Genomic DNA, 288,358 nt, shown 5'->3' with positions numbered 1-288,358 from the left:
TAGAACAGTGTGTAGGTGCTGATGACAGCAGTAGAACAGTGTGTAGGTGCTGATGACAGCAGTAGAACAGTGTGTAGGTGCTGATGACAGCAGTAGAACAGTGTGTAGGTGCTGATGACAGCAGTAGAACAGTGTGTAGGTGCTGATGACAGCAGTAGAACAGTGTGTAGGTACTGATGACATCAGTAGAACAGTGTGTAGGTGCTGATGACATCAGTAGAACAGGGTGTAGGTGCTGATGACAGCAGTAGAACAGTGTGTAGGTGCTGATGACATCAGTAGAACAGTGTGTAGGTGCTGATGACATCAGTAGAACAGTGTGTAGGTGCTGATGACAGCAGTAGAACAGTGTGTAGGTGCTGATGACAGCAGTAGAACAGTGTGTAGGTGCTGATGACAGCAGTAGAACAGTGTGTAGGTGCCGATGACATCAGTAGAACAGTGTGTAGGTGCTGATGACATCAGTAGAACAGTGTGTAGGTGCTGATGAAATCAGAAGAACAGTGTGTAGGTGCTGATGACATCAGAACAGTGTGTAGGTTATGATGACAGCAGTAGAACAGTGTGTAGGTGCTGATGACAGCAGTAGAACAGTATGTAGGTGCTGATGAAATCAGAACAGTGTGTAGGTGCAGATGACAGCAGTAGAACAGTGTGTAGGTGCAGATGACAGCAATAGAACAGTATGTAGGTGCTGATGACATCAGTAGAACAGTATGTAGGTGCTGATGACATCAGAAGAACAGTGTGTAGGTGCTGATGACATCAGAAGAACAGGGTGTAGGTGCTGATGACATCAGTAGAACAGTATGTAGGTGCTGAGGACAGCAGTAGAACAGTGTGTAGGTGCTGATGACAGCAGTAGAACAGTGTGTAGGTGCTGATGACAGCAGTAGAACAGTGTGTAGGTGCTGATGACATCAGTAGAACAGGGTGTAGGTGCTGATGACAGCAGTAGAACAGTGTGTAGGTGCTGATGACAGCAGTAGAACAGTGTGTAGGTGCAGATGACAGCAGTAGAACAGTATGTAGGTGCAGATGACAGCAGTAGAACAGTGTGTAGGTGCTGATGAAATCAGAACAGTGTGTAGGTGCAGATGACAGCAATAGAACAGTATGTAGGTGCTGATGACAGCAGTAGAACAGTGTGTAGGTGCTGATGACAGCAGTAGAACAGTGTGTAGGTGCTGATGACAGCAGTAGAACAGTGTGTAGGTGCTGATGACAGCAGTAGAACAGTGTGTAGGTGCTGATGACAGCAGAACAGTGTGTAGGTGCTGATGACAGCAGTAGAACAGTGTGTAGGTGCTGATGACAGCAGTAGAACAGTGTGTAGGTGGTGATGACAGCAGAACAGTATGTAGGTGCTGATGACATCAGAACAGTATGTAGGTGCTGATGACATCAGTAGAACAGTGTGTAGGTGCTGATGACAGCAGTAGAACAGTGTGTAGGTGCTGATGACATCAGTAGAACAGTGTGTAGGTGCTTATGACAGCAGCATAACAGTGTGTAGGTGCTGATGACATCAGAACAGTATGTAGGTGCTGATGACATCAGTAGAACAGTGTGTAGGTGCTGATGACATCAGTAGAACAGTGTGTAGGTGCTGATGACATCAGTAGAACAGTGTGTAGGTGCTTATGACAGCAGTAGAACAGTATGTAGGTGCTGATGACAGCAGTAGAACAGTATGTAGGTGCTGATGACATCAGAACAGTGTGTAGGTGCTGATGACATCAGTAGAACATTGTGTAGGTGCTGATGACAGCAGTAGAACAGTGTGTAGGTGTTGATGACAGCAGTAGAACATTGTGTAGGTGCTGATGACAGCAGTAGAACAGTGTGTAGGTGCTGAAGACAGCAGTACCTGTCAAAGACAGATCTTTGTACAAACGGAGAACAAACTCACATTTAAATATATGAAAAAAGGTGTTTTGTAAAATCCATTGGTTCTCCAAACCCAGAGCTTCCCAGAGTCGATGCATCAGCTTTAATTGTTTATGGAATACTTATGTTGGTAATATTCTTGGCAACCCAAGCGGATCGCTGAGATGATGGAATAATGCATTATGGTCTGAGAAGAGAGGGAAGAATGGACATCTCTGCATCGAGTGACAACTTAGATGTATGGACAATGACCTTACACTCTTGCCACCTTTCTTTTTCCTATCTAGAACCTAAATGAGTTTTTTGGCCATCCCCATAGGAGAACCCTTTGAAGAATACTTTTTGCTTCTGGGTAGAACTATTTTTGGTTCCATGTAAAACCTTTTCCACAGAGGGTTCTGCATGGAAGCAAGAAGGGTTCACCTATGGGAATAGCCCGAAAAACCATTTTTTCTAAGAGTGTATGGGAGAGGGAGAATCAAATCCAGAGAGAGTCAAGGATGCTTACTATCAGGTGTGAAGGTAAGACCCAGATGCAGACCACATCAAATAAACAATAGTTTAATATTCCAACAGGGGCAGGCAATAGACAAGGCAGGCAGGGGTCAGTAAACCAGAGGAGGGGCAACGGTACCGGGAGGCAGGCAGGCTCAGGCAGAGGTTAGAAATCCAGACGGGGGCAAAGGTACAGGTCGGCATGCAGGCTCAGGGTCAAGTAGAGTGGTCAGGCAGGCGGGCTCGGAGTCAGGACAGGTAATAGTCAAAACCAGGAGGACGAGAAAAGAGAAACTTGAAAAATTAGGCTCTGAGACACAAAACTATGGTTGGCTTGAACAAACAAGACAAACTGGCACAGACAGACAGAAAACACAGGTATAAATATACAGGGGATAATGAGGAAGATGGGCGACACCTGGAGGGGGTGGAGACAAGCATAAGGACAGGTGAAACAGATCAGGCTGTGATACCTATGACAAAACCACCCTAGAGCACGACCTGTATGGCGTGTATGCACCCAAACCTTCTCAATACAACTGTGGCCCATCAACTCCCTGGGTATCAAGGTTGAACTCAAGGAAATATATCACATTAGTGTTGTATGCTCTTTAGGGAAGGGGGATTGTTCAGCAGGACGTTAACAACCCCATCATCCATGCCCTGTGTTTTTCTAAAGCTTTGTTTACGCAGCAGACATAATTTTTTTTGGGGGGGGGACGAGTCAGGGAGGACGAGTCAGGGAGGACGATGCATCACGAGGCTGCAGTTAATAAAATAACAGCTCACAACCGACCGACCAGCTCTCCTCTCACATATCCCCCTAATTCATCACCTGCCGCCAGCCGACTCCTGCCACACCCCATCAGTCATGGCCACTGAAAAACACCAGTCTGAGAGAGACACAGACTTTGGGGAAATCAAAGGGAAACTAGTGATGGGATTTTGATTAGCAAATGCTTTGCTATTGCAAAGCTTCCCGGCGTCCCGGCGTGACAGTTCTAAATAAGCATCCATCTCCGGCCCAGGGCATTGTGGGCTTATGGTGCCACTAGCTGACCAGGGGGGCTGCACTTGGTACTTGGCTCCGGCTGCAGTGCTGGAGGAAGGGGAGGAGGAGCGGCGGGCAGGCAGGCAGGCAGAGAGAAAGGCAGAGAGACAGAGGCAGGCACAGAGACAGGCAGAGGGGCAGGCACAGAGACAGGCAGAGAGGCAGGCAGAGAGACAGGCAGAGGCAGGCAGAGAGATAGGCAGAAAGGTAGAGGTCGGCAGAAAGGCAAGCAGGCAGGGAGATGGGTAGTGCAAGGCATGCAGAGATGCAGCCTGAGGGTGATCTACAGGAGAGGAGCAGCACATATGTAATGGCTGACAGGCCAATAAGGGCCCAACACACCATTATCATCAAAAGCAAGGGGGCACATCACCGCAGGACATCCGCAGCACAACATCATACTCAGGGTGAATTAGGTCTCATCTGCCTGAACCAGCAGGATAATGGCCCTACATCTGCCCAATATTTGGGCTCTCGGTCTCAGAAATGTGCCCAAACTTATTTTTACAATACTGTAGACAGACATTCATTGTCCTTTGAAGTGAACGCTTTTATTCTGCTATAATACTGACAAGTATCATTGAAATCAACAGCAAAACGTACAATACTTTAATACAAAGTGTCAAGAAAATATATAACCTATAAAATGTTATTGGTTTACAGGGTTATTCAGCCTCCCCAAATATTGATGTGACATAATTTATATACAGTACAGTGCATTTGGAAAGTATTCAGACCCCTTTACTTTTTCCACATTTTGTTACATTATAGCCTTATTCTAAAATTGATTACATCGTTTTACCCCCCTCGTCAATCTACACACTATACCCCATAATGAAAAAGCCAAAACAGGTTTTCAGACATTTTTGCAAATGTACTTAAAACCCCCCGGAAATAGCAAATTTACATAAGTATTCAGACCCTAAGTACTTTGTTGAAGCACCTTTGGCAGCGATTACAGTCTTGAGTCTTTTTGGTTATGACGCTACAAGTCTGGCACACCTGTATTTGGGGAGTTTCTCCCATTCTTCTCTGCAGATCCTCTCAAGCTCAGGTCGGATGAGTCGCTGCACAGCTATTTTCACGTCTCTCTAGAGATTTTCGATCGGGCTCAAGTCTAAGCTCTGGCTGGGCCAATCAAGGACATTCAGAGACTTGTCCCAAAGCCACTCTGCGTTGTCTTGGCTGTGTGCTGAGGGTTTTTGTCATGTTGGAAGGTGACCCTTCGCCCCATTCTGAGGTCCTGAGCGCGCTAGAGTAGGTTTCATCAAGGATCTCTGTACTTTGCTCCGTTCATCTTTCCCTCGACCCTGACTAGTCTCCCAGTCCCTTCCGCTGAAAAACATCCCCACAGCATGATGCTGCCACCACCATGCTTCACCGTAGGGAAGGTTTCCTCCAGACGTGACGCTTGTCATTCAGGCCAAGAGTTTAATATTGGTTTCATCAGACCAGAGAATCTTGTTTCTCATGGTCCGAGAGTCCTTTAGGTACCTTTTGGCAAACTCCAAGCCGGCTGTCATGTGCCTTTTACCGAGGAGTGGCTTCCAACTGGCCAGTCTACCATATAGGTCTGATTGGTGGAGTGCTGCAGACATGGTTGTCCTTCTGGAAGGTTCTCCCATCTCCTCAGAGGAACTTTGGCACTCTACCAGAGTGACCATCGGGTTCTTGGTCACATCCCTGACCAAGGACCTTCTCCCCCCGATTGCTCAGTTTGGCCAAGCGGCCAGCTCTAGGAAGAGTCTTTGTGGTTCCAAACTTCTTCCACTTTTTTTATTTAATTTTTTATTTCACCTTTATTTAACCAGGTAGGCTAGTTGAGAACAAGTTCTCATTTACAATTGCGACCTGGCCAAGGTAAAGCATAGCAGTGTGAACAGACAACAACACAGAGTTACACACGGAGTAAACAATAAACAAGTCAATAACACAGTAGGAAAAAAAAGGGAAAAAAAAGAGTCTATAGACATTGTATGCAAAAGGCATGAGGAGGTAGGCGAATAATTACAATTTAGCAGATTAACACTGGAGTGATAAACGATCAGACGGTCATGTGCAGGTAGAGATACTGGTGTGCAAAAGAGCAGAAAAGTAAATAAATAGAAACAGTACGGGGATGAGGTAGATAAATTGGGTGGGCTATATACCGATGGACTATGTACAGCTGCAGCGATCGGTTAGCTGCTCAGATAGCAGATGTTTAAAGTTGGTGAGGGAGATAAAAGTCTCCAACGATTTTTGCAATTCGTTCCAGTCACAGGCAGCAGAGAACTGTAAGGAAAGGCGGCCAAATGAGGTGTTGGCTTTAGGGATGATCAGTGAGATACACCTGCTGGAGCACGTGCTACGGGTGGGTGTTGCCATCGTGACCAGTGACCTGAGATAAGGCGGAGCTTTACCTAGCATGGACTTGTAGATGACCTGGAGCCAGTGGGTCTGGCGACGAATATGTAGTGAGGGCCAGCCGACTAGAGCATACAGGTCGCAGTGGTGGGTGGTATAAGGTGCTTTAGTAACAAAACGGATGGCACTGTGATAAACTGCACCCAGTTTGCTGAGTAGAGTATTGGAAGCTATTTTGTAGATGACATCGCCGAAGTCGAGGATCGGTAGGATAGTCAGTTTTACTAGGGTAAGTCTGGCGGCGTAAGTGAAGGAGGCTTTGTTGCAAAATAGAAAGCCGATTCTAGATTTGATTTTGGATTGGAGATGTTTGATATGAGTCTGGAAGGAGAGTTTACAGTCTAGCCAGACACCTAGGTACTTAAAGATGTCCACATATTCTAGGTTGGAACCATCCAGGGTGGTGATGCTAGTCGGGCGTGCGGGTGCAGGCAGCGAACGGTTGAAAAGCATGCATTTGGTTTTACTAGCGTTTAAGAGCAGTTGGAGGCCACGGAAGGAGTGTTGCATGGCACTGAAGCTTGTTTGGAGGTTAGATAGCACAGTGTCCAAGGAAGGGCCAGAAGTATACAGAATGGCGTCGTCTGAGTAGAGGTGGATCAGGGAATCGCCCGCAGCAAGAGCAACATCATTGATATATACAGGTACAGAGAAAAGAGTCGGCCCGAGAATTGAACCCTGTGGCACCCCCATAGAGACTGCCAGAGGACCGGACAACATGCCCTCCGATTTGACACACTGAACTCTGTCTGCAAAGTAGTTGGTGAACCAGGCAAGGCAGTCATTAGAAAAACCGAGGCTACTGAGTCTGCCGATAAGAATACGAGAATGATGGAGGCCACTGTGTTCTTTGGGGCCTGCAGTGGAGCATTCATTTTTTCATAACCTTTCCCATATCTGTGCTTCGACACGATCCTGTCTCGGAGCTCTACGGACAATTCCTTCGACTTCATGGCTTGGTTTCTGCTCTAACATGTACTGTTAACTGTGGAACCTTATATATAGACAGGTGTGTGCCTTTCAAAATCATGTCTAATTAACTGAATTTACCACAGGTGGACTCCCATCAAGTTGTTGAAACATCTCAAGAATGATCAATGGAAACAAGATCCACCTGAGCTCAATTTCGAGTCTCGTAGCAAAGGGTCTGAATACTAACGTAAATAACCTATTTCTATTTTTAATTTTTAATTAGCAAACATTTATAAAAACCTGTTTTCACTTTGTCGTCATGGGGTATTGTATGTAGCAGGATGAAGACATGTTTTTATTTAATCCATTTTAGAATAAGGCTGTAATACTTTCCGAATGCACTGTAATAGTATAATTATCATAGCCAAAATGGAGAGAGGAAACTTAATGATGAGTATCACCATTTGTTGAGATAAATTGCAGTAATTGGTTGGGTTACACATGGTCTGCCGTTGGGAGGCCAGGTGGATGTATATCCAAATTCTCTAAAACGACGTTGGTAGTAAAATAAACATTTAATTATCTGGAAACAGCTCTGTTGGACATTCCCGCAGTCAGCATGCTCCCTCAAAACGTGAGACATCTGTGGTGTTGTGTTGTGTGACAAAACTGCACATTTTAGAGTGGCCTTTTATTGTCCCTAGCACAAAGTGCACATGTGTAATAATCATGCTGTTTAATCAGCTTCTTCATATGTCACACCTGTCTGGTGAATGGATTATCTTGGTAAAGGAGAAATGGTCACTAACAGGGATGTGAACAAATTTGTGCACAACATTTGAGAGAAATAAGCTTTTTTCGTATGGAGAATTTTATTTCAGCACATGAAATATGGGACCAACAATTTACATGTTGCGTTTAGAATTTTTCAGTGTATATTATTTTGCTCTAGAGGTGCTAAGTATTCTGTAATTCAGCCTTGAGTGTTTTTATGACATGGTACAATTTTCTTAACTCATTATTCTTCAATATATACATAGACTACTTTTGTATTTTCCATAATGCATTACAATGATAAGGCCTAGTCGTAATACATAGACAACGTTGATACTCTCACCTGATGTCTTTTGAAAAAAAAATTGAATCTCAAAGAGGTAGTATTAAGCTGGTTAAAACATTGTCCGTATCTCCTACTTTCAATTTCCTGCTATAGGCTGTTACCGGCCATATGGTCGGACTCAAAGGCCCCATATTGGTTTTTCTTTGTTGTTCTTCTATCGATGCGCCTCACCACCTTCTCAGACAACCTTACTGTGTGCCAGCATCTAACAGCCTGATTCCATACAAAATGGCATTCAATAATCGCAGTGCTCTAGGCCTGCTAAGGCCTCCATTCTCCTCTGTTGAATACTGTCACATTTGCAAAAAGGCAATGACCAAGCAGTGAGACTGCACTTAGCTCGACAGGAAGAGGATTGGGGTGCTGGTCGGATTGTCTCGATACTCTCATACTGAAGTTCGGAAGGACCATATCTCCAGAAGGAGACACTGAGGTATGGAGGTCTGAGGCTATCATATGTTTAGATGAAGAACATTACAGCACGTGACATCTGTTCAAATAAAAAGGTCAAACTAACGTGGTGATATTCTGATGGCAGTGACATCTGTCATGTGTCGACCAATTCCCAAATTGTCACTTAAGACTTGCACCACTCATGGATGACCCCCATTGCAACACGGCAGATCACAGAGGAACACCATTTTGCTTCAGCTGTGAGAACAAATGGTTAAAAGACCTCCAATAACAGGTGGATAAATCAAGCGGATGTTCCATCATGTGTTTAGCGGTCCACGGTAAAGTAGAGAATGCTGCCATTCCACATGCAGACAGACCCCCAGAGAGATGCTCTGTGCTCTGCCACAATCATTATGGAAAGACATTAGAGCAGGAATAAATTTTAAAAGTAGGGAATGTGAGAGGGAGAGAGAAAGAGAGAGAGACAGAAAGAGGGAAAGAGAGAGAAAGAGACAGAAAGAGAGAGGGAGAGAGAGAGAGAAAAATATATGCTGACTAAGAGACAGAAAGAGGGATAGATAGAGAGAGAGAGAGAGAGAGAGAGAGAGAGAGAGAGAGAGAGAGAGAGAGAACCTGCTGTAGTAGAGAGGTCACGATCAGATGAGCTCCTGATTTAGAGTTAGAACAATTTGGATTTTTTGTCAGGAACACATACAGGATGCTACCCTCTACAACATAACCTTATTTTCAAATCAAATCTCAAAACCTACAACCTGATTTTGGATTGAATTACGGAATCACCCGGAAGGAATACAACTACCAAGGATTATTATTCTGTACAGCAAATTCTCTGGAAAACAACAGAAAACTGAAAACACCTGGAACTGAGTGAGTAATGTTTAGTCTGAAACTATATTCTATTTCCAAAAGCCAAGAAGAAAAATACATGACATTACTTTATAAGAACTGAATACTAACATAATTCTGCCAAGCTTGATACAGCTTCAACTAGCACTGACGTGTCAAGTGAGAGGTGTCAAAGCCCATTAGCCCAACAATGGCAGGAGAGTCAAACAGTCTACCCCAACCAAATGGAGAGGCCTTAGAAGCTGCCTCCTGCTGTGCAGAAGTAATTAAAATACAATACCCTGTGTATGTAAAGAATGATAAGGCAAGAAAAGATTACAAAATGAAGCTCCTCATGGAAAATCAAGAGACACTTTTTGCTGACTATTACAAAGGGGGTATGCTAATTTGGTATAGAGCAGACCTAACCCACTCATTAAATTAATCAAAACAGGAAAATTTTACATTTGGCTAGAATTTCAAAAGGAAATTATCTTAACAGAGAAGAATGTCCTCCTGTGTGCTACCTATATCCCCCCACAAGAAATCCCCATACTTTAATGAAGACAGCTTCTCCATCCTGGAGGGGGAAATCAATCATTTCCAGGCCCAGGGACATGTACTAGTCTGTGGTGACCTAAATGCCAGAACCGGACAAGAACCTGACACCCTCAGCACACAGGGGGACAAACACCTGCTTGCAGGTGACAGCATTACCTCCCACATATGCCCCACTAGGCACAATTATGACAACATAACCAACAAAAACGGGTCACAACTCCTGCAGCTCTGTAGCACGCTGGGTATGTACATAGTCAATGGTAGGCATTGAGGGGACTCCTATGGTAGGTACACCTATAGCAAAAAACACAAATTTCTTCACACAGGGTCGTGGGGTGAGACAGGGATGCAGCTTAAGCCCCACCCTCTTCAACATATATATCAACAAATTGGCGCAGGCACTAGAAAAGTCTGCAGCACCCGGCCTCACCCTACTAGAATCCGAAGTCAAATGTCTACTGTTTGCTGATGATCTGGTGCTTCTGTCACCAACCAAGGAGGGCCTACAGCAGCACCTAGATCTTCTGCACAGATTCTGTCAGACCTGGGCCCTGACAGTAAATCTCAGTAAGACCAAAATAATGGTGTTCCAAAAAAGGTCCAGTCGCCAGGATCACAAATACAAATTCCATCTAGACACTGTTGCCCTAGAGCACACAAAAAACTAAACATACCTTGGCCTAAACATCAGCGCCACAGGTAACTTCCACAAAGCTGTGAATGATCTGAGAGACAAGGCAAGAAGGGCATTCTATGCCATCAAAAGGAACATAAATTTCAACATACCAATTAGGATCTGGCTAAAAATACTTGAATCAGTCATAGAGCCCATTGCCCATTGCCCTTTATGGTTGTAAAACACTGTATATATAATATGACATTTGTAATGTCTTAATTGTTTTGAAACTTCTGTATGTGTAATGTTTACTGTTCATTTTTATTGTTTATTTCACTTTTGTATATTATCTACCTCACCTGCTTTGGCAATGTTAACACATGTTTCCCATGCCAATAAAGCCCCTTGAATTGAATTGAATTGAGAGAGAGAGAGAGAGAGAGAGAGAGAGAGAGAGAGAGAGCGAGGGAGAGAGAGAAAGAGAGACAGAAAGAGAGAGGGAGAGAGATAGAGGGAGGGAGAGAGAGAGAGAGAGACAGAAAGAGAGAGGGAGAGAGAGAGAGAGAAAGAGAGAGAGAGCAAGGGAGAGAGAGAAAGAGTGAGTAGAACAGAAGAAGTAGATGGCCAAGCTGCTCCATATACAGTCTCATTTCTGGGAGTGTGAAATGGCTCCCTGTAGCCTACCCTAGCATCCACTGAACATTGAAGCATGGTAAAACACAAAATAGCCTCCTCGTTTTATGATATGTTGATGTGGAGGTATTATATTGCTGTGTGATGAGTGTGTGATGTGTATTGCTGCACGGTCCACCTTAGAGAGAGTGTCCTCTGTTTTTGAGACCCAGTAACCATAGGGATCATAAAGATTTACAGACCATTCCAGAACCTGGATACCTCTGGTTCTAGAGATCAGTAACCTTATTCCCCGGTGGGAGAAATGCCTGAAGAGGGGCAGCCACAACAAATCAATATTAAAAAAGCAAATGAATAGATTTCCTTGAGTAGCTTTGGTAATGACCGGAGGGGTGTAATTCAAGGTGTCGAACATGAGAATGCACTCAGGAGGTAAATCCAAGGCATAATTTAATCATATTCCAAATGCACCCCCCCATCTCTCTCTCTCTTTTCCTCCTCGCATTCTTTATGAACACTTCAAAGGGACATTCATCTTCGTCCTAAAGACTATTATATCGTCCATCCTGCACTTCCCAAATAGATTTTACATTTTATTGTAGCGACCATATTTCATGGCATCAAGGCCTCACAATACATTTAGAATCCACTTCCAAAATAAATGTTATTAACACTGACCAGAGGGCAGGACACTGAATGGAGATTTGAGGGATTCTGTAAAACAGCTCTCTAAGTTGCATTTATGATGGCTAATTCAACAGCCCCTTTATAATCATCTCCTTCAGCCCAATAGTTCCAGTATCATTTGTGATACACATTTGTTTTCAAGACAGCAATGGAAATAGAAACATAACTAAGTGATTGTCATCTTTGCTAAGCCTTCTATTTCATTCATCTCAGCAAAAGACAAAAGACGTTGCGTTGCAAATACTGAGGACATTGACAGGATGGCTTTCAGCATCTTCTTAACATAATGTCTTTATCTCTCTCCCCCTCCTCATTGCCTGCTGTGACTGTCTCTGTAACCTAGCTGACTGTCCTGTCTGCTGATCCATCGTCTCTGCTCCAGATCCTGGGGTAATGTACAGCAGACTGAAGCTAATTACTAGCTCAAGATTTTTACCCACTGTGTGCCAGTTCATCAGACAGATATAGTACGTGTTAGTGTGTGTTGTGTACTGGGGCCTTATGATCAATTTGAGCTTGCCTCAGCTTCATTTAGACACATGCTAAGCGTTTGGGAGGATAACGTAGGCTATGTTTAAATTCTAAAATGTTGTGTCTGTCTTATGTTTCCACCTGGGACAAAGAGGACTAAGTATGTTCTTAAACATGGAGTGAATTCTGTACTAACATGTCTTTTCTTATAGGCTACAGTACAGTACTTTCTCTTTTTAATGTAATAGTAGGACTTGTTGGCTAAGTAATGACTGCTCGGCCTGAAGATTCACTATCATGATTTGTTTGGGTGGAATGCTTGTCTGAGAGCTTATCAAAGTGTCAGGCTGACGTACACGAACATGGTCTTTAGAATTAGAAAATCATGTTTATCCTGCAAGAAAAACTTTTCTCTGTTTAAAAGGGTGGAAATGTAAGTAAGTCAAAAGCTAATTTATGGCTTTTGAACTTATTCTGAAACCTAGCATGAAGAAACAGTTAATAATTGTAGTGAAAGAAGGCTTTGGCTAAAAAAAAATTAAGTTAAGTTTCCTCTTTAGTTACAGACAATTATAAGTTGACAAATTTTTGCATTTTTTCAAAGGACGAGGAATCCCTATCCATTCCATTTGTACAGATGCAATACTACTGTTGATCCATTTGATGATGGTTCCATGCAGTTGTTCGTTTGAGGGGAGGAGGGCTGGAGTGACGATGAGCTGCTTGGATGGGGCAGGTGATTTACTTCCTATGGGGGTCCAGAGATGCTACAGAATGTAATTAGAAAAGGAGGGACATTTGTTTGATGTCTTAAGTAGTTGTCCCCACAAGACCTGGAGACAGCAGGGGGGGGGGGGAATGATACTCACTTCCCCTCAGTCCATCTCCCTACCTTTCCATAGGGATTCCATGAAGAAACAAGGAGAAGAAATGCCCAGCTCCCCCCACAGACCTGTCATGATGAGAGAGGCCTGCTCCTGCTATGGGCAGTGACAGGACAGTAATACTGAACACACAGGTACCACTTTCCATAAACAGGAAATGGATAGCATGAACCATTTATGGTCTTATCTGGAGCACTTAAAGGGGACATCTGCAGTTGCAACCTACATTTATGGACTTCACATACATTATATGTACCCAATAATTTAACTTATAAAATGCCTCATGAGCTTAGTTCAACTGTTGTACCCCATCAGAACCCAAAATATAAGCTTGTTTTACTCCAATGTTTGCTAACAAAGTAAATGTAATCAAACCCTATATAGCCTCAAAACATGATCAAAAATATTGATATCGTGGATGGTCAGTCCTTGTATCCATAGCTCTGTTTTTGAATGTGAGAGTGGTTACATTGCTCCCTCCTGCCACATTTCTTAGTTTTTTACTAAAACAGTGGTGGGGAATAAAACATTATTGTTTCAACTGCTGATACCTCTTTAACGTTATAGTTGACATAATATAACAAGCTACGTGAGATGTTGAATGTGCCATAGTGAGTAACTACGTCTCGAGAAGGAAAGGAAAGGTTTAGGGTTATTTTAGCACAATGTTGTGTGTGACATTTATGTTTATCACAGGACACAAATATTGCTTGCCAAGAAGCAATCCTGTGTACATTATTAAATTGGCCCTAGGTAATTTGTCAAATGTTTTTCCTCTCTGATTGCAGAGTCTGTCACAGGTAGGGCTATTTAGGAGATGATTTAGGAGTGTTCCGAGCCACTTGTCTGTGACAGAGTAGCGTTTTGGCATTCCCTTTGAGTGCTTGAATTGCCCCGTCACTAAAGGACAAGCACAATGAACCCAAGCATTTGGCAAAAAACTGTTGGACTTCCTGGGCCATTTGTGGCCGACAGACACACGCACGCCAAAGCAACCTTGACCTTTTCTGTGACTTGTTCTTATTAGGTCTGAAAGGTAATTGGAGAGATGATGGATGTCTTGCACTTTTATTACGTTGATTCATCCACTGAATCTCCAACTGTCTGTCAAGTATATTTTTATAACGCTCCATCATCAGGTCAGAATGGTAATGATCCTCCTAAATGGCTTTAATCGATGCTTAGAGGGGAAATAAATTATTGAGAGAAAAGTTATTGAGGTCAAATTATTAGCAGGATCACTCTTTTCCTCCCTGCATTAACACCAGCATGTGAAAGTTAGAGCAGTTAGACTAGGTGTGGCTATAGGACTCTCAATCTACTCTTTCAGAAGTTTAAGTTCACTGGCGCCATTCAAACAACACACAACAATAAAAATACATCAATGAAGGTCTCTCAGTTGATAATAGCACACCTCTAGCTATGACTGGAGTTGCAACATTCTGAGAACTTTCAATAAATTCCCTGGTTTTCCAGAATTCCTGGTTGGAGGATTCCAGATGTCCTACTTATTCCCTCCTGATTCCGGTAATACTCCAACCGGTACTTCAGTAAAACCATGGAATTTATTGAACGTTCCCGCAACCCTAGTTATGACTCACTACAGTACATCATTCTATATGGCTTAAAGCACTGCACTCAATTTCCCATATAGCCTGGTGAAGGCCCTGCTCTGCTCTAACTTGTAGTGGTGATCCGACCCAGGAATCCAATAACCGATGAAGCTGTAGTGTGAAAAATGAAGGCAGTTAGTAGAAGTGATAAAGATCATCTGGCCGTCCCCTGAGTGAGTCGAGCTGCATGAGAGGATGTCACCATCGTCGCCTGATAGCCGTGACTCCATTAGCATAGCGGCAGAATCCGCTGTGGGTCTGTCACACAGACGCGGCCTATCTGTCTGTTCATCTGCTGGGAGGGCAGGTGTGGGACCCTCTAAGGTTGGGGACAGACAGAAGACCTGGGAGGATGGAGGAGACAGAGGAGATGGAGGAGCTCTGACAGAGATGCCCTTCTACTAGGAGGCTCTGGGGGGGGGCAAGGCATCTCCCATCCGGGGGCCTGGAGAATTCCTAGATGGCTGGGAAATGTTGCTGACACACATTGCTCCTGCCAGTACTCATGATGAAGAGCGGCAGCCAGCTCGGCATTCCAGGAGGAAGTGGCATGCGTCTCGTTGAGAGATGGACAGACGGATGACCTTCCACATACACTCTCCAAAGTGGAGGGAGCACAATGTCAGCGGAGGTCAAAGCCACTCTACTGGAGTACAGACGAGTATTCAAATGTCATATTCATGACATGCCTGGAAAATGCAAAGAGCTAAACTGTCTGTCATTCCTTCATGGAAGGGAAGCCTCTCTTTCTCTCCCTATAAAGGGCGTCCATAGACATCCATTCGAGCTGGGTAACACAGATGAACTCCACCTCTCTGTGTTCTTCCTTTCCTGACATTAAAGTCAGGTGTACATGTAAACCAAATGGAGCTGCTTTAAGTGGCTTTAACTGTGCATGCAGAATCCCCATCAGGACATAAAGGAGAAACCCGTGTCATCGGGGAAGTTATCCGACTGCTCTGTCATGTCTGGTCTGTTTCATAATCAGTCTACAGTAAACAGGTGGAGACAGACAGTCATCCTCCCAACTCAGTGATCCACTCTCTTCACATCTGGATCATTTTCCTGTAGGCACACAACACTACCCCCACTGACACGATCCCATGAGTTGATCCAATAGACATTTTTAAGAAATCTTGCGTGGTACCTTGTTTAGTCTCCCTGAAGCCATTAACATATGGCACTTCCAGGAGGATTCTCCCTCATCTTATTCCATAGGTATTCATTAATTGTGCGTTCTCCAGCCCCAACTAACCTAATTTTATCATATTTTCTGAACCCCAAGAGTCGTTTCTGCCACAGGCGAGAAACACCATCTTGTTTAGGCTGCCTCAGAATCTGGGTGAGTGAATCTCAAGCTTATCATTTCAGCGGTGTCTGAGAGCTCAGAGTACAGGCAGAGGAGGAGTGGGCTGTTGTCCTAGTTGTTCACAACTGGTTGTCTTGTTGTCCCCCAGTTCTGGCCGTACATATGGGATCAGCTCTGATTCTGTTTGTTCCTTGTTGTGCCTTTGGGAGGACTCGGTAAGAGCAAGCTTGGTAACAGCAAGAACATCTTGTCGCATCACATACAGTACCTTCTGTCACTTGTTGATATTGATGTAGCAGCAGCTCTGTTGGACCAATGAGATGTAAAGTGTATTTGGGCTCTGGGTAGTATCCAGTAATCTCAAACAATAGTAAAACAACCCTTGAATTAGTGTATTCTAAATAAAAAAAACTTGGAAAAAACCATAGGACTACCCAATTTATTTTATGTATTTTTTAGCAACAGGAGAATGGCCTTTGATCAAATTTCTCTTTAAAGCTTAGGTTAGAAATGAACTTACATACAGTGTCTTCAGAAAGTATTCATACCCCTTGACAAAAATCCACATTTTGGTGTGTTACTGCATGAATTCAAAATGGTTTAAAGATTTTTTTTAATTCACCCACCTACAAAAAATACCCCATAATGACAAAGTGCAGTATATGTTTTTAAAAATATCTAATTTAAATAATTATTCACAACCCTGAGTGTTAGAATGTTAGAATCACCTCTGAGTTTTAACATGTTAGAATCACCTTTGGCAGTGATTACAGGTCTGAGTCTTCATGGGTAAGTCTCTAAGAGATTTGCACACCTGGATTGTACAATATTTGCACATTCTTCTCAGAAAAAATAATTCAAGCTCTGCCAAGTCGGTTGTTGATCATTGCTAGATTGTAACGGTCATCGTTGCATGAAGAAGTGGACCAAAGCGCAGCGTGGTAAGTGTTCATGATTTATTAAGAGAACTGAACACTGAATTACAAAAACAACAAAGAGAACGAACGTGTCTGGTGCAGACACAAAAACAGAAAACAACTACCCACAAAACACAGGCGGGAAAAGGCAGATCCGGACAGGGGGGCGACTCTGGCAGATCCGGACAGGGGGGCGACTCTGGCAGATCCGGACAGGGGGGCGACTCTGGCAGATCCGGACAGGGGGGCGACTCTGGCAGATCCGGACAAGGGGGCGACTCTTGCAGATCCGGACAGGGGGGCGACTCTTGCAGATCCGGACAGGAGGGCGACTCTGGCAGATCCGGACAGGAGGGCGACTCTGGCAGATCCGGACAGGAGGGCGACTCTGGCAGATCCGGACAGGACCCAGGCACAGGACTCATCAGGCTGGGGAGACCTACTGGAGGCCTGGTCCATGGAGGAGGCACAGGATAGACCGGCTGTGGGGGAGCACTGAAGATCTGGTGCGTAGCCTTGACACCACTCTTCCAGGCTGAATGCCCACACTAGCCTGGCACGTGCGGGGAGCTGGAACAGGCCGCACTGGGATCTCCTGGCGAACTGGGGAAACCGTGCCTAGAGCAGGCGTGGGATATCCTGGCCCGAGGAGAAGCACTGGAGGTCTGGAGAGCAGGGCTGGCACCATCCGTCCTGGATGGATCCTCACCCTAGTCTGGCAGATGCGGGGAGCTGGAATGTAGCGCACCGGGCTAAGAATGCGTACTGGAGATCTGTAGCGCCAAGCTGGCACAAGACGTGCAGGGCTGGGGAGGCGCACAGGAGGCCTGGTGCGTGGGGCTGGCACAGTCTTCACCAGACGGCTAGCACGCACCTCAGGACGAGTATGGAGAGCTAACTCAGGTGACATCAAATCAAGGACATGTTCCGTCGGGCGGATGTCGTGCCTCATGCACCAACACAGCAACTCTCTCATTACTCTCTCCTCCAATCTCCCCATCAACTCCTTCACTGTCTCTGCTTTGCCTCCTTCGTTCCAATTTCACCCTGACTGGCTCTGGTTCCATCCTCGGCTCCGCCGACCATCCCGTGTGCTCCCCCCTAACAAAATATTGGGGCTGCCTCTCCTGGCCACGCTGCTTGGTTCTTTGGTGGTGGGTAGTTCTGTAATAGTCATTGTTGCATGAAGAAGTGGACCAAAGCGCAGCATGGTAAGTGTTCAGGATTTATTAAATAGAACTGAACAACAAAAACAACAAAGAGAACGAACGAAACCGAAACAGTTCTGAAAGGTGCAGACACAAAAACAGAAAACAACTACCCACAAAACACAGGTGGGAAAAGGCTACCTAAGCTGCCTCTGATTGAGAACCACAGCTGGCCAACATAGAATTCCCACCCCAACTCACGCCCTGACCAAACCAAAATAGAGACATAAAAAGGATCTCTAAGGTCAGGGCGTGACATAGATAGCCATTTTCAAGTCTTGCCATATATTTTCACAACGATTTAAGTAAAAATTGTAACTAGGCCACTCAGGAACATTCAATGCCATCTTGGTAAGCAACTCCAGTGTATATTTGGCCTTGTGTTTTAGGTCATTGTCAACCAGGTTTTCCTCTGGGATTTTGCCTGTGGTTAACTCTATTCGGTTTATTTTTATTCTCTAAAACACAGATGACAAGCATAGCCATAACATGATTCAGCAACCACCTTTGCTTGAACATATGAAGAGTGGTACTCAGCAATGTATTGTGATGGATTTGCCATCACATAACGCTTTGTTTTCAGGACATAACGTAAGCATTTATAAGCATTTCACTACACTCACAATAACATCTGCTAACCATGTGTACGTGACCTAAAACAAGTACATTTCTTTTTTTTTTCACTTTTACCTTTATGCCTTATTGCAAACAAGGTCCATGTTTTGGAATATTTTTATTCTGTACAGGCTTCCTTCTTTTTACTCTGTCATTTAGGTTAGCATTAGAGAGTAATTACAATGTTGTTGATCCATCCTCAGTGTTCTCCTATCACAGTCATTAAACTGTAACTGTTTTAAAGTCACCATTGTCCTAATGGTGAAATCACTGAGTGGTTTCCTTCCTCTCCGGCAACTGCGTTAGGAAGGACGTCTGTATCTTTGTAGTGACTGGGTGTATTGATACACCATCCAAAGTGTAATTAATAACTTCACCATGCTCAAAGGGACATTCATTATCTGTTTTTTTACCAATAGGTTCCCTTCTTTGTTGATTCTGTGTTTGAAATTCACTGCTCGACTGAGGGACCTTACACATAATTGTACGTTTGGGGTACAGAGATGAGGTAGTCATTCAAAAATCATGCTAAACACTATTATTGCACACAGAGTCCATGCAACTTATTATGTGACTTGTTAAGCACATTTTTACTCCTGAACTTATTTAGGCTTGCCATAACAAAGGGGTTGAATTCCTATTGATTCAAGACATTTCAACTTTTATTTTTAATTAATTTGTAAAAATGTCTAAAACATAATTCCATGTTGACATTCAATTCAGGGTGAACACAACAAAATGTGCAAATAGTTAAAGGGGTGAATACTTTTCTTAATTCACTATATTCCTCTCCGTGGTATTTTGACTAACAACAGGTGTTGATGTGAAACTGAGTGTAAAAGTTTTACCTAATAACTACAACCACTTGATAGGTCACTAAATTCTGTTACAGCAAGCAACTTTAAGGCATTCAAATGCACACATTCAGATTAGCATTGCATTCAGTATTCAATTGTGTCCTCTAGAATATGTTATCAATGCTACACGATAAACACATTTAATCTTACCAACTTTACTTCACCATTCCAGTTTGGTTTATGATATAGATAGACACACCTGTTATTATTTCTCAAAATTATATATTTCTGAAATAATATCAGTCAAGTGGAGTTGTCTGATGTCAGGGGAAATAAAATGAACACCAGGCCATATGCTGGCATTTTTGGAGCATATAAAAAGTTCCTTCAGCATTTATATATATATATATTCTATTAGATTGTGAATAAGTGAAGTCAGCACACCTTACAGACTCTGTTAGGGTGTGCCAAATGGACCATCAGCAGCTGTGCTGGGCTTTTAGACACCCTGCCCTCTGGTGTCCAAGCAAGTTTCCTGTCATAAATATTGCACACCTCAGCTGGCTGGCTGATGAGAGAGCAAAGCAGAGCACTCTAACTAACACGGCTGGACCCATAGAGGTGTGCCTGGCGTGCCGGGCCTTGCGAGGGTAGAGAGAGCTCTTCATTAAAGGCTTCATGTTAACCTCTCTAGCCAAAGGCAGTTTCCAGATCCCTCTGTGCACTGTGATCCTGCAGCCAACACTCTGTCTGCGAGGCCAAATGTCTGCCTGACAGGCCTTGCTGCCTGACCTCCTGATGATCCACAAGGATATACCACACATCACAGACCACAACTTCCAGGCTGGGGTTGTGTGTTGAGCCCTCCTATCTCTCTGGTTCCAGTCGGATTCAGGGTCAGTGTCAAGGTGCCAGACCCCTCAGGCCAGTGCACTTCAGGATGGTGCCTGCCTGGTGCCACTCAGCCACTCACATTTATCAGGCACCTCATCAACACTTGACCAGATGGATTGGAATAATGGCCACTTTGTTCCATCACTTAAATTGGATGCATAATCATCCACGGCAGCAAAGTTTCATCGAGCGATATGTTGGTTGTCACCTTGAAGTGACATTTTAACTTAATTATTTATTTGTGTTTGCCATATGTATTACCGGATGTAATATATTGTCAATTCAATGTTGATACACTTTGCTGGATTACAGTGTGAATTGAACGTGATCTGAACTATAGATAGAGACTATTGGTGTATAGAATTGCGAGACAACAGCTTGTGTGGCGGTTGTAGCAGTTTGTCTTATTGGCATGGCGAAAGACACAAGGCTGAGAGGCTGATCCCTCTTAAACACGCTGTGTTGCTCTAGAATTGGAGAAATAAAAACACCTTGCGGGCCACCGTTCACATTTTTTCATTTGTAATGAACCACACAGTGGAAGAATCTCTTTGTCAATACCCTCTGAGATATGACTACGAGGTCTGGGACTCTTATTTATTCCTGCAGTATTGTCAGTGTTTCCCCCCCTTCCCTGATCTCAGGTTGAACGGTGCTTGTAAGAAATGCTTCTTGAAGCAGAACAAAGGCGCGCGTTGATCATTCAGAAAGCGCCTGGGCTCTCTTCCGGGATCCTACAAGACTCAATGCAAAATCTGTAAATGAAATTGTTTTGGAGCTTCTTATCAAAGTTCAAGCAGATGGAATAACTTATTGTGGGAAGCTAGTGGAAGGCTACCCAAAACATTTGACCCAAGTTAAACAATTTAAAGGCAATGCTACCAAATACTAATTGAGTGTATGTAAACTTCTGACCCACTGGGAATGCGATTAAAGAAATAGAAGCTGAAATAAATCACTCTATTATTCTGACATTTCACATTCTTAAAATAAAGTGGTGATCCGAACTGACATAAGACAGGGGATTTTATTAGGATTAAATGTCAGGAATTGTGAAAAACTGAGTTTAAATGTTTTTGGCTAAGGTGTATGTAAACTTCCGACTTCAACTGTATATATACAGTATATTACTACCATTCAAAAAGATGTAACTTAGAAATTCTTGTTTCTGAAAGAAAAGCACGTTTTTTGGTCAATTTAAAATACCATCAAATCGATCAGAAATACACGTTGCTCATTGAGAGCTTTGCCACATTATGAAGAGAATCAATGCTAAACTAGAAAGACTGAGGTATGACTATTGCGAGGTCTGGTATGGAACCAATGCTAAATGTTATATTCATTTTAGTTCATCATGGCTGCATGTATTCTTCTAACCCCTTGGAGTGAAAAAAGTATGTGATCGTAGGTGCAGTGAAGGGCGACAGAGGCAGAGAAAAATACTGTTTACAGGGAATGTATTATTCCTAAACACAGTAATGTGGGGAAAAGGGTCTGGACGGAAACAAAGCAAAGAAAGTAAAGAAGTCCCCTCTCCTACCTTACCTGCCTTCCCACTTCTTACCTAACCTTAAGCACCACCTGGCACCATAAGCAAAATGCAGGGGGTGGTCCGCCCAGGTCTTACCTAGTGTGCATAGACAGACTAAATACTACGGGTTATGTATTTCGACAGGCCTCTTGCCTAAACACTCCCAAGGTGCGTTCCCCTTCCACCCCCCGGGAACAAATTAAACATTAATTTACCAATAATTTAAATGAACAATTTCAATAACCAAAAACGCTAAGTCATATTGGCATACACATACCTCTGAAGGAGCGACAATAAAATAATATCAACACAACTTTCACTGACCAAAAACCAACACAGGACATAAAAATAAGCTATTTTCTCTGACAAAGGAACACTGGCTTTTATCAAGCTGGAGAATGAGTTGGTAATTGAAGAGATAGCTGTTTCCCCTGACGAGAGGGAGGGGTCAGAGCTCCAATCAGCGATGGGGCCGACCAATCAGCTGCTTTAGGATTCCAGGAAGCCTTTTCCTGAAATACACACACATACAAACCCACAACAACACAGATACTGGGGAACGTAACACTAGACATATAATATGTGAGGATCATGGTGTTTTGGGATGGAAGATCACAACAGAGATGCAACATGCGTAGGTTTGATCACTCTTTTGTAGCTGAAAAAGTCAGACTTGGATTTGTCATGATGAAAAATGTATCAACCCTTACAAAAAAATTCCATTCATTCTAATGCACATAATAATTCACATTTTCTGTTGCTGCAGCATTATTTTCCAGCTGTAGCAAACTGGCTAAGATCCTACATCTGTATACGTACATATGTGTTCTATACGTAACTCTTTGTATCACAGCATCTATTCAGAATGTGGGCATTGTCTGTGTTCTGATTAATATTTATGTCTGTCTGGAATATTCATATGATTTCTAGATCCTCTTTATTGTCACTGTTTTGCATCTTTGAGCTACAGACGCCACAGATTGATTAATGACACCGCTTAATCTGATGCCGATGGTGTGCCAGGATAAGGCCTAGCTTCTGCTGTTATAAATAACACAGTTATTCATTATAATGGATTTCCTAAAACATATATGCACAACTTCAACTTCAATCCAGTGTTGCACATGGATTTCCTAAAAATGGTGGAGATGGGGCTTTAGAGTTGTGCATGCTGAGAAATGTGTCAAAGGGGGCTTTTTGGCTGAATACTTTACAGTTGAAGCGTGTTTGTATGCCACATCCATACTGAATAAATGCATGAATAAAAATAATCCCTTATGGATTGAATGCTTTCAAACTGTGTTTTAGTCCACATTTATTTTAAAAATGACCACTGAGTTCATACAGTATCTTCCTGTCTCTCAATCTTTAACAGCATAACTTCAACAGCGTGTGTTCAATCCCTCAGTGTTCTCCCCATCTCCCACTCGTGTCTGCTAATGAACATCAGTGGAATGATGAACTCTAATGGAATTACACTTTAACGATGTTCGCTGTTTTTATGATGGTAATTAATGAGATCAGTGTAATCCTCAAATCCCCACATGAACTGCATAAACACCGAGCAGTGCCGTTGGTTACCCCTTCAGTGCACCATAAACGCCAGTAATGGTGTACTCTCTCCCAACGAGTCCTGGCTAATGCCTTTCCCCTAAATGAAGGAGAAACAGACACGTGGGCATGAATGCCGATTTACTAAGTATTGAGAGTGGACTGGCATACTTAATGTCCAATATGATTATAAATGTTTAGTTTAACCATCCTTTCCTTTAGAACCGAGATGTGGTTTACAGACTTAGATATGTTGGATGTTTACAGCAGGTGTTCCATTACCTGAGCGAGGGATCTTACTTATCATACTATGCGAGTGTCTCTTTGAGCAGCCCTATCCTTGAAATCTAAGAGTTATATATACTGTAGAGCTCAGAGTTCTTCATAGACTCTTAAAGCTTCCAGAGCTGGGAGAGGATATCATTGGTGACCTTTCATGGGTTTACAAAGAAAATGTTATGGGCAATTCCACGCTAACGTACGTCAAACAAAAACCAACGATTGCAAACTTAAACAAACCATACAACACTATGCACAAGGACTACCTTTAACAATTTTCAGTGAACATTTTACAAAACACATTTACTTGAAGAACAGTGCAGATGCAAAATTTGATAACAGCATTACAGTTTGTCCAATTGCCTTGAATTGCCATTATCCATTAGCAATGGAGGCCTCCTCATGATTAGTGATACAAGCTCACATAAGGGTAGGCATACGGTTTGAAGAGACAGTTGAAGTCGGAGGTTTACATACACTTAGGTTGGAGTCATTAAAACTCGTTTTTCAACCACTCCACTAATTTCTTGTTAACAAACTATAGTTTTGGCAAGTCGGTTAGGACATCTACTTTGTGCATGACACAAGCAATTTATAAACACCATGAGACCACGCAGCCGTCATCCCGCTCAGGAAGGAGACGCGTTCTGTCTCCAAGAGATGAACGTACTTTGGTGCGAAAAGTGCAAATCAATAACAGCAGAACCTTCAAAGGACCTTGTGAAGATGCTGGAGGAAACAGGTACAAAAGTATCTATATCCACAGTAAAACGAGTCCTATATCGACATAACCTGAAAGGCCGCTTAGCAAGGAAGAAGCCACTGCTCAAAAACCGCCATAAAAAAGCCAGACTACAGTTTGTAACTGCACATGGGGACAAAGATCAAACTTTTTGGAGAAATGTCCTCTGGTCTGATGAAACACAAATGTAACTGTTTGGCCGTAATGACCATCGTTGTGTTTGGAGGAAAAAGGGGGAGGCTTGCAAGCCGAAGAACACCATCCCAACCGTGAAGCACGGGGTGGCAGCATCATGTTGTGGGGGCACTTTGCCGCAGGAGGGACTGGTGCACTTCACAAAATAGATGGCATCATGAGGCGGGAATATTATGTGGATATATTGAAGCAACATCTCAAGACATCAGTCAGGAAGTTAAAGCTTGGTCGCAAATGGGTCTTCCAAATGGACAACGACCCCAAGCGTACTTCCAAAGTTGTGGCGAAATGGTTAAGGACAACAAAATCAAGGTACTGGAGTGGCCATCACAAAGCCCTGACCTTAATCCTATAGAAAATGTGTGGGCAGAACTGGAAAAGTGTGTGCGAGCAAGGAGGCCTACAAACCTGACTCAGTTACACCAGCTCTGTCAGGAGGAATGGGACAAAATTCACCCAACTCATTGTGGGAAGCTTGTGGACGGCTACCCTAAACGTTTGACCCAAGTTAAACAATTTAAAGGCAATGCTACCAAATACTAATTGAGTGTATGTAAACTTCTGACCCACTGGGTACCGCCTTTGCCACCAACTATGCAAACTTGTATGTGGGACAATTTGAGGAAGCACTCACTTACAAAACAGATACACCCCCCTACTTTCTAAAATCCTCCTATGGAAGAGAAACATAGATGATATCTTTGTGCTCTGGGAAGGAAGTCAGCAGTGACTAAATTAATTCCAAACTCTACTAAACTAGAGCTCTGAATACCTCAAATTCACCATGCAGACTGATGAGAGAACAATAAACTTCCTGGACTTATGGATCATCAAAGTCAATGATGCATTACACACAGACTTATACACAAAGCCCACAGACATCCATGCATCCCCTTCCTCTCAAGAATGGTCTACCAGATAGCCAGTTATGCAGGGTTAAACGAATTTGTGGCCACCAGACAGATTTTGACAATGCAAAAAAATGATACATTCAAAATGAGAGGCTACAAGAACAAAACTCTTGAAGCTGCAATGATGAAAATATCTCAAAAACCAATAGAGGAATTGCTAGAAACTCAACCAAAGAAAAACAAGGCAACAGTCTTTTGCACGAAGAACACCAAGTATTCGGAGAAAATGAAAGCAACCCTGAAAGGGCACGGGCATATTCTGCAATCAAACAAAAATATTTGCACACCTCTTCAAGGAACCCCCACTGGTGGTCTATAAGCGTGGTCTCAATATTGGAGATAGCTTGGTGAGATCTGACATGCTCCCTGAGCCCACTCAGACATTCTTGACACCCATTCCAAATGGGAACTACAAATGTGGCTCATACGCACAGCGCAACAGCACTATAAAAACATCCTTCTTCAGACACCCACATACAGGTCGAAAAATCCCTGTTAGGGGTAACATCTCATGCAAGACAAAGGGAGTAATCTATCACATCACCTGTTCATGTGGGAATGCCTACGTAGGACAAACGAAAAGACAATTAAAACAATGCATAGCCGAACATTGCAGCTCAATCAGGTGTAAGAACATTGACTATCCAGTAGCAGCTCACTTTGTTGAAGCTAACCATCTCCTCCCTCAAATTCATCGGCATTGAGCATGTTGTTCTACCAAGGAGAGAAGGTAACATTGAGATCCTACTATTAGAAAGGGAGGCTTACTGGATATCCTATCTAAAAACATTGACCCCAAGTGATCTGACTATTGACTTTGATCTCAGGTCCTTCATATGAACAATACTGTATTTTTTTAAATAAGTCTTATGAATGGATATATTATTTCTACAGCTTATCAACGTACAACCAATATATTCCCCCTGTTGATGATGCTTATAATGCATCATGGTTGAATGAAAATATTACATGTAACACATATGAAAAAGGAAACAATTAAACATATATGTGACATTGAATTAAATAATAATGTATGTAGGTTCAAGCATTCATGACATTACCCTGAAGAAGGCACAGTGATGCCGAAACAAATTCCCAGTAAATTACTGGTTTATATACATATAGAGTGTGCAACTCTCTTTATTTTTATAGCTTATAGTTTATTTGCCGTTACTCAGCACCTCTACATGAAATAGTTTTCTCCAGGCTGGAGACTCTTGCTCGACTTGCTGTTGGGACATCGGTCAGAGGAGGTGAGTACAATCGATCAGAGGAGGAGAGTACAATTGGCTGTGTACCTTAGTGGGAGATTTGGATAGGGTAGTGACACTAGCTACCCGTAGCTATAGCCTTTTTCCTCTGTAAGGCTTAGTGACGTGTTTCACTTTGGAATATGTTGTGTTACGGTCATCGTTGCATGAAGAAGTGGACCAAAGCGCAGCGTGGAAAGTGTTCATGATTTATTAATAGAACTGAACACTGAATTACAAAAACAACAAAGAGAACGAACGAAACCGAAACAGTTCTGTCTGATGCAGACACGAAAACATGAAAAAACCTACCCACAAAACACAGGTGGGAAAAGGCTACCTAAGTATGGTTCTCAATCAGAGACAACGATAGACAGCTGCCTCTGATTGAGAACCACATCCTTCCAAACACACAGAAATAGAAAACATAGAACACAGAATATAGAATGCCCACACCAACTGTAATACAGTACTAATATACCATGTCATACAGTATTATATCATGTAATACAGTATGAATAAACCATGTAATACAGTATGAATATACCATGTCTTACAGTAATATACCATGTAATACAGTAGGAAAAACCATTTAATACAGTATGAATGTACCATGTCATAGAGTAATATACCATATCATTCAGTAGGAATAAACCATGTAATACGGTATGAGTGTACCATGTCATACAGTATGAATATAACATGTCAGACAGTATTAATATAACGTGTCATACAATAATATACCATGTGTGATGACCCTCCCACTCTGTCTGCCGAATTCTTTCTCTTGGCTCTTGTTTTCCTTAATAGGATGTCGGTGGGCGGAGCCGGGAGGGTCGTCAGCGAATTGGGACACACCTGGGTTCTGTGTGTCCCCATTCATTCAGGAGACTCTCTCCATGCAGACACAGATTTTGTTTGTGACATTTTTGTGGCTGTTTTCGGTTGTTTGCGTTGGCACCTTTCAACACCCCTCATTATCACATTTATGCACACAACCACTCACTTACACTACTGATTACTGACTACAAACACCATGGTTAATTATATTTAGTTTACTTTAGTTAATAAATATATTTTGTCATTCCTTGTCTCCATGTTGTCTCCCTTTTTGTTACAAACTTTGAGCCGGTTCGTGACAATTGGGGGCTCATCCGGGATCATAAGGTTGGTTCCTAGACATTTTGGCGTATGGCACTTTGTTGCATTATGAAGGACTAATACTAATGTTGTTTGGCTTATTAGTATATGTGTTGTGTTTGGGAGAAAACATGGAGTTAATGTTAAACTCTGTAGGTGCTTTGTTTGCATATTTTGTTACAGCTTGTTTGATTTGTAATGTTTGGTGCCCAGTACTGGTTGCTTTTGTTTGTTTGGGAAACTTGCCACTGAGGTGGATAGTTCGTTGTGTGCTGCGTTGGAGAAGGAGCATTGGTTAGTTTCCAGGCCCCTGCTGTAACGCTCGTCGTGGGTGGAAGAAGAGGAGGACCAATGCGCAGCGTGGTAAGTGTTTATATTCTTTAATGAAACAACTGAACACTGGAAAAAAACAACAAAACGACAAACGAACAGTCCTGTACGGTGAAGAAAAACACAGAACAGAAAATAATCACCCACACCACACAGGTGGGAAAAGGCTACCTAAGTATGATTCTCAATCAGAGACAACGAACGACACCTGCCTCTGATTGAGAACCATACCAGGCCAAACAAAAAACCACAACATAGAAAAAAGAACATGGACAACCCACCCAACTCACTCGCTGACCATACTAAAACAAAGACATAACAAAAAGAACTAAGGTCAGAACGTTACAGTACCCCCCCCCCCAAAGGTGCGGACTCCGGCCGCAAAACCTGAACCTATAGGGGAGGATCTGGGTGGGCATCTGTCCGCAGTGACGGCTCTGGCGCTGGACGTGGACCCCACTCCACTCTAGTCTTTGCCCGCTTCTTTCCCTGCCTCGGTGGCGCCTTTAGAGCGTCGACCCTCGCCGCCGACCTCGGACTGGGAAACCCTGACTGGAGGGCGGCTCTGGCAGCTCCTGACTGGCGGGCGGCTCTGGCAGCTCTTGACTGACGGGCGGCTCTGGCGGCTCAGGACAGATGGGCGGCTCTGGCAGCTCAGGACAGACGGGCGACTCTGGCAGTTCAGGACAGACAGGAGAATCTGGCAGCTCAGGACAGGAGGAAGCACCTGGAGGAAGGAGACGGAGAGACAGCCTGGTGTGTGGGGCTGCCACCGGAGGCCTGGTGCATGGAGGAGGCAACGGATAGACCGGACCGTGGAGGCGCACTGGAGGTCTCGAGCACCGACCCTAAACAACCCTACCTGGCTGGATACTCCCAGTCACCAGGCCAGTGTGGCGCGGTGGAACAGACCGCACTGGGCTGTGCTGGCGAACCAGGGACAACGTGCGTAGGGCTGGTGCCATGTACCCCAGCCCAAGGAGACGCACTGGAGAGCAGATGCTTCATGGCACCTGGCTCGATGCCCACTCTAGCCTGGCCGATACGAGGCGCTGCGATGTAACGCACCGGGCAATGCCTGTGCACCGGGGACACCGTGCACCTCACGGCACAACACGGTGCCTGCCCGGTCCACCTCTCTCCACGGTAAGCACGGGGAGTTGGCTCAGGTCTCCTACCTGACTTAGCCAAACTCCTTGTGTGCCCATCCCAAAGACATTTTTGGGGCTGCCTTTCGTCCTAGCCGCGCTGCCGTGCTGCCTCCTCATACCGCCGCCACTCAGCTTTCGTTATTCCCCAGCCTGTGCCCAGGGTCCTTCTCTGTCCAGAATCTCCTCCCATGTCCATGAGTCCAGAGATTTCTGCTGGTGCCCGATACCACGCTGCTTGGTCCTTTTTTGGTGGGTGATTCTGTAACGCTCCTCAATTGGTAGCATTCCAGAGGGACATCAGAGACTGTAACGTTCTTTGCTTCACGGAAACATGGCTCACTGGAGAGACGCTATCGGAGTCGGTGCAGCCAGCTGGTTTCTCCACGCATCGCGCCGACAGAAACAAACATCTTTTTGGTAAGAAGAGGGGCGGGGGCGTATGCTTCATGGTTAACGAGACGTGGTGTGGCCACAACAACATACAGGAACTCAAGTCCTTCTGTTCACCTGATTTAGAATTCCTCACAATCAAATGTCGACCGCATTATCTACCAAGGGAATTCTCTTCGATTATAATCACAGCCGTATATATTCCCCCCCAAGCAGACACATCGATGGCTCTGAAGGAACTTTATTTGACTCTTTGCAAACTGGAATCCATATATCCTGAGGCTGCATTCATTGTAGCTGGGGATTTTAACAAGGCTAATCTGAAAACAAGACTCCCTAAATTGTATCAGCATATCGATTGCGCAACCAGGGCTGGAAAAACCTTGGATCCTTGCTATTCTAACTTCCGCGACGCATATAAGGCCCTGCCCCGCTCTCCTTTCGGAAAAGCTTTCAGATCAAAATTTTGTTGATCCCTGCCTACAGACAGAAACTAAAACAAGAAGCTCCCGCGCTGAGGTCTGTTCAACGCTGGTCCGACCAATCTGATTCCACACTCCAAGACTGCTTCCATCACGTGGACTGGGATATGTTTCGTGTTGCATCAAACAACAACATTGACGAATACGCTGATTCGGTGAGCGAGTTCATTAGAACGTGCGTTGAAGATGTCGTTCCCATAGCAACGATTAAAACATTCCCAAACCAGAAACCGTGGATTGATGGCAGCATTCTCGTGAAACTGAAAGCGCGAACCACTGCTTTTAATCAGGGCAAGGTGACCGGAAACATGACTGAATACAAACAGTGTAGCTATTCCCTCCACAAGGCAATCAAACAAGCTAAGCGTCAGTATAGAGACAAAGTAGAATCTCAGTTCAACGGCTCAGACACAAGAGGTATGTGGCAGGGTCTACAGTCTATCACGGATTACAAAAAGAAAACCAGCCCCGTAACGGACCAGGATGTCTTGCTCCCAGGCAGACTAAATAACTTTTTTGCCCGCTTTGAGGACAATACAGTGCCACTGACATGGCCCGCAACCAAAACATGCGGACTCTCCTTCACTGCAGCCGACGTGAGGAAAACATTTAAACGTGTCAACCCTCGCAAGGCTGCAGGCCCAGACGGCATCCCCAGCCGTGCCCTCAGAGCATGCGCAGACCAGCTGGCTGGTGTGTTTACGGACATATTCAATCAATCCCTATCCCAGTCTGTTGTTCCCACATGCTTCAAGAGGGCCACCATTGTTCCTGTTCCCAAGAAAGCTAAGCAAACTGAGCTAAACGACTACTATTCAACAGCATACAAAAGTACACTCCAAGCTCATCATGAAGCTCGGGCTCCTGGGTCTGAACACCACCCTTTGTAACTGGGTCCTGGACTTCCTGACGGGCCACCCCCAGATGGTGAAGGTAGGCAACAACATCTCCACCCCGCTGATCCTCAACACTGGGGCCCCACAAGGGTGCGTTCTGAGCCCTCTCCTGTACTCCCTGTTCACCCACGACTGCGTGGCCACGCACGCCTCCAACTCAATCATCAAGATTGCGGACGACACAACAGTAGTAGGCTTGATTACCAACAACGACGAGACGGCCTACAGGGAGGAGGTGAGGGCCCTCGGAGTGTGGTGTCAGGAAAATAACCTCACACTCAACGTCAACAAAACTAAGGAGATGATTGTGGACTTCAGGAAACAGCAGAGGGAACACCCCCCTATCCACATCGATGGAACAGTAGTGGAGAGGGTAGTAAGTTTTAAGTTCCTCGGCGTACACATCACAGACAAACTGAATTGGTCCACCCACACAGACAACATCGTGAAGAAGGCTTAGCAGCGCCTCTTCAACCTCAGGAGGCTGAAGAAATTCGGCTTGTCACCTAAAGCACTCATAAACTTCTACAGATGCACAATCGAGAGCATCCTGTCGGGCTGTATCACCGCCTGGAACGGCAACTGCTCTGCCCACAGCCGTAAGGCTCTCCAGAGGGTAGTGAGGTCTGTACAACGCATCACCGGGGGCAAACTACCTGCCCTCCAGGACACCTACACCACCCGATGTCACAGGAAGGCCATAAAGATCATCAAGGACAACAACCACCCGAGCCACTGCCTGTTCACCCCGCTATCATCCAGAAGGCGAGGTCAGTACAGGTGCATCAAAGCTGGGACCGAGAGACTGAAAAACAGCTTCTATCTCAAGGCCATCAGACTGTTAAACAGCCACCACTAACATTGAGTGGCTGCTGCCAACACACTGACTCAACTCCAGCCACTTTAATAATGGGAATTGATGGGAAATTATGTAAAATATATCACTAGCCACTTTAAACAATGCTACCTAATATAATGTTTACATACCCTACATTATTCATCTCATATGTATACGTATATACTGTACTCTATATCATCTACTGCATCTTTATGTAATACATGTATCACTAGCCACTTTAACTATGCTACTTTGTTTACATACTCATCTCATATGTATATACTGTACTCAATACCATCTACTGTATCTTGCCTATGCCGCTCTGTACCATCACTCATTCATATATCTTTATGTATATATTCTTTATCCCCTTACACTTGTGTCTATAAGGTAGTAGTTTTGGAATTGTTAGCTAGATTACTTGTTGATTATTACTGCATTGTCGGAACTAGAAGCACAAGCATTTCGACACACTCGCATTAACATCTGCTAACCATGTGTATGTGACAAATAAAATTTGATTTGATTTGATTTTAAATAAATGATTAAATTTAAGGCGGAGAATAGTATGTTCATTACCGGAGATAAATAACGAAGTGCGCGCTCTCATCCACGCGTGCCACAGTACTACAGCCAAAATGGGAGCCACCTAGAAAAACTACAAATTCTAGCTCATTTTTCAAAAAACAAGCCTGAAGCTCTTTCTAAAGACTGCTGACATCTAGTGGAAGCCCTAGGAACTGCAATCTGGGAGGTATTCCTTTGATTTTCCCATAGACAGCCATTTCAATGAGTAGTGGACTCAAAAAAAATACTCCCGGATGGATTCTCCTCAGGTTTACCCCTGCCATATCAGTTCTGTTATACTCACAGACATTATTCTAACAGTTTTAGAAACTTTAGAGTGTTTTCCATGCATATCCTAGCTCCTGGGCCTGAGGAACAAGCAGTTTACTTTTGGCACCTCAGTCATCCAAACTTTCGAATACTGCCCCCCTATCCCTAAGATGTTTGAACCATTATCAGTTGAACTACTCGGTCATTGAAAAAGAAGAGCTAGCACTCATATGGGCGGTACAACACTTCAAGGTCTATTTTTTTTTTTATTTTTTTATTTCACCTTTATTTAACCAGGTAGGCAAGTTGAGAACAAGCTCTCATTTACAATTGCGACCTGGCCAAGATAAAGCAAAGCAGTTCGACACATACAACACAGAGATACACATGGAGTAAAACAAACATACAGTCAATAATACAGTATAAACAAGTCTATATACGATGTGAGCAAATGAGGTGAGATAAGGGAGGTAAAGGCAAAAAGGCCATGGTGGCAAAGTAATTACAATATAGCAAGTAAAACACTGGAATGGTAGATTTGCAATGGGAGAATGTGCAAAGTAGAAATAAAAATAATGGGGTGCAAAGGAGCAAAATAAATAAATAAATTAAATACAGTAGGGAAAGAGGTAGTTGTTTGGGCTAAATTATAGGTGGGCTATGTACAGGTGCAGTAATCTGTGAGCTGCTCTGACAGTTGGTGCTTAAAGCTAGTGAGGGAGATAAGTGTTTCCAGTTTCAGAGATTTTTGTAGTTCGTTCCAGTCATTGGCAGCAGAGAACTGGAAGGAGAGGCGGCCAAAGAAAGAATTGGTTTTGGGGGTGACTAGAGAGATATACCTGCTGGAACGTGTGCTACAGGTGGGAAATGCAATGGTGACCAGCGAGCTGAGATAAGGGGGGACTTTACCTAGCAGGGTCTTTACCTATGTCTATGTCGGGTCGGGAGTAGTACTTATTGTGGTCTAACACCGACCATAACCCTCTCACCTTTTTGAGGTCCATGATGTGTCCTCGTCAGAGGATAATGAGATGGTATTTATTTTTTTACAAGCATTCCATCTCGATGTGCGACACATCCAGGGGACTGATAATGTCATTGCTGACACGCTCTCTAGTGCACACTGTTCCTGAATGTCCACGTGACTGACCACTGTTATTTTGTGTTTGGTTTTGTCCTGTTCTGTTGCTCCTGTCTGTTCCATTCTGGTCTCGTTTTATTTCCTCTTAAAGGTTGCTTCCTGTTCGCAAAGGTTGCTGAGGTCTGGGGAGGACGAGGTTGGCTGGGGCAAGTGGAAGAGTGAACACGTAACCCCCTCATCAATTTGGGACGCAGAGGCTGGGTCAAATTGTTTGTGTGACTGGTATGGTATTCCAGGGTCCTTGTTGGTCCCTGGTTTTATGGGGGTGTGACGACCCTCCAACTCTGTCTGCCAAATTTTTTTCTCTTTGCTCTTGTTTTCCTTAAAAGGATGTCGGTGGGCGGAGCCGGGAGGGTCTTCAGCGAAATGGGATACACCTGGGGTCGGGTGTGTCCCAGGATAAATGCACCTTTTCCCCATTCATTGAGGAGACTCTCTCCATGCAGACACAGATTTTGGTTGTGGCATTTTTGTGGGTGTTTTTGGTTGTTTGCATTTGTTTGCGTTGGCACCTTTCAACACCCCTCATTATCACATTTATGCACACACCCACTCACTTACACTACTGATTACTGACTACACACACCATTGTTAATTATATTTAGTTTACTTTAGTTAATAAATATATTTGTTATTCCTTATCTCCACGTTGTCTCCCTTTTTGTTACGAACGCTGAGCCGGTTTGTGACACATGTAATATAGTAGGAAAAAAACATGTAATACAGTAGGCATAAACCATGTAACACAGTAGGAAAAAACCATGTCATACAGTAATATACCATGTAATACAGTAGGAATAAACCATGTCATACAGTATGAATATACCATGTCATACAGTATGAATATATCATGTCATACAGTATGAATATACCATGTAATACAGTAGGAGTAAACCATGTCATACAGTATGAATATATCATGTCATACAGTATGAATATATTATGTCATACAGTATGAATATACCATGTAATACAGTATGAATAAACCATGTAATACAGTAGGAAATATACCATGTAATACAGTAGGAATATACTATTTCATACAGTATGACTATACCATGTAATGCAGTATGAATATACCATGTCATACAGTAATATACCATGTAATACTGTAGGGATATACCATGTAATACAGTATCAATAAACCATGTAATACAGTATGAATGTACCATATCATACAGTAGGAATATACCATGTCATACAGTATGAATGTACCATGTTATACAGTATGAATATACCATGTAATGCAGTATGAATATACCATGTCATACAGTAATATACCATGTAATACAGTATGAACAAACCATGTCATATAGTTTGAATATACCATGTCATACAGTAGGAATATAGCATGTCATACAGTATGAATATACCATGTCATACAGTAGGAATATAGCATGTCATACAGTATGAATATACCATGTCATACAGTAATATACCATGTAATACAGTAGGAATAAACCATGCAATACAGTAGCAATAAACCATGTAATACAGAATGAATATTCCTTGTCATACATTATGAATAATTTCCCCTCAGAACAGCCTAAATTTATTGGGGCATGTGCTTCCCACAGTTGTGTCAACTGTTGCGCATGAAAAACCCAGCTCCTGGCACATACTACGATGCCCCGTTCAAAGGCACTTGAATATTTTGTCTTGCCCATTCTACCTCTGAATGGCACGGATAAACAATCCATGTCTCAATTGTCTTAAAAATACTTATTTAACTTGCCTCCTCCCCATCATCTACACTGATTGAAGGGGATTTAACAAGTGACATCAATAAGGGACCATACTGTAGCTTTCACCTGGATTGATCTGGTCAGTCAGTCTATGTTATGGAAATGGCAGGTGTTCCTAATGTTTTGTACACAGTAAATTTGCATATTGATTCATGGACCGGTCTTGTTTTCAATTTACATTTACAATGCTGCCGTCAAGTGGATGGTCACCCCTAAAAGTGACATATCTGCCATGGCTTGTGTTCTAATCATTTACATTTCGCGCACTGCGCCTAGGCAACTGGAAACAAACATTGCAAATGTCACATGGTGAAAATGACCTTGCTTTATGACTTAAGCGCTTCCCGCCTTACCTCGTCTGATCTGCCAATTCCATCTATCACTCTAATGATGTGGCAGAGGGCCAGTCCAATCAAGCTCAATTACTTCTCATCTCATTAATGACTGAAAACGTTACAGCGATGTCTCAGCTACTAGAGCTACTATTGGACAAGGTTGAATGTCACATGACAGGCAACAGTGTAACTTGGTAGAAACATAGTTTTTTTAAATAATTGTCCCCCACAATACTATCGGGAGGGGACTGGGGCTCTATCTCTGTCCATCGGTTAGTCACACGCGATATCTCAGACAGCGCTGGCCTGATTTAACAAAACCTGGAAAGAATGATGCGTCTTGCAATAGAGACCCGGCATTTACAAAATTACGCTGATTGGCCCAAGGCGGGAGCTATAGTAATTAACTGAAATGTGCCAGTCACACGCAATATCTCATTTGGCCCAAGGGTGGGGCACTGCATCTTTCTTGGAATACGACATGTTTACTGTTGCCATTTTTATAATTTAAGGATATCAGCTACAACATAATTTTTGGTTATTTTCCAAACTTCAGCCCTAAACAATCAAAACTAAAGCATTATTGTCAACATGATCATGAATAAGCTTGATTGACTTTTACTCCAATGTGTGCATTCATCTTCGCAAGCTCAGAACTGTTAAAATCAAATTAAATCGTATTGGTCACACACATGTGTTTAGCAGATATTTTTGCAGTTGTAGTAAAATGTTTGTGTTTCTAGCTCTTACAGTGCAGTAATATCTAACAAGTAATATCTAACAATTTCACAACAACACACACAATACACACAAATCTAAAGTTAAGGAATGAAATTAAGAATATATCAATATTTGGACAATCAGTGTTGGAGCGACATAAACTAAAATAGAGTAGAATAGAATAGAATACAGTATATAAATATGAGATGAGTAATGCAAAATATGTAACCATTATTAAAGTGGCCAGTGATTTAAAGTCTACAGTGAGGGAAAAAAGTATTTGATCCCCTGCTGATTTTGTACATTTGCACACTGACAAAGAAATTAGAAGAGGACTGGCCACCCCACATAGCCTGGTTCCTCTCTAGGTTTCTTCCTAGGTTTTGGCCTTTCTAGGGAGTTTTTCCTAGCCACCGTGCTTCTTCACCTGCATTGCTTGCTGTTTGGGGTTTTAGGCTGGGTTTCTGTACAGCACTTTGAGATATCAGCTGATGTACGAAGGGCTATATAAAATAAATTTGATTTGATTTTGATTTGAATTATCCATCTATAATTTTAATGGTAGGTTTATTTGAACAGTGCGAGACAGAATAACAACAAAAAAATCTAGAAAAGCGCATGTCAAAAATGTTATAAATTGATTTGCATTTTAATGAGGGAAATAAGTATTTTACCCCTCTGCAAAACATGACTTAGTACTTGGTGGCAAAACCCTTGTTGGCAATCACAGAGGTCAGGCGTTTCTTGTAGTTGGCCACCAGGTTTACACACATCTCAGGAGGGATTTTGTCCCACTCCTCTTTGCAGATCTTCTCCAAGTCATTAAGGTTTCGAGGCTGGCGTTTGGCAACTCGAACCTTCAGCTCCCGCCCCAGATTTTTTATGGGATTAAGGTCTGGAGACTGGCTAGGCCACTCCAGGACTTTAATGTGCTTCTTCTTGAGCCACTCCTTTGTTGCCTTGGCCATGTGTTTGGGTCATTGTCATGCTGGAATACCCATCCACGACCCATTATCAATGCCCTGGCTGAGAGAAGGAGGTTCTCACCCAAGATTTGAAAGTACATGGCCCCGTCCATCATCCCTTTGATGTGGTGAAGTTGTCCTCTCCCCCAAAGCAAAATGTTTCCACCTCCATGTTTGACGGTGGGGATGGTGTTCTTGGGGTCATAGGCAGCATTCCTCCTCCTCCAAACACAGCGAATTGAGTTGATGCCAAAGAGCTCCATTTTGGTCTCATCTGACCACAACACTTTCACCCACTTGTCCTCTGAATCATTCAGATGTTCATTGGCAAACTTCAGACGGGCGTGTATATGTGCTTTCTTGAGCAGGGGGACCTTGCGGGCACTGCAGGATATCAGTCCTTCACGGCGTAGTGTGTTACCAATTGTTTTCTTGGTGACTATGGTCCCAGCTGCCTTGAGATCATTGACAAGATCCTCCCGTGTAGTTCTGGGCTGATTCCTCACCGTTCTCATGATCATTGCAACTCCACGAGGTGAGATCTTGCATGGAGCCCCAGGCCGAGGGAGATTGACAGTTCTTTTGTGTTTCTTCTATTTGCGAATAATCGCATCAACTGTTATCACATTCTCACCAAGCTGCTTGGCGGTGGTCTTGTAGCCCATTCCATCCTTGTGTAGGTCTACAATCTTGTCCCTGACATCCTTGGAGAGCTCTTTGGTCTTGGCCATGGTGGAGAGTTTTGAATCTGATTGATTGATTGCTTCTGTGGACATGTGTCTTTTATACAGGTAACAAACTGAGATTAGGAGCACTCCCTTTAAGAGTGTGCTCCTAATCTCTGCCCGTTACTTGTATAAAAGACACCTGGGAGCCAGAAATCTTTCTGATTGAGAGGTGGTCAAATACTTATTTCCCTCATAAAATGCAAATCAATTTATAACATTTTTGACATGCGTTTTTCTGGATTTTGTTGTTGTTATTCTGTCTCTCACTGTTCAAATAAACCTACCATTAAAATTATAGACTGATCATGTCTTTGTCAGTGGGCAAACATACAAAATCAGCAGGGGATCAAATACTTTTTTCCCTTCACTGTATGTATATAGGGCAGCAGCCTATATACATAATGTGCTAGTGATGGCTATTTAACAGTCTGATGGCATTGAGATAGAAGCTGTTTTTCAGTCTTTCCGTCCCAGCTTTGATGCACCTGTACTGACCTCGCCTTCTGGATGATAGAAGGGTGAACAGGCAGTGGCTCGGGCGGATGTTGTCCTTGATGATCTTTTTGCCCTTCCTGTGACATCTGGTGCTGTAGGTGTCCTGGAGGGTAGGTAGTTTGCCCCCGGTGATGCGTTGGGCAGACCACACCACCCTCTGGAGAGCCCTGCGGTTGTGGGCGGTGCAGTTGTTCTACCAGGATGTGATACAGCCTGACAGGATGCTCTCAATGGTGCATCTGCAAAAGTTTGTGAGGGTTTTAGATGCCACGCCAAATTTCTTCAGCCTCCTGAGGTTGAAGAGGCGCTGTTGCGCCCTCTTCACCACACGGTCTGTGTGGGTGGACCATTTCAGTTTGTCAGTGATGTGTATGCCGAGGAACTTGAATCTTTCCACCGTCTCCACTGCGGTCCTGTCGATGTGGATAGGGGGATGCTCCCTCTGCTGTTTCCTGAAATTCACGATCAGCTCTTTTGCTTTGTTTACGTTGAGTGAAAGATTATTTTTCTGGCACCACTTTCCCAGGGCCCTCACCTCCTCCCTGTAGGATGTCTCGTCGTTGTTGGTAATCAGGCCTACTACTGTTGTGTTGTCTGCAATCTTGATGATTGAGTTGGAGGCGTGCATGGCCACGCAGTCATGGGTAAACAGGGAGTACAGGAGTGGACTGAGCACGCACCCTTGTGGGGCCCCTGTGTTGAGTATCAGCGAAGTGGAAGTGTTGTTTCCTACCTTCACCATCTGGGGGTGGCCCGTCAGGAAGTCTAGGACCCAGTTACAAAGGGTGGTGTTCAGACCCAGGAGCCCGAGCTTCATGATGAGCTTGGAGTGTACTTTTGTATGCTGTTGAATGCTGAGCTATAGTCAATGAACAACATTCTTACATAGGTATTCCTCTTGTCCAGATAGGGCAGTGTGCAGTGCGATGGCGATTGGATCGTCTGTGGATCTATGGGACGGTAAGCAAATTATTATCACCCCATCATGTCAATGGTTCTACACAAATCCATGTCAAAGCCAATTCATTATGGTAAGTGAGAAAATATGATTGAGATTCTCATAAACATGATAGGAAATTAACAAATCTGTGTTTTCAGAAGGAAACATTATGCAGCCCAGTGTCGAGGGTGTTGTTTCGGCCTCCTGCCCAAAACATCCAGTTTTCATAATGCTTTGTTTTTCCATTCAGCCAATTGCCCCTCTAAAGAGGCTGAGGCACCGAGCGGAGCAGGAGGAACAGAGGGAGGATGAGACACTAAATGTTTTGATTATTCTTTGAGCCCAGGGGATGGATGGATGGGAAACAGCCTGGCCCTCCACAGATGGTGCCCCCTGTTAGCCCTCATCGTCCGTCTGCCCTGGGCAGCCCTGCCATGCCATGCTCTGCTACTGGGGACAAGTTCTGCACAGCCTCGCCCTCTCCCCCAGCCTCAGCACACCCACCCACGACCAAACCACTCATTCAGACTAGAGGGGGAGGCTACTCTCCTCCCTCACGCCATTTGGACTAGAGCCCCATTTGCTTCCAGTGACCCTCCTAATTGGTGTGTTGGCTGTCAAACACTGATAGCAGACAGAAGCCTCAGGTCCCTATCAGCCAGCCAGAAAATTAGGCCCACGCTGCATGGGGATGATGATTTATACATGCAGTGGGGACTATTAAATAGCCCAGTTAAATACCAGGCCCAACACATTCACAGTTGCAGAATGGCTTCCTGTCTGTCCAAATTAAGACTGCAATGTGTGGCAATAAAAATATTAGCATTCTATTTTGAAGAGGACTTAATCAGTCATAGAGCAATACAATGCAGACATATACTGTATCATATCAAATCAAATCAAATTGAATTTGTCACATGCTTAGTAAACAACAGGTGTATACTACCAGTTAAATGTTTAGTTAAGGGTCATTTTCCAACAATGCAGATTAAAAGATAACGATAAAACATTTAATTTTGCCCCACCCTTGGGCCAATGAAATAGTGACACAAGGAACAAATACAGTGGGGGAACCAGTTCCAAGTCGATGTGTCATCAAAGATACATATAAAGATGGTTGTAATGTAAACTCTAAAATGTTATTTCAGGACAAAGTTAACTGATATTGTCCTTACAGTTATTAATGCTCATAAATGCTGTGAATGTGAACCAGAGACTTAGCATTCTGCAATATGTGTTTTGCATCTGGTTGGCATCAGCCCAAGCAATGTCCCTGCATCGGGGGGGGGGGGGGGGGGGGGGGGGCACTGTTGATATGTTTAAACGCCTTTAACTAAAATATATGAATTTAATTAAAAATGGAAATCTTGCGAGGATTAGTAGGGGAGGGTTGGGTGGAGGGCTTCTCTGTGCAATGTGAGCTCATGCAGAACACACAAAATGGTGTCAGTGCTGTTAATTGCCGCCAAGTCCCTGTCCAACACTGTGGCTCTCTGTAGCCTCTCTGCTCCCATGGAATAATCTTCACACAGTGTTAACACAGTGTTAATGCTGTGGTTTCTACAACGAGGCAAACTACACTATGAGAAAAATATTTAAAATTCATAGTGGTGTCGATTAATTCGTTGTATAAAGTCTGGTGATACATAATGCATATGTACTTTGCACTTTAGGCTTGGAAATCCTTCCTCTTGGAGATCAAACAGTTGAGCATAGAAAAGAGAAAGTGTGTGGGCCACATGAGGCAATATGGACTTTTGTCAAATGGGCTAATCGTGCAAGCACACAGAAATATTGCTTTCCCATTTTAATGATATTGCTGTGGTCTCTTTCGCTCACTCTCACACAAATGCACATGTACACACAACCTGAATTTGATCAAATAACTTTTTTTCTACACAGTGATGTGTCAATTTTCTAGTTAGTGTCAAATTTCTAGTTAGTTCTGCTTTGCACTACCCCTTTGGGTGCCATTTCCCCACAATTTTGTGTTCACTGTGAAATGACTCCCTATTTCCTAGCACAGAAGGCCCAGGAAGTTAGGATATCATCATGTGTCTGTACTAAGTAATGTGGGCCAAAGGAAAACAGATGTGGGTGCCGTCACATTACCTTGCTGGTTGTAAACGCATGAGGAGGCCACTTGTCTGAGTGGGAACCAATGCAATTTTGAGAAAGTCAAATGATTCATCTCAGGCAATCATGCCATTTGTCTGTGTCAGAGTTTATTCAATGCTCCCAAACAATTTGCCTAGCCCCCCAACCCCTGTCTCCTGGCCTATAAGGCCGAATCAATCAAGCTTCCCCATGCAGGAAAGTGACGAAATAAAGAGACAATGAAGTGGAATGAGGAAAAGCAGGATTGATAGCATGAGAGGGATTTGTGACAGGTTGTGAAGAATCTAATCTCACCCACCAGCCGGCTCTCTCTCTGTCGAGACGTTTGGTTTCCGAGTGCATAAGAATGGGACTTGACTGGAAGTCTATGGCAAGAGCGGACGAAACAAACGCCGGTTTTAATTGGCTGATCACTCAGTCCATCACCATCTAGCATAACCCTTGGAACCTCCCCGCTGGATTTCCAAGTGATTAATGATAAACAAGGAAATTAGTTTGGGAAATCTGAAAGCATGTATCATGGAAATAGTTTCACATATAAACTTTATATGCCCAAACTCAGAATCAATTGGGCTTCCCAAAAATAACATGTTCACTGTGATATAACATTTATTTTGATTGGCTATTTTCTGAATTGTTTTACGTCCCATCTAATACAGCTGTAGCAACGTTCTCTCTCTCTACCGCCTCAATTTTAATCCACGCCCCTCAAGACCCACTTTGCTTCACAGTGTTTTCAGGCTCTATATGTGGTAGCAATTGATCCTGAGGACAAGGTTATGAAGAGTCTCATGTGCTACAGCTTGGTGGAGAAATACACACTTTAGGTTACACCGCTGAATAAGAACTATGCAGAGAAGTGGAGTAAAAAAATGTTTTATTCCATATTCAGTGCTTATGGAATGATTGAATTCTTTCATTTGCTGAACAATTGTCCAACTTTCTTTCACTGTGTTACAAACAGCAGCACTGCAAGGTAGGCTTCTAGTCTCTCTCTCTCTCTCTTCAAATTAAGGCTAGAGGTTTCAGAAACTTGAGGGTCACACAAAAGGAGAGTAAAATTACTTGATAAATTCTCACAAAATGGGAATCAGTCTTTCATTAACCTTGCTTGTCCAACCCGTTTACAGGCTGATTGTAAATATCCAAGAGAGATTGCTTTCATGAAAATGCTTTCATCTTACTCTCTCCGGAAAAAAACTCAACAATACTGTTCAGGTCCCTATACATGCATGAGGATAGCTTGACAGGTAGCGAGAATACATTCCGACCCAATGCTTGCTTACAGCTGCACTAGGGTCGGACAGACTTCCTGTTTAGCTTATGACACCTCAGAGCCGGCGTGGGATGGGTCTGAAAACATACCTCAATCCAGGGATGAGAAATTGTGTTGTACTCCTTTGTCCCATTATGCCAACTGTTAAAACCAAGAAGATGGAACGACTGCAAAAAGACTAGCAGTTGTTTAATCTTCAATTATTAATTTTTTTGCAAGACGTTGTGATATGTTACGTCATCCAATTTGTATGCATTTGTACAAACAGGTAAGACTTATGATACTATAGAGTAAATGCTATAATTTGTATGATATTGTACAATGTCTATTATATTCATAATGTAACCTTGTCATGTATTGTCATGTTGTGTCTTGTTCCTGTTCTTTCTCTTCACCCTGTCTCCCTCTGCTGGTCGTATTAGGTTACCTTTTCTTCCCCTCTTTCCCCCAGCTGTTCCTTGTCTTCTCTAACTACCTCGTTCACCCCTTTTCCCACCTGTTCCCTTTTTCCCTCTGATTAGGTCTCTATATCTCTCTCTGTTCCTGCTCCTGTCTTTGTCGGATTCTCGTTTGTGTTACTCATGCCTGAACCAGACTATCGTCGTGTTTGCTGCAACCTTGTCCTGTCCTGTCGGAATCTGCCTGTCCATCTGAGCCTACGTGTGTTTCGTCATTAAAGAAACTCTGTTTTGTTAATTCGCTTTTGGGTCCTCATTCACGCACCTGACAGAAGAATCCGACCAAGAATGGACCCAGCGACTTCGGATCCTCTCCACTCAGCCGTCGAGATCCAGGGAGCGATGCTAGGCAGACACGAGCAGGAATTGTCTGCTGCTCGACATGCCGTTGAGACCCTGGCCACCCAAGTCTCCAACCTCACAGAACAGGTTCACCATCTCCGCCTCGATCCACCGGCCACTTCCAGGGCTTTCGAATCTCCGGAGCCCAGAATCAATAACCCGCCGTGTTACTCTGGGGAGCCCACTGAATGCCGCTCGTTCCTCACCCAGTGTGATATTGTGTTTTCTCTCCAGCCCAACACTTACTCCAGGAGCACTGCTCGTATCGCCTACGTCATATCTCTCCTTACTGGACGGGCTCGTGAGTGGGGCACGGCAATCTGGGAGGCAAGGGCTGAGTGTACTAACCAGTATCAGGACTTTAAGGAGGAGATGATACGGGTTTTTGATCAATCTGTTTTTGGGGAGGAGGCTTCCAGGGTCCTGTCATCCCTATGTCAAGGTAATCGATCCATAACAGACTACTCTATTGAGTTTCGCACTCTTGCTGCCTCCAGTGGCTGGAACGAGCCGGCTTTGCTCGCTCCTTTTCTGGAGGGTCTCCGCGCAGAGGTAAAGGATGAGATTCTCTCCCGGGAGGTTCCTTCCAGCGTGGATTCCTTGATTGAACTCGCTATTCGCATTGAGCGACGGGTTGATCTTCGTCACCGAGCTCGTGGAAAGGAGCTCGCGTTCTCCGTTGCCCCCCTCTCCGCATCACTACCATCTTCCTCTGCCGGCTCGGGTGCTGAGCCTATGCAGCTGGGAGGTATCCGCATCTCGACTAAAGAGAGGGAACGGAGAATCACCAACCGCCTCTGTCTCTATTGCGGTTCCGCTGGTCATTTTGCCACTTCATGTCCAGTAAAAGCCAAAGCTCATCAGTAAGCGGAGGGCTACTGGTGAGCGCTACTACTCCTGTCTCTCCTTCAAGATCCTGCACTACCTTGTCGGTCCATCTACGCTGGACCGGTTCGTCAGCTTCCTGCAGTGCCTTGATAGACTCTGGGGCGGAGGGCTGTTTTATGGACGAGACCTGGGCTCGGGAACATGACATTCCTCTCAGACAGTTAAGGGAGCCCACGGCCTTGTTCGCCTTGGATGGTAGTCCTCTCCCCAGGATTCAGCGTGAGACGCTACCTTTAACCCTCACTGTCTCTGGTAATCATAGCGAAACCATTTCTTTTTTAATTTTTCGTTCACCTTTTACACCTGTTGTTTTGGGCCATCCCTGGCTAGTTTGTCATAATCCTTCTATTAATTGGTCTAGTAATTCTATCCTCTCCTGGAACGTCTCTTGTCATGTGAAATGTTTAATGTCTGCTGTCCCTCCTGTTTCCTCTGTCTCTTCTTCACAGGAGGAGCCTGGTGATTTGACAGGGGTGCCGGAGGAATATCACGATCTGCGCACGGTGTTCAGTCGATCCAGGGCCACCTCTCTTCCTCCACGCCGGTCGTATGATTGTAGTATTGATCTCCTTCCGGGAACCACTCCCCCCCGGGGTAGACTATACTCTCTGTCGGCTCCCGAACGTAAGGCTTTCGAAGATTATTTGTCTGTAGCTCTTGCCGCCGGTACCATAGTCCCCTCCTCCTCTCCCGCCGGAGCGGGGTTTTTTTTTGTTAAGAAGAAGGACGGGTCCCTGCGCCCCTGCATAGATTATCGAGGGCTGAATGACATAACAGTGAAGAATCGTTATCCGCTTCCTCTTATGTCTTCAGCCTTCGAGATCCTGCAGGGAGCCAGGTTTTTCACTAAGTTGGACCTTCGTAACGCTTACCATCTCGTGCGCATCAGGGAGGGGGACGAGTGGAAGACGGCGTTTAACACTCCGTTAGGGCACTTTGAATACCGGGTTCTTCCTTTCGGCCTCGCTAACGCTCCAGCTGTCTTTCAGGCATTAGTCAATGATGTCCTGAGAGACATGCTGAACATCTTTGTTTTCGTTTACCTTGACGATATCCTGATTTTTTCACCGACACTCCAGATTCATGTTCAGCACGTTCGACGTGTCCTCCAGCGCCTTTTAGAGAATTGTCTTTTTGTGAAGGCTGAGAAGTGCTCTTTTCATGCCTCCTCCGTCACATTTCTCGGCTCTGTTATTTCCGCTGAAGGCATTAAGATGGATCCCGCTAAGGTCCAAGCTGTCATTGATTGGCCCGTCCCTAAGTCACGCGTCGAGTTGCAGCGCTTTCTCGGCTTCGCGAACTTCTATCGTCGTTTCATCCGTAATTTCGGTCAGGTGGCAGCTCCTCTCACAGCCCTTACTTCTGTCAAGACGTGCTTTAAGTGGTCCGTTTCCGCCCAGGGAGCTTTTGATCTCCTCAAGAATCGTTTTACATCCGCACCTATCCTTGTTACACCTGACGTCTCTAGACAGTTCGTTGTCGAGGTTGACGCGTCAGAGGTGGGCGTGGGAGCCATTCTTTCTCAGCGCTCCCTCTCTGACGACAAGGTCCATCCTTGCGCGTATTTTTCTCATCGCCTGTCGCCGTCGGAACGTAACTATGATGTGGGAAACCGCGAACTGCTCGCCATCCGCTTAGCCCTAGGCGAATGGCGACAGTGGTTGGAGGGGGCGACCGTTCCTTTTGTCGTTTGGACTGACCATAGGAACCTTGAGTACATCCGTTCTGCCAAACGACTTAATGCGCGTCAGGCGCGCTGGGCGCTGTTTTTCGCTCGTTTCGAGTTCGTGATTTCTTATCGTCCGGGCTCTAAGAACACCAAGCCTGATGCTTTATCTCGTCTCTTCAGTTCTTCAGTAGCCTCCACTGACCCTGAGGGGATTCTCCCTGAGGGGCGTGTTGTCGGGTTGACTGTCTGGGGAATTGAGAGGCAGGTAAAGCAAGCACTCACTCACACTCCGTCGCCGCGAGCTTGTCCTAGGAACCTTCTTTTCGTTCCCGTTCCTACTCGTCTGGCCGTTCTTCAGTGGGCTCACTCTGCCAAGTTAGCCGGCCACCCTGGCGTTCGGGGTACGCTTGCTTCCATTCGCCAGCGTTTTTGGTGGCCCACCCGGGAGCATGACACGCGTCGTTTCGTGGCTGCTTGTTCGGTCTGCGCGCAGACTAAGTCCGGTAACTCCCCTCCTGCCGGCCGTCTCAGGCCGCTTCCCGTTCCCTCTCGACCGTGGTCTCACATCGCCTTAGATTTTGTCACCGGACTGCCTTCGTCAGCGGGGAAGACTGTTATTCTTACGGTTGTCGATAGGTTCTCTAAGGCGGCTCATTTTATTCCCCTTGCTAAGCTTCCTTCTGCTAAAGAGACGGCACAAATCATCATCGAGAATGTTTTCAGAATTCATGGCCTTCCGTCAGACGTCGTTTCAGATAGAGGTCCGCAATTCACGTCTCAATTTTGGAGGGAGTTTTGCCGTTTGATTGGGGCTTCCGTCAGTCTCTCTTCCGGCTTTCACCCCCAGTCTAACGGTCAAGCAGAACGGGCCAATCAGACTATTGGTCGCATCTTACGCAGTCTTTCTTTTCGCAACCCTGCGTCTTGGTCAGAACAGCTCCCCTGGGCAGAATACGCCCACAACTCGCTTCCTTCGTCTGCGACCGGGCTATCTCCTTTTCAGAGTAGCCTCGGGTACCAGCCTCCGCTGTTCTCATCTCAGTTCGCCGAGTCCAGCGTCCCCTCCGCTCAGGCTTTTGTCCAACGTTGCGAGCGCACCTGGAAGAGGGTCAGGTCTGCACTTTGCCGTTATAGGGCGCAGACTGTGAGAGCTGCTAATAAGCGTAGAACTAAGAGTCCTAGATATTGTCGCGGTCAGAGAGTTTGGCTCTCCACTCAGAACCTTCCCCTTAAGACAGCTTCTCGCAAGTTGACCCCGCGGTTCATTGGTCCGTTCCGTATTTCTCAGATCATTAATCCTGTCGCAGTGCGACTTCTTCTTCCGCGATATCTTCGTCGCGTCCACCCGGTCTTCCATGTCTCCTGTGTTAAGCCCGTTCTTCGCGCCCCCGCTCGTCTTCCCCCCCCCCCCCCCCATCCTTGTCGAGGGCGCACCTATCTACAGGGTCCGTAAGATTTTGGACATGCGTCCTCGGGGCCGTGGTCACCAGTACCTAGTGGATTGGGAGGGGTACGGTCCTGAGGAGAGGAGTTGGGTTCCCTCTCGGGACGTGCTGGACCGTTCGCTGATCGATGATTTCCTCCGTTGCCGCCAGGTTTCCTCCTCGAGTGCGCCAGGAGGCGCTCGGTGAGTGGGGGGGTACTGTCATGTATTGTCATGTTGTGTCTTGTTCCTGTTCTTTCTCTTCACCCTGTCTCCCTCTGCTGGTCGTATTAGGTTACCTTTTCTTCCCCTCTTTCCCCCAGCTGTTCCTTGTCTTCTCTAACTACCTCGTTCACCCCTTTTCCCACCTGTTCCCTTTTTCCCTCTGATTAGGTCTCTATATCTCTCTCTGTTCCTGCTCCTGTCTTTGTCGGATTCTCGTTTGTGTTACTCATGCCTGAACCAGACTATCGTCGTGTTTGCTGCAACCTTGTCCTGTCCTGTCGGAATCTGCCTGTTCAGCTAACCTTGTCCTGTCCTGTCGGAATCTGCCTGTCCATCTGAGCCTACGTGTGTTTCGTCATTAAAGAACGTTGTTAATGTTAATTCGCTGTTAATTCGCTTTTGGGTCCTCATTCACGCACCTGACAAACCTAATATAACTTAACATGCAGAATCATACTAAATGGAGTGGCACAAATTTACGTACAGAATAATAGAAATTGCCCTGAGACCACGTTCCTGTGCCATGTCCAGCACCAATCTAGCAAATAAAAAGATTTACGTACAGAATAATAGAAATTGCCCTGAGACCACATTCCTGTGCCATGTCCAGCACCAATCTAGCAAATAAAAAGATTTACGTACAGAATAATAGAAATTGCCCTGAGACCACATTCCTGTGCCATGTCCAGCACCAATCTAGCAAATAAAAAGATTTACGTACAGAATAATAGAAATTGCCCTGAGACCACATTCCTGTGCCATGTCCAGCACCAATCTAGCAAATAAAAAGCAAGAGGACGTCCAAGTCGAAGGGCGTTATCCTTTTATTCAAAGTGAGAAGAGTTTCTCGTGGTCATATTAGAATATCCGAGTGCTTTCTTGGCCAGGTTTGTCAATGATCATGGCAGTCCTTGAACACCATTTGATAGACTTGGACATCTGTGTCATTGTCAGAGAGTACTTGGCAAGGCTGATGCTTTATTGTCCAGGGCTGGAGAGGGACATTTCTGGCTTTTGTTTAGGTCTCTTATATCTGTAAGAAACACTTACTGTTGACCCAATATCTGTTATCATGTTCATTTGCCGAATGGAAGAGAAGTTGATTACAGGTCCATGGACATTTAAAGGATCATTCTAGAAGATTCAAGGGGTTCGAAATTCCATTCACTGGTTGCATGCTTGTACTGTTTTTCCTTACTCCCCCAGAAAGGAGATAAAAAACAGTACTTTAAACTAGACAGTATGTCACACAAAATATGGAATTGGTCCAAGACCATCAGTATAGTAGGGGAGTAGACAGAGTGAGGTTTTCACCATGTAAACCTTTGTTTCAGTCTGTTAGTCTCTCTCTCCCTGCTAATGGACCTCTATCTGTGGGACTCTTCCTCCGCTGGTCTCATCCAGCTAGCAGCAGACAGCTCCTTAATGTGAGCCTCTGACAAAATGAATCAACCATATGGTCACACAGCAGGATTCTGGGTGATTTCACCCCCTTTGCTGTCATCACTCGGAATGAGAATGAAGCCTTGCTACGAGGAGAAGAAAGTTCACATTATTGTCCTATAACACACCACTTAATGACTTAACACTATGCCCCTCACACCACTCTAATAACAGCTAAAGTACTACTGTACAGTAACTTCAACTTATACACTGAGTGGACAAAACATTAGGAACTCTTTCCATGACATAGACTTACCAGGTGAATCCAGGTGAAAGCAATAATCCCTTATTGATTTCACTTGTTTAATCCACCAACTCAACAATTCAACACCTTGTAGAGTCCATGCCCCAATGAATTGAGGGTGTTCTGAGGGCAAAAGGGGGTGCAACTCAATGGGAAGGTGTTCCTAATGTTTTGTACACTCAGTGTACATTTATAAATATGAGTTACTTCATAAGAATAGGCTGCAAATACTTTATTGGAAGGGCTTTTTTCCAAGGCCTTTTCAGTGTGTAGCTTATGAAGATGAATATTGAAACATTACCTGTAATGTTGGACTCGGGGGTCATTTCCCTCTTTGTCTGATGGTTCAGGGCAAGTAGCCTGATAATGTGTTGTGTATTCAGAGATGCTACTGTCTCCTCAGTGCTCAGGGCAGCTTCAGCAGTGAAGAGTCATCTCTATAGCCATGGCTCTCTGTTAGGGGTCCGCTGGGGTCTGCTGGCCGATGGTTGGAGCAGGTGGCCATGGTAAAACACAGAGCTAATAGCTTGACACGGTGAGAGCAGCACCTGGGTAGGTGTTACTGGAACTCTGGACAAATAACACTTTACAGCAGAACCCCAATGACATCTGCCTCATTTCGAAGATGGCGTAACAGTCAGACGTCTTTGTCTTTGTCCTGTCGTGTCCCTTGGATATATCTTTTTACATCTTTTAAAAATGTATAAATAACGAACCAATTTTTTTCTCTCTATATCCCCGGATTCCTACTGCAAACTCTGAACCTTTTCATCTGGATCTTCGCAACTAGCTAACCGCAATCCCGGGTGACTACTCCTGGCTAGCTTTTCCATCCCAGATCAAGCACCAATTAGCCTGAAGCTAGCCCGGGTAGGGCTCCTGTGCAACCACCGAAGCCCACTCCTGGGCTACAATATCCGGACCCCTTCTACTGACGGTACGGGGCACGGAACCCCTCCGATTCTCTACGACTGGAATACCGACATAATCTGCCCGAGGATTCCTACAGGCCCCTCAGGCGCGACGTCCGTTGAAGGCCCATTCTGCTAACCACGGCCTGCTAGCTACCTAGAGGTACTTGGAACCCTACTAATCCACGACTGGTCTATTGACGTCACCGCACGAAGAGGCAAAAACAGACTTACCTCCATCGCAACGTAACTTGCTAGCCCCGGTCTCCTAACTGCTAGCTTGCCTGCCCTGGTCTGCTAACTGCTAGCTTGTCTGCCCCGGTCTGCTAACTGCTTGCTTGCCTCGGTCTGCTAACTGCTTGCTTGCTAACCCGGTCTGCTAACTTCTGGCTTGCTAGCCCCGGTCTGCTAACAGCTAGCTTGTTTAGCACCGGTCTGCTAACTGCTAGCTTGTTTAGCCGCGGCCTACTAACTGCTAGCTTGTTTAGCCCCGGCCTAGTAACTGCTAGCTTGTTAGCACCAGCCTGCTAACTGTCTGAATCGCCGTGTCCCCAGCGAGCCCAACCACTCACTGGACCCATATGTTCACTTGGCTATGCATGCCTCTCTCTAATATCAATATACCTCGTCCATTACTGTCCTGGTTAGTGATTACTGTCTTATTTCACTGTAGAGCCTCTAGCCCTGCTCAATATGCCTTAACCAACCATGTTGTTCCACCTACTACATATGCGATGACATCACCTGGTTTAAACGTCTCTAGAGACTATATCTCTCTCATCATTACTCAATGCCTAGGTTTACCTCCAATGTACTCACATTCTACCTTACCTTTGTCCTACTTCTCCTATGTTCCTCTGTTGATGTAGATGTTAATCCAGGTCCTGTCGTGCCTAGCTCCACTCCCACTCCCCAGGTGCTCTCATTTGTTGACTTCTGTTACCGTAAAAGCCTTGGTTTCATGCATGTCAACATTAGAAGCCTACTCCCTAAGTTTGTTTTGCTCACTATTTTAGCACACTCTGCCAACCCGGATGTCTTAGCCGTGTCTGAATCCTGGCTTAGGAAGTCCACCAAAAACTCTGAAATCTCCATCCCTAACTATAACATTTTCCACCAAGATAGAACTGCCAAAGGGGGCGGTGTTGCAATCTACTGCAAAGATAGCCTGAAGAATTCTGGATTACTATCCAAGTGTGTACCCAAACAATTCTAGCTTATACTTCAAAAAGTTCACCTTTCCAGAAACAAGTCTCTCACTGTTGCCACTTGCAAAAGACCACCCTCTGCCCCCAGCTGTGCCCTCGACATCATATGTGAATTTATTGCCCCCCATCTATCTTCTGAGCTAGTGCTACTAGGTGACCTAAACTGGGACATGCTTAACACCCCGGACATCCTACAATCTAAGCTTTATGCCCTCAATCTCACACAAATTATCAATGAACCTACCAGGTACAACCCCAAATCTGTAAACATGGGCACCCTCATAGATATCATCCTAACTAACTCGCCCTCCAAATACACCTCTGCTGTTTTCAATCAAGATCTCAGCGATCACTGCCTCATTGCCTGCATCCGTAATGGGTCTGCGACCAAACGACCACCCCTCATCACTGTCAAACGCTCCCCAAAACACTTCTGTGAGCAGGCTTTTCTAATCGACCTGGCCGGGGTATCCTGGTATGACATTGACCTCATCCCGTCAGTAGATGATGCCTGGTTATTCTTTAAAAGTGCCTTCCTCACCATATTAAATAAGCATGCCCTATTCAAAAAATGTAGAACTAGGAATAGATATAGTCCTTGGTTCACTACAGACCTGTCCAGACCCTTGACCAGCACAAAACATCCTGTGGCATTCTGCATTAGCATCGAATAGCCCCCGTGATATGCAACTTTTTAGGAAAGTTAGGAACAAATATACACAGGCAGTTAGGAAAGCTAAGGCTTGCTTTTTCAAACAGAAATTTGCATCCTGTAGCACAAACTCAAAACATTTCTGGGACACTGTAAAGTCCATGGAGAATAAGAGCACCTCCTCCCAGCTGCCCACTGCTCTGAGGCTAAGAAACACTGTTACCACCGATAAATCCACAATAATTGAGAATTTCAATAAGCATTTCTCTACGGCTGGCCATGCTTCCCACCTGGCTACCCCTATCCCGGTCAACTGCCCAGCACCCTCCATAGCAACTCGTCAAAGCCCCCACCATTTCTCCTTCAACCAAATCCAGATAGCTGATGTTCTGAAAGAGCTGTAAAATCTGGACCCTTACAAATCAGCCGGGCTAGACAATCTGGACCCTCTCTTTCTAAAATGATCTGCCAAAATTGTTGCAACCCCTATCACTAGCCTGTTCAACCTCTCTTTCGTGTCGGCTGAGATTCCCAAAGATTGGAAAGCTGCCACAGTCATCCCCCTCTTGAAAGGGGGTGACACTCTAGACCCAAACTGCTACAGACCTATATCTATCCTACCCTGTCTTTCTAAGGTATTCGAAAGCCAAGTTAACAAACCAATTACCGACCATTTCAAATCCCACCGTACCTTCTCCGCTATGCAATCCAGTTTCAGAGCTGGTCATGCGTGAACCTCAGCCACGCTCAAGGTCCTAAACGACATCATAACCACTAAGAGACATTACTGTGCAGCCGTATTCATCGACCTGGCCAAGGCTTTCGACTCTGTCAATTGCCACATTCCTATTGGCAGACTCGACAACCTTGGTTTCTCAAATTATTGCCTCGCCTGGTTTGCCAACTACTTCTCTGATAGAGTTCAGTGTGTAAAATCGGAGGGCCTGTTGTCCAGACCTCTGGCAGTCTCTATGGGGCGCCACAGGGTTCAATTCTCGGGCCAACTCTCTTCTCTGTGTACATCAATGATGTCACTCTTGCTGCTGGTGATTCTCTGATCCACCTCTACGCAGACGACACCATTCTGTATACATCTGGCCCCTCCTTGGACAATGTGTTAACTAACCTCCTATCTAACCTCCAGACGAGCTTCAATTCCATACAACTCTCCTTCCGTGGCCTCCAACTGCTCTTAAATGCAAGTAAAACTAAATGCATGCTATTCAATCGATCACTACCCGCACCTGCCCGCCCGTCTAGGTAAAGCCCCGCCTTATCTCAGCTCACTGGTCACCATAGCAGAACCCACTCGTAGCATGCGCTCCAGCAGGTATATCTCACTGGTCACCCCCAAAGCCAATTCCTCCTTTGGTCGCCTTTCCTTCCAGTTCTCTGCTGCCAATGACTGGAACAAACTGCAAAAATCCCTGAAGCTGGAGACTCATATCTCCCTCACTAGTTTTAAGCACCATCTGTAAACAGCCATTCTATCTACCTCATCCCCATACTGTATTTATTTATTTATCTTGCTCCTTTGCACCCCAGTATCTCTACTTGCACATTCATCTCCTGCACATCTACCATTCCAGTGTTTAATTGTTATATTGTAATTACTTCACCACCATGGCCTATTTATTGCCTTACCTCCCTTATCTTACCTCATTTGCACTCATTGTATATAGACTTTTTATTTATTTTTCTACTGTATTATTGACTGTGTGTTTTGTTTATTCCATGTGTAACTCTGTGTTGTTGTATGTGTCGAATTACTATGCTTTATCTTGGCCAGGTCGCATATGCAAATGAGAACTTGTTCTCAACTAGCCTGCCTGGTTAAATAAAGGTGAAATAAAATGTAATTTTTTTTTTAACTAATGTTTTAACTAATAAGACATTTTTTTAGGATGAGACAACAAAAAAAATCCTGAATAAAAAATGTATGACACAAACTGTTAAATGGGTTTATATAATTCCAATTAACATGCATATATATTATTTAATTGAGGAAATTAGGTATTGGAGCGGATGTTCTGAATGTTTAAACAGAGAGAGAGAGAGAGAGAGAGAGGGAGAGAGAGAAAGGAGAGAGAGAGAGAGAGAGAGAGAGAGAGAGAGAGGGAAAGAGAGAGGGAGAGAGAGAGAGAGGGAGAGAGAGAGAGGGGGAGGGAGAGAGAGAGAGAGAGAGAGAGGGAGAGAGAGAGAGAGAGAGAGAGAGAGGGAGGGAGAGAGAGGAATCCTGTGAGACGTCAGAACAAATACTCAGATTAAACACTGGTTTCGTAAAGAGGAGTATTCTATGCCATATCTATCCATATATTCATTTGAATCTTAAAGAATTGTTCAAAAAGCATACATGTTACTTAGCATAGCTGATTAGTTTAGTAGTTTAGCTCTGGTGCCTCAATGTGGGCCTACAGTACAGGGGGGTCTGTGTTATGTTATGTCAATCAAAGAATGAAGAAGCTCTACATGTTAAATAGATAACCCAGTAGATGAGGTTTCTAGACAGATCCCTGTTTCCCACCTGCAAAACACAGATGCTCGGCGGACACTCAATCTTCATTTGCACCCTTTGATAATATTGCCTGTTCTCCTGAGTGCACATTTGATGTGGTTCCAGATGTTCATATTCCAGCCATGCCAGCATGATGGGAGCTAAAGAAAGCTGTCACTGTCCCGGGCAGGTTACGTGCCAAATGGCATCTTAATCTGATCGTGGCCAATAGGGCTCTGGTCAAAAGTAATGCACTATATAGGGAATAGGGTGCAATTTGGGACTCACACGCCTGGCTGCTCTGTCCTGTCCTTCTCTGTCCTGTCCTGTCCTGTGTGATGACCTTGATCCTGCAAAAGCAACGCCTGCCCGGGTCCTCTCAGGACCCAGCCACTCACAACCAGAGGAGTGAGAGAGAGAGAAAAAATAGATCCCTAATGGCAGGTCAGAACCACAGTGGCCTGGCTAACACTGCTAATGAAGGCTACCACATGGCCAGGCAGTGTCCTCTTCCCTTCCCACGGCTGTCTGCCGGCCACCGCCACCAGGTATTTATCATCGGCCGCCAATCGAGGCGTGATTAAAATATGGTGGTGGGGCCCCGGGATAGGAATGATGGATGGCCCTCCTACCCCGAACCTCCAGAGTCCCAGACTACGTTCCAAGTGGCAACCTATTCCCTTTTTAGTTCACTTTTGACCAGGGCCTTTTCCCTATTTAGTGCACTACTTCTGACCAGGGCCCTATGGGCAATTATGCCTGGCAGGATCAATATGACCAGGCAGGGCCAGCCAGGGAGAAATCCATCCATCATGTCAGCCATCTACACACTCATGATGTCCCTTTTGGAGCTGGCCCTGACTGTGAACCTGGCCTGACCCACCACACATGTAATTACACTCAGTCTCTCTTGGACTCCACCTCTTCCACTCACATGACATTTCTATTTTGAAGACAACAGAGGTCGCTATTGTTGTTGTGAGTTGTTGATTGTTCATCTGGTAAATAAAGTAAATGTAACTGATTAAGGAGAATTGTCTGTCTGATGAGAGGGAATTATAATCATGTCCATGCTTGAGAATTGGTGGTTGTCTGTCATGATCTAGTTCTGCTCTGCCTCATCTGACTTTGATCTATAAGGTAACATGAAATAGCATACATTTGCAAGGACGACAGAGGTTGGAGTTTCTCTTAACTTTCTGTAGTGCCTTGTGAGAATCAATGGTGTTCTGGTTTAAATTCATGCCTGACTTGATCAAATAAGGTGTATCTGCAAGTCTATATCAGATTAGATATGGACCACCACCATCACTTCAGAGTACACAAAGGATCAAAGGAGGACTGACATGATTGTGAAACATGATTGGTTAATAAGCCCGCCCCCCACACACACACACACACATTTATGTCAACAGCACCTCTGATCTCATCTAGATTGCTACCTGAGATTGGAAATGATTTTGTTAAAAAAGGATGCAAGATGGCCATTCATGTCCGAATCCAATTTCGACACGACACAACCTTGACTAATGCAAGCTAATTTAATTGACAGGGTGTTCTTTTTTTATCCCTTCAAAAACATCCCTTTTCCAGGTCGGCAGTAAAACACAAGAAAATGCTATACCTCCTGTGTACTATCTGCTTATTATTTACAAAAGACTAGTCAATTTCTATGGTGAAACACTCCTGGAAACACTCCTTCATTTTGGCCGGCACGTTAGGGGCTCTGAAAAATAGCCTTCCCGTGCCTTTTTTCCTGTGATAAGGAAAGGCCAGCATTTGGATGGTGACAGAGTGAGTCTGATTGTCTCTCCTCCCTGGGCATTTTCCTCAGACACACAGTGACATTTGCAGATAAGACTTTAAGTGATTGATTGATCTGCAGAAAAAATTGCAGAGTGTGATTTCTGAGAGAATTAATCAGGGAGTTAACTACATGGGAGTAGACAAACAAGCAAGGTTTGGCTCTTGATGCTGAGGAGGTGGCTGTTGACTCCTCCTGGGGTTTACACTGCATCTTTCGAATATGTTAATTGAAAGAGTTTCATTTGATAACTGGCAGAAATATTTTTTTGTTTAAACGATCAAAGAGATTATTTTGCATAGCTAAATCCACTATGTATGAACATCCTACGAGCAACCATTGCAACTCTGGCCTAATTGGAATCCCAATTGTTTATATTAATGTTCCTTTTTTAAAGCAAACAACAAACAAAAGATTTCCAACGATGATAAAAAGTCTATTACACCATGAAAGGGGAAACGGTTTTGTTGTCTCTCAAATTGATTTTTTGATATGGGGGCCTCATATCAAAACCATGTACTGTAAGTCATAGAGCTTAATTAGACTCTGTATTGCCTTCTATATCACTTCTCAATACTGTTACTCTGTCAAAGTCAATCATAGATGCCTGCAGACAGAGAGGAGGGGAGAGGATAGAAGAGGTGAGGATGAGGGGAAAGGAGATGCACACAGAGTTAATCCGAGTTTGTCTCTGTGAAATAGGGAATTAACTCTGGACACATAAATATGTTGGGGGAAGAAGAATTACCCATCCCATTCTAAGGAGCCCGTCATCTCACAATCCTCTTTCTCTCTGGAAACACGAGCAATTCATAATTAATAATTCTCCCTAAACCTGTCTCATCCAATTGTTCTCCCTTTGAGGAGCAATCACCCCTTGTCTGCTTGTAATTTATGACCACAGTCAAATCCACCATGGTTCTACGGGAATGCCTAGGAAGACCTACTTTGTGTTATTGTGAAATGTTATGGTAAATGGGGAAAAGTACACTTTTAATTGGAACAGACAGGTAGTTTCCGAGGTGGATCTCCATCCCAGTGCCTTTTTTCAGACACTGAAAAGAAGATTGATTATTGTGCGTTGCTCACTTGTGCATCTTCGATAAATCATATCCCAAATATGCAAATAGTTTATCATTCTGAACAGTTGTAGAAGACTGTGCATAGTTCCATGGATGCCGTGGCACCTAGTGGCAGTCTTGGTAGTTCAGTCCTGCAAAATCTGTCACGCCCTGGCCATAGAGAGGCTTTTTATTCTCTATTATGGTTAGACCAGGTTGTGACTAGGGTGGGCATTCTATGTTCTTTTTTCTATGTTTTTGTTTTTCTTTGTTTGTGGCCTGGTATGGTTCCCAATCAGAGGCAGCTGTCAATCATTGTCTCTGATTGAGAACCATACATAGGCAGCCTGTTTTCCCACTATGGGTGGTGGGTGTTTATTTTCTGTTTAGTGTGTGTTGCACCTGACGGAGCTGTTTCGGTTGTACCTTTTGTTACGTTGTAGCTAGTGTTCAGTTATATTTAATAAAATGCCAAACACGTACCACGCTGCAACTTGATCCTCACCTTCTCCCACCAATGGCCATTACAAAATTATACTTCATTATTTGTTTTAAGTGTTTGTAATGTGCATTGTTTTTTTGATAGTTTATCAAGTATAGAACACAGGAATCTAGTTTTTTAAATCATCGTTAAATTAGCTATCATATTTGGCTACATCTCCATTTTTCCAACACACTAGCTAATTGTTTGGATTAAAATATACCAGCCTAGCTACAGTAGATCTTCCTAGATTCTCATCTATTGGACCAAAGGCTGGACCAAAAGATTCAGAAATGGCAGCAACCTTCATTCATTATTCAGAAGGATTCTTCAGCAGTTTCACAGATTAACCCTTTTACGGCACTCAAGAAAAGCAACGTTCAATACGGGATCCTTGTTACGAAAATGATGTTCTCAATAAACTGAACTTCAATTAAACTACTCGGTCTGCTACCAAGAATTTGTAAGATTCTTGTTGAAATGAAACAGACAGAGGCCAGTCTACAATAGTCAGCAACGTTTATCTATGAGAGCTCTCCCCATCATATCATGTACATTGGTTTATATATCTCCCATTTCATCATAAATGTCCCTCCTCTTCTCAGACAATGACAATATAGTCTACAAGTTTTCTCCTATGCATACATTGCTTATCACATCCTGCAACAGGTGGCACAATCTCCTGCAAGCCCAACGGTTTCTCCCTTCTTTGTGTGGGGAGACTTCCTTCTCTGTTATCAGTTTCATAGAGGTCACAAGTTGTCTGCCACAGTTCCTCTTCTCTTATGGACAAACATTCTTCATCATTATACAGAGACAGGGTAGAATTCTGTTAGTTATAGTTCTACGTTAAATGTATACATAATTTAGTCATTCATCAAATTCATAACAATCCACCCTTTGACTAAATATTATACACACAATCACATCTTTTTTTTATTATAAATATCTATTATACCCAAAATCAACCACACAAAAATCAATATATGTATTTACAATGACTGTTCTAGGCCTACATCAGAATCATAACTCTTGTCAGGATTTTCGTTATAATCTTCATCAAAAAACAGTCTAAACATCAAAACAAGAAGGAACCTAAACGTAAAAAAATGGTCTCATCTAACATAGGCTCCTCGTAAGTGAAGGAGCCGGGTCCATCTACTAGGTCAGGGGGCATGTATTCATCATTGGTCAGAGCTCGGAATCGGTCTGTATCTCACCATCTGTCGAGCAATGCGTGAAGAAACCAGGTGGCTGTACCGACTCTGATAACGTATCCAGAGTGAGCCATGTTTCCGTGAAGCAGAGAATGTTGCAATCTCTGATGTCTCTCTGTAAGGCAACCCTTGCTCGGATTTCATCTGCCTTGTTGTCAAGAGACTGGACATTGGCAAGTAGTATACTCGGGAGCGGTGGGCGATGTGCGGGGCCTGACTAGAAGACCGCTCTGTCTGCCCCTTCTGCGACTGGGAGCATCTGGCCGGCCGACTGGGAGCATCTGGCCAGCCGACTGGACCAATCTGGAAGACAGAATGGTCCTATCTGGCCGACTGGGCCCATCTAGCGGGTAGACCAGTCCCATCCGGCCTGCCAACAGGACCTATCTGGCCAGATAGACAGGACCGGTTGGACGACCAGATAGCTAGGTCCGGCCTGCCAGATATGTACGTCCAGGCCGGCCAGAGAGCTCGGTCGGGCCGCAACACACGGACCATATCGCTAGGTCCAGACGACCAGCAAGATAGCTAGGTCCAGCATACCAATCTGGCCAACCGGACACCTAGAATAGCAGATAACTGGTTGGTTAGATAGAACCGGCCGTCTGTCTGGCAGGCCTGACCTGGTGTCTGGCCGGCCGGACCTTTATATATACAGTGGGGAGAAGAAGTATTTGATACACTTCAACTGTGAGAGACAGAATCTAAAACAAAAATCCAGAAAATCACATTGTATGATTTTTAAGTAAATCATTTGCATTTTATTGCATGACATAAGTATTTGATCACCCACCAACCAGTAAGAATTCCAGCTCTCACAGAACTGTTTTTCTTTAAGAAGCACTCCTGTTCTCCACTCACTGTATCTCACCTGTATTAACTGCACCTGTCCACACACTCAATCAAACAAACAGACTCCAATAGAAACCCAATAGAAAATCTTTGGAGGAAGCTAAAAGTCCGTATTGCCTAGCGACAGCCCCGAAACCTGAAGAAGGTCTGTAAAATCCCTGCTGCAGAGTGTGCAAACCTGGTCAAGAACTACAGGAAACGTATGAACTCTGTAATTGCAAACAAAGGTTTCTGTACCAAATATTAAGTTCTGCTTTTCTGATATATCAAATACTTATGTCATGCAATAAAATGCAAATTAATTACTTAAAAATCATACAATGTGATTTTCTGGATTTTGTTTTAGATTCCGTCTCTCACAGTTGGAAGTGTGCCTATGATAAAAATTACAGACCTCTACATGCTTTGTAAGTAGGAAAACCTGCAAAATCAGCAGTATATCAAATACTTGTTCTACCCAGTGTGTGTGTGTGTGTATATACACATACACACAATTGAAGTTGGAAGTTTACATACACTTAGTCATTAACTCGTTTTTCAACCTGAAAGGTAGCTCAGCAAGGAAAAAGCTACTGCTCTAAAACCACCATAAAAAAGCCAGACTACAGTTTGCAACTGCACATGGGGACAAAGATCTTACTTTTTGGAGAAATGTCCTCTGATCTGATGAAACAAAAACAGAACCATATAATGACCATCATTATGTTTGGAGGAAAAAGGGGGAGGCTTGCAAGCCGAAGAACACCATCCCAACCGTAAAGCACAGGGGTGGCAGCATCATGTTGTGGGGGTGCTTTGCTGCAGGAAGGACTGGTGCACTTCACAAAATAGATGGCATCATGAGGCGGGAAAATATGTGGATATATTAAAGCAACATCAAGACATCAGTCAGGAAGTTGAAGCTAGGTCGCAAATGGGTCTTCCAAACGGACAACGACCCCAAGCATACTTCCAAAGTTGTGGCAAAATGGCTTAAGAACAACAAAGTCAAGGTATTGGAGTGGCCATCACAAAGCCCTGACATCAATCCCATAGAAAACGTGTGGGCAGAACTGATAAAGTGTGTGTGAGCAAGGAGGCCCACAAACCTGACTCAGTTACACCAGCTCTGTCAGGAGGAAGGGGCCAATTCACCCAACTTATTGTGGGGAGCTTGTAGAAGGCTACCCGAAACATTTGACCCAAGTTAAAAAATGTAAAGGCAATGCTACCAAATACTAATTGAGTGTATGTAAACTTCTGACCCACTGGGAATGTGATGAAAGAAATGAAAGCTGATATTAATCTCTACTATTATTCTAACATTTCACATTCTTAAAATAAAATGGTGATCCTAACTGAACTAAAACAGGGATTTACTAGGATTAAATGTCAGGAATTGTGAAAAACTGAGTTTAAATGTAGCTGGCTATTGTGTATGTAAACTTCTGACTTCAACTGTATATACAGTGGGGCAAAAAAACTTACTTATACTTATTTTCCACCATAATTTGCAAATAAATTCATTAAAAATCCTACAATGTGATTTTCTGGATTTTTTTCCCCTCATTGTCTGTCATAGTTGAAGTGTACCTATGATAAAAATTACAGGCCTCTCATCTTTAAGTGGGAGAACTTGCACAATTCGTTGCTGACTAAATACTTTTTTGCCCCACTGTATATACCCCACTTGCTGTAACTATATGATGTCATAACATGGATATCATACATTCTTAGATTTACAAATACAATCTATGGAATAGGATATTCATGAGGAGTCGGAGGCTACTGGGGTCAATGTGGCAATGACAGCCTCTGTGTCCCAAATGGCACCATATTCCCTATATAGTGAACTACCTTTGACCAGAGCCTGTACACTGTATAGGGTGCAATTTGGAATGCGCAGAGCATTTATGAGGCTTCCGGCAGCCCTATTTTTTTATGCAGGGAACACACACACACAGACCGTTTCGATCAAATTAATACAAACTGGGATTTCAGCATGAACACTAGGGAAACCTATTCAATATTTAGGACTACTGGAAACCTGTTATATTATGGAGAGCTATTCAGTATCCTTTAAATGGCTTGGTTTAGTTATAGATAGGTTATCAAATAACTAGATGTGCCATATTTACAACTGATTTCATGTCACAGCAAGGCAATGGCAGAGTTATTCTAAGCACTAGGAGAATGTTATCACCATCGTGTGGCCGTTATGGTAAATTACACTTCAGGAATCAGATAGAAATGACCATCACTTTGGATTATAACTATCATTTATTAGAAAACAGAAAATATCAGAGGATTCAGTGTCCCTTGACCAAATCATTTGGCAACATATGTTAAACAAATAATTCTAAGTGATTATTAACTGAATTAAGTCAGCTATTCAGAACTAGGGATGGCACACAATGATGCTACCGTTTATTAATAGTATTACGTAGACTCACCCCAGATTAATAATTAAAACTAATGTCATGAAAAAAATGAAATAGCTCAATTTAAATTATTCTTATGCTTCAAACGTAACATTCAATTAATCTTACAATGAACAAAATTAAAGAAATGTTTTCATTTTTCTGATCAAGTGTACACTGACATTGTGCAATGTTTTTAAAACATTTGAACAAAATGATCAGAACAAGCCATAATCAACAAGCACTTGTACAATTCCAGTCTCATCAAACAAGTCCAGTGTAAAAACTTACTTTCAGTCATTGAGCCATAAAATACCAGTTCATAACTCAAATCAACATGGTCACTGAGGTGTGGCGAGCAAGCAGTCTTTCCGGTTATTAAATTCCAGGTCCTATTGCAGAATAACAGTATCCCCACTGACATCAATAGACATTGGTGACTGCACAGTAAGGTTCAATCGAATTCAAATCCAATTCTGTCCAGTCAGAATCAAATCTACAATTTATGTGAACATATTCTAACTACATTATCCTCTCATTCCTATGGTGTGTGTATTGATAAGTGCTCAGAGATAACAAATCACTCACTATGCTTCAGAGACGTAGATAAAACAAATACTTCTTAGTGAACGTGACTCAAGCACATCCTTACAGGAGACTCCTGATAAATACTTGGCAGCCAACCAGTGTAGTGGAAGAATGACTGCTATGCAGAGTGAACACAGAACCGGTTTGCCCGGCTTGATAGTTCCGTCAGGCTCACCTGAGAACAGCGGCTGTTCTGGAAGCCCGACCGGGCCATGGACAGGGTTTTGACTTCGTCCAGTGTGTCTAGTGAGTTTAGCTGGATATGAGATGTCTCTCTCAGTAAAACCCACTTAAAAAGTGCATTAAATTGGCAAACAAATCAAAACTAGCGGGAGTGTCAAACAGTTACAATAGAGGATTCCCCATCGTAGTCACGACAACTATACACAAGCAGCCAAATAAAACCTCCACATACAACATTTTCTTATCAAACCGTTTGTGGTCACACGTGTTCAACCTCATAATATAATCCTAACAAATACATATCCAACCATAATGTGATCAGGAAGTAGACGGTTCAACTATGCTAAAATCAATAGCACCTGTATTCTAGATACTAACTGTTGGGAGAATGAAATGCCATTTATCTTAGGCATATCATTAAATTACCTGTGACAGTGGACATACTGTACTTTCCTCTGCTGACTCTTGCTACGAGTATGAGGAGAGCATCATTGAACACTCAATACAACACAGTACTAGTAACGGTTGGCATCATCATAAGAGGTCACATCCAGGTCAAAGAAGTCCTCCAGCTTCCACTGCAGGGTTTCGAAGGTGGGTCTGTCGTTCTCATTGTCCTTCCAGCAGTCAGACATGATCTCATACATCACCTTGGGACAGTTTGGTGGGCAGGGCATCCTGTAACCCGTGGGCACACGTTGGACCACCTGGTAGTTGGTCATGGCTGGAACAGTAACAGAAGGGATAATTATTATGATACTGATGTCACACAATGAAACCTAGGATATGCAAAAACATACACTAGTACTGCTAAAGTACATGTTGGGTCAGTCTAGGCTGGAAACACTCTGGACAATCAACTGCAATGGCAGGTTGCATGCAAGTTGTACCAGGTGATGAACAGGTGCCAGATACATTTTTAACTGTTAACCAGAGGGCATGCTCCTCACTCACAACATTCCATGGTAGTAAATTACAGGATTAACACTGACTGATTTGATAAGCTTTCCTACCAAAGAGATGAACATGTTATTATGTCTTACTTGCATAGGGCATCTGACCGAAGGTCATGATCTCATACAGCAGAATGCCAAAGGACCACACATCAGACTTGATGGTGAACTTGTTGCCATGGATGGCTTCAGGGGCGGTCCATTTCACAGGAAACTTGGTGCCCTCTTTGGCTTCATACACATTCTCACTCTCCATCTAAAATGGCAACAAAACAAAACAAAAAAATATTCAATTGAGACTGGTCTTGAGTAACACCTTAGTGCTGAAAGGTTGACAAACAGTCAAGTCCCTCCTTGTTTTTCTTAGAAAAATAAAGAGATACCGACCATGAAGACTCTGGCGAGTCCGAAGTCAGCCACCTTGCAGACGTTGTTTTCTCCCACCAGAACGTTGCGTGCCGCCAGGTCTCTGTGGATGTAGTTCTGCTGCTCCAGGTAGGCCATCCCAGAAGCCACCTGAGCAGCCATCTCTATCTGCTCCGAGACACCAAGCTTCATACCCATGTCCTTGGAGGAAGAGCTATTGGATTCTGTCAAAACATAACATGTTTCAAGTTAAACTGTAGTTAGTTTGTATCCTGTGTAGTGAATGATTACTGTGAGTATGAATGGAGTTTAGGCCATGGAACTGTGTGTATGCTAATTTAGAAGAAAAACAAATGACCTAATCAGATAAGAGGAAATTGCCTAGGATCAGAGAGCAGGGTCAGGCCCAGAACAGAAGGACAGGGTGTGATTCTGGCTAAACAAAGAGAGGACCATGGACATTCCAGAGGGGAAAGGAGGGAAATTCACAGGGGTCATAAAATGCATAGCTGGAGAGGTGATGCCTACAAGGGAAGAGTATAAAATGTGTTGTGAACTTTCTAAATGTATGCACTCAGCTGACTGTACCCTTGGTATTAAACACTTGAATCTTCAAGCTTTTGGTCTCAATTCCTTATTGCAAAGAGGTTGCAATAGCATTTTTCTTTTTAACAGAGGGAAGGAAAGGACCAGGATGAGAAAAAACAGGCATCTCATTAAGACGAGTACTACCGTAAAATTGTATAGTACTACGTCTCGATGTTTTTCACTTGAATAACAAACAAATATTCAACGTAAAGGGGTGTGTAAGCAAAAGTATGACTATGCGATTCCTTGTAAACATTTACGAAGTTTAGTTCCCAAAAAATGAGTTCGTAAAAGACTGGTGAAATATGGGGGATGCAATGCAGACAGTCTCAGGGGCACCAAGGTCAATTTCATATGACCACCTCAAAAGGGGGTCACTCTGACAGGCAATGTTACTGAATCTTTCATGCAATGGCACAGCATCTGTCACACGAGTGGACAACATCAGATAATCTAGCAATGCAACTGGTAAATATAGATGGAATTCAATGCACTCATTTAGAGCAATGATGAAACGCACGTGATTATGTAAGGGAAATGGGGATACCTAGTCAGTTGTATAACTGAATGCATTCAACTGAAATGTGCCTCCGCATTTAAGCCAACGCCTCTGAATCAGAGATGCGGGGGGCTGCCATAATCGACATCCACGTCATCGGTGGGTTAGCTGCCTTGTTCAGGGGCAGAATGACAGATTTTTACCTTGTCAGCTCTGGGATTCGATTTTACAACCTTTCGGTTACTAGTCAAACACTAACCACTAGGCTACCTGCCGCCCCAGTAGCAATAGTGTTAAACCCCATTACAATCATGCTAAACCACAAAGATCAGCATTTTGTGGTGTAGCACAGCTAAAGGAGAGGAGATGGCACAAAGCAGGTTGCTTGAATTATCTCCTTCAAATTTTACACGTGTTGCTAGTCCATAGCATGGCACACATCAGCCAGACATGGTCCTGTGGTCACATGTCATGTCATACGTCTCTGTGTCAATTATGAAGGAAGTTAGAGGTAGTTTTATGAGCCAATGATAACTACAGATAGCGCAATGACTGGAAGTCTATGGGTATTTACTAGTATACTAGCAGATACCCATAGACTTCCAGTCATTGCACTAATGATAGTTAGAAACTTCCTTCAAACGCAGATACCATTTTTATGTATCGACAAGTTCATCTGACTCTGGAGAAGTAGATAAAGGGCCACATTGAAATAAAATAAAAAACATTGCCAAAATCATGAAGTATCACTTTGATTGTTGCCAAACTTTCACTTCCCCATAACACACATCATAAAGTTCAACTTCTGCACCTTATTTAAACTCTTGCTACAGTAGGCACATTGAGATGGTGTTCTAATCTAAACATCCTGTTAAAAAGGAAGGTGCGGTGGGCTTTTACGTGGGTAGGTTATAATGCAATACAACAGTGTTCTTACTCTGAAGGTAGTCCAGCAGACTGCCATTCTTCATGAGCTCTGTGATGATGTAGATGGGTTCCTCCACAGTACACACAGCGTAGAGCTGGATCAGTTTGGGGTGCCGCAGTTTCTTCATGATCTGGGCCTCCTGTAGGAAGTCCTTAGCGTCCATGGAGCCTAGGAGAATAACATGTACATGAGTAGTTGTACTGCACAGTAGCACCGGCTGTAATTTTATCTTACCTTAGATTTGATTAAATAGTTGTTTTTCATAATAAATGGGCCTCTGTATGGCTATGTAGACATTCCATTTAAAAAAAAGAAAATCATCCGTTTCCAGCTACAATAATGATTAACATCATTAACAATGTCTACACTGTATTTCGGATCAATTTGATGTTATTTTAATGGACAAATTATTTTGCTTTTCTTTCAATAACAAAGGACATTTCTAAGAGACCGCAAACTTTTGAACGGTAGTGTGTGTATAGATCTATCACACATACATACAGTGCCTTCAGAAAATGTTCAGACCCCTTTTGTTAGGGTATAGCATTATTCTAAAATGATGTTAGTTTTAATGACTCCAACCTATGTGTATGTAAACTTCAACTGTATACGCATATATAAATAAAATAATGGAAGATAATCATGGATTTGAAATAGTGATTCTCTGGGTTTGAATCCAGTGCTCGTGCAAAACAGGCCATTTACCATGTTTCAGGGTCTTCACTGCTACTGAAGTGGTGTCGTTCCAGATGCCTTCATAGACTTCTCCAAATTGTCCAGCGCCCAGTTTATTCAACAGTTTGACAGACGACCGGTCAATCTCCCAGTGGTCGGCTGTGTTGTAGGACAGACCGTGGGTTTGAGGAGCCTCCGTCTGACAGGAGAGAGATGCAACATTTATACCATAAGAAGAGTCAGAACAGACCTCACAAACTGTCCTCTCTATATTTCAGTAAAACCACATTACTGTTGTTCTATTGTCCTTCGTGAACGGTTGATGGCGCTAAACACTCATCGGCCAGTTTATTTGTTATGCCACCCCATTCACGAAAATTGATCGCTCCTACTGACTGAGTCACGTGGCCTGCTATATAAAGCAGACAGACAGGCAATTCAGTTACTGTTCGATTGGACGTTAGAAATAGGCTAAACGAATGACCTAAGCGACTGATATGATCGTCGGTGCCAGGTGGGCCGGATCCAGTATCTCAAAGATGGCTGCCCTCCTGGGATTTCCACGCCCCAGTGTTTACCGAAAAACACCCACAAACAGACAAATAAAGCAGCAGTACAACAGTGGTGTGGAGAACAACATCTTGGAATGCACAACTCATCGATCCTTGTCACAGATGGGCTACTGCACCAGACGACCACACGGGGCTTTACTACTATCAGCTAAAAACAAGAAAACCGGCTCCAGTGGGCACATGAACACCAACACTGGACAATTGAGTGGAAAAATATCACCTGGAACATGAGAGCGAGTTCAGTTTACTTGAGTGGCCTGTGCAGCCCACAGACCTCAACCCAATAAAGCATCTTTGGGATGAAAAGGAACGGGGTGTTCGCAGCATGAATGTACCACTGTCTAATCTACAGCAACGGTGTGATGCCGTTGCTTCAGCATGAATCAACATTCCTGTGGAATGTTTCCGACACCTTGTAGAATGCCTGGAGAATTCAGGCTGTTCTGGAGGCAAAGGGGGGGTCTGACCAAGTACTAGATTGGTGTACATAATAAACTGGCAAGTGAGTGTACATGGTTGACACTGAAAAATTATCCCCAATATTTGAAGGGTGTTTCTGTCAACTAGATATCTTTAGCAAATTTGCCAGGCAATGTTTTGGTTCTTGAATTCAGATCAAAAGGGTTGCTAAACAAATGTGCTTAATCACAGTCACATGATAGTTAAAAGAAAGTAAATACCTTTTTACATGGTTCAAGCAAACGCACACAGAGACCATCCTCCAGTTTGGAATAGTGTTCCACTAACTCCCTCAGAGTCAGAAAGGTCCTAGATCTTGACACATAGTAGCCTCCAGTATCCACCTTCCTTAATTTGTAGTGCTTCACTTTGTCCCTGTCCAATACTGAAAGATACATCCAAAAGCATAAGGGCACAATACTGAAACGAGAAAACGATGACAGCAAAATCAACTATGGTCATGCTAATCAATGCCGAATTGTAAATGAATAGGGAAATTATGATATTGAAATGTGTACAGTACATGGCCGTTATGACATAAATTACTTAACCCAGGGCTGACCACATTATAAACCCTATTTTGGGTGATTTGACTGAACTTATGTATTTTGTCTGGACATTCAAACATTACATAATTAATGTACCATTAGAAATAGTGAGGTGGGAAGAAAATGGCAATATTTTTGGACGATATTACATTGATACTTTGACTTCAAGCATCAATTTGTATAAAATATATATATATATATATATATATATATATATATATATATATATATATATATATATATATATATATATATATATATATATATATATATATATATATATATATATATATATATATATATATAATACAAATTGATGCTATATAGTATGCTGTACCTGAGCCAAAACTCAGGAATGAAAGGTATTTTCATCATACACATCATTCACACCCATTAACTTTTTCCACATTGTTGTGTTTCAGCCTGAATTTAAAATGGATTAAGTTTAGATTTCTTTTTGGGGGGGGGGGGGGGGGGGGGGTGTCAAAGGCCTACAAACAATACCCCATAATGTCAAAGTGATATAGTAAACCTAAGTAAGTTCAGGAGTAAAAATTTGCTTAACAAGTCACATAAATTGCATGGGCTCACATTTATGTGTGGGGTACAGAGATGAGGTAGTCGACACGATTGACTGCCTCATCTCTGTACCCCACACATAAATGTATCTTTAAGGTCCCGCAGTCAAGCCCTGAATTTCAAACAAAGATTCAACCACAAAGACCTAGGAGGTTTTCCAATGCCTCACAAAGAACGGCACCCATTGGTAGAAAAAAAATATATACAGTATACAGATCCACACATCCTTCCCAACTCAAGTTGCCGGAGAGGAAGGAAACCACTCAGTCATTTCACAATGGGGCAAATGGTGACTTTAAAAACAGTTAGAAATGAAAGGCTGCGATAGTTACTTCACAATAGTAACCTAATTGACAGAGTGAAAAGGAAGCCTGTACAGAATAAAAAATATCCTAAAACATGCTTCCTGTTTGCAACCAATTTGACAGAGCTTGAAGATTTTTTTAAAGATTAATGTGCAAATGTAATCACTGCCAAAGGTGCTTCTACAAAGTATTGACTGGGGTATGACTGGGGTGTGAATACTCATGTAAAATTTGATATTTCTGTATTTCATTTTCAATAAATGTAAAAAATAAAATAAGTCTAAACTTGTTTTCACTTTGTCATTATGGTTTATTGTTTGAGAAGAAAAAAACAATTTAATAAATGTTGAATTCGGGCTGCAACAATTAAATGTGGAATAAGTCAAGGGGTATGAATACTTTCTGAAGGCACTGTAGTGAGAAATGTTGGAAGGCTGTAGAGGCTGATAGGAAGAGAATTGTACTTTCCTGTAATCAGGTTGCTATGCCATTATTGCTTCTACAGAGACTAAGTTTACAGCCAACTGTTAATGTATAATCAAGGGACTGTTTCTGTCAGACTGACAGGGAATGGCCAGCTAGACTCATGTGGTCCTAGGTGATGTTATCAGTCTCTTTGAGAGCAGAGGTATACGCTTGTTTACTTTAAGACCTTGAACCTTCAATCACTTGAGTGGACTATGAGAAACTGTGATTTACACAGAACAAATTGGGGATTGTTCAGGAATGAGGAAACGACTTGTGTTTTTTGTGCATCGAGTTCCGTTCTCATACCAGTAACAGAAATAGATATATCACAATAAAACCATAAAATGCATTCCTGAACAATAAGTCAGAAAAAAATAAACAGACATTACAAAGTCATTCTAAACCTAATACCAGCATTGTGAGTATACTGATCTGTGTACATCTATGGTAGTATACAGGTTTGACCTGTAGTCTCTTGCAGATGCAACAAGTTCAAGGACATGAGGCTGAGATTTACCTGAGAGTGAGAGCTCTCCTTTTTGACTCTCACAGTGTCTAATGAGGAAGGCTCCATGCTGGTTCCCCTCTGACAAAAGCAGCTTCTCAGCATCCAGTCTCTTGGTGTCTGCAAAGTACCATCTGTATACCAGAACAGGAAGAAACAACACAACAGCAGTATCAAAGTATGACAGCAACCCATGCCTTGGTTGTTTACCTGACACCTATATATTAGCATTGACATGCTTCATATCCAGATCATCTATAAGTAACATCATTGAGTTACACAATCAAGTTTTAGATACTTTAGGATGATTTTAACAGGAAGTGTGATTCATGAACATGCTAATATTAGGTGCCATTGACTTGGATGTGGAGGGTCTGTGGGAGGCTTTTGACCATTTCTTTGGATTCCTCATGTCTAAACCATTGTTAGAAAGTGGTTTGGTCAAAATGGGATGTAACATTCTACATTGAATATTATATGAATCCTATCAAAAAATAAATGGCCAATGTGGATGTAATCAATAAGCTTAAAGGCCCAGTCCTGTCAAAACTGTGGTTTTCATATACATCGCTACACTATGGAGGTTGGAATATTACTGTGAAAATGATGATTATGCTATTTCTGGTGTAAGAGCTGTTTAAAAAGGCAGCTTGAAATGTCAGCCTGTTTTGGCCTACCTGGTGATGTCACCAGATAGGCCATAACTGGGGGTGGCAGGTAGCCTAATGCTTAGAGCATTGGGCCAGTAACCAAACAGTTGCTAGATCGAATCCCCAAGCTGACAAGGTAAAATAAATCTGTCATTCTGCCCCTGAACAAGGCAGTTCGCCTAGGAACAGTAGTTTGTCATTGTAAATAAGAATTTGTTCTTAACTGATTTGCCTATTAAATAAAGGATCCGTTTAAAAAAAATACACTTTAAAATCACCAGGCGGAAAATGAGTTAATAAATCAATAAGAAAAAAAGTTCCAATCCTCTGCCAATAACATCTAGGTTTCCCCTCCCCACTGTGACCAGTCCCAGAGAGTCCTAGCAAAAATCTTGCATGAGAAATTACTGTTATTTTTTTAAACAATTAATAGAAAACACATCACAGTAAGGCACTTAATTGTTACCCTGAAATTATTTGATAGACATTTAAACATTTATTATTATTATTTATTTTTTAACAGCTGCATTGGTACCGTACTCTACACATCCGCTAATCAAGTTAATCAGGTTACGTAAAGTGTATATGAGCCACACTGTGATACTTCAGGGAAATTACTCCTAATTATCCAGACAAAACCCTCAAGATTTTTTCAGTCAGAGACAGTGTGAAAAAAAATATGGAAAAACGTGATTGCAGCTGAACGGAAAGCAGTTTCATGGGGAAGATCAACAGGATAAGACGACAACATGGGTGAGTCACAGCCAAAAGTACTGACGTCGTTCAGAAGATTGACACCTAATTTCCATAAGAATCATTGTCTCAAAAAGGCATTGATAAATAGGGTATCGTAAGCTAAATTATTTTCCTCTTGAAAAGCTCATTTAGTTATGAATGGTACCTGTTCCATGATTCCAAAGTGTAACCAAAACATTCACCAAGAAACCCAGAGTGTTTGGTTTCGACAAAGTGACGTTTCTTTTTACTCTCCGTCAAGTCATGCCAAGTGCAATTGCCTTGCTAAACCAGTTTCTTTCTATATTTAGCCAGTACACTTGTATGGTGTTTTGATGCTACACACAGTTGTAAACACAGTATGAAACAGCTACATGAACTATTCATATTTTGAGGGTTGGACCGCTGCATTTTACAGATGCATTTTCCTCTGTGATCTGGGGAATTATTAACTAATCCATTGTACTTCCTGGTCATTGACAATCATTAACCAGTTTGACCTCCCACTTAGGTCTACACACATGCAACGGCACCAATAGCGTGGCATTTGCCTATTGACCAAATCTGTTCACAATATCCAAAGTAGACCTGCATTAAACCAAACTAGTGCTTCACCATTTTCAAAACAATTACATTACTGTAGCCTGTCACCAGCTGGTTAGTCATATCATGTGTTTGTTAAGGAGTAGTCATCCAAATCTGAGGCCTTACCTAAAACTAGATCATATGAATCCATAAACCACCAACATTGTGACTCATCATATTCCACAACTCTGGCCGTAGCAATTATTTCAATGGCCATAATATAAACGCACCAGAATGTACCAAGGTATCTAGATTCTAGAACATGCTCATTCTCATTAACTGTGAATGTATGCAAATATTTGCCAAATCCATCTTGGAATGGTCCAGTTGTTTAAGGGATAACAACAGGTCAGTTATGGTGGTTAATCAAATAACCACAACATTAGTGTGTACGATAGTGTCCCCTTCAAAAATATTATGGTAAAGTGATCAGTAGGACCAAGGGTAAATAAGCCCCTTTGGAACATGCATCAAGTCTGTGAGGGAGTCTATGCCAATGCTGCTTTTATTCTGGCAACAAGTAACCCAATATCCATAATAAGTAAAGATGATTTAGAGATGTCGACTGAATTTGAATAGGCTACCCTACTGTATAACTGAAGAATGATACAATGTACTTTTCTGTAGCCTATTTAGTTCTCTTCACTTCTTTGAATGAAGCCATAGAAACACCGTCATTCTTCAAACTTTACCGGTTGCTGTTCTAGTCTACTATAGCCTACTACAATACAGTATGTCAAGCATTTCAACAGAACAATTCATCCAGTGCATAATTGTGTGACTGTAGGCTACTTACGGCTCAGCGTCCAGACTCTCCACAGGTGCCACATAATTGGCTGGAATGTAACCCTTCTTGGCAGCTGAAATTCCAGTGAGCGCTTTTGCGTACCACCAATCGCCAGCACTTTTATCCAAAGCTTCTAACTTGTCCCCAGCATTGAAGCTCAAGTCCTCCTCCGTTCGGGCGGTATAATCATAGAGAGCGATATAAACGTATCCCGGTTTCTCAAGGCGTATAGGTGGCAAAGCCCTGTTTTTGGGACCCTGCGCGTGATCATTTTTAATCACAACGATTTCTCTCTTAACAGTCACCGACTCTGAATCTGACCGTGGTTTATTAAAACACGGGAAAACAGTCTGACAACACAAAAAACACTTCTCTCGAATTTCCATTGTGAAGACTCCCGGGTTAATCGCACTAAATCATTTTGTGATCAAATAAAATGTCAAAAGTTTTTTGCGCTCATATTCCATTGCGGTTCGAATGAATTTTCTCACATCATGAATTGGATCCTAGAAAGTTTGACTCATTTCCCAAACACTTGTCAAACCTGGTCTTTGGACTGGAATACAATTTAGTACACCGACTAGCAGTAAAATAAAATGATTTATTGCCCGAGGCCAACTCACCGCGTCACAGTGTTTCCTGGTTACCTTTATGTCTCATTCACCTGGGGAAAATTGTGTAATTGCAGACCGAAATTCCAGGCGTTTCTTTGTGTGGGTGTTCCCTCATAGCAGTAAACGCCAATTGATACCTGCCATTGGTCAGTTCCAGTGTTATGGAAACTGATGGTTTCTCGACATACATGATGTGCATTCAGGTCGCTTGAACTTTTTCTGCGTTGCGGAACGGTTTGTACTGGACTACATGGTTCCACAAAACGTTCGTGTACGTTCTTGAACAGACTGAGAGGTACGTTTGTTCTGGTTTGGTGGGTGTCGCTTGAAGTAACGAGTAACGTATTTAATGGGCAGTGGCCATGCTGACAGCGATACCCAACCCCTCTCATTGTTCAATTGTATTTGTATTTATTCGGTATCCCCATTACAGCAGCTGGGGTCCAATCACATTAAGGCACTTACATCACACATACAACAAAATATAAAACAGTACATCATATTCATCACTTATTACACCACTACACATCTACAATACAAAATGTATAATACCACTCACTATACAACAATATTACAATGTACGTGTGTGTGTGCTTATGCATGTGTCTGTACCTGTGTGTTCCAGAACGTAAAAACGTACTGAATGCAGCCCTTATTTGTTTACATAGCATGTTAGGATAATTAACGTGGCAGGTTAGAATAACTAACGTCTCAGGTTAGGATAACTAACATGTCAGGCTAAGTAAAATAGCGTGGCAGGTTAGGAGACTGAGGTTAAGGTTAGGAAAAGGGTTAAGGTTAAATAAATATATTACTATTTATTTAATATTGCAGATAGATTGTAGCTTCTATCAATGTCATTGTCTGCATCATTTCCAATCCCCAAAATATTTTTTATTTGTAAATATATTATTTTAAATATACCCCTCCCCCTCCCCTAATTGGAGTAAACTAATGGAAAACAATACTTAGGCTTCCACTTCCAGCATATACATACTATATACATATAACGGACAGTATATTTTACATTAGTTATCTTTGTTTGTTTTTACTCCCAGCCTACCCTCAACCCCTCCCATCTATCTCTGAAGACCATCTAGTTTTGGTTTCTGCTGAAATGCCATGTGTGGCCTTTTATATCATTGCATTCATAACAACCTAACCAGTACGAAACTTATATTTGATAAAATAAGCCTAATGTAGCAAAGTAAATGAGAACTTGAACACAACTGGCTTACCTGGTTAAATAAAGGAGCAATAAAAATGTTTGATAGACCTCCATACAATTCCTAACTTCCTGTGATTATTTTTTTCGTTGACAGGTTCTGGGCTGAGTAAAACCTCTCGCTTCGCCTCTTCCTCTCTGCCTGTGTGCACTTTGAGTGATTCCCGTCCAGGGTGTTAACTTATATTTCACCACCTACAGGCAATAATAGCCTACCTGTTTTGAGAAGGGTGTAATTACAGACCACAATTAGGTGCGTTTTCTGATAACAGCGTGTCTTGACATCACCCATTGATGCTCGTCATTGGTTGTTTCTTTCAGCCAGGGACAAGTTATTGACAACCATAGCATTGTACCTAAGTCTAACCCTTTTCCTAACCTTAACCTAATTTTCCTAACCTGCCATGTTAATTATCCTAACCTGCCAAGTTAGTTATCCTAACCCACACAACCAGCCTCAGGATTTCAATGGCCAAAAGAGGCCCAGTGAAATGAATTATGACAATATATTTTCGAGTTATTTTCATTAAATAATCACATACACACAGTGATTTACTAGACATGCATTGATGATTTAAAAAATAAAAAGACTGCAAGGGAGCTTTAATTATCTAGCCTAACTAATTAAGGCTACAACTTTTTAAGAACTGCTTTACCTGTAGGCATTAAGCAAGACTTGATTAAATTCATCTTATTCAATGACTCAATTGAATAGGATGAATAGCTTTTATTAAAAATGTGATTAATTATTTAATATTATAAATAACACTTTTAGGCAACTTGCATCTTTGGGTAGCCTTCCATATGCATGTTGTCAGTATGCTCTGGTGTCGTGCACGTGTGACCCCCATTTGAAATTCTCCACTCTTCGGCTAAAGCATGTATATTTATTACATGTACTACGGCACACCGGGAAGCCTCTGGCACAAACCTTTTGTGCACATTCTGCATCCTGCGCACCTACACCAGATATATCACTGATGCGGTTGATAAACAATATCAAACTATAGATACATAATTCATAGACTTGATTAACTAAAATTGTACAATATTGTCCGGTTGTTGGAGGAATCCTCCAATGCATCCCCTTGCCTTTTGTAACATCCCACATGTTTCCGGAGAGATAAATACAATGGCTATGTTCCAGAGTATCAACACGACTGCAGTCGACTGCTGACTGACTGATCAACAAATCACCTTGCATCATAAGTAACAACTCATTATTATTTTTAAATCAGTCAGTCAGTCACAATTTACCATTTACCATACATTGCATTGTTGAGCCTCTCGAACACGGCCATTGCCATTGGAGGCTGCAGACTCGTCATTGATTTTGGGCGTGTTCAAGCAGATAACTTTTGTCAAGTCGGTGACTGTCGTTAGTCGCCATCTTCCAAAGTGTGTTGCATTATGGGATAAAAATTGTCCAACTTGCGCCATGATGACTGTGAATCTTACAAGAACCATGTGATCAAAGGTCATAAAGTTGAACCATGTGATCAAAGGTCATAAAGTTGACTGCAGTTGACTGCAAATTTCTGCAGTTGCTCTTCATCAAATTCATCCTGCAGCCAGCGCAGGTTTATTTCGACATTACAAAGAAAAACTTTAGAAACAATGGCAACACTACCATGTTGCATTGAGCCTTGGTGTTGGACAACCACATCTGCGTCTGACTGTTGCAGATGCACCTCCCCAACGTTACGCTATAAACACACCGACTGCATCCTGGCATCAATGCTGCATAACATTTTGCGCAGATAGGCAACTATACTGATGCAGGTACCTTTTGCAGATGGTCACATGCGGTTGGACACATGGAGAGAATCATGTTCGCAGTATCCTCAAAACCGTGTCTTTTTGACAGCCTCTGACAGCTACAGGAACATAAACACAAAAAATGCTGCTTGGAGACAACTCCACGATAGTAGGATTGCCAGGTCAGTTTAGTAGTGAGCTTGTGCTAAATGTGGCTAGTTAGCTAGCTAACCTAGCTTATGTGTGTGTGTGTGTGTGTGTGTGTAATAAATAATATAAATTATGCTAGTTACTACCCCTGTTAACTTGCCCAAATAATCATGTTTGAAAGAGTGTGTGTATAAATAGTAATTGGTAGATGGTAGATACTACTGTACCACTGATAATTGTCAGATAACCGTGTGTGTACAGTAGGTGACATGTCCATGATAGCTATATAAAAACTATAGTTATGTTCGGTAATGTTTTGGCTTATCATGTTCATGTCTATGTAGAAGAAGACTGTAGGAGGAAGTGGAGAGGACTCAGGGACAGGTATCAGAGAGAGAGAGAAGGGCAGAGAAAGAGAATATGTCTGGGTCAGCAGCTTCAGGCCAGCAGCCTTGGCGCTTCTGCCACATTCTTTCTTTTCTGGATACATTTATTGTGCCTGGGGCATCGAGTGGCAATTTTAAAGCCAGACCCCTTACGTCATCCACAAGTGTTGTCGCCACTGGTGCATCAAGACCCTCTGTCATTTACAAGTGAGACCACCGCCTCCACCGGTGCAGCGAGCCCCTCTATGTCATCTAGTAGTGCGACCATCACCGGTGCAGCGAGCCCCTCTATGTCATCTAGTAGTGCGACCATCACCGGTGCAGCGAGCCCCTCTATGTCATCTAGTAGTGCGACCATCACCGGTGCAGCGAGACCCTCTATGTCATCTACTAGTGCGACCATCACCGGTGCAGCGAGACCCTCTATGTCATCTACTAGTGCGACCATCACCAGTACAGCGAGACCCTCTATAACGTCTACATCATCCACAAGTATGATCACCACCGGTGCAGCCATGGAAGATTATGAAATGGAGGAAGCACCTCTGGATCTATGACCACCTGAGATTATTATGACCCTCACGGAAGTGAACCCTGAGGACCTTGAACAGGATGTGGCCGTGGAGACAAACAAGGAGAGTAATGAGGATAGAAACATGGAGACTAACGAAGAGGTACAACGTCCCACAAGGCGCCATTGGCGGTACCAGCCCCGAGATCCACTCAACTCATTTCAGCAGAGGCTCCTCCAAGCCGTCGAGAGGGATGCAACCAATCCTGATGCTCACTGGAAGGATGAAGAGACCCTCTTTGCCATGAGCCTGGTGCCAACCCCGAAGAGGCTGCATCAGCAAAGAAAAGCAGCAGTCAAGGTTAAAATTCATCAGCTGCTTTTCGATGCCAAGTTCAATGGTATGTTTTTTTTCTCCACACCACAGGTAGTGTCATAAGAATTGCAAAAGATGAAGTAGGTCATTTTTACAGTATACTCATGTCGGCCATGTCACGTAGGGTAGGCCAGAAGGCTATACTGGAAAACCTAACCTCTATCAAAATAGATGGCAGAGTCGCAAAAGTTATTCTGTGCAAGGGTGTTTATTTACACAATACTACCATCAAACGTATACCTTATGGGACAGCTAAACACACTGCTGCCCCATTCACAGCTCAATCCAAAATGGCCTCTCCATGAACTGAAAGAGAGGCTCCTTTTGTAGGGCTAGCCCCTCCCCTCAGAACAATTAACCCTAATTAATTAAGCAATTACTTTGTCAAACCTACATTTTCCATTAACTAAACATACTAAAGGATATACATTGCAACATGTTTTTAAATATCACCACAAAACATTTACAACATTATATCACTACTGACAGTGTCTTTCAATATGCACATTGACATTAATGAGCCATTTGGGACAGGCACTACAAAGTCAGCCCAATTCCTTTTGCTCGGGTCCTTATCCAGCATACCTGGAAGCTACAGAGATAGAGAGAGGAACAGAACAAACAAACAAACGTGCTCATCCACAACATAGATAAGTATAATACAAATTACTTATATTAAATATGAACATGGCCATAAGTGTGAAATGTATGTACTAAGACAGAGAAGTTAACTTGTGTGTCGACCCACATTGTTACCTTATCTGATAATGGAGCAGGGAGGAGTGATGAATGTATGCGTGCGTGCGTCAAAGAACCAAATGCTGCCCGCGGCCAGTGACGGACTTCTACGTCACAGGCTAATTGGTATTTCAGATCAAATGATTAATATGAGGCAAATATATAGCTGTTGTTTCTGGGTTAGAAAATATCCTAAAACAGTTTGCTGTCTAAATATTTGCCTGTCATATTCATCTTCTGATCTGAAATACAAATCCCATGAGTAAACAGCAAGAATTACCAACTTTAACACACTGTTCCACTATTTATGCCACTAAGTACACTTTACAAGCAGTATTTAGTTAACATAAATCTCACGTTTTATGGTGTTATATTATGTAATGCTTGTATGTGTTGTTTTTCTCTTCCCCTCCAGAGTTGGAGTCAATGTAGCCGACAAGCTCACAGGAAGGACAGGAAGAGGAGTTGTCTACTTTTTGTTTTGTCCTTCTCCTCCAATGGGATTTTCCAACTGTCCTTATTCCACTTACTATGTCCTTGTTAGTAGTTTCTCAATACTTAGGATATCATTCATTATTAGTTGCACATAGATTGCAAGAAAATTGACTGAATTGAAACTGACACACTGGAGAATTCAGATGCTCTTGTTTTTCTTTTACAAGACTAAAGGTGAAATGTGTGTTTACCTGTATTGTGGCTACACATTCACTTTTAGTTTTTTCAGACACACACGTCTCCTCCACTCCTTTCTGAACCTCAGATCTCCAGTGCCCTGCCCTCTCGCTCTTTATGGCCATGTCTGAAGTTCCCCTACTATGTCTAGGCTTTATGAGTAGTCCCTGTATCTGTCTGCAGTTGTGCCAAAAATACATGCTCTTGTTGTTCTCTTACAGATTATAGGCTACACATAATTTTTTGTATTTTTACATGCACACAGCTTTACTCCCAAATTTCACTTAAATATAACTTCCAAATGAAAAGAGACAAGGAGACATAAAATAATTAGGGAAAAATGCTATTTTATGGACAATGGTTGATGGTTCTTAAAATAACCTTAGTGTTAAGGGGCTCTAGAAAGAGCTGTTTCACTCCACGGCATACTGCCATGGGACTTCACCTGCTGGTGATGACAAGTAGGTGGTCAGCTTCTCCCTCACCTGGAGTGCCTGTCTGGGGGCATGTTGGCACCTGCCCTGGTGACATCAGGTAGGTGACCATTTGGCGTGCCTGTCTCCATCTGGAACGGCTCCTGGAATGACCTCGGCAGGTAGTTGTGGAGAACACATGTGGCCTTCACGCAGGCATCGATATTTGAGGGGCTGAGAGCAAGCACTCTCCGATACATTCTCCACCGGGCTGCCAGAATCCCAAAGGTGCATTTAACAACTAACCTTGCCCTGGATAATTGTTTGTTAAAGATCCTTATAGGCTTTGGCAATGACAGCTGGCGTCCTGTCTCATGAGGTTGGGTCTCAAGGGAAGGCCTTGTCACCGACGAGGGAGTGGAATCTCCAATGTGCCATCCTGCCTGGCCAAAGGCAGAGTCCCACCATCACTTCCCGTAAGCACCGACATCGATTGGCACAGAAACGGTAGAAGGCAACTACCTAATTCCAACATGGTGTAACAGTCAGATGTCTGTTTTTGTCTTGTCCCGTGTATATAGTGTTTTCTTCATATATATTTAATCTATATTTTTAATCTCAATTTCCATCTACAGATTGAACATACTCTCCCGCCTCACCCAATGTGGTACAGATCTGCTATTTTGTTATACTTATTTTTTTCTTCATTTAACTTGGCAAGGAAGTTAAGAACAAATTCTTATTTTCAATGACGGCCTAGGAACAATGGGTTAACTGCCTTGTTCAGGGGCAGAACAACCGATTTGTACCTTGTCAGCTCAGGGATTCGATCTTGCAACCTTTTGGTTTCTAGTCCAACACTCTAACCACTAGGCTACCTGCCACCTCAGGTTAGTGGCATACTTTAGAACCGGAACCCCCATCAGAAGCTAGCCAGCTTACTAGCTAGTAGTCAGTTAACCACTGCTAGCGGTCATCACCGTTAACTCGGACATCAGCCAGCCTCAGCCCGGTCAATTCCTGCCAGTCTGCACAGATGTGGTAGACTGCTTTTTCTCTACCACATCTCCGGATTCCTACTGTAAGCTCTGAACCTTTACACCGGATCATCGCTGCTAGCAAGCTGCTATCGGAGTGGCTACTCCTGGATAATGTCTCTGTCCCGACGCAAGCACCAGTTAGCCTGGAGCTAGCCTTGAGCTTAAACCATCTCTCGGCTAGCAGCAGAGATCCATTGGCCATTTCCTGGGCTACAATGCCTCTTTTGCCAATTGGCCTGGGCTCCTTTACTGCCGACACGGAGCCCCGCCGATCCATCACGACTGGTCTGCCGACATAACGGTCCGAGGGGGTTTCTACAGGCTCTTCCGTTGCGACGTCCCCCAGAGGCCCATCACTCGGCTACACATGCCTTTTCCTAATGTCAATATGCCTTGTCTACTGCTGTTTTGGTTAATGATTGTCTTATTTCAAAGGGGGAGACACTCTAGACCCAAACTGTTATAGACCTATATCCATCCTGCCCTGCCTTTCTAAAATCTTTGAAAGCCAAATTAACAAACAGATCACCGTCCATTTCGAATCCTATCGTACCTTCTCCACTATGCAATCTGGTTTCCGAGCTGGTCAAGGGTGCACCTCAGCCTAAAATCTTAAAAAATATCATAACCGCCATCGATAAAAGACAGTACTGTGCAGCCGTCTTCATCGACCTGGCCAAGGCTTTCGACTCTGTCAATCACCGCATTCTTACCGGCAGACTCAATAGCCTAGGCATCTCTAATGACTGCCTCGCCTAGTTCACCAACTACTTCTCAGATAGAATTCAGTGTGTCAAATCGAGGGCGTGTTGTCCTGACCTTTGGCAGTCTCTATGGGGGTGCCACAGGGTTCAGTTCTCGGGCCGACTCTTTTTCTCTGAATATATCAATGATGTCGCTCTTGCTGGTGTTGATTCTCTGATCCACCTCTACGCAGACGACACCATTCTGTATACATCTGGCCCCTCTTTGGACACTGCTAACAAACCCCCAAACGAGCTTCAACGCCATACAACACTCCTTCCGTGGCCTCCAACCGCTTTTAAATGCTAGTAAAACTAAGTGCGTGCTCTTCAACCGATTTCTGCCCGCACCCTCCCGCCTAGCATCACTACTCTGGACGGTTCTGACTTAGAATATGTGGACAACTACAAATACCTAGGTGTCTGGTTAGACTGTAAACTCTCCTTCCAGACTCACATTAAGTATCTCCAATTCAAAGTTAAATCTAGAATCAGTTTCCTATTTTGCAACAAAGCCTCCTTCACTCATGCTCCCAAACATACCCTCGTAAAACTGACTATCCTACCGATCCTTAACTTCGGCAATGCCATTTACAAAATAGCCTCCAACACTCTACTCAGCAAACTGGATATAGTCTATCACAGTGCCATCCATTTTGTCACCAAAGCCCCATACACTACCCACCACTGCGACCTGTAAGCTCTCGTTGGATGGCCCTCACTACATATTCGTAACCAAACCCACTGGCTCCAGGTCATCTATAAGTCTTTGCTAAGTAAAGCCCCACCTTATCTCAGCTCACTGGACACCATAGCAACACCCACCTGTAGCATGTGCTCCAGCAGGTATATTTCCCTGGTCATCTCCAAAGCCAACACTTCCTTTGGCCGCCTTTCCTTCCAGTTCTCTGCTGTCAATGACTGGAACGAATTGCAGAAATCACTGAAGCTGGAGTCTTATATCTCCCTCTCTAACTTTAAGCATCAGCTGTCAGAGCAGCTTACCCATCACTGTACCTGTACACAGCCAATCTGTAAATAGCATACCCAACTATCTCATCCCCATATTATTACTTACCCTCTTGCTCTTTTTCACCCCAGTATCTCTACTTGCACATCATCATCTGCACATCTATCCCTTCAGTGTTAATGCTAAATTGTAATTATTTAGCCTCTATGGCCTATCTATTGCCTTACCTCCCTACTCTTCTACATTTGCACACACTGTACATAGATTTTTCTATCGTGTTATTGACTGTATGTTTGTTTGTGTAACTCTGTGGTGTTTTTGTCGCACTGCTTTTGCTTTATCTTGACCAGGTCGCAGTTGTAAATGAGAACTTGTTCTCAACTGGCCTACCTGGTTAAAAAAGGTCAAATAATATTAAAAAAAAATCTACAACAGCACAACTGAATTTTTATTTTTTGTAATTTAATGGGGCAAGTCACTTAAGAACAAATTCTTATTTACAATGACTGCCTAGGAACAGTGGTGTAACTGCTTTGTTCAGGGGCAGAAGACAGATGTTTACCTTATCAGCTCGGGGATTCAATCTAGCTACCTTTTGGTTACTGGCCCAACGCTCTAACCACTAGGCTACCTGCCGCCCGCAATATGTACCCTTGCGAACCTGAGCACGGTGGAGCCTGGATTACTACATGTTTCCCGGCAATGGAGCCAAGACAGTTGTGGAAATTCCACCTCTCCAGGAACTCGGCAACAATGGCCCTCCAGTCTTCCTCCTTGGTGACAGGCATGTATTCACCTACAAGACAGTCCCAAATGGTTTGTGCCACAGAGGGGACAATGCCTGCCACCGTGGACCATCCAACTCCAAAGCTGAATCTGATGGTCCTGTAGGAGTCCCCTGTCGCCAAGAATCTGAAATATAATTCAAAAGAATTTTCAATATTGTCTAACTTAATATTCCACCCACACATTCTATCTACTTATATACCTACCTCATTACAGTTTATGCTCTACTAATTATATTGTAATACTCATCAACCATCATTAACAATGCCTTGAAACAGTACAAATCAGTCTATGACTGTATCAATAAACTGTAGCCCAGGCCAACTCTACTTGTAGATAAAAAGGTGCTGTCTAGAACCTAAAAGGGTTATCAGGCTGTCCCCATAGGAGAACCCTTTTTGGTTCCAAGTAGAACCCTATTCGGTTCCATGTATAACTTTTTCCTCTATTATAACAGATCCAACCATCTGGAGCAGGTGATCGAATTCGCTTCGGTCCAGACGAAAGTAACCTCGAACGTTTTTGGATGTCTTCGAATAAATAATATGTATGCTGCTTGGCAAATAAATAAATAAAATATGTAAAGAAATTACGCAATCAAACTGTTTTTATTATGTAATCCCACATTTATTTACTGGATATGTGTGCAACAAAAATTCAGCATTCACATTTTGCTACTTTCTGTCAAGTCTACGCATACAATTTGATGCATACATTCCATGTATCGAACGTATGACCTACACAGAACACACTGAAACGCAACGCTGCAAGGCAAACGCAGCGTTCCATTGGAAATTAAAGCACTTCTGGTGTCCAAAACGCAAAAATACAGTCGGTGTGTTCGAAGCGTACTCATCGGCTTTCGCCTGCAGTCGGTTGCTTCAGCCTAACCACGCAAACGAGCCCATTGATTGACAGTAGTGTGCAGGAGTGCACAGGGCAACATCCTTGTTTTCCAGCATTTTCGTTAAAATGACCGAATATTTTTCCCTTTCAGATTGTGATGTCATTGGTTTTGATTTGGACCACACACTCTGTCGGTACCATTTGAAAGAGACCTCCAGGGTGAGTTTATTTGTAGCTCACGAGCTAAAGCTAACGTTGCGTGCTGTTCTTCGCATTTCTAACAGCACGATACAGTAACAATGTAGCCGGCAATTGCTACCAAGTAGCCTAATGATTGCATGCAACATCACCATCCTTTCCAACTCGCAGTGTCAAGTCAGACATTCACGGTTCGCTGCATTTCATCAATAGCTCCTACTCGTAATGTATTACGAAACGAATGGAATATAAAATACTTCCTACATGGTGTTCATATGCTAAACGTTGCAGTCGAATTGCACGCGCCAAAACCTAAAACGATATTGTTGTAGTGCAGGGGAATCTTTCTCTTTTGCAACATGAAATAGCTAACATGACATGTATAAGCAATATGCTAGCAACAACAGATTAGCCAGCAGGCCCTTAAGGTATCTGGTATGAGTCACGTCTGTGTGACATCTGACTGCCAGCTGCAGAAAACCAATGGCATCCTCTGTGTGGAACGTAAATGACATTGAAGCCATGACTTTACAAATAGGTTTAATGCATACGAGGCAGCTCCATCGTGGTAGCTGTCAGTACAGTACAGTGTATATGTATTGTACAGTAATACATGTTCAGTGTCACTGAATGTTCACCCCACCTGTGGATAGATTATAACAGTGACCCTTTTGTGCCTCTCTGCAGCTGATCTATGAGAGCTTTACCAGGTATCTGGTGGAGCATAAAGACTATGACAAGGACCTTCTCACACTGACCCCTGCTACCTGGGATTTCTGGTGAGTCACTAGCAGCAGCAGAATGACTGAATACAATCATCCCTTCCTCTCTATGCTGTCATGAGTAATGACCGTGGTGTGCCCTTGTAAATTCAGACTACCCCATTTTCAGGTTGGATAAAGGGCACTTTTTAAGCAAAAAGGAAGATGCTGAATAATGCTCACAGATTCTTATTGTTATTGCGTAGCATAGTACATGGATCAACATGCGTTTTCTTTGGCAATGACCACTATGAAATGTCTATTCTGTATGTCCAGTTTCAAGGGCTTAGTGGTAGACCTTGAGGATGGAAACTTGGTTAAATTGGCGGAAGATGGAACTGTCTTACGGTAGGTTTACAGTTAATGATACAGTTAAATGCATGCCGTGATATTGGTTTCTGTTAATATTGATAGGAAAAATGCCTGTTTTGAAGTGTTGGTACAGTATGAATGTACAGTATTTGGGCACGCATGTCTTTTTGTTACTCTTTCCACCCAAAATAAATAAAACGCCTGACTTTAAACCTGTTTGTTTTCATTAGAGCAACCCATGGGACCAATAACCTCAGAACAGAAGAGATCATTAAACATTACGGTCCAAAAAGGGAATGGAACCACTTTAATAGCCTCAATACCACATTTACGAGATCTAGTAAGTCTTAAATCTTGAATCTGTGTGACCCCTTCCTTTTTGTTTGTGCTTTTTTGTTTGTTTGTAATGCAGTTGAATGTTCATGATAATGCAATCTCCTGAAAACATGGGCCTTTTTCTTCTTACTTTATTTCCAATTTACAGAGTGGTGAATGATTGGATTGTTTCTCACAATAAATATATTCTGTTTTATTCTCCGCAGCAAAGTACTATTTTTATGACAACTATTTCGATCTACCTGGGGCTCTTCTCTGTGGAAGAGTTGTGGATATGTTGCGCAAGGTAAAATCTATTCAAATCAATGTTCATTATGATAGTTAATGTTTACACATTTGTTCAAATGAAACATATAAAAAACAACAACATATATAAAGCATTTAATTTCAAGAACATTATTTTGTTTTGGTCAACAGCGTGGGAGTGAGGTGAATTCAGACTTTTGGAAAGACATGGTCGCTGCCATCGACCACAATTACAACACATCAGCATTCAAAGGTAGGTTGATCACTTATTTTAGAATCAATCATTTTCCGTTGTTGAATCACTAATTTAATTGGCCGTATCAGTAGGCTCAAAATCAAACAATATTTTCAATTTCCTACCGTACTGTCACAAAAAAACAAGACAAAAGCATCAGTTTCAGAACTTCGACTTTATTCTTTACTTTGGTCAGTAAGTTAAACATAGCATAAATGCATCCTCAGGCATAAAGTTGTTGTTGACATAGTACATTTTTGAATGACTGTTTTTCATAATGCGTGTAACAATAATACACTGCTGGTTTGTCAAAGGTTTGTTACAGCATTGCAAAAAAACAAAAACATGATTTCCTTTGCATGTATATTACAAGACATTTATTAAACACTTTGAAAACAAAAAATCTGCTGTAAATGTTGCAGGCAGTCAAAGAGCACCATTTTGTGTATTTTCAAACTTTTTAATCATTGTTTGCTGAATACTTGTGCAAATAGGGAATAGTGATAAAAACCATTTAATTCCTAAATTATATTCTTCCCCTGAATTTATTTTAATGCTTCCATGAACTGAATGCCCGTCTCAATGGAATACTTCAGAAAATTGCTGCTCTTACTTTTTTAGCTTTTTGTAAGACAAATTAACTTGTAGAATATTACGTACATTTTTTATTCTACAATGACAACCAAATCTCAATGGAAGTTGTAAACTGATCTATTCTTTAAGTACTTTCTTTAAGGTTTCAAGGTTTTATTAGTGTCTGTATCACGTTGAAGCAATCAGGAACCCAGAGAAAGAGCAGTGAACATTGTCGGCAGCGAAGACACCATTGGTCTCCTCATCAGGGACCTGAATGTAGACTTGGTCATGGGCATTCAGCATAAGTACAGTGCTGCCAGACAACTGATCCAAGAAGCCCTTATTGTACTCATCGTATGAGAACATGATTGGCTCACCATTTTTGTACAGTGCCACCAATGCATTAGCACCATTGACATGCATATGGTAGGAGAAATAATAGAGACCTGGTACCTGGCAGGAGAAGATGCCAGTCTGGGAGTCATAGTGCTGCTCACCATTGTAAATAATCTGGTTGAACTGAATAGGTGATCCCGCTGAAGGGTAAGCCCTAGTCAGAACAGCGCTGAAGGCAGACATAGGGGCCTTCATCATCTCATGATGAGGCATCATAATCTCATGGGACTTTATGGGCATGCTCTTCTCATGATGGTAGACCATCTCACCAGGGGGACCAGGTGGGCCAGGAGGTCCCATAGCACCTGGGTTACCATTGTGACCTCTGGAACCAGGAGCTCCAGGTGGACCCATGGGACCAGAAACTCCCTTCGCCATCTGGCCAGCTGGGCCGGGTGTGCCGGGAAGACCGGGGTGACCCTTAAGACCTGGTTGACCTGCTGGACCTGAAGGCCCCACTGGTCCTCTTCCCCCTGGGATACCGTTCTCGCCTGGTTTCCCAGGTCCTCCAGGTGTGCCTGTGTGTCCCTTTGCTCCTGGAAGCCCATTTGCACCTGGAGTACCTGGAGCGCCAGTATGGCCCTGACCTCCCTTATTACCCTGATGTCCTGTAGCACCTGTTGCACCAGGAGGTCCTGCTGCCCCGGGGATACCTGACTTCCCTGCATAACCCTGATGTCCCTGATCTCCCTTGGTTCCCTTTGCCCCAGGAGCTCCCACCATGCCGACATCACCTTTAAGTCCCTGAATACCTGTCTCTCCCTGGAATCCTCTAGCACCCTGGGGACCAGCTGGACCCGTAAGCCCAGTAGCACCTGTTGCCCCAGTGTAACCTGTTGGCCCTGGCTCTCCTTTTTGACCAGTGGTTCCGGATGTACCTGGTGATCCTCTGTCTCCTGGCATGCCATTAGCTCCTGGTTTACCAACTCCTGGCATGCCAGGTGCACCTGGTTGTCCAGCATGTCCCTGGGGACCTTTAGGTCCCATATTTCCAGGCATACCTGGACTGCCATTCTCACCTGCCTTTCCTGGTGCTCCTACCCCAGGGTTTCCATTGTGGCCCTTTAGCCCTGGCAGACCCATGGCCCCTGGAGCTCCATCCCTACCTGGAGTACCTGACTTTCCAGGCTCCCCGGGGTATCCAGTGGCACCAGACTTACCAACTCCAGGTAGACCAGGCATACCAGATGGTCCCATTGGTCCCACTGCACCATTTGCACCTGGTGCCCCATGAATACCAACTCCCTTCTCTCCCCTTTGTCCTGGCAGACCAGGGATACCTGGATGTCCTTTAAGTCCGGGCTCACCCCTTGGCCCCATGCCGCCGGGCAGACCGTGTGGGCCTGGTTTGCCAACAGAAGATTGTCCAGCAGGTCCTGGGCTTCCAGGGGAACCGGGAGATCCTCTTGGACCCATGGCGCCAGTTGCGCCAGTATGGCCCTTCTCACCAGGCATGCCATTACTACCTGGTTTCCCAGGAGCACCTGGGTTGCCAGGCTTGCCAGCTGCAGAGTATCCAGCAGGTCCGGGGGTCCCGGCTGGGCCCTTTGGTCCGGGATGTCCCATGCCACTCTTGCCGGGAGGCCCAGGGGGGCCCATAGGTCCTGGCTCACCAGGGGATCCTGGAATACCTGGCTCCCCTGCAACAGCTGGGTAAATGGATAAGTATAATTACTTAAAGGTGAAATAAGCAGAAATCACTCTGCTATTTTCTGGTTGCTATAATTCTAATAGTTCAACATAATTTCAGTTTGTGACAAAACAGCAGTGTATAGTGTAGAGAATCATTGTACCATCTAAACCTCTGTGAAATGTTTTCAATAACCACAAATATTGTTTTTTCAGCTGTTTAGAAGCTGATGTACAAAACCGAAAGGGAAGCATAGAAGACCTGACCAAAAATGAGAATGATCTATAATCTATAAATGATCTATAATTTATATGTGAATTTGGTCAGGTCGCCCAAAAAGTTACATATTGTGGCTTTAAGATGCAGTTAACAAGTACAGTCAATTGGTTTAGATTCAGGATCTCTTTTTTTCCCCCATCTCAATTAGGTTGTTTTTGTTTTTCAGGAGTTCATTTTATTTCACTCAAGGTGAACTTAGACACTTAGTCCATTGTCTGCTATCAGAGTATTCTTAATTGAAGAGTTGAGTCCACTTTCTTTTATTCTTTAATGCATCTGAATTCTTTGTCTTTCATTTTATATGTTGATGTATTCTCAGTGAGGCCCCAAATGGATCTTAGATGTTTTAGAAAGCTGATGACTGATATCTGTGCCCTATTTGTATTGGTATTGAGGAACAACATGCACCAGTCATGTTGTTTTTTGCTATTGAGTCCTGTTGCAAACATGTAGTGGCGGAGGGGTTTCCCTGATCGGATTAAACTACTATCTCTCAGATGTCCATCCTGTGCAAATAGAAGTCATAAAGCAAAGTATGAAATTATAATCTCTTGAATTAGGCTTGAAAATGTAACATTTTGCCTCTGCTTGTCATTGCTCTATATACACTACATTGTCAAAAGTATGTGGACATCACTTAAAATTAGTGGATTTGGCTATTTCAGCCACACCTGTTGCTGACAGGTGCATAAAATTGAGCACACAGCCATGCAATCTCCATAGACAAACATTGGCAGTAGAATGACCTGTACTGAGGGGCTCAGTGACTTTCAACATGGCACCGTCATACTGTAGGATGCCAACTTTCCAACAAATTGTCCAATTTCTGCCCTGCTTAAGCTTCCCTGGACAACTGGAAGTTCTGTTATTGTGACATAGAAACATCTAGGAGCAACAACGGCTCAGCTGCGAAGTGGTATGCCACACAAGATTACAGAGTGGGACCGCTGAAGTACGTAGCGGGTAAAAATCGTCTGTCCTCAGTTGCAAACTTCCTCTGGAAGCAAGTTCAGCACAAGAACTGTTTGTCGGGAGCTTCATGAAATGGGTTTCCATGGCCAAGCAACCTCACACAAGCCTATGATCACAATGCCAAATGACGGCTGGAGTGGTGTAAAGCTCGCGGCCATTGGACTATGGAGCAGTGGAAACACGTTCTTTCTAGTGATAAATTACGCTTCATCATGTGACAGTCTGACGGACGAATCTGGGTTTGGCGGATGCCAGGTGAACACTACCTGCCCCATTGCATTGTGCCAACTGTAAAGTTTGGTGGAGGAGGAATAATGGTCTGGGGTTGTTTTTCATGGTTCGGGCTAGGCCCCTTAGGAAATCTTAACGCTACAGCATACAATGACATTCTAGACAATTCTGTACTTCCAACTTTGTGGCAACAGTTTGGGGAAGTCCCTTTCCTGTTTCAGCATGACAATGCCCCCGTGCACAAAGAGGTCCATACGGAAATGGTTTGTTGAGATCAATGTGGAAAAACTTGACTGGCCTACACAGAGCCTTGACCTTTACCCCATCGAACACCTTTGGCATGAATTGGAATGTCGACTGTGAGCCAGGCCTAATCGCCCAACATCAGTGCCCGACCTCACTAATGCTCTTGCGGCTGAATGGAAGCAAGTCCCCACAGCAATGTTCCAACATCTAGTGGAAATCCTTCCCAGAAGAGTGGAGACTGGTAATCAGCAAAGATGGGACCAACTCCATATTAATGGCCATGATTTTGGAATGAGATGTTCGACTAGCAGGTGTCCACATACTTTTGATCATGTCATGTATCATTGTTAAGTCAAGTTCATTTCTCCCTCTCTTTGACCACTTGCTTGTCAATTGGTTCCTTTGTCCTTTGCTTTGGTATTCCCCTCTGAAACACCACAATGCGATTTTAAACAACAGAGTAAGCTCTGTGATTTATGGAGGGAGGTTGTGGGAACGGACTGCTTTTACCTAGGGTCATCTTGACAGCACCAGTGGTCTGAGGAGATGGTCAGATAAACACTGGTGTACATGTACAATGCACAGCATGTTGCGACTATATTAGACTACTGTAGCCAGTTATTTTAGTTTAATTTACTCATACTATGTTGAGCCCTTTAATTTCCCAAGTTGTCTGTAGTGCATGGTATGGTTTGTGGTCCTCCAGTTGTTGATGAATGTGCTTCACCTTGAAACCTTTCCTCCTCTTTGTTAGTGTGGAATTTGTGAGGCAGTACAGGGTAGGACATATTAGGGTACAATGCAGGCCATATTGGGATATAATGGTTTAAATGGGTGGCATCTGGTCTAAGTCCTGAAATGCTGACAGGATACTTTTATCCCTGTCTTTGAGAGGTCAGCCCACAATACCTCAACAATTTCCTGAATCCATGTTGTTTGTATGCCCAAAAGTAATTAACTACTGAAAACACTACCAAGATTTGAATGTAGTTCAACCGCCTCTAAGCTACTGTTAAATTTAGTTAAATTACATATAGTTCACTATTCCCCAACACTGTCCTCAAGTAATGTGTGGTGTTGTATTGCCATGGTGTAAAGTACTGATACAAAATCAGAACATTTGGTTACACATTTGGAACATTTGGTTACAGTGAACGAAGTGGATTGGATGCACTATTTGTTGAAAAACGTGTTTGCCTTTTCCTGCTTTGGAATAGCACTTTGAGAACAAAACGGCGAGACAGGGCTGTAATTTGAAAGCCACTGAGGAGTAGGTTTGAAACCCCAGAAGAGCAGAATGTGTCAGAACTGGACACTTTGGCAGCCAAGTCATACCTCAGAAACTGGGAGGTGATGGTACTCACCACGGTCATCACAGTGGCATAGCCAGCTGTTGAACCTTGGCTTGTCTAGTCTGAATGGTTTAGGCCTAGATCACGTGTCTATTGTCAGCGTCAAACCATATATATTTCTATATGTAGGCTATGCCATGGCTCTCACATTGTAACGTTATATAAACTGAGGATGCATATTTGAGATTATGTGCAATTTTGTATACTCTACTTTAGGGTGTTTGTTTTGAAGTATTGAGACAATTTAAGCACACTACAAAGTGGTTTGTTTGGGAGTGCAATGTGGTAACATCTGTTTTCATTGTTGACTTGTGGAAAAGTATTCTATTTATATGTCAGAGGCCACCGGCCATAAAAACTGCATCAAAACATCTTCAACAAAGCTACTGAGTGCCGGAGTCTGGTTGAGCGGCAACACTTGACTCCGGACCACATTCTTGACAGAATGGTCTGATCTCTTCCATTTTGTCAAGCCCCACTGTCTTACCCTCTCTACTTTCCCCGCTGTCTTCTGAGCTTTCTCCTGAAGAGAAGATAGTAGGATATTTAGCAGGATATTTCAATATTTGTCAAGAGTGAGATATCTTGGAAGCAGTGTTATGTGGCAGCTGGTGCATGTTGGTGTTTTAACAAGGCATACAGAAGTGATAATTGCCCCTGGCTCTCACTTCTACAGAACCTCTGTGGTCTGACTGTCAGCACCGTTGCAGCCAGAAGAATAGTTGTTATCCTAACTAATGTTTATTATCCACTTTCTGTTGATGAACGAGTGTGTCATGTCTTGGGAGCGTGGAAGGATGCATGGGCCCATGGTTTCCTATTGCCACCACAGCTATGGTCAGGTGAAAACCCTCAACAATATTGACTGAGACATTGCCTCAGGTCCCATCAATACATCTGTTACTGGTTCCCTTGTTAAGGATAATGTGCTATCTGTTTCATAAGATTACATGTTCTGTGTAGAGTGTTTTACTAGAAACTGTTAACTTCCACAGTGATGTATTTTTTTTGTTGTAAATTAAAGTAATGCTGGATATTCTGCCATTTTAAATTAATTAATTGGCTAAATAACATTAAACTGGTTGGCTAATTAGTAACTTTTTAAAACAAATATTTTAACAAACCATGCTTATTTGTCCATATTACATATACTTCTCACTATTCTGTACTTAAAGTCCCATTTTGGTAAAACTAGGAATTCAAAACAGTCATGTATCTTCCAGGTTGACATTTTTATTCTCTGGCCAAGAGTTTTTCCTAGTCAGGTGGTGAAGAAAAACTCCTGGTCCGACTGACAAACCTCTAGTACATTCTAGAATTGGAATGAAACCTTCCATAAGCTTTCCACCAAGAGAATGTACTGCAAAGCTGATGTACAAAATATATTTTACAACAATAACATGCTGATAGCCATGAAGATGTTGAGACTTACTTTGGACATGGCTCTTGGTAGGATACTGCTGCTTGGCTACTTTCTGTACATGGTAATATCTCTCTGGCGTTGCCACGGCCAAGGCCACCAGGAGGAGGAGAACACTTGTCACCCTGAGGTCCATCTTGTAACGTTAAACCTGCATGAAAGAAATGTAGAACATCAGAATATTTTCAGACATTCTATCAGTTTGTTGAAATGTCAATGGTCTTCAACATACAGAGACAGTGGCGAGACACACAGTACCATTCTATAGCAGGGCCTGCACAACAGCAAACTAACATTTCTGAGTCAGAATTACAAGAAACAAGCACAGTAGGGAACATTGCAGACTCCCAATCTTCAGTCAGATATCCAGAGCTACCTCAGTCTGTTATGTATGGGTTGTCCCTTCCCCACCGTCAAGTGAACCATCTCATCACAGTGATGATTAAGACCCGTGCTACGAGGAACACTTGAAGCTAGACACCCCCAGAACCCTCTACTTACACCTGATCCTCAACTATGCACCCAACTGACTCCCCCCAAGACCCCAACATCCTCCTCCATGGCCCCATACACACTGTACACCTCACAGCACCAGAAACAGAGGGCCACTCACGAGACACACACACACACACACACCCAGAGAGCAGACCAGAGAGAACAGGCAGGGGTACACCTACCAGCAGAGAAGACTTAGGCTCCAAAAGATCAGTGGGGGTCGGGAGGCTGCTGTCCCGGCACGTTGCTGTATAGTCCTTAAGTCTGGAGGTTAAGTCTGAGCTGGCTGCTGCTACCCAGGCCACTGGGCTCAGGGTATTTATACCAAATCTGTCTCTAACATCACCCACAATCGACCTAGTATAGGCGTCCCGCCCCGTTGTGATGTCAGCTTTAATGAAGGGTGCCATGTCTTCAGAGAGAGAAGGCATGTCACTTCAGGATGATAGTCCTCTCCATAGCATTTAAAAACCCCACAGCTCCCTCCCTCCCTCCCTTGCCCCATTCTCAATGGAGCAGCACGGAAAGAGATTTAACTCCGTGTAGGAGACATTTTGATATTTTTGAGGGTATATGTGGTTTGTAAGTTCAAGTCGTATACAGAGCTATGTGGGTATAACTTTTTTCTGGGATGTCTTTGACATCTTAATTCCTGTGTTTTTGATGAATTCTAATAATAACATAAGTGTTCCCCTCTTTTACCCATTGATGCGTATTTTCGACTGCTCAAAAACAGGTGCTGGGAAATGGCTCTAGGACATTACATGTTTACATTTTACCCTGGAAAAACGTCTATACTTGAGCTTTTTCCGGTCACCCCATGCAGTCCCTCTGTCAGGGTAAATAACAACGTGAATGGCCCAGACCATTGAGTCCTTATGGCAGGAATTTCCAGGCAACAGTGTAGTTTCTGCCTTGTGCACGCAAACAAATATGAATATATTGCTCCCTTGCAGGATTTTAATGTCAGATAGTGTATTGTGGTAACAAAATCAATACGGTATGTCAGCTTAGTGAACTCTGGTAAACATTAGTTACATTCATAGCCATGCTATTTTATTCACTGGAGAGCTAGATTGTTTTAACTGTGTGTGGTGTAGAGTGCATACAGCGGTACTATGCCTCCACTGAGCCGCAGTGCAAGATGGGTACATCAGAGGTCAGAGTTGAGTTTCTGTCTTCAGACCTCTTGTGGTCGGGTGTTATCGAAGGTCCACCATGGTCTTATTTGTGTAATTTTCTTTACTTCTATACTTTTTCATATCTTGTTAACTGATTTGATTATGTGCAGTACTCTTATGTGCATTACCTACCTTTTGCTTTTCCCAAGAGTCTCTCAACTGTGTTTTGTGATGTCACCACGGGCTATATAGTAACATTCGTATTACACACAATGTCATGTGGGACAGTCACATGCAGTGGACAAATATACTTAAAGGTGCAATATGAAGAAATTGATCAGCCATTTCCTGATTTCTAAAATTCTAATTGTTCACCTAAATTCAGTTTGACAAAAGAAGCAGAATCATTGTACCTTCTAAACCACTGTGAAATATATTTTCATGAAACCAAAAACATTGTATTTTCAGCTGTTTGAAGCAGGTGTACAAAACTGGAAGTAAATTAAACAAAAACAAAACTTAAGAATGGGAAACATCGAAATAGAGCACATAGAACAGCTTCTTAGACTTGCTTTCAATGAGAATGGGAGATCTATAACTCACACTTCTATGTGAATTTGGTCGGGTAGCCCAAAATTAAATATTGCAGCTTTACATTTTGTATAAAGAAGCTCTGCCTCACATTGCTACTAGTGTGTGTGGACGTGTTTAACTATTCTTGTGTGTTTAACTATTCTTGTGTGGACCAGAAGTCCTCACAAGAATGGTAAACAAACTAAAATTTGACCAACAGGGGACAATTTGTTGGTCCCCACAAGGTCAAATGCTATTTCTAGGGGATTTAGGTTTAAGGTTGGAATTAGGGTTAGAATTACATTTATGGTTAGGAGCTAGGGTTAGTTTTAGGGTTAAGGTTTTGTTTTTGGGTTAGGGTAAGAGTACGGTTTAGGGTCAGGGGTTAGGGAAAATAGGATTTTGAATGGGACTGAAGTGTGTCCCCACAAGATTAGCTGTACAAGACTGTGTGTTTGTGTCTCCTTATCTGCAGTATTTATCTTTGTTCTTCTTTGAGCTGTTTTGCACTTGTTAATCCATGCCAGCTCAAGTTTTACTGTGGTTATGACTGAAGTGGACTCTTGGATGTGTTTAGGTTTTCTGAAACCTAAACTGTGCTTTTTCGACATATTTTCAACTCTTAGTTTACAGCCCGCAGAAGAAAGCCAGTCGAGCCACTGGGCATCCTTGGTAAACCCCCTTTAGTTAAATGACAGTCACAGGGGGTGGAGTCAACACTTAAAAACTTCACATGTCCCTGTCCCTCATCACACTTTCACCATGAAAGCTACGTGGACCCCACAGTGGCAACATGTTTATTTTTGATTTGCGTCTATGATTTTTTTTGGCGTGTCCGGATGTGCAGGATAGAGGTTAAACACCTTCAAGACCACTCTATTGTATTAGTCCTCAGAGTGTTGCATCATGACAATGGGGCCTGTTAAGAAATGCACAAACGTTGGCATTTTTACAGTAAGCCTTTTTCACATCACTCCTGAACCACTTTATGATGTGGTGGCATCCTTGCTACTCTATTAGAATGTTAGGAGAGTCTATGAAAGGTTCTGACGTAACCTTTGTAGTGCTGCTGTTGAAACTGTTGAACAGTAATGCTTCTCTCCAGACGTGACTGATTCACTTTCATTGGGTTTAATTGGTATGCTGATGACTGGAATTCTGGGGCAGTCGTTTATCCCATTATCTTAGTACAAGATACAGGCACATTGTAGAGATCAAATGTAGGCTCCTATGTTTCTCAAATTAGTAAGCACTAGGCAGATGTTTTTAATCTAATTGAAAGCTGAATATATGTATATATACAATTAAAATAAGCCTTTTGCATTCACCATGGTTTCATGTGTCTGGTGTGCAAAATACCCTGTCAAAACAGCAACTGCTTTTTGTAGTCTATTTATTCTCATGGGTAAAGTTGGACTGGTGACTGGGACTACAAATAAGTTGTTTTGGATGTTTAAATCCTATAATTGACCATTCAGATAATAGATACAGATAAATATATATTTTATTCTTACAAGCCCAATAATTTACAGCACTCTATGTTAGATTTATGAAATTAATTATTTTGCCCAATATTTTTTTCCATCATAATTGCAGTGCAAACCTTGCCATCATAAAATGATCATCCCTGGGCTTGTCTTTGCTGCCTGGGTTATTTGAATCATTGTGGTGGTGGTTGCTTCAGTTTTAGATTGCTGGGAAGGCATAGGCTGGGTGAGACAGACACGTTTGTCTGTGTTTAGAATCTCTCTCCTCTGTTTGCTCCCAGTGATTTGAGGATGCCACACTGCCTGAGAGAAAGGAGAAAATAATTGCAGGTTGATGATGTAACTATGCCAGTTAAAGGAGTAGAAAGTGGGAGTCTAAAGATAGCTTGTTTTAGCTGGGAAGTGACTGGGATACAGATATAACGTTTTAATAAACCCAATATGCCACTAAGAGGCAGTTGCAGCTTTATGAATGGAAGGATTGATGTTGGCCCTCCAAGCTGAGTAAGGGTGCAATTACAGGGACCCAAAAGAAAAACATCTAGGGTCAAAAGCAGAACGGACCAACCTGAGGAGGCTGAGGTTGTGTTTCAAATAGGAACCAGAAACCCAAAATGCATCCCTCCTGACTTTGTCATTTTAAGATGAAAATACATTAAGAAATGACTGACAAGCTGGGAATCAGAGAAAGGGGGGATTAAGGCCAAAAGCGTTGAATGTTTTATTTTTCACGCTAAAGTCTTGAGAATGTTCCAAATCAGATTTGGTTCCAATTTTAGGCTCTCCTTGAGGACCAGGTAATGGGAGGGGATTGTTGGAAGTCAATTATGTTCATTGAGGCAGTACACAACACAAAGGAGAACCTTAATGACTAGTGCCTTTCAGTCTAACTATGCCTTCCACAGCTCTTTAAGTGGAACAAACGGCTCACGTGGATGCCTGAGCCAATCCCATGGCTTTTTTCTGGTATTGAGACACCAGCACTGTTGCTCAATCTTCTTTGAAATATGTGTGTGAACTCTGACCAGGACAAAATAAGATGGAACATTTTGTCCAAGTACATTATTTTTGAGTCTGAAATAATATTGTAATTTGCAGCATATTTTCTACTAGCTATGGATCTAAGAGTATTCTGACCAATAAGTCTGCCTCTGGATTGAAATCTGCAAACTATATACAGTACCAGTCAAACGTCTGGAAACACCTACTTCTTTATTTTTACAATTTTCTACATTGTAGAATAATATTTAAGACATCAAAACTATGACACAACACATACATTATCATGTAGTAACCAAAAAAGTGATAAACAAATAAAAATAGATTTTATATTTGAGATTCTTCAAAGTAGCCACCCTTTGCCTTGTTGACAGTTTTGCACACTCTTGGCATTCTCATTCTCTCAAAAGCATTCATGAGGAAGGCTTTTCCAACAGTCTTGAAGGAGTTCCCACATATGCTGAGCAATTGTTGGCTGCTTTTCCTTCACTCTGCGGTCCAACTCATCCCAAACCAAATCAATTGGGTTGAGTTCGGGTGATTGTCGAGGCCAGGTCATCTGATGATGCACTCCCATCACTCTCTTTATTGGTCAAATATCCCTTAATCAGCCTGGAAGTGTGTTTTGGGTCATTGTGTGGTTGAAAAACAAATGATAGTCCCACTAAGCGCAAACCAGATGGGATGGCGTATCGCTGCAGAATGTTGTGGTAGCCATGCTGGTTAACTGTGTCTTGAATTCTAAATAAATCACTGACAGTGTCACCGGCGACGCATCATCACACCCTCACACCACCTCCTCCATGCTTCGCTGTGGGAACCACACATGCGGAGATCATCCATTCACCTACTCTGCGTCTCACAAAGACACGGCGGTTGGAACCAAAAATCTCAAATTTGTACTCATCAAACCAAAGGACAGATTTCCACCGGTCTTTATGTCCATTGCTCTTGTTTCTTGGCCCAAGCTAGTGTCTTCTTATTGGTGTCCTATAGTAGTGGTTTCTTTGCAGTAGTTTGACCACGAAGGCCTGATTCATACTAGCTCCTCTGAGCAGTTGATGTTGAGATGTGTCTGTTACTTGAACTCTGTGAAGCATTTATTTGGGCTGCAATCTGAGGTGCAGTTAACTCTAATTTATCCTCTGCAGCAGAGGTAACTCTGGGTCTTCCTTTTCTGTGGCGGTCCTCATGAGAGACAGTTTCATCATAGCGCTTGATGGTTTTTGAAACTGCACTTGAAGAAACTTTCAAAGTTCTTTAAATGTTCCGTATTGACTGACCATGTCTTAAAGTAATGATGGACTGTCGTTTCTCTTTGCTTATTTTAGTTGTTCTTGCCATGATATGGTATTTTACCAAATAGGGATTTCTTCTGTATACCACCCCTACCTTGTCACAACACAACTGATTGGCTCAAACACATTAAGAAGGAAAGAAATTCCACAAATTATTTTTTAACAAGGCACACCTGTTAATTGAAATGCATTCCAGGTGACTACCTCATGAAGCTGGTTGAGAGAGAATGCCCAAGAGTGTGCAAAGCTGTCATCAAGGCCAAAGGGTGGCTACTTTGAAGAATCTCAAATATAAAATATATTTTGATTTGTTTAACACTTTTTTTGGTTACTACATGATTCCATATGTGTTATTTCATAGATTTGATGTCTTCACTATTATTCTACAATGTAAACAATATATAGCTCTTGAATGAATGGGTGTGTCCAAACTTTTGACTGGTATTGTATATTTGACTGACTCTGATTTAAGCCTAAACCTGTATTGTACCGTATAACATGCATTTAACGTAGATTGACGTCTATTGCCGTATTATCTAAGTTGGCTGTTTTATTAGGATTGTTTTAGACATTTTATAGAGAGATGTGACATGTCATTAAAAGCAGTTACCGGGGAAAGTTGGTATCCTGTTTGGTTGGCTTGAGTTCCTGAAGAGGCCATGTATGCACTGACAGCATGTCTAATTCACATTACTTTAAACATTTGATTAATGATCACAATAAAGCACAACGAGTGCTTATATGGTTATATGCCTTAATGGTTATATTCACCATAATTTTGCAGTCTATTGAAAGACTATGGGATGTTTTACATGTTTTTTTTCCATTATCCCACTCTCTGCTTCCCATTCACTTCTGTGTTGTCAATCAGACAGCTGCTGTCTAGTTTGGCGTCCTCAACCCAGACCCAGAGTCCAGCAACTCATGACCAGGGGATGCTGGGGGTGTAGAGGGCTCTGGCCTGGGCTTGGCTGACCTGGCAGTCGGCCTTCAGGTTTCCGCCTCTGGAGGTGGTGTAGGAGTTAGTGGTGAGATAGCAGTGTTTTCCTCTACCGCTGCTGCTAAATCATGGCCGCCACAAAAACAAAACTAAAGAATATATATATTTTTTAAAACATACATTTTTTGGGGGGGATTGTAAAATGTTTTCAAAGTGAACTTAAAAGACTACAACCAGAAAAGACTACAACCAGATATAAACTATGTGGAAAAGATAATAGAGCTATATATATATTTTTTTATTTATGATCATCTTTGAGAACGAACAATCACCAAAATAAAAACTAGACAGATTGGGAGAAACTAAAATGCAATCAATATCATGGCATGGGGCCCCCATCAATTTTGATATAATGTTTGAGTCACTCAGATAGCATAAGAACATGGCATAAGCCATGGAAAAATGTTTTGAATAGCATAAAATGAGTTTTTAAAATAGCACAATACATTCTCTGTGGTCAAAAGGAGGGCCTCTAAAACCATGTCATTGGACACGCCCACTACTCCGAATTGACATATGTGCCCAGTAGGATGCACCTTTTTTTTGTTTTTGCTATTCTGGGAGGAGCTCCTGTGTTTACCAAATTATGAAGCTCTCAAAATAATTATGGTCAGATAAAAAAAAGAATAAGACATGCAAGCACTATTGAGAATCCAAGCCATTGCATGTTGGTAAACATCCCATAGCTATATTTTAGGGCTATCTTTGTATACTGCATTTTCACTTTGGTATTTTGACAAGGATTTGGTTAAAAGCCTTGACCTGAACTTAGAAGTGCCAAAGCTCGCAAACAGCATTCAAGAGTGAGCAGCTTTGTCTGAAACAGTAGATCCACCTTTTGGTTGAATATCCCTAATATGTTGTGCACAGTGGTTTAGATTAGCCTTGAATCCTAATCTCTGCACACATTGTTCATAGTGTTTCTGAAGCTACGGCCTATCATTCTTAGTGTCCTGTAGTATGTCTTCATACAGTAGTGTCTAACTTCTGGATTTCCCCTTTTAGAGTTTGTCATTGGTCAGGACTGTTTTTGTTTTTCTTGGTTGGATCTTTATTTTAGGTGTGTGGGTTAAGAATCTCTGAACACCACTCTCAGTACGGTGGGAAGAATGTTTGGTTTAAGAGGTACTGTAGGCTAGCTACTTCCTCTTTGAACAGAAACCCAGGGCCAATGAATGAGGAAGAACTTCTGAATAAATCTTTTCTTCTGAATACCGTGGTGGAATAGAAGGGGGGGAAAGCTAAATGTTTATTTTGTTGGAAGTTAATTTACATTACTATCATTAGACTGGCTAAAACAGGATTCCATTACTATATCTGCTCAACCAATTATTCTTGATGGTGCTAAATTGTCTGGATAAATGTTTAGTTTTCCTCATATTTTTTTGGGTCCATATGTTACAAAATGTCAATGTTTGGCTCTTTGTAGTTCACCACCATATGTGTTCCCTCATTTTATGCAATTATTGTTGGCCATGTGTAGGCTTAGGTGCTGTATGCGTGTAGCTATCATCAGCTGAGCTCTGTGAAATCCATATGTTAAAGGCTGTTGACACGTGTTGTTGTTTAGGTGTGTTTGAGAAATGAAAGAGTGGGAGGAGAATTACAGATTCTTTCTGGCATGACAGGATTCTTAGTTGGAGCAGAAAGCACAGAACATTTAAAGATAGTGTTGGGTTCTCCTCTCTTCCCAAAATGGGTGCTTATGTGTCCAACAGCTAGAACAAGACCGTTTTAGAAATGTGTGGAGTTATATTTGTAAACAAAGGTAAGGAGCAAGCTATTTGTAGAATCAAGTATTGACCGATTTTTCTCCACGTCCTTGGCCTCCTCACAGGGGATGAATTAAATAGGTCTGCACAACACTGACTCTTGAAGCACTGTCCTACCAGGAAAAAAATCATAACATATTGCCTATTTGAAATGCGTTAATTTGAGAATTTTGTCTCTGTGATCATTTTCTTTAATATGGCATCTAGCAACAGACGCTACTAGTGATGTGGCAGTCAGACAAAAACAATGACATGGAGTACCAGATTGTTTAGATGAGCTACTGTAATTGGCAGTGTTGAACAACTTTCACTCAGCTGAGGTGAAGTCAATTTCCCCCACTTCAAAAGACTCACGTTGTTCCTCCACAAATAATAAGCCAATAGCTGGTGAGGCCAAGTGTGCATGTGAGATATGAGTTGGGTTTAACTGCTTTGGGCTCTGTAACTGTCCTATAATGACCACTGGTGAGGGCTCGTTAACCATGCCCCCAACTTAATCACTATGAAACATCAATGTCAGTTTTGCTCAGTGGCCATATTTTTTACTTTGCAAAGGAAAGAAAAGTGATTTAATAGAACCCTCAATTTTCTTGTTTTTTTCCCCCAGCAATTAAGTCAGAATTAACCAAACAGCATACCATCATCAGCAAGAATAGTTGTACTAAGACTGCTTATTTTGAAGTATTTTGGTGCCAAGGAAAAAGTGACTGAGTCATAAATTGCTGATTTGGTAAAAGCCAGTAAGCTTTCAAGATACGGGTGTTTACAATGGAGTATCACAATGTGAATGAAAATTGTCATCAAAGATATGTACTTGTATTAGCCTATTTCACATGTTGTTGAATTTAGATTAAAGCTGCATAGATAGCCACTATACCTATATTTTACTGTACATTTGGGACAAAAGCATATGTACTGCACTTTGTCTGAGTTTTGCTGAGGGACCGGGAGGAGCACACAGGAGAAAATTCATGCTTAATTGTGCCAGTAAACACATAGATGACAACACTGAAATGTGCTTTATTGCCCGGGAAATCCTGCAGCTCTAAATAAGAAGTACTTTGTCAGTTAATGCGAATGTAGTATTTGAATATCAAACTGCTCTCATCAAACCAACCACTTCAAATGTTTCCATTGCTTATTAGTGCCTTTCAAAGTGAATAAACACCATAGCAGTTGCTCAAAAATATCTAAAGCCTTTTATATGTTCTTTTAAAATATTTTATTCAACCAAACTGTTATAATTCACAAATAGTCTTACAAATACATGTAGCCATGGCACACATGCCATCTGTCAAGATTCTAACTGCTCTGGCCTGCAGGGTAGAGAAAATCAAGTTTATAGCGTAGACTTGGCATATGCCTTAAATCAATCTAATACATTTTGTTGCTCACTACAGTACACCGCAGCCATGATAAGTGAGCTACGTGGATTTACCAACCATTATCTCCTGCCTGAAATGGTATTTATTTTCTGAGTAACCAACATTTGTCTAAAAAAAGAGTCCCAACTGATTGGAAGGACACTTGCTACAGAAGGTTTTATTTTTCTCAGCCCAGCTTATCTAAAGCCATCTGCTTGGCTCCAAGCCATCTCTATCACTGTCATTTAAGTGTATTTTTTGAACAGCTTGGTGGTCATCCTTCTCTATCCATTGGGACTCTCGGCAAAAATGTGTCAATGGATCTTGTCTATACTGCTTTTGTTCAAGACAGTCACCAAACTGGTGTACTGTACTCCTGTAAAATTAGACTTTGATGTATTGTGAAATTTAAATGAGCAGAACTTTTTTTAAATCTTCTGTGGTCTTTGGTTTTAATGAATCGTTTAAGCATGCATGGGCAATGGTTTAATCTGGCCATGGATGTGTTTCTCATTTTAAGGTTGAATGCTTCATGAATTGAGCATGTACATACAGCTTGTGTGTTGACATAGCAACTGTATCCATGTATATACAGCTTGTGTGTTGACATAGCAACTGTATCCATGTACATGCAGCTTGTGTGTTGACATAGCAACTGTATCCATGCACATACAGCTTGTGTGTTGACATAGCAACTGTATCCATGTACATGCAGCTTGTGTGTTGACATAGCAACTGTATCCATGTACATACAGCTTGTGTGTTGACATAGCAACTGTATCCATGTACATGCAGCTTGTGTGTTGACATAGCAACTGTATCCATGTACATGCAGCTTGTGTGTTGACATAGCAACTGTATCCATGTACATACAGCTTGTGTGTTGACATAGCAACTGTATCCATGTACATACAGCTTGTGTGTTGACATAGCAACTGTATCCATGTACATACAGCTTGTGTGTTGACATAGCAACTGTATCCATGTACATGCAGCTTGTGTGTTGACATAGCAACTGTATCCATGTACATACAGCTTGTGTGTTGACATAGCAACTGTATCCATGTACATGCAGCTTGTGTGTTGACATAGCAACTGTATCCATGTACATACAGCTTGTGTGTTGACATAGCAACTGTATCCATGTACATACAGCTTGTGTGTTGACATAGCAACTGTATCCATGTACATACAGCTTGTGTGTTGACATAGCAACTGTATCCATGTACATGCAGCTTGTGTGTTGACATAGCAACTGTATCCATGTACATACAGCTTGTGTGTTGACATAGCAACTGTATCCATGTACATACAGCTTGTGTGTTGACATAGCAACTGTATCCATGTACATACAGCTTGTGTGTTGACATAGCAACTGTATCCATGTACATGCAGCTTGCGTGTTGACATAGCAACTGTATCCATGTACATGCAGCTTGTGTGTTGACATAGCAACTGTATCCATGTACATGCAGCTTGCGTGTTGACATAGCAACTGTATCCATGTTTTTGCAGCTTTGTAATGCTACATGTTTAACTTGGTACCATGATGTTATCCATGTCGTCGCACACTAACTTTGTCATAAATGATACGACAGCTAGTCGAAAACTGGGCAGGAAAGGCAATTTGGCTGTCTATGTTTACATTTACAGTGTACCCACAACCACTGTGAAATGAGTTGGCCAAACTAATTTGCAGAAACATGTAAGGAGTGAATCATTGAGGCATTATAGTAGAAGATCTCAGGCTTTGGTCTTTATTTATAGCAGTCATTGTGTCCTGACTGCTTTTCAGTTTTGTATCCATAACTCCTGGTTTGTTTCAATGGCATGGCAGAAGTTCAGTTATAAGGTTGCACTGGTGACGTAAGTTGCATTTGAAATGTGGCTGGGCTGTTTTTAGGGTTCACGTACAGGAAGGGCACAATTTACCTTAGCTTGTCTCAGAGATATCCTCTCCTCAATTTGAGTGTCAACATTTTCACGAGATACAGCTTCTTATTTTATCAATTAACAATAGAACTCCATATTGCTCAAACTTGTTTTGGTTCTTGAAAACGTGTATGGTTCAGTTTATAGTAGGGTAGGGTGCTAGTATGGTGCCTGTGTAGCATAAGAAATGTACGTCTGTTTCCATACAACTTCTGGTAAGGCATAACTCTTCGAAGGGTGGGAATGTCCACTGTTACGTCTGACACTCTAAATGGTTCCCTAGTTTTGTTTGTTCTTTGTTCTGTGCTAGATTAGTGAGATACGACAACTCACTGGGCACACCAGGTCATTTCAATGTAGTATATTAGGTAATAGTTGGTTGAAACATTAATGAGATTACAATCTACAGTATATTCACCCACTCAAAAAGACAGACAAAAGATAGTTACATTTCGAATGTGTTATCACTATGCTTTCAACTGTTTTAAAAGCATAACCAAATTCCAATGGAGAAACGATGTCTGATTTTGGTTTAGTTGTCACCCAAATGTTTATCACTGCGCTTTCAACCATTTAATAGTACAGCAAAGTTTAAATGGGAATAAAATGTCAGACATTTTGTTGATTTATACGACAGATTGTGTTATCACTGTGCTTCATCTAACAGCAGAACTAAATGACCTGTATTGCAGTTGAACTTACATTAAAAGTACATGGTGCAAGAGATCAATGCCGTTCGAGATTCTCAGGAGATTATTAGAGAGGTTTTCATAAGGTAGGGAGGGCTCTGTTCAATCAGTGGCCCGCCCCTGTGAAGGGACATGGGCTATAAAACCTTTCAAACACGCCCTCCTCTCCCTTCCTATATAAGCCCTTGACGACAATGTAACCTCCTGTTCCGAGGACGTGAGGACGACGGTCCGATGTCAGAATGGTTCAGATAATAACTACAGAACGAAGCCAACATCAGCGTGAGCTTTGGTTGCGAATGGTATGAACTTTGAACTCTTATTCACAACAGAAGTGATACCTCCTAGCCATTGAGTTAGCAACAGCCGCTGCAAACGAGGGTTAGGAAGGAACAGACAGACTATCCTGTCTACCACACAACGACGTTACTACAACGTATTCAATTTACCAGCAGAGACATTCTTCAAGGGACAAAGTACTCGGTTGGGCAACACGGCCTTCCATCTACCACCAACCTACCGAAGCGCAGCTCAGAGGAAATATTTATTGCATTTTCCTTTTCCAAATGGGCGGTAAATTTAGAAAACCGTCCACTGCAAAATATACCGCAGGCCGGTCCTGACAACAGGCTCAAATACCACTAAAGAGTCTACGATTGAGACCCCAAAAAGTACAGTCGAGTGCTCAAAACAAACCCCCGACTCAGACGTTGCAAAAGGCTTTTGCCGGCAGCACACCATATGGCAAAGAATCACGAAGGTGGAAGGAGATAACAGCTGCCGTTACAACTTACATCTGCAAAGACCTGGCCCCAATTTACACAATCTAGAATTGGGGATTTCGTGAATTGGGGATTTTGTGAATTGGTGCTAACACTCGACCCAAGATACCAAATACAAAATGATATGTGACACATATTAACCTCTCTTGGGTAGGTGAGACGCTAACGTCCCACCAGGCCAACATCCAGTGAAACTGCAGAGCGCTAACATTCTAAATACAATCAATCAAAGACCTCATTGCGCACCAATGGTAGGACCGGTCTATCTTTGACTGTATTTTGGCCCAATGACCACGGATCATCTTGAAATCTAGCTTGGAAGATAGCCAATGAGCCGAGGTAAACGGCAATATGTAATGGTTATACGTTTGAAGACCAGCCTTTGTCGTAAATTCTGATGTAAAAGAGGTTCATTCGCCATTGTAAATCCTACTTGACGGAGCCACAAGTATTACACATAGCAGTACATAGTCAATAGCATTTTCAGCAAGTTTATATATTCAAATTATGGCGAATAAATCAGGAAAAGCTAAAACAAAGTCTAGGTATACAGATTTAACCCAAATTATAGAGGAAATTGATAGAGAAAGTGAGACAGAGTAAATAGTTACCCTTGTTATTTTAAGTTACATTTTTTTATATATATATATATTTTTGGTGTGTGTTAGAATAGCATTTATGTATTTTGTATATAGTTATTTCCTTCAAAATGTATCACTGTGCCAATTCGGCCACTTCGGTCCATTTGGGTACATTTGTGTGGGACACCTGGGTGACTTCATGCTCAATGTCATGTAGCTCGCTCATTTTTGAAGTTATCTGTCGAAAACTTTGCTCAGCTATTGTTCCCATCTTATGTTCTTCATTAAAATCATCCCCAACATCCTATCTGTATGTTTGGCTGTTCTTGGCATTTGAAAGATGATGCAGCAACAATAAAAAACAGAAAACATATGTTTATTTCCTTGTATTTTCGTCTACCAGATCTATTGTGTTATATTATCCTACATTCAATTCACATTCCCACAAAATTCGGAGTGTTTCCTTTCAAATGATACCAAGAATATGCATATCCTTGCTTCTGGGCCTGAGCTACAGGCAGTTAGATTAGGGTATGTCTTTAGGTGGAAATTGAGAAGAAGAGGGGGCACCCCAAAGAAGCTAATGCCAAAACAGCATGCAAAACAGGCAAGCCCCCAAAAAGATGTATATATTTTAGACCTATATTTATTTTATTTAAAACTATAGTTGAAGTGTTCTCTTATTTCCTTTTTAGATTTTACACGTTCATATTTTATATTTTGTTACATGCATTTTACATTTATATTTTGTTACATGAAAATTCACAGATTCACAAAATTAAATAAGTAATCAAATACAGTGCCTTGCGAAAGTATTCGGCCCCCTTGAACTTTGCGACCTTTTGCCACATTTCAGGCTTCAAACATAAAGATATAAAATTTTATTTTTTTGTGAAGAATCAACAACAAGTGGGACACAATCATGAAGTGGAACGACATTTATTGGATATTTCAAACTTTTTTAACAAATCAAAAACGGAAAAATTGGGCGTGCAAAATTATTCAGCCCCCTTAAGTTAATACTTTGTAGCGCCACCTTTTGCTGCGATTACAGCTATAAGTCGCTTGGGGTATGTCTCTATCAGTTTTGCACATCGAGAGACTGAAATTTTTTCCCATTCCTCCTTGCAAAACAGCTCGAGCTCAGTGAGGTTGGATGGAGAGCATTTGTGAACAGCAGTTTTCAGTTCTTTCCACAGATTCTCGATTGGATTCAGGTCTGGACTTTGACTTGGCCATTCTAACACCTGGATATGTTTATTTTTGAACCATTCCATTGTAGATTCCATGTGCGGTTTGCAACCGCACATGGGGACAAAGATCATACTTTTTGGAGAAATGTCCTCTGGTCTGATGAAACAAAAATGGAACTGTTTGGACATAATGACCATTGTTCTGTTTGGAGGAAAAAGGGGGAGGCTTGCAAGCCGAAGAACACTATCCCAACCGTGAAGCACGGGGGTGGCAGCATCATGTTTTGGGGGTGCTTTGCTGCAGGAGGGATTGGTGCACTTCACAAAATAGATGGCATCATGAGGTGGGAAAATGATGTGGATATATTGAAGCAACTTCTCAAGACGTCAGGAAGTTAAAGCTCGGTCGCAAATGGGTCGTCCAAATGGACAATGACCCCAAGCATACTTGCAAGAAAAGTTGTGGCAAAATGGCTTAAGGACAACAAAGTCAAGGTATTGGAGTGGCCATCACAAAGCCCTGACCTTAATCCTATAGAAAATATGTGGGCAGAACTGAAAAATCGTTTGCGAACAAGGAGGCCTACAAACCTGACTCAGTTACACCAGCTCTGTCAGGAGAAATGGGCCAAAATTCACCCAATTTATTGTGGAAAGCTTGTGGAAGGCTACCCAAAATGTTTGACCCAAGGTAAACAATTTAAAGTCAATGCTACCAAATACTAATTGAGTGTGTAAACTTCTGACCCACTGGGAATTTGACGAAAGAAATAAAAGCTGAAATAAATAATTCATTCTTCAATTGTTCTGACATTTCACATTCTTAAAATAGTGGTGATCCCAACTAAGAAAGACAGGGAATTTTTACTAGGATTAAATGTCAGAAATTGTGAAAAACTGAGTTTAAATGTTTGACTAAGGTGTATGTAAACTTCTGACTTCACCTTTGTATAAACTATTTATAAATTGAATTTACAGAAAACTTGCTATGTCGTGATATGTTTCGTTATTGGGATATGAGATTTTGGCCATATAACCCAGCCCTACTCTCAGCAGCGGGTGTGGCTGAAATTTCCGAATCCTTTAATTTGATGGGCTGTCCACATACATATCGTGTACTTCTAAAATGTTGGCAGGTTTGTTTGCAGAGGGTGTGAGGGACGCCACGTTTCTTTGATCAGAAAGTGTATTTTAGTCATCAAGACTCAATGTTTCACTGACACGCAACCATTATGTGGCCTTTTTAGGGGTGTGAAATGTCAAAGTGAGGTATGTCAGCCACAGAAAACACCAGATAGTCAAACACGCTATTCAACTAGTGACCCCCACTCATAGAATGAGATAGCCTTTTGGCATAAACTATATGTAGTTTACCACACTAATATAGAGTTGCTTTGGATAAAAGCATCTGCTAAATGGCATATATCATATTAGATTTGACTTGTTTTGGTCAACATTTTATACTATTCCTTAATTAGAAAAACAGTCGTCTCTCCCTGTAGTTTATGAGCAGATATCGCGTCTCTGAACCACATTAAAACTGATAATGAAGTATGCTTTACTGATGTGTAATATTTGTGACATTTGGAGTGGGATGAAAGTTTGATGGCAGAAATTAGTTAGTGTTTAACGTGTTAATATTTTCACTGCAGAGTTTCGTGTCTCGAACTGTGGTTGGGGTTCGTAGCTTCATTATGAGATTTGAATAGACCTTCCCCAGTAGTGGCAAATGTGGGTGTGTTCAGAACTATGCTTAGATTTGAATGACATGTGAGTTGGTTGCCCTCTAGGTCTACATATATGCGTACAATGGTCAGTTTTCCATTAGAATACAACACACTAGAGCACAGTTTTCAAACTGTCTATTGAAAATGTGTAACCTAATGTTGAATCTCACATCTTCAGGTGTATCTTAACCCATTGAAGCATCATTCAGAAGTATTCAATGTGAATGTTACCAACCCCACTGTTGTGTTGTACTTTTACTGTAGCACCTTGATGTTGCCATAAATCAGATGATGAAATGAAGAGGAATCTCATAAATCTCACTTATAGTGTCTAGCACTACTGTAGCTATAAATAACTGTCTGTTTTGGGGCTATAACGTGCCCAGCGGCAGATCTGAATGCATTGTTTATGGAGATTGTACCTTTAGACAGGAGGGGATCATTCATCTCCATAAGTGTAATCATCCCCTATCGTTAAAACAGAACCGGGCTAGACTTGCTGTTTGCTGGGATTTTTCACTTTCTGTCTCTGTTTTTTCTCCTTTCCCCCTGTATTCCCACTCAATAGCCTAATATTAGACAATTAGGGTTATCTTTTGCAATATTGGGCTATGTAATGACACAATGATGTAGATTTTTCTCCCTGATGATGGGGAATTTAAGATGAGGCTTCACTTGACTGAAGATCAGATCCTGAAATGCAATTCCACCCAACTTTTATTTTCCTAAGATGTCCATGCTAAATATAACTTTGGTTTTATATAATGACAGATTTCAATGTCCACACTTTTCCTTTTAGGGGAGAGTGACTATGTAACTGGCGTCAGTGTCCCCAGAGTTAACTGCACATTGGTGTCCCAAAACCACCATCCCATTCATCTGAATTGCCATCCATTGTTCTTTGTGTATCACTGTCTTTGTCTCTTTCTTTTTTTGAAACATGTCAATATATCATCAGGAGAGACTTGGTGAGCTGGTGAGTGTCCTTTTTGAAAATATTTTTTCATCCCCAGCGAGACTGTTCGCTGGGGATTTTATCTCTGTAGCCATCATGATGCCAGTGGTAATAGGTGGCAGACATCAGCCCGAGGTCTTCAGTTTTCCCATGCTCTCTTGGGGTCTTAATCACATGTAAAGGACTGTTTCGGAGCATCTTTCTGAACCCAGACACTAAAGGATACTCTCTGCTGATGACAGACTGCACCCAATCCTGAAGACGCAAATATGTGTTGAACCATCTTACAAATGTTTGTGTCCATTCAGTAGGACAAACAGATAACATAAGAGTCTGTGGCTTTGGCTTTGTTGAACCATGCCACTATTGTTACCGTGGGTCACAAACTAAGACGCCCCTTGTCTTTTCGCTGACCTCAAAAAGATAGAAAAATGCATCATAGGTGATCCGATGCAGTAATTTGTGGTCATTCGTCTAAAAATGCCCATTCTCGGCTGCTGGTGGCTGTGCAAATATTTTCTAAGGGTTCACGCAGGTGCAGGCAAAAATATCCCCATGCTATGTAAGGTTACTCTGTTTTGTATCTTCAGAGAAAACAAAACAACATGCTAGATTATAGCTTTCCTCTAAATAGATGCGCTCCATATTATTTATTTATACTTGGCCATGTAGTTGTTATCTATCAACTTCAATTAGGACTACATAAATGCACAGTTTATTTTCATTTCCATAACCTATAACTTCCCTCCCTGGTGATTCTGTAGATGATAAGGAAAATGTTTGACTCAAGCTCCTTTCCCTTCACTTATGATGCAGCTGTTTGTGAACTTGTGCTGTGCTCTGCCCTAATTTTCATTCTGTTGATTTGTGCATCCTGTCGACACTCTTTGATGTGAGGCGAGAGTTGTCCTGTCGGACGTGGTGCTCGCCTCACCACAGCTGCTGGGCAGTGCTCCAGTCAGGCCCTGCCCCCTCCTGTTACTGTGCCAACGTGTAGGAGCTGTAGTAGACCCCCACATATTCACTTTAAAGCCACGTACACACGCACACATACAGACACACATATGTATGCCGCACACATACACACACGCACACACACACAGATAGTCCAAATTGTCCTATTTTCTGTGCACCACTGCTGCTACATGTGTAACTCACACGGTTCCATAGTTTCTTGATATGTGTATAGGCTGTGGGCTCCGCCCCTGGTCAATCCCTAGACAACCATTGTCACTTCCAGGTTTATGGTGATATAGGAAGTGGGGTGTCAGGATTTAGGGGGCCGATGTGGTTTTTAGAAGGGAATGGCTGATGAACCTTGAGGGAGCATGGCAGCACCGGGTGGCTCAATATTGAGTCATCATGTCTGAGGACCGTGCGAGGAAAATTGCGGATTGTGAGAAGAAGCAAGGCAGAAAGAAGGGCGCGAGGTGCAAACCCGAACCGACTGCAAAATACAAGCTGAGTACTTTCTTGTTGGGGTCAAATACAGGAGAGAAAAATACACTTTACAGCCGTGAAGGCCTTGAATAGTCGACAGATAGTGAACTTTTTATCCTGATAAAAGTGAGGAGAAAGAACCTGTGTTGTCAGGTGATATGAAGGCTTTCCAAGCCTCATCCCAATGATCAGGAAAATGCTCGTTGACACTGGCCTAGTGAGTACGATTCATGGAGAAAGTGGATCCATGCCTTGTGGTATCAGGTTGGGTTCAGTCAATTCGATCAAAGTATCCAGAGGCGGACTTGTTTTGATTTTTGTGTGTGTTTGCTGCTCAGAGGGAGAGGGCGCTGTGCGTTTTGAGACTCAGGGCGAAAGCGGCTTTGCTCTCTGGAGCAGAGCGCCACTGAAAGAGTGATAACTGGGGTGGGTTGAGTGTTAAGGTGGATCAACTGAAGTTGGGGATCCCCTGTGTCTGTGATGCATGCCGTTTGATGTGACGCAGACCCGGTGTTAAGTGCGAGACTGAGGAGACCCTGTCTGTTCTTTTGAGTTTTGGTGCAGCGTGTTTACAGAATTGTCATGCTAGTTAATTATCCTGTGAACGCTTTTGTTCCGAACCCATTATGGTGTTTCAGGTGCCAATTAGTTTGGTCATGTTGCAGCAATATGTAGGAGGGAGATTCCAAGGTGTGAAAAGTGTGCAGGAGGGCATGGGAAATGTGTGTAGTTTCGGTGGAAAAAGTGGAGTGTTTTAATTGTGGAGGTTGGCATTGTTGCTGGAGATAAAAAAAAATGTCCTATGAGAGTGATACAGGTTGAAGTTTCCAGGGTGAGAGCAGGGCAGGAAGGGTCATATGCTGAGGAAGTGAGGAAAGTAGAGGATGGTGAACATTTTAAAAAAACATTTTAAGAACACCTTCTTAATATTTAGTTGCACCCCCCCCACCCCGTTTGCCCCCAGAACAGCCTCAATTCGTCAGGGCATGGACTCTACAGGGTGTCGAAAGTGTTCCACAGGAATGCTGGCCCTTGTTAACTCCAATGCTTCCCACAGTTGTTGGCTGGATGTTCTTTGGGTGGACCATTCTTGATACACACAGGAAACTGTTGAGCATGAAAAACCCAGCATCATTGCAGTTCTTGACATCTGGCATCTACGACCATACCCTGTTTGAAGGTACTTACATTTTTTGTCTTGCCCATTCACCCTCTGAATTGCACACATACACAATCCATGCCTAAAATGTATTAAGGCTTAAAAATACGTATTTAGCCTGTCTCCTTCCCTTCATCTGCACTGATTTTGAAATGGATTTAACAAGTGACATCAATAAAGGAACATAGCTTTCACCTGTATTCACCTGGTAAGTCTATGTCATGGAAAGATCAGGTGTCCATAATGATTTGTACCCTCAGTATGGTTCGAAGGCAGTGAAATTGCAACCCAAGGCTGGCATGCCATCTTAAGGGAATGGTTACATTCAGCGGATGAGCTGGTCAGAGTGGGAACTCTCATAGAAAGGGACTTGCAGGCCTCCAATGCATACTGGTCCCAAGTCAATAAGACAGTGAGCAGCAGAAGAACTCCAAACCTCCCTCTTTCCCTCCTTTTGGAGGAAGGAAGCCTCCAGGGAACATTTGCATCTTTCAGCCTGCCAATGAAGGGACTGCACTCTCCAATCCAATCATGCTGCTGTTACTGTTTAGGTCATTTGATGCCATGCTCTTCTTGATAGTGGATGCACATACACCCTTGTACAGGAATCATTGGGGTGGTGGGTGAGAGGGCCCAAAGAGGAGTTGAAACCATGCCTTGGCTGTTCTTTTGTCTTAGCGAATGGCCAAGCCAACCAAGCCATGTGTCTACAGTTGAAGTCAGAAGTTTACATACACATCAACTCTCCTTCCAGACTCACATCAAACATCTCCAATCCAAAGTTAAATCTAGAATTGGCTTCCTATTTCGCAACAAAGCATCCTTCACTCATGCTGCCAAACATACCCTCGTAAAACTGACCATCCTATCGATCCTCGACTTCGGCGATGTCATTTACAAAATAGCCTCCAATACCCTACTCAATAAATTGGATGCAGTCTATCACAGTGCCATCCGTTTTGTCACCAAAGCCCCATATACTACCCACCACTGTGACCTGTATGCTCTCGTTGACTGGCTCTCACTTCATACTCGTTGCCAAACCCACTGACTCCAGGTCATCTACCAGACCCTGCTAGGTAAAGTCCCGCCTTATCTCAGCTCGCTGGTCACCATAGCAACACCCACCTGTAGCACGCACTCCAGCAGGTATATCTCTCTGGTCACCCCCAAAACCAATTCTTCCTTTGGCTACCTCTCCTTCCAGTTCTCTGCTGCCAATGACTGGAATGAACTACAAAAATATCTGAAACTGGACACACTTATCTCCCTCACTAGCTTTAAGCACCAACTGTCAGAGCAGCTCACAGATTACTGCACCTGTACATAGCCCATCTATAATTTAGCCCAAACAACTACCTCTCCCCCTACTGTATTTATTTATTTTTGCTCCTTTGCACCCCATTATTTCTATCTCTACCTTGCACATTCTTCCACTGCAAATCTACTATTCCCGTGTTTTACTTGCTATATTGTATTTACTTCGCCACCATGGCCTTTTTTTGCCTTTACCTCCCTTATCTCACCTCATTTGCTCACATTGTATATAGACCTATTTTTCTACTGTATTATTGACTGTATGTTTGTTTTACTCCATGTGTATCTCTGTGTTGTATGTGTCGAACTGCTTTGCTGTATCTTGGCCATTTGTAAATGAGAACTTGTTCTCAACTTGCCTACCTGGTTAAATAAAGGTGAAATAAATAATAGAAATATTGTGCATGTGAAGAAAAATGATGAAGGAACAAGGCCCCGTGTTAATTGTAGAGGCATCAATGTGAAGACCACTCTTGACGCCTTCTCCATGCCTCAAATTCAGGAAATACTGGAGTCCTTACAGTATTCAGAATTTTGAGCAGGTGGGCATAGACCCTGACAGCATCCAGAATACGGCATTTGGGGAAGTGTTGCTTTGTAAACACTGACGACATGCAGTGTTCTCCCGCTCACAGCAACACCTGGCAGACCTGAGAGATGTGTTCAGCAGGTTGCAAAAAGCCGGGCTCATGGTGAACCTGAAGAAGTGTAGCCTGTTCCAGAGGAGCATTTCTGTCTCTGGACATGTGATTTCGTCTGTGGGCATCGTGACACAGGCAAAGAAGGTTGAGGCTGTCAAGTCTTTTCCAACGCTTCGGTCAGTCAAGAATGTGGAGAGATTTCTCAGTGTGGCAGAATGCTATCATCGCTTTATCCCTCACTATGCAGACCGCTCTGCTCCTCTCAATGCTCTTAAGAGGTAGGATGTGTCTTGGGCTTGAACATCAGAATGACAGAGGCCTTTCTAGGACTTGAAGTAAGCCCTAACCAAAGCACCAGTGCTCCTCTCCCTGACATCTAACTTCCCTACAAAATAAAAGCAGATGCCTGTGACATCGGTCTTGTTGCTGTTTTGACACGAGATTGGCGGTGAGTGAGTTATCACCTATGGATCAAGACTGCTGAACTCTGCTGAGAAGAACTACGGTGTCTCTGAGCAAGAGTGCCGAGCAGGAACTTTGGAGGTGAAAAAGTGTCGGCCTTTCCTTGAAGATAGGAAGTTCGAGGTCATTACTGACCACTCAGCCCTGGTCTAGGTGTTCAACCATCCAAAGCCCAATTCAAGACTGGTAAAATGGATGATCAGACTACAGGAGTTTGCCTTCAATATCACCTACAGAAAATTACAGTGCAACATTGTTCAGGATGCTCTCTCCTGTGCCCCGGTTGGGATACAGATGCAATCCACGGTCTGCTTCAGCCAAGCTTCCAGCAGTCACAAATGTCCACTCTCCGTGGAGTAGTCTGAAATGCCTTCATCCCAACAGTACGACCCAGAGGTGCAGACCATAATGAAAGAAGTCCAGTGCGAGATACCAAGACATGGAAGCATCAATTAAGCCATTGAAAATAGGTATCTGTTCCTCCCTGTTGGACAAGGGAGGTATAGAAGTTTCAACTGTTTGTGCCACAGGGGATGAGAGAGCAGTTCTTGAGACACGTCCACCAAGTGGACTGTCGTGGAAATCTAAGGGAAAAACAAAACATCTTGATCAAAAAACACAAAAAAAACATCTTGATTAGATAAGTATTCAACCCCCTGAGTCAATACATGTTAGAATCATCTTTGGCAGCGATTACAGCTGTGAGTCTTTCTAGGTAAGTCTCTAAGAGCTTTGCACACCTGGATTGTGAAACATTTGCCCTCTTTTTCAGGTCTTTTTCGGGTCTTTTTCAGGTCTTTCCATTAGAGGTGGACCGATTTTATGATTTTTCAACGCCGATACCGATTATTGGGGGACCAAAAAAAGCAGATGCCGATTAATCGGCTAATTTAAAATATATATTTTTTATTTGTAATAATGACAATTACAACAATACTGAATTAACACTTATTTTAACTTAATATAATACATCAATAAAATGAAATGTTTAAATTATGCAAAAACAAAGTGTTAGAGAAGAAAGTAAAAGTGCAATATGTGCCATGTAAAAAAGCTAACGTTTAAGTTCCTTGCTCAGAACATGAGAACATATGAAAGCTGGTGGTTCCTTTTAACAGGAGTCTTCAATATTCCCAGGTAAGAAGTTTTAGGTTGTAGTTATTATAGGAATTATAGGACAATTTCTCTATACGATTTGTATTTCATATACCTTTGACTATTGGATGTTCTTATAGGCACTTTAGTATTGCCAGTGTAACAGTATGGCTTCCGTCCCTCTCCTCGCCCCTACCTGGGCTCGAACCAGGAACACATCGACAACAGCCACCCTCGAAGCAGCGTTACCCATCGCTCCACAAAAGCTGTGGCCCTTGCAGAGCAAGGGGAACAACCACTCCAAGTCTCAGAGCGAGTGACGTTTGAAACACTATTAGCACGCACCCCGCTAACTAGCTAGCCATTTCACATCGGTTACACCAGACTAATCTCGGGAGTTCATAGGCTTGAAGTCATAAACGGCTCAATGCTTGAAGCACAGCTACGAGCTGGTGGCAAAACGCACGAAAGTGCTGTTTGAATGGATGCTTACGAGCCTGCTGGTGCCTACTATCGCTCTACTCTATCAAATCATAGACTTAATTATAACATAACACACAGAAATACGAGCCTTAGGTCATTAATATGGTCGAATCCGGAAACTATCATCTCAAAAACAAGACGTTTATTCTTTCAGTGAAATACGGTACCGTTCCGTATTTTATCTAACGGGTGGCATCCATAAGTCTAAATATTCCTGTTACATTGCACAACCTTCAATGTTATGTCATAATTATGTAAAATTCTGGCAAATTAGGCGGCCTAAACTGTTGCATGTACACTGACTCTGCGTGCAATGAACGCAAGAGAAGTGATACAATTTCACCTGGTTAATATTGCCTGCTAACCTGGATTTCTTTTAGCAAAACATGCAGGTTTAAAAATGTATACTTCTGTGTATTGATTTTATGAAAGGCATTGATGTTTATGGTTAGGTACAGTCGTGCAACAATTGTGCTTTTTTCGCAAATGTGCTTTTGTTAAATCATCCCCCATTTGGCGAAGTTGGCTGTCTTTGGTTAGGAAAAAATAGTTTTCACAGAGTTCGCAACGAGTCATGTTAGCAGGCAATATTAACTAAATATGCAGGTTTAAAAATATATACTTGTGTATTGGTTTTAAGATGGGCATTGATGTTTATGGTTAGGTACACATTGGAGCACATTTTCGCGAATACGCACTGCATCGATTATATATATAATCAACGGACACGCTAGATAAACTAGTAATATCATCAACCATGTGTAGTGAACTAGTGATTATGATTGATTGTTTTTTTATAAGTTTAATGCTAGCTAGCAACTTACCTTGGCTTTTTACTGCATTCGCGTAACAGGCAGTCTCCTCGTGGAGTGCAATGTAATCAGGTGGTTAGAGCGTTGGACTAGTTAACAGTAAGGTTGCAAGATTGAATCCCCGAGCTGACAAGGTACAAATCTGTCATTCTGCCCCTGAACAAGGCAGTTAACCCACCGTTCCTAGGCCGTCATTGAAAATAAGAATGTGTTCTTAACTGACTTGCCTAGTTATATAAAGGATAAATAAAGGTGTAAAAAAAAAAACGGTTAAATCGGTGTCCAAAAATACCGATTTCTGATTGTTATGAAAACTTGAAATTGGCCCTAATTAATCGGCCATTCAGATTAATCGGTCGACCTCTACTTTCCATAGATTTTCAAGCATTTACTTCAAAAACTGTAACTTGGCCACTCAGGAACATTGTCTTTGGTTAGATTTTTTACGCTAGTTGAATTTTCCATGCAGTCTGCTTTATTTGTGAAATACACATCTTCCTTTCATGACATACGTGCCCTCCCATATTCTTCTATTAGTGGTGTTGGGTTTAATGACCATTATTAATGTAGGGGAAACACTTAGAGCCCTATGGGCCCTGGTGAAAAGTAGTGCACTACATAGGTAATATGGTCTCATTTAGGATGTAGCCTGGGTGTCTTACTGTAGCAGGGTGACATCCAGAGGGACAACAGGGTCCTTGGCCCTCGGTCCACCCATAGGTTGTCAGGCAGGCCAGGCAGCCACTCTGGCCAGGCTGTTCTGTTTATCTGGAGATAAAATTAAGTGTGAGAAAACGTTGGAGGAGACTGCAGGGCTGGAGATCACAGCCAGATGTTTGTTTATTTCCTAAAACTACTGATATTTCAAAAAGAGAAACAGAGTTAATCAGTTTTTGCCTAATGTTTAGGTTATGTAACCTTTCATTAGGACACATCATGTCACACTGCAGAGTTGGCTGTGAGGCTGATGGGTGTTTTTCTGTATGAGTTTGTCTTCCAATGCTGACCTCTGCTGTTAAAGTGATGCTAGTTTTGAAAGTTCCAAATTCCAATTCATACAATATGTTATGAATTTGTAGGTGGTTAAGATCCCTTTCAATCTGTTTAAGAATGTTAGCATGATGGATAACATGATGAATAAAGCTTCCAGTACAAATCTGTATTTCAAATTAAAATAACAAAAATGACTTTGGCTTTACTAAATAGATAATTTTATTTGCAATGCATGGCTTCTCATTGCTGAAACATTCAAGAGATTCTCATCTGGTATCAGTCTCCCCTCTCATCTGCTGAGGTGCATGAATAGGGTTGGTCTTGTTCTTGGTAAATGCAATGTTGCTTTTGTACCACATGATGGCGGTATGCTCAAATCTTTTACAGCCTCTAGAAAGTCCTGTTTTAGTTTGTGAAAGTAGAGGGTCCTTAAGAGAGTGGTGGTTGAAATAAGGTTTATTTTCTTTACAGAATGTTGGAGCTGTAACATATGTCCTTTAGCATGTCACCCTTATATACATGTTGCATATGGAAGCACTTGCAACTCCTACATAGTAGGCTACGTAGATGTGAGTTAATGTTTGTGTTTAGCCCTTTCCCAGCTACAGAAGACATTCCCACTGCATACACGGAACGTTATATAGCTATTTATCATTTGCACATGGGCCTCTGGTGTCTGGAGCTTGTGAACTGCCTAGGGACAGATCTAGCTTCCCCTCCCCCAATCCTAACCTCAACCATTAGTGGGGGAAATGTCTAGGGGCGACTTCACCCTACTCACATGCTATGCAGCTAGCTAGCTATTTATCATTTACCCATGCAACTTCTGGTGTCTGTAGCTTATTACCTTTGTTGAGGTAAGGACTCTGGGCTGTTGCCTTGAGAGAGGGAGTGGAAAAGTAGAATAGAAGGGTGAGTGTCCTCTCCTCTCCCTGCTGTCTGTAGTGTGTGCACTGTGATGCTCCCTCCCTGAGAGCTCCTCTCCTCCCCTTTCTCTGTGCCAGGATAAACACCTGGCCTGCACTGGCCTGATGAATACACTCCACTCATTTGCACCCGGGATGTTTCCCTATGCCTTCTTTTCTCTTACTCGTCAGAAGTGGTGCTGCTTCTTTTTTCACATATTGGTCACGTTCTTTTGCTCCGGTGCAAATACAATTCTACTAAGTCCTGTTTTAATAAGCTTGCAAATGTGTTAATGTTCATTTTAAATTTGGCCTTGTGTCTCCTGTGTATATGACAAGCATATCAATGGCATTCCAGTGAGGGTATGGTACAATGCAATATTTTCCCTGGATTCCTCTTAAAAAGAAAACAACAATTAGTAGAAAAGCATGTGTTGCCACTTCAAATGACCCCCTCCCATTATAATGTATTCAGATTGCTTTTGGTGCTGCATTTTAGCAGGCTGTTTTCAGTACAGCAGGTTAAGTGGGATGTTTTGACTGCCTGTTTTTATAACAGAGATCAGAGCATTGTACCAAATTTAGCCCGGCTGGAGGTGCCTTGGAGCAGCCTATGGGTCTTTTAAGAACAGACTGCCCGTACTGCTGTCTGAGTGGGGGTGGGACGTGACCCATACATCCCCCTAACCTCCTGCTGTTTCCTGTGATATAGCTCAGGGAGTGAGCTGTCCATTCTGTGGTTAATTCTACATAAATCAGTCTTGTCCTTCAGTCCAGTTAGTGTCACAGGGCACCATCTCATCATCCTGGCCAGACTGAGAATGCATCCCAAATGCCACCCTATTCCTTTTGTAGTACACTACTTTTGACTAAGGCCCAAAGGGTTCTGGTATTAAAAATGTGCACTTTATAGGGAATAGGGTGCCGTTTGAATGTGTCTGGGGCTCATTATCCTCTAATGAAAACCATATACTGGTTGAGAGCCTTCTAACTTCAAACAGACAGTCCACTGGTTTAGAAGGAGAGTTGTGCCTGTCTTCTGACCTGGCCTGCCAGGATGGCACACAGCCGTATTGAATAGAATTCATCCACTTGGTTAGGGTTGTCTGCCAGATGACATTTGTAATACTCCAACTGTACATGGAAAATAGAACGATCAGAAGATCATCCTTGGCTTACTGACTTACCCACACGTTAATGAGAAAATAGATGTTCTGTGGCCCATGATTGTCTCTCAAATCCATTACATCTCTTCGTGTATAGGACAAGGCTTTACTTCTTTGACAGGAACAGCTTTTTGGAAAGAGAGAGGAGTGTGGTCATCATGGAATTCTTGTCATGAAATTGCTTTCTTCTCCATCCAGGGATAATTACCCTGTGTGTGTGTGTGTGTGTGTGTGTATGTATATATTTGTATTTGGGGGGGGTTGAGTTGGGCTGAAGACATATTTGTTTTGCAAATAGAAAATAAAGTACACTACATGACCAGAGGTATGTGGACAACTGCTCGTCGAACATTCCAAAATCATGGGCATTTAATATGGAGTTTGTTCGAGCTAAATAATCCTGTAGCAACAGGAAATGTTAGTTATTCTGTGGACTATAATTAATGGACATTTTTCCAGGGGTTGATACATTTTTAGTTAGGGCAAATCAAGTCTGACATTTTAAAGTGGTAACCTTTTTTAAACCTTGAATAGACTACACATTTGCATTTCCTGCTGTGCAACAGCATGATCAAATTAAGATCCTACATCTGTATTCTACATCTCAAGTATTAGCTACTATGCAAGTTATGGGTCTCTAAGTGTTTTGTTTGTCTGCCCCTCAGAGGATGCTGGGTGGTACTTTCCCAGTGTGAAGAGGGACCCTGGTCGTTACCTGCAGCCCTGCTCTGAGTCTGTCAAGACCTGGCTGAGGAGCATGAAGAGTGCCGGGAAGGTCCTCCTGCTCATCACCAGCTCCCACAGCGACTACTGCAGGCTCATCTGTGACCAAATCCTGGGGTGAGTTAGTAGTACACAATATGTAATTTGGGACACAGACCATAAAACACACCTGATAGGGGCCAGGCACTAACCATATTGGTTTAGCCCCAGTATGTGAGATGGGAGAGCAGAACCAGTTGGGCTATATTTATTTTATGGTTTTATGATGAGCCCCTAATGCAGGGCTACTTAACTCCAGTCCAGGAGGGTCTAACACTTCTGCTTGTCTTCCTCTCCTTCAAATAATGGACCGTTTTAGACCTGGGATACTAGGTGAGTGCAATTAACTACCATGTATAAACACAAACCAGAAGTATTTTTGGCTTTCCAGGACCAGAGTTGAATAGCCCTGCCCTACTGGCTTACAGTGCCTTGCGAAAGTATTCGGCCCCCTTGAACTTTGCGACCTTTTGCCACATTTCAGGCTTCAAACATAAAGATATAAAACTGTATTTTTTTGTGAAGAATCAACAACAAGTGGGACACAATCATGAAGTGGAATGACATTTATTGGATATTTCAAACTTTTTTAACAAATCAAAAACTGAAAAATTGGGCGTGCAAAATTATTCAGCCCCCTTAAGTTAATACTTTGTAGCGCCACCTTTTGCTGCGATTACAGCTGTAAGTCGCTTGGGGTATGTCTCTATCAGTTTTGCACATCGAGAGACTGAATTTTTTTCCCATTCCTCCTTGCAAAACAGCTCGAGCTCAGTGAGGTTGGATGGAGAGCATTTGTGAACAGCAATTTTCAGTTCTTTCCACAGATTCTCGATTGGATTCAGGTCTGGACTTTGACTTGGCCATTCTAACACCTGGATATGTTTATTTTTGAACCATTCCATTGTAGATTTTGCTTTATGTTTTGGATCATTGTCTTGTTGGAAGACAAATCTCCGTCCCAGTCTCAGGTCTTTTGCAGACTCCATCAGGTTTTCTTCCAGAATGGTCCTGTATTTGGCTCCATCCATCTTCCCATCAATTTTAACCATCTTCCCTGTCCCTGCTGAAGAAAAGCAGGCCCAAACCATGATGCTGCCACCACCATGTTTGACAGTGGGGATGGTGTGTTCAGCTGTGTTGCTTTTACGACAAACACAACGTTTTGCATTGTTGCCAAAAAGTTCAATTTTGGTTTCATCTGGCCAGAGCACCTTCTTCCACATGTTTGGTGTGTCTCCCAGGTGGCTTGTGGCAAACTTTAAACAACACTTTTTATGGATATCTTTAAGAAATGGCTTTCTTCTTGCCACTCTTCCATAAAGGCCAGATTTGTGCAATAAACGACTGATTGTTGTCCTATGGACAGAGTCTCCCACCTCAGCTGTAGATCTCTGCAGTTCATCCAGAGTGATCATGGGCTTCTTGGCTGCATCTCTGATCAGTCTTCTCCTTGTATGAGCTGAAAGTTTAGAGGGACGGCCAGGTCTTGGTAGATTTGCAGTGGTCTGATACTCCTTTCATTTCAATATTATCGCTTGCACAGTGCTCCTTGGGATGTTTAAAGCTTGGGAAATATTTTTGTATCCAAATCCGGCTTTAAGCTTCTTCACAACAGTATCTCGGACCTGCCTGGTGTGTTCCTTGTTCTTCATGATGCTCTCTGCGCTTTTAACGGACCTCTGAGACTATCACAGTCCAGGTGCATTTATACGGAGACTTGATTACAGACAGGTGGATTGTATTTATCATCATTAGTCATTTAGGTCAACATTGGATCATTCAGAGATCCTCACTGAACTTCTGGAGAGAGTTTGCTGCACTGAAAGTAAAGGGGCTGAATAATTTTGCACGCCCAATTTTTCAGTTTTTGATTTGTTAAAAACGTTTGACATATCCAATAAATGTCGTTCCACTTCATGATTGTGTCCCACTTGTTGTTGATTCTTCACAAAAAAATACAGTTTTATATCTTTATGTTTGAAGCCTGAAATGTGGCAAAAGGTCACAAAGTTCAAGGGGGCCGAATACTTTTGCAAGGCACTGTATCTCTCCCAACCCACATTGCGTACAGCTCTCACATGCCATTACACCTCATTCCTTCAGTCACCAGAGCATCCGCTGACCAGCTAGCAAGTGTCTTCACTGATATTTTCAACCTCTCCCTGACCCAGTCTGTAATACCTACATGTTTCAAGCAGACCACCATCGTCCCTGTGCCCAAGAATGCCAAGGTAACTTGTCTAAATGAATACCGCCCCGTAGCACTCACATAAGTAGCCATGAAATGCTTGAAAGGCTGGTCATGGCTCACATCAATGCCGTCATCCCAGACGCCCTGGACACACTCCAATTCGCATACCGACCAAACAGATCCACAGATGAGGCAATGTCTATTGCACTCCACACTGCCCTCTCCCACCTGGACTAGAGAAACACCTACGTGAGAATGCTTTTCTTTTGACTATAGCTCAGCATTCAACACCATAGTGCCCTCCAAGCACATCACCCCCTCTCAACACTGTGCACTGTCAACTCTCATTCCCACTCAGCCCAGCAGAAATATAACAGAAGACTAGAGTGAAACTTACTATGGCTGAGCCTGACCATTATGTAGTGGTGCTGTTTGTGCTAGCAGACTCTCCATAGACCCATTATTACTAGCCAGCTGAAGCTGTGGACTGACCTAGACCAGGGGACTGGACTGTGTCAGTACCCCCCCCCCCCCCCCCCCCCCCCAGTGTACACTATGTGGTCTAGGGTTATTATTCTAGCCTAAAACCTCTTACACGTTCGGTCAGGCAGCAAGGGGAAGTCTTGCGGACTGGTGCTGTGGCTGGTCTTGCTGGTGGCAAAGTGTGTTTAATAGAATGCCTTCGTGAAGTGTCTCTGCACATGATCTAAACAATCACACATCACCAGTATTACTTCACAGTGGAGAACTTGGTCGTGAGTTTTAATCCAACCAATGCCATAGCCTAGCTACAGTAACGTTTGATGCTCATCTGGTAAGTAACCAATCACACATCCAGATAATCTATTCTTCTGTCCCACTCTGCTAGTGTAGCTGGCCGTTATGATGGACAGTCAGACTTAGGGGAGAGGGGCTGAAAATGAACCGTTTGTTCTGGATGCCTGCTAGGTCTTCAGGGACCTCTGCGGCCCAGGCTTTCCCCACAGATAACTGAAGCCAGGAAATAGTGCAGGCTGTGTCTTGCCGTGTGGTGGCTCAGGGATAAGCTTTGCTTTGTTCTGCTGTACGGGTTGGCCTGCATGTGAACCTCCTGTGTGAGACAACATTTGGCTCCACAAGAAACTCAGATTAGTTCCAGTCTGGAGTCTATAGACAATATGCATTTCAACACCTCTCTAATGCATAGACACTCCCCAGTGAAGAATGCCCCTTTGTGATCTGACTTTGGTTTCTTTTGGGAAGAAATAATGTGACCTCTTTTTAAAGCCCATGTAGGCTGTGGACCAGGGACAGAGAGCTGTCAGAAGTCGCACAACAAGACCAGGGATACCAGACAGGCCCCTACGTGCCAAGTGTAGCTAGGTGTCTCCTGGCCTCTCCTGCCGTTGGACACAGCAAGATGAAACCACAACAGTCTACAATACGGCTTCATTTATACACTCACCGGCGAGTGTATTAGTTTATACACTCACCGGCCAGTTTATTAGTTACAACACCCCATACACTAAATTGAAGAAGCCGCTCCATTGGGCACTCAATCACCAACACTGGACAATTGAGGAGCGGAAAAACGTTGCCTTGCCCGACAAATGCTGTTGCATCATGCTGATGGCAGAGTCAGGATTTGGCGTTAGCAGTCCATGGCCTCATCCTGCCTGGTGTCAATGGTACAGACTAGTGGCGGTGGTGTACTGGTGTGGGGAATGTTTTCCTGTCACACGTTAGATCCCTTGATACCAATTGAGCAACAAAGGTTTCCAACACCTTGTAAAATCCATGCCCCGAAGAATTCTGGCTGTTTTTTGGCTGGAGGCAAAGGGTGGTCTGACCCTGTACTAGATGGGTGTACCCAATAAACTGGACGGTGAGTATATGTTTGCTCCGACTGGTATTTTTAGACCTCCCTGTAATACTTTTTGCTGGCTAGAATTGGATGTATCTATAATGCTATGTCAGGAATATATTTGACTAGCTCCTAAGTCTGTAGAATGTGGATTTTCACCAGTGGAGGCTCCTCAGAGGCGGATAGGGTGGACCATCCTCCTCAGTGAATTTCAGATTTTTTTAAATTTTGAAACATTTAAAAAGATATCCTTTTTAGATAAAGCTAAATATATTCACTTTACCAAATGATTAAAACATACTGTTTTGCAATGAAGGTCTACAGTAGCCCCAGCAGCACTGTAGGGTAGCACAGTGGTGTAGCCAAAGGACAGCTAGCTTGTGTCATCCACTGTGTACATTGACTTCAATATAAAACCTAGGAGGCTCATGGTTCTTACCCCCCTCCATAGACTTACATAGTAATTATGACAACTTCCGGAGGACGTCCTCCAACCTATCAGAGCTCTTGCGGCATTAACTAACATGCTGTCCACCCAATCAAAGGATCAGAGAATGAATATAGTACTGAAAGCACTGCAGTACATAACATGTGGTGAGTAGTTGACTCAAAGAGAAAGACAATAGTAGAACAAATTAATTTCTTCCAAAATTAAGGAGCAGTGAAAGAGAGCTATATTCCATAGTGTGTGTGTGTGTACACGGTACCAGTCAAAAGTTTGGACACCTACTCATTCAAGGGTTTTTCTTTATTTTTACTATTTTCCACATTGTAGAGTAATAGTGAAGACATCAAAACTGAAATAACACACATGGAAACATGTGTTTACCAAAAAAGTGTTAATCAAATAAAAATATATTTGAGATTCTTCAAATAGCCACCATTTGCCTTGATGACAGCTTTGCACACACTTGGCATTCTCTCAACCAGCATCACCTGGAATGCTTCTCCAACAGTCTTGAAAGAGTTCCCAAATATGCTGAGCACTTGTCGGCTGCTTTTCCTTCACTCCCCGCCCGACTCATCCCAAACCATCTCAATTTGGTTGAGGTCGGAGGATTGTGGAGGCCAGGTCATCTGATGCAGCACTCCATCACTCTCCTTTGTAAAATAGCCCTTACATAGCCTGTAGGTGTGTTAGGTTATTTTCCTGTTAAAAAACAAATGATAGCCCCACTAAGCCAAAACCAGATGGGATGGCGTATCGCTGCAGAATGCTGCGGTAACCATGCTGGTTTAGTGTGCCTTGAATTTTAAATAAATCACAGATCACATCATTATTTGGGATGCAATTTCTGAGGCTGGTAACTCTAATGAACTTATCCTCTGTAGCAGAAGTAACTCTGGGTCTTCCATTCCTGTGGTAGTCCTCATGAGAGCCAGTTTCTTCACAGCACTTGATGGTTTTTGCGACTGCACTTAAACTGCACTTAAACTTTCAAGGTTCTTCCTTATTGACTGACCTACATGTATTAAAGTAATGATGGGTTGTTCTTGCCATAATATGGACTTAGCCCTATTTGTCAAAAGACCATCTTCTGTATACCCCCCTACATTGTCACAACACAACTGATTGGCTCAAACGCATTAAGGAGGAAAGAAATTCCACAAATTAACTTTGAAGGCACACCTGTTATTTGAAATGCATTCCAGGTGACTACCTCATTAAGCTGGTTGAGAGAATGCCAACTGCTGAATGCAAAGCTGTCATCGAGGCAAATGGTGGCTGTTCGAAGCATCTCAAATATGAAATCTATTTTGATTTAACACTTTTGTGGTTACTACATGATTCCATATGTGTTATTACATAGTTTTAATGTCTTTACTATTATTCTTCAATGTAGAAAATAGTAAAAATAAAGAAAAACCTTTGAATGATTAGGTGTTCTAAAACTTGTGTACAGTACATGTTAAAAGTTTGGACACACCTACTCATTCAAGGGTTTTTCTTTATTTTTACTATTTTCTACATTGTTGAAAATTATTTTTCAATCTTCAACATAGAAATACTACCAAAACATTTAATTGAAACTTGTTACAAATGATGGAGTCACGCATGATTCACCGGACAATATTTTGAAAGAGGAAGTAAAGTTCTAATTTCAGTCTCCTCCATCTCCACTAACTGAAGCTAATTGTATGGATTTTTGTCCTATTAATAATGAAACATTTACATCTACAGAAAGACTCATGCAAAGGCCAAATTACAGAGGAGGAACTTTCTGATGCAATTAAAGCCTTTAAGTCTGGGGAAATTACAGGTCATTATGTCATACCAGTGAAAGTGTACCAAACTTTTTTTTATATACTCAGAGGACCATTATTAGCATGTTTTAAACAGTAGATTATCAGACACGCAACAAGAAGGTCTGATTTCATTATTACTGAAACAGGATCCAAGTGTTGTATATATAAAGATCCAGTCCATTTAAAAAAAGACAACTGGAGGCCTCTTACACTTCAGCGTTGTGATGCAAATTTCTAGCTAAATTCTTGGTGCATAGAATTGAAAAGGTATTGTCAGATATTATACATCCTAATCAGACAGGTTTTTTACATGGACGATACATTGGCGATTAATATAAGACAAGTACTGGAAACAATAGAATACTATGAAATATCGTGGAAACCAGGCCTGGTTTTCATGGCTGACTTTGAAAAGGCTTTTGATAAAGTACAACTGGAGTTTACATATAAATGTCTAGAATATTTCCACTTTGGAGAATCTCTTGTAAAATGGGTTAAAGTTATGTATAGTAAGTAACCTTAGGTGTAAAATAGTAAATCATGGTTACATCTCAGAAAGTTTTAAACTGTCAAGAGGAGTAATGTCGCTGACAGAGATGGTCGCCTCGCTTCAGGTCCTTTGGAAACTATGCAGTTATTTGTTTTTAAGTATTATTTCTTACATTGTTATCCCAGAAAATCTTGTCTTATTACATACAGCAGGGAAGAACTATTGGATATAAAAGCGATGTCAACTTACCAACATTACAACCAGGAATACGTCTTTCCCGAAGCGGATCCTTTGTTCGGACCTCCACCCTGGACATGGGATCTTATCCCAGAGGCCGACCCAAAACAACGCGGTCACCGCAGGAGAGGCAGACGGAGTGACCTAATGGTCAGACTCACAAGGCTAGCACACCATCCACCACTTCCGAGCATATTACCCACCAATGTCCAATCTCTAGAAAACAAGGTGGATGAAGTTAGGGCACGAGTTGCCTTCCAGAGAGACATCAGAGATTGTAACGTTCTCTGTTTCACGGAAACATGGTTCACTCGGGATATGTTGTCAGAGTCAGTACAGCCACCCGGTTTAGTCATGCATCATGCCGACAGAAACAAACATCTCTCTGGTAAGAAAGGCGGGGGTGTATGCCTTTATGATTAACGACTCATGGTGTAATAACAACAACATACAGGAACTCAAGACCTTTTGTTCACCTGACCTAGATAACCTTACAATCAAATGCCGACTGCATTATCTTCCAAGAGAATTCTCTTCAATTATAATCACAGCCATGTATAACCATACATCCTGAGGCTGCATCTATTGTATTGGATTTTAACAAAGCTAACCTGAGAACAAGACTTCCATCAGCATATCGAATGCATGACACGAGCTGGTAGCATTCTGGATCATTGTTATTCTAACTTCTGCGATGCATACAAAGCCCTCCCCCGCCCTGCCTTCGGCAAATCTGACCATGACTCCATTGTGTTGCTCCCAGCTTATAGACAGAAACTAAAACAGGAAACGCCAGTGCTCAGGTCTATCCAACTCTGGGCTGACCACGCTTCAAGATTGCTTCGATCACGTGGACTGGGATATGTTCTGGATAGCCTCAGACGATAACATTGATGTATACGCTGACTCGGTGAGCGAGTTTATTAGCAAGTGCATCGGAGATGTAGTACCCACTGTGACTATTAAAACCTTTCCTAACCAGAAACTGTGGATTGATGGCAGCATTCAAGCAAAACTGAAAGAGCGAACCACCGCCTTTAATCATGGCAAGGCAACTGGAAACATAACCGAATACAAACAGTGCAGCTATTCCTTTCGCAAGGAAATCAAACAAGCAAAGCGTCAGTATAGAGAGAAAGTAGAGTCGCAATTCAACTGCTCAAACACGAGACGTATGTGGCAGGGTCTACAGTCAATCACGGATTACAAAAAAGAAAACCAGCCCCGTCGTGGACATCAACGTCCTGCTCCCAGACAATTTAAACAACTTCTTTGCTCACTTTGAGGATAATACAGTGCCACTGACATGGCCCGCTACCAAAGCCTGTGGGCTCTCCTTCTCCGTGACCAACATGAGTAAAACATTCAAACGTGTTAATCCTTGCAAGGCTGCCTGCCCAGACAGCATTAATAGCCGTGTCTTCAGAGCATGCACAGACCAGCTGGTTGGTGTGTTTACGGACATATTCAATGAATCCCTATCCCAGTCTTCTGTCCCCACATGCTTCAAGATGGCCACCATTGTTCCTGTTCCCAAGAAAGCTAAGGTAACTGAACTAAATGACTACTGCCCTGTTGTACTCACTTCTGTCATCATGAAGTGCTTTGAGAGACTAGTCAATCACCTCCACCCTACCTGACACCCTAGACCCACTCCAATTTCCTTACCGCCCCAATAGGTCTACTGACGATGCAATCGCAATCACACTGCACACTGCCCTAACCCATCTGGACAAGAGGAATACCTATGTAAGAATTATGTTCATTGACTAGAGCTCAGCATTTAACACTAAAGTACCCTCCAAACTCGTCATTAAGCTCGAGACCCTGGGTCTCGACTAGAGGTTGACCGATTAATTGGAATGGCCGATTTAATTAGGGCCGATTTCAAGTTTTCATAACAATCGGTAATCTGCATTTTTGGACACATTAAACTTATCTAATAAAAAACAATCAGTCTTCATAATCACTAGTTAACTACATATGGTTGATGATATTACTAGTTTATCTAGCTTGTCCTGTGTCGTATATAATCGATGCGGTGCCTGTTAATTTATCATTGAATCACAGCCTACTTCGCCAAACGGGTGATGATTTAACAAGCGCATTCATGAAAAAACGCACTGTCGTTGCACCAATGTGTACCTAACCATAAACATCAATGCCTTTCTAAACATTAATACACATGTATTTATTTTTAAATCTGCATATTTAGTTAATATTGCCTGCTAACATGAATTTCTTTTAACTAGGGAAATTGTGTCACTTCTCTTGCGTTCTGTGCAAGCAGAGTCTGGGTATATGCAACAGTTTGGGCTTCCTAACAAAGACCATAATTCATTTGCCAGAATTTTACATAATTATGACATAACATTGAAGGTTGTGCAATGTTACAGCAGTAATTAGACTTAGGGATGCCACCCGTTAGATAAAATACGGAATGGTTCCGTATTTCACTGAAATAATAAACGTTTTGTTTTCTAAATGATAGTTTCCGGATTTGACCGTATTAACAATCTAAGGCTCGCATTTCTGTGTGTTATTATGATTTCATATTTGATAGAGCAGTCTGACTGAGCAGTGGTAGGCAGCAGCAGGCTCGTAAGCATTCATTCAAACAGCACTTTCGTGCGTTTTGCCACCAGCTCGTCGCTGTGCTTCAAGCATTGTACTGTTTATGACTTCAAGCCTATCAACTCCCGAGATTAGGCTGGCAATACTATAGTGCCTATAAGAACATCCAATAGTGAAAGGTAAATGAAATACAAATGGTATAGAGAAATAGTCCTACAATTCCTATAATAACTACAACCTAAATCTTCTTACCTCGGAATATTGAAGAATCAAGTTAAAAGGAACCACCAGCATTCATATGTTCTGAGCAAGGAACTTAAACGTTAGCTTTCTTACATGGGAAATATTGCTCTTTTACTTCTCCAACACTTTGGTTTTGCATTATTTAAACCAAATTGAACATGTTTCATTATTTATTTGAGACTAAATTGATTATGTTGATGTATTATATTAAGTTCAAATAAAAGTGTTCATTCGGTATTGTTGTAATTGTCATTATTACATATATATAAAAATCAGGCGATTAATCGGTATCGGCTTGTTTTGGTCCTCCAATATATAACCTCTTTATAACCTCTTACTCAACGTCAACAAAACAAAGGATATGATCGTGGACTTCAGGAAACAGCAGAGGTAGCACCCAACCCCCATCCACATTGACGGGACAGTTGCGGAGAAGGTGGGAAGTTTTAAGTTCCTCTGCATACACATCACGGACAAACTGAAATGGTCCTCCCACACAGCATGATGAAGAAGGTGCAACAGCGCCTCTTCAACCTCAGGAGGCTGAAGAAATTTTGCTTGTCGCCTAAAACACTCACAAACTTTTACAGATGCACAATTGAGAGTACCCTGTCGGGCTGTATCACCGCCTGGTACAGCAACTGCACCTCCCTCAACCGCAAGGCTCTCCAGAGGGTGGTGCGGTCTGCACAACGCATCACCAGGGGCAAACTACCTGCCCTCCAGGAGACCTAGAGCACCAGATGTCACAGGAAAGCCAAATAAATCATCAAGGACAACAACCACCCGAGCCACTGCCTGTTCACCCTGCTATCATCCAGAAGGCGAGGTCAGTACAGGTGCATCAAAGCTGGGACCGAGAGACAGCTGCTATCTCAAGGCCATCAGACTGTTAAATTATATGAGCAAAAAATATTCAAAATTATTTTGAATGGTAAGCCAGGCAAATTTAAAGTGCCTATTTATATAACAAATATGAATTTGGAGGGCAGAAATGATTAAATATTAAAGCTTAAGACCCCTCACTAAAGGCATCAGTCATAAAAAAGTTAAATACTAGTATACTAGTTATACTGGTAAATTAGTAAGAATGTCTCACCCCGTGTTCAAGAATGGCCTTTTACCCTTTATTCAGATAACAACTGCTCACTTTCAGTTATTTGAAAACAAAATAATCTCAAATATCGTTATTTTTTTAAACAAGCCTAAGAAAGTTGGTTGCAATTTCAGTTTAATCCACTTGAAAAGACAGAACAAATAATACAACAAATATTACAGTTTGGGCCGCCTAATGTCATAATTTTACGTAATTATGACATAACATTGAAGGTTGTGCAATGTAACAGGAATATTTAGATTTATGGATGCCACCCGGTCTTATACGGTCTTATTTTCGAGATGATAGTTTCCGGATTCGACCATATTAATGACCTAAGGCTCGTATTTCTGTGTGTTATTATGTTATAATTAAGTCTATGATTTGATAGAGCAGTCTGACTGAGCGATGGTAGGCACCAGCAGGCTCGTAAGCATTCATTCAAACAGCACTTTCCTGCGTTTTGCCAGCAGCTCGTCGCTGTGCTTCAAGCATTGAGCTGTTTATGACTTCAAGCCTATCAACTCCCGAGATTAGGCTGGTGTAACTGATGTGAAATGGCTAGCTAGTTAGCGGGGTGCGCGCTAATAGCGTTTCAAACTTCACTCGCTCTGAGACTTGGAGTGGTTGTTCCCCTTGCTCTGCAAGGGCCACGGCTTTTGTGGAACTATGGGTAACGCTGCTTCGAGGGTGGCTGTTGTCGATGTGTTCCTGGTTCGAGCCCAGGTAGGGGCGAGGAGAGGGACGGAAGTTATACTGTTACACTGGCAATACTAAAGTATTCTTAAAGAAAAACGAACAGGTCTGTGAGAGCTGGAATTCTTACTGGTTGGTAGGTGATCAAATACTTATGTCATGCAATAAAATGCTAATTAATTACTTAAAAATCATACAATGTGATTTTCTTGATTTTTGTTTTAGATTCCGTCTCTCACAGTTGAAGTGTACCTATGATAAAAATTACAGACCTCTACATGCTTTGTAAGTAAGAAAACCTGCAAAATTGGCAGTGTATCAAATACTTGTTCTCCCCACTGTAACTATTGTGAAATAGATTGTGTCTTTAAAATGTGTATAATATGTATAAACTGAAGGTAGAAGCCTAAGTGTTATGGTTTATTAGTTTACTCCAATTGGGGGAGGGGTGGTAGGGTTTGCGGGGAATAATAAAGGTACAGTGCCTTGCAAATTAGTCATTCCCCTTGGCCTTTTTCCTATTTTGTTGCATTACAACCTGTAATTTACATGTATTTTTATTTGGATTTCATGTAATGGACAAATGCAAAATAGTCCAAATTGGTGAAGTGAAATGGAAAAAAATAACTTGTTTAAAAATATATATCTTAAAAACAGAAGTGGTGCGTGCATATAAGTGCATCAAGGATGTCGTCCCCACAGTGACTGTACGTACATACCCCAACCAGAAGCCATGGATTACAGGCAACATTCGCACTGAGCTAAAGGGTAGAGCTGCCGCTTTCAAGGTGCGGGACTCTAACCCGGAAGATTACAATAAATCCTGCTATGCCCTGCGATGGACTATCAAACAGGCAAAGCGTCAATACAGGGCTAAAATTGAATCATACTTCACCGGCTCCGACGCTCGTCTTATGTGGCAGGGCTTGCAAACTATTACAGACTACAAAGGGAAGCACAGCCGCGAGCTGCCCAGTGACACGAGCCTACCAGACCAGCTAAATCACTTCTATGCTCTCTTCGAGACAAGCAACACTGAGTCATCCATGAGAGCATCAGCTGTTCCGGATGACTGTGTGATCACACTCTCCGTAGCCGACGTGAGTAAGACCTTTAAACAGGTCAACATACACAAGGCTGTGGGGCCAGATGAATTACCAGGATGTGTGCTCCGGGCATGTGCTGACCAACTGGCAGGTATCTTCACTGACATTTTCAACATGTCCCTGATTGAGTCTGTTATACCAACATGTTTCAAGCAGACCACCATAGTCCCTGTGCCCAAGAACACAAAGGCAACCTGCCTAAATGACTACAGACCCGTAGCACTCACGTCCGTAGCCATGAAGTGCTTTGAAAGGCTGGTAATGGCTCACATCAACACCATTATCCCAGAAACCCTAGACCCACTCCAACCCACCCCCCAAACAGATCCACAGATGATGCAATCTCTATTGCACTCCACACTGCCCTTTCCTACCTGGACAAAAGGAACACCTATGCGAGAATGCTATTCATTGACTCCATCTCAGCGTTCAACACCATAGTACCCTCAAAGCTCATTACTAAGCTTAGGAACCTGGGACCAAACACCTACCTCTGCAACTGGATCCTGGACTTACTGACGGGCAGCCCCCAGGTGGTGAGGGTAGGTAGCAACACATCCGCCACACTGATCCTCAACACGGGGGCCCCTCAGGGGTGCGTGCTCAGTCCCCTCCTGTACTCGCTGTTCACCCACGACTGCATGGCCAGGCACGACTCCAACACCATCATTAAGTTTGCAAATGACACACAGTGGTAGGCCTGATCACCCACAATGACGAGACAGCCTATAGGGAGGAGGTCAGAAACCTTTTTATTTGATTTTTTTATTTCACCTTTATTTAACCAGGTAGACCTGTCCGGGTGGTGCCAAAATAACAACCATTCCCTCAACGTAACCAAGACTAAGGAGATGATTGTGGACTACAGGAAAAGGAGGACCGAGCACGCCCCCATTCTCATCGACGGGGGTGTAATGGAGCAGGTTGAGAGCTTCAAGTTATTTGGTGTCCACATCAACAACAAACTAGAATGGTCCAAACACACCAAGACAGTCGTGAAGAGGGCACAACAAAGCCTATTCCCCCACAGGAAACTAAAACTAAAAAAATTGGCATGGGTCCTGAGATCCTCAAAAGGTTTTACAGCTGCAACATCGAGAGCATGGTTGCATCACTGCCTGGTATGGCAATTGCTCGGCCTCCGACCGCAAGGCACTACAGAGGGTAGTGCATACGGGGGTCACTTAGAAATGTCCTTGTTTTTGAAAGAAAAGCACATTATTTGTCCATTAAAATACCATAAAATTGATCAGAAATACAGTGTAGACATTGTTAATGTTGTAAATGACTATTATAGCTGGAAACGGCTGATTTTGAATGGAATATCTACATACAGTGCCTTGCGAAAGTATTCGGCCCCCTTGAACTTTGCGACCTTTTGCCACATTTCAGGCTTCAAACATAAAGATATAAAACTGTATTTTTTTGTGAAGAATCAACAACAAGTGGGACACAATCATGAAGTGGAACGACATTTATTGGATATTTCAAACTTTTTTAACAAATCAAAAAATCCCACTTGTTGTTGATTCTTCACAAAAAAATACAGTTTTATATCTTTATGTTTGAAGCCTGAAATGTGGCAAAAGGTCGCAAAGTTCAAGGGGGCCGAAAACTTTCGCAAGGCACTGTAGATGTACATAGGCCCATTATCCGCAACCATCACTCCTGTGTTCCAATGGTTGCGTTAGCTAATCTAAGTTTATCATTTTAAAAGGCTAATTGAGCATTAGAAAAACATTTTATGTTAACGATTAAAGAAGCGTTAAAACTGGTCTTCTTTAGACTAGTTGAGTATCTGGAGCATCAGTATTTGTGGGTTCGATTACAGGCTCAAAATGGCCAGAAACAAAGTACTTTCTACTGAAACTCGTCAATCTATTCTTGTTCTGAGAAATGAAGGCTATTCCATGCGAGAAATTGCCAAGAAACTGAAGAGTACAGCTCTGTGTACAGTACAAACTTTACAACGCTGTGTACTACTCCCTTCACAGAACAGCGCAAACCAGAATAGAAAGAGGAGTGGGAGGCCCCAGTGCACAACTGAGCATGAGGACAAGTACATTAGTGTCTGGTTTGAGAAACAGACACCCCACAAGTCCTCAACTGGCAGCTTCATTAAATAGTACCCACAAAACACCAGTCTCAACGTCAACAGTGAAGAGGCTACTCTGGGATGCCGACCTTCTAGGCAGAGTTCCTCTGTCCAGTGTCTGTGTTCTTTTTCCCATCTTAATATTTTATTTTTATTGGCCAGTCGGAGGTATGGCTTTTTTCTTTTTTCTTTGCAAATCTGCCAAGAAGGCCAGCATCACGTCTCTTCACTATTGACATTGAGATGGATGTTTTGCGGGTACTATTTAATGAAGCTGCCAGGGTGTATGACTCTGAGACAGATGAGGTCCTGCATGCCTATGACCTAGCTTTAGAATTGTGAGTTTTATATCAAAAGGCAGTGCTCTGGATGATCCTGGGCCTCCACTCGGGGTAAGTACTGTACCTGTCCACGTAGGGCTGCAGTGAGAGGTCTCTCTCTCATAGTGTAATCCCAGTCAGCTCTAGCCAAGTCAGCAGAGAGGAGGTCCAGGTAAACTCCTGGAGACAGGATGCAACCCTGGTCTGAATGTCTGCTAGTGCTTGGAGCGTGATGCTAACACTAAGCCAGTGTTAATAAGTGTATGTGTGTGTCTTTTTTGGCTGTTGTATGTCTTTTTTGGCCTGAGTTTGTTTTTCTCAACAAAAAAAGTGTTCCTTAATTTGGGCATGCTTTTCATCCAAAATTCTGAATGCTGCCCCCTACCCTAGAGAAGTTAGATTAACTGCACTGTCCAATTTACAGTAGCTATTATAGTGAAATAATACCAGGCTATTGTTTGAGGAGAGTGCACAGTTATGAATTTTATTAATAGTTATTATTTAACCAATTAGCCACATTTGGGCAGTCTTGATACAATATTTTGAACAGAAATGCAATGGTTCATTGGATCAGTCTAAAACATTGCACATACACTGCTGCCATCTAGTGGCCAAAATCTCAATTGTGCCTGAGCTGGAATAATACATGATTGCCCTTCTCTTGCATTGCAAAGATGATGGTACAAAAAAACACTTTTTTTCTTTGTATCATCTTTTACCAGATCTAATGTGTTATATTGTCCTACATGCATTTCACAATTCCACAAACGTCAAGTGTTTCCTTTCAAATGGTATCAAAAAAATATGCATATCCTTGCTTCTGGTCCTGAGCTAAAGGCAGTTCGATTTGGGTATGTCATTTTAGGCGCACATTTTTTTTTTTTTTAAGGGGCCGATCCTTAAGAGGTTCCTTAACATTGTCCTCATGCTCTTTTCATAAATACACTGTTTATGGTTCATGTTTTTCATCAAATCGCCAATGTTTAGTTCAAGTAAGAGTTTTTGTGTGCAACACAAATCCAGTTGGATAGCGGCCAGGTTTTAATCTCACAGTATTTGCTGATGTATTTTAATAATCAGGGGTTTGTTTCTCATTGGCTGTTGCAGGAAGGACTGGGAGGAGCTGTTTGACATCATCATCACCAACGCCTTGAAGCCTGGGTTCTTCTCACTGGTGCCCCAACAGAGGCCCTTCAGGACCCTGGGTGAGTACCTGCTTGCCTGTCTGTATGTATGTCTGCCTGGCCATACAGGATCCCACTTCCCAGAAAACCATCAGTACCCTACGTACAGTACACTCCACCAACAGTAAACACTGTAGATCAGCTCTCTGCCGACATCATAAAGAGCATTACTGGGCTGTGGACTTTATAGCCTAGTGGAATCTCTTGATGGTGGTTACTGCAAATTATTTCCTTTTTTTAGGATGAGAAAAGCACTACTTGTGGAGTTGTCTTCCAGAAGATAAAACCCAGACGTCAAATCAAATCTCTTCTGAAACCAGTAAGATAAACTAGCATCAAGACAGGTGGTGACCATCACACCACCTCTACTTGCAGACATAGTAGGGTTTAAACTAGGTTCATATTAGCTATCAGTATTTCTAATTTGATCTGTTATCCACACGTGATCGTAGTTTTCCTGCTCAGGCAGCTGATATTTAATCACGGTCGGTTCCTAAAGGTGTACACAAACTCTGGTATGCTCCCCCATCTGGACTGCGTTCCTGCCAGGAATGGATGCGGTATGTATGTAACACAATGACCCAGTCACTCAAATATTCATACCTCCTCCAGCCCTCGCCACGTTGGCAGATATAGCCTCAGTCAGTGGCTGCTGCTATTCCATACTATAGCAGAGATATTGGGAGAGATCTTATTCCATAATGTAGCAGAGATACTGGGAGAGATATTATTCTATAATGTAGCAGAGATACTGGGCGAGATCGTATTCCATAATGTAGCAGAGATACTGGGAGAGATCGTATCCCATAATGTAGCAGAGATACTGGGAGAGATCTTATTCCATAATGTAGCAGAGATACTGGGAGAGATTGTATTCCATAATGTAGCAGAGATACTGGGAGAGATCGTATTCCATAATGTAGCAGAGATACTGGGAGAGATTGTATTCCATAATGTAGCAGAGATACTGGGAGAGATCTTATTCCATAATGTAGCAGAGATACTGGGAGAGATCTTATTCCATAATGTAGCAGAGATATTGGGAGAGATCGTATTCCATAATGTAGCAGAGATACTGGGAGAGATCTTATTCCATAATGTAGCAGAGATACTGGGAGAGATTGTATTCCATAATGTAGCAGAGATACTGGGAGAGATCGTATTCCATAATGTAGTAGAGATACTGGGAGAGATCTTATTCCATAATGTAGCAGAGATATTGGGAGAGATCGTATTCCATAATGTAGCAGAGATACTGGGAGAGATCGTATTCCATAATGTAGCAGAGATACTGGGAGAGATCGTATTCCATAATGTAGCAGAGATACTGGGAGAGATCGTATTCCATAATGTAGCAGAGATACTGGGAGAGATCGTATTCCATAATGTAGCAGAGATACTGGGAGAGATCTTATTCCATAATGTAGCAGAGATACTGGGAGAGATCTTATTCCATAATGTAGCAGAGATACTGGGAGAGATCTTATTCCATAATGTAGCAGAGATACTGGGAGAGATCTTATTCCATAATGTAGCAGAGATACTGGGAGAGATCTTATTCCATAATGTAGCAGAGATACTGGGAGAGATCGTATTCCATAATGTAGCAGAGATACTGGGAGAGATCTTATTCCATAATGTAGCAGAGATACTGGGAGAGATCTTATTCCATAATGTAGCAGAGATACTGGGAGAGATCGTATTCCATAATGTAGCAGAGATACTGGGAGAGATCTTATTACAGCATCACTGTCACTTATTTTGCCTCAGTTATTATGTTCCAATGGTGTTGCTGTATTTGCCTGTCAAGTTGATCACATAAAGAGCTGACAAGTACAGCTCAAAGCTAAGCTAGTTGACTGTCAGCAGGTTGCTATCATGTCACCACAACAGTTTTGTGTGTGCAGTTTTATGTCCATTGATAATTCAAAAGCTCACTAATTCTGTACCTCCCGAAAAAATGTAAAACCCCATTTTAGATTTTTTTCAACATGAGCTTCAAGTTGATGGACTGGGACACATACTGTAGGGCAATGGGCTCTAGTCTTATAAAGGACACAATAACATGATCTACTCCTTAAGAAGAGCCCAGTTCCTGCCAGGTACTGTATTCAACTAAGAGATTTTAGAAATGGATTCTTTACTTTGGCTGCTGGTGTCAGACTCCTCCCAGTCTCGTATTAAACATGACCTTCCTTCAGCGGTTATTTGCCCAAAGGATGTCAGCCAGGCCAGGTCTCTCTAAATATTTGCCTTGTGCATACAGCCTCACTTTGGTTACAGTGAAAATGCCACCGGATTTCACATTCTAATCTGGAGGGGGGCTCAGAGATAGAAATGTGTTGTGTTTTTGTGCTCAGTTGTGGTCTTCCAGAGACCACATACTTCTCATTCCATCTTCTGTCAAGGTCCGTACGTCCTCACAGCTGTGTGTGTGTGCGCGCGTTTGTGTGTGCGCGCGAGAGTCCGCACCCCCAAGTCTCTGCTTTCTATCTTCTGCCACAGTATTTATATCACATTGAACGTATCAACAACAGTGTCTAAAAGATGGCGCCGAAGAACATGGCTGACGTTTTACATTCTCCCAACCAATTGTGCTATTTGTTATTTTTTTGCGTTTTGTGTAAATATTTTTTTTACTTATTGTGTACATAATGTTGCTGCTACTGTATCTTATGAACGAAAATAACTTCTGTACATCAGAAAAGCTATTACTCACCGTGGACTAGAGGTTGACCAGTTATGATTTTTCAACGGCAATACCGATACTGGTTATTGGAGAACCAAAAAAAGCCGATACCGACTAATCGGCGTATATATTTATTTATTTGTAATAATGACAATTACAACAATACTAAATTAACTATTTTATTTTAACTTAATATAATACATCAATAAAATCAATTTAGCCTCAAATAAATAATGAAACATGTTCAATTTGTTTTAAATAATGCAAAAACAAAGTGTTGGAGAAGAAAGTGAAAGTGCCATGTAAGACAGCTAACGTTTAAGTTCCTTGCTCAGAACATGAGAACATATGAAAGCTGGTGGTTCCTTTTAAAGCTGGTGGATTCTTGTCTTCAATATTCCCAGGTAAGAAGTTTTAGGTTGTAGTTATTATAGGAATTATAGGACTATTTCTCGCTCTACCATTTGTATTTCAAATACCTTTTGATTATTGGATGTTCTTAAAGGCACTATAGTATTGCCAGTGTAACAGAATAGCTTCCGTCCCTCTCCTTGCCCCTAACCAGGGACACATCGACAACAGCCACCCTCGAAGCATCATTACCCATCGCTCCACAAAGGCTGTGGCCCTTGCAGAGCAAGGGGAACAACTACTTCAAGGTCTCAGAGCGAGTGACATCACCGATTGAAACGCTAGTAGCGCGTACCCCACTAACTAGCTAGCCAATTCACATCGGTTACACCAGCCTAATCTCGGGAGTTGAAGTCATAAACAGCTTGAAGCACAGCGAAGAGCTGCTGGCAAATGCACGAAAGTGTTGTTTGAATGAATGCTTACGATCCTGCTGCTGCCTACACTTCTCAGTGAGACTACTCTATCAAATATCAAATCATAGACTTAATTATAACATTAATAACACACAGAAATACGAACCTTTGGTCATTAATATGGTCAAATCCGGAAACTATCATTTCGGAAAAAAAAAAAAGGTTATTCTGTCAGTGAAATACGGAACCGTTCCGTATTTTATCTAACGGGTGGCATCCCTAAGTCTAAATTTTCCTGTTACATTGCACAACCTTCAATGTTATGTCATAATTATGTACAATTCTGGCAAATTAATTACGGTCTTTGTTAGGAAGAAATGGTCTTCACACAGTTCGCAATGAGCCAGGTGGCCCAAACTGCTGCATATACTTTGACTCTGCTTGCACGGAACGCAAGAGAAGTGACACAATTTCCCTAGTTAAAAGAAATTCATGTTAGCAGGCAATATTAACTAAATATGCATGTTTAAAAATAAATACTTGTGTATTGATGTTTATGGTTAGGTACACATTGGTGCAACGACAGTGTTTTTTCATGAATGCGCTTGTTAAATCATCACTCGTTTGGCAAAGTAGGCTGTGATTCGATAATAAATTAACAGCCACCGCATCGATTATATGCAACGCAGGACAAGCTAGATAAACTAGTAATGTCATCAACCATGTGTAGTTATCTAGTGATTATGTTAAGATTGATTGTTTTTTATAAGTTAAGTTTAATGCTAGCTAGCAACTCACCTTGGCTTCTTGCTGCACTCACATAACAGGTAGTCAGCCTGCCACGCAGTCTCCTCGTGGAGTGCAATGTAATCGGCCACAATCGGTGTCCAAAAATGCAGATTACAGATTGTTATGAAAACTTGAAATCGGCCCTAATTAATCGGCCATTCCGATTAATCGGTCGACCTCTACCTTGGACTGGAAGAAACTTTTTCCTTTAACGAATCCGAGGAGAAGTATATCCTGCTTTCACTGGAACAGGCCAAGATCCACTCCTTTTGCGTGAATAAAAGATGCCGGAAATGGGGCCGCAGGTCGGCATTCTTTTGAGAATCCGGAGGCTAGCGAGTAAACTCCCACTGCCTTCCATTCTTCTTGCTAATGTGCAATCATTGGAAAATAAAATTGATGACCTACGATTATCCTACCAACGGGACATTAAAAACTGTAATATTTTATGTTTCACCGAGACGTGGCTGAACGAAGATACGGACAATATGGAGCTAGCGGGATTTTCCATACACCGGCAGAACAGAGACGCTACCTCTGGTAAGACGAGATGTGGGTGTGTGTGTGTCTTTTTGTCAATACCAGCTGCTGCGTGATGTCTAATATTAAAGAAGTCTCGAGGTAGAGTACCTTATGATAAGCTGTAGAACACACTATCTACCAAGAGTTCTCATCTGTATTATTCATAGCCGTCTATTTACCGCCACAAAACAAAGCTGGCACTAAGACCGCTCTCAACCAACTCTATCAGGCCATAAGCAAAGAAGAAAATGCTCACCCAGAAGCGGGGCTCCTAGTGGCCTGGGACTTTAATGCAGACAAACTTAAATCAGTGTTACCACATTTTTACCAGCATATCACATGTGCATCCAGGGAGAAAATATCCTAGACCACCTTTACTCCACACACAGAGATGCATACAGCTCTCCCCCGCCCTCCATTTGGCAAATCAAACCATAATTCTATCCTCCTGATTCCTGCTTACAAGAAAAAACTAAAGCAGGAAGTACCAGTGAATTGCTCAATATGGAAGTGGTCAGATGACGCGGATGCTATGCTAATAGAACTGTTTTGCTAGCACCGACTGGAATATGTTCCGGGATTCATCCAATGGCATTGAGGAATACACCACCTCAGTCATTGGCTTCATCAATAAGTGCATCGATGACGTTGTCCCCACAGTGACTGTAAGTACATATCCCAACCAGAAGCCATGGATTACAGGCAACATCTGCATAAAGCTAAAGACTAGAGCTGCCGCTTTCAAGGAGCGGGAGACTAATCCCGGACGTTTATAGGAAAACCCGCTATACCCTCAGACGAACCATCAAACAAGCAAAGCGTCAATACAGGATTAAGATTGAATCCTGCTCTGCCGCTCGTCAGATGTGGCAGGGCTTGAAAACTATTACGGACTACAAAGGGAAACCCAGACACCAGCTGCCCAGTGACGCGAGCCTACCAGATGAGCTTAATGCCTTTTATGCTAGCTTCGAGGCAAGCAACACTGAAGCATGCACGAGAGCACCAGCTGTTCTAGATGACTGTGTGATAACGCTCTTGGTAGTCGATGTGAACAAAACCTTTAAACAGGTCAACATTCACAAAGCTGCTGGGCCAGACGGATTACCAGGACGTGCACTCAAAGCACGCGCGGACCAACTGTAAAGGGTCTTCACTGACATTTTCAACCTCTCCCTGACCGAGTCTGTAATACCTACATGTTTCAAGCAGACCACCATCATGACCACCCTGTGCCCAAGGTAACCTGCCTAAATGATTACCACCCTGTGGCACTCACGTCGGTAGCCATGAAGTGCTTTGAAAGGCTGGTCATGGCTCACATCAACAGCATCCTAACGGACACCCTAGATCCACTCCAGTTCGCATACCGCCCCAACAGATCAACGTCTGCTAAGCTTATCCTTAACACTGGGGCCCCTCAAGGGTGTGTGTATTTAGTCCCCTCCTATATTCCCTGTTCACCCACGACTGCGTAGCCAAACACGATTCCAACACCCTCATTAAGTTTGCTGACGACACAACACTGATAGGCCTGATCACCGACAACGATGAGATAGCCTACAGGGAGGAGGTCAGAGACCTGGCAGTGTGGTGCCAGGACAACTGCCTCTCCCTCAATGTGAGCAAGACATAGGAGCTGATCGTGGACTACAGGAAAAGGCAAGGGGTACCGGAGCGCCAAGTCTAGGACCAAAAGGCTCCTTAACAGCTTCTACCCCCAAGCCATAAGACTGCTGAACATTTTTAAATTGCCACCGGACAATATACACTGCCCCCCCCCCCCTTTGTACACTGCTGCTACTCGCTGTTTGTTTGTTACATATACAGATTACCTCAACTAGCCTGTGCCCCCGCACACTCGGTTCCGGTGGCCCCAGTATATAGTGTTAATATTTACCAAGTAGACTAAAATAAATAGTTTCTTCTTCTTGAACTGCGCTGTTGGTTAAGGGCTTGTAAGTAAGCATTTCACGGTAAAGTTTAAATTTATTATATTCAGCGCATGTGACAAATAGTTTGATTTGATTTTAACCTGCAGCCGACTTTGTCCAGGGCTGTCGTTTTAACAAATGAAAGTAGAGTTTTTCCTGCTGCTGGTCTTAAGCACCAATCAGTTAAGCCAGGCACAAGGACTTTGAAGATGAAACACAATATGAATAACAAAGTTTATACAGTTATATTTAGTCAACCAGGAATGACTATATAGATAGATAGACCTTTTCTCTTAGTGAAAAGTACTTGGCTGTTGTTGAGCATTAAGAGATAAACCACGTTGTTCCTGAAGTTTGGAAAGATCATTGGGTGTTATTTATGAACTGTAAATGCTTCCATGAGGTCATTGACACACTTTCCTGTATAATGTGTGACTTCTGTGAGTGAGTGCCTGAAAAAGGAGGAAGCAGACGAGCCTACATGGTTGTGTCCCAAATGGCACCATATTCCCTACATAGAGCCATATATGCCCTGTATGCCCTGTTCAAATGTAGTGCACTATATCTGTTTAGGAAACATACTCATGGAAGTACAGTAGCTCCAATTAGGCACCTGTGAAAAATCTATTTTAAATTAGTTACTTTTATCCCTCACAAGTGATGTATATGATAGTATCCATATTTGTTAGAATCCATATTTTTTACCGACTGGCTCAATTCGGTCTTATGTAGCAAAATTTGAAATAGTGTTTTTTACATTGGAAAAGTAAAGACTGAGCTAGAAAATGGTATATCATACACTACAGTTGAGGAACAATTGGAAAGTAATTCTGCTTTGAAAGTTGATAAACTTGTAACCTCACTTTTGAGAAAATGGCCCTTGAATATTTTGGTAAACCTACTCGAGAGCTCATCTTAGTCTACACCCATTTAGCATCGTACACACTCTCTTACGCCTTAGCCCCAGCCATCTCTTTAAGGATTCACATGTGAGGCCATGTACTAAACACAAAAAGTACAGGCTGCATGACATCAGCGGCCTCGTGGTCCAAAATAGTCAATAAATCCACCCATTTTAAAAATGAATTTAGGATATGTCAATCAAGCAAACCAGGCAACTAAAAGCTACTTTCTAAACAATGTTTTGGTTAGTTTCTAGCTTGTTAGCTAGCAATCTAATGTTAAGTTAGCTGGCTAGCCAGTTCAAATAATGACCATATCATATAGCTTGACAAAGTCTTCATTGTTACAGGAAAATAAACTCTACCAAAGAAATCTTAGAATGTAGACACTGTCTCATTGGCCTAACGTTATATCCTAATTTGACTTTGGTGCAGGTCTCATTACCGTCTCTGGTAAACACATACTATATCAAATAAAATCAAAGTGAATTTGTCACATGCACAGGATACAGAAGGTGTAGTGAAATGGTTACTTACATAGTAGAGTATTTTGTTTAGGCATGTAGCTAGCTAGCTAAACAAAGAACCATAATCCCAACTCCTAATGTTACTACCTTGCATTAATCTGCAGGTAGCCAGCTAGGCAACCAGGTTCAGTGATAGATGGCTAACATTAGGCTATAACTAGCAATGCAAATGGCTCTGAGATATGAATAATATTACTACACCGATCATACACTACCGATCATGGCTAGCGAGCCAGCCAGCTAACCGTACGCTTTAACTTGAAGTTTAAACTACTTTCTGCCCAAATTAGAAACATTATAACATCTGAAAATGTAGCTAGCTAGACTATCCTACCCATATGCATGGATGGACGCTTCTCCCTATCGGTCACGGATGCCATGGTTCCCCTTAGTTTGAAGATGTAATCTGGATACAGGTGTTTTATACAACAGCCTTCTGTGTGTTCTTTTTTCAACTCCCTCTGCATATTTGCAATCAAACAACAGAATTTTCTCCATCTCCTTAGCTATCGTACTCTAATTCCACCGGGCATTCCACTGTATTCAAAACTCAGTCCTCCAGAAAGTGGAGAACAACACTTTTGCAGTTCTACATTATATCTTTAAAAAAATCTCTGTTAGAAAAGATTACCTACACATACTGACCAGCTCATGTTATAGACAGAAGTGTGCTACATGGTAGACAAATCCGAACGAATCTCTCGGCATGTCCAACCCATCCAATATCTCAGCTAATCATAGCTAGTGGAAAGGTTACTGCCTTTTTCCGTGGCTAAACCAACTAGGCTTGTAATTTCACCATTTTATTCATATTTACAGATGGCATACACATTTGTTGTTAAGGCACATTAAATATTCCAGAATGCATTTCTGCCCCCCAAAAAATGCGTTTTGATTTAAAAAAAAGTTTACGTTCAAATGCCTCTCCTGTGAAGTAGTGACAAGCGACATACGCCTAGTTTCCTGAAATGTGTCACATTTGCTTGTGGGCCCAGTGTTGAGTTATGTGGTGGATAGGTAGAGAGGTGTTGTGGTTGTGTGCTAAGCGGTGTGGTTGTGTATGTTCATGTCGCTAAACGGTGTAGTCGATCTGTGTGGTGACTTTGTGGTTGTTGTTGTCTTTTTCCTGGCTGTAGTGAATGATGTGGAGGAGAGCGAAGGGCTGCCATCCCTGGACAAGCCTGGCTGGTACTCTCAAGGCAACTGGCCCCACCTCCACCAGCTGCTCAAGACCATGACTGGCAATCCTGAGCCCAAGGTAAGATTGATAGATTGGTTAGTTGGTTTAATCTTTTCTTATCCTTCAAGAGGAAATTCTACTGATCATGTTTTGAAATAACTAACAAGCTGTGTAATAAATATACTGAGCAAAAATAGAAATGCAACATGTAACAATTTGTAAGATTCTACTGAATTAAAGTTCATATAAGGAAATCAGTCAATTTAAATTAATTAATTTGGCCCTAATCTATGGATTCATATGACTGGGAATAGAGATATGTATCTGTTGGTCACGTATACCTTAAAAAAAGGGTAGGAGCTGGGATCAGAAAACCAGTCAGTATTTGGTGTGACCACAATTTTCCTCATGTAGTGTGACACATCTCCTTCGCATAGAATTAATCATGCTGCTGATTGTGGCCTGTGGAATGTTGTCCCACTCCTCTTTAATGGCTGTGCAAAGTTGCTGGATATTGACGGGACCTGGAACACACTGTCATACACGTAGATCCAGAGCATCCCACACATGCTCAATGGGTGACATGTCTGGTGAGTATGCTGAACTTGAAAGAACTGGGACATTTTCAGCTTCCAGGAATTGTGCACATATCCTTGTGACATGGGGATGTGCGTTATCATGCTGAAACATGAGGTGATGGCGGTGGATGAATGGCATGACAATGGGCCTCAGGATCTCGTCATGGTATCTCTGTGCATTCAAATTGCCATCGATAAAATTGTGTTCATTGTCCTTAGCTTAAGCCTGCCCATACCATAACCCCACCGCCACCATCGGGCACTCTGTTCACAAAGTTGACATCAGCAAACCGCTCACCCACACGACACTATCTGTCCGGTACAGTTGAAACCGGGATTCATCCGTGAAGAGCACACTTCTCCAGCATGCCAGTTGCCATCGAAGGTGAGCATTTGCCCACTGAAGACGGTTACGATGTTGAACTGCAGTCAGGTCAAGACCCTGGTGAGGACGACGAGCACGCAGATGAGCTTCCCAGATACGGTTTCTGACAGTTTGTGCAGAAATTCTTTGGTTGTGTAAACCCAGTTTCATCAGCTGTGTCGGGTGGCTGGTCCTAAACAATCCCACAGGTGAAGAAGCCGGATGTGGAGGTCCTGGACTGGCTCATTTACACGTGGTCTGCAGTTGTGAGGCCGGTTGGACATACTGCCAAATTCTCTAAAACAATGTTGGAGACGGCTTATGGTAGAGAAATTAACATAACATTTTCTGGCAACAGCTCTGGTGGACATTATTGCAGTCAGCATACCAATTGCACGCTCCCTCAAAACTTGAGACATCTCTGGCATTGTGTTGTTTCAAAACAGCACATTTTAGAGGAGCCTTTTATTGTCCCCAGCACAAGATGCACCTGTGTAATGATCATGCTGTTTAAAGTTCTTGATATGCCACACCTGTCAGGTGGATGGATTATCTTGGTAAAGGAAAAATGCTCACTAACAGGGATGTAAACAAATTTGTGCACACAATTTGAGAGAAATACACTTTTTGCACATATGGAACATTTCTGGGATATTTTTATTTCAGCTCATGAAACATGACCAACACTTTACATGTTGTGTTTGTATTTTTGTTCAATATATATCCAAATAACCACATCACTTCCATATTATCCTGGGATTTGTGTCAAAATGTTTATCCACAAAGCAGTGTAGGTTTGCTTTGAGCTTCCATTCCTGGCAGACGCACGTTCTCTATAAATCAGCTCGGGGTTATTCGCACCGGTGTGAAGGAGAGGGAAACATGGCCGTGTACACCTGCACACCTTGGCATAAGTGTCAACAGGGCTAGAGTGCCAACCCAGAGAGCTGCCTGTCCTGCTGAGAGGGTATGTGATAAACAGGCCCTTACTGTAGAGTACACAGCCCATATGATTTCTGACAGGCAGGCAGCCAGCTCTTCTCATTCTGAGCCCCTTTTTGTGCCCTCTCTCAGCTTTAAGGAAAGGCTCCCACTCACTGACTTGTGCACCCAGGGACGCCCATCATCCACGTCCTCAGCGTCCCCTCCCTCTCCCCCACCCCTCCCACCCGGCCAGGAGTGCTCAATGCCCCCTCTGTTCTCGGGGCACGTGGAGAAAGCGCTTGAGGAATGCAGTGTCAACCTCCACAACCTGCACTTATGGCAGCTTTAAGGCAGCCCCTCTGGGGTGACCAGAGGGTAATTGCTATCTTGGATCATTGGGATGTCCATACCCCCATTGAAGTTGAGATTTAAAATGGTTATGGTAAGGGTTAGGTTGGGGTTTATGGTTAAGGGTAGGGGTTAAGGTTCCGGTTAGGGTTCAAGGTAGGGATGTCTCAAGCATCCCGGATAGCACTAACCGTGATCTGAGGCAGTCTGTTTTGGGTTCTCCTCGTTTTCACCTGACAGGACTTAATGCCGGCCGGCTGAATGGGAGGCATTCAGGGCAGATTACAGTCCCCTGTAGCAATGAGCACAGGTCTGGCTGCGACATGGAGGATCAAAGCTTAGACACTGAGCTGCCCTGTTCATACAGACTCAATGATTCAAATGGCACTCATTTTCCTCTGTGAGTCATTTTGTTGTAGTAAGCGTACTCCACCCACTTCTCTCCATCTGGAATCTCGGACCTTTTTCTCCCTCCAGTTACATTTAACCATTCTTAAAGTTCTGTTGTGTCGTTACAATTTCATGTATGAGCAAAGCTGCTGTAATGATCGGATTGGGGACTAAGTAACATGGATATAGTCCTTACATCCCTGGCCCTCTCATGTCAGATATGTGATCTCCCCTTCCCTCCTCTCTGTCTGTCTGCGTCCCAAATGGCACCCCTAAGGGCCGTCCGTGGTGAAAAGTAGTGCACTACATAAGGAACAAGGTGGCATTTGAGATGCAGGCTCTGTCTGTCCCAGCCAGGCCCCACACAGTGGAGCACAATGGGCTCTGGTCACCCTGTTTCCTCCCCAGGGGAAAGGCCATGCTGTCAGGCTGACATTAATTTTCTCCTAGGGAGAAGGAGGGAGCTGCAAACTGTAGCAAGTTATATCTTCAGGGGAAAGAGTCCTCAGAAGAGCAGTCTTGTTGTAGTTGAAACCTGAATTATGTTGCTTTATTCGTCCCAGCCTTAGGAAACTGTGTTTAGCATCTAGAGAGCCACATGAAAGTCTCTCTATAATGTTTTGCTGTGTGTGTTGGAATTGGCCTGTAAATATTTATCATACTGATCTGATGCCTTTGCCTGCAGTGGGGAGATGAAAAACAATTGGTGCACTCCGCAGCAGTGCCCTCTCTCTCTTGCTCTCTCCCTCGCTCTTTGTGGCCAGTTTCTCTGAAAACCTGATCCCTATGCCCAGTTCCAGAGATCCACAGGCCCAGCTCACAGCTCCACAGCCGAGGCCCCGGCTGGCCAGCTGGCCGTCCTGTTAATTTGTGCGTGGATCTGCAAGACCTGGTCACAGACACTGTAAAGGGCCTGAGAAGAGATGGGGGTTTCCGGAGTGAGTCCAGCAGCCCACATGAACACATTAGAGACCCTCCACTCCTCCCTCACCACCTTCTCTTAGTGGTCGTCTGCCTGCCTCCAAAACAAACACATACACACCACTCTGCATTCCACACAGAGAGCGGTGTGAAGGACTCTTTAAGTGTGTGTCTTAAGCACCAAAATAGTATCATCCTTATAGAACACTGGCCTCAGTGGCCTGGTGTAATAACCTTTATTCTCTCCTTAAAATAACCCATCATGAAGTCAGGGTTTGGTGATGTGCTGAAGCTGATTCCATTATGTCAGCATTCTTGTTTGTTTTTCCTAGTGGTTCTGTAATCCCTCTGACACTCTTCTTAACCCTTAGGTTCCATTGGAGTTGCTATATACATTTGTTGCAATGGGTTTTGAATGACAGGAAAGGGGTTGCCAGTCAGTTTAGGTATGTCGTTCAGCTAAGCCTGTCTTAACGTGTTTTTCTTTCCAACCATAGCAAAACTACAAAAGAGACATGATGAGTTTTGCAGCCACATCGTGTCTGGTCTAGTTTGCCCTAGGGGCAGTAAGACATGTCAGAGTTATTGAATTCGACTACAACTGAATGCCCTCTTTGAAACAAATCCAGCCAAATTGCTATTCTATCAGCGCTTTACAACTGAACCTTTACAAATCACATAAAGAAGTAGTTGCTCTATGAAACGTCTACGTAGTTTACAGAGCAGCTGCTCAGATAATGGCATAATTATTTGTCTATGTCCTGTCTCCTACCCTCTATAGGTGGTGTACTTTGGGGATAGCATGCGGTCGGACATGTTCCCTGCTAGCATGTTTGGGAAGTGGGAGACTGTGATGATCGTGGAGGAAATGGAGGGAGAGGGCGTCCCGAGGAGCGACGCAGCAGAGACCAACGAGGCCCAAGTGGAGCCTCAGGAGAAGAAGGGAAAGTTTGAGGTAAGTTCACACCAGCAGTTGTTTCCTTTAATGTGCTCGCCCACCTTGCCCCTGCTACCTAAAATACATATTCTCCCAACCCCCAGTCCATTGGCTCAGTGCCAAAATATACCCAATGTAGCATGTGTGTCTGAGAATGTGCCTGTGTTCATTTTGTAGCATTATCAAAAGACATTCTGCAATGTCTTCTGCATTCTGTAAGCCTAGTGTGAGTACAGTAAAGTCAGAAAATAAACATTTTAGGGAAGCTGACGTACTACTAGGAAGGAAACTATGAAGTAACCAGGATGCAATATCACCCAGTGCTGCCCTCTCCCTCACTGACCAGGCCATGGAGGATGTTTTGTTCCAGACAGTAGAGAAGTTAGATGAGTCAGCATATCTGTTGCCAGGAGCAATGAGAGGAACGTCCTTGTTTGGCCAAAACACCACTAGGATAGAGGACTCCTTCCTCTGAAGGGACTGACTGAGGAGGTTGTGCCACGTTTGGAGCATGGGACCTAGATGGACAAATTGTCTCCGCCTAGACTCACACCTCTACCTCTGTCTCTCTATATTTCCCTTCTCCCTCTCTCTTTGTCTCCACCCCACCCCATTTTATCTCTCTCTCTCTCCCTCCACCCCCATCTCTCCCTCTCTTATTCTCTCTCTCGGTCTCACCCCTCCACTCACTTCTCTCTCCTTTATTTTATCTCCCACCCAGCCTCTCTCTCTCCACTTTCCTTTCTAAAACGTATTTCCCCATTTGCCTCATTTAATAGATATTCCTGGAAGCTCCAGTTGGTCTCCATCTTTCTTTTGCTCTGCTGCAGCCAGAGTGTATGTAACACATTAATAGACACTCTTAAGAGAACTGCCTGGAATGACATGTTTCTCCCAGATTCCTTTTGGTTACAATTTGTCCCTCAATATCTGTTGGAACTTTCCACATGAATAGACTACTGTTTGTAATGTTGTGCATTGCGTTGCCTCTTAGTAATGATATATTATGAGGTTCAGTGTAGAGAAGAGGGAGAAGTAGTTAGTGCAGAAGTAGCCAGAATGTTTCCATGGCTCAGAGTTCGGAGCTGATCTTTTATCTACGTTCTTTTAACATGAAAGATTGTGGATTCATTTAATCTTAACAAACAGATCTTCTCAGCATGCAACTCTGTCTCCACAAGTCTGGTTGGAAGTCAAAAAGCGTCATTCAGAAGAATGTCTTCCATCACACTTTTCACCAAGAGAGGGACAACGTAGCAACAGTTTTTTTTTATTTTTATGCAATGCCCTTTCTCCCAGGTGAACTGAATCACATTTCAAGGAAGTATCTGCAAGAGTTGAGTAATTTAGATGCATTCGTGTCTTCTGCTACCTCTAGTTTGATCTGTTATCAGTCCGTACTTGTTAACCGCATCCTGTTTTTAAGGCATGTTCTGCCTTTCAGCACTTTTTAGAGATTAACATGTTGGACCGACAAATGGCACTGATAAGGATGAGTAAGAAGGGGGGGATAATAATGGTGCCAGGGGGGGATGGCTGCCGTTTTACAGGCTCTTAAGCAACTGTGCTATTTTGTTAGTTTTTTCACATAGTTTGTAACTGATTTTGTACATAATGTTGCTGCTACAGTCTCTAATCACCAAAAAGACCTTCTGGACATCAGAACAGCGATTACTCACACCAACCTGGACGAAGATTTTTTCTTTAATGAATCAGATGCGAAGGATATACTGCTCTCTCTCTCAAGACCAGGCCCAAATCCCTGTCCTCCGCATGAAAAAAAGACAGAGAAAAAGGGGGAGAAGGGCGGGGTGCCTTGTGAGAATTCCCTGGCGATTAGGTAAACCACCACTACCTTCCGTATTATTGGCCAACAGACGGATTATCAGGACGTGGACTCAAAGCATATGCGGACCAACTGGCCAGTGTCTTCACTGACATTTTCAACCTCTCCCTGACCAATTATGTAATACCTACATGTTTTAAACAGACCACCATAGTCCCTGTGCCAAAAAAAGCGAAGGTAACCTGCCTATATGATTACAGTTGAGTACAGTTGAGGTCGAAAGTTTACATACACCTTAGCCAAATACATTTAAACTCAGATTTTCACAATTCCTGACATTTAATCCGAGTAAAAATTCCCTTTCATCACATTCCCAGTGTGTCAGAATTGTACATACACTTAATTAGTATTTGGTAGCATTGCCTTTAAATGTTTTAACCTTTCTGATCTCCCCATCCCGGATCCGGGTTCGTGAATACAGACTCAAGCTCATTACCATAACGCAACGTTAACTATTCATGAAAATCGCAAATGAAATGAAATAAATATGCTAGCTCTCAAGCTTAGCCTTTTGTTAACAACACTGTCATCTCAGATTTTCAAAATATGCTTCTCAACCATTGCAAAACAAGCATTTGTGTAACAGTATTGATGGCTAACGTAGCATTTAGCATTAGCATTCAGCTGGCAACATTTACACAAAAAAACAGAAAAGCATTCAAAAAAATAATTTACCTTTGAAGAACTTCAGATGTTTTCAATGAGGAGACTCTCAGATAGCAAATGTTCAGTTTTTCCTGAAAGATTATTTGTTTAGGACAAATCGCTCCGTTTTCTGCGTCACGTTTAGCTATGAAAAAAACCCTGTATCCAGGATTGTGTAAATCTATCAGCAAGCTCATTAGCATAACACAACGTTAACTATTTATGAAAATCGCAAATGAAATGAAATAAATATGCCATCTCTCAAGCTTAGCCTTTTGTAAACAACACTGTCATCTCAGATTTTCAAAATATGCTTCTCAACCATAGGAAAACAATAATTTGTGTAAAAGTAGCTAGCTAGAGTTAGCATTTTGCGTTAGCATTTAGCGTTAGCATTAGCGTTCGCATCCAGCACGCAACATTAACAAAAACATAAAAGCCTTCAAATAAAATCATTTACCTTTGAAGAACTTCTGATGTTTTCAATGAGGATACTCTCAGTTAGATAGCAGATGCTCAGTTTTTCCAAAAAGATTCCTTGTGTATTAGAAATAGCTCCGTTTTATACATCACATTTGGCTACCAAAAAAAATCCATAAATTCAGTCCTCAAAACGCAAACTTTTTTCCAAATTAACTCCATAATATCGACTGAAAACATGGCAAACGTTGTTTAGAATCAATCATCAAGGTGTTTTTCACATATCTCTTCATTGATACATCCTTCTTGGACACATGCTTTCTCCCCTGAATCAAATGGTAAAGTAGAAGCAGCTGGCAATTGCGCACCGAATTCGACGCAGGACACCAGGCGGACACTTGGAAAATGTAGTCTCTTATGGTCAATCTTCCAATGATATGCCTACAAATACGTCACAATGCTGCTAAGACCTTGGGCGAACGACAGAAAGTGTAGGCTCATTCGTTGCGCAATCACAGCCATATAAGGAGAGAATGGAAAACAGAGCTTCAGAAATTCTGCTAATTCCTGGGTGATGCATCATCTTGGTTTCGCCTGTAGAATGAGTTCTGGGGCACTTACAGACAAAATCTTTGCAGATTCTGAAACTTCAGAGTGTTTTCTTTCCAAAACTGTCAAGAATATGCATAGTCGAGCATCTTTTCGTGACAAAATATCGCGCTTAAAACGGGAACGTTTTTTATCCAAAAATGAAATAGCGCCCCTAGAGCTCTAACTGGTTAACTTGGGTCAGACGTTTCGGGTAGCCTTCCACAAGCTTCCCACAATAAGTTGGGTGAATTTTGGCCCCTTCCTCCTGACAGAGCTGGTGTAACTGAGTCAGGTTTGTAGGCCTCCTTGCTCGCATACACTTTTTCAGTTCTGCCCACAAATTTTCTATGGGATTGAGGTCAGGGCTTTGTGATGGCCACTCCAATACCTTGACTTTGTTGTCCTTAAGCCATTTTGCCCAAACTTTGGAGGCATGCTTGCGGTCATTGTCCATTTGGAATACCCATTTGCGATCAAGCTTTAACTTCCTGACTGATGTCTTGAGATGTTGCTTCAATATATTAACATACTTTTTCTTCCTCATGATTCCATCTATTTTGTGAAGTGCACCAGTCCCTCCTGCAGCAAAGCACCCCCACAACATGATGCTGCCACCCCAGTGCTTCACGGTTGGGATGGTGTTCTTCGGCTTACAAGCATTCCCCTTTTTCCTGAAAGTATAATGATGGTCATTATTGCCAAACAGTTCTATTTGTGTTTATTCAGACCAGAGGACATTTCTCCAAAAAGTATGATCTTTGTCCCCATGTGCAGTTGCAAACCGTAGTCTGGATTTTTTTATGGCGGTTTTGGTGCAGTGGCTTCTTCCTTGCTGAGCGGCCTTTCAGGTTATGTCAATATAGGACTCGTTTTACTGTGGATATAGATACTTTTGTACCTGTTTTCTCCAGCATCTTCACAAGGTCCTTTGCTGTTGTTCTGGGATTGATTTTCACTTTTCGCACCAAAGTACATTCATCTCTAAGAGACAGAATGCGTCTCCTTCCTGAGCAGTTTCACTGCTCTGTGGTCCCATGGTGTTTATACTTGCATACTATTGTTTTTACAGATGAACGTAGTACCTTCAGGCATTTGGAAATTGCTCCCAAGGATGAACCAGACTTGTGGAGGTCTACAATTTTTGGCTGATTTCTTTTGATTTTCCCATGATTTCAAGCAAATAGGCACTGAGTTTGAAGGTAGGCCTTGAAATACATCCACAGGTAAACCTCCAATTGACTCAAATTATGTCATTTAGCCTACCAGAAGCTTCTAAAGCCATGACATTGTTTTCTGGAATTTTCCAAGCTGTTTGAAGGCACAGTCAACTTAGTGTATGTAAACTTCTGACCCACTGGAATTGTGATACAGTGAAATAATTGTTGGAAAAATTAGTTGTGTCATGCACAAAGTAGCATGTCCTAACCGACTTGCCAAAACTAGTGTGTTAACAAGAAATTTTTGGAGTGGTTGAAAAACTAGTTTTAATGACTCCAACCTAAGTGTATGTAAACTTTCGACTTCAACTGTATCTGTAAGAGTTGAGTAATTTAGATGCATTCGTGTCTTCTGCTACCTCTAGTTTGATCTGTTATCAGTCCGTACTTGTTAACCACATCCTGTTTTCAAGGCATGTTCTGACTTTCAGCACTTTTTAGAGATTAACTAGTTGAACCGACAAATGGCACTGATAAGGATGAGTAAGAAGGGGGGGGGGGGGGGGGGGTAATAATGGTGCCAGAGGGGATGGCTGCGTATTACAGGCTCCTAAGCAACTGTGCTATTTTGTTAGTCTTTTCACATTGTTTGTGATTTTGTACATAATGTTGCTGCTACAGTCTCTTATGACCAAAAAGACCTGGACATAAGAACTGCGATTACTTACATCAAACCTGACAAAGATTTTTTCTTTAATGAGTCAAACGCAAAGGATATACTGCTCTCTCAAGACCAGGCCCAAATCCCTGTCATCCACGTGAAGAAAAGACGGAGAAAAAGGGGGAGAAGGGCGGGGTGTCTTGTGAGAATTTGCCGGCGAGTATGTAAACCACCACTACCCTCAATATTATTGGTCAACAGACGGATTATCAGGACGTGGACTCAAAGCATATGCGGACCAACTGGCCAGTGTCTTCACTGACATTTTCAACTTCCCCCTGACCAATTATGTAATACCTACATGTTTTAAACAGATCACCATAGTCCCTGTGCCCAAGTAAGCGAAGGTAACCTGCCTATATGATTACACCCCCCCCCCAACCCCCCCCAACAGATCCACAGATGACGCCCCAACAGATCCACAGATGATGCAATCTCAATCGCACTCCACACTGCCTTTTCCCACCTGGACAAAAGGAACACCTATGTGAGAAGGCTCTTCATCGGCAACAGCTCAGCGTTCAACACCATAGTGCCCACAAAGCTCATCACTAAGCTAAGGGACTAAGCACCTCCCTCTGCAACTGGATCCTGGACTTCCTGACGGTAAGGGTAGGCAACAACACATTTGCCACTCTGATCCTCAACACTGGGGCCCCTCAGTGGTGCGTCCTTAGTCTCCTCCTGTACTCCCTGTTCACCCATGACTGCGTGGCCAAACACGACTCCAACACCAACATTAAGTTTGCTGACGACACAACGATGAGACAGCCTATAGGGAGGAGCTCAGTGACCTGGCAGTGTGGTGCCAGGACAACAACCTCTCCCTCAATATAAGCAAGACAAATGAGCTGATCGTGGACCACAGGAAAAGGAGAGCCAAACAGGCCCCCATTAACATTGATGGGGCTGTAGTGGAGCGGGTCAAGAGTTTCAAGTTCCTTGGTGTCCACATCACAAACAAACACACCAAGACAGTTGTGAAGAGGACACGACAACAACTTTTCCCCCTCAGGAGACTGAAAAGATTTGGCATGGGTCCCCAGGTCCTCAATTTCTTTTTACAGCTGCACCATCGAGAACATCCTGATCGGTTGCATCACCGCCTGGTGTGGCAACTGCTCGGCATCTGACCGTAAGGCGCTACAGAGGGTAGTGCGTATGGCCCAGTACATCACTGGGTCCAAGCTTCCTGCCATCTAGGACCTATATACTAGGCGGTGTCAGAGGAAGGTTCTAAAAATTGTCAAAGACTTCAGTCACCCAAGTTAAAGACTGTTCCCTCTGCTACCGCACGGCAAGTGGTACCGGAGCGCCAAGTCCAGTTCCAAAAGGTTCTTTAACAGCTTTTACCCCAAGCCATAAGACTGGTGGACAATTAATCAAATGGCCTCCTGGACTATTTACATTGCTGCCCCACCCCTACCTTGTTTTCACACTGCTGCTACTCACTGTTTATTATCTATGCATAATCACTTTACCCCTACCTAAATGTACAAATTACCTCAACTAACCTGTGCCTTCATACCTTCATTATTGTTATATCATTTTCTTTTTAACTTTTTTTTAATTGTATTTTTTTTTACTTTAGTTTATTTAGAAAATATTTTCTTAACTATTTCTTGAACTGCGTTGTTGGTTAAAACCTCTTGAGTGTAGTGGGCAGTATTTTGATGTTTGGATGAAAAACATACCCAAATTAAACTGCCTATTTCTCAGGCTCAGAATCTCGAATATGCATATAATTGTCAGATTAGGATAGAAAACACTCTAAAGTTTCCAAAACTGTCAAAATATTGTCTGTGAGTATAACAGAACTGATATTGCAGGCGAAAACCTGAGGAAAATCAAACCAGGAAGTGGCTTCTATTTTGAAAGCTCCATGTTCCATAGCCTGCCTTCGCTCCATTTAAAGGGATCTCAACCCAATTCCTTTTCCTATGGCTTCCCCATGGTGTGACCAGCCTTTAGACATAGTTTCAGGCTTTTCTTTTTTTTAAATGGACGAAAAAGGTCACCTCGCGTCATTGTATGGCTGGGTGCCAGCAGCGTTTTGTATGCGCAACAGCTTGGTGCAGCCATTTTCTCTCTCTCTACTATTGAAAAAGCTACATTCCCGGTTGATATATTATCGATTATATATTGTAAAACAACCTGAGGATTGATTATAAAAACCGTTTGAAATTACGGATACTATTTGGAATTTTCGTCTGCGATGTCGTGACCGCTCGAGCCTGTGGATTTCTCAACATAATGTGCCAACCAAATGGAGGTATTTTGGATATAAAAATAATCTTTATGGAACAAAAGGAACATTTATTGTGTACCTGGGAGTCTCGTGAGTGCAAACATCCGAAGATCATCAAAGGTAAGCGATTTAATTTATTGCTTTTCTGACTTTCGTGATCAGTCTACTTGGCTGCTAGCTGTTTGTAATATTTTGTCTACTGAGAGAGATGTGCTTACATAAACGCTTGGTATGCTTTCGCCGAAAAGCTTTATTGAAATCTGACATGCCAGGTGGATTAGCAACAAGCTACGCTGTGTTTTGCTATATTGCACTTGTGATTTCATGAAAATGAAATATTTTTAGTAATTTAATTTGAATTTGGCGCTTTGCAATTCAGTGGTGGTTGACGAAAATGATCCCGCTAACGGGATGGGTGCATCAAGAAGTTTAAGGGCTTGTAAGTAAGCATTTCACGGTAAGGTCTATATATACCTGTTGTATTCGGCGCATGTAACATAGAACATTTTATTTTATTTCTCTGAAACCAAAGTGGTGCATCAAGTTTGACACCAGCGGGTTCCTGAACAGCTTCTATCCCCAAGCCATAAGACTGAAAAATAGTCCATTTAGCCATTTTGTAAACTATCTGAGTTGAACCTTGTATTTTATTTTTTATTCCTACACACACAGTCACTTCATCATTCGCTCACACACACATGCATTTATACTGACTGTACGCACACCCACTCACATACAATCATAATATACCCCGCTGCTCTGTTTATCATATCTCCTGATGCCTAGTCACCTTACATACATACATACAGTAAAGTACATGCAGTATCTAACTCTCCAGTATTCCTGCACATTGTAAATACGGTATTGGAACAGGCCCTGTATATAACTTCTTACTTTGTCGTTTTCTTCTTATTTTCATTTCGTATGTGTTCCTGTTCTACCTTGTTATTTTTAGTATTACATTGTTATTGATTACTGCATTGTTGGGTTTAGAGCTGGCAAAAAAAGGCATTTTCCCTACTTGTGCAGGTGACATGAAAACTTTAGACTAACTCCACACTGCTTTTAATTTTGAAATTCCTGTTAAAAAAATGTGGATCTATCATTACTCATGAATTTCCCTACTAGCAGGATTACTTCCCTCTGTCTGGTCAGAGAATCACTCCCTCATTAGCACGTGTGATGTGCTTTCAGGACCAGGGCATGAAGGCGCCCTCTGCTCCATCCGAACAGTGGGGATCCTACTTTGTGGACACACACAAGACTCCTGGAGGGGATGAGGAGAGCCAGAAACTCACCTGGTGCTGCCATAGCATCCACAAATACAGCACAATGGCCATCCCCAGTGTGGAGTCTATTGCAGGTACAGGGAGGAGAGGGCTATGGGGGCTCACTGACTCTTGAATTGCGTAATGGCCTACCTAAATACTGTTAGCGTCTTGTCTTGAGAGAGGCGTGCTTTGTTCGTTTGAAGAGGCATTTGACCCCAGATTTCCTCTACTACTCGTTCCTTATTCTTGTTGAGAAGTGTCCCTGGAAAATGTTCTGTTCCTTTTTGTGAAGGTTGGTTTTAGCAAAGCTTTGGGGGTTACTGTCTCAGCTAAGCAGGCCAAACTGGTTGATGTGACATATTATTCATACATTTATTTCAACCCTCCTTAGATCTCCCTCTGGACTACAAGTTCCCCAGGTTCTCTCCCAACAAACCCTGCACCACCGGCTACTACCCCAGACCCCCAGATTCCCTGCTGAAGAAATGCCAGAGTCAGTCGTCTTAAAGAGTCCTTCTTCCCAGAGTCACCCCCCCTCAACCTCCTCAGCCTAATGGGGAGGAATGTGCCTCCATCTCACCTGTAGTTCCACACCTGAACCATGCCAATCATCCCTAGAGCACAGGAAATCACGCTCACATTGATAGAAACCATGGGAATGTAAAAGCACAGTATCGCTCTGTAAGTATCTTGGCTACATTTGAACGTTGTTCTGTACGTGGATTATTGTACGTGTGTGTGGAAAATGTGACTTGCCAATTGTGTAGGTATCTGTCAGCATACAGTGCTGATTTAAAGCACATTCATATTGTTTTATGTGAAGACCACTATTTTTTTTATGTAGATATATAGGTATTGGTGTTCCAGTTGAACCCCCTATACTGTAAGTGCATCATTCAATGTAAGTTAATAACTCTTTAGAGTAGTAACAAACCTTTCAAACCCCACAAATAATGTCCTACATTTTGTTTTTGTGTGTCCTTACCTCAAATCTGATCTGAAATGCAACGTTGAACAGTCCCAGCAGTGTTTGTCTCCCGAGAGAAATTCAGAATAATCCATTATGCCTGGTATTAGTGTGTGTATAATACATAATAAACAGACATTTTGGTTTTGTTTCGATGTATGCATTTGAATAACAGTAAATTTAGATGCCCTTAAAAGGTAAAGCATTTCCCCTGTATTGATTTTGTGTAAGGTGTGTAAGAGCATTGTTCTTGAAGAAATGGCACAATCTGTCCTTGGTGTTACCTTTCTGTGGGGAAAAATGTAATAATAAAGGAAAACTGTAATACTGGGTGGTTAATACTATGCTCTGTGTACTCTATGTATTATCTTGGTGCAGCAGTAAACTATAGTGCTGTTGGGGTGACTGTAAAAGTGTGGAATACTTAGGCTTCATAATGCAGTACCAATTTGAATATATGCTTTAACCAACTCCTGAATGGTTACATGTGTTGGTGGACTGCATATAGACTAGTTGTATTATATTGATAAGAAACAAAGTCTGAATATGCTTTTAAGAGTATTTTGATAGTAAGTACTGTATTAGTTGATAAGAGAGGACAGGAGACTTTAATTGGGAAGCCAAAGTGGGTTATTATTTATGTTATAAATGTGTGTGTTGGCGTTAAACACAATGCAGCTTTAGTGATCCATTTACTTTTTTCATGTGATTTGCAAACTTTTATAAGCCCATTTGCCTTATGTTCAATTCATTAGTGCTCTTGTGTTCTAGAGAAGATACAGGGAAAGTGTTTAATGTACTGTCTATTAAATAAAAAAAAATGTTCTACAATTTTGTTACACTGCCTTTTCTGGTACTTTGTGTGTTTTCTTGACAGTAAAAATAAAACATTTCTGAAAATGTGTCAGTCAGAGATCATGACCGAATTGGAATAGACTGTTTCAAACCTATTTGAAACTATTGGCTGCCTGCCTTCAATTCTATAAATCTGTTCTGCCTACCTGGTTGTTTGTGTGTACAATCATTACTTTCGGTCTCCCTCCCACGTCCCACTTCTCCAGGCACTTACCCATACTGCCCCTCATACAAAAGAGTATATGACGTTCTCTCCAAAACAGCAATTTCTCCCCTTACGCAGAATGGTAACTTTTTTTCACCACTTGAAAGATTCAACCCATCGATGAATGTCGCGGGGATTCTATTATGAAGTGACTGGTAGGAGTATCAAATCTGGACTACAATTTTACAACTGGTTTTGACAGGTAGGCTTATCTTAATCAGTGTACCATTTTGTCTTTACACCAAGGCTTCACTGATCGGAAAATGTCAATTGCAGTGCGCAATCTGCGCGTTAGTCTATTTTGAGGTTATGTGATGTGGTACTAGTAGGTGTAACGTTTTTCCAATGTGGGAATAATAATTAATTAAACTTTTAAGAAAAGTACTATTTATTTAAGTAGATGTACATATAAAAACGAAATAATGAACTCAATAGTTGTCTTAAATATGACACTGATGACAAAAGTCACACACAAGGATAGTTAGTACTCGATGACATTCGATAGCCTACCAAATGGAAATGTGTAGGGTGTTCTCAGAGGTGTGTGTATAGGTATTAAAATATATAATTATATGTCCTATGAAAACTACTAATATGAAAAAGCTGGGACACTTTGGCAAAGGTGTCTTTTAATATGAGTATCAAGTTTGTTAAGACGCTGGCGGCCTGAAAGTGGCTATCCAAGGTAAGGAGGTGAGAGCAGCCAGGTAAAGAAAGATATGTGGAGCTGCCTAGTAAATGTTGCCATTGTAAATATAACCACGAGTTTAGGGTTTGTTGTATTACTTTCTAGTGATGGAGCAGTATAGAATACTTTCCAAAATACATTATTGGTACATTATTCTACAGTAATTACAACAAGTCAGTTCATCAAATTTCTGCCCTGCTAGAGCTGCCTCTGTCAACTGTAAGGGCTGTTATTGTGAGGTGGAAACCTCTAGGAGCACCAACGGCACAGCCACTAAGTGGTAGGCCACACAAGCTCACAGAACGAAATTGCTGAAGCGTGTAGCACATAAAAATCGTCTGCAACACTCACTACAGAGTCCCAAACTGCCTCTGGAAGTAACGTTAGCACAATAACTGTTTGTTGGGAGCTTCGTGAAAGAGAACGCTACCTGCTCAAATGCATAGTGCCAACTGTAAAGCTTGGCTGAAGAGGATTAATGGTCTGGGGCAGTTTTTCATGGTTTGTTGCTAGGCCCCTTAGTTCCAGCAAAGGGAAATCTTAACACTTAGAATGACATTCTAGACGATTCTGTGTTTTAAACTTTGTGGCAACAGTTAGGGGAAGGCCCTTTCCCATTTCATGACAATTCCCCGGTGCATAAAGTGAGGTCCATACAGAAATGGTTTGTCGAGATCAGTGTGGAAGAACTTGACTGTCCTGCACAGAGCCCAGACCTTAACCCCATCGAACACCTTTGGGATAAATTGGAACCACTGCGAGCCAAACATCAGTCCCCGACCTACTGTAACTAATGCTCTTGTGGCTGAATGGAAGCATGTCCCCGCAGCAATGTTCCAACATCTAGTCGAAAGCATTCCCAGAAGAGTGGAGGCTGTTATAGCAACAAAGGGGGGACCAACTCCATGTTGATGCCCATGATTTTGGAATGAGATATTCGATGAGCAAGTGTCCACATACTTTTGGTCATGTAGTTGAAGTTATTTTAAAAGAGATGGCTAACAACAGCATGCAAACTGCAATAAAAAGCACAGTTCCACTTACCTGATGATGAACATTTGAAACTTAACTTCTTGTTGAAAGTTATTGTTTAAAAGGGAGACGCTAACAAATTAGCAACAACATCCTCTTCGATAACACCTGCTGCAGCCACTGCAAACTAGCCTACAACAAAAGCTAGGTAGTTAAACCGTTGCTCGCTATTGCACAGGGACCTGTTGGCCTTCAGGAAGGCATAAGTTTCCAAGTATTTTTGTAAAAACGGTCCAACCCATTACAAGTCAATGTGATTGGTTGATTCCACTCACTCAAAAACGTTGCCCTAATACAATTGAATGTCAGATGCCTTCTATCAAGCTTCTGATGGCCTAGCCAATGGCTGATTTATCTCCCCAGAGACCACCATAGAAAAATCCTGATTGGATCTTTTTTTTCTCTTCAGTGTTATACTCCTTTCCTTTCTAACAAAAACTGAAGAGATTTAATCAGAACATCATTGAAAATAATATAACAATTATTATTTGTATTATTTTATACATCCTTAGGCTTTCTCTGTCTAAAGAATCCATATGTTCTACTGGACATGTTGAACTCTTGTCATGGTGACGATTTTACAAAATTACAGTCATGGCCTTGAATTGGACTCACATTTTTCTGGTCTTGGTCTTCACTCAATCTCTAACCTCTCGTCCCCCTCCCGGTCTTGGTCTTGACTCGGTCTTGCCCCCCCCCCCCCCCCCCCCCCCCCTCTGGTCTTGGTCTTGACTCAGACTCAATTCGCTCCAGTCTTGGTCTTGAATTAGTCTCGCTTAAGGTGATCTCGAACAGAACACTGCTAGGTAACACTAAATAGTGTAGCATAATACACAACAGACAACTCATGCCAATGAAACTGCCCAGAGCCTAGACTCTCTAGACAACCTTCAAATCATCACCAAATGGTTTTCTGTTAGATAAGTGCCAAGAGTAAGGTCCTGGAATGTACGTCCATGTTTCTGAGAAGAGAAGACTAGCACTACCATAGTGTCAAATTTATCTATGTCATCTTACTCATCGGTGAAGTCAAACCAGTATAACTGATAAATAAGAATACCAATCAGGGACTCTAAGACTTTTAGAGTGTTGAGGACAACGTGTCTGACTATATGGGTGTACATGGCTAGACCTGCCTGAGATACTGTCAATTCAAGAATGAACTAGGCCCCAGGAATCATAGCGATGAACACACAGATGTCATAGCACACTTTACACATTACTGCTACCTCTTCTCAAGAGACACATGGGGGAGGAGGGGGGGGGGGGGTCTGTTATGATTAATCATAAAGATAAGAGTTGCATTTTTACAACAGAGAGCTCAGCTTTCCTTTCAATTGTGACAGTCTACAGCAAGTCCTATGGTTTTGTAGTGTTTAATAACCTTTCAGAACAGTAGAGGATAGCCAGAATTATCAGGAATACAGCTGTATCCAATTATTCAAGGAATGCACCCTTTGTATGAAAAAGCTGGGGAGTCGAGAGAGAGAATATGGCTGGCTAGCTTTCTCAAAGTTTTTTCCTCTCCCCTTTCCTTTCCTCCTCAGCTGAGCTCTGTTGGAAATGCCACGGCGCCCTCTCTGATGTGAGGATGAGGTCCTACACCAGAGGGGCCCCCACAGCGTTCTTCATAAGTCTACTGTGGCCCCTGGTGTCCCCGGTGGTGGGGGTGGGAGAGGAGACGGACCCCACTGGAGGGATACCCTTCATGGGAGGGAACTACGATGGACACCCCATGCTGTTTTTCGGCCAGGGTGAGGTGGAGGAGTTGCAGGAGGCAGCGGCTGGGACTCACCGGGAGATGGCTGCAAGGATCCGCGAGGCGGGGGAGGCCATGCTGGAGCACCCTGAGGAATACCTGCCCCCCTGGAGCCCGGCCGAGTTCAGCGCCCGCTGGAACGAGGTGTATGGAAACAACCTGGGAGTGTTGTCTATGTTCTGTCTGCTCTACCCCCACAGGGCTGGGGCCCTTGACCTGGCCAAGGATTACATGGAGAGGATGGCAGCTCAGCCTAGTTGGTATATTTTCTATCTTGGTTTTTCCCATATTTTTGTGTACATCTTCTTATCCAAGATATTGCTGCAGAAAGCACATCTAAATGCAATCAATTGTCTGTGAACATCATCCCTACTTATAGGGACAAGAAATATGAGATACAATCTGTGGAAACAGTTTCTGAGTAGTTACTCAAATTCAACCCCTGTGGGAACAGTTACTGTGTACCGTAGATACTCAAATTCAACCCCTGAGTGAATTGCTTGCTTCGCAATTGCAGAAAACTGCAGCTTAATCAATGTATTTGTCCTCTGTACATCACCATGTGCCCACTGGGGATACATGAAAAATCCTACTCCCCTTCTTTATGGCCAGACCTGCAAGTAGAGATGCATTGTGGTCCGATGGGCCTGTGGTCCAGGAAATATGTTTAGCAGCTGTTCGAATTCACTGCTGAACATGCCCCCGTTGAAAGGAAATGAAATGTTCAGATGTTGAGCTGCCTGGCCTGGTGCAGTGGGATGGGAGGACTAGGGTTTCAGCCTCTACTACTGCTCTGGATTAGAGGTCAGAGGCTGAGTTAGTCATTTGACTGAGGTTCTCTGAGTGGTTACATGGGAAATCTTATCTGCATTTCACATTGTTCACCCCCAACCAAAAGGATGTGCTAATGGCGGTCCCAGTCTACAGAATCAGAAGGGAATCGCTTAAAGTCTGAATTATGTTATATTTGAATCAAAAGTATATGATATTTATTTAACCGTACTAGGCTATCATGCAGACTTGTTCACATTATGTTGCACAAAAATCATAGGCTAAGAAGAGGGCACCTATGAGATAGCATGTTGTTTCTGTATTTACCCTTAACAGTACTGTACTTCAGATGACCCCTGACCTCCTGTGAGAGTTGTGATTGTGAAACTTCTGTGGCTTTAAGATTTTCACAAACAGTACAGTTTATAAAGTCCTTTATAACAAGCTTTCTCTGCACGTCGCAAGCCAAGGAATTCAGTGTTAAGGAGGGGTCTCTGACATATGAGGCAAGGCATTTTACTGTCGCAAACAATTTTGGAGTCATGGCGCCTGCGTTCTCAGAACGTCTTTGCTTTTAGCTTCATGGTCAGAGGGCTTCCCTTTTCCAGTTTCACCTTCTCCTTAGCTCTCATTCCTTTTTCAGAAAAAAGCATTACCTCAGCCTCATTGTTTAAATCCTATACTTAGTCTTTAGCTGCTGTGTTTAGCCACCCCGTTCAGAGGGAGAAACAAGGTTTTCTTCTGGGTACTGACCAGAAGCATTAGTCCAAATTGCCAATACTTCTCACAATATTTGTCCGTGGCACAAGTTAACAAATGAAAACCCACTGAGCACATTTTCCCAGTTGAACCACAATGTGAGTACTCTCCTCAGCCACACATTTACTATAGTTTCTGAATCTCACAGGGATCCTTAAAAGTGGCTCCGACAACTTGTCGAGGAGAACCATATTCCCGACCGGTAAACTCCAGCTTGTGGCGTACTCTGGTCCCTGGTTTGTTTTAAGACACTCCATGTGTAAACACACAGAAGAGACGTCTTGTGTGCTTTGGCGTAATGTAATATACAGTACAGTACAGCAGTACTCATTCTAAATACTTTAACAGTGCATTAAACTTGGTTTGTGAACCAAAGTAAAACATTTTAACTAGTCAAAAAATCAAGTGCCCCTTTTATTCAAATTAATTTCTACCCATGTAGAAGGCACATTCATTTAGCTTCTACACAGCTCGTTGACAGGTGGAAATAATGTATTAGTTACATAAAATTGAAAAAATGCTGCCAGAGGGTAGCTGCATATCTTTGATATGTGTGAATAAAATAAAATAAAATTGTATTTGTCACATGCGCTGAATACAACAACCTTACCGTGAAATGCTTACTTACAAGCCCTTAACCGACAATGCAGTTCAAGAAATAGAGTTTAGATAATATTTACTAATTAAAGTTTAAACAAATATAAAAAGTAACACAATAAAATAACTATAAAATAAAATAATACAGGGGGTACCGGTACTGAGGTAATGTGAGGGGGTACAGGTCAGTCGAGGTAATGGCAAGAGGTAGCAGAGAGAGCAGTGTATGACTTGGGTGACTGGAGTCTTTGACAATTTTTTGGGCCTTCCTGGGACTCCGCCTAGTAAATAGGTCCTGGATGGCTGTGATGTACTGGCCCATACACACTACCCTCTGTAGCGCCTTACAGTCAGATGCCGAGCAGTTGCCATACCAGGCGGTGATGCAACCAGTCAGGATGGTCTCGACGGTGCAGCTGTATAACTTTTTGAGGATCTGGGGACCCAAGCCAAATCTTTTCAGTCTACTGAGGGAGAATAGGCATTGTCGTGCCCTCTTCACAACTGTTTTGGTGTGTTTGGACCATGATAGTTTGTTGGTGATGTGGACACCAAGGAACTTGAATCTCTCGACCCGCTCCACTACAGCCCTGTTAATGGGGGCCTGTTTGGCTCTCCTTTTCCTGTAGTCCACGATCAGCTCCTTTGTCTTACTCATGTTGAGGGAGAGGTTGTTGTCCTGGTACCACACTGCCAGGTCTCTGACCTCCTCCCTATAGGCTGTCTCATCGTTGTCGGTGATCAGGATTGGCCACACAGTCGTGGGTGAACAGGGAATACAGGAGGGTAGCTCTGACAGGCCCCCGTGTTGAGGATCAGCGTGGCAAATGTGTTGTTGCCTACCCTTACCACCTAGGGGCGACCCGTCAGGAAGACCAGGATCCAGTTGAAGAGGGAGGTGTTTAATCACAGGGTCCTTAGCTTTGTGGGCACTATGGTGTTGAATGCTGAGCTGTAGTCAGTGAACAGCATTCTCACGTAGGTGTTCCAACGTGAGAAGTGCGATTGAGATTGCATCATCTGTGGATCTGTTGAGGCGGGATATGAATTGTAGTGGGTCTAGGGTTTCCGGGATGATGGTGTTGATGTGAGCCATGACCAGTCTTTTAAAGCAAAGAAGTGAGAGTTACAGGGCGGTAATCATTTAGGCAGGTTAACTATGGTGGTCTGTTTGAAACATGTAGGTATTACAGACTCGGAGAGGGAGAGGTTGAAAATGTCAGTTTAAGACACTTGTCAGTTGGTCCACGCATGCTCTGAGTACACGTCCTGGTAATATGTCTGGCCCCGCGGCCTTGTGAATGTTGACCTGTTTAAAGGTCTTGCTCACATCGGCTACGGAGAGAGTGATCACACAGTCGTCCAGAACAGCTGGTGCTCTCATGCATGCTTCAGTGTTGCGTGCCTCAAAGCGAGCACAAAAGGCCTTTAGCCCGTCTGGTAGGATTGACTCACTGGGCATCTCGCGGCTGGGTCTTCCTTTGTAGTCCGTAATAGTTTGCAAGCCCTGCCACATCTGAGCTGGGATAAAAAAAAACACATTTTAAAGTAAGGCAGCTTCTTTGATATTTGGCACGGAGTAAAGTGTATGGGTCCATGTGATGAGTGGAACGTATTTCTACCTACAGTATGTCTTTTATATGTTCTGAGAAGAATGATTGTCAAGATGGGGATGAAAATGTGCATGCACATGGCATGCACTTTAATGGTAACTGCTCAAAATACAATTTCCTTATTGGATTTTTATTTTACTGCCACATTTTACTGTCATTTTTACTATAATTACACAGAGAGAGCTTTTTAAGACCTTTTTAACACCTCTTAGCAGGTGTTATATGACATTAACGCATGGGTAAGGACTAATTTGCCAATTTCACAATTAGTAGCTCTTAAAAAACAATTCAGTCAGCATTCAAAATGTATGAGGTGCCAGCTACCTTTGAAATTGCACATAGTGCACTATATATCACTTTAAAAGGCAGTATATGTTGTTGGACTTTTAAGCATGTGTGAAGATGCTGTTTTGCATGTTTTTGGTAAAGAGAACTGAAAGCTATTTAGATCTTTGCCAAATCAGAAAAAATAAGTTAAAGTCTACACTTTCGATGACATTTAACTTACAAGAATATGTAGTTAACATTTTCTGTTTTTATTGTAGCTTATAGTACTGAGCGAATAGTTTGTTTTGAGGTCAGTTTGGTTTTGGTTCGATTAAAAAATAATCACGGTTTTCGATTTTGTTTTCGATCATGTTTTTAGACATTAAGTGCACTATGCTTTATGTGAGTTGAATGCTGTAACAACAGATAATAAAACTTTTCATATGCCATGATGGTAGTGACTGCACATTACTGCTTATCACTTAACCATCCTTTATTCACACTTTAATCAAATATTTCAGTTGTTGTGTATATTACATTTTTTTCAGGCCTATTTGATGACTTTATTATTTAATTCCAAGTCATCATCTCTATAGAGCTGCTGTCTGACAAAGTCACTATTTTGGTAGTTTTTCAAAGTAAATAAGGCATACTTTTATGACTGCTGAATAATAAATATCAGTCTTAGCTTAGACAAGTAGGTGCACAATGGATTATAGGGACAAGAAATTCCCCGTTAGTTAATTAATATGTTTTCTACACTAAACTTTGTAGAATATTGGCATTTTGGAAAGCCTCCTACATTGCTCAGTTCGAGCTTGATCTGATTTATCTCCTGAGAAACTGCTCATTGCGCTCACAGAAAAAAAAATTAACGAAATAGAAATTCAAATAATTGAACAGATGTCGGTCAATTAGTTGTTTTAAAAAAAGAGAAAGCTCTAGCTGCCTTCCTTGGGCTCGAGTGAAAAAGGAATGCAAAATTAATTCAAGACTATTCGTAAGGATACTACATATTGTATTAAGTCTTTCAAAGTTAGGAAATGGCACAATATAAATCCGTATTTATCACAGAGGACTATACTCATCAATCATTTTCTGTGTGTTGCAGGTTGGTTAAAGATGCTCCTTGGGATGAGGTTCCTGTAGCCCACTCTCTGGTTGGCTTCGCTACAGCCTATGACTTCCTGTATGAGTACCTGAGCAAGGTGCAGCAGGAGCACTTCCTGCGGGTGATCGGTAATGCTACGCGCTTCATGTATGAGAAGTCCTACATCCGCGGCTGGGGCTTCCAGTACCTGCACAACCACCAGCCCACCAACTGTGTGGCTCTCCTCACTGGCAGCCTGGTCTACATGGCCCAGGGTGAGTACATCTGGTCCATACACTGTGAACGTGTGTGTGTGTGTGCAGATAAACACAAACAAATGTATTATTACATCATCAGCTCTCAGAGGGTTCCTACAGTTTTTACTCTGTAAACTAGATCATGTCATTTTGGTGGTGGATCATTCTTGATACACACAGGAAACTGTTGAGTGTGAGAAACCCAGCAGCGATGCAGTTCATGACCCACTCAAACCAATATTTCGGGCAGCTACTACAATACCCCGTTCAAAGGCACTTAAATCCATGTCTCAATTGTCTCAAGGCTTAAAAATACTTAATTAACCTGTCTCCTCCCCTTCATCTAAACTGATTGGAGAGGATATAGCAAGTGACATCATTAAGGGATCATAGCTCTCATCTGGATTCACCTGGTCAGTCTATGTCATGGAAAGAGCATGTTTTGTACACTCAGTGTAGATCCAGTAGATTGGTCAGTTTCTACTTAGTCTATTCATGTTCCTGGAATACTGTGGCCTCTTCTTGTTAACTTGTGTCACATCCTGAGTTAGTCAAACATTCTGGGCTGGAATTTCCATTCAGTGAGCCCGGGTTTATTCTCCATAGCTGCACTTAATCCCTCATAATTGTTTCTCCAGCGGAGACTCTCCACACGATTCCATAACATTCTGGATTGACCTTTTCCCAGTGTTTCTCTTAGTAGAGACTTAAGGAAGGAACATAAGCCTGAAAAAGGGGCCTTATTATGTCCTGCTCATTTCAGAACTGTTCCTTCTATTGTTTTGCTTTCAATTTCCTGGTTGTGTTTTATTGGGTGTTTCAGGCAGAGGCAGAGAGGCCAAAGGAAGGTGAAGTTGTTCTTGTTGTTCCCAGCAGTGCTATGGTATATATTGGTTTGTTTACAAGGGATGTGTGAATGAGAGTTGATGTAAACTAAATGACAGCAGGTTTATGGAGATTACTGTGGTCATCGTGCTTTTTCTTGGAGTCTGGTTTATGATACTGAGCAGAGGGTTGAAAAAAAAGGGGGGGGGGGGGGGGGCAGGAGAGAGAGAGGGGGGGGGGGGGGTGCAGACTGGATAATTATAGTACCCCTTTTGTTTTGAATCAGCTTTTTTGTTTCAAGTCCAGGAAAAACCGAGTTTGGTCCAGCAGCTTTGGTTGTTAACTCTTCTGTTACCTTGGAGATAAACGTAATTTGGTCATGGCCTGGGGTCTATGTACTGACTGTATAAATGGTTAAAGCTGACTTTGCACCTGTATGTTTTTGATCAGCTGCAAATTGTTAAAAGGTAGCTTAACTAACTAACAGTTTTTGCATAGGGTATAGCAGATTGAGAAAATGCAGAAAACCGTTACCTTGCTCATTCTTGGACCAGTTTATTTAGGGGCCTAACTCTGGCATAATTATTTTACTGTGTGCATATTCACTTCCTGCATTCCTTTGTCATGAATTTATCATTCATATCCTGTGCAAAAGTATGACATTACAGGCAAATATTATTCTATCAAGAACCCAGTGAAGAAATGGAACTTTGCCACTAAGGTTCTGCCAGAAATCAATCCTAGCAAACATTGGCTTCATGTCACATTTCATTCAGAGCCATTGTATTGCACATGTCTATAGTACTGAGATTTATGAAAGAATACAGCACCTCTCTTTAAAATATGTGTATTATTTTATAGGAGACGTAAAAAGCCCATTTGAAGCATTTATTTATAAGGAAGGGATAGGCTCCATCTGTTGGAAATAAAGGAAGACATATCTGTCCAAAGCATAAAACCTCTTAAGACCTCTATGAGAAAGTTAATCTCAGCATATAGCTACTGTGTACGCTATAGTCTTATCATCAGAAGGGATATTGTATGGGCTCTATCCAAGGGGTGAGTCACGGGGAGAGAGTGGATCAGATGACTAGATCGCAGAACAGCAACTGATATGGGATCAGTGCATTCTGGATTCCGGTGTCTGCATGTTGACGCTTGGCGGCTGGTCTGCCTTGCTGGGATCCTAATTGGACAGCCATGTGTGCAGTAGTTTACCATGGGTTCATCAGTACTTAACCATCAGGATTTCACCCTAAGACCTGGATCATCCACCTGTCTGCTACGGCCACCAGGTGCTCAAGTTGTATTATTTAGTGTAGAAAGTTGGGACTCTGGGAGACATTCAAAGTCATAGCCACAATCAGACTACATTGTGTTGCTTCCTTAAACAAAATCTGTTATACATGAACACTTGATTGATTTGTCAAAAAGTGTCTATTTTACACGTACTGTATGACCTATGGGCAAAATGGGTTGAGTCGACCTAGTTCCCTCATTATTTCAATGTAATTTACATCATATTCAAACACGAATTAACAACAGGGTTGGTTTACATTTTGACAGTTTGTTGAGAACTTTATCAGATGTCAAATAAAATTGTATGTAAAGTACCAGTCAAAAGGTTGGACACAACTACTCATTCAAGGGTTTTTCTTTATTTTAACAATTTTTACTATATATTTTATATTTGAGATTCTTCAAAGTAGCCACCCTTTGCCTTGATGACAGCTTTGCACACTCTTGGCATTCTCTCAACCAGCTTCATGAGGTAGTCACTTGGAATGCATTTCAATTAACAGGTGTGCCTTGTTAAAAGTTAATTTATGGAATTTCTCAATGAGTTTGAGCCAATCAGTTGTGTTGTGTGACAAGGCAGTGGTGGTATACAGAAGATAGCCCTATTTGGAAAAATACCAAGTCCATATTATGGCAAGAACAGCTCAAATAAGTGAAGAGAAATGACAGTCCATCAAACCCTAAGACATGGAGGTCAGTCAATCCAGAAAATGTCAAGAACTTTGAAAGTTTCTTCTAGTGCAGTCTTAAAAACCATCAAGCGCTATGATGAAACTGGCTCTCATGAAGACCGCCACAGGAAAGGAAGACCCAGAGTTACCTCTGCTGCAGAGGATAAGTTCATTAGAGTTACCAGCCTCAAAAATTGCAGCCCAAATAAATGCTTCACATAGTTCAAGTAACAGCCACGTCTCAACATCAACTGTTCAGAGGAGACTGCGTGAATCAGGTCTTAATGGTCGAATTGCTGCAAAGAAACCACTACTAAAGGACACCAATAAGAAGAAGAGACTTGCTTGGGCCAAAAAAACACAAACAATAGAGATTAGACGGGTGGAAATCTGTCCTTTGGTCTGATGAGTCCAGATTTGAGATTTTTGGTTCAAACCGCTGTGTCTTTGTGTCGCAGAGTAGGTGACGCAGAGTAGGTGACGGATGATATCCGGATGTGTTGTTCCCACTGTGAAGCATCAAAGAGGAGGTGTGATGGTGTGGGAGTGCTTTGCTGGTGACACTGTCTGTGATTTATTTAGAATTCAAGGCACACTTAACCAGCATGGCTTTCATCAAGACAAAGGCTGGCTACTTTGAAGTGTCTAAAATCTAAAATATATTTTGATTCGTTAAAAACTTTTTTGATTACTACATGATTCCATATGTGTTATTTCATAGTTATGATGTCTTCACTATTATTCTACAATGTATAAAATTGAAAAATAAAGGAAAAGCTTAGTTTTTAGTAGGTGTGTCCAAACTTTTGACTGGTACTGTAGATCTGCCGTCTTTGCCTGGTGGGTACAGTATGGAAAATGATTTTGCCAATACTCTCAGCTTTAAGCAATTGTCTAGACTTGTTGATTCTCCCGCCTTGTATAATCTAAACCCACTTGATTGGCATCATGTCAATAAATGAAGCAGAAACTCTTGTCAGCCTACTATTATTGCATTTAACCTATGTCATATTTGGTTATTTCATTCTTAGAAATCATTCTTTGTTCATTCTTAGAAATGAAACAAGAGGCTTCAGGAATTTTCCTCAACTGGGTCCAGACACCTTTTTTGTGATTTCACAAATTTAGAGAAACTTTCCACGAACAGCAAATCCCCCAACAAGGCTCCAAAAAAACACCCAAATACATCCTTTTAGAATTGGCAAAGCTCTCAGTATTGTGATGTAAGTCTTTGGATGTTATACACATTAAATTATGTAATTCCGAACTTTATCCGCAACGTTATTTTCCATTTTGTTGTGTCTCGAGCGATACATCTCCGTCCATTTTACAGGTAACTGCCAAAAGATAAGAAACACTTGAGTAAACGAGTGATACAAAGTATATTGAAAGCATCCACACAGGAAGTTCCAGACACTTGTAGAATCTATGCCAAGGTGCATTGAAGCTGTTCTTGCATGTGGTGGCCCAACACCTTATTAAGACGCTATATGTTGGTGTTTCCTTTATTTCGGCAGTTACCTATAGGAGCAGGCTACACAGAAAATGGAACCGCTCGAGACGGCTCGAGTTGCGGGAAAGGGCATATAACGTTGCGGATAAAGTTCAGAATGACACAACTTCATGTGCACAACATCTAAAGACCTGCATCACAAAGCTTTTCTGTTTCTAAAAGGACGTTTTGAGGTGTTTTATTTTTTATTTTATTCATGTTTTTTAGGGCCCCCATACTACACAATGAGGATGAGGAAGTGATTTGCTGTTTGGGGTAAGTTTCTCTAAAACATGTCAAATCACAAAATAGGTGTTTGGACCCTTCTAGAACATGCCATTTAAATCAAAAATAGAGATTTGGTTGTAAAAAAGAGAACTTCTCTTTTAATGGCTCATCAAATCATAATTAGTTTTTTAAAAACTCAAAGGAGTAGAAGGCAAGTCAAATGGCACCATATAAATAGTAAATCCCTTGACCTCCCACATTCCTGCGAACCACAGCGTCATGGTGTGGGAAACTAATGTGTACTGATGAGGGCTCCAGAGCTCCAGAGCCAGTAACATCACTAACAGCATGGCTGAAGAGAAGCCATAGATAAGGCCCCAGCATGACAGCAGCATTATCCACTCAGCCAGTCATTAGGTAAACTGAGGCACATCATTAGGCTCCAGATCGATTGTGGAGGTCATGGCTAGAGCACAGTGTTACTGTACGTGATGTGATTGAGCCATGGGTGGTAGAATTTCTTACTGGTCATTAAGATTATTGGATCTTTTGACTTTATAAAATTAATCAGATTAGTTTGGGTATTCCCCTGACTTGATTTAATTCTATGTATTTTTTTCTATTCTTTTCTATGTACTTTTTATATTCTATTGTAATTATATAAAAAATGTTGGTTCATTAATTCCTACATGATGCCCTTGTCTAAAAATGGAAAATGCAGAACCGTCCAAACAGTGTGTGGACTTGAGAGTATGGAACCGGAGTGTGGGCATTAGTGTAGTGAGATGCTGTTTGTGTAAATGTGGTCTTTGTGTGCCTGCAGTTCCTGTTTAATGGTAAATACCTGCTCTGTGTAGGCCACTGATCTGCTAGCCCAAACCAAACACAAGGGTGGACTCCGGCTCAGGGGCTGGGCTGTGGGCACCGGTGAGTGGGTGGCTGGAGCCAGTCCACTAGGTAGCTGCCAGGCACCAGTGAAGGACTGGGATTCCTCAATGAAGTGTGGCTGGAGTGTTTATGTGGTCACTTCTTCTCATAGTAAACTCTGTGTGTGATCCAGAGAGCGAGAGAGAGCAGGAGAGAGAGAGAGAGAGAGAGAGAGAGAGAGGCTATACATTAGTCTGGTATGGTAGTATCATGCTTTCCATATAACGTGAGTATGAAGTCCCTGGAAATTAAGAAATCTGAATTTTAAATGACTGAGTAGCTTTAACTGCATTTACAACTACAGTACCTCACTTTAGACCACATATTACACCTAGTTACTTAGTTAAAGTCATGACAACAAACACTTTAGGTGGCTGACAGTAATCTATCTCAAACCCACTAAGCTGACCCTGGTTTCTCCTCTGTTCTGTTCCAGGTTATCTGCAGGAGGCCTACCTGTGGACTAAGCAGGTTCTGGCCATCATGGAGAAGTCTATGGTGCTCCTCCAGGATGTGACGGACGGCTCGCTGTATGAGGGCGTGGCCTACGGGACCTACACCACCCGCTCTCTATTCCAGTACATATTCCTGGTGCAGAGACACTTCTCCATCAGCCACTTCGACCACCCCTGGCTCCACAAACACTTTGCATTCATGTACAGGACCATCCTGCCAGGTAATACAACAATTGATGTTGTATACTCTGCTCTGCTCTGCCATTAAATTGCATAGAACATAATTAATGTTTCCCTTTGCAGAAGTTGCTTGGTTCTATTGACTTTTTACATCTAACTGTGCAGTCTAGATATCACGTGATATATTAAAAGGTCATATGGATATTGTATAGGGAGCAAGACCATTTTTAAAGGAAATACAGTGCCAGTCAACAATCTGTGAATAAGTGTTCATAAATGCCTTAGTGAACTGCTGAGGCACCCACCCTGGCCCTGCATCCAGCCAGCGTCCTTCTTGGCAATGTTTCCCAAGTTCTAAGTAGATCAGGTATGAAACCCCCTGAGTGCATTACCACCATGTTAGAGAGTGTAACTACTCATTTGTCCTGATATGGGATATGCATGCGTGCACTTAATAGCTTCCTGGAGGTCTATCAGAGCTGTGCTGATCGCTCTCCTCTGCTCTCCTCTCCTTTTCTGGCTGACTGTCTGAAAGTCAGGGGGAGGGCAGTGCTGGAGGAAGGGCCTCTTCCCAACACTTTGTATTGTATTGTATTGACTGGGGCTGAGCAGCTGTAGGAGATCTAGATTTGGACTCCCACAATATTCGGCATGGGGCATTTGTTTGTAAAAGATCTAGCTTTGCATCACGGCAGGAATGTTGTAAACAGACGGTATTTCAGAATGGGAAACACACACACCTAGAATCACACCGCTTGTGCACTATCACAGCTCAGGATGTGACCCAGATGCAGACACAGGAGGCGGATAGTTCCATACTCAGAATATTTATTTTACCAGTGGTAGAAAAAGTACCCAATTATCATACTTGAGTAAAAGTATAGATACCTTAACAGAAAATTACTAAAGTAAAAGTGAAAGTCACCCAGTAAAATAATACTTGAGTAAAAGTCTAAAGGTATTTGATTTTAAATATACTTAAGTATCAAAAGTAAATGGAATTTCAAAGATATACTTAAATATCAAAAGTAAAATTCCTTATATACAGTGCCTTGCGAAAGTATTCGGCCCCCTTGAACTTTGCGGCCTTTTGCCACATTTCAGGCTTCAAACATAAAGATATAAAACTGTATTTTTTTGTGAAGAATCAACAACAAGTGGGACACAATCATGAAGTGGAACGACATTTATTGGATATTTCAAACTTTTTTAACAAATCAAAAACTGAAAAATTGGGCGTGCAAAATTATTCAGCCCCCTTAAGTTAATACTTTGTAGCGCCACCTTTTGCTGCGATTACAGCTGTAAGTCGCTTGGGGTATGTCTCTATCAGTTTTGCACATCGAGAGACTGACATTTTTTCCCATTCCTCCTTGCAAAACAGCTCGAGCTCAGTGAGGTTGGATGGAGAGCATTTGTGAACAGCAGTTTTCAGTTCTTTCCACAGATTCTCGATTGGATTCAGGTCTGGACTTTGACTTGGCCATTCTAACACCTGGATATGTTTATTTTTGAACCATTCCATTGTAGATTTTGCTTTATGTTTTGGATCATTGTCTTGTTGGAAGACAAATCTCCGTCCCAGTCTCAGGTCTTTTGCAGACTCCATCAGGGTTTCTTCCAGAATGGTCCTGTATTTGGCTCCATCCATCTTCCCATCAATTTTAACCATCTTCCCTGTCCCTGCTGAAGAAAAGCAGGCCCAAACCATGATGCTGCCACCACCATGTTTGACAGTGGGGATGGTGTGTTCAGCTGTGTTGCTTTTACGCCAAACATAACGTTTTGCATTGTTGCCAAAAAGTTCAATTTTGGTTTCATCTGACCAGAGCACCTTCTTCCACATGTTTGGTGTGTCTCCCAGGTGGCTTGTGGCAAACTTTAAACAACACTTTTTATGGATATCTTTAAGAAATGGCATTCTTCTTGCCACTCTTCCATAAAGGCCAGATTTGTGCAATATACGACTGATTGTTGTCCTATGGACAGAGTCTCCCACCTCAGCTGTAGATCTCTGCAGTTCATCCAGAGTGATCATGGGCCTCTTGGCTGCATCTCTGATCAGTCTTCTCCTTGTATGAGCTGAAAGTTTAGAGGGACGGCCAGGTCTTGGTAGATTTGCAGTGGTCTGATACTCCTTCCATTTCAATATTATCGCTTGCACAGTGCTCCTTGGGATGTTTAAAGCTTGGGAAATCTTTTTGTATCCAAATCCGGCTTTAAACTTCTTCACAACAGTATCTCGGACCTGCCTGGTGTGTTCCTTGTTCTTCATGATGCTCTCTGCGCTTTTAACGGACCTCTGAGACTATCACAGTGCAGGTGCATTTATACGGAGACTTGATTACACACAGGTGGATTGTATTTATCATCATTAGTCATTTAGGTCAACATTGGATCATTCAGAGATCCTCACTGAACTTCTGGAGAGAGTTTGCTGCACTGAAAGTAAAGGGGCTGAATAATTTTGCACGCCCAATTTTTCAGTTTTTGATTTGTTAAAAAAGTTTGAAATATCCAATAAATGTCGTTCCACTTCATGATTGTTTCCCACTTGTTGTTGATTCTTCACAAAAAAATACAGTTTTATATCTTTATGTTTGAAGCCTGAAATGTGGCAAAAGGTCGCAAAGTTCAAGGGGGCCGAATACTTTCGCAAGGCACTGTATGGCAAACCAGACGGCACAATTTTCTTGTTTTTTAAAATTACGGATAGTCAGGGGCACACTCCAACAATCAGACATAATTTACAAATGAAGCATTTGTGTTAAGTGAGTCCGCCAAATCAGAGGCAGTAGGGATGACCAGGGATGTTCTCTTGATAAGTGCGTGAATTGGACCTTTTCTGTCCTGTTAAGCATTCAAAATGTAACGAGTACTTTTGGGTGTCAGGGAAAATGTATGGAGTAAAAAGTTAATTATTTTCTTTAGGAATGTAGTGAAGTAAAATTAAAAGTTGTTAAAAATATAAATAGTAAAGTAAAGATACCTCAAAAAACGACTTATGTTTTGTACTTTGTACTTACAGTTGAAGTCGGAAGTTTACATACACCTTAGCCAAATACATTTAAACTCAGTTTTTCACAATTCCTGACATTTAATCCTAGTAAATATTCCCTGTTTTAGGTCAGTTAGGATCACCACTTTATTTTAAAAATGTGAAATGTTTGAGTTTGAGTTTATTTTCATTTTTACACGGACAATGCACATTAATCAACGTTTCAGTAAACGTGCCGGTTTTAGCCAGCCGGCCAATTTTCAACCACAGTCCCTGGGCAGGTTATTAAAACAATTACAATCAATGAGCAGTGAGCACACACAGAGCAACATAGGACAAGCAAGACATAGCATGTAGACAGAGCAACATAGCACAAAAATCCATAAAAGCAACAAAGTGTTTCCACACCTCACAAGCTACAAACAACATGGAAAGCGGCAATACACAGCTAGGGATTATGTTCACAAATCTGATTGGCCTTGTCTGCATGTTTTTTTGTGATGCTGCATGTTTTTTGTTCACAAATCTGATTGACCCTATCTGCATGTTTTTTGTTCACAAATCTAATTGGCCCTGTCTGCATGTTTTTTGTTCACAAATCTAATTGGCCCTGTCTGCATGTTTTTTTGTTCACAAATCTGATTGGCCCTGTCTGCATGTTTTTTGTTCACAAATCTGATTGGCCCTGTCTGCATGTTTTCTGTTCACAAATCTGATTGGCCCTGTCTGCATGTTTTTTGTTCACAAATCTGATTGGCCCTGTCTGCATGTTATTTGTTCACAAATCTGATTGGCCCTGTCTGTTTTTTGTGACAGTGTGATAGGTGGTGCAGTTATGTGTGTCTGGTGGCAGTGTGTTCCAGACATGGGAAGCTCTCACAGAGAAAGCAGATTGACTAAAGGTGCTTTTCCATAATTAAGGGAAATATACAGTCACCTCTCATGGCAGACCTTGTGGATCTGCTGCCATATGTTTGGGTTTTCTGTTTAACAAAAGTGCTGAGTGGAGGGGGAGCCAGGTCATTTAGGATCTTGAATACAAGACATGCGTCGGTGTATTGCACAAGATTTTCCTAACTCAGGAGCTCATGTTTTCTGAGGATAACCCGTGATGGCTTTCTATCAAGCACTTTGAGAGCCTGTTTGTAGACAGACTGAATGGGTTTTAATGTTGTACAGCAAGCTTTGGCCCAACTAGTCGAGCAGTATGTTAAGTGGGGGAGTATCATAGATTTGAAGTACAGTTTTGCTACCTCTGTAGTCTAACAATTTCATATAAATCGGAAATTAGCTAGGTTGAATTTGGTTATTTGAATTACCTTTTTCACCTGCTTTTTAAAAAAGAGGTTGGAATCAAGTATGATGCCAAGGTATTTAAAATCCGATAACACCTGGAGATTATCCCCTGACACATAGACATCTGGCTCAGTAGCAATGGTTGCCCTCTTTGTGAAGAGCATGCAGACAGTTTCTTTTACATTGAGATTCAAACACAAGTCACTGAGCCACTTTGTAACCTGGACCATTACAGTAGTGAGTTCTTGTGCAGCTTGTTGTTTGCTCTTTGCATGCGCATATATCACTGTATCATCTGCATACATTTGAACTTCAGACCCAGTACAGACAGAAGGCAGATCATTAATGTATAGGCTGAACAGGAGGGACCCCAGTATTGACCCTTGGGGCACGCCCACATCATAACTAAGAGTGGGCGACAGCTCATTGCTCACTCTGACACACAGTTCTGCCTTCAAGGTATGATTTCATCCATCTCAAGGCATCGGGGGGAAAGTTGAACTTGGACAATTTTGTGATGAGAACCTCATGGTTAACAGTATCAAAAGCCTTCCTAGGTCCAGAAACACAGCCCCAAAAACGCCCCCTTTGTCCATCTTGGACAAAGGCCATCCACTGCTTTCCACTCCGGTGAGTATCGCTGGCTCGGAGATGTTAGGCCCAGGATTGAGTTGCACATCCCCGGAGAGCAGGAGGGTAGGTAACAGGTAGTTTAACAGTTTCCGATAAATGTTGGACTTGTGTTTGTTACGCCTAAGCGGTTCAGTGGAATAGGGAGCGAGGTAGACTTGGCCATTATTCAGAACATTATGGTATGCTGTTTACTGTCTGCTCCTGTGGAACGGTGAACCAATGTGTTTGGTGTTGATATTCTCTGGCAGTAGATTGATTGTGTCATCCCAGCAAGGATGCACTGAGATTATCAGTAGAGCAGCTACATGACTGACAATCATGGCAATGTACTGGAGATAAAACACAGAATTGCGCTTTAAATCTTTGCATGAGTTACTTAGCTGGGGTCGGCGTACACCTGATGTTTTAGATACAATAAGAGCATCTGGAGGAGAAGCAGCACCTGCCGCAACAACCTCCCTGCCGTCTGCCATCTCATAATAGTAGAGAGCATTATTTATTTGAGATTTTATTTCTTTCATCACATTCCCAATGGGTCAGACATTTATATACACTCAATTAGTATTTGGTAGCATAGACTTTAAATTGTTTAACTTGGGTCAAATGTTTCAGGTAGCCTTCCACAACCTTCCCACAATTAGTTGGGTGAATTTTGGCCCGTTCCTCCTGACAGAGCTGGTGTAACTGAATCAGGTTTGTAGGCCTCCTTCTCGCACACGCTTTTTCAGTTCTGGCCACACATTTTCTATCGGATTGAGGTCAGGGCTTTGTGATGGCCACTCCAATACCTTGACTTTTTTGTCCTTAAGCATTTTGCAACAACTTTGGAAGTATGCTTGGGGTCACTGACCATTTGGAAGACCCATTTGTGACCAAGCTTTAACTGATGTCTTGAGATGTTGCTTCAATATATCCACATAATTTTCCAACCTCATGATGCCATCTAGTTTGTGAAGTGCTCCAGTCCCTCCTGCAGCAAAGCACCCCCACAACATGATACTGCCACCCCCGTGCTTCACGGTTGGGATGGTGTTATTCAGTTTGCAAGCCTCCCCCTTTTTCCTCCAAACATAACGATGGTCATTATGGCCAAACAGTTCTATTTTTGTTTCTTCAGACCAGATGACATTTCTCCAAAAAGTACGATCTTTGTCCCCATGTGCAGTTGCAAACCGTAGTCTGTCTTTTTTATGGTGGTTTTGGAGCAGTGGCTTCTTCCTTGCTGAGCGGCCTTTCAAGTTATGTTGATATAGGACTCGTTTTACTGTGGATAGAGATACTTTAGTACCTGTTTCCTCCAGCATCTTCACAAGGTCCTTTGCTGTTGTTCTGGTATTGATTTGCACTTTTCGCACATTGATTTGATTCGCACATTGATTTGCACTTTTCGCAAAGTACGTTCATCTCTAGGAGACAGAACGCATCTCCTTCCTGAGCGGTTTGAGGTCTGCGTGGTCCCATGGTGTTAATACTGATGAACGTGGTACCTTCGGGTGTTTTGAAATTGCTCCCAAGGATGAACCAGATTTGTGGAGGTCCACAATTTGTTTCTAATGTCTTGTCTGATTTATTTTAATTTTCCCATGATGTCAAGCAAAGAGGCACCGAGTTTGAAGGTAGGCCTTGAAATACATCCACAGGTACACCTCCAATTGACTCAAATGATGTCAATTAGCCTATCAGAAGTTTGTAAAGCATTTTATGGAATTTTCCAAGCTGTGTAAAGGTACAGACAACTTAACGTATGTAAACTTCTGACCCACTGGAATTGTGATACAGTGAATATAAGTGAAATAATCTGTCTGGAAACAATTATTGGAAAAATTACTTGTGTCATGCACAAAGTAGATGTCCTAACCGACTTGCCAAAACTATAGTCTGTTCACAATAAATTTGTGGAGTGGTTGAAAAATGAGTTTACTGACTCCAACCTAAGTGTATGTAAACTTCCGACTTCAACTTTAAGTACTTTACACCAAAGTATTTTACAAAGGGGCAGGCAAAGGGCAGGTCGAGGTTCGTAATCCAAGGCAGGGTCAAACAGGGACAGAACGGCAGGCAGGCTCAGGACATGCAGATAGGTCAGATCCGGGAAGACTAGAAAAACAAAGTTGAGAGCAGGCGAACCAGGAAACACGCTGGTAAGACCTGACAAGACAAGACAAACTGGCACAGACAAACAGAAAACACAGGTATAAATACACAGGAGATAACTGGGAGACACCTGGTAGGGGGTGGAGACAAGCAAAAGACAGGTGAAACAGATCAGGGTGTGACAGTGCAGTCTGATTTTGGTTATTGCTGTTGTTGTTTTTGACTTATAAACAATTTATTGTGGTTAAATATTTACTACTGGTTGCTAGGTTTTAAGATACCTTTTAATGCCAAACTGAGATTCTTCTTAGATCCTGAGAGTAAGCTAAATTTATGGGAACCGTGTGTTTTGGGGAAATGGCTTCCGCAATAAAGCTAGGGAGATGCTAATTTCAACAGGGCCTGTAGTTTCTTTGTACTCACCTGGACTCCATTCCTTTGTTGATTCTCCCTCCTATATCTGTCTGTTTCTCGGTTTGATCCCAGTGTCAGCATTAATGTTGTTATGTTTTCCCTGTCCAGACGCTGTCTGGGTTTTGTTTCATGTACATTATTTATTAAACATTCACTCCCTGTAGTCTGTCCTTACACATAAAGTTTGAATATTAATTGACTCAAGACATTTCAGCTTTTCATTTTTTTATTAATTTGTAAACATTTCTAAAAACATAATTTGTTATGGCAAGCCTAAATAAGTTCAGGAGTAAACATTTAGCAATAATAGTGGTTAACATGATTTTTGAAGAACTACCTGGTCTCTGTACCACACACATACAATTATCTGTAAGGTCGCTTAGTCGAGCAGTGAATTTCAAACCCAGATTCATCCACAAAGACCAGGGAGGTTTTCCAGTGCCTAGCAAAGAAGGGAACCTGTTGGTAGATGGGTAAAAAAGCAGACATTGAATATTCCTTTGAGTAATTAATGACACATCTGCCTGTGAAGTAATTAATGACACTTTGGATGGTGTATCAATACACCCAGTCAATACAAATGTCAGCGATTGGGTGCAGAGTTATAGCGGAGTCAGGCGCAGGACACAGGTATTAACATAACTGAGTTTACTCAAAATATCAAGCAAAATTCCAAATAGGAACATACAAAAAACACTAGCACAAAACACAACCACTAACAACATAAACAATTACGGACAGAACAGAAATGTATGCCAGAGGGTTAAATAAGGAACGTGATATGTAACAGAAACCAGGTGTGTGTGTAATACAGACAAAACAAAACGAAACTGAAACATGGATTGATGGTGACTAGAAAGCCGGTGACGTCGACCGCCGAACACCACCCGAACAAGGAGAAGGGCCGACTTCGGCGGAAGTCATGACAGCAAAGATGCAGGCGTCCTTCCTAACTCAGTTGCCGGAGAGGAAGGAAACCACTCAGGGATTTCACCATGAGGCGAATGGTGACTTTAAAACAGTTACAGAGTTTAATGGCTGTGATAGGAGAAAACTGAGGATGGGTCAACAATGCTGTAGTTACTCCACAATACTAACCTAATTGATAGAGCGAAAAGAAGGAAAACTGTACAGAATAAAAAATATTCCAAAACATGTATCCTGTTTGCAACAAGGCACTAAAGTAATACTGAAACTAATGTGGCAAAGCAATTCACTTTTTGTCCTGAATACAATGTGTTATGTTTGGAGCAAATCCAATACAACACATTACTGAGTACCACTCTCCAAATTTTTTAGCATAGTGGTGGCTGCATCATGTTATGGGTATGCTTGTAATCGTTAAGGACTGAGGAGTTTTCCGAGATAAAAAGCACAGGCAAAATCTACTTTCCACCAGACACCAGACACTTGGAGATGAAATTCACCTTTTAGTAGGACAATAACCTGTAACACAAGACCAATTATAAAATGGGTGGTTCGAACCCTGAATGCTGATTGGCTGACAGCCGTGGTATATCACGGGTATACCATCGGTATGATAAAACATTTATTTTTACTGCTCTAATTACATTGGTAACCAGTTTATAATAGCAATAAGGCACCTCAGGGGTTTGTGATATATGGCCAATATACCACGGCTAAGGGCTGTGTCCAGGAACTCCACATTGCTACGTGCCTAAGAACAGCTCTCTATCATACCCATGGTATACCCGTGATATACCACGGCTGTCAGCCAATCAGCATTCAGGGCTCGAACCACCTATTTTATAATTGGTCTTGTGTTTTGGTTATTGTCCTTATTCCTGAGTAGCCTAGTTACAGTTTTGACTTAAATCGGCTTGAAAATATATGGCAAGACTTGAAAATGGCTGTTTTCACAGTTTGAAGAATTTTTTAAATAATAATGTGCAAATATTGTACAAACCAAGTGTGGAAAGCTCTTAGAGACTTAACCAGAAAGACTCAGCTGTTATCACTGTCAATGGTGATTCTAACATGTATTGACTCAGTGGTGTGAATACTTACGTAAATGAGATACTGTATTTCATTTTCAATACTTTAGCAAAAAACATGTTTTCACCTTGTCATTTTGGGGTATTGTCTCTAGATGGGTGAGGGAAAAAAGTATTTAATACATTTTGAATTCAGGCTGTAACACATCAAAATGTGGAAAAAGTCAAAGGGTATGAATAGTTTCTGAATGCACTGTATATGTATACAACATGTACCATATTTCTTACATTTTGTAGACTACTCAAGATTGAATCATAAGAAGGTATATTGTTTGTACAACCAAACTGGACCTTGGACTGATCAGTATGTAGCGGTCACTTCAAATTTGTAAGAGTTTTATGATAATAACATTCAATATTTCTCTAACAAACCAGTATGAAAAGCCACTATTGCAGTTGCCTCCTCCTATATTTTAACTGTAAAATAATCCATATGGATCTTGGCCCTGGCCCGTTCCATCTCACCAGGGTTCCAGAGGACTGTAGCCGTAGCAGATTCCAACTACAATTGGTTCTACGGGCCTGAGAGCCAGCTGGTGTTCCTGGACCGATACGTGATGAGGAACGGCAGCGGGAACTGGCTGGCTGAACTGATCCATCAGAACCGGGTGTTGGAGGGGCCAGGACAGGCCGGGAAGGGACAGAGATGGTGCACACTGCACACAGAGTTCATCTGGTGAGACTGAGTCACTCTCTCTCTCTCTCTCTCTTTCGCTCTTATCTGTTGGTTTAGTTTTACTGTTAAATATGCTGTATTGTATGGATTTAGGCCTAAAGTGTATTATCATACTGATAATTAAATAATTTACACCATTCTGAATGTTAAATAGCATTTTGAGCATACGTAATTTGTATGTATGAAATGAATATGTTGTTGTTTTTCAATTCTGCAGGTATGATCCAAGCCTGACTCCCAGGGCTCCTGCAGACTTCGGTACATCCCAACTCCACTACTTTGAGGACTGGGGGGTCGTCACGTATGGAAGTGCTTTACCTGCAGACACCAACCACACCTTCCTCTCTTTCAAGTCGGGGAAGCTGGGTGGACGGGCCATATTTGACATTGTTCACAGGAACAAGTACAAAGACTGGATCAAAGGGTGGCGGAACTTTAATGCTGGCCATGAGCACCCTGACCAGAACAGCTTTACGTTCGCCCCTAACGGTGTTCCTTTTATCACGGAGGCTCTGTACGGGCCCAAGTATACCTTCCTCAACAATGCAGTGCTGTTCTCCCCAGCTGTCTCAGGGAGCTGCTTCAAGCCATGGGAAGGTCAGGTCACCGAGGCCTGTGACTCCAAGTGGCTGAAGTACAAGGTGGGGCTGGCGGCGAACGCCCAGGGCAGGGTGGAGGCGGCTCTGGAGAGGCAGGGGATGGTGTTCATCCGTGGGGAGGGCCAGTCGGCCTACAACCCTGACCTGAACATCAGGAGCTTCCAGAGGAACCTGCTGCTCCTGCACCCCCAGCTGCTGGTCCTAGTGGATCATGTCCATCTGGAGACAGACAGCCCAACCAGGGCCATGAGTGCCTTCTTCCACAACACGGACCTGTCCTTTCAGGAAGCCAAAATAGATGGTGTGCATGGAGCCTTTGTCAGACACGGTGAAGACCCGTATAAAATGTTCTGGATGGATGACACGGGCTTCAGTGAGAAAGGGGTCTTGGGGTACTGGAACTATCCACGTGGTTACCCCTATAATGGCTCTAACTATGTGAATGTGACAATGCCACTGAGGTATCCACACACCAGGGTGGCCTATATCTTCTTTGGGCCGGGGGTGGACGTGCAGAGCTTTAGCCTGCGTGCTGATGCTAATAGGGTGGACATTTACCTGGCCACCAACGAGCACACCTACACCATCTACCTTCTGACAGGAGAGGTGACCAACAAGCCTCTGTTCGCCATGGTACTGGTGGACCAGAAGAAGATTGTGTTTGAGAAAGCAGCAGGAGTGCTGAACGACACGCCAGAGGAGGTGGAGGAGTATGTCAACGTAGTAGAGGACAACCTCCAGCATGCCAAGCCTGTTTTCCAGCAGCTGGAGAGACACATTCTGGGCAGGGTACTCAACACGGCCAGCTTCCGCAAGGCAGCTGAGCGCCTCCTACAGTTCTCAGACAAGAAGAAGACAGAGGAGGCTATCGAGAAAATGTTTGCTCTGACTAAGAAACAGGGCAAAGGAAAGGGGGCCAAGAAAGCCTTGGGGAACCTTGGGAACGAGCTCTCAGAGAGCCTGCCTGACATATTTGCACAGATCGAGGTGAGTGAGAAGAAACAGAGATCGAAGAGCACAAAGCGGATTATTGAGGAGAGCTCAGAGGAGGATGGAGACTCCAGGGCGTTTATGGATTATGGAGACTCAAATAAAGGCAGGAAGGGTGGCTTTGTTAAGGGTCGCAAGTTCAAGGAGGTCCACATGTCGGCAACAGCCAAGAGTGACAGTCTGTCAAACGTAGCCTCTTATATCAGACTATTCCTAATCTTAAACATAGCCACCTTCTTCCTGCTACTGGCTGTGTTATTGACACGCTTCCAGAGAGGCAGAAGTCTACACACCCAAAGGTGTTTCTATGGCATTCTCCTCATCGACAGCTTCATTTTACTCTGCCTCTACTCTTCCTGCTCTCGCACACAGTGTTGACATCATTACTGTGCAACGACGGGGAATGTCAATGTACAGACAGACCTATTGAACTATTGTAGTTCGCCATGGGTGATTAAAATGCACCATACACCTCAGTCTGAGCCAAATCTACCTGATGGGTGTCCAGGAAATCATTAATTCCAAATAGGAATTGATAGACTTGACGATATTAAGCCAGACCACCTCTGAGATCCTAAGCTTCTGTGGAGCTTGAGAATGGAGTCTGTATAAACTTTGTCATGTACAGTTTTTAGATTAGACCCCCTGACTCATATCAAAGATCTCCAAGGCTAGCCACTAAAATGCAGATGTCTCTGCCTCTCTCTGTGTACGTTTTGACATGCAGTCTGTCATAAATAATATAGAAAGGTCGGGTGATTGTGGAGGCCAGGTCATCTGATGCAGCACTCCATCACTCTCCTTGGTCAAATAGCCCTTACACAGCCTGGAGGTGTGTTTTGGGTCAATGTCCTGTTGAAAAACAACTGATAGTCCCACTAAACGCAAACCAGATGGGATGGCGTATCGCTGCAGAATGCTGTGGTAGCCATGCTGGTTAAGTGTGCCTTGAATTCTAAATAAATCACAGACAGTTTCACCAGCAATGCACCCTCACACTATCATACTTCCTCCTCCATGCTTCACGGTGGGAACCACACATGCAGAGATCATCCGTTCACCTACTGTACTCTGTGTCTCACAAAGACACTGCCGTTGGAACCAAAAATCTCACATTTGGACTCTTCAGAACAAAAGACAGATTTCCACTGGTCTAATATCCATTGCGCGTCTTTCTTGGCCCAGCAAGTCTCTTCTTCTTATTGGTGTCCTTTAGTAGTGTTTTCTTCACAGCAATTCGACCATGAAGGCCTGATTCACGCAGTCTCCTCTGAACAGTTGATGTTGAGATGTGTCTGTTACTTGAACTCTGAGAAGCATTTATTAGGGCTGCAATTTGGCGTGCAGTTAATTCTAATGAACTTATCCTCTGCAGCAGAGGTAACTCTGGGTCTTCCTTTCCTGTGGCGGTCCTCATGAGAGCCTGATTCATCAAAGCGCTTGATGGTTTTTGTGACTGCACTTGAAGAAACTTTCAAAGTTTTTGAAATGTTCCCTATTGACTGACCTTCATGTTTTAAAGTAATGATGGACTGTCGTTTCTCTTTGCTCAAGCTGTTCTTGATGATGGACTTGGTATTTTACCAAATAGGGCTATCTTCTGTATACCACCCCTACCTTGTCACAACACAACTGATGGGCTCAAACTCATTAAGAAGGAAAGAACTTCCACAAATGAACTTTTAACAAGGCACACCTGTTAATTGAAATGCATTCCAGGTGACTACCTCATGAAGCTGGTTGAGAGAATGCCAAGAGTGTGCAAAGCTGTCATCAAGGCAAAGGCTGGCTACTTTGAAGAATCTCAAATATCAAATATATTTTGATTTGTTTAACACTTTTTTGGTTACTACATGATTCCATATGCGTTATTTCATAGTTTTGATGTCTTCACTATTATTCTACAATGTAGAAAATAGTCAAAATAAAGAAAAACCCTGGAGTGAGTAGGTGTGTCCAAACTTTTGACTGGTACTGTATGTTCAAACAAGATATATTTTTGTGTTATTTTCTACTCTTTGCAATGAAAAAGGAACAATATGCACAGATGTGCAATGTTATTGTCATTGTGTACTTGCTTTTGCCTGATGAATGTGGGGACTTTGCAGATATAAAACAGTAGAAATATGTTACTTCAGGTGACAGGCGGTGGTCCTCTCTGTGTCTATAACTGCAGCTTGATACTATTGCATTCCACCAAATTGGCTTAACTGCAAAACAGAAAACATTGTCATCCCCATTTAAGTCTTGTGATATTGTTCTATAGCTGTCAGGGTCCATGTAATTCCATTTAGATTAATAATGTTTTTAATATTAATTGTACTTCTGATAGATTTACTTTCATGCTCTCAAATGCTTGTCAACAGTATGTTGGTGAAGGCCATTCCATTATGCTAGCGTTGATTTTCCATCACAAAACCCACCTAATATAATGACACACTTGAACCTCCTGATTTTATAATGTGGCATTATTTTGAAACATTTGTCATTACTGCCCATGTTTATTGTTGTTACTGTCTATTCGAATGGGTCTACAGGTGGCATAACAGGGATGAGGGTTTTTGTGTTATTTTGATGGGATATGTACCTTGGTAAGGAGGAGACCGCAACTCTGCTAATTATGGGATTGTTAGGGCAGGGAGAAGTAAATGCTAGGAGAGGGGTAGATTTTCGGTGGGTTTTGGTGGAGGAGATTTTCGGGAAATATGTAAATAGTCCTGAACCTGTACATACTGTATGTATACAGACATACAGGTAACTACAAAAATAATGGAAACACTTGAGTAAATGAGGCATACAAATTGTATTGAAAGCAGGTGCTTCCACACAGGTGTGGTTCCTGAGTTAATTAAGCAATTAACATCCCATAATTCTCAGGGTCATGTATAAAAATGCTTTGCGGGACTATATTTTGGTTACCATGGCTATACCCCCGTAGGATAACAGTGCTCCCATCCACAGGGCACGGGTGATCACTAAATGGTTTGATGAGCATGAAACGTCTTAGTCACCACATCTCAACCCAATTGAAGAGGAGGAAGGGAAGCGCTACTAAGGTACACAATAGTACATTTTGGTAGATAGAAGGTGCTCTTTGGTAAAAGGGGTAAATTGGTCATCAAAAAGAAAGGAGGACCAAGGCACTCTTCATATAATTGATTAAAATGCCTTTATTAGTATGGCATGTTCAATAGAAACAAAGTTTTTAAAAACCGACACGTTTCGGCTGCATGGCCTTCGTCAGGGAGTACAAAAAAAAGGAATAGAATGTGCTCTTTTGAACAGCTTTTCAATTAGCCAATTGAACACTTATGGGAGATTGTGGAGTGACGTCTGAGACAGCGTTTTCCATCATCAACAAAACACCAAATTATTTAATTTCTTGTGGAAGAATCTATGCCAATGTGCATTGAAGCTGTTCTGTCTCGTGTTGGCCCAACGCCCTATAAAGACACTTTATGTTGGTGTTTCCTTTATTTTGGCAGTTACCTGTATCTGTCCTCAATTGAGTGTGTTTATGATCAAGTTTTCGTAGGAAGACGATGCAGCTATCAATATTTCCTCACTGTTACTCAGTCCCACAGATAACAAGGAGAGACATGCAAACAAGTCTTTAGTTCCTTTGACGTGTTTTGCACATGTGAGGGTGGGCTCTGTCCAACTATCTTTGTATGAGTCTTTCTCTCTCTCTCTGTAAGATAGACACATTCCCAGACGTGTCCTGAACATGTGCAAGTCAATATTATGGCCTAGAGCAGGGATCATCAACTAGATTCAGCAGCGGGTCAATTGTTTCTTGAGTGGATGGTCGGGGGGCCAGAACACACTTACAAATAATTTGTAGACTGTAAATTGACCGCAAGAAGCCCAAATGTACATAATGTTTTACAAAAAAAGTATCATTTCAAACCTTGCTTACATTTGTATATGATCTCTCTATTATGCGTGGAAATATTTGGGGACAGATTTCCCAAATTAAAATCACTTATAGCTGATTTCCTGGTATTTTTTACCATTTTTTATGTCCAACAATGAAAATGTTGCTCAGAAGACTTGGGGGGCCAAATAAAACCACCTGTGGGCCGCCAGTAGCGGAACCCTGGTCTAGAATCTAGACACATGACTCCTCAGCCTGCAAGTGGGAGGAGCTACAACCCATGACAGTGTTGCCACTAGTTGAATTCAGTTTGATTAGGTGAGTGTGGTGCTCAATACACTATTGCCTAATCGTGCTGTATCTTGCCAATGAATTTAACTAAACTATGAGTAATGGAAGCCCTAGCCCTTTGTGACAGCACAGAGATTTGTCTCTGGATACCGAGATTATGAAAGCACTTATGACAATCAAGTAGCAGCTTTTGGTCAGGGATTGCACGCAACAAGCAACAATCAGAATTCATTGTTTTGCCATCTCATTAAATAACACATTTTCACCGTTTTTTTTCAATAAAGAGTTTTACGCAAGATCTCAAATGTGTCTCTTCTGTCTCAAATGTTGTGATGATGTGTAATAAACTTGATTTGAGGTACTGAGATAATGAGTCCATCATGAATCTCAATGCCTGCATTCAGAGGTGATCAGAATGTCAGAAACATGACGTCGGTAAAGTGACAGCCAGGCCAAAATCATAATTTACGTAAACCATCACCTTTGAAACATTTCCGACATTGCTCAAATGCTACTTCACCTGACAGTTCCTATGAATGTGAGTAGTGGCGCCCAAGTCAATGACATTTCAGCAAAAGAATGTATGTGTTTCTAATAATGTAGGCTATGGTATTTTGAAATGTGGTATTTGTCCTTGCCAGTTGATCCTTGCCAGATGTGCTCTGTAGTGTTCACATATGTAAAGGTGACTTGGCTGGTTAAACTATTCAAGAGATATACAACACCTTCATGGCTCCCATATAACTCAAACCCAAGTCAGACTCACTCAAACTTAACCTATACATAAACTAACGAATACAGATTTTATATTTATTGCATTTATGAAGGTAAAACCTGCTATATATGTTTTTCTACAAAGTAAAAAGACTAAAAACCTGTATGACTAGTGTTATCTTACTACAATAACCAGTCCTCTTTGGTCATAGGCCTACAGTGTCACTCACACTCACTAAGACTAGAACAAACACTGAACTATAGGCCGCCTACACCAAAGAGGCTGGGAGACTATAAGGACACAGCTGGCACTTAAACCAACTAGCAAAAACCTAAAACGGACCCTTAACCAAACCCATAACCCTGACCCTAAACCCAAACCTTAACCTAATGTTTTATAAATTAAATATTGGTTTTCTCGTCAGGCGCCTGCGTGTCCTTATAGCCTTTTCCAGAGGCATCATACGGTTTCCATCCTCTCTGCCTGCCTGTCTACTTACACTGTAGGTCACTGTACTGAATAGACTCCAAGGATCTGCTACCACCTGCTGGTAAGTGTGTCCCCAGCGAAATAATGAATGTGGAACCCAGACTGGTGGAACCAGATGCTTGATGTTCTCCGGGCCACACGGGTTCGCTGTGGAATTTCCAGCTACCATGATAGAACTTTCTCGCTCTCCGTTAAAATTGTTGGACGAACTTCACCGTTCCCAGGGTTGATTATGCCAAAAATGGGGGCACGCGTTGCACGGTTGTTTAGGAATTTTAACTTAGAAAACCGGGTACATCGTGAGATCGGGAAGGCAAAACCTGAAGCGGCACCTCGACATCAGACCCACATTGATCCTGTTCAGAGTACACAGAGTGAGTACATACATAGGACTTAATGTCATTGCAATGACGTACTGTTAACTAGCTCCAGACAGTACTTAGCTAACTCAAATCGGTGGGTCATCAAAGTCAGGTACGCCTGCCAGGCTAGCAAGTATCGTTAGGTAGCTAGTAAAGCTTACTCTGTACTGGGTGGTGTTTCGTACAGCTTAGTTAACTAATTTGAAACCAAGGTTTAAGTGTGGGTGAATGTGTGGTGACTATCAGTTTTCCAATTATGTTGCAAGCACAAAGATAGCTAGCTATGTAACGTTACCAGCAAAGATTCCTAGTGTGTCAGTATGCAAATTACCCATTCATCACTAGGGTTCACCCTCTACCTCCATGCTCGGGCTGATTCTGTTTCCTTCAGTTACTGAGATCTCTGATGCCATCCACAAGAAAAACGACCCTCTACTGGGGTTCCTGAAGTCGGTTTATGTGGAATCAAAGGATCCTACAGAGGTGAGCCTAAATAATGACTATTCAATTTAAATTTCAGTGATGGATTATTTGATAGCTAGGCCTTTATCTATGTGTTTGATTATAACCCTACTCTGTTTGATCCTAACAGGCTCCAAAGGAGGTGACTGAGGAGAAAGAGGAGCGCAGGCCTCTAATTTCCAGCCTACCTGGGGACCCCTATGGTATTGTTGAGATCATTGATGTCCCTAAAGGCAAACTGTCTATTATTGAGGCCCTCCAAGCTCTCAACAATCATAAGAATGCTCCCCAAACATGGACATTGGACAAGGTCGCCCTGGAGTACTCTCTTGACTTGAAAGATACTAAAGCACTTCTGGAGCATTTCATCCCCTTCGAGGTTAAGATCATACCACCAAAGACGGAGGATGCAAAGAAGATCAAAGATATCTAGGACGAAGATACATTATTCCTGGTCTTTAAACACAACAGCCATCAACCAAGTGTATTAATTATTTATGTTTGTTGTCCTCGTCCAGATGAAACTGCAATATTTGGAGTTCTACATACTGTAATGAAATGAGGGAGAAGCATGAGGTTTTGAGGTATGATTTGAATGCATGTTGACGTTTATTGTCATGAATCTTGTCCTGGAGGCAGAAATGAGTGATTTCCGCTAGATGTCAAAATTGGCTATATATTAATTAAGACAATTGGATATTTGGTTAGAGTTAGGCAGTAGGATTAGCAGTTGTGGTTAAAGGGATACTTGGGGATGTTGGCAATGAGGCATAAAATGGTATCCACAAGTTCATCTGCCTCTGCAGAAGTAAATAAAGGGCCACACTGCCAAAATCCCGAAGTATCCCTTTAAGATTAGGTTTAAATCAGATTTTCTGGCTGTGCCATCTAGTGACCACTCTGCAGAGCTGCCTCCAGGGCAAGATTCATGACAGTAAATGATAACCTGCCATTTGAACCCAGTACCCTAGGGTCCAGAGCTAGACATGTTACCACTGCTCCAAAAATATGGCGTCCTTGTGGAGGTGTTAATCAGTGTTATAAACACCAAGGTCGTAACAATAAAAACATATAATTTGTGACAGAATCTTTCAATCTCAATACACATTTACTAATCACATTAAAGATGAAATCTGCGGTAGGGGGAAACGGCACCACTGGCCACCCCACCATCGTTGTTATCGTTTTTGCCAAACTGCGGAGCATCAGCATAGTAAAAAAAAAAATCGACATATTGTGCTCCACTATCGGGTGCGCAATGATGTCCGAGGGGAGAAAACGGTGTTTGTTGTTTGCAGTAACTTCTTTGTTGTAATATCGCAAATGGACGTGGCTGTTTCCCCATTAAGGATTCCTGCTTTAACCAATTAGGCCTATATTATATAGTTATGACTGATAGCTATGATATTTGGCCTGCAAATTAATGAATGATTATTGACAAATTACTTTTATTTAAGGGCTTTATCCCTGTATGTTGAGTCATAAGGCTACATGTTCACATACAACTGACCCTGTGGTAAATGGATCCCAGTTACAAAACTGGTTCTAGATGCTAGTAAGTTGTCACTTACCAGTTGTGCATCTCTCTGCAAGTATCAAGCTACTCTACTCTTTAATTTGACATTTATATAAACAAATGTTTTGTATGTTTGTCAATCATGTTCCAAGAGTGGAAATCATTCAATATATTTAACTTGTTTTTGTCTTCCATGTGTGCCCCCAATATGTCATGATATGTAAACCTCCAGTGTGTATCAAGTGAGGCCTGCAGTTTGCAATGACCAGTGAATGTATCTCTGTGTTCAGTGTGGGGATATCCTGCCTAGAACTTCTATAGTTTATATATAAATGCATTGCTGGGCCATTTCATGAAAGAGTGAATAATCAGGATGCCATTCTTTACTTGTCACTAATGTTGATGAAGATGTGAATTAAAGGGATGTTTGAGAGACATTCAATACATTTGAAATGTAATTAATGTGTAAATAGATTGATTTATTATGGAAGGGGGTGCCCATGTAATAAAAAAGTATTGTATTGTAGGGTTCGTACTTGGACATGGCTAACAGTGTCATGTTCTGTGGCCTACTCCACATTGTGATTAAGTTATAAACTCTTATTCATGAGATATGAGTAGTGGGTTCTTTGTTGATTCAGTAGGAATTTTGTGAGGTTACTTTGGTTTGATGGTCTCAGTTTTCACAGCTTGCTGCAAACGCACAATTTTTTGCAAAATAAAGGACATTGTTTTTAAAAGTTGTTTTAATGTAGCTCTTTTTTATGGCAAGGAAATTCCAGAATGTTCCTCAGCAGTTATCAGTCTTCCTGTTCCAATGTGTGTTCCCATTTTACAACCGGATGTAACTAGAAGGGATGTATGTGATCTATTACGTGCACAGTATTTATAATATGTCTTTCCAAAGCTTGAATGTGTGAATGACATGCTTGGATTGAGTTATTCACACTTAACAGCTTCTTGGATACTGCTGAGTTCTCTCATCGCTCCTCTCACCATTACTAAGTGTAGTTTCTGAGATGGTGGCAGAGAATAGAGCACTGCTAATACGGAGGCACTGACCTTGCTATTATCTATTTAGCGCTGACTTAAAAAAAATATATATATATAGTGTAACTTGCACAGCGTTTCCCAAGTTAGGGGTCGAGACACCATGTGGGGTCGCCTGATTTGAAAATGGGGTAGTGAGATGTGTAATAAGCAGTTGTAAACAGCTGTAAGTAGCTATTATTAGTGGAACATTTAATGACCAAACATACACTGATTGGAATCTTGTTGTAACATTTTATTTTTCTGAGAGTGTTTGATGATGATTGTATACAATGTAACAATACAACGCCTATCGCACGTGCCCTGTAGGCCTAGTCATGCAACCAGATATTTACGCCTCTTTATGGACATTATCCATTTCAAATGGAGCTCGAGATAATGGGCGTGCCCTAACGGAGGACCGTACCCAATCGTGTCCATACTACTGGATGACGGGACTGTCAGTTAACCGGGATACCGACAGAGGTTTTAGTGACGCAATATTAGAGCCTACGGTGGACCCCGACAGTGGCAATCAAAATTATCGTTCTCAGGATAACATAAAGATTAGGGTAGAGCTATAGGAAAGAATATCAAATGACAATCAACTTGTTTAAAGCCCGTTTGAGTCATGATTCTGTCTGGTAGGCCATTAGGCCAATCCAGCCGTTTTTTATTTTGCTGCGAAATCAATTCCTTGCTAAACAAGGCTATAACGATATGCGGAGGAGCTACATTTTACTTTACTGCTTTTGTTGAATTGTGTAGGTGGCATTCGCCGTTTGTCGCTCTGTAAACAATATTATTTGATTACACTTGTTAATTAGCGTGCAATGAGAGATGAATACACCTCGAATATGTAGTTGTGACGTCTGACTTCGAGGAATTACAAAAAGCATCTGGACAGCGAGATGGATCAACAGAAAGACTATGAAACAAGCAGCGTGAAAGGGTCTGTCTTAACTGAAACCCAATAACGATATCGGTCAACCTGAGACTTTGGAAGGAAAAAGGTAATTTAACTTTTTCTAGACCGAGGATAATATAATCGAAATAAATACTTACTGAAAAGTGGTTTCAGTTAATACAATGCAAACATTTTAAAACAATTATGTTTGTATTAAATTAATATTAGGCTATCATCAAACAAGCATAATAATAATACTGTTATCAAAAATAACCCAGTAGGTTTATAATTTTAATTTGTATGGGTTTGTTTCAGTCCCTGTATATCGCAGAATGTATAGGCTATGAAATTCTATAGCCTCACAATCAATAATTTCCTGTGATGAGATACTATTTTAATAGGCCGGCACATAATGGCTGACTGTAGGCTATTATTGCAGAAAATGCATCAAAAGGAACGTTTATACATTTTAATCACTGTAGTCATGTCGTTTAATCACAAATTTCTACACCTCTTACCATGTTAATGTTGACTACTATTATTTGTAACTTTACAACTGTATGAATTACTATGAATTTATTATGCTTTATTTCCCCATTTGATAACTGAACAACATTATCCAGCTCAGTAACATATGTGTAATTCAAATTCAGACACTCCAAAAGATAAACGCAATTTCCACTAACTGTATGGTTAGCAGCATAACTTTTGCGTCTCTTAGAATCATCTAAGGCTTTAAGGACCATATGATACATCAACATTATCATTTGCAGTGGTTAATGAAAGGCTCAACATTGTTTTGAAAGAGATCCAAAGCATTCAGATAGGTAGGCCTAGTGGCTGGCAGCAGGTCCCTGTTGCTAGGTTCCACAACTACTCAACATGCAGTGTTATCATTGACTTGCAAGGTACCAGGCAGTTCCTTCTTACCAGTTACTATGGTTTCTGTGGATATGTACAGTACCAGTCAAAGGTTTGGACACACCATTCCAGGATTTTTCTTTATTTTTACTATTTTCTACATTGTAGAATAATAGTGAAGACATCAAAACTATGAAATAACACATATGGAATCATGTAGTAACCAAAAAAGTGTTAAACAAATCAAAATATATTTTATATTTGAGATCTTCAAATAGCCACCCTTTGCCTCGATGACAGCTTTGCACACTCTTGGCATTCCCTCAACCAGCTTCACGAGGTAATAACCTGCAATGCATTTCAATTAACAGGTGTGCCTTGTTAAAAGTTAATTTGTGGAATTTCTTTCCTTAATGCGTTTGAGCCAATCAGTTGTGTTGTGACATGGTAGGGGTGGTAAACAAAAGATGGTATTTTACCAAATAGGGCTAAGTCCATATTATGGCAAGAACCGCTCAAATAAGCAGAGAGAAATAACAGTAATAACAGAGGAGACTGCGTAAATCAGGCCTTCATGGTCAAATTGCTGCAAAGAAACCACTACTAAAGAACACCAATAAGAAGAAGAGACTTGCTTTGGCCAAGAAACACAAGCAATGGACATTAGACCAGGGGAATTATGTCCTTTGGTCTGATGAGTCCAAATTTGACATTATTGGTTTCAACCGCCGTATCTTTGTGAGACACAGAGTAGGTGAACGGATGGTCTCCGCGTAAAGCTTGGAGGAGGAGGTGTGAGGTGTGATGGTGCTTCACTGGTGACAAGGCACACTTAACCAGCATGGCTACCACAGCATTCTGCAGCGATACGCCATCCGATCTGGTTTGCGCTTAGTGGGACTATCATTTGTTTTTCAACAGGACAATGACCCAAAATACACCTCCATACGGTGTAAGCACTATTTGACCAAGAAGGAGAGTGATGGAGTGCTGCATCAGATGACCTGGCCTCCACAATCACCTGACCTCAACCCAATTGATAGTTTGAGATGAGTTGGACTGCAGAGTGAAGGAAAAACAGTTAACAAGTGCTCAGCATATGTGGGAACTCCTTCAAGACTGTTGGAAAGTATTCCTCATGAAGCTGGCTGAGAAAAAGCCACAAGTGTGCAAAGCTGTCATCAAGGCAAAGGGTGGCTACTTTGAAGAATCTAAAATCTATTTTGATTTGTTTAACACTTTTTTGGTTACTACATGATTCCATATGTTTTATTTCATAGTTTTGACAGTTGCGTCAGCTGCATCCTGAAACAGTCTTATTCTACAATGTAGAAAATAGTAAAAATAAAGAAAAACCCTTGAATGAGTAGGTGTGTCCAAACTTTTGACTGGTACTGTACATGTACTCTAATCTCTTTCTAGCTCTTCCATCACATGCTTTAAATGACTGTATTCTGCTGAATATCTGAAAATGGAAGAATACTGGCCTAACCACCAATTCATGTTTATTCTATTTGAAAGTGGTCAGTTAAAAGGTTGCTTTTATGAGTCAGCCATGTGTGCATAGCTGCCAAATGGCTTTTGGGTCATTCTGTATGAAAAGGGGACAGATACTGTAGGCCATGATTTTCCCTGACATTTAGCTCAAATAATAGTTTTTTGGATTACTGAAAGCCTCTGTAATGACAGAATGGCCCATTTCCTCTATTTCCCTCGCTACTTGTATAATTTGTATCAGGAATTATGTAGAAACAACATTGTTTCCACGTCACTTCAATTAAATAAAGTGGAATAGATGTTGAATTGATGCTTGTGCCCAGTGGGAATTAGAATACAAGACTGCTACACAGTGCAGAATTGGTGCGACTGTATCTATCAACAATGCCTGTCATAATATCCTCATGAGGAGAGCAGAGCATGATGATCAATCAGTGTCAGTGATAGGAGGTAGACCTAGATTTCAGTCTGAGGTTTGTTTGCACACATCCTTTCGGTCTTAATCAGAATATAGCACACAACACACCAGTCATTGTATTATCACCTAATAATACATATGTTCCTGTTCTATTCTGGCTAGCCAGTTTATCTCATTAATTAACCATTTTATTCTCTCCCTTGGTGTGGTGAGGTGACTGACAATTCTATTGATGCATAATGGTAAATAGATAGAATTTGCCTCAAGGTTTCAGTCTAGCAACAGCCATCACACAATAATATCCTCCGTGCAGTGTACAAATTAATGTTAATGTAGAAAAAAAGCAGGCCAATTTACATTTTACTGTAGGTTATTTAATAGGCCTTGAATCCGCTTTATCACTTTGAATGTATCACTGTGTGTTCAACCCACATGGAATGACTAAAAATAGAAATGAGAGAGAGCACATTTGAAAGTGCTGCAGGAATGTTAGAAAATCACACTTAGAGAGAGAAATAGTAATGGCGCCTTGTTGTAGGCACTAACAGAGGCTTTATGCCTCGATCACACGTACAGCGTTATTGCGCAAAATGGTACACAGCATCATCTGGATGTGTGCAACAAAAGTTCAACATTCACATTCTGCTACTATTTACTGTCAAGCCGTCTACGCATACAGTTTGATGCATGCGTTCAATAAATCCAACGTATTCACCACACAGAACGCACTGCAACTGCCTCTGTAATGCAATGCTGCAAGGCAAACACAACGTTCCATTGGAAATGAATGTACTTTTGGTGTACCAAAAGTGTACCGAGCTCTATGGATGGAACTGCTTATAGTTTGGTGGTTACAACATTTTCTGTTTGAGGTTTGCCGTGGAGCCATTCTAAATGATACCAGCCTGTCTAAAATAACAGTATCCAATGTTTATATAAGCGATAAGCCTTTTTTATTGCAGTCTTGAGTTGTCCCCATAAAAACATTGACTTGGTCAGTGACATGGTTTGAGAAATTGCTCCCTGGCATGGTTTAATTAATGCATGAAATTGCTATGATATTTTGGAGATGGAGAGCAGTGGTAAGTTAGTTGTTTGGCCTGCTTATAATAGTGTAGTAACCGGGCTTACATTTAAATAGCTAAACTCCAAGGACTGAAGTCCTTTTAGCCCTTACAATACAAGTTCTGGATATAAACCATATGCCAGACAAAGTACCAACAAGTAGTCTTAGCCTTATCTAAATAAAGTATGGGAGAGTGGGGTCAGTTGAACCAAATAGGTATGATGTGCCACCCATGTTTCTAGGAAAGTATACCAAATATTTAGGAAGAGGTCATCATTTCATGGAGTCTGAAGGAATAAACCACATGGAAAAAGTGGTAAGCAAGTTTGGTCCAAAAAACAGATTTTCACCAAGTCAAATGAATTTGTTGTGTTAGAGGTTTCATGATGCTTTTATCTAAACCAAAGTAGATCATTTAAATATTGTTCTATACATAATTTGGGGTCTATATAAGCTACAATATGAGAATCTAAACATAGCATGAAAGTGCATCCTTGTAGCTGTGTGGGCTAATATAGTCAAAATGTTTTCCTTTGGACAGTTGAGCCAATGGCCATGGGGTAAGTTGAGGGTATGGCAAGTTGACCAAATGTAAGTGTTTTCTTCCCAGGTGTAATGCAAGGCATTAATCGCAGGAATATGACGTCAAATCAAATTTTATTTGTCACATGCGCCAAATACAACAGGTGTACCTTATAGTGAAATGCTTACTTGCAAGCCCTTAAACAACAATGAAGTTTGAAGAAAATACCTAAAAAAAGGTAGGGGAATAATAACAAATTACTAAAGAGCAGCAGTTAAATAACAATAGCGGGGCTATATACAGGGGGTACCGGTACAGAGTCAATGTGCGGGGGAGTATTATGGCTTGGGGGTAGAAGCTGTTTAGAAGCCTCTTGGACCTAGACCTGGCGACCCGGAAGCACTTGCCGTGCAGTAGCAGAGAGAACAGTCTATGAATAGGGTGGCTGGAGTCTTTGACAATTTTCAGGGCCTTCCTCTGACATCGCCTGGGGTAGAGGTCCTGGATGGCAGGAAGCTTGGCCCCGGTGATGTAATGGGCCGTACGCAATACCCTCTGCAGGATGCTCTCGATGGTGCAGCTGTAAAACCTTTGGTGGATCTGAGGACCCATGCCAAATCTTTTCAGTCTCCTGAGGGGGAATAGGTTTTGTTGTGCCCTCTTCACGACTGTCTTGATGTGCTTGGACCATGCTAGTTTGTTGGTGATGTGGACACCAAGGAACTTGAAGCTCTCAAAGGAACTTGAAGCTCTCAAAACTTGAAGGCCTCTTATGTTTTATTTCCCCATTTGATAACTGAACAACATTATCCAGCTCAGTAACATATGTGTAATTCAAATTCAGACACTCCAAAAGATAAACGCAATTTCCATTAACTGTATGGTTAGCAGCATAACTTTTGCGTCTCTTAGAATCATCTAAGGCTTTAAGGACCATATGATACATCAACATGATCATTTGCAGTGGTTAATGAAAGGCTCAACATTGTTTTGAAAGAGATCCAAAGCATTCAGATAGGTAGGCCTAGTGGCTGGCAGCAGGTTGCTAGGTTCCACAACTACTCAACATGCAGTGTTATCATTTGACTTGCAAGGTACCAGGCAGTTCCTTCTTACCAGTTACTATGGTTTCTGTGGATATGTACAGTACCAGTCAAAGGTTTGGACACACCATTCCAGGATTTTTCTTTATTTTTACTATTTTCTACATTGTAGAATAATAGTGAAGACATCAAAACTATGAAATAACACACATGGAATCATGTAGTAACCAAAAAAGTGTTAAACAAATCAAAATATATTTTATATTTGAGATCTTCAAATAGCCACCCTTTGCCTCGATGACAGCTTTGCACACTCTTGGCATTCCCTCAACCAGCTTCACGAGGTAATAACCTGCAATGCATTTCAATTAACAGGTGTGCCTTGTTAAAAGTTAATTTGTGGAATTTCTTTCCTTAATGCGTTTGAGCCAATCAGTTGTGTTGTGACATGGTAGGGGTGGTAAACAAAAGATGGTATTTTACCAAATAGGGCTAAGTCCATATTATGGCAAGAACCGCTCAAATAAGCAGAGAGAAATAACAGTAATAACAGAGGAGACTGCGTAAATCAGGCCTTCATGGTCAAATTGCTGCAAAGAAACCACTACTAAAGAACACCAATAAGAAGAAGAGACTTGCTTTGGCCAAGAAACACAAGCAATGGACATTAGACCAGGGGAATTATGTCCTTTGGTCTGATGAGTCCAAATTTGACATTATTGGTTTCAACCGCCGTATCTTTGTGAGACACAGAGTAGGTGAACGGATGGTCTCCGCGTAAAGCTTGGAGGAGGAGGTGTGAGGTGTGATGGTGCTTCACTGGTGACAAGGCACACTTAACCAGCATGGCTACCACAGCATTCTGCAGCGATACGCCATCCGATCTGGTTTGCGCTTAGTGGGACTATCATTTGTTTTTCAACAGGACAATGACCCAAAATACACCTCCATACGGTGTAAGCACTATTTGACCAAGAAGGAGAGTGATGGAGTGCTGCATCAGATGACCTGGCCTCCACAATCACCTGACCTCAACCCAATTGATAGTTTGAGATGAGTTGGACTGCAGAGTGAAGGAAAAACAGTTAACAAGTGCTCAGCATATGTGGGAACTCCTTCAAGACTGTTGGAAAGTATTCCTCATGAAGCTGGCTGAGAAAAAGCCACAAGTGTGCAAAGCTGTCATCAAGGCAAAGGGTGGCTACTTTGAAGAATCTAAAATCTATTTTGATTTGTTTAACACTTTTTTGGTTACTACATGATTCCATATGTTTTATTTCATAGTTTTGACAGTTGCGTCAGCTGCATCCTGAAACAGTCTTATTCTACAATGTAGAAAATAGTAAAAATAAAGAAAAACCCTTGAATGAGTAGGTGTGTCCAAACTTTTGACTGGTACTGTACATGTACTCTAATCTCTTTCTAGCTCTTCCATCACATGCTTTAAATGACTGTATTCTGCTGAATATCTGAAAATGGAAGAATACTGGCCTAACCACCAATTCATGTTTATTCTATTTGAAAGTGGTCAGTTAAAAGGTTGCTTTTATGAGTCAGCCATGTGTGCATAGCTGCCAAATGGCTTTTGGGTCATTCTGTATGAAAAGGGGACAGATACTGTAGGCCATGATTTTCCCTGACATTTAGCTCAAATAATAGTTTTTTGGATTACTGAAAGCCTCTGTAATGACAGAATGGCCCATTTCCTCTATTTCCCTCGCTACTTGTATAATTTGTATCAGGAATTATGTAGAAACAACATTGTTTCCACGTCACTTCAATTAAATAAAGTGGAATAGATGTTGAATTGATGCTTGTGCCCAGTGGGAATTAGAATACAAGACTGCTACACAGTGCAGAATTGGTGCGACTGTATCTATCAACAATGCCTGTCATAATATCCTCATGAGGAGAGCAGAGCATGATGATCAATCAGTGTCAGTGATAGGAGGTAGACCTAGATTTCAGTCTGAGGTTTGTTTGCACACATCCTTTCGGTCTTAATCAGAATATAGCACACAACACACCAGTCATTGTATTATCACCTAATAATACATATGTTCCTGTTCTATTCTGGCTAGCCAGTTTATCTCATTAATTAACCATTTTATTCTCTCCCTTGGTGTGGTGAGGTGACTGACAATTCTATTGATGCATAATGGTAAATAGATAGAATTTGCCTCAAGGTTTCAGTCTAGCAACAGCCATCACACAATAATATCCTCCGTGCAGTGTACAAATTAATGTTAATGTAGAAAAAAAGCAGGCCAATTTACATTTTACTGTAGGTTATTTAATAGGCCTTGAATCCGCTTTATCACTTTGAATGTATCACTGTGTGTTCAACCCACATGGAATGACTAAAAATAGAAATGAGAGAGAGCACATTTGAAAGTGCTGCAGGAATGTTAGAAAATCACACTTAGAGAGAGAAATAGTAATGGCGCCTTGTTGTAGGCACTAACAGAGGCTTTATGCCTCGATCACACGTACAGCGTTATTGCGCAAAATGGTACACAGCATCATCTGGATGTGTGCAACAAAAGTTCAACATTCACATTCTGCTACTATTTACTGTCAAGCCGTCTACGCATACAGTTTGATGCATGCGTTCAATAAATCCAACGTATTCACCACACAGAACGCACTGCAACTGCCTCTGTAATGCAATGCTGCAAGGCAAACACAACGTTCCATTGGAAATGAATGTACTTTTGGTGTACCAAAAGTGTACCGAGCTCTATGGATGGAACTGCTTATAGTTTGGTGGTTACAACATTTTCTGTTTGAGGTTTGCCGTGGAGCCATTCTAAATGATACCAGCCTGTCTAAAATAACAGTATCCAATGTTTATATAAGCGATAAGCCTTTTTTATTGCAGTCTTGAGTTGTCCCCATAAAAACATTGACTTGGTCAGTGACATGGTTTGAGAAATTGCTCCCTGGCATGGTTTAATTAATGCATGAAATTGCTATGATATTTTGGAGATGGAGAGCAGTGGTAAGTTAGTTGTTTGGCCTGCTTATAATAGTGTAGTAACCGGGCTTACATTTAAATAGCTAAACTCCAAGGACTGAAGTCCTTTTAGCCCTTACAATACAAGTTCTGGATATAAACCATATGCCAGACAAAGTACCAACAAGTAGTCTTAGCCTTATCTAAATAAAGTATGGGAGAGTGGGGTCAGTTGAACCAAATAGGTATGATGTGCCACCCATGTTTCTAGGAAAGTATACCAAATATTTAGGAAGAGGTCATCATTTCATGGAGTCTGAAGGAATAAACCACATGGAAAAAGTGGTAAGCAAGTTTGGTCCAAAAAACAGATTTTCACCAAGTCAAATGAATTTGTTGTGTTAGAGGTTTCATGATGCTTTTATCTAAACCAAAGTAGATCATTTAAATATTGTTCTATACATAATTTGGGGTCTATATAAGCTACAATATGAGAATCTAAACATAGCATGAAAGTGCATCCTTGTAGCTGTGTGGGCTAATATAGTCAAAACGTTTTCCTTTGGACAGTTGAGCCAATGGCCATGGGGTAAGTTGAGGGTATGGCAAGTTGACCAAATGTAAGTGTTTTCTTCCCAGGTGTAATGCAAGGCATTAATCGCAGGAATATGACGTCAAATCAAATTTTATTTGTCACATGCGCCAAATACAACAGGTGTACCTTATAGTGAAATGCTTACTTGCAAGCCCTTAAACAACAATGAAGTTTGAAGAAAATACCTAAAAAAAGGTAGGGGAATAATAACAAATTACTAAAGAGCAGCAGTTAAATAACAATAGCGGGGCTATATACAGGGGGTACCGGTACAGAGTCAATGTGCGGGGGAGTATTATGGCTTGGGGGTAGAAGCTGTTTAGAAGCCTCTTGGACCTAGACCTGGCGACCCGGAAGCACTTGCCGTGCAGTAGCAGAGAGAACAGTCTATGAATAGGGTGGCTGGAGTCTTTGACAATTTTCAGGGCCTTCCTCTGACACCGCCTGGGGTAGAGGTCCTGGATGGCAGGAAGCTTGGCCCCGGTGATGTAATGGGCCGTACGCAATACCCTCTGCAGGATGCTCTCGATGGTGCAGCTGTAAAACCTTTGGTGGATCTGAGGACCCATGCCAAATCTTTTCAGTCTCCTGAGGGGGAATAGGTTTTGTTGTGCCGTCTTCACGACTGTCTTGATGTGCTTGGACCATGCTAGTTTGTTGGTGATGTGGACGCCAAGGAACTTGAAGCTCTCAACCTGATCCACTACAGTCCCGTCGATGAGAATGGGGGCGTGCTTGGTCCTCCTTTTCCTGTAGTCCACAATCATCTACTTTGTCATGATCACTTTGAGGGAGAGGTTGTTGTCCTTGCACCACACGGTCAGTCTCTGACCTTCTCCCTATAGGCTGTCTCATTGTTGTTGGTGACCAGAAAGGCCAGCATCTCGGAGTCGCCTCTTCCCTGTTGACGTTGAGGCAGGTACTATTTAATGAAGCTGCCAGTTGAGGACACGTGAGGCATCTGTTTCTCAAACTAGACACTAATGTACTTGTCCTCTTGCTCAGTTGTGCACCGGGGTCTCCCACTCCTCTTCTATTCTGGTTAGAGCCAGTTTGCGCTGTTCTGTGAAGGGAGTAATACAATGTTGTACGAGATCTTCAGTTTCTTGGCAATTTCTTGCACGGAATAGCCTTCATTTCTCAGAACAAGAATGGACTGATGAGTTTCAGAAGAAAGTCTTTGTTTCTGGCCATTTTGAGCCTGTAATCGAACCCACAAATGCTGATGCTCCAGATACTCAACTAGTCTAAAGAAGACCAGTTTTATTGCTTCTTTAATCAAGACAACAGTTTTCAGCTGTGCTAACATAATTGCAAAAGTGTTTTCTAATGATCAATTAGCCTTTTAAAATGATAAACTTGGATTAGCTAACACAACGTGCCATTGGAACACAGGAGTGATGGTTGCTGATAATGAGCCTCTCTCTATATGCCTATGTAGATATTCCATAAAATAAATACAAAATGAAGTTTCCAGCTACAATAGTCATTTACAACATTAACAATGTCTATACTGTATTTCTGATCAATTTGATGTTATTTTACATTTTCTTTTCAAAACAAGGACATTTCTCAGTGACCCCAAGCTTTTGAACGGTAGTGTATGCAGATATATTTGTTAGAAAGAATAATGTATTTCCCTTGACGGAGTGATGCTGAATATAAAACACTCAATTTACCCCACTCTCCCCCATGTAGGCTAGGCATTCTAACATCTGTAAAACACACTTCTTCTGGGAAAATAAATTACCTGTGGCATTAAAGGGATACATAAATACGCAAAAAATCTCATTAAATCTTTAAATTAATTCTGTACACCAGTTACACCAGCTGATTGGCAGAGTTGAAGTAGAGTTACCTCCAAATGGAAACCTAAAAATGAGAGACAACAACTGTTATGTTAGTGTTGGGAAGGCCATGTTGTTTGTAGGGAAGTGCAGTATTTACTGATGATGGAGAGAAGTGTGGCAAGTACAGGGAAGATCCTTGCCAGTCCCATATGAAGTTGGTAGCTTTTAGCAGTTTTAATGTCTTCTCTGTGCCCTGTGTGCAGTGTCAGGATAGGATTTTGCTGACTGACTTTTCCCCACAAGGGCCTTCCCTCCCGTCCAACACTGAATGGATTAGAGGCTTTAGTGTCTCATTCACTGTAACACCGAGGGGATTTGGAGGGAAAGGATGTTCTCTCAATCTCTGTTGATCTCCTTTCAAAGTGCCTAATCATGGAGACAGTGAATTACGTGCAGATCAATGTGTATATGAACGTTTCAGTTTGACAAATGCATTGAAATAAGTCATTTAATTTTATACATAATATTGTCTTTTGAGGAATGCAACATTTTAAAACAAAGAATACCCATTTTAAATGTATTATTATTATGGAAAAACAGACAAAGCTATTTAGACATTTATGTTTCTGTGTTGCCTCCATTTCCCTCTCCGTCTCCCCAGGATCTCTCCTCCATGCTAAGATGCTGGCTTCTTCAGGACTAAGAAATGCATCCGAGGTATCATGTTTGGCGAGAGAAGAGCTCCAGTAACGATGCCTAACCCCAAGCCTGCACCCCTTGGGGAAGAATGGTTTACTCCACTGTCGTTCCCCCTTTGGAGGCAGGGGAGTCCAACAACGCCAGCCTCTGCTGCCTCGTCATGAGGCTGCTGAACCTCTCTGACCACCTCCTCCAGGGCCAGCCTGACATGGAAGACATGTCCATGCAAAACAGCTCCAATGGCATCTCCTGGTCACCTCTGGACCTGGTCACAGTCACGCCAACATCTGAGGCCCAGGATAGTGTGCAGGGCGTCAGCCTGCCCCTCCAGGTGTTCTTCTGCATGGCCATGGTCTCCATCCTGCTGGTGGCCTTCCTGGGGAACGTGGTGGTGGTTCTGATGGTCTACCAGCGCGCTGCCATGCGATCCGCCATCAACATCCTATTGGCCAGCCTGGCCTTCGCAGACATGATGCTAGCTGTCCTCAACATGCCCTTCGCCCTGGTTACTGTGGTGACCACACGCTGGATTTTCGGGGATGTTTTCTGCCGAGTGTCGGCAATGTTCTTCTGGCTCTTTGTCATAGAGGGCATGGCTATCCTGCTTATAATAAGCATAGATCGGTTCCTGATCATAGTCCAGAAACAGGACAAGTTGAGTCCCCACAGAGCCAAAGTGTTCATAGTCATCACTTGGACTCTCTCCTTCTGTTTCTCTTTCCCACTAGCCACAGGTCACCCTTCTCTCCAGATCCCCTCTAGAGCTCCACAGTGTGTTTTTGGCTACACCAGCGAGCCGGGGTACCTCGCCTACGTATTGCTCCTCATGATGGCCTTCTTCTTCATCCCCTTCATGGTCATGTTGTACACTTTCATGGGGATCCTGAACACCATCCGGCACAACGCTGTGCGCATCCACAGCCACCCGGACAGCATCTGCCTTAGTCAGGCCAGCAAGCTGGGCCTCATGAGCCTGCAGAGGCCCTTCCAGATGAACATAGACATGAGCTTCAAGACACGTGCCTTCACCACCATACTCATCCTCTTCTCGGTGTTCACCATGTGCTGGGCGCCCTTCACCGCCTACAGCCTGGTTTCCACCTTCAGCAGCCCCTTCTACCACAAGGACAACTTCTTTGAAGTCAGCACCTGGCTCCTTTGGTTGTGCTACCTCAAGTCGGCCCTCAACCCTCTCATTTACTACTGGCGGATCAAGAAGTTCCGCGATGCCTGCCTTGACCTGATGCCCAAGTACTTCAAGTTTCTCCCTCAGCTGCCCGGCCACACGAAGCGGCGTATCCGACCCAGCGCTGTGTACGTGTGTGGGGAGCATCGCTCTGTGGTCTGACTTGGAGGACACAGACTTCACTGCCATGTAGGTTTTGTTCAACCATTTATCCAATTTGCTCTCACCAGTCAAATTCATGAGGAGTTGTGATTGCTGTTTCGACAAGGACAGTATATTTTAGCTGTGTTGAATTTGTTTACAAAGCATGTAAATTAACTGCTTCTGTGGTTTTGATTATGGTGAAAGGCAGCCAGGCTATTACATTTTTTTCATTGATATTTCTGTTTGATTGTTTTGTGCCTATTAATTAGTCTATGCCAGTCAGAATGCTGCTACATCTGCTGAAAATGTGCTATTTCAGTGTACTGCACTTAGGCCTCTCTTGAATGTAATAAAACATTTACATTTCTTACCATGTTAATACAGTCTTTGGCATTTACTTCTGGTTGGGTTTACTTCTTTATAACTCATGTTAGATTTTTGACTTATACTGTACTTCTGCAATTATACTATGGTTTACACACATCATAAAAAAGGCAAAGAAATGTAGAAAAAAGTTCCTTAGCAACCCACAAATGTTTGTATTTTTTTTGCTGCAGTCTATTTGTTTAGATTGACTCAACATGGCCTTGAATCCTATTTGTGTTTAATGTACCATGCACTCTAGAGACGCATTTACACCAGGGTTTGCAAAATGGTGGCCTGCGTGCAGTTTTATTTGGCCCCCAAAATCTTCTTACATTTTTTAAAAAATAATTTCATTGTTGTGCATAAAAGACTAAGAACCTCAGAAAATCAGCTCCCAGAGATTTTCATTTGGGATATCTGTTCGTAAGTATTCCCACGCATGGCGTGATCGAATACAAACGTATGCAAGGTTAGAAATTATGTTTTAGTCTAATATTATATGTGTGTGTGGTCAATTTGCAGTCTACAAATTATGTAATTATTTTCCGTCTCCCTGATCATCCGCTCAAGAAAATAATTGGCCCAAGGCACATCTCTGCATCACCCAGTGGTGTCTCTTTCCTGTCAGCCCCTCCACTGAGTGTCTACACATGTGAAACGTTTCCACAGTGCATTTATGCATGATCTCACCATACACTTGTTTCCATAAGTCCGCCTTCATCTTGGCTATTGATATTAGCTACACACTTCAATGTTGCATTGGTCACACTGCTTATAAAACAGTGTTGAATATGGTAATGGTATATTGCCAGTCAGTCATGTCTGATGCCTGGACTATTTGAAGGCGTTTATGCACACGGTTCTGTTTGATATGCTAACAGGTTTTAGTGGAATTCTCCTGATGTATTTAACATTCAACTGGGTTAGATAGTAATAGGTAAACAACTCATTTCTGTTAATACGAACTTCAATTACAAAAGCAAAAGGTCATCTCTGCAGACACATTTGGGTCATGGTCCCAGGCATTATAGTCTAAAACGGATGCCAGACTCTGAAAGGTCAACGGGTTGATTTTCAATGTGGACATTTAGCCTCAAAGAGACGTTGGCCTCTGCAACCCTTTGTAGCTGGGCCAGGTGAATTTAGATACATTCAAAATAACAGTTGTACCAAGGCGATTCTTTTCAGCTTGAAGAATATAAGGGATGGTGTTCTTAAATCAGCTTCCTCTCTGGAATTCATTATTCTGCCAGCAGTGACTAATGAGCGTGCTAAGGGCTTTCAAGCTCACCATAAATCATAGCTCCGAGCACTATTACTAAGCAACAGCTACTTGGGGGTGTCTCAAGAGAAGGTGGATCTAGTATTGTTCAGTAAAAGGTGTTGTTTTCTTCCTCTTAAGGAGCCTTGTGTTTAAATAACATGCATTATAGAATGTGTTGAACATAACACGAATGATATCCAATTATATGGGCAATAAATGGTATGTGATGTGTGCCATGACCTGATTATTCTATGACGTTGCAGTTGCTCCTGTGGACTGTCTACTAGCAAGATCCGTAAAAAATATTTCCTGGAAACACATTGCCCATGCACCCTTGAGTCATCCCGTCAGCTCTAAGGTAATGAGCCTGAAGCTCTTCTTGTGTACAGGTATATTCTATGGAGTCCATTTGAGGACTAAATGATTTGACTTCAAACTATAAAAACCGTAAACGAAAATAATAATAATTGTTAGCAAATGAAGAAATGTGTGTTGAGATCAAAACCTCCAAAATGCTAACAAAAATATAAAAGTTGTAAACAAAAATATTCAGCAATTGTCACGTTTGTTTGATCAAATATCTTGTTCTTGCAACTGAAAAGAGATGGCGAGCAACAAGAGAAAGGAGATGGACGGCCAATGAAAAGCGATGGCGAGCAACAAGAGAAAGGAGATGGACGGCCAATGAAAAGCGATGGCGAGCAACAAGAGAAAGGAGATGGACGGCCAATGAAAAGCGATGGCGAGCAACAAGAGAAAGGAGATGGACGGCCAATGAAAAGAGATGGCGAGCAACAAGAGAAAGGAGATGGACGGCCGATGAAAAGAGATGGCGAGCAACAAGAGAAAGGAGATGGACGGCCGATGAAAAGCGATGGCGAGCAACAAGAGAAAGGAGATGGGCGGCCGATGAAAAGCGATGGCGAGCAACAAGAGAAAGGAGATGGACGGCCGATTAAAAGCGATGGCGAGCAACAAGAGAAAGGAGATGGACGGCCTTTGAACAGAGATGAAGGGCGGTCCACTGACTTGATTACTAGAGTAGGGGCTAAAGATACAAAATCCACTGAAACCTTGGACTGGGAAGAAAAAAATGAGTTAACTTTCGTACTTGGGCCCAGGTTCTACTTCATGCACATAGCTCATCCAGCTTGAGCTCTTGCTTGTTTCCATGGCAATTGGAGGCACTTGCCTGTGGATAGACTTGTGTCTATCCACAGAGTAGGGCATGTGTCCCTCCTCAGGCGGGTCTATGTGAAAACCACCCAAGACAGACTCCCTCATCTCTGTGGTGGCGTACTGTCAGTCAAGTAGACCTATAGCAGTCAGGTGTTAGACTGCAACACAGATGATCTGCAGCGATCAGAAATTGCATCCATCCTTAAATCACCAGATCAGTGTAGATGAAGGAAAGGAAGACACTTTACAATATTGAGATGCACCCACCATCTCCACAGTATGCTGCCAGGGGTTTTACTAAATATCAGCTGACAGACAACTACCACATGGTAGAAAATGGAGCAGGTCTAGACACTGACCTTCCTAAAAACCCATGAAGAAAAGCATTTTAGAATCATGTTTCTTCTATAACAGCGGTCTACATTCGGTTCAATCTAAAAATGTATCATTCAGCAATCTATATGTGTAGAACATTGATTACTACCTTTCAGTTAAATATCCCCTTTGGCATTCCCCTTTGAAAGCAGCAAATCTCGTTCCATCTGGCACACACAATCCAGATAATGTAATATTATCCAAGCCACTCACTCAACCGTTCACATGGTACCATGATGGCGGGATAAAAATGATTTAATTTACTTCTGGCATAGTCTAAAGAGAAAATCCTTTACAGACTTCAGTCTATTTTGCTGTTCAATATTAGGGAATACACCCCTCTCACAGTGGTGATGATTATAATATTGTTCATTAGGAAGTCATGAGGCAAAAAGGTAAGAGACAGATCGAAATTGACTGGGGGAGGGGTGGTCCAAAATAGGTGAGGGTTATCAAACTATTCTTTTTTGCTTTGGGGAGGGTTCTGTGTTTTTTGGGGGGGGATACATTTGTGCTTCTGCTCGTATTTTCCCTCTAAAAAATGGCTTGACTTACTTGATATTACACTAATAAAAAGTGTAGAAACGTTTGTGAAGGTTTGGTATGGCTTTAGCTACTGCAGGCCTATGATATGAAGGCAGTGTGCCACAGCGCTACAACTGACTTTGACAGTTTAACTTGAGGAACTTCAGGCCTACCAGAGTTACTCCTATAATCTAAGAATATGCTTCTCTTTATACAAAATATTCAGACCAAAAAGGTACAAATTACCTGTGTCGTAGCATGCCACCAGCATATCTCTCTAGGGTTAAGAAAGTATTCAGACCTTCACTTTTTCCACATTTTGCTACAGCATTATTCTAAAATAAATGTAATTGTTTTTCCCCCTCAATCTACACACCATCCTCCATAATGACAAAGCAAAAATATTTTTCTGATATTTTTGCACATTTATTTAAAAAATAAATAAAACAAATACACATTTACATAAGTTGGAAGGTGAACCTTGACCCCAGTCTGAAGTCCTGAGCGCTTTGAAGCATAGAGTTCCGAGGCACAGAACTGGCGAAGAGAACCAAAACATTCTGAGGCATTGAAGGTCCAAGAACACAGTGGCCTCCATCATTCTTAAATGGAAGAAGTTTGGAACCACCAAGACTCTTCCTGGAGCTGGCCGTCCACCCAAACTGAGAAATCGAGGGAGAAGGAACCCGATGGTCACTCTGACAGAGCAGAGTTCCTCTGTGGAGATGGGAGAAGCTTCCAGAAGGACAACCATCTCTGCAACACTCCACCAATCAGGCCTTTATGGTAGGATGGCCAGATGGAAGACACTCCACAGTAAAAAGCACATGACAGCCGACTTGGAGTTTGCCAAAAGGCACCTAAAGGACTCTCAGACCATGAGAAAAAAGATTCTCTGGTCTGATGAACCCAAGATTGAACTCTTTGGCCTGAACGGCAAGCGGCATGTCTGGAGGAAACCAGGCACCATCCCTATGGTGAAGCATGGTGGTGGCAGCATCATGCTGTGTGGACGTTCTTCAGGGGCAGAGACTGGGAGACTAGTCAGGATAGAGGGAAAAATGAAAGGAGAAAAGTACAGAGAGATCCTTGATGAAAACCTGCTCCAGAGCGACTGGGGCGAAGGTTCACCTTCCAACAGGATGACCCTAAGCACACATCCAAGATAACGCAGGAGTGGCTTCGGGACAAGTCTCTGAATGTCCTTGAGTTGCCCAGCCAGAGTCCGGACTTGAACCCGATCGAACATCTCTGGAGAGACCTGAAAATAGCTGTGCAGCGACACTACCCATCCAACCTAACCGAGCTTGAGAGGATATGCAGAGAATGGGAGAAACTCCCAAAATACAGGTGTGCCAAGCTTGTAGCGTCATACCCAAGAAGACTCCGGGCTGTGATCACTGCCAAAGGTGCTTCACCAAAGTCTGAATACTTATGGGTCTGACTATTTATGTAAATGTGATAGTCTTTTTGCTTTGTCATTATGGGGTATTGTTTGTAGAATGATGGCTGTAAACATAAAGTGTCGAAAATGTAAAGGGTCTGAATTCTTTCCGAATACACTGTATGTATTTGTTTTTACTGACAAATAAAAATCAACCAATCCAAACTGTGCCACAGCCAATTGATGAATGGAAAGAGACATCTATTACAAAACACTAAAAAGTTGAATGACATTCTGAGATTGTTGAGCCAAGCCTTCAATACTGGGTAAGCCTACAAGGTAGGGATGGATGTATTTTCTGTTTGTTGAGCTTGACAGTCTATTTATTGTGATGTTGTAAATGCAAACCATAATATTAAAGTGCCCAGTCAGTATGCTTTGTTTATTGGTTGTATGGTGCATTGACATTTGTTACATATATTTTATGTTATTATAAATATGCCATCAGAATGTAGAACATCTGATTTCCCCCTAGCTGATCATTGTCTGCAGCTGGCTCTGATTGTAGTGTAAATGAAACGGGGAGGGAGAAGGAGCTCGTCTGTGGTGGCGGTGAACCCTCAACTTTCTGGCCCGTAGCCTACGTGGCATGTGCCACACAAGTGGCAAAGTTGATATCCACGTTTATAAACACAGGGTCGCTAGTTATTGTTTTTCATTGTTTGAGGGGGAGGGTCTTCAATTTATTTCATGACACCTTTAGTTGGACTCGCCCCCTCCCCAGTAAATTTAGATCTGTCCCTAATACAAGTTTCATGTGCAGTTGGTCCCCGTGTGTGTTATCAATAGAGGGCGCCAGTGGTCTGTGTATCTTTCATTTCAGTAGAATGAAGAAGATACTGAAGATACAGTAGCCTGGATGAGGCAGTGATTTAAGACTACTATGGATACATATCTAGCTTCTGTGAAATTTGAAGTGACATGAATAAAACAGTTACCACCTCTGAATTATCATGTTGAATATAAACCCAAAAGATACAAACTAAGTTACATTCCATGAGAGGCTAAGTGTTTTTTAATTCATCCATGAATTATTTATTACATTACTGCACTGAGGACTTAATTGGAATGTTAATTCAAATGATATCCCAAAGGAATTTACTGCAAATCATTTGAAATAACAGGACCATTCACAACGCTACTACACTAGGTGGGTATCAGATATTTCTTAGTCTAAATGGGTACGACTGTTGAGAAATCACTTTGTAAGACAATTGTGTTTGGCGCAGCTTCTCTACAGAATGTCATTATTCTTTTATGATTTTTTTCTAGATCTCTAGATATTCATTGGCTGCTTCATTGGCGAGCAATAAATCCGCAATTGATTGTGGGTAAATCGGTACTAACAGGCTGATCTACAAATAATAATGAGTAGTTAGGTGATTTGTAGATCAGATCAGTCAGCTGGCAGTTTCCAACTGCAACGCAGTCGATGTGGCACAAGCCCATTTACTCTTCAGTCCCAGACGTCTTCTTCTGAGAGAGGACCAGATCCTTTACCTCGCTGGTTAGGGAGACCAGCTCCTTCCGGATGGCCTCTGCCTCGTCCCCCTCCTCTGGGTTCTCTCCCTCCCCCTGCTCCTGCTTTTTCCCCTGGCTCTGGCTCACCAACCTCTTAACCACCAGACCCTGGAAGCCCGTCAGCAGCCTGTGCTGCTCCTGGAACAACCACACCCGTCCAAAAGCTTCAGTATGACGTCATCTTAAAAATTGTGTCAATTGTAAACAGGTCACAATGTAAGTGTTGCAGAAACAGATCACCATAGGTCCCCCATAGAGCTAATCAAAAACATCCCAACATCATAAAAGGCTGCAAATATACACCATTCTAACTATTACTGGTATAATATCACTAGCAATATAAATGAGAACCAAGGAGAAAGGGAGCAGTACCTCAGAGACGCGGCCCACCAGAGTCCCTATGATCTGGGGGACACAGCGTCCGGGGGCGTGCAGCATGCAGTGGGTGCTGGCCTGGAAGAGCAGCACACTGGTCAGGTGGAGAATCAGGGCTGGGTCCTCAGTCTCCTTCAGCTGCTCTATCAAAGCCTGGCGGTGCAGGAACAGGGCCTGTCTATAGGAACCAGAACAACATGCACTGCCCAGTCAGCCAACAATGTTTAGCACCTCAGACAGTGACCCTGGTCCATGATTATAGACAAGATAAATGCTTGGACTTAAATTTGCTCCCTTTACCTTTCTCTTTTCTTGTCTCCCTTCTTCAGCATGAATCCACACACCTCAACTGCCGTTTCAATATTGGTTAAAAAATCTTCAATTGTCTGAAAATAAAAATAAAATATCAATAGTGTCAGAAAAGCTTTCCATGCATATGATACATATATGAGAGAGCAATCTCAAAGTAATTATCTTTGTTTTATAAGATCTGCAATGATAAGTAGTAAAACCTCCATCAACTGAATGAACATAACTTACCTTTCCATTCAGAGTGTTGTGCACTTTCATAAGAGGCCCTTTGGTTTCCACTGGAAACATTCCTAATATCTTCACTCTGACCTAAAGGGAGATATATTGACATGCATTGTGACATTTGGAAATGTGCAGAACATGGATAAAGCCTCACTAAAGTACCCGACCAACAGGATTGAACGGGCTTGGAATGACAAGCTGAGAGGATAGCTAACCTCATTGGTGATAGAGCTGGGATTCTCTGCTGACATCATGAGTTCAGCTGCCATGAAATTCACCAGGATGTTGGTAACGTCTGTGCACACTGTCTTCAGGACGTACTTGGCAATGTGGACCTGGGTCTCATCTGTGGACTCAAATAATGATGGATCAGTTGATGTTTATGCTGCATTACTAGGTTTTTCATTCAATGAGGATTACCTGTACTTCTGTAGGAGTTAAATAAAGCGGTTTACCAGAGAAGAGCTTGGTCCCTTTCTCAAAGAGCCTGATGTTGTTGTACAGGTTGGAGAGCTCCTCCTGGAAGTCTTTCACACTTCTCTTCTTTGTCACCCCAGTCGTGGAGCTAGTGGAAGACATGAACACAGTCCGAACCACCTCCTGGTAGGTCTTAGTCAAAGGCCTGCAGGCAGAGCAAAACTCTTGCATGTTAAAACTGGCGCACTGATGCACAGTATTTATTTTGTGTGTTGAGTAAAGGGGTTAAAACATTGTGCTTGAAAGTGATTGTGACTGATCGTTGAGTGTGACAGGAATCCCTACCTTACTAAATGCTCCGCCAACTCAGAGAGGATTTCTTCGGGGCAGTCACACACTCTCTCTTCTAGGACAGCAGTGATCTCCTCCAGGGCCATGAAGGGGACTTCAGTCTGTTTGTTACGATCTGCAAAAGAGTGAAACAAAAATATAATTGGCCTTAATGGGGGTACTACAGTTACCTTGGTCTTACACTAACAGGCTTAATCACCCAGGGGAGCAATCTCCTCCAACACAACTGTTAAGATCTCATTACAGAGGACTACCTCACTGAACAAATAATGTAATACTGTACATTAATTGACATAGGGTTTAATTGTGTACACCCACAATAACTTCAGCATGTGATCCAAATGGGAGCAGTGCTACATAGTGAATTCACTGTGGAACCCAGGCAACATAATGACTGTAGTCTTACTTTGTGGGATGACTGCTGTCTCCTCGTCACTGTCATCGTCCCTCCTGCCCTTCTTCTTGGTTTTGCGTATCCTGACCTCTCTGGCATTGCATCCTCCACCACCTCCTTTACTGCCACTGCCCTCTAGGAATCAAAACAATATCAGTCAAACAATTAATTAACACTCTCTGCAGGGTCTGCAGAAAGCAGATGTTTCAGGTTTTCAGGGATGCAGTATTTTTAACCTAACTTCTGTTTTTCAGGAAAAACGGATGTGGGGTCTCCACTCAGGCGTCTTTTTACACCTGCTACTTTAGGTTAATTAATGAATAACGGGGAATTGACCAGGAGTCAAATCTCTCCAACTACCCAGCAGAAAATACCTGGGCTTAGAAGAGTTTATCATGTCTAGTTGATAACCTAACAAACATTTTCTAGAGGGATTAGAATGAGGCCTGGCCTGTACTACCTGTAGTCTTTTTCCTCCTCTCCGCCTCCCTCTTCTCCTTTTTGGAGGGGGCTGTATTTTCTGTCATCATAGCACCTTGCTTGAGATCATCTTCAGTTATCAGGAAAACAGGGTTGTTCTTGGCTTCCTGAAAGAGAACAGCATGGAATTGATGAAGTGGAAAGGAGACACTTCGCTGACTTTGTCGCCATGGGAAAGTTTTGTTACAGTGTCATGTCCACGTTTAAAGTGGTGTTTAAATACAAACCAAATTGACAAAACTTTCACAACAGTAATATACCAATAAAAAGAGACTAGCCTGCTGGCCTTACTGGGTCGAAAGGAACATTAGCTCGAGCTATTTAGAAGGGATATGGCACAAATTATTGTCTAGTTCTGTTTTTCATGCCGTGGGGTAGGCCTGGCGGTATACCGTATTTAATGATATACCGGTATAGATGCAGGGACCGGTTTGGGTTTTTACTTTAACTTCTATACCGGTATTTGAATGTTTGGTTTGTTAAATGTGATGCCATGTGTAATATCAATTTGTATAGTTTACTTTGCTACTTGAGTCATCTCTCTCCGCTCTTTCTCTCCTTGCCACTTTCCACAGACCTAGCCAGGCCCCCTGTCACTCAAGGAGCGCATTTGATGTTCCTCAACCATGAGACATTTGCTTCAGTCTGCATGGTCAATGCAGCACATGCAACAATGTTCATGACAACAATGCTGTTTTCACTCTGCTTCTTAATATAAATCCACTTGCGTTCTATAATGACACTATTGGTTTGTGTTTCTTAAATCAGCAAACAGCTAGTTTGTCTTTTCTTAGCAAGTTGCCCTAAATCTTGTGAGACGCTAATTGTTAGCCGCTAATGCTAGTAGCTAGCTAATAAATGTACTGAGTAAGAGCGAGCGTAATTAGCTATACAGCCTGATAATACCAGTGATGGTGTAGACCTAAATCAGCATGTTGTTTGTGCAACAGTATCATCTAAATCAAAGAGGAATATGCAAAGCAAGAATATGTTAGCTACATGAAGTAGCTAAGAAAAAACATGCGATGTAGCCAAAGCTTATAGGGTCCCCTAGGAAACACTTATCAACACTTTAGTTCCTACCCTGACAATTACTCCTCCCTGGCATTTTAATTCGTTGTCATCTCAAACACTGTATTGAAAGTGCCCACTATTATATTATCACTATAGAATTAGAATAGTCATTCTATTTCCATGATTCCAACAGTTTCTCTAATTAGCAAGTCAAATCATAATTGCAACATTAGGTTAAAAATAAGTCCTAGATTATTTGCCCATATCGTGCAGCCCTACGTGTGGAAATTCTCTCAATTGAGCAGTGGTAAGTAAAAATACTTTAAAGTACAATTTAAGTCATTTTTTGTGGGTTTCTGTGCTTTACTTTACTATTTTTGACAACTTTAACTTCACTATATTCCTAAAGAAAATACTGTACTTTTTACTCCATATATTTTCCCTGACACCTAAAAGTATATTTTGAATGCTTAGCAGAACAGGAAAATAGTCCAATTCACACACTTGTCCAGAGAACATCCCTGGTCATCTACTACCTCTGATCTGGAGGACTCACTAAACACAAATGTGTTGTTTGTAAATGATGTCTGAGTGTTGGAGTGTGCACCTGGCTATCCATAATCTTTTTTTTGTTTTAATAAGAAAAGGGAGACATTTGGTTTGCTTAATATAAGGAACTTGAAATTATTTATTCTTTTGATACTTAAGTACATTTGATCAATTACATGTACTTTGATACTTAAGTATATTGAAAAACAAATACTTTTAGACTTTTACTCATGTGGAATTTTTACTAGGCGACTTGAACTTGAGTAATTTTCTATTACCATTTCTTTATGACAATTGGGTACTTTTTCCACCACTGCAACTGAGTACAGGAAATGCAGAAATGATAAAATTGCTGAAATTTGTTTTGGTTGAAGTTGAATTGAACAGTATAAAACAGTCAGAATGGAGAGAATCATTGAAATCACTTAGAATGTATGTGTTGCCACCCTAGGATCTGTCACTACTAGCAAATGTACAACTTTTATTATTCAAAAACAAAAAATACCGTCAAACCGTCCAATTAAAAACAAAAATCTTGTGATATAATATTTTGCCCACATCGCCCAGCCCTAACGTGGTGCCCTATACCTGCACCCAGAAGGGAGTAGTTCAAAGACAGAGCTATACACGGAGCGTACAACTCATTAAGAACACCTTCCTAATATTGAGTTGCACCTCCACCACCTTTTACCATCAGAACAGCCTCAATTCGTCAGGGCATGGACTCCATAAGGTGTCGAAAGCATTCCACAGGGATGCTGGCCCATGTTGACCCCATTGCTTCCCACAGTTGGGTCAAGTTGGATGTCCTTTGGGTGGTGGACCATTATTGATACACACAGGTAACTGTTAAGCGTGAAAAACCCAGAAGTGTCGCAGGTCTTGAAACAAACCAGTGCACCTGGCACATACTACACTGCTCAAAAAAATAAAGGGAACACTAAAATAACATCCTAGATCTGAATGAATGAAATATTCTTATTAAATACTTTTTTCTTTACATAGTTGAATGTGCTGACAACAAAATCACACAAAAATGATCAATGGAAATCAAATTTATCAACCCACGGAGGTCTGGATTTGGAGTCACACTCAAAATTAAAGTGGAAAACCACACTACAGGCTGATCCAACTTTGATGTAATGTCCTTAAAACAAGTCAAAATGAGGCACAGTAGTGTGTGTGGCCTCCACGTGCCTGTATGACCTCCCTACAACGCCTGGGCATGCTCCTGATGAGGTGGCGGATGGTCTCCTGAGGGATCTCCTCCCAGACCTGGACTAAAGCATCCGCCAACTCCTGGACAGTCTGTGGTGCAACGTGGTGTTGGTGGATGGAGCGAGACATGATATCCCAGATCTGCTCAATTGGATTCAAGCCTTGAAAGGGAGGCCAGTCCATAGCATCAATGCCTTCCTCTTGCATGAACTGCTGACACACTCCAGCCACATGAGGTCTAGCATTGTCTTGCATTAGGAGGAATCCAGGGCCAACCGCACCAGCATACGGTCTCACAAGGGGTCTGAGGATCTCATCTCGGTACCTAATGGCAGTCAGGCTACCTCTGGCGAGCACATGGAGGGCTGTGCGGCCCCCCAAAGAAATGCCACCCCACACCATGACTGACACACCGCCAAACCGGTCATGTTGGAGGATGTTGCAGGCAGCAGAACGTTCTCCACGTTGTCTCCAGACTCTGTCACGTGCTCAGTGTGAACCTGCTTTCATCTGTGAAGAGCACAGGGCGCCAGAGGTGAATTTGCCAATCTTGGTGTTCTCTGGCAAATGCCAAACGTCCTGCACGGTGTTGGGCTGTAAGCACAATCCCCACCTTTGGATGTCAGGCCCTACCACCCTCATGGAGTCTGTTTCTGACCGTTTGAGTAGACACATGCACATTTGTGGCCTGCTGGAGGTCATTTTGCAGGGCTCTGGCAGTGTTCCTCCTGCTCCTCCTTGCACAAAGGCGGAGGTAGCGGTCCTGCTGCTGGGTTGTTGCCCTCCTACGGCCTCCTCCACGTCTCTTGATGTACTGGCCTGTCTCCTGGTAGCGCCTCCATGTTCTGGATACTACGCTGACAGACACAGCAAACCTTCTTGCCACAGCTCGCATTGATGTCCCATCCTGGATAAGCTGCACTACCTGAGCCACTTGTGTGGGTTGTAGACTCCGTCTCATGCTACCACTAGAGTGAAAGCACCGCCTCTAGAACCACTCCTTTATTGGGGGTGTCTTGCTAATTGCCTATAATTTCCACTTGTTGTCTATTCCATTTGCACAACAGCATGTGAAATGTATTGTCAATCAGTGTTGCTTCCTAAGTGGACAGTTTGATTTCACAGAAGTGTGATTGACTTGGAGTTACATTGTGTTGTTTAAGTGTTCCCTTTATTTTTTTGTTCAAAGGCAATTCAATATTTTGTCTTGCCCATTCACCCTCTGAATGGCACACACACACAATCCATGTCACAAGGCTTAAAAATCCCTCTTTATCCTGTCTCCTCCCCTTCATCTACACTGATTGAAGTGGATTTAACAGGTGACATATATAAGGTATACAGTGCCTTGCGAAAGTATTCGGCCCCCTTGAATTTTGCGACCTTTTGCCACATTTCAGGCTTCAGACATAAAGATATAAAACTGTATTTTTTTGTGAAGAATCAACAACAAGTGGGAACCAATCATGAAGTGGAACGACATTTATTGGATATTTCAAACTTTTTTAACAAATAAAAAACTGAAAAATTGGGCGTGCACAATTATTCAGCCCCCTTAAGTTAATACTTTGTAGCGCCACCTTTTGCTGCGATTACAGCTGTAAGTCGCTTGGGGTATGTCTCTATCAGTTTTGCACATCGAGAGACTGACATTTTTTCCCATTCCTCCTTGCAAAACAGCTCGAGCTCAGTGAGGATGGATGGAGAGCATTTGTGAACAGCAGTTTTCAGTTCTTTCCACAGATTCTCGATTGGATTCAGGTCTGGACTTTGACTTGGCCATTCTAACACCTGGATATGTTTATTTTTGAACCATTCCATTGTAGATTTTGCTTTATGTTTTGGATCATTGTCTTGTTGGAAGACAAATATCCGTCCCAGTCTCAGGTCTTTTGCAGACTCCATCAGGTTTTCTTCCAGAATGGTCCTGTATTTGGCTCCATCCATCTTCCCATCAATTTTAACCATCTTCCCTGTCCCTGCTGAAGAAAAGCAGGCCCAAACCATGATGCTGCCACTACCATGTTTGACAGTGGGGATGGTGTGTTCAGCTGTGTTGCTTTTACGCCAAACATAACGTTTTGCATTGTTGCCAAAAAGTTCAATTTTGGTTTCATCTGACCAGAGCACCTTCTTCCACATGTTTGGTGTGTCTCCTAGGTGGCTTGTGGCAAACTTTAAACAACACTTTTTATGGATATCTTTTAGAAATGGCTTTCTTCTTGCCACTCTTCCATAAAGGCCAGATTTGTGCAATATACGACTGATTGTTGTCCTATGGACAGAGTCTCCCACCTCAGCTGTAGATCTCTGCAGTTCATCCAGAGTGATCATGGGCCTCTTGGCTGCATCTCTGATCAGTCTTCTCCTTGTATGAGCTGAAAGTTTAGAGGGACGGCCAGGTCTTGGTAGATTTGCAGTGGTCTGATACTCCTTCCATTTCAATATTATCGCTTGCACAGTGCTCCTTGGGATGTTTAAAGCTTGGGAAATATTTTTGGTGTGTTCCTTGTTCTTCATGATGCTCTCTGCGCTTTTAACGGACCTCTGAGACTATCACAGTGCAGGTGCATTTATACGGAGACTTCATTACACACAGGTGGATTGTATTTATCATCATTAGTCATTTAGGTCAACATTGGATCATTCAGAGATCCTCACTGAACTTCTGGAGAGAGTTTGCTGCACTGAAAGTAAAGGGGCTGAATAATTTTGCACGCCCAATTTTTCCATTTTTGATTTGTTAAAAAAGTTTGAAATATCCAATAAATGTCATTCCACTTCATGATTGTGTCCCACTTGTTGTTGATTCTTCACAAAAAAATACAGTTTTATATCTTTATGTTTGAAACCTGAAATGTGGCAAAAGGTCGCAAAGTTCAAGGGGGCCGAATACTTTCGCAAGGCACTGTATATGGTATAAGGTACAATAGCTTTTACATGGATTCACCTGGTCAGTCTCATGGAAAAAGCAGGTGTTCTTAATGAGTGTATCTCCATCTCAAAAGACAATGACAATCTGCCCATCAGGTAACTTCATGACAGGTGTGATATACCTTCTGAGCTTTATGCTGCATGGTTTCCTCAAAGAGACAGAGACAGTTGCTGATGAACTTCTCGCTGATCACCACGGTGTCTCCCAGGACCCTGGCAGTCGACAGCACGTTGGTCGTTCTCATGGCCTCGTTGATTATGATGCCAACGTCCTCCATGGACAGACAGCTGGGCAGAATGGGCTACATGTCAAAAGCAGGGGGAGCACATGTGACACTGTAAGTTACTCAAGAAAATGAGATTATTTTATATAGTGCATTCAGAAAGTATTCAGACCCCTTGACTTTTTCCACAATTTGTTACGTTACAGCCTTATTCTAAAATGTATTACCCCATAATGACAAAGCAAAAACAGGGTTTTTAGAATAATAAAAAAACAGAAAACATAAATATCACATTTACATAAGTATTTAGACCCTTTACTCAGTACTTTGTTGAAGCACCTTTGGCAGCGATTACAGCCTCGAGTCTTCTTGGGTATGATGCTACAAGCTTGGCACACCTGTATTTGGGGAGTTTCTCACATTGTCCCGAAGCCACTCCTGCGTTATCTTGGCTGTGTGCTTAGGGTCATCCTGTTGGAAGGTGAACCTTCACCCCAGAGCAGGTTTTCATCAAGGATCTCTCTGTACTTTGCTGTTCATCTTTCCCTCGATCAAGACTAATCTCCCAGTCTCTGCCGCTGAAAAACGTCCCCACAGCATGATGCTGTCACCACCATGCTTCACCGTAGGGATGGTTCCTGGTTTCCTCCAGACGTGACGCTTGGCATTCAGGCCAAAGAGTTCAATCTTGGGTTCATCAGACCAGAGAATGTTGTTTCTCATAGTCTGAGAGTCCTTTAGGTGCTTTTTGTCAAACTCCAAGCAGGCTGTTATGTGCCTTTTACTGAGCAGTGGCTTCCATCTGGCCACCCTACCATAAAGGCCTGATTGGTGGAGTGCTGCAGAGATGGTTGTCCTTCTGGAATGTTCTAATCTCCACAGAGGAACTCTGGAGCTCTTTCAGAGTGACCATCGGGTTCTTGGTCACCTGCCTGACCAAGGCCCTTCTCCCCCGATTGTTCAGTTTGGCCGGGCGGCCAGCTCTAGGAAGTCTTGGTGGTTCCAAACTTAAGAATGACGGAGGCCACTGTGTTCTTTGGGACCTTCAACGCTGCAGAAATGTTTTGGTACCCTTCCCCAGATCTGTTTCTCGACACAATCCTGTCTCGGAGCTCTACTGACAATTCCTTCAACATATTTCAGTTGTATTTATTTATATAAATTGGCAAAAATGTTTTTGCTTTGTCATTATGGGGTAGTGTGTGTAGATTGAGGAGGGAAAAAAACATTTTAATACATTTTAGAATAAGGATGTAAAAAAAACAATGTGGAAAAAGTCAAGGGGTCTGAATACTTTCCGAAGGCACTGTATATTTCAAATGTGCCAAGTTAGTTACTGAGCAAAATCAACAAATTATGCTAAAAATAATTTTTGTGATTTGGCAGAGAACGATTGATAAAGCAGGTTGGCATGGACCTGCACATCGGCCCATGTGGCAGAGTTGACAGCCTCCTCCACAGAAGCCTCCACCTGGTCTACCAGGGCCTGGCCTACACAGGCTGCCCTGAGAAACAGCAGCTTGCTGGACTTGAAACGTTTCTTGATGTAGCTCACTGGGTCAGGGATGCCAAGTCTGATCAAAGAATCAAACTCTGTGTGGAGGGAACAGAGGACATATGAGGGTACAAAATCAGGTTTTAGGCAGATTTCCAGTATGGAAATTATGAAAAAGAAATATTGCAACCAATAAGCTTAGGATATCCGCTAAATAATCAAAGGTGGGAGTACCTAAATAGCCATTCTGCTTGAGGAAGGAGTCCACCCAGGCATTCTGTGTTCTGGAGTAGATGTCAGGGATGTAGACAGCTTTGTCCTGCCGGCCCCCCACCACAGTGCCTTTCAGACGGCCAGTATTCACCAGCTCCTCCAAAACAGCTGAGAACCAAAAGTTAGCTGAACAATAGCATGACATACAACTGCATTTGATTTATTAGGCGTACTCAAAACATTGTTTGTACAGAACACACAGATAAAATTATTATACACCCAAAACACAGTACAGTACTGACAATTCAGCTAGGTCTGAATTTTAAAACAACAGAAGGAACAGCTACTTACAGTAGAGAAGATGTTCCTGAAAACCATAGACGCCAATCACACTACCAACTGGTGTTGGCCTACAAAAGGAACTCAAAAGAATTAAGTATTAGGAGCAGGGCGGGGGAAAAAACAAAGATTGTGTTGGTTAAAAAAGCAAGACAGATAGGGATTGGTATGGAACATACCGAGTCACCGCACTGAAAAGCCCACGGATGCGAGCTCCATGGCGAGAGACAAATGCAGGGGTAAATAAGACTCCCCTGTTGTACTCATCCATCTGGCCTTGGATGACTTTCCCAAGGCGCTTCGACAGCTCCTACGAGACACAGCATAGCACACAATCAGACAAAGTGGTTAACATTTCAGATAACTGTGTGTACAGGTCCATACATGCACCTCAAGCTGAAACTCAAGCTACCGACAAAGCACACAGATACTTAACTTTCAAAAGACTATTGATATCAAAGTATAAACATGATAAAAAAACAGATATTTTCTATAAGCATCACCTCAAATATAGAAGAGGTGATGGTATTGACAAGGAGACAGAGGTGGCTCTAGACTCACGGTTAGTGCTATCCGGTATCCTTGGGACGTCCCTACCCTAAACACTAACCCTTACCTTAAGCATTTTGAATTTCAAGTTAAATGGGGTGAAGTCAGAGTTGGGGCATCCCAAGGACCACGTTTAGAGTTTTTTCCCCCCTTGCCTCACCTCAGTCAGGAAGTCCCCTGGAAGATCATAGTTTTTACATAGTTCTGGGATGTTCACAAAGCCTGCCTCTTGTAGTTTATCATTCACCTCCTCAGAAACTCGATTCAGGTAGTTTCTAGAAGACAGGGGGAATTCAGAACAAATCTAATAGCCCAGTAGCTGACAGTACTACAATGAAACAATGTGTTGTGTGAAACATCCTACTCACTCATCGATAAGCTGCCCCAGCACCAGTTGAACGCTTTTATCAGATCTTGCAATGTCATTTGCTCTGGCCTCAACATGAACCCAATCAACGTTGATATCCTGTAAACAATAATAAAAAAACATTATTGTCAGAAACACTTAACTACAGTGCTTACAAACTAGGAAGAGGAATTAGTAGTACTGCAGAGTGACACACACCTTCTGTAGGTCCACAATGTTGACCCGACCTTTGGAAAGCAGAAACAAGATTTCTTAAATCTATGTCACCATAATAGTATTATATATATACAGTTGAAGTTGGAAGTTTACATACACTTAGGTTGGAGTCATTAAAACTCGTTTTTCCACCACTCCACACATTTCTTGACAACAAACTATAGTTTTGGCAAGTCGGTTAAGACATCAACTTTGTGCATGACAAATAATTTTTCCAACAATTGTATAGAGACATATTATTTCACTTACAATTCACTGTATCACAATTCCAGTGGGTCAGAAGTCTACATACATTAAGTTGACTGTGCCTTTAAACAGCTTGGAAAAATCCAGAAAATTATGTCATGGCTTTAGAAGCTTCTGATACTCAAATTGACATAATTTGAGTCAATTGGAGGTGTACCTGTGGACGTATTTCAAGGCCGACCTTCAAACTCAGTGCCTCTTTGCTTGACATCATTGGAAAATCAAAAGAAATTGGCCAAGACCTCAGAAAAACATTTGTAGATCTCCAGTCTGGTTCATCCTTGGGAGCAATTTCCAAATGCCTGAAGGTGCCACGTTCATCTGGTCAAACAATTGTACGAAAGTATAAACACCATGGGACCACGCAGCCGTCATACCGCTCAGGAAGGAGACGCATTCTGTCTCCTAGAGATGAACGTACTTTGGTGCGAAAAGTGTAAATCAATCTCAGAACAACAGCAAAGGACCTTGTGAAGATGCTGGAGGAAACAGATACAAAGGAATCTATATCCACAGTAAAACGAGTCCTATATCGACATAACCTGAAAGGCCGCTTAGCAAGGAAGAAGCCACTGCTCCAAAACCGCCATAAAAAAGCCAGACTACGGTTTGTAATTGCACATGGGGACAAAGATCAAACTTTTTGGAGAAATGTCCTCTGGTCTGATGAAACACAAATGTAACTGTTTGGCCATAATGACCATTGTTATGTTTGAAGGAAAAAGGGGAAGGCTTGCAAGTCAAAAAACACCATCCCAACCATGAAGCACGGGGTGGCAGCATCATGTTGTGGGGGTGCTTTGCTGCAGGAGGGACTGGTGCACTTCACAAACTAGATGGTATCACGAGGAAGGAAAATTGTGTGGATATATTGAAGCAACATCTCAAGACATCAGTCAGGAAGTTAAAGCTTGGTCGCAAATGGGTCTTCCAAATCGACAAGGACCACAAGCATACTTCCAAAGTTGTGGCAAAATGGCTTAAGGACAACAAAGTCAAGGTATTGGAGTGGCCATCACAAAGCCCTGACCTCAATCCTATAGACAATTTGTGGCAGAACTCAAAAAGCTGTGCGAGCAAGGAGGCCTACAAACCTGACTGAGTTACACCAGCTCTGTCAGGAGGAACGGGCCAAAATTCACCCAACTTATTGCGGGAAGCTTGTGGAAGGCTACCCAAAACATTTGACCCAAGTTAAACATTTTAAAAGGCAATGTTACCAAATATTCATTGAGTGTATGTAAACTTCTGACCCACTGAGAATGTGATGAAAGAAGTAAAAGCTGAAATAAATAATACTCTCTACCATAATTCTGACATTTCACATTCTTAAAATAATGTGGTGATCCTACCTGACCTAATACAGGGAATTGTTAATAGGATTAAATGTCAGGAATTGTGAAAAACTGAGCTTAAATGTATTTGGCTAAGGTATATGTAAGGTGTATGTAGACTTCAACTGTGTGTGTGTGTGTGTGTGTATATATATATATGTATATATATATATTTTTTTTAACTTTAAACTAGGCAAGTCAGTTAAGAACAAATTCTTATTTACAATGACGGCCTACACCGGCCAAACCCAAACGATGCTGGGCCAATTGTGCGCCGCCCTATGGGGCTCCCAATTACGGCCGGTTGTGATACAGGCTGGAATCGAACCAGGGTGTCTGTAGTGACGCCTCTAGCACTGAGATGCAGTGCCTTAAACCGCTGCGCCACTTGGGAGCCATGTAGGCCATTTAGCAGGCGCTTTTATCCAAAGCGACTTAGTCATGCGTGCGTATATTTTACATAAGGGTTGTCCTGGGAAATGAAACTACTACCCCGGCATGGCAAGCACCAAGCTCTACCAACTAACTGAACTACAGCGGATGGTCTTTTACATAACCTTTTGTCCATGTCAATAAATGTAGGTGTATGTTAAACCTTGAACATCTACGCAACCATGATCTGAGTTGAATGAGTGCAACACTTTTTTCCTTTACGACAAAGGTATTGGAATCAGAAGAAGATTGCCTAGCCAACTAACCTCCATGGACGTAGAGCTCATCCCGTATCTCTCTACTGATTTGGGATGGGGTTATGTACTCTTTGCCATCAAGTGTGTGTACCACATCCAACTTTTTCTCTTCAACCAGCTTGGCAACGATTTCAATGCAGTTCCTCTCGGACAACCTGGGAAGGATTTACAGTAGAAGAGGTATTTAGACACAAAGATTCTAGAATTTAATTCTATATGAAATTCTATGCATTCCCCACAGTGGCCTTCAGAATGTATCCAAACCACGGACTACAGGCAGTATTCCTACTGGGCTAGAGATACCTCTTACAAGGAACGGGTAACGGACATGGATGCATACAAGAAAGCCCACTACGACCTCCGACGAGACATCAAACATGGAAAAGGACAATACAGGAGGAAGGTGGAATCCTATTACACTGGCTCCGACTCCTGTTTTATTTGGCAGGGGTTGCAGACGATGCAGAACTCCCAAACAAGCTAAATGCCTTTTATGCTTGCGTTTCCGGATGACTGTGATCTCGCTCTCCGTGGCCGATGTGAGCAACCGTTTAAACAGGTTAACAATCACAAAGTGGAATACCTGCATGTGCAGACCAGCTGGCAAGTGTAAAATATATTTTCAATCTCTCCTTGTCCCAGTCTGTAATCCCAACATGTTTCAAGGTCATCACCATTGTCTCTGTTCCCAAGTGCACCAAGGTAACCTGCCTAAATGACTACCCAGCCCTGTAGGACTCACATCTTTAATTATGAAGTACTTTGAAAGGCTGGTCATGACACATCAACACCATCATCCATGACACCCTAGACCCACACCAATTCGCATTCCGCCCCAACAGATCCACAGATGACGCAATCTCAATTGCACTTCACACTGCCCCCTCCCACCTGGACAAGAGGATAAATAACTATGTGAGAATGCTGTTCATAGACTACAGCTCAGCATTCAACACCATAGTCCCCTCCAAGCTCATCACCAAGCTAGAGACCCTGGGACTGAACCCCTTCCTCTGCAGCTGGATCCTGGACTTCCTGATGGGCCGACCCCAGGTGGTGAGAGTAGGCAACAACACCTCAGCCACACTGAACCTCAACATGGGGCCCCCTTTGGGGTGTGTGCTTAGTCCCCTCCTGTACTCACTATAGTGGATTGGATCGAGAGGGCAGTAATGGAGCGGCTCGATAGCTTAAAGTTCCTTGGCATCCACATAACTAAGGACTTACCATGGTCCACACAATCGTGAAGAGGGCATGGCAGCGCCTCTTCCCACTCAGGAAGCTGCAAAGATTTGGCATGGGCCCATGGGCCCTCTACTGCTGCACCATCGAGAGAGCATCTTGACTGGCTGCATCACCACTTGGTATGGCAAATGCACCACCCTCGACCAAAGCGCTAGAAAGAGTGCTGCGGACATCCCAGTACATCATTTGGGCCAAGCTACCTGCCATCCAAGACCTCAAGATCAGGCAGTGTCAGAGAAAGGCCCAAAAAATTGCCAAAAACTTCAGCCAGTCAAGCCATAGACTATTCACTCTGCTACCATCTGGCAAACGGTACCGGAGCGTCAGCTCTGGGACAAACAGGCTGAGACAGCTTCTACCCCCAATGCATTAGACTGCTAAAAAAGTCAATTAATGGTACCCGAACTATCTGCACAAATGACCTTATCTTGTACTGTATTTTGTTACATTACAGCTTTATTCTAAAATGGATTACATACCCCCTTCCCCCCCTCAATCTACACACAATACCCCATAATTAAAAGCAAAAAAAATGTTTAGACATTTTTGCAATAAAAATAAAATGAAAATACATTTACATAAGTATTCAGATCCTTTACTCAGTACTTTGCTGAAGCACCTTTGGCAACGATTACAACCTTGAGTCTTCTTGAGTATGATGCTCCAAGCTTGGCACACCTGTATTTGGGGAGTTTCTCACATTCTTCTCTGCAGATCTTCTCAAACTCTGTCAGGTTGGATGGGGAGAGCCACTGCACAGCTATTGTCAGGTCTCCAGAGATGTTCGATCGGGTCCGGGCTCTGGCTGGGCCACTCAAGTAGATTGAGACTTGTCCCGAAGCCACTACTGCTCTGTCTTGGCTGTGTACTTAGGGTCATTGTCCTGTTGGAAGGTGAACCTTCGCCCCAGTCTGAGTTCCAGACTGGAGTAGGTTTTCATCAAGGATCTCTGTCCTTTGCTCCATTCATCTTCCCCTCGATCAAGACTAGTCTCCCAGTCCCTGCTGCTAAAAAACATCCCTACAGCATGATGCTGCCACCACCATGCTTCACCGTAGGGATGATGCCTGGTTTCCTCCAGACATGATGCTTGGCATTCAGCCCAATGAGTTCAATCTTGGTTTCATCAGACCAGATAATATTGTTTCTCATGGTCTGAGAGTCCTTTAGGTGCCTTTTAGCAAACTCCAAGCGGGCTATTATATGCATTTTACTGAGGAGTGGCTTTCATCTGGCCACTCTACTATAAAAGCCTGATTGGTAGAGCGCTGCAGAGATGGTTGTCCTATTTCAGTTGAAGGCATTCAGCTGTACAACTGACTAGGTATCCCCCTTTCCATTTCTGCGAGGTCCTCCCATCTCCACAGAGCAACTCTGGAGCTCTGTCAGAGTGACCATCGGGTTCTTGTTCACCTCCCTGACCAAGGCCCTTCTCCCCTGGTTGCTCAGTTCGGCCAGGTGGACAGCTCTACAAAAAGTCTCGTGGTTCCAAACTTCTTCCATTTACGAATGACAGCCACTGTATTCTTAGGGACCTTCAATGCTGCAGAACTGTTTTGGTACCCTTCCCCAGATCTGTGCCTTGAGACACATCCTGTCTCAGAGCTCAATGGACAATTCCTTCGACCTCATGGCTTGGCTTTTGCTCTGACATGTCAACTACCTTATAGACTGGTGTGTGCCTTTCCAAATCATGCCCAATCAATTGAATTTACCACAGGTGGATCTCAAGGCTGATCAATGGAAACGGGATAAACCTAAGCTCAATTTCGAGTCTCATAGCAAAGGGTCTGAATACTTATGTACACTTCCATTCAAAAGATTGGGGTCACTTAGAAATGTCCTTGTTTTTAGAAGATTTTGTCCATTACAATAACATCAAATTTATCAGAAATACAATGTAGACATTGTTAATGTTGTGAATGACTATTGTAGCTGGAAACGGCAGATTTTAGACTAGTTGAGTATCTGGAGCATCAGCATTTGTGGGTCTGATTACAGGCTCAAAATGTCCAGAAACAAAGTACTTTCTTCTGAAAATCGTCAGTCTATTCTCGTTCTGAGAAATGAAGGATATTCCATGCGAGGCTGTGTACTACTCCCTTCACAGAACAGCGCAAAATGGCTCTAAACAGAATAGAAAGAGGAGTGGGAGTCCCTGAGGCACAACTGAGCAAGAGGACTAGTACATTAGTGTCTACATCATACCTAGTAACTGCAAATTGATATCGTACTAGTACTTCCTGTAAAGTTCCATTCTTGTGTATTTTATTCCTCGTGTTACTATTTTATTTGTAACTTTGCATCGTCGTGAAGGACTTGTATGCAAGCATTTCACGGTAAAGTCTACACCAGCTGTATTCGGTGCATGTGACAAATAACGTTACTATCTCAAATGGGTAGATTTAGCAACTGTTCCCTATAGAAGGCCAGGGGTTCTGTTAACATTACCTAACAGACTCTAGTTGACAGTTAGATAATACAATATTAGTCCCGCTAAAAACGTATGCAGGAAGCCCATAGGCACAGTTTATTTTTTAAGTATGTTGTATTTGTTATACAACAAAAAAAAATACCAGCTAACGTTAGCTGTCCTGCTGGTTCAGCCCACCACACGTTAGCTCAAGTTAGCCAACTCGGACTGTAACGGTAATTCTATGACTGCCCAGACATAAACAGTCAACAAGTCAGTTATCTAGCTAGCTAATTTACTAGTTACATCTGACTATAAAGTTCAGAGAAGCTAGCTAACGACTCGAGTATCGTTAGCTATTTTGGAATAGCCAGCTGGCTTTCGCTACCTCTGCACTGTGTCAGCAAACTGTGCTCTCTGGAAATCCGCTGCCAGACGTCTGATTTCTTCCCAGGCGGCTGCCATCGTATTGGTGGGTTTCTAAAACGATTCCACTACAGGTTTGCATGAGCGATAATCTTCAACTCTATGGCTATATTTCTTGCTACTAGCTAAACCATGTTGTGCAAAGTACAATAACGTTAGCTAGTAGTGATTCACAAATTCACACGTCAACATAACAGCAACGTAATACGGAAAGCCCGAGAGTCCAAAAAGCACCATCATTTTGCCCACCCAATTTTTCCGTAACCTCGCCTCCGTCCTCGCGTGTGACGTCACATAATTCAATTAATCATCATCATCATCTGGCACCTGCACGTCACATCTTTGGGAAAACGTCGAACAAACACAACAATTTCACTGATTCACACATATTAGCCTGTTATTATTATAATAGCCTAATTTCATAAAAACTGCTTGAGAGCAGGAAATGCAAGCTAGCTACAAATGGTTTGAGTATCCATTGTCGGAAATTACTCACTGGAAATCAGCCTACAAACAAATGGGCTTATTGAAAAATATGAAATTGTATGATTTCATCCTAATATGCAATGCTGTAGCCTACATAAATTACAAGGAGGGGAATTCTGCAGCAAAACATGTTGGCAGTCTCCTTATATACATTATATTCCAAAATGAGGTGTCCTGGTTTTCAGACGAGATCAGGCTATGTTTCATGAGCTACCATAACATTGGTTGAACCACAACATTGCAGAAGAAAATGAGCTATCAACCATAAATCCAAGTGTCAAGGTTATTACAAACGCTATTAATCGTAGGCACGACGTGTGTGTTCGCACAGAAATGGGACCTCTTTACATTGAAATGTCTGCGCCAGTCAAAATACTGCAGATTCATTTCTTCGTCTGAATGTAACAGTGTGAGTTGGTTAGCTTGCTCTTTGGGGGAGAGGAAATTATCCACATGTATAAAGTCATCTCTAGGCACAGAGTTCTCATTTGCCTAAGAGCAATTGGCTCAGATCCAGCAGCTAGTGGGTTGTACAGCTTTTCAGTGATGTAATTTGTGAATTGAGTTCTCAAATGACAGATAGAATTTACAACTGGAAATTGTATTCAGGAAGTATTGATCATTGATGTGTTCTCTAAAGGTTTTTCCATAGGTGTGTATATCGATGTGTTTGACCAATTCATAGCTCACCCTGGCATGGTCAGGGTTCCAGTTGCTCACAATCCAGCAGACCAATTTAGTTTTAAATTGAATACAACTGACCCATAAGGCACTTCAATATCTGCATCTTGCCTATAATTCAAAGTCAAATTGAAAATATTTCCAAGACCTGGCTTTTAATAAGTGTGGGACGGGGACTCTAGATTCCTCCACACCCATTTTTGGAAAGGTGGGCACTGCTGCAATGGTGGTAGATTTGATAAATCACCTTTTGTGTTTCTGTGATGGATGATGACCCCATTTGACTTATTGTATAGGTCTCAGTCAGCTGTTAAAAAAACAGCCATCAATATTGAACAGGGTGCTGCATGTGTCCAAATCATAGGAATGACCAGAAGGCCACAGCCTTTTTAAAACTATGGTCTTATTATTAACCTCCTTTGTAATATCGTCAAGATGTTCTTCCTTCTGAATTTGTCATTTTTATGATTCAATGGGTCTTGCAAGCCAGTTACTTGGTGGTTTAATAATGTAACAAGGCAGTAAATGTATTGGTTTTGTTTCAGTATGTATATTTTATCAGGTGATTATGCATTGTTTACCTTATAGCTTTTATATCACAAAAATCGGACACTATCTGATCACAGATGTCCAACATAGGAGGAACATGTCCATTTATTTTAGCTTACATAGCAAGATCACAATCGATGCTTGGGAAAAGATTATCAAATAGCCTAAGAAGCTCATACTGTAGGTTGATCATGATTGAGTAATAACCTATAAACCAACTAATTTCATACATTACTAACAAATGAGAAGATATGCTGGTCAGAGAAACTCAGAGGATAATCAAATCATATAGGCTGCTGATTCATTATACAGTACTACTGTTGCTTTTACGTTTAAAAGGGCAATTTACAAACCTTGCGCATCCCATTCATTCAACATTTATTCATCGCATTTGAGGAGGAAAGCGCACTGTGAATTAGGCTTCCCATTTGATGTTGACCAATCGAGCATAACAATTTGCAAACGAAATCATGTTATTTTAATAACAAAGATGGTAGATAAATAAGAGAGTTTACTCGAACCGTTTACCATTAAAAAAAATTGTCAATGTTCCTGTCTGTGTAGGTGGGCATGTTCTCTCTTACGCGAGTCTGCTTTCCCCATGTGAGAATGCCTTTCCTGTGTGAGCTGATTCCTCCATAATATCTGTCACACTCATGGGAGAGAGGGAACAGCTGTTTCTGGTCTAGTTATTGTCCCCTCCCACTCGCCCCACAAGCCCGCCCGACCAGAAAAAAATTGCCAGTGAGATATCTTGCACTGGGACACCCCCTGGGGCAGTAAGTAGACCAGAATGGCCCTCCCCGATCAGATAAGGTTAGGGAGAGTGGTGTCTCGCTTTCTCTACCATCTCTGTTCATATCAAACTATGATAATTAAGCAATTGATTATGCGTAATAATGTGGCTGCATGTCTGTAAATCTCACAGTTTGCCTGCAAGGGATGTACTAGCTGTCCATGAATAATAGTCTCGGTCAGGTGAATCTCCTCCACATGAGTGCCATGGCTCACTCTCCTGCCCTTTCAACTGTCAGTAGTTCATGCTGCACCAACACATAGAAGTTCAGTTTTACTTGAGAAAATGAACATGGCCTATAACAATACTAGCCTAGGACAATTAGGGCTAAAGCCCTTCAAACACAGGTCAAAACACCCATGAACTCATGCATATGAGTAGGCTATAACTGGTAGAGCCGTAACTAGGCTACATGTTACCTCTACACGCAATAGCTCTTCTACATTGAGCAGAACGGGCATCCTACAAAGGACCTGCCCTTACCTGGCACAAACCTAAAACAAGTAGGCTATATTTTCAAAATGACAATTAACCCCTCTATGGCCTACTCTTTAAAGGCAACACTTTTGCTCATTTAACATCAATGGCGAACAGTAAACACATTAAACAATATTGTAGCAATCCTCGCTAAATGAGCCATGTTATAATTCCCACCAAGTAGGTTAACTTAAGGATCGGACTCTTTTTTTTCCCATTTTCACCTAAAATGACATACCCAAATATAACTGCTGTAGCTCAGGACCTGAAGCAAGGATATGCATATTCTTGATACCATTTGAAAGGACACACTTTGAAGTTTGTGGAAATGTAAAATTAATGTAGGAGAATAATACACATTAAATCTGGTAAAAGATAATACAAAGAAAAAAACATTTGTTTTATTTATTTTGTTGTAACCATCAGCTTTGAAATGCAAGAGAAAGGCCACAATGTATTATTCCAGCCCAGGCGCAATTTAGATTTTGGCCACTAGCTGGCAGCAGTGTATGTGCAAAGTTTTAGACTGATCCAATGTACCATTGCATATCTGTTCAAAATGTTGTAACAAGACTGCCCAAATGTGCCTAATTGGTTTGTTAATACATTTTCAAGTTCATAATTGTGCACTCTCCTCAAACAATAGCATGGTATTCTTTCACTGTAATAGCTACTGTAAATTGGACAGTGTAGTTAAATTAACTACCCATATCAGATATGTCTATGTTGTGGGATTTTTTGTTGTTGCTTACAACCTCATGCTAATCACATTAGCCTACGTTAGCTCAACCGTCGCGCGGGGGGGGACACCAATCCTGTAGAGTTTAACCCTGTTGCTGCGATGGGTAGGATGTTTGCCTTTCAAGTCAGCAACCAGGGTTTGCTTCCGTGAACAAAAAGACAAACACTTCTAAATGAATGACATGATTAATCTACCAGACTCTGGCGTTTGTTCTTTTACATGAACTATCATCACATTTGCGTAATAGAATAGAGTAGATTAGAGGTACAGTATTTTTAGGATTTAGGCATATAAGGCAATTTTTTTGTAGGGTCCGGTAAAAAAATTGCCATTTTATAAATGCCTTTCATGCAATCCTACGTATAGTCATAAAAAATCTTTCCCAGTGGCACGTACCAACTCACCCAATGATGAAAATATTGAATAGCGGTGATGCATGGACAATGCACTCGTGCCAATAGTCGTGTCTCCCAATATCATAACCTTAGACAATGTATTGCCATTACACATTATCCTATTTTTTTCCTATTTAGAATAGAGACAAACTTGCACAAAACACATTTTAGAGGTTTTTGGAGTCAACCCACCTGTCACTGTGGGAGAGAACTGGCCATTGCTGCCACTTTCTGGTATTGTAAAAAAGTATTTTTAAGTACATTCCATTGATTGATTGATTGATATTACATGAGAATATGCTGTATTGGGCCATTAGTGGTTGCTTTTTGTTCTGTGGCCCACCTAAAACCTTTTTACATTTCTTGACACACTAAAATGAATGAAACTAGGTTTTTTCTGTAGATACAATCCAGTCTGAATATGACCCAATAGGAATATGTTGCAAGTGCAACTGGCTAATGCGTTCAGATCCATGGTTTGGGAAACACTGCCCTGGGCCTGTATCCACAAAGCGTCTCAGAGTAGGAGTGCTGATCTAGGATCAGGTCCCCATCTGTCCATATAGTCTTATTCGTTATGATCTAAAAGGCGATCTGTATTCATACTCTGAGAGGCTTTGTGGATATGGGCCCTGGTTTATAGACTCTCCCGTCTAGCTCTATTAAGAGTTCAAGTTAATGAACTGTGGTGAGATTTTACCCCGTTTTGATGAACTTGTAGTTTCCAAGTACAGACTCTGGAGGGCAGTAAAATACAAGTAATGTCTTTGCATTGATGTCTGCAGATGGCGTGAGGTAGCATTAAACCAGTCACAGCACTGTCATGGAAGCCCAAGATTAAGCTCTGAATAGGAAGCCACTATAATATATACGTCTCAGTTGTCTAGGCTAGTAAATACAGGTATGTCTCAGACTCACAGACATTCTTATAAACTGTTTTTACACATTAAGTGTCTCTGTGTTGGAAATCAATTATTGTCTTATTTTATGTAATGGTTATGGACCAACTAGTAGTTTTAATTTCTGCGAAATCCCCCTTGAAGATGGCTTTGGCTTTGGCATGGCTTTGACATTTGAGAGGTTTTTGGTTGAATGGGAAAGCAGTGGTCTATGTAGCAGCAGCAGGAAAATGCCTCTGTCCTTGTAGCCACTCTGAGATCCCTCTTTCTTTTTTTCTCTCTCTCTCTCTCTCTCTCTCTCTCTCTCTCTCTCTCTCTCTCCCTCTCTCCCTGCTCTCCTGATTAACCTGTGGGCCCTGCTGTGCCCAGTGTCAGCCAGTTGCATCCTCAGACAGAGCAATTTATTTTCACAGGGATTTTTTTTCTACTTCAAAATGGACTCCATTGAAGCCTACAGAGAGATCGGATAACTCTTAAGCACTCATATGTAGGCTCGACTGTGCATCTAATTTAGATATAGGATTTACAAAAGCAAAGTGCATGGTCTTTTCTCCCACCACAGAATGGAGCTCTGTTTGCATTACACAAACAACTAGTGCACCTCCTTAGCATTTGATCTAAATCGTCAAGGAGCATTACTGTAGCAACGAGTGGAGGGAGCAGGGTAAAGGGGTCCATTTAGATAGGGGCTGCAGGTGGCTATTTCCTCTTTGTGTAAGACCAGATTCTCTCTCATATGTTTAGAATAAAATAGGACTGACCTTAGAGGAAAACAGGGAAAACATTCTGTCCTTGTAATACATTTTATTTTGTATGTCAATGAGTACACATAGTATTATTGCTTTGTTTATTTTGTGGGAGAATGCTACAACCTTGTGCAATGTGATATGCCATCTGTATGGAGATGCCTTTTTTTGTTGCATTTTCAGCAGGAGAGTATAATAGGTTGTGGTGAATTGGACTACAATTAGAAGTGTACTCATTCAAGTTGGTCTCATCCTGCACCCGTGTAGCATACACTTCACTATTGTACCATAGCAACAGTCCGGATGACAGGGAACTATTTTCACCACTTCCCAAAATGCAGTTAGTTGCCTGTTATAATTCATATTCTACATGTACTATGTTGATTGTAATGACAGGATACAGTTGAAGGACAGACTAGACAGACTGCACACACTTTTACATGAAGAAAGCTGAAAATGCGGTCAAGAATGTTCTTTGAGATTTTTTGTCAACCTTCTGTTAAAAGTGTGTCTAGCGACCAGCGAAGTGGTTTATCAATGAGAATCCCTGTCCCCCCCCCACACCAAAGGAGGGACAGGAGTTTTCCAATCTAACTGTATACTTCAAAGGCATCCTCTCCTCTCTTATGTAATAGCTACTTCAAACAATTGAACTTAAGATATTGTCACTAATAATTATTCTAAATGCATATATGGCTTTGTTGATGCAGCAGAACAAGCAAAATACACATTTGTTGTATGTAATTGTAATACTCTACATTATACACAAGCAAAAAACTACACGATGACGGACAGTGGTGTCTGAGCTGTAGGGAATAGGTCTTTCATAGGACAGGGCGCAAGCTGTGGCCAAAGATGGACTCTGATGGTATAAGATTGTTCCAGCCGTGTGTTCTACCCAGGACGAAGAAGACTAAGTGGGTAAGTAACATTATTTTCTTCAGCAATACGGTTTGGTAACACTTTATTTGGATAGTCCATCTGTAGATGCTCTACAGACTATCTACAGTAACGTTTCAACTAACTATCTACTAACCCTTACCCTAACCCTAGACCTAATCTTAAGTCTTAGCCTAACCCTTATTCAAAACCTAACCCTAACCGTAACCTTAGCAAGCAGTTGCTTATCAACAGATAGTTTGTTGATAGTATGACCACCTGTAGAGCATCTACACATGGACCATCCAGACTATCCAAACAAAGTGTGACCTACGGTTTTAACCAGGTGTTGCCATGACATATCAGAGATGTCATCAGGTTGTCACCTGTGTTATGGTCTGATGACCAGGGCCCATTCAGATCCACTAGGACTGAGACAGGGGTTGCAGAGAAAGGTGATTCCACAAATCCACACAACCTTTCAAAAGTGTTGACAACCCTGGTGGTGATCTTCTTCCGATTCCTTGAAAGGAAGAGAGTGAAAGTGTTCCTATGACTGCTCTGTTGTAGGTAGTGGAATGTAGGAGGAAGATACGTTATTCAGGACAAGCAACCATTTATTGCAGTAAAACCTCCCACAGAGAAGGAGCTTTCGAATCATTATGCAAAGAAATTGGGGTCACTAACGCTGCCACTTGGTTACTGTGGGCAAAGCTGCTGTTCGATGTCTTCATTTGTTTGCTTTCTTGTGTAACAGCAGAAACATGTTCATGGGGCATGTTTCACAGCTCTGTTCAGAATTGTACTCAAATAGCCCTGTAGTCTTTTAACAGCTTGTGTTACATTACCTCATTACACGGTTTGTCCCTCTTCTTATTTAGTCTGGAGAGTTAGGTCACAAATGCTAATGTGTGTCGTCTTATTGTCATGAAAGACATTGATCCAATTGATATGTAACAGTAAAACATGCTGAAAAAAGCAATGAGCCCATTTGTTCAATTAGTAGTTCAACACTTTTGGATTGACTATTATGGGTTATTTATTTTCTGGAGTATTGGGTGTGTGAAAATGTTGTAGCACTTTTATCGAAGCTTAAGAGTCTCATGAGTAAGGCTCTTGTGTCGTCTAGTCTCCCTTCTGTCCCCATCAGGAAGGAAAAATGAACAATGCCGATTTGCTTACTTGACATTTGGCTCTCTAACAGGTATAATAGAACATCCTGAAAGGCCTTGTAAGTAGCAATTCTGCCTGTTCAAACTATCATTTGTAACGATATACATCTCCTAGCCTGTTAGGTGTTAAGCAGAGAAGGAAATGAAACATGATAAAGACAGGAAAATAACAGAGTAGTGCTGGTGTGAGAGCACAATACGTACCTTCACAGTAATGTCTCTCTGGGATGCTCTCTTAGATTGAACACTGCTATATCATCCTATGGGTAGCATTCATGCAGGCCTGAATGTTGGAAATCATTACATGTTTTTTTTGGTCTTTGCTGTCTGAGTGAATGCAGATCGTGAATGCATGTTCTGGTTATGAATAAATGGTTGACCTTAATTTCTTGTTAACATCTAGCTTAACAAGTATGACAGTGTAGAAGTGTTTTATCCAGTATTCCTATTAATCCAGCTTTGACCAGCATTTAAATGCCCCACTAATGATAGATATAACAAGCTATTAAAATTCAGACATTTCAGTTTTGTCTCTGTAAAAGTGAATTCCTCTTGATTGAAACGGGTCTTACTAATTATGCAGAAGCCAACTGGACATTGTGTATGATGGCAGTTCAGTTGGCCACATGAAGGGTAGAACAGAGGGGGTGGGTGTAGGGGGAGAGATCTTCAGCTGTCCAAGTCTTCTGCTGTAGTTGGAGAGGTTTGGAGGGTCGTGTACACAGCAGCCACTCTCATGCAGTAGTTGGAGATGTTTGGGGTGTGAACACAGTAGCCAATACTCCTTTCAGGGGTATACAGGCAACTACACCAGCAGTCTCTATTGAGACCAACATGTTCAGTGAGGGTGGGTAGACATTTTTATTTCTATGTATTTTTCTCTCCTGGGTGAGGTGCCCATCTATCATGCAGCAGAAGTGCTGGGTGAATTCACAAAGGGATTGTATTGCCCACAGCAGGGGCCTTGGTTTGGCGCTTATCTTTTCATTACCTGACAGGAGAAAAAGCCCCATGGTCCCAGATATAACCCTGGTATCACCCCTCAACAAACACTCCATCCTCTGGGGGACAGCTGGTGTTCAACAAGTGGCAAGGTGGAGCCTCACCTGACAGTGTATAGCCTAGCACTGTGATGCTCACCTGTGATCTGCCCTGATCCAGTCACAGGGGTGGAAATGCGTTTGTGAAAGGTGGCCATACTAAAGGATCATAACAACCCGAAGATGGCATGACGGTCACCTACCTGCTGGGATCTGACTGATGCAAATGTCATTATATAAATGTCATGACAGTGTCCTGTTCTCACCCATGCATTCACAAGATGTCTTCATATTGACTATCTTTTGTAAGTATTTGTGATTTATAAATATCAGAAAACATAAAGTGTAGGTCTGTAGTTAGTGCAACTTTTGCGTAATTATTGTCCGTGTCTTTATTTTCAGCCGGAACAGGACCTTGTCCATGTTCTTGTGGCATCCTGGATCTGGTGCTGGTAACATTGGCTGTCAGTCTCTCAGCATGTCATTGTCATTCCTGAGGGCTCAGCTGGGAGATCCCCTTGACTGGCCATCTGGATGCCTAAAAACATGTTCTGTCCACAGATAGATTGACAGATATCCTTATTTTTCCTCAGCCGCAACCTGGTTATATGGAGCTGTACATGTCCTTGTTTTCACTGGGAACAGATTTGTATTGAAATAAAACAGGAGTCGCTGACAAAAATATTTTTGGGGTGAAAGGGTGTATGAAATGGATGCTTTGTAAATGGCTGACTGCCAGTCAGAAAGTGTAACTGACATATTGGTTTTGTCATTGAAATGTATCAACATCCAAAAGGAGAGAAGGATTGTCAAAAAAAATCTGAATTTATAGTGTGGTAGAGGTTTGGCACATATACAGTAGAATAGAATAGTCTGAAATAGCACCTGATGGATTCATTCTGACTTAGTGTTTAGTTTTGTCACTAACTCAATGATAAACATTTAGCTAGGAATATGATGAAAAGATGAGGAATTAAACTAATATGTTTGTGCCATGGTGAAAGCACAAGTCAATAACGAGGAGGCAGAAAGGTAAGTTTGGCTATTTACTTCATGATGCTGGCAATGACTGACCTTCCACACCTATGGGGCGTGCACGCTATACTGTATATGGAAGTGTCTGTGCACGCTCCTTAACGTACCTACAACCCAACAAGCTCTCACGATCTCACGTCAGAATTAGACGTTCATCCATGTTCCTCAACCAACAAACTTCAAAGTTGTTCCAAACATACAATTTTGAGGGTGGTTAAGGTTGATTTTAGGGATTACCTCCACATTTTTAAGAATCTTTTTTTAAAGGATGCTCTTAAGGATCCGCCCCTTTTTTTCAATATTCGCCTAAAATGACATCTAACTGCCTGTAGCTCAGGACCTGAAGCAAGGATATGCATATTCTTGATACCATTTCGAAGGAAACACTTTGAAGTTTGTGGAAATGTGAAAGGAATGTAGGAGAATATAACACATTAGATCTGGTAAAAGATAATGCAAAGAAAAAAACATGTGCATTTTGAATTTTTGTTGTACCATCATGTTTGAAATGCAAGACAAAGGCCATAATGTATTATTCCAGCCCAGGTGCAGTTTAGATTTTGGCCACTAGATGGCAGCAATGTATGTGCAAAGTTTTAGACTGATCCACTAAAATTGCATTTTGTATCAATAATGCCCAAATGTGCCTAACTGGTTTATTAATAACTTTTCAAGTTCATAACTGTGCACTCTCCTCAAACAATAGCATGGTTTTTGTTCACTGTAATAGCTACTGTAAATTGGACAGTACAGTTAGATTAACAAGAATTTAAGCTTTCTGCCAATATCAGATATGTCTATGTCCTAGAAAATGTTCTTCTTACTTACAACCTCATATTAATCGCATTAGCCTACGTTACCTCAACCGTCCCGTTGGGGACCCACCAATCCTATAATTAAGGTTAGGGTTAAGTTTAGGAATTAACTCCGAAGGGTTAAGGTTTGGATAGGCTTAAAACCAAAATCTCTAAAACAACTTTTTAGCACTGGATTCAAACATGCAACCGTCAGCACCAGAGGCAAATGCCTTCCCCATCCTCAACACCCCAGCATAACCGAAACCTACTTGAAGATAACAGCGCTCACTGCTGCCCCCTAGTGGCTGGTTTCAACGGCATCTCCAAACATTCCTTAGACATGGATGGATGTAGAATACTGACTTGTGTCACGGGTGACCTGGCTTCATCATCACTATACCCAATACACAAAATAAACAGGGTCATATTTTACTGTGGAATCAAATATACTGTATGTATTAGTCCCAGAGGTAATCTCTAATTTTAACAGTCATTTTAGCAGTCATTTCTGCTCTCCTTTAGGATATAGCTTTGCTATGTATATTTAGGTGGCTACAATGTACATACAGTTTAGACCTACACACACACACGTGGTGGTCAGTGCCATTTATGATGAGGGAGGACATTTTTTTTGTTTATGAGCGTGGCCTTATTTATATTACAGAATGTTGGATGACTATTAATATTCCATTCACCCAGTTCAATGTAACAGTGATAGATTTAGGCTACTACATGATACTCAAATGTTCCATATACCTATCATGAGGTTTCTACAACCTAGCCAACGAGTGAAAGTTTACAACGCAGGTGCACACAGGACGAGACAATAATTTGAGATGACAGGCAGTGACATATGGACAGATAGTGACACATTCAATAATGCCTCGCACACTCTTGCCTGCATCTAGCTTATCTAGAGTGTAATCATTAATCCAACAGTTGCAAATTAGTTTCTATTAATTTACGTATTTTTATCCCCGTTTTGTCTGCTTCCTCTCACCTTTTTCCTTCGTTTGTGTACTTCAATGAACAACACATCAGCTGTATGTGAACAGGTGAAAAAACCTGAGCTACGCTTCACTGCTAAGCTACGCTTCATCTCTTCTCCGGCCTGGGTCTGGCCACAATACTTCGTCCACATCACAAGATACGTTTTCTCTTGCCAAACACCAAGGGAAGTATCTCCTAGCATGGCGTATCCAACCTTGGACAGAGGCAACCTCTATGTCCCCACATGCGTCCTGCATTGCCTGGAGAAGCGGCATGCGAGCATAGGGTTGGCGATTATACACTTTCCAGCGCCAGGCTGAGAAGAATTCCTCTATGGGCTTTAGAAAAGGTGAATATCGGGGTAGGTACAAAACTACAAATTGTGGATGGGTGGCAAACCAGTTTTGGACCAGCAGCACATAGTTATATACCCCCACACTGTCCAGGGCCATTGGTAATTGCCCTCTGTCCTATTACATTTCTTCCGCGGCGCCTGGTTTTGGTGAGGTTGAAGCCAACCTCATCCACATAAATAAATTAATGGTGAATTACATGGGTATCCAGCTCCAATACTCTCTGTAACAGACAAAAGGATATACAGATGAGTAAATATGGTATGTCTGAAATACTGGAAGTAGTGTTGCATACATACCTCTACAAAGTAATGTCTCATATTCTTGACTCTGTCAGAGTTTCTCTCAAATGGCACCTTGTGAAGTTGTTTCATCGTCACTCTGTGCGGTTGGAGGATGCGTTGTATGGTCGACAGGCTTACAGCATTGATGTTGTTAAATATGGTGTCATTATTCAAGATATGCTCTCTTATCTCTCAAATCCCAATTGCATTGTTGGCCAAAACCATATTTATAATTGCAGTCTCTTGTACATCTGTAAACAAGCGTTCTCGTCCTCCATGATGTCTTTGCCTTTCCACTCTGTACAGAATTCAAACACAGTATGTGTTCAGCATAGGTACTGTAAACAATGTACAAAAAAATGTAGTACAGCATGATAACCAACCTCATTAATTCAATGCAGTGCAGTAAATGGATGGCTTAGAGTTAGAAATGTTTATGCAATACTATGCAGTCATACGTATTTTACAGTACATTACTGTAATGCTAAAATAGTCATTAGATAGTTGCATGCCTGTTCTCATTTCTGAAGGTTCAAATTATGGACGCCACTGTAAATCGACTCAAGTTGGGCTGGACTCTCAGTCCAGCCTCTCTCATGGTCAAACTGTGGTTGATCACATGGTCAACAAGTGTTGCCCTAATCTCATCAGAGATGGCTCACCTTCCTTCTTTTCTTTGCCCTCGTCCTCTTCTTCCTCTTCCTCTCCCTCCTACTCCTCTTGCTCTCTGTCCATTGTTGGCATCCATTGTTCAAAGCAGGTAATCTGACCTTTGACCTATTGATAGGCCTATATTACAGTAAAGCAGGGATTGGTTAGTGATCAGTTAAGCTATTAGTGTTTGCACATGTGAGGAGTGTGTGTGACCTGGTGAATAAGTATAGCATTTTGATTAGTTTTGTTTGGAAAAGGAAAGCAAGTCACTTCCTGTTATATTTTTGTGTTTTAGGTTGAAAACTGTGTGTAGTGTTTTGAAAAAAGTGTTTTATGCAATTGACAACTGAGTCAAAGGCTGAGAAATAGCTTCTGGTTTTGGATATTTGGTGTGTAGTTTTGCACTTTGAGTGAGAGGTTTCAAAAATCGTGTGACATGAAAAGATTTTGTGTGTAAGCAGTTGGAAAAAACTGTAAAGCCTGTAGTCCCCGCCCCTCCTTTGCCTCGTGCATTTTCTTCCATCTATTACAGTATCCCCCCCTCCACACACGCACACACACACGTTTGAAAAAATACTTTCCCTATTTTCTACCAGATGAAATGGGGATTACTGAACCCCACAGAAAATTACCAAATGACGTAGGGTAATTATGAGTGGTTATGGGTCACAATTACCCATGCGCTCACAAATATTGCACGCTCAGGTTTTCAGTGAACTTGGAAAAAGCTGTAAAAATGCATAATCACTGTTGTTCAGCATGGTGATCTTTAATATGGTTGTTATGTTCCACATAGTTTCTCCAACTGATTATTCGATAGGGTGACATATGAACAGTACACTTACATAAATACATAAGTCATAAAATTCAATATGAGTGGGAAGGGTATTATTCTTAAAGGGCCTAAACTCCCTCAACCAATCATGAAAAGAGCACATTTACATTGGGACTTTTGTTCACATTTACATTTCAAATGTACTGTATTAACCAACAAAAACTGGATTGACTCTCTGAAACGCACATTTTTCTTCATAAACTGAATAACAATAGGTTAAAATGTGGCACCACTTTGAGAGTTTATGCAAGGCTAGGTCTCAGCAAAGCTAAGATCTTTATTTTTTCACAGTACAAGAAGTTTGTGGTTGAAATGCTTAAATAGATTCTTGGCCGGGGGAGCAGTGAACCTAAAAGGAATGTTGAGCTAAATGAATGTCGAGAAGTACACCTGATCCACATTAAACCCATTATCTTTGTCCACTCGTCCTGCAGATATCTACATTTTTCATACCTGTTACCTCACATTGGGGGGTGGAAGATAGAGTCACCTTTTATCCTGAAATACAGCAGTTTATTTCACATTGGGAGCTAGAATCTAGCAACTAGGTGAAGTGCATGATTTTGGAAATAAATTGTGTAACAATGGGGGAGGCTAACTATGATCAGAGTAGCCGATAATTGCATCCAGCTCACTGTCACACTGTAATGCCAAATCATGCTATACTGTATAGTCAGTGTTCAACCAACTGGTAGAGAGGCAGTATTCTGTGACATTTATGAGACTCACACACTATGTTGCATTCTTTTTCAGGGTCATTATGTACAGTGACTCCCTTGTTAGTGGTACAGGCATTTCACTATGGCCAGCTGTTTATCTGCAAACACACACACACACACACACACACACACACACACACACACACACACACACACACACACACACACACACTCTCTCTGCTGGAGTTAGAGGGGTTTAACTATCCTTTTCTGCAGCAGGGTTGCAGAGGGAGTGTGAAAAGTTCATTTAGATTTATCAACAGCAACAACAACAAAAAACAGAACAAAGAATAAAGCAACACATTCTCTGCTGGGACCTGTATCTACTAGCTCATTTGCATAAAGGTCTGCAGATCAAAATTAACGGGTGCTCTTTTAAAAATATTACTGTGCAGCTTGTTTCAAGCCCCCTCACTGTTTTCTAGTGCCTCCATATCAAAGGCACAGGAAAGCAGGGAGAGGTGGGAGTTGTGCGGCTGTGTATGTGTACGCCTGCGTGTTGAGTGTGAGTTTTTTCGGTCAGCTCCTGTCACGTTTTCTCTCCTTTTTTCCATTGGTCAGCTTATCAGTTCCTCATGCTTTCAGGCTTGACAGAGACTGTCTTTCAAATAGCTATTCAATTGGCCAACCAATTCCTCATCTCTCTGGAGAAAAGTAAGCTGACTAGTAGTTATACTTAAAGTGCAGCATGAGAGCAAGTGTGTTGGGGGAAATGTTTTCATAGGCCAAGGCACACACCTGGATGCTGGTCTACACAACAGAGGGAAAAGTGCTGTAGTGGTGTTTCTGCCTAGGCATCAGGTCTGAGGGGCAGAGTGATTCACTTTGTTTTATCTCTTCCTCTGAAGTCTCCTGGTTTCTTGATTGTGGTAGAAGGTGGTCATCTCTGCATATGGTCAAGATTTTTGAAGGGATTGTAATCATGACTGAAGCATTTCATCCTGTTCACATGGATGTGTTTATTCCCAAATCTGTCTATCTGTGAGTGTGTGCAGGGTGGGAACGTATGTGTTGTATGTGTTGCCTCTGCGTGTGGTGTGTGTGTGGGGTGGGAACCCGCTCGCACATTTGTATAATTTTGGTTCTCACATATGCTCAGAGAAAAATGTAATAAATCAAATTAAAAAGCAATACCTCCCATGTGTTCCTAACCAAAGCAGTTTCTGCACCATTTGTCATTACATTAAATTAGTCATTTATCAAGTTCCAATGTAGGTTGGACAATGTTTTCAAATGGACAAATATCAGGAAAAAAGTTAGAATGAGGTAGAACCCGTTACTAATGAATGTATATTTAGAAAAATAGTTGTGCCTTGGAAATTTCTCATGAATAAAATCAAAGTGAACACAACTAGTGTTTTCTTATTGATGTTGATGAATTATCATTGGGTAGGCGTGGTGCAAGAAAGGGGATATACTTGACTGTATTTACATTATCTACAGTGTATGCTTAGCTTTTATTATTCCAGTAATTAATGTTTGACTGTGAGGAGAGGGCTTGGGGTTCAAATCTCAGTACAGAAGAAATCAGACGTAGGGGAGACCGGGGAACAAAGTAACTGTTTTAGGCTTTTGCTTAGTATGGAAATAATATTAGAGTTAGATTCATCATTTTTTTCTATAAACAACATACAGTACATGCAGTATCTTATCTGCCGTTACAGACTGTAAAGGAGTTTCTAGGACATACAAGTTGTGTACAATTCAACCGAAAGTGGTGGAAGTAAAATGTTGCTCTTGTATTTCTCACAGGGTTAATAGTAACAGGCTGCAAGGTTATTGTAACACGATATTCAATGGTAAAAATCAGGGGTAATTTAAAAAAATTATGATTTGAAGCTGATATTTTGATGAAAATACACAAAAAAAAAGACTTTTTTCAATTTATATTTTAGGTATGTCATATTGATCAAAAATGGAGTGGCCAAAATTATCTTCTGTCATTAGAATTGTATGATCAACTTCCCGTCCACCATTCTGTTTCTCCCTATAGACAGCAGAGTAAACAACATCCTTTGTTTTTCTTCTATCTTGAGCTATCCCATCTGCCACCTCTTAATTTAAATATGCATGAAACCAAACATTCAGTTAAACATGATGAATTACATGAAATACATCATGGTATGTTATCATTCATTCCTTGAAACATTGACATGCACAAATATCTTATCCATGAAGGGTACAATAGCTAATAATTCACAAATAGTCTTATAAATGTTTTCTGCTTTATTTTGAGTAACAATATAATGACAAATTATAAAGCCTCTATACCAGGGCTCTTCAACCCTGTTCCTGGAGAGTAACCGTCCTGTTGATTTTCACTCCAACCTTAATCTAGCGCACCTGATTGTAATAATATAGTGGTTGATAAAGTGAATCAGCTTAGTTACAACTGTGGTTGGAGTGAAAACATACAGGAGGGTAGTTATCCAGGAACAGAGTTGGAGTGAAAACCTACAGGAGGGTAGTTATCCAGGAACAGAGTTGGAGTGAAAACCTACAGGATAGTAGCTCTCCAGGAACAGAGTTGGAGTGAAAACCTACAGGAGGGTAGCTCTCCAGGAACAGAGTTGGAGTGAAAACCTACAGGAGGGTAGCTCTCCAGGAACAGAGTTGGAGTGAAAACCTACAGGAGGATAGTTCTCCAGGAACAGAGTTTGAGGGAAAACCTACAGGAGGGTAGCTCTCTAGGAACAGAGTTTGAGTGAAAACCTACAGGAGGGTAGTTCTCCAGGAACAGGGTTGGAGTGAAAACCTACAGGAGGGTAGCTCTCCAGGAACAGAGTTGGAGTGAAAACCTACAGGAGGGTAGCTCTCCAGGAACAGAGTTGGAGTGAAAACCTACAGGAGGGTAGTTCTCCAAGAACAGAGTTGGAGTGAAAACCTACAGGAAGGTAGCTCTCCAGGAACAGGGTTGGAGTGAAAACCTATAGGAGTGTAGCTCTCCAGGAACAGAGTTGGAGTGAAAACCTACAGGAGGGTAGCTCTCCAGGAACAGAGTTGGAGTGAAAACCTACAGGAGGATAGTTCTCCAGGAACAGAGTTTGAGGGAAAACCTACAGGAGGGTAGCTCTCTAGGAACAGAGTTTGAGTGAAAACCTACAGGAGGGTAGTTCTCCAGGAACAGGATTGGAGTGAAAACCTACAGGAGGGTAGCTCTCCAGGAACAGAGTTGGAGTGAAAATCTACAGGAGGGTAGCTCTCCAGGAACAGAGTTGGGGTGAAAACCTACAGGAGGGTAGTTCTCCAAGAACAGAGTTGGAGTGAAAACCTACAGGAAGGTAGCTCTGCAGGAACAGGGTTGGAGTGAAAACCTACAGGAGGGTAGCTCTCCAGGAACAGAGTTGGAGTGAAAACCTACAGGAGGATAGTTCTCCAGGAACAGAGTTTAAGGGAAAACCTACAGGAGGGTAGCTCTCTAGGAACAGAGTTTGAGTGAAAACCTACAGGAGGGTAGTTCTCCAGGAACAGGGTTGGAGTGAAAACCTACAGGAGGGTAGCTCTCCAGGAACAGAGTTGGAGTGAAAACCTACAGGAGGGTAGCTCTCCAGGAACAGAGTTGGGGTGAAAACCTACAGGAGGGTAGTTCTCCAAGAACAGAGTTGGAGTGAAAACCTACAGGAAGGTAGCTCTCCAGGAACAGGGTTGGAGTGAAAACCTATAGGAGTGTAGCTCTCCAGGAACAGGGTTGGAGACCCCTGCTCAACATCCTCATTATTAGATCATCAGTAGCCCAACATGTAGCCTGCTGGCTGCTCTGTGTCTCTCAGACTCGTTCTCTCAACACCTTGGGCTCAGGGACCAGTGGTTGTGCAAGTTTAATTTAGTTAATATAGTATTGATTTCTCCTCTGTTTTCTCAGTGTTTTTACAGCTGCGTGGCCCCAGGTGTGCCAGTGAGTACACAGTCAGGAACAGAAGCCCAGGTTATCAACAGCTCTGTCATTTGTAACGGCCTTATTACCTGCATGATAAACAACTGCTTCTGGTCATTTGTTGCTAAGGTGTACAAACTCAACAGCCATTTGGCTGTGTTTTAAAATGTACTGCCGCACATGGCAGTGCATAGTGAAGTGATGGAGAGACTTGTTTTAGATGGAAGCCCTCCAATATGAAAGAAATGAAGGATTAATTATAACTTGTGCCCATTCTCTCTCAGATCCTACCTCATGAACTGATCATGTTCATCAAGAATAAGAGCCAGTAGCATATCTTCCACTACTCACCTGGCTCGGGGACTACTTAAAGATTCAAATCACCTGGATCTAAATCAAATTTCCATACCCATGGGGTCTTTTTTTCTCCCTATTCCAGGGGTGTGAACAAAACAAACAAGGCTTTCATTTATGCCTGTAATATTAGACAAATAATGAACCTACAAAAATAAATGGTAAGCGGAAATGGGAAATGAAATGGGAAACAGTCATTCATCACGGCCAACTGAAGGATGTTTCATGCAGTCTTTTTATAGTATAGAGGTCTAGGTATATAGTTTAAATGACCCTTGCTGTGAATTATGGTGAACATAGCACAAACAATCTCCTCGAAAAGTTAAAGGGGGAAAATTGAGGGCAGACAATAGTCTCTTTAAATATTAAAACTGCTAATTAGTTCTCAATGCCTGCCATCATATAGTAATTTCAGGCTGAAAAAAAGGAGCCAGTGACTATATTTTTGTAACTCTAAACCACCAAAGAGTAGAAAAAAAGAGTAGAAGTCAAGAATTGAGATATCAGAACGGGTGGCATTGCTTTATGAGTGTTCTGGATAGTTCCTTTTCTGTCGGTGGTGAACAATTTGAGAGAAATGTGCCACGACATGGGCAGGACCTTAAGCAGCTACAATTAGAGCCAGTCTCTGACTGACATCTATTTCCACTTCCAGAGGGATGTGCAAAAAAACCCCAGCCTTGTTGGCCTTGCTGCAGACTGCATCAGAGCCGATTCCTCTGGGGATCCTAATCTTAGCTGCAAACTAAGAAATTGGGGTCAGGAAAATGTAAGGAGAATTCAGGAGAATACTGCCAGAATACTGGCACTGAAAAGTAAATTTCCTATACAGAATGTCTCAATCCTCTGATGCGCCTTGTAGAGAGTAGGCTAGTCAAAAGGTCGTTCCTATGTGGTCTGTGACTAACAGGCCTAGATGATTATACAAAATACTCACATTACTTTTGCATGCAGTAGTGAGCATGCTTTCTGTTTACAGGTCGAAGGTCATCTAGCCCAGGGTGTCCCAAACTCGGTCCTGGGGCCCCCCCTGGGTGCACATTTTGTTTTTTGCCCTAGCATTACACAGCTGATTCAAATAATCAACTCATCCTGCGTATTGCTGATCTAACCCTGATCTAACCTACTACAAACAGCACACAGTTCTGTCATTCACGAAGTGGACATAAAGGCACTGTAGTCAAATTGTTAGCATCGTTTCAGTTTTGATTATTCAGAGCCATGGCAGAACCTTTAACTCTATAATCATCATCGCTGTTCTGTTCCATATTTCAATGTTCATTCTAATGTCTCCCTTCCTTTCTCTTTCTGATATTAATTAAAGTGTTTTACTCCATCAATCAACATAGGTAGTGAATTAGCATTTGTTACATGCCATGCAACCTATTACAGATGACTTCCTTTCAATACGTTCAGTCCTAAAAAAGGGCTCCACATAAAATCCTTGGAAATTGGCTACAATATGCAGCATTTCCTGTTGGATTAAGTTTACTGCAAGGGCATTCAGCAAGGTAGCAACACATGTAAAATGATGTGGCATTGTCGAATGAGAAAAAAAAAATTTACTTGGGAAAGTGGCGGTGGATAACATTAATGAACCAGGATTTTTCTGGAGAAATTGGATTAAAGCATTAATCTCCAAGCATGAAATAAAGATCGTAAAGTGTTGGAAGCCTGTCTGGAGGATAAAATCATCTAATTCAAAGAAAGTTAATTCTATCCATTTTAACTCCTTTTAAAAGATGTGTCACGACAACAGTATAAAAGTGTGAATTGACAGAAGAGTAAAGAGGATCAGTTGTCATAGCAGAATTCATACTGTACATACTAGCGGAGGTTGGTGGCACCTTACTTGGGGAAGACGGGCTCGTGGTAATGGCTGGAGCGGAATCAGTGGCATGGTATCAAATACACTACCATTCAAAAGATTGGGGTCACTTAGAAATGTCCTTGTTTTTGAAAGAAAACCAGTTTTTTTGTCCATTAAAATAACATCAAATTGATCAGAAATAGAGTGTAGACATTGTTAATGTTGTAAATGACTATTGTATCTACATAGGCGTACAGAGGCCCATTATCAGCAACCATCACTCCTGTGTTCCAATGGCACGTTGTGTTAGCTAATCCAAGTTTATCATTCTAAAAGGCTAATTGATCATTAGAAAACCCTTTTGCAATTATGTTAGCACAGCTGAAAACTGTTGTCTTGATTAAAAGAAGCAATAAAACTGGCCTTCTTTAAACTAGTTGAGTATCTGGAGCATCAGCATTTGTGGGTTTGATTACAGGCTCATAATGGCCAGAAACAAATACCTTTCTTCTGAAACTCGTCAGTCTATTCTTGTTCTGAGAAATGAAGGCGACTCCCTTTAGCAGCCTCCACTGGTACATATTTTCATTTCTATAATCCCCACTCTCAAAATGCTTTCAGTTTCCAACCCCAGGCACCATTAAAGGCCCAATGCAGTCAAATACTTTATTTAGATTTGCTTTATATATATTTCCACACTATGAAGTTGGAAAAATACTGTGAAATTGTGATAGTGATGACAATGCCCCTCTAGTGTAAGAGCTGTTTGTAAAGACCGTCTGAAATTTCAGCCTGTTTTGGTGAGACAGAGTTTTGGCCTGGTAAATTAGTTAATAGACCAATTGGAAAGAGTGTTCCAAACCTCTCTGCCATTACAGCAACAAAAAAAAAATATTCCCCTCCCCACTCAGATCACTCCCAAACAGCTTTGCTAAGAAGCTATTGTTGTTATTTTTTGACTATTTTAATTGGGGGAAAAATCACAGTATTGTACTTAATTGTTAGCCAGAAATAATTTGATATTGAGATACAAATGGTTGCATTGGACCTTTAAAATCCAAAGTGCCTAGTTGAGATGGAAAGGTGATGTGATAAGATGTCAACTGTCATACTGTGTGACTGCTTGTTTCTGTGTGACCTGTGAAGCGAGGCTCAGCTGTGTAGCTGCTTCTAAATCAGTTTTTAAATCAATGTGGCCCTTCCCCTGCGGAGCCACACAGTTTGCAGGGCAAAAACATCTCACCTGTAAGTCCGATCCTTCTCCCAGTAAGTCAGATCCTTCTCCCGTAAGTCAGATCCTTCTCCCAGTAAGTCAGATCCTTCTCCCGTAAGTCAGATCCTTCTCCCAGTAAGTCAGATCCTTCTCCAGTAAGTCAGATCCTTCTCCCCGTAAGTCACATCCTTCTCCCCGTAAGTCACATCCTTCTCCCCGTAAGTCAGATCCTTCTCCCCGTAAGTCAGATCCTTCTCCCCGTATGTCAGATTCTTCTCCCGGTAAGGCTCTTTAATTGCTTCATACCCTCCATACGGAGCCTCCAATGACATTTTCTGATCAAACATAAATTGGTTTTCACTGGGAGAAGGATCTGACTTACGGGGAGAAGGATCTGACTTACTGGGATAAGGATCTGACTTACGGGGAGAAGGATCTGACTTACGGGGAGAAGGATCTGACTTACGGGGAGAAGGATCTGACTTACGGGGAGAAGGATCTGACTTACGGGGAGAAGGATCTGACTTACGGGGAGAAGGATCTGACTTACTGGTAGAAGGATCTGACTTACAGGAGAAGGATCTGACTTACGGGGAGAAGGATCTGACTTACGGGGAGAAGGATCTGACTTACAGGGAGAAGGATCTGACTTACGGGGAGAAGGATCTGATAACTCAAGGAGGTAGGATAGGCCTAGGTTTAATTAACACTTTAATTTGTACGCTGTCTATGTGACACTACAGCTAGGTCCAGTCAAAGGGTGAAAGTTGTTCTCTAGATGTTCTGGATAAACAGTTTATGTTATCTAAGGACTCTTTTGATGTGAGGAGTTGTACTGAACATGTGACTATATATTATTAGGAATGACTTTCCCCTCTGGCTGGCACTATGAAATTGACTTGAGAATTGAGCTGTGGGAGAAAGATATGATGGCTCAACTTTGCCTGACTCCCTAATCTTAGGTGAACTCTTGAGTCAACAGAAATGTTAGCTAGCTTAAAAGTAAACTTTTTAGTGCAAATTATTATCAAACATAACACAGGTAGCATTTATATACAGCGAGCTCCAACGGTATTTGGCTCTGTACTCCAGCACTTTGGATTTGACATGAAACAATGACTATGAGGCTAAAGTGCAGACTGTTAATTGGAGGGTATTTTCATCCATATTGGGTGAGCCGTTTTGACTTTTTCTACATAGTCTCCCCATTTTAGGGGACAGAAATTATCGTGAGAAATTCACTTATATGTCTATTAAAGTAGTAAAAGTTAGGTATGTTTTAATTTAAAAAAAAATTGTAAATAAGAATAGATTGTGATTATATTACATTAATGTGGATGCTATCATGATTACAAATAATCCTTAATTAATCGTAAAATAATGATGAGCGAGAAAGTCACAGACGGACATATATCATACCCCCAAGACAGGCTAACCTCTCACGATTATAATAGCAGGGGAGTTTAGCTTTATGGTGGGGGGTGATATTTGTGTGTCTAACAATAAAAGTGACTCCAAAATGACACAATACATTATGAATTTCTATTGGGCACAAAATAATCTCAAACACAACCAAAACAAACTTCAAATGAATCCAACAAATTTGTAGTCACAAGCTTGCTGCAGTCATTGTGTGCTATGAATATGGGACCAAATACTTTTCACTACTATAATACATACAGTGGGCAAAAAAGTATTTAGTCAGCCACCAATTGAGCAAGTTCTCCCACTTAAAAAGATGAGAGAGGCCTGTAATTTTCATCATAGGTACACTTCAACTATGACAGACAAAATGAGAGAAAAAAAATCCAGAAAATCACATTGTAGGATTTTTAATGAATTTATTTGCAAATTATGGTGGAAAATAAGTATTTGGTCACTTACAAACAAGCAAGATTTCTGGCTCTCACAGACCTGTAACTTATTCTTTAAGAGGCTCCTCTGTCCTCCACTCGTTACCTGTATTAATGGCACCTGTTTGAACTTGTTATCAGTATAAAATACACCTGTCCACAACCTCAAACAGTCACACTCCAAACTCCACTATGGCCAAGACCAAAGAGCTGTCAAAGGACACCAGAAACAAAATTGTAGACCTGCACCAGGCTGGGAAGACTGAATCTGCAATAGGTAAGCAGCTTGGTTTGAAGAAATCAACTGTGGGAGCAATTATTAGGAAATGGAAGACATACAAGACCACTGATAATCTCCCTCGATCTGGGTCTCCACGCAAGATCTCACCCCGTGGGGTCAAAATGATCACAAGAACGGTGAGCAAAAATCGTGAGATTTTAAGTGAAAACCACCATCAGCAGCAAGGTCATTGAAGATGAAACGTGGCTGGGTCTTTCAGCATGACAATGATCCCAAACACACCACAAGGGCAACGAAGGAGTGGCTTTGTAAGAAGCATTTCAAGGTCCTGGAGTGACCTAGCCAGTCTCCAGATCTCAACCCCATAGATCATCTTTGGATGGAGTTGAAAGTCCATGTTGCCCAGCAACAGCTCCAAAACATCACTGCTCTAGAGGAGATCTGCATGGAGGAATGGGCCAAAATACCAGCAACAGTGTGTGAAAACCTTGTGAAGACTTGCAGAAAACGTTTGACCTCTGTCATTGCCAACAAAGTGTATATAACAAAGTATTGCGATAAACCTTTGTTATTGACCAAATACTTATTTTCCACCATAATTTGCAAATAAATTCATTAAAAATCCTACAATGTGATTTTCTGGATTTTTTTCTCATTTTGTCTGTCATGGTTGAAGTGTACCTATGATGAAAATTACAGGCCTCATCTTTTTAAGTGGGAGAACTTGCACAAATATTGGCTGACTAAATACTTTTTTGCCCCACTGTATATAAGTGAATTTGGATGAAAGTACTTTTAAGTTAAAGCTGACAGTCTGCACTCATAGTCTTGTATCATTTCAAATCCAAAGTTCTGGAGTACAGCGCCAAAACAACCAAAACAATTTCACTGTCCCAATACTTTTGGAGCTTACTGTAACATTGATATGAGGCTGAACAGCTTTGTTCGTACAAATTCTAAATTAAAGTTTCACAGCAGGGTAGGAAATATGTTGGACAGACAGCATGAAAATCAATGCACTTACAGGGAGTGTAGCCTAGTGTCAGTCAACCCGTAGCATCTGGGTTTACCATGCAGCTGTGTGAAAAACCCAGTTATTTTCACTGACATTTGAAGCCCTTAGCGCTGTATATGTCATAATTAAGTGTGATAAGCATTCCCTGCCAGCATAATATCAGTGCATGTAACACAACACCCACACTTGATCTAACTTTAGTTTCTTATTGGCTTCGCTTAACAAGAAAAACTCACACTAGCTGACATTTTCGTTATGACCCTCATTCATTCTGTCATCGAGTAATCATAGTTTCACAAATGTATTCTGATCATCGATACTTCAGTTCACAAATGTCCAATTACAGCTTAACTTGCCTTCTATTGTTGAAATATACACCAGGGTTTTTCATGCAAGGTTACAGTCAAGCATTTTCTCCCCAGAAAGATTCACACATATAATTTGGATTAAATGACTGTAATTTCCCGTCTTTGTATTCCCATGGCCAGACTAAGATAGAGATATGGTCCATATCTCTGCCTTTTTGGCAGTCCCCTTGTAGAAGAGTCTTAAGAGCCAAATCCAATTAGTTTAGTTAATATTCACATTACAGTGCTGGGGATCCAGTATGGACTTGGTCAATCTGAGTGAACAGTGGTATTGATTTTACTTATAGATTCCTAGGCCTTCCTATACATGTTTGATCTACCCTATAAATGTATAATTGTAACTAGATCTTAAATACTGTATACCTGGAGAGGAATCGAGGGATTGGGACATTAGATGGTGGTCTAGATCATAAATGCTTTGATTACCCACTATTTGATGGTCTTGAGGTTCTATGCACTGCCAGAAGAAGTTGAATATCAAAGATGCATGGTTAACAAAAGTTGCACTTCACATCCATCTGCCACTTTAGGATCTAAGGAAAGAGGCTTAAGTGCGATCTCCCATGCTGTCTCACTGAGATGGTTTATACCAGTACAGGGATTCTTATCTAGGGGGCCCAGCCAACAAGTCCCTATAATGTGAAGATAATCTCAAACATTGGCAGCTACTCGATTCCATTAGCTGATATGAGCAACTTGAGTGGATGGTTGGCCACTGAAGTTGGGGCAATCAGATTGAATTGACACCACCATTTCCTGGACTTGATGTGTCGAAGCTCAAATCTGTTTACTAAACTGCAGTGCATGGTGACAGCAGATTACACTCACATTGACAGTGACATGGGCAGCCAGCCTTTTAATGTAAAAAAGGTTTCAGGAAAAAAGTAAGAAAATGTATGCAATACTGTAAAGCTAGCAACATGGTCAATCCGGAGTCTGCATTGGCCAAACTGCATTTACTGCTATGTGGCCCCTGCAGTAGTCCGAGTATTGATATTTATTGCACGTACCGCCCCCACCTGCCGTCAACCAATCATGTCAATGCGGAGCTATACGGAGCCCTCCGCATTGTTTCAAAATTTGGGAGGTGCACAACATTGCCGATCGGAACTTGATTTTGCCTCTGCAGACCTCTGGAGGCTCTGCAATTGCGTCACACCCTCCGTACCAAGCCCATGGGCTGCATAAATGTTTAAGTCGCTCTGAATTAGAGTGTCTGATAAATTAATAAAATGTAAAGTGTAATGACTCATGAGGCCATTAACTTTCATTTTAGACCTACACACACAGACACCCAAACTTGTAACCGGCAATGAATGTTGTTCAGAGAGAAAAGGTAACTCGACATCTAGCAGGGATGTTCATGCATTAATAGTATGGTATATGACTTATAGTACATGAATGGTACAGGTGTCACAATAGATATGTCACCAAATTTGATCAGTCTTCTTCCTACCCACTTAGTAAGGTCAGGAACACACCAACTGTAGATCTTCACACACTGAATTGGATGTAAGATTAAAAGAGACCTCGACCAATGAGAGGTGGCGTTTGCAGGTCTAGACACTAATCTACACGGGGATCTACAAGGATAGGAGCAGAGCATCACACACACTGGGAAATCATGGGAAACCTTTAATTTTCTCAACTTGTGCAGCTCAAGACATTTCCCCTTGGATATAAGTAGATTAAGGAAGTGGTATTGCTCAGTGTGAAGTAGCAGCAGGTAGATAATAAGATACTGTACCACTTACCATTTACTTTGCAGGGTTTAATGTCATGGGCTTGATCCCTGTGTCATTGTTTGGATTCGCTGTGTGGAGGCACGTTTTGATTGGCAGCATGGCATTTTAAATGGCTCCCTCAACGCCCTGCTACACTACAGCCACCTGGTGTTGCCATAAGCCATTGAGGGAATGCTTTCTTTGAAATTAATGAAAGCTGCTCTGCTGCCCACGTTGTGTCGTGTCCAATGGTAGCGTCCAACCTCAAGAATCACAGAGGTTCAATTCTTGATGGCTGATGCAAGCGTTCATTCTATCTTGTCAATTGAAATAATGAGAAATAAAGTAGATTTCTGTTAGTTTCTGGTGTAGCAGGTAGATTGTCACATTGGTACGATACTGATGGTGACGCAACGCAACACGTGTAGTGTAGTTGAAGTGTCAGGCTGCCTGGGAGTAACAATGGCTTGCAGGTGGTTGCTGCTTTCTGGGGTTTGAGCTTAATCTCGAGCCAAAACAACTACTTAACCTAAGTGTGTCTAGAGGAATAGTAAGCAGCTTCTGCTGCTTCTTAATGGACGGACGGAGTGGCTACCAGTATACTAGCACAAGGCTTCAGTCAGATCTAAAGCACAGGGTGGCCCTCGCAACTTTCCAGAAGGACAGCAAGCAAAATAAAGGCTAACATATTCTTTCAAATAACCATGTGTGTGTAACCCAGCTATGAAATCAAATAATGTTTCAATATGGGAATTCATGAACATTTCCCTTGAGGAAATGGACAAATGGAATGCAACATCTTTTACAGTCCTGTGGTTCGTTCTATAACTAGTGGCCTGGAGAGGAGTGGGAGTCCTCCGCCCTGCTGAAAGTTCAGAGCACAGCTGGCAGAGCAGTGATCAATGCAGTAACGAAGCTCACAGCAACATGGTGACTGACTCAAAATACTGCCGGCTAATTGACTACTCCGAGTGGTGTTGCAATTTGGTCACGCCTTGTGCAATCAGGACAGAAAAACTCAATAGACTGAGTTAACCTGCCGCCAGAGACGAATGAGTTCACCCTAATCACACAATGTGGTGACATTAAAGGCCCAATACAGCAATTTTTATCTCAATGTCAATATTTCTGGGTAACAATTAAGTAACTTACTGTGATTTTTTTTCAATTTAATTGGTCAAAAATAAACAAAAATAGCTTCTTAGCAAGAGCAATTTCTCAAGCAAGAATTTTGCTAGCACTGTCTGGGAGTGGTTGGAGTGAGGAGGGGAAAACTGTTATTGGCAGAGAGGTCTGAAACTCTTTCTCTTATTAACTAATTTATTAAATAATTAACTAATTTACCACCTGTTGATGTCACCAGGCAGGCCAAAACTCTATCCCACCAAAACAGGCTGAAATTTCAGGCGGTCTTTTCAATCAGCTCTTACACTAAAATGGCATTATCAAAATGTTCACAATTTCACAGTATCATCCCAACATCATAGTGTGGAAATATATATAAAACACAGGGAAATCTTGTTTTTAACTGCACTGGGCCTTTAAGGAGCAGGAAATATTCATGTAGAGCAATGTATAACTTCCTAGTTTGCTCAAATATGCAGGTAATATTATCTTTAAATAGAGCCCCCAGTAGCCTACAGTGATGTTCTGTTTTACATCAATGGTTAAAAGGGGCTTCCACGTGGGGTCATAGATGGGGTGTTGAACAATCCCATGCTGTGTTCACAGGACACATCCATTCTGTGAACTCCTCTGTCCTCAGAATACCCATTTACTATGTGAAACAGTCAATAGCAACACATAAGGAAAAATCCATCAGTATCTGGAGTGACGGTGTCCATATCAATAGCCCCTGCTCAAAGAACCCCTGGCCATTTGAGTTCACATGGTTAAAGTAGCACACATCCCATGCCAGTTTTGACCATGAGCGGTTGCAGGTAGCCTAGGTATTAGAGCATTGGGACAGTAACCAAAAGGTTGCTGGATCAAATCCCTGTGCCGACAAGTTAAAAATATGTTGTTCTTCCCCTGAACAAGGCTGTTAACCCACTTTTCCCTTGTAGGCTGTCAATTTAAATTTAAAAAAATTCTTAACTGACTTGCCTAATTAAATTGAACTTTAAAAAACAAATTTGCAGACAAAGCTAAAGCCTAAAATCATTCTCAACAGAAAATGTTTCAGATTTTGGCAACCACAGTGCTCGACCTGCGTTTTGTCATACATGAAACTTGCAGATGCCTCTGACTCATTGAAAATATATTTATTTTAGATTTTTACCCTCAGCATACATACATCACACCAAATTCCTGTAGAAATATGCCTACATTGTCCAATTATAGCACCACATCACATATGATCAATACAAAGACTCATCTTTACACGATAAGTTACCAAAATGGCTTGTTGTTTGCCAATGTAAAAGCCCAGGTCTGAAGAGCTGTAAATGATGTACATTTGACATTTTAACAGTTTAGTCATTTAGCAGACACTCTCATCCAGAGTGATTTACAGTTAGTGAATTCATCTTAAAATAGCTAGGTGAGACAACCACGTAACACAGTCATAGTTAGCAAAAAAAATATCCTCAACAAAGTAGCTATCAGCAAAGCTGTCTTGTGTTAATAAGAAAAGACAAGTGTGAATATTAGTGAAAGAAAGGCAAGGAAGTTCATTTTCTTTATTTTCTTTTTCTTATATATATATTTTATTTTTTTTGGGGGGGGGGGGGGGGGGTGTTGGTCAGCAGGTCACTAGCCCAGTGTAAACCGACTGTGTTGATGAGGCAGCTAAACCACAAACAGAGAGAGGCATTTACTGATGTCCTTGATTCACCTCTATGGGAGGTCTGACAGATTCAAAAAGTTCTCATTTGGGTTTTGGGGGAGGGCTAATGCTGGCCACTCAGCTGACCATGTGGACATGTGTGGGTGTTGTATTGGGGGGTCTGGACATCCCAGTCGGGCCCAGGACAGGACCCACTTCTATTATCGCCAGACAGCAGGGTGTCTTTATCTTCTGCCATGCACATAGCTCTTCACTCTGGCAGGCTGGTGGGCAACTCAGTCACACTGGCACAGCATCACAGCCCAGGCTTTGAAGCTGGCTGAGCAGGCCTGATACCCCTGGGCAGCGCTGAACTTCTGACCCCTGTGTCTTGGAGACGAGTGTCACAGCTCTGTAATCCCCTAATCCTTTTTCACAACGAATTTATCTTCACATAAAATGCGTGATGTAAAAAAGGTACGCATTTAGAGAGCTTGGATAGACAACCCTGTCCTTGGCATCGTTAATGGGGACTTTCTTTGTGTCTGCTTGTTTGTGTTGCCTAGAATAGGAGAGGAGGAGATGAGGAGTGGGCTTGCTTTAACCATCATTATTTGCCATCTGCTGTTGCCGCCGGTGCCTCCAATTGCCTCTGTGCTGTATGAAATAAGCCTGTTCCATGTAAAGCTGAGAGAACAGGCAGAGAGGAGTGCAGCTGAGCAAGTGACCGAATAATCCCCTTAACACATGGGATGGTGCAGGCACCAGCTCTAATTGATTCTGAAATTACTTGGGCTCTATCTGGGTGGAAAATGAAAGGTTTGAGATTCCTGCATGGGTTTCTGTTCTAGGAGCCAGGATCGGAGGTCTGTATTATGCTAGATTCTGAAATGTGTTAGATAACTCCAGAATCAGATAAGAGACACAGATTAGCTTTGACGCATTGAATGTAAAGTATGTGCACGCATATTTCAGTCTTTGTAGGACCCTATATAAATCTTTAATACTTCATTTTCTCTGGAGGTGGAGAATTTTCAGACAAGGGGCATTTTCAGGGGAGGGGGTAGTTGTTAGATTTTTTTCTCTAGTTCCCATCACATATTTATTGAATCTTCTTTCAGAGGCTGGAAGGCAGAAAAAGAGTTGATGGTACCTCTGAGAGATGTTCTGTGTGCCAAACTTTTCTATTTTTTTCTCGCTCTAACCCAGCGACTGATTAGGCTGTCAGAATTATTTTCAGTCATGCCTATTTCAGACTGTCTAGTATAATCAAACAGTTGTACTGTATTCTCAGATCCTTCTTATATTATCATTGTAGCGTCCTGATATCAAGCTTTACATTTCTCAGCAAGACATATCTTGCTGATTTAATCTCTTACATTCAGTAGTTGTAGGAAGGTAAATGATGGCTTTCACTACTTTATAGACGAATAAAATACAGAAAGCGCCTAGTCCCCCGTATTTACAGTATCAATTGCTTATCAGTTAAAAGGATGAACAAGAGCAGTCACTGAGGCCCTTTGAGTCAAGACTTCCGCATTACTTATTTAGGAGCCGTTTGACTGCACAGATTGGTCCTTTCGAGGATCGTGGAGTGGCGTTGCCAAGTTAGTTCCCCCTAGTGGGAGCCTGATAAACTGCAGAGGACAGCTTAGCCTGCATGCACATGTGGGAGGATTCGACAGGCCAGGATCCTAGATTCAGCCACGAGTCAATTTTTTCTTGAGCAGATGGTCGGTGGGCCGTAACATAGTTACAAATAATTTGTGGACTGCGAATTGACCGCAAGAAGCCTAAAAATATATAATGTTTAACTAAAACATAATCATTTCTAATCTTGCTGTCACGCCCTGGCCATAGAGAGGCTTTTATTCTCTATTTTGGGTAGGCCAGGGTGTGACTAGGTTGGGCATTCTAGTTTCTTTATTTCTATGTTTTTTGTTTCTATGAAAATGTTAGTGACCACTGTTCTAGAGTTTTCCCTTTTAACACTGTCAATGTTTATCTTTGCTGTGGGAATTGTAATCAAGTAGCAAGCTAGCATTGATTTGCTTTAACAAAGATATCTTTTTTTGAGCATCTGATGACCTAACGTGGTGAGTGATTAACATGAATTTCTCCTGTCCCTAGTGTTGCAGTCATAACTCAAGTGGCACTATGCCCTATGTCAGCGTTCCCCAACTGGCGGCGGTGGTTTTATTTGGCACCCCAAGTCTAGAGAGCAAAAAACATTACTATAATTGTTGGACATAAAAAAAACTGTAAAAACAATAGGAAGTCAGCTCCAAGTGATTTTAATTTAAGAAATATGTCCCCAAGTATTCCTATGCATAATAGAGAGACACATGATCATTTGCAAATGTAAGCAAGTGTAAGGGCTCTCGTCGTAATGAGGATCGGACCAAATCGCAGCGTGGCAAGTGTCCATGATTTATTTAGATTAAAAAACCAAGAGTGAAAACCAAAACAGTTCTGCAAGGTGCATAAACTAGACAGAAAACAGCTACCCACATCACACCATGACCTAACCAAATTGAGAAATAAAATGGTCCCCCCCCCCCCCCCCCCCAAAGGTGCGGACTCTGTCCGCAAAACCTGAACCTATAGGGGAGGGTCTGGTGCGGGACGTAGACCCCGCTCCATCTCTGGCTCACCCCACTTTGGTGGCGTTTTGAGATTACTATTAGGAAAAGTGCTATAGAAGGTTTAGAAATTATTATATTATTATATATTTTATATAATCTGGTTCTTGTCAGAAGTAAATGTGCAATAACACTTTTGATGTTTAGAATGTGACACAGATTCCATCCTATGCCAATTGTCTGAGGGAGGAAAAACTCATTAAAAGTTATATTTTTAAAGTGATTAATCCTACACGGGTAATCCCCTTGTCAGAACCTTGCTTAAATAGAGAAACAAACGCTCCCAGTGGATTACAGGAGTGAAAGGCTGACCAAGGACTCTGGAGAGGAGCTGTAGGGGATATAGTCTTTTAATCAGTAGAACAAGTTGTCTGGCTGCTCACTAACAAACACATCTCTTTTCAACCAACCTTTACGCCAGCAAAATTAGCCAACCCACCTCGGTAAAAGACTCATTCATTTGACAGTCTCCCTCTGTCCAACTAGAGTGTCTGGCCCACTGCTTCTAGCTAACCTTTTATGGGCCTTACACAACCTGAATTAACAGGAAGAACAAAATGTTAGATTAACATTTTTATACTGAACTGAATTAAGACATCCAGACTGAATCCAGATTTGAAATACGTTTCTTCTGATCATGTCTTGTTAGTTGTACATTTTCTAGTACATGTTATATAGTTTAGAACAAATACAAAAGATCAACAGTACCTATTGTACACGTTTACATTGATGCCTATCCCATCTGTCAGAATAAAACAAAAAACACAGCAATGAGGATATGTGTTGATATAAACAAATTCTTCATCTACCATCCTAAACCAAATCAACCAAAAACAACTGAGAAGCTATGCACCTGACCCTTGGGAGACCGGCGTTGTGATTTTAATTTGAAATGCATGGCCTGTGTGGTGACGGAGCCAGTGGCATTAATCTGTTGCGCATCCCCAGTGTGGCACAAAAGCCTCTGTCAACGACGCAATAGGGGGCTGTCTCCAGCGTGGGGCTATCTGCAGAGCTCGATGCTTTCCAGATGAAGTGTTTTTATTTCAGGAAAAACAATCAAATAAATAACATTTCATTCTCACCAAACAGAGAGAGAAATAGGGTGATTTGGGAGCTTTCTTCTTCCCAAATGTATACCTAAAACTTTTTCCTACAGTGAACAAAGGTGGCTCTGCATGAGGAGAGTGGGACTTTGCAGAAATGACTTAAATCAATCCTATAATACAGAATCCCTTATCCAAAACATATCAAAGATTGGTGAATATTACATGTAAAAAGACCAAACAGACCAAAAAGACCAAACAAAAAAAATATGATCTCAAGATTGTTCAGAGACTTTTTCCCTTTCTATCTGAATTTAACATCTACTCATTTCTAGTAAACCATCAAAGATTTCCCCTTTTAATGTTATTAAAGAGTCATTACATGACGTATAAATGCAGTCTTCAGCATAATACCTGCGAAACCTGCCATTAATGCCAATGAGTTGGATTCCATCCAGGGTTTATCAATCTTGGCCCTTTATCTGTTTTTCAAATTGAATTAACGTCAATCCCAAAACGTCTCAGTCTAAAGGGATTTAATGCAAACTGCCTGAAATATCCCCCTCCTCCCAGTAAGTCTGCTGCCTGACATCTTTGAGTGGAATCCCAAGCTACAATAATGAATCCGTTTGAAATGGAGTTCCACCGTGTTGCCTTGCATTAAAGTGCTAACGAGAAGTCAATCAAGAGGATCAGCGGGATCTACTGCCGCGCCGAGAAAAACGTCCATCGCACCCAAAGAAGAGATATGCCACATCTAATCGCACAGTGTAAGGGTATTCATATGAACTTTGAGCCCTAGAAGTGGTAGAGACTAAAATATAGAGATTTGATAAAGGGATTAGTCCTCCAGCACATTATAAATCATTACAATGATCTGATGAAAGGCTAGCGGATGTCCCACCATGCTCAGTATCTAGGCCACAGTGGGATGCTGTCTCTCTCTCTCTATGACAATGGTTCATTCTCACATACCTCTGACCCACTTGGGTAAAAGAGACAGAAATAGCCTAATCCCCATTCCCTTATTACCCATACAGATAAGATGATAGCTACTCATGGGGTTTGGGCCAGCAGGTATTCATGGTTCTGCTGATAATAACGCCATCCCACAGTTAGTATTAGGAACAGGCTAACAATTGTAGTTGTTAAAAGGGATGTTTGTTTACCTTTCTTGTAAAGGGAAGTAATAACTGTCTCAGCATCACCTAAACACTGGTTTAATCAACCTGCTGTCCATAATGGACATGAAAGCAGCAAAAGGAGGACTGGGCAGACTGGGACCAAAAATTGGCTTTGGTATTTCTAACACACTGGCCCATTTTTTTCCTTGAGGCCCCCACACTGGACAATTATTTTCCCTTGAGGTCCCCACTCCAGCCCATGTTGTCATTATTAGCCAGATTATTAGCAAAAAACCCAAGTTAGACTGGCCCTCTAGCGCTAAAAATGGACCAGCCCATCCAGCCAGCCCGCCCCAGAAAGGAAGACCACCCCATCTCCAAAGAATCACAGAAAAAACACAGATTGTGTAAACAAAAGCTATTAGAAGCATATGTGTTGGTAAACCAGAACAAATGCTTAGAGAAGTTTTTTCTCTTTGTGTATGCAAATAAGTCCATGATTCAAAGCATGTGGATTAGATCTGTTGAATCCAAGCTTTTCTTAATCTATTTACAAACAACATTAATCATACAGGTGATAGGGACCTAGGATGTGGCTATATGGCGTTGTTTGTCAGAATCTAGAATTAAAAAAATATGGACGAACAGAAATAGGATGTTTTGTAATATCAACACGTTGTTTATTGCCAATTACGTATGTCCAAAAAAGCTGTTGAAGTGCATGTCCATTTATTTCTCTGTGTGAGAGAGTAGCACCCCAAACACTGGCTCCTGACACCCTGGTGCTATTAGTGGGCTGCTTTGAACAGGAAGTGATAAAAGTAGAGTACACCCAAATTGTTATTTCAGATATTCCATCTGTGTGGAGGAAATGTAAAAGTTAACTTAAACAGTTTGAAAACTGCTTGACACGTTTAGATGACCAGTTAGATAATGCCAACTGTAAATTGTATCACCTATTGGCTTCGATTCTAACGATCAGGGGCGTAATACACAAAAAAATATATATAAAAGCAACATGCAACAATTTCAAAGATTTTACTGTTACAGTTCATGTAAGGAAATCAGTCAATTTTAAAAAAATCATTAGGCCCTAATCTATGGATTTCACATGACTGGGAATACAGATATGGGTCTGTTGGTCATAGATACCTTTAATAAAAAGATAGGGGCGCGATCAGAAAAACAGTCAGCATCTGGTGTGACCACTATCTGCCTGATGCAGCTCAACACATCTCCTTCGTATAGAGTTCATCAGGCTGTTGATTGTGACCTGTGGAATGTTGTCCCACTCCTCTTCAACAGCTGTGTGAAGTTGCTGGATATTGGCGGGAACTGGAACATGGATCTCATCACGGTGTCTCTGTGCATTCAAATTACATTGATAAAATGCAATTGTGTTCATTGTCCATAGCTTATGCCTTCCCATACCACAACCCCACCGCCACCATGGGGAAATCTGTTCACAACGTGGACATCAGCAAACCGCTCGCACACACGACGCCATACACAAATTAGTTTGGTTTTAGTAAACCATTAAAAAGCACACATAAAACTAGAAAATCCATACATGCACATTTGTCTGGGACTTTTTTGTGCAGAAATTCTTCAGTTGTGCAAACCCACAGTTTCCTCAGCTGTCACAGTGGCTGCTTTCAGACAATCCCCCAGGTGAAGAATCCGAATGTGGAGATCCTGGGCTGGCGTGGTTACACATGGTCTGCGGTTGTGAGGCTGGTTGGACGTACTGCCAAATATGGTAGATAAATGAGCAATCAATTATCTGGCAACAGCTCTGGTGGACATTCCTGCAGTCAATATTCCAACACAACATTTGAGAGAAATATGTTTTTTGTGCATATGGAACATTTATTTCAGGGATCTTTTATTTCAGCTCATGAATCATGGGACCAACACTTCCCATGTTGCATTTATATTTGTGTTCAGTATATTAGACACACTTAACATGTGAACAACCAGTTCAAATTGGTCTTATGTAACAACATTTGAATTTGTGTTTTTTACATTGGATAAAAGTAGAGACTCAGAGCAACAAAACGGTATATCGTACATGGCATCTGAGGAACAATGGGAAAGTAATTCTACTTTGAAAGTTGACAAACATGTGAACTCACTTTTGAGAAAATGGCCTTTGAATGATTTGGTACCTACTGGAGAGCTCTCCTTTGTCTACACCCAATCAGCATTGCTCACACCCTCTTAAGCCAGCCCCACCCATCTCTTCAAGGAATCACATGTGAGGTCATGTGCTAAACAGTGAGTAGTGTAGTAAAGATTAAGACTAAAAGTGGTAAAGTAGCCGTAAAGTAGCCTACAATAAGGAACATTTTCAGGTAAACAGAAATTGTTCTCCCTAATGATATGCTACATGGCCAAAAGTATGTGGACACCTGCTCGTTGAACATCTCATTCCAATATCATGGGCATTAGTAGTGAGTTGGTCCCCCCTTTGCTGCTGTTGGTCCCCCATTTGCTGCTCCCAAATGATCTAAGGCACTGCGTCTCAGTCCAAGAGGCATCACTACAGTCCCTGGTTTGAATCCAGGCTGTATCACATCTGGCCATGATTGGGAGTCCCATAGCACGGCGCACAATTGACCCAGCATCGTCTGGGTTTGGTCGGGGTAGGCCGTCATTGTAAATAAGAATTTGTTCTTAACTAACTTGCCTAGTTAAAAAAAGGTTAAATATATATATTTTTTAAATAGCCGCCACTCTTCTGGGAAGGCTTTCAACTAGATATTGGATCATTGCTGGGTGACTTGCTTCCATTCAGCCACAAGAGCATTACTTGAGGTCGGCACTGATGTTGGGCAATTAGGCCTGGCTCGTAGTCATTGTTCCAATTCATCCAAAAGGCGTCCGATGGGGTTGAGGTCAGGGCTCTGTGCAGGCCAGTCAAGTTCTTCCACAATGATCTCGACAAAACATTTCTGTATGGACCTCGTATTGTCATGCTGAAACAGGAAAGGGCCTTCCCCAAACTGTTGCCACAAAAGTTAGAACCACAGAATCATCTAGAATGTCATTGTATGCTGTAGGGTTTAGATTTCCCTTCACTGGTCTAGCCCAAACCATGAAAAACAGCCATAGACTACTATTCCTCTTCCACCAAACTTTACAATTGGCACTATGCATTGGGGCAGGTAGTGTACTCCTGGCATCCACCAAACCCAGTTTTGTCCGTCTGACTGCCAGATGGAAGGGTGATTCATCACTCCAGATAACAGGTTTCTACTGCTCCAAAGTCCAATGGCAGCGAGCTCAACACCACTCCAGCTGATGCTTGGCATTGCGCATGGTGATTTTAGGAATGTGTGTGAATCTCCCGACTAACAGTTATTGTGCTGACGTTGCTTCAAGAGGCAGTTTGGAACTTGGCAGTGAGTGTTGCAACCGAGGACAGGCAATTTTTACGAGTTGCAAACTTCAGCACATGGCGGTCCCATTCTGTGAATTTGTGTTGCCTACCACTTTGCAGCGGAGTCGTTGTTGCTGCTAGACGTTTCCACTTCACAATAACAGCACTTACAGTTGACCGGGTCAGCTCTAGCAGGCAGAAATTTGACGAACTGACTTGTTGGAAAGGGAGCATCCTATGATAGTGCCCCTTTGAAAGTAATTTAGCTCTTCAGTAAGGTCATTCTACTGCCAGTGTTTGTCTATGGAGATTGCATGGCTGTGTGCTCAGTTTTATACACCTGTCAGCAATGGGTGTGGCTGAAATAGCCGAATCCACTAATTTGAAGAGGTGTCCACATTCAGACCCCTTGACATTTTCCACTTATTGTTACATTACAGCCTTAATCTGAAATGTGCTAAATAAATAAAAAATCCTCATCAATCTACACACAATACCCCATAATAACAAAGCGAAAATAGGTTATTAGCCATTTTTGCAAATGTATAATTATTATTTTTTTCAACCTATTTACATAAGGAATTGTCGAATTAATTGTCCGTAGAGCTCCAAAACAGGATTGTGTCGAGACACAGATCTGGGGAAGGGTTCCAAAACATTTCTGCAGCATTGCAGGTCCCCACGAACATAGTGGCCTCCATCATTCTAAAATGGAAGAAGTCTGGAACCACCAAGACTCTTCCTAGAGCTGGCCACCCGGGCAAAATGAGTAATCGGGGAGAAGGGCATTGGTCACGGAGGTGACAAAGAACCCGATGGTCACTCTGACAGAGCTCTTGAGTTCCTCTGTGGAGATAGGAGAACCTTCCAGAAGGACCACCATCTCTGCAGCACCGCACAAAACAGGCCTTTATGATAGAGTGGCAAGACAAAGCCACTACTCAGTAAAAGGCATATGACAGCCCGCTTGAAGTTTGTCAAATGGCACCTAAAATGACCCTCAGACCATGAGAAACATGATTCTCTGGTCTGATGAAACCAAGATTGAACTCTTTGGGCTGAATGCCAAGCGTCACATCTGGAGGAAACCTGACACCATCCCTACGGTGAAAAATGGTGGAGGCAGCATCATGCTGTGGGGATGTTTTTCAGCAACAGGGACTGAAAGACCAGTCAGGATCGCGAGAAAGATGAATGGAGCAAAGTACAGAGAGGTTCTTGATGAAAACCTGCTCCAGAGTGCTCAGTACCTCAGACTGGGACCAAGGTTCAACTTCCAACAGGACAACGACCCTATGCACACAGCCAAGACAATGCTGGAGTGGCTTCGGCACACGTCTCTGAATGTCCTTTAGTGGTCCAGCCAGAGCTCGGATTCAAACCTGGTTGAACATCTCCGGAGAGACCTGAAAATAGCTGTCCATCCAACTTGACAGTGCTTGATGGGATCTGCATAGAATGGGAGAAACTCCCAAATTACAGGTGTGCCAAGCTTGTAGTGCCATACCCAAAAGTCTGTAATCAACACTCAAGGTTGTAATCGCTGTCATCGGTGCTTCAACAAAGTACTGAGTAAAGAGTTTAAATACTCATGTAGATGTGACATTTCAGTTTTTATTTTTGTTGAAATTTGCGAACATTTCTAAAAAACTGTTTTTCGCTATGTCATAATGGGGTATTGTGTGTAGATTGATGAAGAAAAAAACAATTAATTTAATTTTAGAACAAGGCTCTAACGTAACAATACGTGGAAAAGGTCAAGGGGTCTGAATACTTTCCGAATGCACTGTAGTACAGTCTTGAACATTTTATAATTTACAATGTGGTAAACCACTACTTTTGAGGCCCAAACTATTGTTTTTATGGCAGATCCACATCAAATCTCAATTCTCAACACACACTGAAGCCTCTGTGCTAGGGATTACCAGAGAGAGGCTGTTAATCTTATCAGGCTTTTCAACGACACACATGGCTGATGTGATGTGTAAGGTTATGCAACACCAGACTGGTTAAGATTTGTACAGTTCCATTAAGGATGTCACGCCCTGATCTGTTTCACCTGTCTTTGTGCTTGTCTCCATCCCCCTCCAGGTGTCGCCCGTCTTCCTCATTATCCCCTGTGTACTTATACCTGTGTTTTCTGTTTGTCTGTTGCCAGTTCGTCTTGTTTGCCAAGCTTACCAGCGTTTGTTCCTGTCGGCTCCTGTCTTTTCCCAGCCTATCTTTTTCTTGCCCTCCTGGTTTCTGACCCTAGCCTGTCCTGACCCTGAACCCGCACGCCTGACCAATCTGCCTGCCCCTGACCCTGAGCCTGCCTGCCGTCCTGTTCCTTTGCACCTATCTGGATTTCCGACCTCTGCCTGACCTAACCCTGAGCCTGCCTGCCATCCTGTACCGTTGCCTTTGTTGTTGTAATAAACATTGTTACTTCGACATGGTCTGCATCTGGATTTTACTTTATCCTGATAAAGGAGGAGGTATTTGTTCATTTTATTGTTTGACAGCTCGGTGCTGGAGAACTGACATATTCTCCAATAAATCTTAGCTTACGGCTTCATATATCCACACCGTCTGAAATAGAAGAACCTTATCTACATGTCCCTTTTGAAGCCGCAATCTTATATTTTAACAAGGAAGTCTGAGTGCTTGCAGGACAGTCTACACTAAATCCTGATTTTATTGCTGTTGATATTGAGAATACAGATTTTTCCCTGTTACGATTTGGCGGCCATCCAATGTTTTTTATTGTCATTTTATTTGGGTTAGAAGTTGTTTTGCAAACGTATCCAGTTCATTCACATGCAGACCACTTAGGGTCCCTTTGCTATGATTGGGGACCCCCGGGGGATATTTGAACCCCGGGGCTGATCCCACACCTCACCACATTGCCTCCTGCTGACCGCATACATCACACACCCATGTACTTTACTGGAGGCACCCTTTCCCTATACAGTGCGCTACTTTTGACCCTAGTGCACTATGAATAGGGTGCCATCTGAGTCACCCAGAGTCCACACTGTCACTCAACTGAGGTACCAGCAACACGGTTGCTGTCAGGTTCACAAGGCTGCCAAGGAGGTTCTCGCTTTCTGTCATCGTAACTGACCTATCCTTACAAGATAACACATGTCAATTTTGCAGTTTTCACATGTTGAGCTTAAATTTCACGTGAAACCATATTTTCACATGTATTACAATGAGTTCACATGTTAACACCACCTTTTCACTTGGGAGAAGAAAAACTAGTTTTCATCTCACGTGTGAATTCAAGTTTTACATTTGAAAATCGGGTATGCAGTTTCACACATGAAAAACTTTCTTCTGAAAATCTCACGTTCACATGTGGAATTACATTTTCACGTGTAAAAAAACATCACGTGAACATCTTATTTGCAGTTTCACATGTAACAAACTCCACATATGAAAATCTTACTTTCTCATGTGGAATAGCAAGTTCACATGTGATGTTAACATGTTACAGTAGCAATGTTTCCAAATATGAAATTGCAAATTCTGTAATGTCATTTTTTAAACCTCTTATGGCTGCAGGGGCAGTATTGAGTAGCTTGGATGAAAGGTGCCCAGAGGTGCCCAGAGTAAATGGCCTGCTCCTCAGTCTCAGTTGCTAATATATGCATATTATTATTAGTAGTATTGGATAGAAAACACTCTGAAGTTTCTAAAACTGTTTGAATGATGTCTGTGAGTATAACAGAACTCATATGGCAGGCAAAACCTGAGAAGAAATCCAAACAGGAAGTGAGAAATCTGAGGTTGGTCGATTTTCACCCCAGGCCCTATTGAATTCACATTGGGATATGAATGAAGTTGCACTTCATAGGGCTTCCACTTGATGTCAATCATCTTTAGAAACTTGAATGAGGCTTCTCCTGTGTTGTGGGACTGAATAAGAGCTGAATGAGTCAGGTTACTGGCAGAGAGCCATTTCCTGGTCACGCGCATTCCATATGATGTCGACTTGCTCCTCTAGATAGGAATTTTATTGAAGATTTATGATAAAAACATCCTAATGATTGATTCTATAGTTCGTTTGAAATGTTTCTTCGACCTGTAATATAACTTTTTGAAGTTTTTGTCCGAAGTAATGCTCGACCTGCACAAGCTTTTGGATTTGTATACCTAACGCGCTAACAAAAGTAGCTAATTGGACATAAATAACAGATATTATCGAACAAATCAAGCATTTATTGTGGAACTAAGATTCCTGGGAGTGCATTCTAATGAAGATCATCAAAGGTAAGGGAATATTTAGCATGTAATTTCTGGTTTATGTTGACTCCAAAATGGTGGCTAATTTGATTATTTTTCTGAGCGCCGTCTCAGATTATTGCATGGTTTGCTTTTTCCGTAAAGTTTTTTTGAAATCTGACACAGCGGTTGCATTAAGGAGAGGTATATCTATAATTCCATGTTTGTTACTTGTATTATGATCTACATTTATGATGAGTATTTCTGTTGAATCGATGTGGCTATGCAAAATCACTGGATGTTTTTGGAACCAGTGAACGTAACGCGCCAATGTAAACTCAGATTTCTTGATATAAATATGAACTTTATCAAACAAAACATGCATGTATTGTGTAACATGAAGTCCTATGAGTGTCATCTGATGAAGATAATTCAAGGTTAGTGATTCATTGTATCTTTATTTCTGCACTTTGTGAATGCTATATTTCGCTGGAAAATGGCTGTGCTTATTGTGGTTTGGTGGAGACCTAACAGAATCGTTTGTAGTGCTTTCGCTGAAAAGCCAATTTGAAATCGGACACTTTGGTTGGATTAACAACAAGATTACATTAAAATAATATTAGACACATGTATGTTTTAGGAATTGTAATTATGAGATTTCTGTGGTTTGAATTTGGCGCCCTCTATTTTCACTGGTAGTTGTCATATCGATCCCGTTACTGGGATTGCAGCCATAACAGGTTTTAACTCAAGTTCACTTTTAAAAATTTTAGTGCACATTTTTTTTTTTGCGCATTGTATGAAAGTGTTCAAAATACACTGAAAACATTCAAAATATTATGAGAAAATTATGAATTAGCAATTCATCTTGATTAATCACAGCAAATCCTGCAATAAACTTGATTACATTTAAAAAATTTATATTTTGACAGCCCTACTTGACATTAATAATTATGATGTCAGTTCAGTTGTCATCTGAGACATTCTCATCAATGATAAGATGACAAACTCTACAGTGGAAAGTCTACACATCAGAGTTATCGGATTCACATGGAAATGTTGTTCAATTTATATGTTTGAATATAAAATTATTAGTGAGAGATTTGGGTTTTCATAAGGTTAGGGCTCTGCTCAATCAGTGGCCCGCCCCTTTGAAGGGACATGGGTTCTAAAACTTTTAAAACTTTTAAAACACGCCCTTGCCTTGACGACAATTTAACCTCCTGTTCCGAGGATGTGAGGACCACGGTCCGATGTCAGAATGGTTCAGATAATAACTACAGAACGAAGCCAACATCAGCGTGAGCTTGGTTGCGAATGGTATGAACTTTGAACTCGTATTCACTGCAGAAGTGATACCTCCTAGCCGTTGAGTTAGCAACAGCCGCTGCAAATGAGGGTTAGGAAGGAACAGACAGAGTATCCCGTCTATCACACAATGACGTTACTACAACGTATCCAATTGACCACCAGAGGACAAAGGACTCGGTTTAGCAACACGGCCTTCCATCTACCACCAACCTACTGAAGCTCAGCTCAGAGTAAATATTTTTTATATTTTCCTTTTCCAAATTGGCGGTAATTTAGAATGCATAAGATACTGTATTTACGATAGCACCGCTTCTACCTTTGTTACTCAGTCTTCCCGCTCTTTCACTCAAACCCAGACCCTTTTCTTTTGTGTAATATCTGTTCCGTCCGCTAGGGACGTTTTCCTTTATGACGTAATTTGTAATCAAGTTATGATTAATCATGTGTATGTATATTTCTGTGTGATTAGTTAGGTATTTAATAAGTAAATAATTAAACCCAATTTTGTGTTGCTGATTCAAATTGTTTGCCAGGGTTCGTGAAGGTAAGCAAGAATTTACAACTTTCAGATGAGACTGAATTAAGGTGACGATTAATATTGACTGCTATTGATGTAAAATATTACTAGGTCTTTTAGAGTTTATTTGGAAGATAACAGCTCTATAAATATTATTTCATGGTGCCCCGACTCTCTAGTTAATTACATTTACATGATTAGCACAATCAGGTAATATTAATTACGGAGAAATTATTTTATAGAATAGCATGTCATATAACTGGTTAATCACCCTGTCATCTCAGATTTTCAAAATATGCTTTACAGCCAACGCTAGACAAGCATTTGTGTAAGTTTATAATAGCCTAGCATAGCATTATGACTTGCTAGCAGCAGGCAACCTTGTCACGGAAATCAGAAAAGCAATCAAATTAAATCGTTTACCTTTGATGAACTTGTTTTCACTCACGAGACTGCCAGGTAGATAGCAAAAGTGAATTTTTTCCCAAAATATTATTTTTGTAGGCGAAACAGCTCCGTTTGTTCTTCACGTTTGGCTGAGAAACCGCAACGCCTAATTTTTTTCCAAATTAGCTCCATAATATCGACAGAAACATGGCAAACGTTGTTTAGAATCCATCCGTAAGGTGTTTTTCTAATATCTATTCGATAATATATCCGTCGGGACAATTCCTTTTTCTCTAGGACCGATTGGAGTAATGGCTACCTCTGTGACCATGTGCCCCCATACGGCTATTCTTCAACAGACATGCGTAAAACTACATCACAATGCTGTAGACACCTTGGGGAATACGTAGAAAGCGTAAGCTCGTTGATGGTACATTCACAGCCATAGAGGGAGTCATTGGAACGCAGCGCTTTCAAAACCTGGGGCACTTCCGGATTGGATTTTTCTCAGGCTTTCTCTTGCAACATCAGTTCTGTTATACTCACAGACAATATCTTTACAGTTTTGGAAATGTTAGAGTGTTTTCTATCGAAAGCTGTCAATTATATGCATATTCTAGCATCTTTTCCTGACAAAATATCCCGTTTTAAATGGGAACGTTTTTTTTCTTCAAAAATGACAATACTGCCCCTAGAGTTCCAAGACGTTAAATATTCCCTACCTTTGATGATCTTCATCAGAATGCACTCCCAGGAATCCCAGTTCCACCATAAATGTTTGATTTGTTTGATAATGTCCATCAGTTATGTTCAAATATCTTCTTTTGTTAGGGCGTTTGGTAAACAAATCCAAAAGTGTGTTTAGGTTGCGCCGAAAGTCGGACGAAAAGTTCAAAAAGTTCCATTACAGCCCGTAGAAACATGCCAAACTAAGTATGGAATAAATCTTTAGGATGTTAACATAAAACTTAATTCATGTTCCAACCGGACAATTCCTTTGTCTGTACAAATGAAGTGGAATGTAGCTCTTTCACGTGAGCATGACAGACAGAGGCTGTGGCACTCTGCCAGACCACTCACTCAAAGAGCCCTTATGAGCCCCTCCTTTAGAGTAGAATCCCCAAAACAGGTTCTAAATAATGTTGACATCTAATGGAAGCCTTGGGAAGTGAAACCTAACTAATATCACCCTGTATCTTCAATGGGGGCTGAGTTGAAAAACTACAAACCTCAGATTTCCCACTTACTGGTTGGATTGTTTCTCAGGTTTTTGCCTGCCATATGAGTTCTGTTATACTCACAGACATTATTCAAACAGTTTAGAAACGTCAGAGTGTTTTCTACCCAATTCTAATAATAATATGCATATATTAGCATCTGGGAAAGAGTAGGAGGCAGTTCACTCTGGGCATGCTATTCATCCAAAAGTGAAAATGCTGCCACCTATCCCAAAAAGGTTAATATCACATGTGGGAATGTTAGTAAACCACATGTGCCTTAGTTGTGAAAAATGTATGTGAAGTGTCAAGTGTCTGAAAACACTAACATTTTTTATTCATAATTTTATGTGACATTTTTCACATGCGATTTGTTCACGTGTGGTTTTTCATGTGTTCTTTTCACGTGACTTTTTTGTTTTTTGGTTTGTAAGGGTAATTACTGTTAAAATAACAGACACCTAAAATGGAAAATGATGAGCTGATTGATGAAATGGCTGCCATACAGTAGTTTACCCAATAATTCAGTGCATTCAGAAAGTATTCAGACCAGTTAAGTTTTTTCCACATTTGTTACATTAGAGCCTTATTCTAAAATGGATTCAATATTTTTTTCCTCATTAATCTACACACATTTTTGGTTCAGTGTATTTTGCACTCTTACAGTTGGAGTGGAGTGCAATGTCATCTGGGACCGAACCCCCTCAGGTCATATTACTGATCTTGTTCAGCACATTACCAGTACATACTACTACACCTTCCTATTTAATCAATCAATCAATCAGCCGTTGTCACAAAGTGCTATACAGAAACCCAGCCTAAAACCCCAAACAGCAAGCAAGCAGATGTAGAAGCACGGTGGCTAGGAAAAACTTCCTAGAAAGGCAGGAACCTAGGAAGAGACTTAGAGATTAACCAGGCTCTGAGGGGTGGCCAGTCCTCTTCTGGCTGTGCCGGATGGAGATTATAACAGTACATAGCCAAGCTGTTCAAACGTTCATAGATGACAAGCACGGTCAAATAATAATAATCACAGCGGGTGTAGAGGGTGCAACAGGTGAGCAAGTAAATGTCAGTTTACTCCTGAGGATGGATTCATTTTTCTGCATCCTTTTTGGACAGAAAGTTTCTGATTTTTGAAATGTTACATAGATGGAAAAAAGCTGTCCTTGAAACAGTCTTGATATGTTCTTCAAAAGAGAGATCAGGGTCCAGAGTAACGCTGAGGTCCATCACAGTTTTATTTAAGACAACTGTACAACCATCAAGATTAATTGTCAGATCCAACAGAAGATCTCTTTGTTTCTTGGGACCTAGAACGAGCATCTATGTTTTGTCTTAGTTAAAAAGTAAAACATTTGCCACAACTGATATGCCACAACTGTCAGGTGGAAGGATTATCTTGGCAGAGAAGAAATGCTCACTAAGAGGGATTTAATCAAATTTGTGATTTGTGCACAACATTTGAGAGAAATAAGCTTTTTGTGTATATGGAAAATGTCTGCAATCTTTTATTTCTCCTCATGAAACATGGCACCAACACTTTAGATGTTGTGTTTATAATTGTGTTCAGTATAGATCTCAGTATATTCAGGTGTCTGCACAATACTGTAACATAACTAATTACTGTAGTACTGTTATTCTGAACCCTCATTTTAATTATATTTCAGCATAGGCTATAGGCTACACAATGGTTTTGATAGAGAAGACCCACATCTTGCTGTAGTACGCTCTCTTCTCAACCAATTGGCAAGATCACTGAGAGTGATTACTGTTATTGACATAAAATTGGCTTGAGGAAAGGGGAAATTAATGAGTTGGGGGAAAATCATTAGAGGGAAATTGAAAGCAGCTACCTGGTGTGCTAAACTGCTGCCAGATCTCAGACAGGTTGCATGTTGATTGAGAAACAAGATGGCCATCTCTGCAGAATTGACCTATTCATCATAAATGTTGGCTATCGTCAATCATATTTGTTCATGCTATTATATTGTAATTTGTATTACTCTTCAATTCCTTGTGCTTTACCTTACAAGAAAATAGTTTCGTAACCTATAATTTTCAGAGAAGCATAGCTAGGAAAGATAGAGCAAAACAAACATTGTTTATTTCAACAAGGAAAATGTCATATATTAATAGATGTTCACGCTGTGGAGCTGTGTATTGTGCTCCCTCTACCTTACTGTCAATCGTGGACTTTAAATGCCAACCAGCAATCTCCTGCTAAAAATGCATTGACAGGGCTGTCTGGTGTAATATCTGTTTTACTGTAGACAGATTATTATTTATTCTTAGTCACTAGCCATCCTCCCTTCATCTATCTAGCTTTTAAAAGCTTTTGAGGTACACTACCGTTCAAAGGTTTGGGGTCACTTAGAAATTTCCTTGTTTTTGAAAGAAAAACAAAACATTTTTGTCCATTAAAATAACATCAAATTGATCAGAAATACAGAGTAGACATTGTTAATGTTGTAAATTATTATTCTAGCTGGAAACGGCAGATTTTTAATGGAATATCTATGTAGGAGTACAGAGGCCCATTATCAGCAATCATCACTCGTGTTAGCTAATCCAAGTTCATCATTTTAAAAGGCTAATTGATCATTAGAAAACCCATTTGCAATCAATTGTGTTAGCACAGCTGAAAACTGTTGTCGTGATTAAAGAAGCAATAAAACTGGCCTTCTTTAGACTAGTTGAGGATCTGGAGCATCAGCATTTGTGGGCTTTCTTCTGAAACTCATCAGTCTATTCTTGTCCTGAGAAATGAAGGCTATTCCGTGCGAGAAATTGACAAGAAACTGAAGATCTCGTACAACACTATGTACTACAGTCAACAGTGAAGAGGCGACTCCGGGATGCTGGCCTTCTAGGCAGAGTTCCTCTGTCCAGTGTCTGTGTTCTTTTGCCCATCTTAATATTTTCTTTTTTTGGCCAGTCTTAGATATGGCTTTTTCTTTGCAACTCTGCCTAGTGATGGTTGCTGATAATGGACCTCTGTACGCCTATGTAGATATTCCATTTAAAATGTGCCGTTTCCAGCTACAATAGTCGTTTACAACATTAACAATGTCTACACTGTATATCTGATCAATTGGATGTTATTTTAAAAAACAAGGACATCTCTAAGTGACCCCAAACCTTTGTGAACGGCAGTGTAAATTATGTACTCAATCAGAAATCCCTTCTCTGTGTGTTTGGACATATAAAAACTGGATGTCTTGTAAATTATGAGGGTGTTTTAAATCTTGGGAACTAGACCCAGCATGCGCTGCCAACGTTGTACTCTATACAGGGTCTTCATCACTTGCAAACTGTCTTGAAAAAAATGTACTTTTAATAGTCTATTTATTCATCCGTTGCATAAAGGCGTTGTTTTTTTTGGAGGGTAATTTGAGTGGGTTCTGCATCGTCATTTGTCTTCTACGGAGTAGAGTGTACTTCCTTTTGTAAAAGCTTAAAGATGCACTATGCAGCAATCACTTTGCCATTTCTTGGTTGCTTTGCCATTTCTGGTTTCAGTTTATGTGACAAAACAAGCAAGTATAGTGTAGAGAAACATTGTACCCTCTAAACCACTGTGAAATATATTTCCCATAACCAAAAATATTGTATTTTCAGCTGTTTGAAGCTGCTGTACAAAACCAAAACTAAAAGACGCAAATAAAATCTTAAAGAATGGGAAGCATAGAAATAGCACACATATAGCAGATCTACCGATTCCTAGACTTGCTTTCAATGAGAATGACAAATCTATAACTAACATTTGTATGTGAATTTGGTCGGTTGCCCAAAAAGTTACACATTGCAGCTTTAAAGCATTATATTCAAATGCACAGAGGGTGGCTAGAAGTATCTGTCATCTTCACTTTTCCAGTAGTTCCACTAGGCATTGTTAATAAACTGCAGGCCATAAACCATGAGTGCATAAGAGGTGAAGGGGAGTGTAATCTTTAAGTCCATATCCTTCAGTGCAGTAAGTGATTCATGTTCCTTCCAGCACCCACTCTTGCAACGAGTTGGCCAAAACAACTGTCTGAATATCTACCAATGCAAATTAAAATAACAACTTTTTGCTTCTGCAGCAATTTCACAGTGACAGACCAATGGAAACATTTGAACCATTTTTCTTCTCACAGCACTGCAGTTGCACTCATTAGAGCAATAACAGCCTGCTCTCACAGACTAGACGTAACATACTAAAGGTACATCTGGGACACTTAAATTAGTTTGATATGTTACATTTGGTATGGTTACCTAAGACAGATGGTAACTTAAGGCAGAAAAGAAAGTAGAGTGGTTGGTCGGAGTGGATAGGTAGGCGTATAACACG

At 42.0% G+C, this 288,358-nt stretch overlaps 7 protein-coding genes and 1 pseudogene across 8 annotated transcripts; 4 read left to right on the top strand and 4 right to left on the bottom strand.

Annotated features, from left to right (window-relative positions):
• Positions 1-62,919: 62,919 nt before the first annotated feature.
• LOC110529518 (tyrosine-protein kinase SRK2) lies at positions 62,920-75,016 on the bottom strand. Its single transcript, XM_021611762.2, has 8 exons — positions 74,061-75,016; positions 71,307-71,428; positions 69,111-69,274; positions 67,889-68,057; positions 67,193-67,351; positions 65,190-65,392; positions 64,893-65,058; positions 62,920-64,573 (listed from the first exon to the last, which is right to left on the bottom strand). The coding sequence occupies exons 1-8, from the start codon at positions 74,435-74,437 to the stop codon at positions 64,365-64,367; spliced, it is 1,569 nt and encodes a 522-aa protein (XP_021467437.1). The 5' UTR covers positions 74,438-75,016; the 3' UTR covers positions 62,920-64,364.
• A 10,166-nt stretch (positions 75,017-85,182) lies between these two features.
• On the top strand, positions 85,183-164,481 carry LOC110529517 (5'-nucleotidase domain-containing protein 1). The gene is made up of 12 exons (XM_021611761.2): positions 85,183-85,498; positions 86,165-86,256; positions 86,515-86,586; positions 86,781-86,890; positions 87,093-87,172; positions 87,304-87,385; positions 123,576-123,750; positions 139,921-140,018; positions 149,264-149,385; positions 153,614-153,787; positions 162,592-162,760; positions 163,060-164,481. The coding sequence occupies exons 1-12, from the start codon at positions 85,406-85,408 to the stop codon at positions 163,173-163,175; spliced, it is 1,383 nt and encodes a 460-aa protein (XP_021467436.2). The 5' UTR covers positions 85,183-85,405; the 3' UTR covers positions 163,176-164,481.
• On the bottom strand, positions 87,524-95,298 carry LOC110529515 (collagen alpha-1(X) chain). Its single transcript, XM_021611760.2, has 3 exons — positions 95,147-95,298; positions 94,482-94,620; positions 87,524-89,988 (listed from the first exon to the last, which is right to left on the bottom strand). The coding sequence occupies exons 2-3, from the start codon at positions 94,603-94,605 to the stop codon at positions 88,130-88,132; spliced, it is 1,983 nt and encodes a 660-aa protein (XP_021467435.1). The 5' UTR covers positions 94,606-94,620; positions 95,147-95,298; the 3' UTR covers positions 87,524-88,129.
• Positions 164,482-164,692: 211 nt separating the features above from the next.
• Positions 164,693-192,444, top strand: LOC110529514 (dermatan-sulfate epimerase). Its single transcript, XM_021611758.2, has 6 exons — positions 164,693-164,897; positions 167,963-168,434; positions 173,293-173,546; positions 179,407-179,646; positions 189,524-189,731; positions 189,949-192,444. Exons 2-6 carry the CDS (start codon positions 168,007-168,009, stop codon positions 191,696-191,698), a joined length of 2,880 nt encoding a protein of 959 aa, XP_021467433.2. The 5' UTR covers positions 164,693-164,897; positions 167,963-168,006; the 3' UTR covers positions 191,699-192,444.
• A 4,416-nt stretch (positions 192,445-196,860) lies between these two features.
• LOC110529513 (NADH dehydrogenase [ubiquinone] 1 alpha subcomplex assembly factor 4) lies at positions 196,861-199,767 on the top strand. Its single transcript, XM_021611757.2, has 3 exons — positions 196,861-197,066; positions 197,446-197,537; positions 197,647-199,767. Exons 1-3 carry the CDS (start codon positions 196,925-196,927, stop codon positions 197,947-197,949), a joined length of 537 nt encoding a protein of 178 aa, XP_021467432.1. The 5' UTR covers positions 196,861-196,924; the 3' UTR covers positions 197,950-199,767.
• Positions 199,768-200,538: 771 nt separating this feature from the next.
• LOC110529512 (probable G-protein coupled receptor 63) lies at positions 200,539-214,125 on the top strand. The gene is made up of 2 exons (XM_021611756.2): positions 200,539-201,074; positions 212,379-214,125. Exon 2 carries the CDS (start codon positions 212,505-212,507, stop codon positions 213,762-213,764), a length of 1,260 nt encoding a protein of 419 aa, XP_021467431.2. The 5' UTR covers positions 200,539-201,074; positions 212,379-212,504; the 3' UTR covers positions 213,765-214,125.
• A 5,133-nt stretch (positions 214,126-219,258) lies between these two features.
• LOC110529511 (E3 UFM1-protein ligase 1) lies at positions 219,259-238,670 on the bottom strand. Of its 2 annotated transcripts, XM_021611755.2 has the most exons (19): positions 238,405-238,670; positions 234,368-234,513; positions 232,072-232,100; positions 231,875-231,972; positions 231,667-231,781; positions 231,137-231,267; positions 230,970-231,028; positions 230,640-230,786; positions 230,328-230,503; positions 228,809-228,988; positions 222,952-223,078; positions 222,504-222,626; positions 222,092-222,212; positions 221,785-221,951; positions 221,545-221,675; positions 221,336-221,416; positions 221,096-221,181; positions 220,793-220,973; positions 219,259-220,558 (listed from the first exon to the last, which is right to left on the bottom strand). In XM_021611755.2, the coding sequence occupies exons 1-19, from the start codon at positions 238,479-238,481 to the stop codon at positions 220,349-220,351; spliced, it is 2,385 nt and encodes a 794-aa protein (XP_021467430.1). In that variant the 5' UTR covers positions 238,482-238,670; the 3' UTR covers positions 219,259-220,348. The 2 variants fall into 2 exon arrangements, with proteins under 2 accessions (XP_021467430.1, XP_036840808.1); XM_036984913.1 differs by lacking the exon at positions 232,072-232,100.
• Positions 238,671-238,745: 75 nt separating this feature from the next.
• LOC110529193 lies at positions 238,746-240,529 on the bottom strand (annotated as a pseudogene).
• Between the last annotated feature and the right edge of the window lie 47,829 nt (positions 240,530-288,358).

The sequence above is a fragment of the Oncorhynchus mykiss genome, chromosome 8 (assembly GCF_013265735.2).
Source record: "Oncorhynchus mykiss isolate Arlee chromosome 8, USDA_OmykA_1.1, whole genome shotgun sequence".
NCBI classification, from domain to species: domain Eukaryota; kingdom Metazoa; phylum Chordata; class Actinopteri; order Salmoniformes; family Salmonidae; genus Oncorhynchus; species Oncorhynchus mykiss.
The sequence above is the reverse complement of the archived record's forward strand: the minus strand, read 5'-3'. Positions and strand labels throughout refer to the sequence as shown.

Excerpts from the sequence above, each read along its gene's own strand:
- LOC110529518 (XM_021611762.2), bottom strand. The coding sequence starts at position 74,437 with ATGGAAATTCGAGAGAAGTGTTTTTTGTGTTGTCAGACTGTTTTCCCG. Across the intron at positions 68,058-69,110 it reads TGCTTGAACCATGTAAAAAG|ACGGAGGCTCCTCAAACCCA; the intron begins GTATTTACTTTC and ends CTCTCCTGTCAG. Across the intron at positions 64,574-64,892 it reads CGGTCAGATGCCCTATGCAA|CCATGACCAACTACCAGGTG; the intron begins GTAAGACATAAT and ends TTACTGTTCCAG.
- LOC110529517 (XM_021611761.2), top strand. The coding sequence starts at position 85,406 with ATGACCGAATATTTTTCCCTTTCAGATTGTGATGTCATTGGTTTTGAT. Across the intron at positions 87,173-87,303 it reads TTGTGGATATGTTGCGCAAG|CGTGGGAGTGAGGTGAATTC; the intron begins GTAAAATCTATT and ends TTTGGTCAACAG. Across the intron at positions 123,751-139,920 it reads ATCTGTGACCAAATCCTGGG|GAAGGACTGGGAGGAGCTGT; the intron begins GTGAGTTAGTAG and ends TGGCTGTTGCAG.
- LOC110529515 (XM_021611760.2), bottom strand. The coding sequence starts at position 94,605 with ATGGACCTCAGGGTGACAAGTGTTCTCCTCCTCCTGGTGGCCTTGGCC. Across the intron at positions 89,989-94,481 it reads TACCAAGAGCCATGTCCAAA|CTGTTGCAGGGGAGCCAGGT; the intron begins GTAAGTCTCAAC and ends CCATTTACCCAG.
- LOC110529514 (XM_021611758.2), top strand. The coding sequence starts at position 168,007 with ATGAGGTCCTACACCAGAGGGGCCCCCACAGCGTTCTTCATAAGTCTA. Across the intron at positions 168,435-173,292 it reads ATGGCAGCTCAGCCTAGTTG|GTTGGTTAAAGATGCTCCTT; the intron begins GTATATTTTCTA and ends TGTGTGTTGCAG. Across the intron at positions 189,732-189,948 it reads CTGCACACAGAGTTCATCTG|GTATGATCCAAGCCTGACTC; the intron begins GTGAGACTGAGT and ends TCAATTCTGCAG.
- LOC110529513 (XM_021611757.2), top strand. The coding sequence starts at position 196,925 with ATGCCAAAAATGGGGGCACGCGTTGCACGGTTGTTTAGGAATTTTAAC. Across the intron at positions 197,067-197,445 it reads TCCTGTTCAGAGTACACAGA|TTACTGAGATCTCTGATGCC; the intron begins GTGAGTACATAC and ends TGTTTCCTTCAG. Across the intron at positions 197,538-197,646 it reads AATCAAAGGATCCTACAGAG|GCTCCAAAGGAGGTGACTGA; the intron begins GTGAGCCTAAAT and ends TGATCCTAACAG.
- LOC110529512 (XM_021611756.2), top strand. The coding sequence starts at position 212,505 with ATGGTTTACTCCACTGTCGTTCCCCCTTTGGAGGCAGGGGAGTCCAAC.
- LOC110529511 (XM_021611755.2), bottom strand. The coding sequence starts at position 238,481 with ATGGCAGCCGCCTGGGAAGAAATCAGACGTCTGGCAGCGGATTTCCAG. Across the intron at positions 231,268-231,666 it reads CAGGGGACTTCCTGACTGAG|GAGCTGTCGAAGCGCCTTGG; the intron begins GTGAGGCAAGGG and ends TGTGTCTCGTAG. Across the intron at positions 222,627-222,951 it reads GAGGAGGAAAAAGACTACAG|AGGGCAGTGGCAGTAAAGGA; the intron begins GTAGTACAGGCC and ends TTTGATTCCTAG.